This window comes from Dysidea avara, chromosome 11, assembly GCF_963678975.1.
Source record: "Dysidea avara chromosome 11, odDysAvar1.4, whole genome shotgun sequence".
In the NCBI taxonomy this organism is placed as follows: Eukaryota; Metazoa; Porifera; class Demospongiae; order Dictyoceratida; family Dysideidae; genus Dysidea; species Dysidea avara.
This window is the reverse complement of record NC_089282.1, coordinates 8,363,136-8,645,995: the sequence shown is the minus strand read 5'-3', so window position 1 is coordinate 8,645,995 and position 282,860 is coordinate 8,363,136. Positions and strand designations below refer to the sequence as shown.

The following is a 282,860-nucleotide window of genomic DNA, read 5'->3' as shown; positions in this document are numbered from 1 at the left end:
AGAGGCAATCTGCCAAATTTTATTATGGCTGACTTCCCGCGTTTCAGCAGCGTAACCAACATGCTCATCACAGTAAATTCAAATGGGTCAATTCGACCTCCATGAGTAAATTTAAACTACAGAAATTTTGGTCAAAATAACCATCTAAAGGTGGTTGTAACTAGGGTAGGCATTTGAACTAAATCAGTCAAAATAACTAGGGAAGGTCAAAATAACTGTTCACTTAGGATGTTGAAATAACATATTTTGGTAATTTCAGTGTGTATATGCTATATGGTCAAGTCAACTATAGTAAAGTTTAGATGACCAGCTACATGGTTAAATGTACAGTGTACTGGCCATTATAACATTTTTGTTACATCCCACAATCAAAAGTAAACATGGAGAACATAGGTTTTATATACAATTTGAAAAACTCTATAAGATCAGGTATGTTTAAAGTATTAAGATGTAGTATATAACAATTATTGTGAATATGTGTCAAAGATAGATTAATGTATGTTATTACTAATGATGACTGACTTGTTAATTAATGTAAACAAACAAACAAATATTTTGTGAAGTGAGTTGATTTTACCAACAGATGGTTAAAATGACCATGATGGCAAGGTTATTTCAACCACTTGGTTAGAGGTTGAAGTGACTATGGGCATCTGGTTAATATGACTATTTAGACAATGGCATGTCAAGAATGCTTTGATATTTGCAAAGTATGCAGGGTTTTTATTCTAGTAAGACACTTGTAAACAGGTGGAACCTAGTAAGACACCTAGCCACAAACTTCAACAAACAAATTGCATACTTTGTGGGTTCATAACAAAATTCCAGTCACCACAGGCCATTGTCTAAATTACTAAGACATGCATTGCTAGGATTCTTCAGTGGATAAACAACCCGAAGGAATGATGTAATAATCACCAAGGCTCCGCCTCGGTGATTATTACATCATTCCGCCTCGGTGATTATTACATCATTCCTTCGGGGTGTTTATCCACTGAAGACTCCTAGCACTGCATGTCTTACCTATATATGTTACAAAGTTAAAATAAACAAGTACATCCTTGGGTCATTACTGCCAAAAAATCAGTAATTTGAATTGCAGGTAAAACAACCCAAAAATTTGGGTTGTTTGTACCCATTTGGGTCGTTTGTACCCATTTGAATTTACAGTGATTGACCTTAACATTCCCAGTTTAGAATACTGCAGACAAGTATCCAGTATCACCCTCCTCTACAAAATTGTTCATAATCTCATTGATATTATCTCCTGTTGATTTAATCCCTGTCACTTCTAACACCAGAGGACACGACCAAAGATTTCATCGTATCTATGCAAGGATGAATCAGTACAGTAAATCATTCTTCCAATAAGACTGTGGAATTGACTCCCACCTGACCTAATCCAACAACAATCGCTACAAATTTTTAAGCACTAGCTGAAACTATTATTACCAATCAGTAATCCCATAATCAAATTTGTAAAACACATTGTATGCATGTTTTATATGTACGTTAATCCTCAAACTGAGGCTGCACAGTTTTGGAATATATTAAAACAAGTAAATAAATAAAATCATGGACTTCCTTTTAAAACTAAGCATAATAAATAAATGTAAAACGATTGCGCAATGCTTGGGAGATGCATAGCTGATTGCAGATGTCACTTCCTGTTATTACGCATGGGTCATTCCCCAAGTTTTCCCCCAATGGTATTTTTCCACCTGACATGGCAAAAACTGCCACACCTATAAAACACATTGGAATGACAATATTAATCATTACTTAACTAGAACCATTTGAAAGAGCACCTCAGTTGAGAAGTTGTCAGCGCCGGAGGGCCACAGAAAATCAACGCGGTCGAACACCGGCGGTAGAAGCAGAAAAACTCGTCACAGTTCGGCTTCAAATTCAGCCACTAGATCCTCCTGGGTTTTGTTGAAGCTGTTACTCATGAAAATATTGTTCTAGCTGGGACTCTGATATAACCAACTGAGGTACACGTACGTAGCTATAGCTACTAGTTACTTTGTATGCAAGCTAGTGTAACAGCAATGTATAGAGCAGTTTCAAAACCATGGTAACCAAAAATTACGCAATGGACCACACCCAAATCGCCATGTTTTTGTACCAGACTGTTTCATGTTGCAAGTTGAATTCCTCGCTAAATTCACGTCAAGACTTATTAGTACGTAAGTAAATAGATGCCAGTGATAGAATAAAGTATGTAGGTGAGTTATTAGGCATTAAAAGATACGTACTGCCTCCCAACAGGGCAGTTTCGTAGGAAAGAGAAATGCTTAAAAATGGATTTGGCCAAATTGCGACCTATTCACCACCCAAAGGTGGTTAAAACTAGGGGAAACTTGAAGTATAGGTCTTTATCCAGCACCACAGCAGCGTACAGCCACATCCAGCTATCCCAGGATTAGCCAGAGCTCCTGAAAGATACGAGACCGGTGATGGCGTACTACCAAACAGTGATAAAACGAAGACTTTTAGTAGTGAATTTTGCTAGAGTTAAGTTTTATTGTCGAAATCAACCATCAGTTAAACTTTAGCGGTCTTATTTTGGTGTCTGCTTTTTCACACGAAGTGAGAATCCCAGCACATGAGCGATTCTGGCTAACTCGGGGATGGCTGGATGTGGCTGTACGATGCTGTGGTGCTGGATAAAGACGTATACTTCAAGTTTCTCCTAGTTTTAAACACCTTTGGGCGGTGAATAGGTCGCAATTTGGCCAAATCCATTTTTATGCATTTCTCTTTCCTACGAAACTGCCCTGTTGGGAGGCAGTACGTATCTTTTAATGCCTAATAACTCACCTACATACTTTATTCTATCACTGGCATCTATTTTACTTACGTATTAATAAGTCTTGACATGAATTAAGCGAGGAATTCAACTTGCAACATGAAACAGTCTGGTACAAAAACATGGCGATTTGGGTGTGGTCCATTGCGTAATTTTTGGTTACCATGGTTTTGAAACTACATGATGTTCATTTCACTGACGAGTGATTTCAGTTCGCTTTGACCATGCATGCCAGTTCCCGATCCGTGTTCAAGAATAGCTATACTGCTCCACTTTTGCATAGCTATAATAGCCTATATATACCAAGTTATAATTTTATACAGAGGGCGGATCCAGGGTTTAGCAGGGGGTGCACCAGGGTAGTAGGACTGTGAACCCCAAGCTATTTCATATGTTTTAGGATGGTAGTTTTATTTTTTATTTATTTTTATTGGTATCAGCAACAATTGTTACAATAAGGTAAAACAGTACATAATAAACAAAAACAAATTATCTTACATATGGGCCTCAGCTACCTGCACAGCAATCGGTGCCTCAGCAATGTGGGACAGCGCAAACTGGACCTGGCACCGCGAATGCACATAATTGCAGACCTCAACAAAGAGAAGCTCAATTTACATCTCAGCCATCCCATCACTATTCCATAGGAAAGACTGTGCTTTGCACTCAAAAGGTTGGCCAATCTCTTACCAAAAGGCCGCCCACAAGAGCACCACACACGGTCAGGGTCATCATCGTCAACATCGACGCCATTATTAGACAGATCAACTGGTTGTTTTCGACGGCTCTTCTTACGCCATCCGGGCATTCCAATAAGTGCGCATCAAAGGATCAGAACTCAAGAAGCAGAGCGAGAATAACACGGTAACAAATGGTAAACTCAACCTACTTAGCGCCGTGCCCAGAGCCAGGAAGCGAATACCAGGACCGAAGATCACTCGAAGAATCAAGAGGGATGGTAGTTTTATGCACACTAAATATCTATATTGACGGAGGAGAAGCGCTAACATTCTAGCTATCGTCGTCTGGCCGACATGCTTTCTCACCACAGCTCAACATCTTATAGTGGTACTCTGGCGTGGATTTGCTGCACATTGTCATTTTCATTGCTTCGTTCTGCTACAATGTGCACCCCGGCGGGGAACAACGATCCATCCTTCATCGTTCCATCCATGCTTCCCCGGAAATGGGCCATATTGCTGGCCCTAGGGACTTCTAGTTGTCCCCCTTTCAGTTGTCCAGCACACTTGCTCCTATGTGCTGGGGGTGGTAGGCAAGGGCAGTACATCCAGCCCGGGAAAAAAAATCTACATTGATCAAGAGTTGTATAGGGATAGTTAAATGACAGTCACGAGTAGTTAATTCAGCTAGCTATATAATAATTATTATGCATGGACCTAAAAATGGCATGCACATGCAAGACCGGTCCTGGTGCGTTTCATTTGTAAAATACCCATAGTGTGCAGGGGATAGCACTGCAGATGCTAGTTTTAATACACCTATCAATGTATTGCCTTACTACCCCACCCCCCACCTCGGGAATATATGAGGCTATAGTGGGGATTTGACACAGCCAAATGTCAAATGCCTCATAGTAGGGTAAACCTATCATGTCAAATCCCCACTGTTGGCCCCAGTTGCAAGGCTGCAGCACATGTTTCAGTGCTGGTCACTGTAAAGTGTTAATTATACAACCAAGTACTAAGAATAATACGAAACGCGGTTAAAATTACGTCATAAATAAATAAATAAATAAATAATTAATAATTAATGTTTGAGAAAACTACGAGGCCTAGAGACATGAACTAACCGGGGATAGATTCGCCTGTGAATGAAGGCACAAACGTATAATCATCGCTCCTGTTTGTGCTGATGACTTGACCTTACGTGTAATTCTATATAACGTCCAGTACCACACCCTTGCTTAATTACTTACATATTGCACGAAGAAGATTAGTGATGCCCGTGCAGGAGAGCCAGAAGCCACTTGTGTAAACAAGAAGATTACAAGTAAGTTTTTATGTTTGTAACATCTCAAGTCTCCATGCCAGCTGCCAGTGGATTCATTCACGTAAATAAACAATCCAAGAAAACATTAAACTGACATATGCCACGCTCTTTACTATAAGCTTACAGTTACATATAAAATACAAGTAAACAATTTTGTCTTGTGCAGCTGGCATGGCGAACTTTCTTTGTGTTGGTGTCAGGCAATTCAATACGTGCTTAATCTTTTTTGCCTTCACCTGGCGTAGCTACTAGGCTCTAGTGGCTTGGCTGTCTTCCTTTATCTGGTTCATCTGGCTTGCATACGCCTACAGCATTGTGTAGCTATCTCCTGAAAGTTGTGTATGCATAACTATAGTGTGTCACCCATCACTGTGCCATTGCTACATCACTGATGAACCTTACTTAGCTCTAGTTGATGTTGATATGCATTGCTGTATATTGGCTAATAATTTTTATCTGCATGGTGATGTTGCCTATAATGTATTGCTGCAAACAATACTGCAATAATGTATAGTTCTCTCCTGTATGTTTTGTATACATATACTTTGTACACATCACTGTGCCATTACCACACCAATGATGTACTGGCACTTAGCTACTGGTGGCCTTTAGTTACGATGCCACTATTGTGTTATATCTGTCACTACTGTGACATAATGAGTTGATTTGGAGATAATGCATTCACCACCTAATAGCCTCACCGGGGGGCTGTCACGTTGGTGTATGTACTTGGTTGTATGTGACGCAGTCCTAGTAATAATAATAATAATAATAACATGGTGATTTACTCGGGATTTGACATAGCATAGAAAGTTACAACAAAAAAATACTTGGGCGCTTAATGAACAATCGTCAAATGCCCCATAGTGAAGCAGCAGTTTCATGTCAATTCTGTATAGCCCCACTTACGCCCGAGGGGAGGGTGGTGGGACAATACATTGATAGGTGCATAATGCTCAGCAACTATGGAGGATTCTCAATAAGGCCAACATAATAAGATTCCTTGTTCCCCATCACCTTGGGCTTGAGAGCAATCAGGCAGTGAGGGTGGGCAGTTATTAACTAAAATGTCATTATTTTGGTGAGCCTTCAAAATGACAATACACTGTTGAAGCTGAGGTTGAAACTTTTCATAAGTGTATGCAACAAGCACTTTCCAAGAAATTGAGTAACAAAATAACACTTTAGAGGAGTTTGAATGTCTCCCAGGAAATAAATAATGGGTATGATTGCTGTAGTAGGATAGCTGAGGTACCATACAGTACGATAGTAAATGTATAGTAGGGACCACAAAGGAGTAGGCATGGCCCACGAAATAACATCATGCACCCAAAAACCAGCCTCAATTTTCCCAGACAACCATAAGGCACTATTGGTTACTGAAGTAAAACTAAACCCATTCAAACAAGTTTTCATATTGACCCGAAACGCTTTCACCAAGTTGCTATGGAATTTTAAAGAAAAATCATTCAACAGAATTTTCTAGTGACTGACTGACTGACTGATGCCTTCAGACAAGTGTAATCAATAACGGCTAAGACTATATGGGCTTGATTTTTTCACTGTTCGACGTCACTTCGGCCTGAGAGGTGCCTTTTGGGATACTGCAGTATGTATAATGCATTCTTCATGGACTTACCAGTCTCCTCCTTTGTGTCCCATTCATCTTTGCCGACAGCGAAAGGTGTCAATTTGGCAGTAGCACATGATGGCTTCCCTTTGAAACAGAAATTGTCTGTATTTTTCATAGTGACTATTATGATTGCAGAGGTGCTTTTCAAACAGTTCTTGATTCATACTGCTGTGTAATGAGTTGAACATAGCCAACAGCAAAGCATAATGGATACTTCACTTTTCAGATGGTAATTAATATAATTGGGGCTTGAGGCACTATTTTTTTCTTTTGGTATATGTGTGGATTGTAGAGGTGCTTTTCGAACAGTTCTTGATTCGAAATGCTGTGTAACGGGTTGAACATAGCTGACAATGAAGCATAGTGGATATTTCACTTTTCAGACAGTAATTGATATAGCTGGGGTGCTCGGTGCCATTTCAGATGCGGTATGCGTGGGTTCACCAGTCATAATAAAACTATTTACAAAAAAAGTTCACAAACAAGTACACAAAAACATTTGGAATTTTCAACTAGAGTAGGGCTAGCATATCAATAAAAAGTACTGAAACAAGTTGGAGTAGTCCATGATATTAAATCACAGTAAAACAATAAGAAGTGTTATATCCCTACTGTACTCTCAAGATACCGTAACAGAAATGCACAGTAGGGATATAACACTTCTTATTGTTTTACTGTGATTTAATATCATGGACTACTCCAACTTGTTTCAGTACTTTTTATTGATATGCTAGCCCTACTCTAGTTGAAAATTCCAAATGTTTTCGTGCACTTGTTATATTAGAGTTGCTGACTGCTCTATTAGAGTATCTCGATCTTGAGCACAGAAAAAATTGTATTTCTACGATGCAGTAGGCAAAGTGGCACACGAGTGGGTGACGGGAAACAAGGAATTGACAAATGTTGGCCTAATATTATATGTTTGGTGACTAGCACATTTATAGACCAATAGTACAGGGTGTGTGATCATCATGATTGAGTAAATAGATTATTATTCTATTAGAATATTTGACAGCTTTTTTTTTTTTTTGGGGGGGGGGGGGGGGTGCCCCCTTGGATCAGCCACTGTTTTATTCTTATATATGATTGTCAACCAGTCTGTTTAAAGTTTCCTATATGGGTAAGGCTGCATGCATGAGTTATTTAAAAATCACCACTGAAGAACTCATGAGTCGTGATGTAGCATGGAAAGAAAGTGTTCAAACAGAGCTGAAATCAGTATAATTATTTAGGTGAACCTTCCTTAAAATGTGGACACCCCATAAAATGTGAGGTAAAAGGTGGACATTATAGTTGCAGGTCCAAGGTTGAAACTGCATGGCTTACAGAGTCAGTACTGGATAGTAATCCAGATAAGGGACTATTTGTTTAGTAACGTATAGCAAGAGTAAATAATAGAAGAGAGAGTATCCAACTGCCATATAATGAATCAAAAATGAGCACTCAAGTAGAGAAGTCATCCTGTAGTGCTTTCAAAGACAGTGTTGAATGAAGTAATAAACACCTGCTAGCTCAGACTGTTTGAAGTGTCCAGGCATGATTTGAAGCCAAACAGTCTGAGCTAGCAGGTGTTTATTACTTTATTCAACACTTACTTTGACAGTACTACAGGATGGCTTCTCTACTTGATGCAGTATATGGCAGTTGGATACTCTCTCTTCCATTATTTACTCTTGGTAATAGGCATGCACAAAAAAAAATCGGCATAGTTTCAAGTGCAACCCATGCATGTAAGCTCCACTATAGTGATTGATAATATATTATACTAGTTAGGTGATACACATGCGCATATGCCTCACGCGCATTATGGATATGGCATATGCATAGACTTTGTTGAAAATAAAATAGATTACATGTACGGATGTATACTTATTTCTACAGGTGAATTGGCCATGTTGGAATAGGATGTATGTATTATTATGGTGCATGGGCAATTTAAAAGATTGTAGAAATTGGCCAGTGAGAACTAATGAACTGACAGAGTCAAATGATCCATGGCATTATCTAATGCTTTGTGAATACTGAGTGGTATGGCCTTGTGGCCACCACAAACCATCAACAAAATTAATACCACTCAATAAACTTTTCCACATTACATCATCCACTTCATTGCACAACACCTCACATTATGTTCTTCTGTTGCACATTTATAAATACCTAATAAATATACAGAAAATTCAAAACTACCTACAAGATCGCTTACCTTGTGCTAAGGTGCTTGGTAACTAGAGCAGATAGCCCTGGATTATAGCACAAGTACACAGAAAAATTTGGAATTTTTCAACTAGAGTAGGGACCATAGCACATCAATAAAAAGTACTGAAACAAGTTGGAGTAGTGCACGACATTAAATCACAGTAAAACTATGAGAAGTGTGTTATATCCCTACTGTGCTCATGATACCATAATGGAAATGCACAGTAGGGATATAACACTTCTTATTGTTTTACTGTGATTTAATATCGTGCAACTGATCAGTACTTTTTATCGATGTGCTATGGTTCCTACTCTAGTTGAAAATTCCATTTTTTTCTGTGTACTTGTATGTTAACTTTTTTTGTAAATATGTAATTATTATGACTGGTGAGCCCACATATACCGTATCTGAAATGGTACCATGCACCCCAATTATCGTCTGAAAAGTGAAGAATCCATTATGCTTTGTTGTCAGCTTTGTTCAACCTGTTATGCAGCATTTTGAATCGAGAACCATTCGAAAAGCACCTCTGCAATCCAGCATACCGAAAGAAATAGTGCCGCGTGCCCCAGTTATCGTCTGAAAAAGTGTAGTATCCATTACGCTTCATTGTTGGCTATGTTCAACCCGTTACACAGCAGAACGAATCAAGAACTGTTTGAAAAGCACCTCTGCTATCAAAATAGCCACTATGACAAATACGGACAATTTCCGTTACGAAGGGAAGCCATCACGTGCTATTGCCAAATCGACACTTTTCGCTGTCAGCAAAGATGAATGGAACACAAAGGAGGAGACTGGTAAGTCCATGAAGAATGCATTGTACGTACTGCAGTATGCCAAAAGGCACCTGTCGGGCTGAAGTAATGTCGAACAGTGAAAAAATCAAGCCCATAGCCTTAGCCGTTATCAAGTTATGCTTGTCTGAAGGAATCAGTCAGTCAGTTACTCAGTCAGTCAGTCAGTCACTAGAAAATTGTTAAATAAAGTATTTTTTAAATTCCGTAGCAACTTGTTGAAAGAGTGTTTCGGGTTGATCTGAAAGCTTGTTTGGGCTTAGTTTTACCTAACCAATACTGCCTCATCGTTGTTAGGGGAAATTGAGGCTGTTTTTTGGGTGATATTATTTTGTGGGCCACGCCTACTCCTTTGTGGTCCCTACTATACAGTTACTATTGTACTGTATGATAGAAGGTATTACACTCCAGGAAGCATTGTAAAAAGTAAACTAGTAGTTCTATGATGTCCAAACTCTATTTAAGACACAGATATCTAAGTAAGCATGGCTCCACATGTGCCTACAACACACATTCTTGGTAAGCAGGCATGTATGGACGTATGAATTACAATTGCATTTTCATTAATGCAATCAAGCTTCTTAAGTTACTATTATTATTATCACATGTACGAATCCAGAACAGAAAAACTGTAAGTGAGTCAGTATATTTCAAAGGGTTGAGTTGAGTCCAAGGGAACAATAATATATAGAAGTCCAGGATTTAGGAACATTCAAGGATCAGTCTTTAAATAGCTAGGGTAAATGAATAGAGCACTGTTGAATTTTTATCCAAACAAAGGTGTAAGAAACAGACTCTACATCACTATTAAATGATCACTACATGCATCGTCAACATCCTTATTATTGTTTGCACATGTTCGCTAACCTGTAACAAAATAGCTGACTGTATATCAGTATAATTCATTTGATTAACAAGTGAAATTCTAACAGCTTGGCTGTAAATAAGGGTGCATCCATGAAAGCAAAGCAAATGAAAGAGCTGATAACCGAAGCAACCAAGGATGAATGTTGACACAAGTATGTATGTATAATTATCACGATTCATGTCCTAAATTCAGTCTTGCTGCATTCCTGATTAACTCCTATTGGCTGGCTGCCTTTTTTTCTGTACACCGACTATTGCACAGCAAAAGAGCAGTCAATAGGGTAATAATTAGAAGGATTTATTTATGAACACATCAATACTAAAGGTAGAACACAAGTTATTATAAAGATCCAATGTTAAAACATTAATTATATATAATTAGTTGTATAAATATTCATCCTTGTTTACTACTGATATATCAGCTCTTTTAGTGATCAGTTATACTTTTGTATGGTTTCGTGAATGTGCTCTTTCTTTACAGCTAAGCTACTTTTGCATAAGGATATTGGATACAAATTACAATGTGTATATTGTAGAAGGAAGTCTGGGGATTTTCCCAATATGTACACCCATGCCCTCAGATGTACATTAATTTACAGATCATTCACCATCATCTTGCATAAATTCACAATCACACGATACTGTTGTATATAAAATTTTGTGTTCATTTTAAACTTTGATTTGTATCTAGTGTTGTCTATATAGAATACAAGAAACTGATGGCGCAAACAAATTCAAGTGAATTGTCAACACAAAATCACTCAATGACAAGTGATGATCACAGATCTGGAGTGTCAGAACAAACTGATAAAACAGCCAAAGGTACGATAAATTACATACATTTAATTTAGAGTCATTATAACATACATCTGTATGATTATAGCTATAAGGAGTACACAGTTAGTAGGTGTGATCTGTTGTTAGACTGATGTATGACATGTATGCTCTGGCGTGTGCTGATGAGATACGTTTGTCCATTCAATACTGTACCCAGACATGACATCCTTAAATATACAGCTCCCAATAATCAGCAGCATCAGAGCATATATTTGTAGGTCAAAATTACAATTAGATGTATATGGGCGCAATAACTAGAAAGAGGTGGTTTAATTGACACAATGCAAGGCGTATGAAGCTGTCCATTCAACTGTGTATACGTATATACTTTTTGGGTCATGCGTGTAATTTGAGTGTATTTGTGACTGAATTTTGGAAATCACTCACATGGGTGCATTGTTTATTAACAGAAAATATATTATTTTAAAGCATTGTAACTCACCAGCCCTGGCAACTATGTACGTTTTACCAAAAGATGTTGTGATTCCAAGCATCTAATTGCAAGGTAATCCTTGAAGGGTTTCCATTTTAGGTAGGTATTGCTATATCACGAGTCCTAAAAGGTAGGGCTAAAACAAATATTCTAAATGCTAATGAAATGAATAATTTTAAAACGAAAGAATATTCGAACATTCTAAATGAATGCATTGAGCTCACAAATATTTAAAATTCCATACACAAAGAAATTGCTACTATACATTCGTGCTTGTCTGTTGGTACAACTCTTATAAGTGTCATTATTTTGGAAGAAAATGGCCAAATATTTCATAAAGTTTTAAAATCTATTGCTTTACCATTGTGAGTTATATATCTATAGAATATCGAATCTGCTTCAACAGAATTCGAATACTTGATTTGTGAATAATGATCATGAACCATTTGAATGGTTTGTTTTAGCCCCTACTAAAAAGGGATGGCAGAGGTGGTGAGACAGACTACAGATGGTAATTAAAGGCACCAGACCACAAAACAGCCTGTCAGAGACAGGAAATGGATTGCAATTTCACAAAAAGGTCTATCCAGAGTGTTTAAACTGGCAATAGCATATGCCGGGTGTTCACAGACCTGTACAGACATCTGGTACGGTTATTATATATGCTGCCAGAATACCATAATATACCAAAAGCAGATCCAACAAGTTGGAGGTGAGTGTTTTGATGTGGAAATTGTTAGCCTGACAGTGCAGCAACTTCATGCTGGTATTGGCTCTTGTGCTCATATGGTTGATTTTGTTAAATACAGTCACACTTGCAAACCAACTAACTGGAAATCAACTGTATAGTATAGGGCTTGTGATATTTAGTGATGTCAGTATGTTTACAGTGACATGGAAACCATTTGACATCGGTACTGCACAACGACTGCTAAAACCACTTGATGCTGATTGGAAGGAATTAGCTAACTATTTGTTGAAGGAAAAAAATGATGAGAGGATCAAATCAATTGATGCTAATTGTAGCACTGACAAGGTTGGAAATAAAGCTCTCAATGAAGCTGTTTTGACATGGAGACGTCGCACTGCTAGTGACAAACGTAAGTGGAGTACACTTTGTGAAGTGGCTGGCAAATGGGGAGACAAGACGTTAGAGGAATACTTGAATACTGAGAAGCTAGCACGTGAGTAGCACAAATTCAGCAACATTATCATTGTAATATCTTTATCATATGAGTAAACAGTGGAACCTCAGTTACCCAAACTCTAGGACTTTCAGTTTACCAGATTTGTGCATGTCTATTAGAGTGAGTGTTCTATTAGAGTAGTTAAAATTCATTTTTAAAAAGTTAAATACATTGTTTTTTAAGATGATTTTGCACAAAAATTCAAAGTTATGGACTTTTCAGTTCTTTAAACTGCAAGTGGTCCCCATGGAATCAGATAACTGAGGTTCCACTGTATATGCATAGCCACACAATGTGTAAATGTGAATGTTAACGATACATTGTTTGTACATAATCAAGAGACACTTGTAAGCAGGGAATTGGAAAGGATGTACCAGTCAGTTTTACAACTTGGTGGTATTTATAATTATCTGTTTGACTAGAAATTTGAGAGATGAATTTTGAGGTTCAGCTTTGGCAGTGTTGATTTTTGTGTCAATAGCTATAGATGAAGTATTCAATATAACTGATATTGAGCTTGCTGCACTCAAAAATTGCACTTGTAAAGTAATGAAACAACATAATATTTGTCCCCAAAGCTATTGTTTCAGCTAGTGATGTCGTGTCTACCACTTTTATTACTTATAAAATTTGCTGACTATTCTTAAGTCTTTTAACACTGTTGTTTCACTTGGTGCATGAGGCTGTTTTAACTCATGATAAATTGTATTAACCAGAAGCAAAATAATAGTGAATGATATTTCTAAAGCTTGGTTTAGTTTTGCAATGTTGCTTTGCAAACAACAATAAGATAGCACCTATATACATAATTTACTACTACACAATAACTTGCATGATTCATGCATCTCAACTAGGTGGATGGCATGGCTAGAGCACAAAGGTGTATATAACAAATGCAAACAAAGTACTACACAGCAACAGTCACAATCACAGAGATTTATCTATGATTTACCACGAAAAAGATTAGAAATTTTTTACATAACCTTTATTTACATTCAAGGTAGAGAACTGAAAATACCATAAGTCCAAATACCGAGCTATTCCACTGGTGTATAATTGAAATTGTGCTTTAAGTTTAATGATTGATTTAGTGATTCAAATTAAAACATGGCCACTTTATATACATGTATACATGCAGTATATATATACTGTAGTGGTCATGCAGTCCTACCCATGAAGTATTGTATACATGTTACTATGGCATTGTAGTTGACCAGGAGCCTCAACCAGTGGACATCATGAATTGGTGCAAACAGTCATCACTACGTAGTGAGCACTGGTATGGGTTTGCCACTGAGCTAGTGGGTCAGAACGAAGCTGATGCAATCAAACGGAACTACAGTGGAGGAGGGAACAAGAAGTGTCTGGAAGATCTGCTGGGAACATGGTACAGAACTACCACCAGTCAGGATCATAGCTGGCAGACAATTGTTGATGCTCTAAAGTCAATGTCCGAAGCTAAAGAAGTACTTGAGAAAATCTATAAGGAATGTGTTGTATAACACTTCTTTGTGTGTTTTTATAAATTAGTTTTGTACACTCTTAATTAGAATTTAAATGTTGTGGGAACTCTTTATTGTTGTAACACATCACAATTAATATTTTTTTTTAGTTTAAATTGTTATTGCTAGGTATGCTTGTTAATATGTATTCCTGAAAAACTGGACTGTTGATAATAGCATGGTGCGTATAGCTCCCACTTACGCTGAATTAGTAGCAAGAGTTCATATGAAGTAGGTATTTATATATTTGGTAACGTATACTCACTGCATATTACTAAACACACATGTTGTACACCCTATATATATGTTGTATCATATCCCAGTAAAGCCATGCATCATATATAGAATATAGTCTGACTAAACAGTCAAATATTTGAGTACCTCGAGTATTTGAAATTTTTTTTGGTTGAGCAGTCATCATGATTATATTCCCATTATTCAAATATTTGTTAGCACTTTTTGTGCTCAAGCCAACATTAAATTAAAAACTTTAGATAGTGCTACAAACTGGCATGTAAAATTTTCTAGTTTTCAGAAGCAATAGAAATACTTTCTTACTCCCTAATAAAGAGTTCAGTACTTATTCAATAGAAATACGTACTTAAAGAATAATTGATCATTTTGTTCACAACTATTTAAATAGTAAAAAGTTACTATTCATTTTAGTACTATAAGAATAAGAAGTGTATTAACAACAAACAGCATAACAAGCCATGCAGTGCAGGGAGGTAGACATACATACATCTAAGTAGCCATAGAAAGGCTTTGTTATTTTTGAAACTTGTAACTCAGCTTTTTAATTGTTCTGAAAGACAATAGTCTTGTAGCTACAACCATCTATATACAAAACCAATTTACTTAATTTAGGCAATTGCAATAGTGCATATGAAGATCAATTCCACATATGTAACTTAAGAATTTAATTTTAGCAGATTGGTGAAATTTGGCATTATTCCACCAAATCAAAACTTGCCGACGTTGTCATGATAACGCTTCAGGCCAATTCACCAAGGCCATAATGTAGTTTAGTATACATTGCATGGGTATTAGCAGCTTGATGTTATTCACCTTGCAATTAATCAACTTTATATAACTTCTTTTATAACTATCACAACACGCCAGTATACTTGCATCATTCAATGGATTTGTTTTATTTTCTGTGATATTTTGCCTATAATCATGCTGAAAATCTGCCTACTATGCTAAAAATATATATATTATATATATATATGTGTATATTATATTTTATTGTGCTAGAATATTAGATTCAAGCCTACAATATGACGACTGCAACAAACACCAAAAGTCCTAGGTGCATGTGACAGCAGGTAGGATGTGAAGCAATTATTGCAAGCTAGCTAGCTAGTTGTTGCTAGATAGTTCATATTATACATATATACCAACACCATACATGCTTTCTTAATATCAAGCAAGAACAAGTTATATATCTCCTACCCTAATTTTAGTGCTGACTAAATGCAGTGATTATCGGAGACATAGCCAACAGAGGTTTCCAACATCTGTACTGGGGTACAGAGCTAGTTTAGTACAGATGCAAGGGTCTGGGGTGCAACCCCACTGCCGAGGAACAATTAACATTTTTAATGGTTTAAACTTCATTTATAAATGTATGAATTAGCGCATTAATAATAAATCATATAATAATTATTAGACGCCTGGGAAGCACCTAAACATTTTTGGTTTAGGGTTACAGTAAGCATATTGACGATGCATCTTATCCAAGTGATACAAATACACGTAGGCGGATAACTGCAGATTAGTAATATCCATCAATTCAGGCTACATGTAATGCTACAAACTTTAGCCATTTATATTAATACTGTTCTAAATGGAAATGAAACCCTAGTATCATACACTACGATAGTAGTGTATAGTAGGGACCACAAAGGAGTAGGCATGGCCCACGAAATAAAATCACCCAAAAAGCAACCTCAATCTTCCCTGACGATGATGAGGCAGTATTGGTTAGGTGAAACTAAGCCCAAATAAGCTTTCAGATCGACCCGAAACATTTTCAACAAGTTGCTATGGAATTTTAAAAATAATTTATTTAACGGAATCTTCTACTGACTGACTGACTGATGCCTTCAGACAAGCGTAACTCGATAACGGCTAAGGCTACGGGTTTGATTTTTTCACTGTTTGATGTCGCTTTGGCCCGACAGGTACCTATTGGCATACCGCAGTATGTACAATGCCTTCTTCATGGACTTACCAATGTCCTTCTTTGTGTCCCATTCATCTTTGTTTACAGCGAAAGTGTCAATTTTGCGATAGCATGTGATGGCTTCCCTTCGTAATGGAAATCGTCCGTATTTGTCATAGTGGCTATTTTGATAGCAGAGGCGCTTTTCAAGCAGTTCTTGATTCGTACTGCTGCATAACGGGTTGAATATAGCCGACAATGAAGCATAATGGATACTTCACTTTTCAGATGATAATATTATTATTATTGATATAATCCGGGGGCGCGTGGCACCATTTCTTTCGATATGCGTCGATTGCAGAGGTGCTTTTCTAACAGTTCTTGATTCAAAATGCTGCGTAACAGGTTGAATATAGCTGACAACGAAGCGTAATGGATACTTCACTTCAGACTATAATTGGGGCGCGCGGCATATTTCAGATGCGATATGCGTGGGTTCACCTGTCATAATACAAAAAGTTACACAGAATAATTTGGATTTTTAACTAGAGTAGGGACCATAGCACATCGATAAAAAGTACTGAAACAAGCTGGAGTAATGCACGATATTAACTCACAGTAAAACAATATGAAGTGTTATGTCCCTCCATTATTTGTGTCCAGACACTGGAAAAGTTTAGCTCATACTTCTAAAAATAATTATCGTGTTGCTATTGTTTAAGAGCTTGTAAGACTTCACAACCATCTGCAAAGCCCAAAATGGCTAAAATCAACAGTGAGACACTGCTAAGAGGTGATTATTTGCTGCTTCAAAATGCAGCAACTAAACAAGAGAATCTGGCTCTCTCCAACCACCTACAACTTAGCCTGTTTGTGCCCCTCCCATTGCCAGCTCCTGGATCCGCCCCTGTAGTGTGCATGAATATCGTAATATTATGTGGGCTAGACTATTGTTATATATATACAGTACAGAAAATGCCTTTTACTGCTCAACCAAAGCAAAGTTGTACTATTTTAGCTTACCTTTATAGCCAGTGGCATAATCAGTGCTTTAAATAATGGTCAGACAACCGACCAAAACTTGTGTTTGTCTGAGCATGTTCCATTTTGGTCTGACATAATATTATCCAATTATGATGTACCCACTATTTTCATCCAGACAAAATGCTTATCAGACTCAACAGTGTTTCAAGGGAAGCGATGTTTGAGCAAGTTTGTACAAATGTCTGCCGGATTGAATAATTATACTTTGCTTGGACACTATTTCCTAACATTTCTGCCTGGTACTGCTATCTGCCTGTGTCTGGTGGTATAGTAGGGCACAGGATGGTGGTACCAAAGGTGGCCCAATCTAGGACACCAGCGCTCAACCCAGAATATTAAGCTGGGAGGAGGTTGGGGAAGCAAAATAAGTTGCTTTGGATTTTAGGGGGGTCTGGGGCATGCTCCCCCGGGAAATTTTTGAAAATTTAGGTGAAATTTTACTATGATTCCATTGAATATTGACCATTTGATTATACAACTTCGAGATTAATTATTTTTCAAGGCTTTAGGTATAAACCTAGGGGAGGGCAATAGCTAACCCGAGGGGGCTGTGTCCCCCCTAGATTAACCCCTGGACACCCCTTATAAATTTAGCTACAATTATAAAAGTTGTCAACTGCATGTCTCCTTAATTAGCTATAGCTAGTAATATATGGCCCACGTATACAACCAACATACTATAGGGTGATTAGATCACTATATATGAAATTGGTCATTCATTTATCCTTTACACTAGCTAGTCTGACACCACCCGTCCCTTTGCAAAGAGCAAGGGTCTGATGAAATGCAAATCCCATATCAGTTCAAATGTGGAAATTTTGTTAATGCATACCAATCATTGCCAACTGAAGGGCAATTGTGATGTAATTAGTAGTTATGTATGCTACTTTAATTCCTTTGAACTGAGACAGTGTAATCTTATCAACAGACCCTTGTACTTTTTTGCAAAGAGGCTGGCAGCACCAGGCCACTTTTACACAATCCATATCATCCTGTGAAGTTATTGATTAAACATTCCCAATCACGTGCTACCCCGGATGTACACACACAAACCACAATAACTCATGAGTAGGCTATAATAGTTCACCTTTTTTAACACAACGAAAACAAGACAACATTTTCAAACAAATAAACAAAGGCCTAAGATAACGTTCCAGTTCAAGTCACTTGCTGTACTCCACCTCTTAACTGTCGAGTTCACGATCGAAGTGCCATTCTCCATGACCAGTGCCGAGCCTCTTCAGGTTGGTTACGTAATCTCCCAACTGCTTTATACCCTCGACCTGCTCGTGCAAGTAGTTACCCTCAATGAAGTCTTGCATGTGGGAGTCGTTGTGTTTGGCAGCGACATCGTGAAGATCCAGTAGCGACTTGTTCACGGCTTTCTCAAGCTCTAGCGCAGCCTGCATCACGTCTACGCCGTTACCCCATTCGTCTTTGCTGGGCTTCTTGATGTCCTGAAGGACGATTCTTCCTCCCCTTTTGTTTTGGAAGTCCATCAATTTCTCAGCATGTTCCCGTTCTTCGTCAGAACACTTCTTGAAGAACTTACTAAATCCCTTCAGTGCCACATCGTCGCGGTCGAAATAGTGCGACTACAAGAGACACAAAAAGGTTATCTACGCTCATTTTCTATCACCACTAACGTACCATAGACAAGTAACTGTAGAAGGCGTAGAGTTCCAAGTTGATCTGTTTGTTAACGCCAGCCTCGGATTCCTCGTGGTAGTTTTGGCGAACTTGAGCCATTGCGAAAGTGTAAAAATATGACGATAAAGAGTTACAGTAACGTAGCTATGAGAACAGCAGCCCGTGTACTCACTGGCACAGCAAAGACTAACTGAGTGGTCACGAGTTGTGTTTGCTTTTATAACGCTAGTGATGTCATGGTCATTGTTTAAAATGCTGACGCATGCACGTGATTTAACCACGAGAACGCACTCATGTGACTGCTGATCAGGAAGTTTCAAGTTCATATGTTACTTGCATGTGACTGAAGTTCTGCCCTGGTGGTCACGTACTATTAATGACCTCTCTGAATTATTACACTTTTTAAATTATTTTTTTCCAGTTAGATGGACTGTCCTTGCCACCACCCCCAGCACCAGTTGGCATGCACTGGAAGAGATGACATAAACAGGTTGGCCTGTGTCCACCAAATTAAAGCGGCCCATCTCTGGTCAGCTGATTGAAGCTGCTTCCACGGATTCACACTGTTGCAGAACGTAACAGTGAGAAGGACGTCAACAGTGTACACCTCATCCAGGCCATGCAGAGTAGCTATGCTGTCCACACACGCACGCACGCATGTACGTACACACGCATGCATGCACGCACACACATGAACCTTGGCAGGACATACGGTAGGTCAGCCAAAAACTACTGCTTCTTTTCCCATGCCCCCCAGTAGTTGTAATCACACGTAACAATTTTCACATGGACATCCAAAAGTGGAAAAAAAGCTGGGTCCCCAATTTCTGTTTACAAACAATCATCAGATGATGGTATTCATTGTATGATAATTACTTTCTAAGCACTTTATGTATTCACCAAAAACCACAACTCACTTTTACTTTGCAGACTAGACATGATCCAACTGCTTTGTAGGGTTGAGCTTGCTCACTTTACACCAGTTTGAGCTACTGGTTATGTAACTCGTTATACGGTAGGTGTATCCTGCCGCTGTATTGGTGTCATGAACTACAAAAGAAATGAAAATATTGAGACTGCACTAGAGAGATATAAAGCAGACTTCTTTTACACCCTTTTCATATAGTCGTGGCATTTTATGACTTTGAGGTTCAAACCCATAGCTCGTATATGAATATGGGTTGCATGCAGACACACACACCCCTTACTAAAATGCACTACTTTTGTACAAGGTCTTACCCATTGGGCTATGTTTAAAGCCAAATTAACGGATCAAGCTGAGCAAAGCAGTATTGTCAGAATAGGATATATGCACATGAGCAATAGTGGAATCTGCAACCATGAGGTGCTGCACCCCCCTTGTTAGGAAGCTACGTAGGACAGGTGCAATGGCATCTTAAGACTACACGGATACTGAAAAGAGAACAGCTAGTCTCAACAAGAATGGGTCATGTTTTAGGCTGTGGAGTAAATCCACTAAAACACTAGTAAGACATTAGCTTTAAATTCAAACCATAGCATTTATGCTGAGCCCGTCTATATACAACATGCAGCTATATTATTATTTCACTTAGTTGAAGTGGCTAACAGTAGTTATGCTTATTCAGTAAAAATTGTTACCTCAGAAGGCTAACTAAACTTGCCCGAGTTTTCCTATGGGGGCATGCCCCGGATGGAGCATGCATGCTCTGCATGGCATGCTAAGTGCACTTCACACACTAATTTTATATCAACTATAGTTGTCGTTTTCTCAATCCAATATATACTCTAATAGAACCATCACCATGTGCAATAACAAGTATTACATATTATATAGTGCAAGATTCATGCCAAGTCTATTGCATGCATACCACCTATTTCACCAGTTTATTCCTATTTGACTGTGCCCTCTGATCCTAGCTAGATCTGTCCCTGGTTACGGTAATATCATCAAATTGTGGTAATATTCAGACCCAAAGCCATCTTGTTTGGAACATTTTCAAATATTTTATAAAGCCTTGTCAAGCCATTTGGCCAAGCATCAATGATCTCTTTACAATACCATAGATTCATACATTGTTTTAACGGGACTGAAGGTAGCAGCAGCCATGTTACAATTAATAACTATTACATCTTTACACAATACTGACATTTATTCCAGCTGTGACCTGGTGTGTCAACTGGGAAGCAACCTACCCAGCAGTAACATCAATGTGTACCTGGTATATTAATTTGGGGAGCAGATGCAAACCTATGGCCATGTCTCATGTGGTGGGTGAAAGTTCAGGTGAGACTTCAGGTGAGACTTCAGGTACTCACCTGTGAGAGGATTCCTAATTATAGCAAGAATTTTATGTAGGGTCCATTACTTGCATATAAAATATAAGAGCCAAGGCGTTTAGTGGTACATACTCCATTCTTGGATTTCTGTGTGTACATGAAACTGCACATAAAGAAAATCAGAAACAAAACAAAAAAAAATCATTCCAATTAGATTTACAAGTAGGAGCAAGTTTGACAAATGATCAATGCTTCTCCAAACTAAATCTTTCATCCAATATAAATCAATAAAAAATCATTTTTTCTAGCCAATATCCTGGCAAGTTAAGGGATATATTATCAACTGGAAATTTCAGTTCCGTTTGAAATACTTTTTTTTTTCAAACGGATATTCCTACAACACAAAACATAAGAAGAGTTTTTAACCACCAAAAAACTTGTTTGGAAATGAGCCTACAGTTAGCAACCATGTTACTACACATGTCAGCATCATAAAGTATGGATCTACATACATGTAGCAACCTACCTATCTGACATGATTTTAATCCTCAACAAGTTCGGATCAGTTTTAGCAATCTCACAACCTTGACTTGATTCACTAGCTGCCATTGTCAAAGGTATAACATTTGTAATTGTATCCTAACAGAATGCATGTTGTGGTATTTAACATAACATAATTCTAATTATTGCACCCTTAAACTAATTACACATCCAGCCTTAAAGATACCCAGTAGTGATCACTTTACCATTGGTGTACGTGTAACGGTATGATCAACTCTGCACAATAACGTTATCAAACAAACAATAAAGGCCTAAGATAACGTTTCAGTTCAAGTTAACAGTCAAGTGTACGGTCAAAGTGCCACTCTCCATGGCCAGTGCCAAGCCTCTTCAGATTGGTTATGTAGTCTCCCAACTCCTTTATACCTTCTACTTGTTCATGTAAGTAATTAACCTCAATGAAGTCTTGCATCTGGGAGTCATTGTGCTTGGCAGCGACATCATGAAGGTCCAGGAGCGACTTGTTCACAGCCTTCTCAAGCTCTAACGCTGCTTGCATAGCGTCCACTCCGCAACCCCATTCATCTTTGCTGGGCTTCTTGATGTCCTGGAGGACGATTCTTCCTCCCCTTTTGTTTTGAAACTCCATAAATTTCTCGGCATGCTCTCGTTCCTCATCAGAACACTTCTTGAAGAACTTACTAAATCCCTTCAGTGCCACATCGTCGCGGTCGAAATAGTGCGACTACAAGAGACACAAAAAGGTTATCTACGCTCATTTTCTATCACCACTAACGTACCATAGACAAGTAACTGTAGAAGGCGTAGAGTTCCAAGTTGATCTGTTTGTTAACGCCAGCCTCGGACTCCTCGTGATAGTTTTGGCGAACTTGAACTTTTGTGGCCATTCCGAATGTTCACGAATATTAAACTTGAAAAGATAATACGAATAAGAACAGCAGCCCGTGTACTCACTGGCACAGCAAAGACTAACTGAGAGGTCGTGAGGAATGTTCTTGTTTTTATAGTGACAGTGACGTCAAATTCTTAATAAGGTAAAGTGCGCAGCTAGTAACCATGGGAATAGTGCCACATGTCTGTATAACATTTCCACAACTAGCCCAGTCACCAGCCATTTTACCATAACTAGATTGGTCCCTGATGTTGATATACTTACAGCTGCAGCTCATTACTGTTCATAGTAGCTTCATTTCACTATAGTCAATGAGTTAGTCAGGTCTGTTAAGTTTCAATCTGCACCCTTGTAGATATGGCTACAATAAGTAGTCCACTGATCACTGACATTTTAAAAACGCCACCCTTTAATTGTGGAATTATTTCCCACTATAGCTAGCTAGCTACACTGAAGTTCGTAGCTACAGGTCAGGCCATAACTGGTAGGACATCATGAATTCTTAGTTAGGCCAGGTTATTTCACTTTTGAATCCTTTCATGCCCACACCTAGCTACTGTATAGGTAAGATGTGAAGATTGTTTTAATCACCACATTATAGTGTACAATCCGCCATCACATTTCTTTGAGTGCACTTGTTAACACATTTGAGAGAATCCATTTGTGAATCACTCAAAGTCATCTGTAGCTAGCAGCTCAGACACTCTCTTCCCCCCTCTTGGTAGCTAGCTACATGGTTGTGCATGGATTCAAATACCCAATGCATACCATTCACTTGCTAAGATGGTTTCTAGATTATAGAGATGGTGAGTCGAGGGATTCTAAAGGTGCATCCTCCAGCTGCTCAGTGTTCACTGATAGAGATTTGAACAGCAACTTGTTCAAAGTTCAAGACTTAATGGATGACAGCTAGCTTGTCAATGAAACACTTAGTTAAGTCCCTTAAAAGCTTATGGCCATGTGATGTAGCTATCAGTGTTTGTGGCTTGGAGACACAAACACTTGTGTTCTTCTAGTTATACCAAGAAGCATTCTGTTATAGGACTCTATATGACTGTTCTATTAGAGTAGTTTTCAAAAAAGTAAAATTAGTTTCTAATAACAAAATACATAAAGATATTAAATATTGCACTCAGTTAGCTATATTGTACATAGCTTCACTGAATGACAGAGAAAATATCACTGGCAGCAAGCTCAATGAATCGTCTGGTTGTGTAATATGTCTGATGGAGTTTGTCAGATACCAAAAAGGAGGCCAATTGTTTAATTATATAAGGTTGTAGCAATAGGTCCCATGCCACCAGCAGTAGAGAATGTTACACAAGCAGGTTCCATGCTCAATGTTGGGACTGACTGACTGACTGACTGACTGACTGACTGACTGACTGACTGACTGACTGACTGACTGACTGACTGACTGACTGACTGACTGACTGACTGACTGACTGACTGACTGACTGACTGACTGACTGACTGACACTACTTTAGGATTAAAATCTCTCACATCAAAGGCTATCTGATAATTATAAGATGTATTCTAGAAGAAAAATCCAATCTTGCTTGATCATCAGCATTCGATGCACAATGAGACAGAGTTTCAGAATCTGAAAGTGATGTAGAGACAGAGTTTCAGAATCTGAAAGTGATGTAGTCTTGACTGTTCTATTATCAATGTAACTTTTCTGTTATAATTAGCTATGTATACTGCAATTTTCTGGTGTGTTTTCCATTTTTCTGTACCTTTGTTACGTAAACTCAATCCTAGTTTTACATCCAGGAATCCCCTCCCCTTCCCTTGTGGCCCTGAACTAGCTAAACTTTTCATCATAGCCACCATGATGTTTTCCACTTGACTATTTTACGGAAGGGGCCTTTCACACGTTACCAACTTTGATGACTCATATCTTTAGATTAGAAAAGCCATGCCACTGACTTGAAATTTGGTTAGTATAGTGAGCAATGGCATATTGTAATTGATGGAGGTTTGTATAGTCTAAGTTATGGTTTTCCAACTTCATATACAATTGGATGTGTGTGGTAACCCATTTTTGCAAATCCAGTTATGTACTGTTAATGACCTCAGTGTTGAACAAAGCAGAATAAGCTCTCAACAAATAGTTATTTCACCAGTGCATATGGAGGATACCAACTATGGAACCACTTTCTTGCTTATATGAGCCGAAGTTATCAATGAATATGAAAGCTATTGAATCTAAATTCACTGAGGCCAGCAGGGGTATATTTAGAGGGTTTCGTGGCATTCCAGAAACCCCCTGTCTGGAATTTTAAACTTGTGGGTTTACAGCAGGACTTTTGGCAGAACTAATAAAGAGGAACAGTATAACTGCATTGTAATAGGCCAGAAACTTATATTAATTCCTAAAATGTGGAATAATTCGACAACAAAAGTACTCAAGATACTCTAATAGAGCAGTCTAATGTATTCTAATAACTACTTAAATAGAACATTCATAACGAAATACAATTTTAAATTGTATATAAGACTAATTAAACAGAATTATCAGCAAATTATCTTGAGTTTTCATTTTAATTACAAAACTTGGACATGTTCTGATAGGTCACTACAGCCGGTACCTGACCAGCCACAAGAATTATTTATTAATATTTAGGACTTAAAAATTGCAATGAAAATAATTTGCATGAAATTATGAATCCAGTAAACTTTTAAGGAATTTTAATGTTCACTCTGTTAGCAGCTACAACCCCAGACCCATGCACCTACAAATCTCGAAACCCTGCAACCGTACATAAACTTATGAACCAGTAAATCTACTGTAGTTTGAATAATTAAAGTGCACTTATTGCACTACTTTATCACTTATTGAGAAACTGTTTAATACACTCAGAACACCAACATGTATGGATTTATGCCTAGACGATCAAGTGTAACTCAACATACTTTCAGTAAGATGTATAATCAGACTGATGCAATAGAAAACAACTACTGGACTATTGGAAAGCATTTGATTCAGTTCTCCACAGAAGGCTCTTGGTTAAACTGCAAGCACATGCATCATATATCTACTCACTTGGATAGAAAATGGAAGATCGATATCATTAAATCATCATGCAATTATATAGTGGCAACTCACCTTAACGCTCAGTTTGTGACCTTCATTTTTAACATATACATTAATGTCATGATCTTTCCCCTATTTATATCAGTATAAATGAGTAAGTAACCAATACTCGCCTTTATTGTAAAGGAGTGGATGCCACCAGACCAATAAGTGATTACAAGTAAAAGCTATAGTACTGATCAGCGATTACACATATATATATACTTTTGCTTTTATTACAACTGATTTCAAATTCTGAATGAAATGATGTTATACTTTCATATTACTTTGCATTCAAGTAGTGTAATCCATATCTACAAAACTAGTTATCACACCTTGATGGTAGTTATGCATTTGCACGGTGTGATCATTCATTCAAATTAGGCAAACACCTTTCACAAAAAATGCAAAGAAGTTTCTTCTTGAAATCAATAATTTGATTTAAGTACGTTTATTTTAAGGTGGTGACTCTGCTTGAGCAACTTAAGCTTTTCATGGTAAAAAAAGGTCTGCTAGTAACTTGTATATACCAGAAGCTAAACAACATACACACACACACACACTCATTACATACTGTTCCATTTGTGGATGATTGTTCTATAGAAGATATATATGCACAAGATGACTCTGCTGGTAACTACATAGCAACTGTGTATGTATTCTCAACTTGTATATATGTATTTGTCAAACAAACTTACAAAGAGCACATGCAGATAGGTACCATTAAATGTACTTAGAAGCCATGCAGCTTAGTATGTATACTGAGGTCCGTCCAACAAATTGAACATGCTCATGTTAACTATGAACTTCAATTTTGAAATCCAGATTGATCTATGCATGTGTACATATTTGAAAATGCACCATTCTAACAGGTTACTACATAATGTGTATTTGAATAAACATGTGAAACAATAGAAAGAAGTAATACTTGTACTGAAATCAAAGCTATTGTTTACACCCTGTAGTACTTTACTTTAAGAGAAGAGTGAATATGTGCATGCCACTTAGTAAACTAGTTTAGAGCATATTTTCACTGCATTGCTCAAGCCATATCACGATGTATAAAAATTTACAACATTAACTTGATATATGTAAAATTATGTGCATGAGCAGGTGGTCAGAAACTAGGTGGGATGGTAGCAAATGACTAATAATGACACTTATAAAAAGCTAGACTTCCAAATCTATCTTTATGATCTTGGCATTGTTAATCAGCTCATCTAGGGTTGCTACAGCATCACTTTTGCTCAAGTGGTAGCATATATAGTTAAAACCAATCAATGTAAGTATTTTGGTAGGGACAAAATAATCGTGGTCCAAACTATTTTAGAACTAAGGATTAAATTTAGGCTAAAATCAAAATACTCTAATAGAACATCCAAAACTATTTTTCTTTTAACTGTTTCAATCTCATCATTGTTCCAAACATCCTGCCATACCAGGCCAATTGCTCAAATTTTATGTGCTAACAATCACTCAGCTTTGCATGTGTGATGCTTGAGTCTCTTAATTGTTTTGTGAAACTAATATGCTTAAAGGTAAAATTATATGGGTATATTACAGTGTCTTGGGTACAGTGCCCCCAGACCCTTGCTACTGTACTAGAGCTTCACACATTACATTTCTAGGGGATGCAGGTTTCCATATAGCTCTTCACCATGCAACATAATATAAGTACACTATCAAAGGAGATACTCTAGCCAATAACCACAGCATATACAAAAAATTTAATTAGACTAGTTCCTACATAGCTATAGACCATCCCCTGGTAAAAATACAAATTGAAAAAAACTTTCAAAACTGTACAGTTAGTACATTGATGTATTTTTCTTGGCGTTTCAGTTGGTATCAAATTAAACTAACAAATTCTTGGGGTTGCATCCCCATGCTCAGTCTTTCCATAAATACTACTGGATTTGTGCTTTGTTTATATGAGGTTTTGGGATTGTCTGGATTGAGTACAAGGTTTTAACGTTTGAGGTAACGAGATGCTGTATGACCATCATTGAGATAACTGCAGCACAAGTTGCTGTCAGACCTTCAGGGCTGGTCACTGTAAAGTGTTAATAATAATAAAAAACTGAAGCCCTATAACATCCTGTAGTCAGTTTACTTATTATACAATAGCCATGTGTTCTAATACCACTATGGATCAAATATGAAATGAAGAGACTAGAAGTTATGTGATGGCATATTGTACTTCTTCAAACAAATAGTTTACCTGTTAGAATATATACTCCAATATGGCTAGGAAATTGGGAACCACTAGAGTTAGGCCAGTGATCAATAGATTATATCACAGTGATTATGCCACAATTTTAGGCATGTGTGAGAATCAGACATTATATGCACTTTGAAGTAACTAAGTTTTAGCAAATGGCCTATTAAGATATTTATAGAATGCACAAATGTATGCATACGCAAAGCTCTGTTCTATTTATATAGAGGCATTGCAGAGATTAAATAACCTTTGAGGTGACTTGACCAACTTTCTCCGTGACCGAGACAACTAAAGCTCTACAAATACCTGCTGTACTGACAAAACAAATATCACTGCATGACTGTACCTTGCTGTCATATTTGATACCGATTATGACCCCTCGACCAGCAATAAGACTGCTGTACTTGGTCTGCTGTTATTAACACTTGAGTAGCTACATAGTTTGCTCTAAGCCTCTAGCAGATATTATATAATGCATTTCGTAGTTCAAGTAACATTTCTATTTTGCACATTGCTAAATGATAGTAGGATGACATGCATGTCCTATGAATGACCTTTTGTGCTACATGCCCCAAGACCATGTAAATTCTATTCACTAGGTGATTTCACAAATCACATGACAACTTATGGCCTCGTGAGATCATACTCACTTAATTAGAGATGTATACATGACTTATCAACTAATTAATTGTCAGTTTGAGTTCACTAGCTCCATTGGGAATTAAGTTAGATAATTTGTGGCAATGTAAATAGCAGATGAATTTCATGTTACAAAACAGATGCCTTATCTTGGTGGTTAAACCCACAGCAAACTGGTTAGACACAACAAAACCATATTCTCCTTAATAAATTTACTAGTACATGACCAAAACATATCACAAATACTGAAGTTAACATTACAGTTTACCAATGACCTGTACAGCTATGTCAACTCATATATACAAATCCACTAGATCAGTCCAGTCAGTGTCTCATAAGGTCAAGACTTTAGTGACTGGTCAAAGTGCCACTGACCATGTCCAGTTTCAACCTTCTTCAACTGGGTGATATACTCTCCAAGTTCTTTTATAGCCTCTACTTGCTCATGTAAATAATTAGTTTCAATAAAATCTTGAACTTGAGCATCGTTATGCTTGGCAGCAATATCACGTAGCTCCAGCAGTGACTTGTTGACATCTTTCTCAAGCTTTAATGCAGCTTGCATTGCTTCCAGGGCACCACCCCAATCATCCAGGTTGGGTTTCTTGATTTCTTGTAGAAAAATTCTTCCTCCCCTTTCATTTTGAAGCTTCATCAGTTTTCTAGCATGTTCTAATTCCTCCTCCGACGATTTCTTGAAAAACTTACTTAACCCAGACTTTGCTTTGTCATGACGGTCAAAATGATATGACTATAGGAACATAAAAAATAAAAATGTAAAACTTTGTAACAGATATGTGGTCTGCATACTTTGCCTTTTCAAAGCTTACTGGCCACTAGAAGTAGATAATGTGCATGCATTATTGTGAAGGCAATTGCAATGAGAATACCTACTTGTGTACAGAGAAAAGAATGGATGATTTAGTGTAGCAGCTAAGACCAATAGGGGTTTTTATATACCTCTAAAGGTTCTAAACTACAGCCATGTTGTAGGCATGATCAAAAATTCAAACAATTCGAGACCACAGTTCTGCTTTGATCAAATTAATACCTCTATAGTAGAATACAACTGTTAATTAGGGTTAAATGGGGTGAAACCTCTTTATTCTACAGAACAGGTAGGTGATGACGATTAATGCTATGATGTTTGGCTTTGGTAATAGCATTTTTGTTTTGGTACTTGCATTTCAGTTGCTTCTGATTTGCACCTTGCCACCACCCCAGTATTGGACTGATATCAGCAACTCAGATTAACTATACAAGGGCAGGGGCGGATCCAGAGTCTGGAAAGAGGGGGGGGGGGGGGGGGGGCACCTTGCTGAAAAAAAGTTGAAGAGCAAAAAAAAAAAGGTCACAACAATAATAGCTAGTTATCCTTTACCAAATATATTATATCACATATGTTATGTAAAATAAAATCCTATTTATAGGGTGTCAGCATTGAGCCAGCTATCGGATTAATACATATGCTAGTTGCTACAGGATGACCTACTAAATCACCTCAAGCATATAATGGCAAACTTCAACAGTGAAAAGCAAAGCCTAGATCTTAATCAAAGATTGTAACTTATATCCTATTTGTTTGCTAGCATGGAAACGAAGCCAACTACTTCTTATAAACTGTAGTAACAGATGGATTCATGCTATGTTACCACTACCAGTAGAGGAGAAAAACATGCCCTCTCCATCCCATGCTACTTATTCTTTGTATATTGTAATAGAAAACGCACACTGCCTATTTGGACGCAGTTCCCAAAACAATACATGACATGTGCATGAACCCTTTGAACAAAGGTTCTGCAGCTACTTTGTATGCTTCTTTGATTATGCCAGCATGATGTGGTTTGTGGTTCATATATGGATTTACCTAGCTACTCAATTTCTGCATTTTATAGGGTTTAGCCTTCTCGCAGGATAGCACTTACAGCCTATGCTTACAACATAGATAAAACCCTCCAGATAGCTACCTACTATAGCTATACTATCTCGGTATGGGTACTGACAAGATCGACTGATGATGACACTGATAGACTATACTATATTTGTCCGTTGCGATCAAACTACATACACGATACTGTCTGATATCCTTTTACACTAATTACAGTTTTGTAACAACATACCATAGACAAGTACGTGTAGAAGGCGGTGAGTTCCAAGTTTATCTGTTTGTTAACGCCAGCCTCAGTTTCCTCGTGGTAGTTTTGGCGCACTAGACACTCTTGAGCCATTGTGAGATGCTTCCAAACGGAAAACTAAGTACATTCACTTATACAGAATTCACGGTGACTCAACTTTGCAAACCGGCACTCTCTACTACGGACCGCAATCAACTCGTCGACTATTTGTTTATCTACGGATATCACAAATCATTTTCCGTATATTCATAACTCGAGTGTCAACTTGGGCAGCTGAGTAATACGTTCATATACTTTGCCGGATATAAACGTGCATGTACATCCTCGGTAGTCATTGTTTCGATTCAGAGGACGGTTTCCGTTTTGGCCTACTGGAGCAATGATGAAAATGAATTGATTTGCAACTATGAGTTGCATAATTGCATTAGCTACCTATGAATAGTGCTAGGTGTAGATAGTATAAACATACAGTGGACTGTGTGTGTCTGTGTGTGTGTGTGTGTGTGTGTGTGTTGTGTGTGTGTGTGTGTGTGTGTTGTGTGTGTGTGTGTGCGTGTGCGTGTGCGTGTGCGTGTGCGTGTGCGTGTGCGTGTGCGTGTGCGTGTGTGTGTGTGTCAGTGTGTGTGTGTGTGTGTCAGTGTGTGTGTGTGTGTGTCAGTGTGTGTGTGTGTGTCAGTGTGTGTGTGTGTGTCAGTGTGTGTGTGTGTCAGTGTGTGTGTGTCAGTGTGTGTGTGTCAGTGTGTGTGTGTCAGTGTGTGTGTGTCAGTGTGTGTGTGTCAGTGTGTGTGTGTCAGTGTGTGTGTGTGTGTGTGTGTGTGTGTGTGCACTGGCCTAGTAGCTAATCGAAATGAAAGCTTCCAGGTGAGGTTCCAGTTTGATGCCCGGTCTATGCCAAGTTGGTGTTGTTCTTTCCTTGAGCAAGAAACTTTACTCACATTGGAGTTACTTGTGGTCTACGGAAGTTTGATCATGTTTCTGAAAGTCGCCATCATCTTGAGTGGTTACCATTTAATACAGAGCACTCATCATGATGCATTGCCAGTATATTAATCATACTCAAATTTCTTTTGAACCACCACTTGAGTTTGGATCAAATCATTTATACGAGACCCGTACACCACCACACTTGTGCCAAATTTTTTGCTACAAGACTAGTTTTGGCCAGCATTTTTCTGCTGTAAAGCTGGTGGAACAGTTTACCATCTATATTATTTACTTGATCTGGTGACTTTTTACATACTCTTTATGGACATCTACTTAGTTAATTATTTTCCCCTTGTTTTACATTTTAATGTTATGTGTGTGTATTAAATGTAAGTTTTGTTGTTGTAATTGTATTTTGTAAGTAGCTATGCATTGCCCGGTGTGGTGTACTATTTATTATATGTGTGTCTCTGCCAAGGAGGAATGGCCATGGCTGATTGGTTAAAACAATCAATAAATAAATAAATAAAATCATCATCCAGTCTACCCAGCTGAATAATGGTGACATAGTCAAGCAGCTGTATTATCAATGGATACCTGGTGTTAACTAGGGAAGCAAATTCCAAACCATCCTTGTCTTGCTTAGCAGTCCCAAGGGGATTTAGACTCGAGTGCCTGTGGTGTAGTACACAGGCAACCCATCACTGGATAGCAATGGCTGTCTTTCATATGGCTTCCGGAGGCTTTACTTTGTGCATATGCGTGTGCATGCATGTATGCAATATGCCTTTGATTATCTGACCCTCTTGGGACCTCACTGGCAGATAATCTAAAAGTTTGGATAATCGAAGCCCATTCATTTAGGCCCTGTTCAAATGCTCTAATAGAACATATATCTTAAACAAAATACTCTAATAGTGTACTGTTCGGATAACCAAGTGTTCAAATAATAGAGGTTTAGATAATTGAGGAAGCACTGTACTCTGATCATATACTGTTAATACAGAGGTCAGGTGGTCATAACACACCAGCACAGGTGTGATATTGCTGTCCAAACTGACACATCTTTACAAGGGTAGTATGCACACCACATCAATCACACTAATAAGAGTGTGACCATAAATTTACAAGCACTTAATACATTTAGGAGTGGGAGGCATGTCATGACATGCCTGTCATGACATGCCTCCCAGATAATCAAAATACCACTTTTAAATACTAGAATCATCTATAATGGCAGAGAATAGCTTTTCATGTATAAATATTGGTGTCATACACACCAATGTACAGTCACACTGCTTGTCTTATGTGCTTTACACACCATATCCTGAAAGTGTAATTGCACCCCAAGGGTGTGCTGCTGGTTAGGTGTGCTATGACCACCTGAGTTTTAACAGTGTATGTATATATATAAGTATATATATATATATATATATGCTCTGATGTATTATGCAGCTTTACTTTAATTGGTTTCACAGAGATTTTCTGCTGGTTTCTGGTCCCAGCTAGGGGACATGTCAACAGGTAATTTTTGAAACAGGCTTTTAGATAAGAATTTTAGGCATAATTAGTGCTTCTACAAACACAGCACCTGACTACTTAATTAGAATATGTGATTGTTGTGCTACAGTGTCTCAATTGGGGTCTATCTTATGAGCAGAAAGTTGGGGGCTCCAGCTCCCACCTTCCACCACTTCTGACTGATCATGAACAGATTGCTGAAATTATCTGAGCAGACATGTATCAATAAGATATGTAGTTATTTTAATTGATAAATTTGGGAGCTATGCATGGTGCACATCAATTTTCTCTATTGTAAAGGTGCTACACTGAAAAAGTAGAATCAGTGGCGGATCTAGAAGGGTTTCTGGGGTTTCGACAGAAACCCCTTTTAAATTTAGCTCAGTAGCAGTCTAAATACATATTACATTGTTGTACTGACAATTTGTCATATCAAACAGCTATAATATTATACTATTGTATTTCATGCAGTAGCATGCATGCAGTTGCACTTTACTGGCACCATTTTATAGCTATTAAACCCTCAGCAACACTTCACTTTTCATCTGCCACTACGATCGAGATACTCTAATAGAGCAGTCAAGTAACTACTCTAATAGAACAATCAAAGCTACAACTCCCATCTTTGCTATAGTATTTGCAGTATAAAGCATTAGATTTATTGTAATAGCTAACTAACAGTAGCCTAAAATTTGATCTCAGAGCTTCGAAATTTTCTGGAGAAATATCATCAGATCCCTTATTCAGCAAACTTTCAGAAACCCCCTTTTAAAAATCCTAGATCCGCCACTGAGAATGTTTGTACATGTTCCTTCATGCATGTACTGATGGAGTTGTACTTGCCAGTTTGCACAAAATATCCTCATAGAATTCTTCACAAATAGCCCACAATTATCATTCACATGATGAAGGTGCATTTAACATCACTGTCACCATCTTTAATGTGTGCAAATACATCTTTTCACACCAGCATTGTTGGAGAACTACACCCCTTATTTTTATAATTTAATTTGCATAGATATCAATTTGTTTGTTATACATTTGCAACTTGAATTTCAGTATAGAAAACTGCCATTTCAAAGAGGGTATATCCTGTTAAGGCTGTTATATATAATTACTTTACTTGGCATGCCTTTAATCTGATCCATTATTGAAGCTTGCCAAATCACTCAACCATCCACATGATTATGATATTAAAATATATACCCATTGTAGACTCAGAAGCTCTTCTTTCCATTGTATGTGAAATAGCGGACAGAAGCTGGAGAGGGGCCATCTGGGTGCCGGTACAGAGCACGAATCAGCCAGAACTTTCTAGATAAATCTTGCAGGATAGTTTATGACGACAGCGTCAAAAGAACATTGCTAATATTATAGGTTTGTTTTGGATATAGTTGTGTGTGTATTTTGTAATTTTTTTCATTCTTTCCTTGCCATGCCCACAATAGTTCCATACCTGGTCCTGTTTGTGGTAGCATGTTGCCCGAGGACTCACATACTTATAATTTTTGGGGGGCTTGTTTGTTGTACATGTTTCATCATTTAATAGCTATAAATCATAGCTTTGATAAAATTCTCTCCAGAGTTAATTTGTAGAGTAAACTGAGGCTAAATGTACAATGGGAAAGTTACGTTGAATGTTCTATTAGAGTAGCTAACTAGCTGTGTGACTCAATCTTGACTGTTGTAAGAACCCATGCTATGTTTAATTGCATCAGGTGCGCTCATGCTACGTTTAATTGAATCACGTGCGCACACAACGTTAGAACCAATTTTGGAAGTTGAACTGTGAATTCAAACCGGTTGCAACTACGAGCAATACTAAGCTTTAGTGTTGTATATAAGATGGCCACATACGACCGTTTTACGCCAGTTAACATACGGGTTAATTACAACATGAATTCTGCCGAGTCAACCGATGCATTTAAGAACCTTCAAACTAAAATTTTAGACAAATTCAGCAGTCCAGGTGTGGAAATAGCCAGAGATTCTGTAGATATAGAACGTATATATCGTAAGTTCTTTGTAAAAGTTTGTGTGTGTGGTGACTCGTGGCTTTTTTTTCCCCTTGACACTAGGACCATTTGAGGTGTACATCAATGGTGGTCTTGTGTTCTCCAAATACCGTTTTGGTCATTATCCTTCAGCTGGCGATATCAATTCGGTTAGTATTGCTCATTATTGTGCTTGCACAGATTCATGTTTTATAAAGCCATGTATTGTAAGTTAAGCCAAGCACAAAGGGATCTAACTTGGTTGATAATCAGTCAACACACTCACAAACTGGCTGGTAGCTATTAGCAATACACTGAAGAATTGTTTTGCACACTGCCAGTTTTCTCCAGCTGTATTTCCATTGCTGTAGCCCAACTTTCATCATGTTTGGTCGTCCAATTTTTGGCGTGGATTGATTTACTGTAAAGCTCTGTATGTGTAGTACAAGACCATATATAGTACCTGTTATTGATTACAGGCTATTGCTCATCCATACATACTTTTCCCATTTGATCACTTACTAGTTACCAACTCTATACTATATCCTGCCATGAAAGTTTTTATTCCTAATCTGCCAGCTGCAGTTCATATAACAGTGTTCAGACTAGTGGCTATAACTCTAATAAAACAGTCAGGTGCATGTAAGATTGTAATGATTAATGAGCTCATTGGTTTAGGCTAACTTTCCTGTTGCTCACTGATTTAGTAAACCTGAAAAGCAACCAGGTTGATATAGCTACTCGGTTTCCAAAAGGATTAGGCCATTGTTTCAGATCAGGGATGGACTTCGTAGCATCATACAACAGTTCATCAAAAGTGCACAGTTCCATAATGTTTGAGGCAACATGTTTTATTGTGTTGAGACCTGGTAGTTTTGGCATTGGCTTTAGGCGTGAGTCTAATATACTCAAAATATTTCCCAAAATGCTTTCAGGAATTTCCCAGAATTTTCACCTATTATTCTCTTCAGTGTTCCCATTATGCTTGAATTATGCTCCTAGGTTAGCAATATTTCTTACAATTATCTTGGAACATTTTAATCAGTGAATGCTCTATTAGAGTATTTCACTACAAAGTGACTGTTCTATTAGAGAGTATTGATCTAAGGAGCTATGTACAATGCATTTGAGTGCTCTATTGCAGTTTGCAATTTCTACTGACTGTTCTATTGATCTATTTTCATGGAATTAAGCTCTATATAGTTTGAAATATCTACCTAATATGGTAGCATTATGCTAGCATAGTACTCCAACCTATTAATATGCTTTTTATTATGCTGGCATATTTTACACAGGCCTACTTGGCTTTTGATAATGGTAAAGATCACCAGGTCAGTGATCAAGTACACATTCATGTCAGGCTTGTACATTGAGCAAATAATGTACATGGTGAAAAATATCTGACAAGGAAAACAACTTAAATGATAATGGTACACCTCAATTGATGGACTAACACATTGACTGTACACTACATATCAGTATACATTATATATGTCATCTATAAGGAATTTATCTCTACCTTCTGACATAGCTGTGTACTATTTATTATCTCTTGACTTCCAGATAATAGATGTGGCAAAAGAAGTTTACCATGGAGGAGAGCCTAGGTCAATTGATAGTTATACAGTGACGGTGGGTGGTCTTGACTAACACATCTACTGGTGTGATGTACTCCAAACTAAAGACATAATGACATTTGGTAATTCATAATGTAATGTTCTATGGTTGTGTGGATGTGTATATAATAATATGTGCGTATAAAACTTTAGTTTAATTTACATCATTACAAATGTTAGTTGAAGGTATAATTATAACGATTTTCGTTATTTGTAATCGGTGCACAATTGTGCATGCTCAAAATCTGATTATATTTATCAGGGTAATCTTGGAGATGAGGTAGTGGTATTAAGTCCTTTCAGTTGTATGGTTGCTATGTACAAAGCTATTTAACAAAACATTTTAAAGCACCATAATAAACAACCTGTAGAGTTATCAAGGGTTATGTAGCTACTATTACAAGACTCATAGAGTGATATAATGGAGTGTACTTGTTACATGATGTTTTATAAAGGTCAAAGTCATGCTTTTATATGCTACAGCTACATGGCTATATCAAGAGTTCATAATAGAGAGGTTATGAACTCTTGGCTATATGCACTAACTAAACTAGTTAGCTCCACAGTGTGTCAAACACATACACAACATTATGGGAAATTTTGTATACTTTATTACAGAATTCCGTGTACAAATAATGTTATGGAAAACCTTTAGTTTTATGTAACTGTAAACAAGTACATGTAGTTGACCTTTATTAGATCTTGTTGTAACACTAAACCTGTAAAATAACAAACAGGTCATGTTTACTGTTCTAGTACTTGTTTGTTCAGTAGTTTAAGTTGAGGCATGTCACAACAAGCCCCATATGGACTCAGTTTAAGAGTAAGTAGAATTCTAGGAAAATGGTTAGTGGGAATGGTAATTACCAGCAGAAAATCCTGATAAAGGTCAGCATGTCAAAATGCGTCTCTGTTACATAGAAATACTCTAATAGAGCAGTCAAGAAATGTTGTAATATCTCACCCTTCAGGGATCTGCCTGTGAATTTGATGGACTATAGCTAGCAAAGATTAGGTATATGACTAGCTAAGTTATCAACACTTAAGCTAACTGGGTATGTGGCAGCTACAGTATGCTTGTGGCTAATACAATTTCACTGCATACACATATAAATTTTAAGGTCCATGTAAACTACTAGCTTAGTTGCAAAATCAGGCTGATTGTTGTCTTGATTTAGAATATCTCTGTAACAGTGATGCCAGCGATATACTAATGGTGTGCTTCACTTAGCCCCATTGGGCTTTGTGAATAACCACATGCATACACAGTAGCATACAAGGTTATTACCACTGCTCATACACCTCATCCTTCACCATCTTATTGTACAGTGTGTGAGACTTGAGTTGTTATAAATCTCTTAATATATTTAGTCACTTTCAGATTGTGTTATACGCAATTCACAAATTTCGTTGTACAGTATTGCACATCTAGTCAGAGGTGACTGGCTGGTTTTCTTATACATTCCACTCATTACGACAACAGTACAAAAGGGCTGTAAGTTGTCAGTGAGTTCTTGTAAATATCATAATGATGTACTTTATTGGGATCAGCCACTTCTATGCTCATCTGGAAATTTCATCAACATCTCAGAGGGAGTTTTTGTAGCAATGTTACTTTATCTCCAATTTCTCACACTGATTACGCTTTGGAAATATCTGCAGCTGGTGGATGCAATAAGAAAGAAATAAGAGGTCCTTGTACAGTAGCTACCTTGTGGGACACCAGATATGACTGGCACAAATTCAGATTTATCTCTATTCACCATTAGCTACCCTTTGTAATTGTCCTGTTGGTCATACAGAAATCCAGCACTGTAATGTATACAATATCTTGTTGTTGACTCCATATAATAGCAAATGTACTCAAAGTATAGTGTCAAAGATCTAGTGATTGTCGTTCTTAAATATTTCCTACAAAGTAGGTGGATACGGTTTTATTATTTGAACATTGGAGAAAAGCAACTTTGCAAAAAAGATAGAATAGTTTGCAAATACAGTGTACATGTAGCTATAGACTGTGCAGTCCATAATATTATCCTTCACAAGAGAGCACTATAGTGAGGTACTGTACATTAAAGCATCACTGTCACCATGTAACTGAATCGCATCTTTTTCGCACCAGTAATGTTTTGAGGGCTATAATGTATAGGTATAGCTCAGCTGTTTTGATATTATTTTATGTTTGTACATATTAGCAACATTACAAGTATAGAAAACTAACTGTACAGTAGCTATTCATTGATGTTTACTTTACAAAAATTACACTTCTAGTGTACTGCATTAGTTCAACATTAAAGTGGGCTGTGGTATAAATTTTTAACCCTTACTATATGGTCAAAATAAATTTAAAATTAATATTCAGATAATTTACTCTCAGACCATGTGACTGGCAGTTGTTAAAAATACAGGTTGTATGTACGTGAGTTTTGAACCCTTGAGGTTTGATATAACTAAACTTGTTGCACATATACATGAGCACACTTATAGCAACATTCTGTGGGTCCATGCAGTTGAATATCTCTTGAAAAGTTGTGAAGATTTTATGGGCTCACTGATCGAACATGAGGACAGTTTGATGGTCATCTTTACATGTAGCTATATATTAACTTACAAAATTAGTTTTCTGTTCAGGACTGAGGTAGTACCTGCAGCTGTTTTGAGGTTGTTTGTACCTTGAGTTAATCTTTGAGCAAAATAGAAAATCAATAAAATTTGAATGTTCTATTAGAGTAAGCTAACTAGCTATGCATGTGACTGCTCTATTAGAGTATATCGATCTTCAACACAATTGCCAATGGCTTGCAATTATTCACATTATGCAGTTTCTACGCACCTGTGATGAAACTTACTGCCTGTAGGTCTACGCTTTAACAAAGGTAAATGAGGATGGCGATTTCCCCACCCATGTTACGTAATATAAATTGTATCACGTGCAAATAAGGACATCACAGCAGAGCCAATTTCTGAAGTTTGTGAGCAAGGTTAAAGTCGATGCTAAACTAGTGTTGTAAGATGGCCGCACAAAGTGGTATTAAGCTGGTTACCGTTTGGGTATTGTACGACTACGATTCTGCTGTATCAATTAATGTATTTGAGAACGTCAAAGCTGAAATTTTAGGCAAATTGCAGCGGCCCAGAAGTGGTTCCAGGAACTTTGACAGTACGGGCTGAGAACACAGAACTGCCGGAAGGTGCTGGTGAGTTTTAAACTGCATGTGCATGTGGTAACTTATGCCATATTATTTTGTCTCTAGGACCATTTGAAGTTTCTGTCAGTTCTGAGCTCGTGTGGTCTAAAATCCGAACTGGTCGTTATCCCACTTCAGCTAGTGATATGAAGGTGGTGAGTATTATTTAGTATTGTGCATATAATTTAATCTTAATATTCGTGATTTGTTGTAACCTCCCTGCATGGCTTCATTTCTAACTGTACTGCACTTTTTGGTATTGTTAATCATAATGCTCATGATGTATGATGTGACTGGATTTTGGAAAAACGATCCAAATGCACATTGGAAGTTTCAAGATACTGTTTTAAAGAATTCAAGTCAGCATAAGCAAGCATGCGTATGAAATTTACACAAAGGATGCATCAATATACTACTTTAGACCATGCACTTCCAGTACTTGTAGCTGCTTGTAGAGTTTCCCACCAAACAAGATAGAAAATCTGAGCAGTCGGAGAAGTGAAGTAGCATCACGAGTGCTCACTAAGGGGAGAAGGGTAGGGGGTGGGTGGGTAGTAGATAGAATTCAAAAATGGAGGCAGACCACGATTGGAGTCCAGACATGAGATTACAGGGATGTGCTGGTTTCTTAGTGACTGATACTGTATGTAGCAAAATCAACAGAATAAATGTCTGGCTAACATATCGGGCAGCCATCAGTAAACCACTGGTTCTTTCCAAGCCAGGCCCTTCACAAGGCCAGAAACCATCATTCGAGCTCTACATACCACCCAGAAAAGACGTCTGTTAAAACCGAGGTACTAGTACATAATACGATAGTGTAGCCATCCACTGGTGGTGTTAGTTTGATATTGCCTGATGTTCGATTTGGATCAGTTTTATAAAATCTGGTCACATATTATTATTTATTTGTTAATTAGCAATCACCAGACTTGTTTTAACGCTAATGTACAATTTCAGTATAAGTGGTTACAATTAAAAAGTGGGAAATGTTATGTTTAGATCAGTATTAGAAAGATTAGGAATACATAGACTGTTCCATTGGGGAATAGTTCTTGGTAGAAATGAGTAGAGGCAGGAGCTTATGGGCAGCGAAGGAGCATGAAACTGAGTTCCAAATTATGTTTGAAATAAATTGCTTTACGTCACACACAAATGGTTATATAATCAACATGTACGATTCGACATGTAGCAATGGACACTCCAGCTTCACTAATTGAGAGCCAAGTTCACCACCATCAAAGAAGAGAAGGACCTCAAGGAAGACTCAACCAACTTCTCCATTGCCATGTATCACTGCCAGTCACATTCCTTGGCTTCTTCTATGGCACCTTGGGGTCCCTTCATTGTCTATTCGTGGCACTGGTTTGCTCATTGTACATCTTCTCGTACATGATATAAATCTGTGGTGCATGTTAGGATTTTTGCAAAAAATTGACGATCCCTATTATAAATCCATTATTGTGGTTCATGATAAGATGTGTACCATCTACATATTCTATCTTTTGATATAATCACTATTATAATAATTTCCTCTTCCAGATAACAGATGCGGTAAAAGCAGCTTACCGTCGATAAGATAATTGAAGGTATATAGTGCAGACAAAAGATTATCTTGATTAACACGTCTATTGATGGGATACACTCCAAACTAACACATATAATGATACTGGTAATTGATAATATAATGTATAGATAGAATGTACTATGGTTGTGTAGATATGTGTTAAAATGTTTAATTTTAACTATGATCATTGTGGGGAACACTTTTGAATATATAGAATGCATGGATATTATTCGGAGTAATCACTCTTATTCAACACTGCACAATTGCTATGCATACACTCAAAATCTGATTAGAGGAAATAGTTATCAAAGGTATTACAAGACTGATCAAGTGATGTAATGAAGTGTTTTTGTATGATTTACGTGAATGACTGCTCTATTAGAGTAGTTCAATCTTATGTAAAAATTTTCATGTAAGAAATTTTCGTACAAATTTTGCATACAAAAAAATATTTTACAACGAAAAAAGGAAAATTATGGTATAGTCCGAGGTGACTGGTTTCTTGTACATACGTACCACTCACAACAGTACAAAATTGTCATGTGTATTAGCTACTTAATTTCTATGTATATATCTGTAATCGTGTTACTTGTGACAGATCACTGCTACAGAATTTGTAGTAGATCTGTTGGTAGTTACAGTCTAGACATCCTTTTAGCTTAAGCGTTTCACCTCCAGCTCCATAGAAAAGGTATAGGTACTGAGTTGAAAATTTTGCAGCAATTATATATAGTCAAGACAATTTATCTTCTTATAGGCAGTGCAGAACTATCTGTATGTCAAGATATTTTATTTAGCTATACTGTAAAAACTTATCAGGAGACGTCGGTGGTCATTGTAGAAAGAATTGAGTATACTTCCAAGGTGAAGCTATCCTGTATGACTTGGGTATGTGCTAATTGTGATGGTATAGGCTACCTACCACATTATTAATCCTCTCCAACATTGTACTAATGTATAAAGAACCACTGTTGCATCAAACAACTTGTAGTTATCCATGCATGTCACATCTCCAGATGAAGCTAGCACAAGTATTGACCAAGAACCAATTAATGAAATCCATCTCATTTCAGACCCACCTTGCAAAGTTCATAGCTTATCTGAGCAGACAACACAACTGGAAAGGAAAGTTACTGATATCAATGAATTCTCAGATTGTGAAAGACCAAAAATGTACTTTAGTAATCTATAATACACCACACAGAGAGAGTGGACTCCTAATACAAACACTGATACATCAACAACTTGTGCAATTCTCTAGGTGTAGCTAGAGGCTCAAAATACTTATTTGACAAGAAGTTGATAAATAAAATCAGACCCTCACGTTATGGCAACGAAGTAAACATATAGAAAATTCTGTCTCAGTCACCACAGCTCAGATATAACACTAAAATTAATGGAGTTTAGTTATATCAACCTCAAGGGTCCATAACTCACAATACAACCTGTATTTTTGCTTTCTGGTATGCTACTGCTGGTATTTAAGGACCCGCCGATTACGCTGGCATAATTATGAGCATAATAGGTGCCTGAAAGCATTGAGCATAATGCTAGCATAATAGGTAGAATATTTGTATAATAGTATGAATTCTTGCTTATCAAAATAGCTATCACGGAAGAACAGTCAGTAACTCTAATAGAACAATCACATAGCTGACTGTTCTATTAGAGTAGTATATCGATCTTTTCTGTGATATGCACTTTGACAAGTAAGTTTGTGCTTCAGCCACTTGTTATTTATCCATAAACTGGAAATTAAATTATTAGCAGAGCATGAGAACTGAGGCATAAATAATTGGGCATAATTTGAGCATAATAGGTAAGTATTGAGCATAAATTTAAGCATAATAGGTAAATATTTGAACAGTGTAGCATAGCATAATAGGTAAAATAATGAGCATAATCGGCGGGTCCCTACTGGTATTATTTGTTCCTCAGTTAATTTGATGTCTACTAGGTTGGTATGACTGTTAAATGGTCTGAGAGTAAATATTTTCTGTATATAAGTTCAGAGCATCACTAAATTTGTTGTTTTTCTAGATGGCTGGATTTTATCCTTTCTTCTTTCCTTTATTTCTCAGAGTAATTAATAATTAATTCTTTTCTCTGCAACACTTATATCAAGAGAGTTGATGTATTGCATGGATCACACTTAGTATATGTAGTTCCTGAAAAGTTTTGAAGTTGACTGGGTCTAGCTACCTCAGTCTGTTGTTTTGTAATTGTGTGTGCTATGATCTGTGAATAAATGTTTTGTTAGAGTAACTAGCTAGGTGACTGCTCTATTAGAGTAATTGATCTTCAAGCTTTTTCTACATTTAAAGTACCTACAGGCTCTGAAGCTTATTACCTGTAACAGAGTGTGAGTAAATCCTCAGTCTGTTTTGTTGTGAAGGTTGACGTGAGGATGGGGACTTCCCCAGCAATGTTACGTATTATCACAATTGTATCACGTGCGCGCAACGGCATCACAGTATAGCCGCTTTCTGAAGTGGAGAGAAGTTCACAGTAGGCTAGTATCAAGGCTAAACTTCAGTGTTATAAGATGGCAGCGCAGAACGGTTTTACGCCAGTTGACATTTGGATAAATTACAATCACAGTTCTACTGTATCAACAATTATATATGAGGAGGTCACCGCTGAAATTTTAGACAATTTAAGTGGCCCAGATGTGGTTCCCGGAACTGTGTCTGTAGGGACTGATATTACAGAATTAGAAAGTGGAAACGGTGAGAAAACTGTATGCCTGTTGTGCGTGTGGCGACTTACTGTGACTGGCATATTTTTCTCCAGAACCATTTGAGGTTAAAGTCAATTCTGTTCTCGTGTTTTCTAAACTCGAAAGTGGTCGTTATCCTTCAGCTGGTGATATGAATAGGGTGAGTATTATGTAGTATTGTGCATGTACAGATGCATAATTTTATATTGCTATATGTGACCCAGTCTGGGAAAACTGGTCTTATCGCCTATTTCAAATATGGCCTATTTAAAAGTATCAAGAAATGCCAGTTTTAAGTATTTAGTGTGTTGTAGCTTGCCAATGGTTGAAGCTATGTGTACCAAATTTTCACACGTTTTACACCAATTCCTTACCTTCCACAACATCCACTGTGCAAGTAGCCAACAACTAAGTTTCCTGCCATTTTAGATAGGTTTTAAACCGAGGTTGACTGTATCAGGCGAGCTGCAAAATGGGTGGGAGGCGGGGGGCCTGGAAGGCGGGCAAGATGGTGTTAAAAAAATTGAAAAGGAAGGCGTAGGGATGAATTAGGCCAAGTTTTGGGCCATTGAAGTCTCAAAATTGGCTAAAATGAAAGGAAATTCACAGCAGAGGTACTTATTCAATACCACAGAGCCGTACAGCCACATACAGTCATCCCCAGGCTGACCAGAGTTCCATTAATGCCCCACACCGCATGTACCAATCGCCACTGGGCTTGGGAAAAGCAGCCAGCAAAACCAGACCACTCAACTCTAGCTGATTTTGATTGTGGAATTAGATAGTTTATTCATGTAACGTTGTGTCCTGGGTGAAAAATCGAATCTGCTGACATGGGCGATAAGACCGGTTTTGTCAGACTGGGTCACATATACTGTACTATGCTTACTACATATACAACTTCCTGGCATACAGTAGCTATTATGAACGATGGAGCTCTTGTTCATTACAATCCTTCCTGAACAACTAGTGTAGTAACTCCTGCATCACTCCGTAATTCATACTGCCGAGTGCATACTGGAGTTCATTTCATTCTGAAAAAATCCAGTCTTCAAACTCATCTTCGTTTATAATGTTTTTGGAGACTCACCAACCTGTAGGATGACTTATTATGTCAGTGAACAAGTGGTAGCATCGTCCTAGTGAAAGTCTAGCATTTGTAAGTGCTGAAGTATGCAGATCTATATTGTTCAAGGCAAACTCTTTTATAGGCATTTGTCCTGTTTCACTTGGTTTTCGTTTGGGATCATTTTCTTGTGGTAAACAGGCTATGCCCCCAGTGTTCACCCTCCAGTGCCTAACTGGTAAAGCAGATAAAAACAAAACAAAAGAAACAAATCAGGCAGTACAATTCTTATGTGTGTAGGGCTTCATTATGGATGATGATCGCTTATTAGAAAAGATCAGCCGTTAAGTAGTACACTCATTGATGCTAATCCTTACATCAAAAATGGTGGTAGAATTCAATTGATGGGTTAGTATACTAAATACATTGATATATACTAACTATATATATACTAATAAAATACAGTCAGTGTTTCAGCACACACATGAAACTGATCAAATTGCAATGTGCATAGAGAGCCTCCTAATATGTAACCCAGTCTGGGAAAACCAGTCTTATTGCCTATTTAAAAGTATCGATAAATGTTGGTTTTAAGTATTTAGTGCGTTGTAGCTCGTCAATGGTTGAAGTACCAAATTTTCACACGTTTTACACCAATTCCATACCTTCCAGAGCATCCACTGTACAAGTAGCCAACAACTAAGTCTCATGCCGTTTTATATAGTTTTTAAATGGTGTTTGACTGTATCAGGCAACCTCCAAAAGGGAGGGAGGCAGGGCCCAGAAGGAGGGCAAGAGGCTGTTCAAAAACTGAAAAGGAAGGTGTAGGGATGAATTAGGTAAAGTTATGGGCCATTCAGGTCTCAAAACTGGCTTAAATGAAAGGGGATTCACAGCAGAGGTATTTATTCAACACCACGGAGCTGTACAGTCACATACAGCCATCCCCAGGCTGACCAAAGCTCCATTAGGCCCACACCACATGTATGGGTTTTCACTGGGCTTGGAAAAAGCAGCCAGCAAAACCAGACCACTCAAGTCTAGCTGATTTTGATTGTGAAATTAGGTAGTCTATTCATGTAGCTTTGTGTTCTGGGTGAAAAATCCAAACTGCTGACATTGTTGATAAGACCAATTTTCCCAGACTGGGTCACACATTACTAGTGCCTTCAATAGCTGTCAAGTTCAGTGTAAGCTTTGTTGTTATCAGATACACTTGACTGCATTATTAGAGTATTTACATGACTAGGCTGTTGTATTAGAATGTTTTGATCTTGCATAACCCATCCTTGTACAATAGTCATGGAAAAACCACCTTGTAACAAAGTCTTCAGCATAGGTTAAGTTTCCTAGCCTATACTAAGTGTTTAATAAGAACCAGTTTTGATCAGTGTGCACCAGCTATTAGCACAATCTTTTATGACTTTACAAGCGTAATTGCATTTTGACAAGAAAAATAGCCAGGATTGGGCTGTTTTCAAAAATCAAAAATTGGTCATAGACATGTACATGATCTATAAGCTTAATCTGACTACTTTTTATCCCACAATTCTTGCTATACCTGTGAAACAATATAATATGAACAAAACTATATATGATGGCAATTGTCAGTTTTGTCTTAATAACACATACTCTTTCCTTTTCACTTGATACTTACTAGTGGACCTATACTCATTGCAAAGAACCACCAGAGGGTTGTTTTAAGCTGAAGGATGCTAATTTTAGATGTGTGTTTTGTTAAGCTTTTCACATAAAAATAACATGGACGATCCCTATTATGATTGTGGTTTATAATATATATATATCATCTACATTTTGTAATAGTTACTATTATCAAGAGTAAATAATAGAGAATCTACTCTTGCTATTATATAGTATCCTCTTGCAGATGATAGATATGATAAAAGATGTTTACCGTGGAGCTCAGCCTAGGAGAATTGATGGTGTATAATGTGGACGAGGGATGATCTTATTTCACACATCTACTGACATGATGCACTCCAAACTAAAGCTGGTAGACATATTGATACTGGTAATAATATTAATAATGTAATTTATTGATAGAATGTAATATGGTTGTGTGGATATATGTGTATGTATAAAAATATTTAATTTTAACTTTACATTATGGGAACACAAGTATATTAGTGGTTTTTATCACTGTTCAACCAATTAACACTGCATAATTGACATGAATACACTACAATCTAGGGGAAATAAGTTGTGCATTAATCATACAAGCTTAAGATTGCACATTAAACATGACATGGGGATGAGTACTGAGATAGTAGCAATGAGTTTTTTCACTATAGCAACAGTAGATGTATGGCTCATAGCTACATGGCTATGCAGTCTCATTCTCAAGCAAACAAAACAAAATAGTGTTTCAAGTATTAAAACACATACACTACATTATGGGAAATTTTGTATACTTTATTACAGAATTCTGTGTACAAATAATGTTATGGAAAACCTTTAGTTTTATGTAACTATAAACAAGTACATGTAGTTGACCTTTATTAGATCTTGTTGTAACACTAAACCTGTAAAATAACAAACAGGTCATGTTTATACTGTTCTAGTACTTATTTGTTCAGTATAGTTTAGGTAAGGCATGTCCTGAGCTTCAAATACTTTTTTATCAGTACACAGAATCCAAAAATATATCCAGTAATTACCATAAATATTTGTGTACAGTATTACACATTTAGCCTATAGTCAGAGGTGACTGGTTTTCTTGCACATACATACCACTCACACAACAGTACAAAGTTGTCATGTGTATTAGCTAGCCATAATGACTTCTGAATCACTGCTTCACTAGTGTATTTGTAATCTGTGGTAGATCTGTTGGTAGTTATAGTGTAGACATCCTTTTAGTTTAAGTGTTTCACTTCCAGCTCCATAGAACATTAACAGTATAGTTCTGCTGTTGTTCATGTCAAGGCAAATGTAACAGTTTGTAACTTTTAAAAAAGTTGTTGTACCATCTATGATCAGGTTACTCTCCACCCTCACAAGATTGATTGGTCTATTTAAGTGACTATAGGATGACCAAACATCATGTCATACAAAGTGAAGATGGTACTTCTTGTGTTCATTAGCTATTGCTAGCTTTGTATGCAAAAAAAATTACTGAAAGTAAAGGAGCTGCACTGTACAGTATATGCAGTGTGCACACATACCTATACTAATGGCCAACTATACAGAGCAGCATAACAATTGCAATCTTGTGTTTGTAGATTGTGGCAAGAATTATCACAGTACTTGCATATATAACTGTCACATATATAACTTCATGGTTGCAATTCTCTGGAGAAGTCATACTAAATATTTTCTGTGCAAGTGGAAGTTGTCTTACATAGTAAGCTGCTCTGAAAACTGTAATCTAATAGGACCAATCTTGCTGATAGTCTCTGGACTTTAATGGAATAGATCATAATATCCCAGACTTATAGCTCAAGGATTTTGGTGAGAGTGTTTCTAAGCATTTGATTTTTCCTTGTTACACTTTCTGAAACAAAATTTATCACTTTGGTGATTTTGAATATTTTGTTGATAATACTAGATGCCCATGGAAATTTGCTGTCTACAAACTATATACTTGTATGTGCCACTAGATTGCTGCTTTTACTTGCAAGTGGAGAGTGAGATCTTGTGAATATTATAAAATTATGTTCCTGTTGGCACCAAACTTACCTTCTGTGTTCACCTGCCACTTCTGTGCTCATCTAGAGACTTTGTGAGCATGTTTTTGGAGCAATGTTACTTTATTCTCCAGTAAATAACACAGACATCTACTAATAGTTGCACTGATGTCTTTTGGGCAAACTTTGAAAATCTGATGGCTATATTTAAGCTGTGACAAATATATTGCTTAGAAATACAAGGTGCTAGTACAGTAGTTACCTTGCATGTAGGACACCTGATATGACTGACACAAAACCAGCTAGATTCACGAGCCTGTAAAATCTTCAAGACTCAGTTTTCAGGAGAGATTCAACTGCATGCGCTCATAGAATGTTGCCAAGTGTGCTGCAGCAAGTTTAGTTATAGCAACCTCAAGGGTCCAAAACTCATATACAATCTAGTAGCTATAGCTACATGCAATGCAGCCTGTATTTTTAAGAACTGCCAGTGATAGTAAATTAGCTGAATATTTTTATAAATTCTGAATTGTGTTGACTAGTAAGGGTTTACACCTTATACCACAGAACTTGTTGGTCATGGTCCCACTGAACTCATGCAGCATATGACATATACACGTACAACTTGGTCAAGTTGGAATGTGTCACATACTTTGACATATTGTTCAAGTTTATGGCAAATGACAAGTTTTGGGTTTACATATATTATCTGGTATATGTGTTTCAGTTTAGGTAGTGCTATAGTTGCCTTTCTGTATATCCATGGCAACAAGTTTACTGCTATCCACCTCCCCCAGTTTTTATGCTGTGGCTAAATGAAATATCATGTACAAATATATAGTTCTATTGTGAAATGTTAAAGTTCAGACAATAGACATTATTAAAATGTGTTCTAAGTGCAAATATGATTTGTTAACTCTAATGAGTTATTGCACCAATGAATATAGCTACTGTGTAGTTTTCTATACTTGTAATTTTGAGTTGAAAACATATTTGTAATTCAAGCTTATATGACTGCTCTATTAGGGTATATCCATCTTCAGGTGACAAGGCTTATTCACATTTTATATGCAAAGTGCAGCTCTGAAGTTTATTACCCATAGGTCTATGCGAACAACTCCCAAGTCTGTGAATGTTGATGTGTAGGATGGGGACTTCAATTCCCCACTCATCTTATAATTGTATCACATGCATGCAAGTGGCATCACAGTAGAGTCAATTTCTGAAGTTCACAGTGGTCACAAGGCCTAGACTTCAGTATGATGGCCACACAAACCCAGTTGCTGTTTTTGTATATTATGACCACAGTTCTGCTTTGTCAACAAATGTATTCCTGGATGTGGCAGTATGGACTGATATCACATAACTAGAAGGTGGAATTCTTTAAAACTGCATGTGAGTGTGGTGGCTTATGGGAATATTTTTCTCTAGAACCATTTGAGGTGTATATCAATTCTGTTCTCGTGTTCTCTAAATCCTCTGAACAGGGTGAGCATTATTCATTATTGTACCTGCACAGATGCATGTTTTGTGTGACATTAAAGAATAGCTGCCTATTAATATTGTGGCTATGCAGTCTCATCCTCAAGCAAACTAGCTAGTTCAAAGACAGTATTTCAAGCATGCACTGCATTATAGGAATTTTATGCAGAATTCTGTGTACAAACAATTTTGTTAGAAACTCATATTGTGTTGTAACTGTAAACAAGTACATGTAGTTGACCTTTATTAGATCTTGTTGTAACACTAAACCTGTAAAATAACAAACAGGTCACACAAGTTCTATTACTTGTTTGTTCAGTAGTTTAAGGTAAGGTATGTCATACAAATGTTCTGAGCTTCAATACTTTTTATCAATAGACAGAATAGATAACAAGCTCATGTAATCTGATCAATGGACAGCAATAGCATTTTTCATCTGGATTAAAAAAATTAAGTGAAATTGTTTTAGGTGCTCCCAAGATATGAGCCACACAAATTCTTAAATTCTTCATTTTTTCTTCATATATACATTTCTTCTTTTTGCACACTTTCAAAAGCTGTCATAAATGCATTATCTGATTGCTTTGAAATTTTGCACATAGAAGGTGGCTTTTACGGTGCATCTTGGTAGCATGTTTGGCTGGATTGGAATAAACAGTCGAGGAGTTATTAGTGAGTATTCACACCAATATGTTGTTGGCACTATAAACCGCTTATGGTAAGAAGCTGAAAATCAGTACATGGATAGGTTAACTACTGAACCTCAAACCTTTTGTGAAAGAAATCAAGCTAAATAAAGACTATGAAGATACAGTGAAAAAACCAACAGTGTGTAACAATTCAGTACATGATCAAGATAAGCTAATAAAAAATGATACTTTCCACACCTACCAGACTGCCAGAGTGTCTCAGGTAATTAGCTGAAAATTGGTGTACAGATGAATTATTCATCTTAGAAAGGCCCTTCAGATTAGAAGAATTGGATTTAAAGTGTCATTGGTTTTAATTCAAAAACCAATGCTATTATGTTGCAAGTCACTTTATAGAGAACCCAGCTCTATTATAAGTTACCCTATAGAGAGTTCAGCTACATAACAATACAGTTACCCTGTAGGAGTTCAGTCAAGTTAAAAATCACCCTGCAGCCTGTAGAAAGTTCAGCTAAGTTACACCACCTTAAAAGAAAGTTCACCTACAGTAATATTATGAGTCACTATTTCAGCTAATTATAAGTTACAAGTTACCCTGTAGAAATTTCTACATTTACAAGTCACCTTGTAGAGAGTTCGGCTAACACCCTGGTGAATAAGTTACAACCACCCTGCATTACAAGTCACTCTGAAGAGAGTTCAGTTAAGTTACAAGTCACCTTGTAGAAAGTTAAAAAAACTCAATTGCACAGTGACACTAAAGTCTCCCATCCTCACGTGACTAAATAGCACACCACTTTGCACATCAGTAGAATCTATTGAAACAGAAAATCAGAAATAACATGAATAATGGGAAATGGTTGATAAACACAAAATACTTGTTGGATTTACTCCATAATCCTTTTAATTAATGATCGAAGTAAGTACTCTAATTAAAGCAGTCATACTAGCTGCACAAAAATACTCTAATAGAACAGTCAAGTAGGGTGGGCCAGCCTTAGTTGATATATTCATAATGACCATTATAACAGCTTGCTATAGATTAGAAACCTCATCATCATGAGTAATTCAAAAGTCTTATAATTAAAGACCTGTAGATGCAACAATTACAGATGTTGGAACATGGATGTTTAGTACATATGCCTTGATGAGATTATAATTAGTAGTCAGTACTGTAATGTATTACTTTTGCTGCATAGTAGTATAAACAATAAGTGATAGCTATATATCATTTACTTGTGTGATGTGATTCTCAGATATCAGTTAAACTCCTTACCTGTGTATGTGTATCATTTCTACCAGTACACACACTGCTGGTGCTTACTATGGCACTGTGTGTACATACTGTATTGTTGCTCAACATATGCACAAGGGGTAAAGTTGTGTCTGTTGTCTGCATGAAATTCCCTTATTACAAATTACTAACACACTCATACAGTGCATAATAATACCTTTCCAAAAACTTGAAGTAGTCTCAGAATCCTGCCAAAGCAAAAAAATATTTGTAAATCAAAATCACATGCTTGAATAATTTTGTGTGTGTGTGTTTGTATGTGTGTGTTGCAATCACCTGATGTACCATAACACTGAACTAGAGTTTCAAGTACACCACCTTGCAACATTGTTATACCTTCTTTACCATATGTGCATATCTACTTGATGATTTGTAATTTTAGCAATTTGGATTGTAGTTATCATCTGTTCTGATATTATTGAGTTTATGATTCTGTATAATTATGGGTCCAGTTGTTCTTGTTTATACATTATGTTCAGCTATTTTTTTCTTTTTTGCACCGTGTAGCTATACTGTAGCTAGCTCATTGGTACTGCAATCCTGCAAGAAAGAACAACTCTAGCTGACTGCACAGAGTTTAAACAAATATATCATAAGATAAGCAGTGAGCTAATTGAACAATTATCTTTCATCAAGTGCATCCATTTAAAGTGCATGGTAATACAATGCTAATATGACATGGCTAATTGTACACACATGCTTTTTACACTGTAACAAACTTACACATCAGACTAATCTGCTTTGTAAAATGGTAATCATTTAGCTATAATATAGACTGATGTAACTGTGATGTAATGAGTCCTCCATAGCAATTAGTGTTACAAGAAGAGACCATTTAATCAGTATCATGAAGAAGCTCTTCTTCCCATTGTATGTGAAATGGACAGAGGCTGGAGAGGGGCCATCTGGGTAGTACAGAGCACGAATCAGCCAGAACTTTCTAGATAAATCTTGCAGGATAGTTTATGACGACAGTGTCAAAAGAACATTGCTAATATTGTAAGTTTGTTTTGGATATAGTTGTGTGTGTGTTTTGTAATTTTTTTCATTCTTTCCTTGCCATGCCCACAATAGTTCCATACCTGGTCCTGTTTGTGGTAGCATGTTGCCCGAGGACTCACATACTTATAATTATTTTGGGGGCTTGTTTGTTGTACATGTTTCATCATTAGCTATAAATCATAGCTTTGATAAAATTCTCTCCAGTGTTAATTTGTAGAGTAAACTGAGGCTAAATGTACAATGGGAAAGTTACGTTGAATGTTCTATTAGAGTAGCTAGCTAGTTGTGTGACTCAATCTTGACTGTTGTAAGAACCCACGTTATGTTTAATTGCATCACGTGCGCTCATGCTACGTTTAATTGAATCACGTGCGCACGCAACGTTAGAACCGTGACCAATTTTGGAAGTTGAACTGTGAATTCAAACCGGTTGCAACTACGAGTAATACTAAGCTTTCGTGTTGTGTAAGATGGCCACATACGACCGTTTTACGCCAGTTAACATACGGGTTAATTACAACATGAATTCTGCCGAGTCAACCGATGCATTTAAGAACCTTCAAACTAAAATTTTAGACAAATTCAGCAGTCCAGGTGTGGAAATAGCCAGAGATTCTGTAGATATAGAACGTATATATCGTAAGTTCTTTGTAAAAGTGTGTGTGTGTGTGGTGACTCGTGGCTTCTTTTTCCCCTTGACACTAGGACCATTTGAGGTGTACATCAATGGTGGTCTTGTGTTCTCCAAATACCGTTTTGGTCATTATCCTTCAGCTGGTGATATCAATTCGGTTAGTATTGCTCATTATTGTGCTTGCACAGATTAATGTTTTATAAAGCCATGTATTGTGAGTTAAGCCAAGCACAAAGGGGTCTAACTTGGTTGATAATCAGTCAACACACTTCGGCATATATAGTAACAAACTGGCTGGTAGCTATTAGCAATACACTGAAGAATTGTTTTGCACACTGCCAGCTTTCTCCAGCTGTATTTCCATTGCTGTAGCCCAACTTTCATCATGTTTGGTCGTCGTCCAATTTTTTGGCGTGGATTGATTTACTGCAAAGCTCTGTATGTGTAGTACAAGATCATATATAGTACCTGTTATTGATTACAGGCTATTGCTATCATCCATACATACTTTTCCCTTTTGATCACTTACTAGTAACCAACTCTATACTATATCCTGCCATGAAAGTTTTTATTCCTAATCTGCCAGCTGCAGTTCATATAACAGTCTTCAGACTAGTGGCTATAACTCTAATAAAACAGTCAGGTGCATGTAAGATTGTAATGATTAATGAGCTGCCCGCCTTCATTGGTTTAAGCTAACTTTCCTGTTGATCACTGATTTAGTAAACCTGAAAAGCAACCAATAGCTACTCGGTTTCCAAAAGGATTAGGCCATTGTTTCAGATCAGGGATGGACTTCGTAGCATCATACAACAGTTCATCAAAAGTGCACAGTTCCATAATGTTTGAGGCAACATGTTTTATTGTGTTGAGACCTGGTAGTTTTGGCATTGGTTTTAGGCGTGAGTCTAATATACTCAAAATTTTTCCCAAAACGCTTTCAGGAATTTCCCAAAATTTTCACCTATTATTCTCTTCAGTGTTCCCATTATGCTTGCATTATGCTCCTAGGTTAGCAATTATTTCTTACAATTATCTTAGAACATTTTAATCAGTGAATGCTCTATTAGACTATTTCACTACAAAGTGATTGTTTTGTTAGAGAGTATTGATCTAAGGAGCTATGTACAATGCATTTGAGTGCTCTATTGCAGTTTGCAATTTTTGATCTATTTTCATGGAATTAAGCTCTATATAGTTTGAAATATCTACCTAATATGGTAGCATTATGCTGGCATAGTACTCCAACCTATTAATATGCTTTTTATTATGCTGGCATATTTGACACAGGCCTACTTGGCTTTTGATAATGGGTGAAGATCACCAGGTCAATGATCAAGTACACATGTATGTCAGGCTTGTACATTGAGCACATAATGTACATGGTGAAAAATATTTGACAAGGAAAAAACTTAATGATAATGGTATGATGGACTAACACATTGACTGTACACTACATTTCAGTATACATTATATATGTCATCTATAAGGAATTTACATCTACCTTCTGACATAGCTGTGTACTATTTATAATCTCTTGACTTCCAGATAATAGATGTGGCAAAAGAAGTTTACCATGGAGGAGAGCCTAGGTCAATTGATAGTTATACAGTGACGGTGGGTGGTCTTGACTAACATATCTACTAATGTGATGTGCTCCAAACTAAAGACATAATGACGTTTGGTAATTCATAATGTAATGTTCTATGGTTGTGTGGATGTGTATATAATAATATGTGCGTATAAAACTTTAGTTTAATTTACATCATTACAAATGTTAGTTGAAGGTATAATTATAACACTCTTCGTTATTTGTGTATAATCAGTGCACAATTGGGCATGTTCAAAATCTGATTATATTTATCAGGGTAATCTTGGAGATGAGGTAGTGGTATTAAGTTCTTTCAGTTGTATGGTTGCTATGTACAAAGCTATTTAAACAAAACATTTTAAAGCACCATAATAAACAACCTTTAGAGTTATCAAAGGTTATGTAGCTACTATTACAAGACTCATAGAGTGATATAATGGAGTGTACTTGTTACATGATGTTTTATAAAGGTCAAAGTCATGCTTTTATATACTACAGCTACATGGCTATATCAAGAGTTCATAATAGAGAGGTTATAAACTCTTGGCTATATGCACTAACTAAACTAGTTAGCTCCACAGTGTGTCAAACACATACACAACATTATGGGAAATTTTGTATACTTTATTACAGAATTCTGTGTACAAATAATGTTGTGGAAAACCTTTAGTTTTATGTAACTGTAAACAAGTACATGTAGTTGACCTTTATTAGATCTTGTTGTAACACTAAACCTGTAAAATAACAAACAGGTCATGTTTACAGTTCTAGTACTTGTTTGTTCAGTAGTTTAAGTTGAGGCATGTCACAACAAGCCCCATACAGACTCAGTTTAAGAGTAAGTAGAATTCTAGGAAAATGGTTAGTGGGAATGGTAATTACCAGCAGAAAATCCTGATAAAGGTCAGCATGTCAAAATGCTTCTTTGTTACATAGAAATACTCTAATAGAGCAGTCAAGAAATGTTGTAATATCTCATCCTTCAGGGATCTTCCTGTGAATTTGATGGACTATAGCTAGCAAAGATTAGGTATATGACTAGCTAAGTTATCAATACTTATACTAACTGGGTATGTGGCAGCTACAGTATGCTTGTCAAGCTCTTCAGGTGCATACACATATAAATTTTAAGGCCCATGTAAACTCCTAGTTTAGTTGCAAAATCAGGCTGATTGTTGTCTTGATTTAGAATATCTCTGTAACAGAGATGCCAGTGATATACTAATGGTGTGCTTCACTTAGCCCCATTGGGCTTTGTGAATAACCACATGCATACACAGTAGCATACAAGGTTATTACCACTGCTCATACACCTCATCCTTCACCATCTTATGAGACTATTGTACAGTGTGTGAGACTTGAGTTGTTATAAATCTCTTGATATATTTGGTCACTTTCAGATTGTGTTATATACACAATTCACAAATTTCCTTGTACAGTATTGCACATCTACTCAGAGGTGACTGGCTGGTTTTCTTATACATTCCACTCATTATGACAACAGTACATAATGATGTACTTTATTGGGATCAGCCACTTCTATGCTCATCTGGAAATTTCATCAACATCTCAGAGGGAGTTTTTGTTGCAATGTTACTTTATCTCCAATTTCTCACACTGATTACGCTTTGGAAATATCTGCAGCTGGTGGATGCAATAAGAAAGAAATAAGAGGTCCTTGTACAGTAGCTACCTTGTGGGACACCAGATATGACTGGCACAAATTCAGATTTATCTCTATTCACCATTAGCTACCCTTTGTAATTGTCCTGTTGGCCATACAGAAATCCAGCACTGTAATGTATACAATATCTTGTTGTTGACTCCATATAATAGCAATTGTACTCAAAGTATAGCATCAAAGATCTAGTGATTGTTGTTCTTAAATATTTCCTACAAAGTAGGTGGATACGGTTTTGTTATTTGAACATTGGAGAAAAACAACTTTGCAAAAAAGATAGAATAGTTTGCAAATACAGTGTACATGTAGCTATAGACTGTGCAGTCCATAATATTATCCTTCACAAGAGAGCACTATATAGTGAGGTACTGTACATTAAAGCATCACTGTCACCATGTAACTAAATCACATCTTTTTCACACCAGTAATGTTTTGAGGGCTATACCGTATAGGCATAGCTCAGCTGTTTTGATATTATTTTATGTTTGTACATATTAGCAACATTACAAGTACAGAAAACTAAGGCCAATGAAACTTGATTAGCAGTTTCGCGTCATCGCCCGCATGCTTTTGATACACCCGCATGGAATTTCATTATTGGTATTTCAGATCGAAATACTCTAATAGAACGGTCACTTTTACTCTAATAGAGCAATCAGCTATACTCTAATGGAAAAATCACTTGTTATAGATTAGTAACGTACCTTAGCTATTTAATGCAAGAGTAATCAGTGTAGATCTCACTGTTTTTTGGCAGGAATCTTCATGTTTGGATGTGTGTTGTGCTTTTGGAAAAATAATGAATAATAACCGCCCGCCCGCATCAATTTTTCAAAAATCTGAGCGAGAAACTGGTAATCAAGTTTCATTGGCCTAACTGTACAGTAGCTATTCATTGATGTTTACTTTAAAAAAATTACAATTCTAGTGTACTGCATTAGTTCAACATTAAAGTGGGCTGTGGTATAAATTTTAAACCCTTACTATATGGTCAAAATAAATTTAAAAATAATATTCAGACAATTTACTCTCAGACTATCTGACTGGCAGTTGTTAAAAATACAGGTTGTATGTACGTGAGTTTTGAACCCTTGAGGTTTGATATAACTAAACTTGTTGCACATATACATGAGCACACTTAGCAACATTCTGTGGGTCCATGCAATTGAATATCTCTTGAAAAGTTGTGAAGATTTTATGGGCTCACTGATTGAACATGAGGACAGTTTGATGGTCATCTTTACATGTAGCTATTAACTTACAAAATTAGTTTTCTGTTCAGGACTGAGGTAGTACCTGCAGCTGTTTTGAGGTTGTTTGTACCTTGAGTTAATCTTTGAGCAAAATAGAAAATCAATAAAATTTGAATGTTCTATTAGAGTAAGCTAACTAGCTATGCATGTGACTGCTCTATTAGAGTATATCGATCTTCAACACAATTGCCAATGGCTTGCAATTATTCACATTATGCAGTTTCTACGCACCTGTGATGAAACTTACGCTTTAACAAAGGTAAATGAGGATGGGGATTTCCCCACCCATGTTACGTAATATAAATTGTATCACGTGCAAATAAGGACATCACAGCAGAGCCAATTTCTGAAGTTTGTGAGCAAGGTTAAACTCGAGGCTAAACTAGTGTTGTAAGATGGCCGCACAAAGTGGTATTAAGCTGGTTACCGTTTGGGTATTGTACGACTACGATTCTGCTGTATCAGAAAATGTATTTGAGAACGTTGCTGCAGACCTTCAGTGCTGGTCACTGTAAAGCATTAATACAATACAATACAACGTCAAAGCTGAAATTTTAGACAAATGCAGCAACCCAGAAGTGGTTCCAGGAACTTTGACAGTACGGGCTGAGAACACAGAACTCCCGGAAGGTCCCGGTGAGCTTTAAACTGCATGTGCAGATGTGGTAACTTATGCCATATTATTTTGTCTCTAGAACCATTTGAAGTTTCTGTCAGTTATGAGCTCGTGTGGTCTAAAATCCGAACTGGTCGTTATCCCACTTCAGCTAGTGATATGAAGGTGGTGAGTATTATTTAGTATTGTGCATATAATTTAATCTTAATATTCGTGATTTGTTGTAACCTCCCTGCATGGCTTCATTTCTAACTGTACTGCACTTTTTGGTATTCTTAATCATAATGCTCATGATGTATGATGTGACTGGATTTTGGAAAAACGATCCAAATGCACATTGGAAGTTTCAAGATACTGTTTTAAAGAATTCAAGTCAGCATAAGCAAGCATGTGTATGCAATTTACACAAAGGATGCGTCAATATACTACTTTAGACCATGCACTTCCAGTACTTGTAGCTGCTTGTAGAGTTTCCCACCAAACAAGATAGAAAATCTGAGCAGTTGGAGGAGTGAAGTAGCATCACGAGTGCTCACTAAGGGGAGAAGGGTAGGGGGTGGGTGGGTAGTAGATAGAATTCAAAAATGGAGGCAGACCACGATTGGAGTCCAGACATGAGATTACAGGGATGTGCTGGTTTCTTAGTGACTGATACTGTATGTAGCAAAATCAACAGAATAAATGTCTGGCTAACATATCGGGCAGCCATCAGTAAACCACTGGTTCTTTCCAAGCCAGGCCCTTCACAAGGCCAGAAACCATCATTCGAACTCTACACACCACCCAGAAAAGACGTCTGTTAAAACTGAGGTACTAGTACATAATACGATAGTGTAGCCATCCACTGGTGGTGTTAGTTTGATATTGCTTGATGTTCGATTTGGATCAGTTTTATAAAATCTGGTCACATATTATTATTTATTTGTTAATTAGCAATCACCAGACTTGTTTTAACGCTAATGTACAATTTCAGTATAAGTGGTTACAATTAAAAAGTGGGAAATGTTATGTTTAGATCAGTATAAGAAAGATTAGGAATACATAGACTGTTCCATTGGGGAATAGTTCTTGGTAGAAATGAGTAGAGGCAGGAGCTTATGGGCAGCGAAGGAGCATGAAACTGAGTTCCAAATTATGTTTAAAATAAATTGCTTTACGTCACACACAAATGGTTAGCAATGGACACTCCAGCTGCACTAATTGAAATCAAGGTAGAGCCAAGTTCACCACCATCAAAGAAGAGAAGGACCTCAAGGAAGACTCAGCCAACTTCTCCATTGCCATGTATCACTGCCAGTCACATTCCTTGGCTTCTTCTATGGCACCTTGGGGTCCCTTCATTGTCTATTCGTGGCACTGGTTTGCTCATTGCACATCTTCTCGTACATGGTATAAATCTGTGGTGCATGTTAGGATTTTTGCAAAAAATGGACGATCCCTGTTATAAATCCACTATTGTGGTTCATGATAAGATGTGTACCATCTACATATTCTATCTTTTGATATAATCACTATTATAATAATTTCCTCTTCCAGATAACAGATGCGGTAAAAGCAGCTTACCGTCGATAAGATAATTGAAGGTATATAGTGCAGACAAAAGATTATCTTGATTAACACGTCTATTGATGGGATACACTCCAAACTAACACATATAATGATACTGGTAATTGATAATGTATTGTATTGATAGAATGTACTATGGTTGTGTAGATATGTGTTAAAATGTTTAATTTTAACTATAAACATTGTGGGGAACACTTTTGAATATATAGAATGCATGGATATTATTCGGAGTAATCACTCTTATTCAACACTGCACAATTGCTATGCATACACTCAAAATCTGATTAGAGGAAATAGTTATCAAAGGTATTACAAGACTGATCAAGTGATGTAATGAAGTGTTCTTGTAATGGTAAAAGTTTAATTTATTATTGCTACACATGACTATAATGCAGTAAGCAAACTAGTTAGTTCCAAGACAGTGTTTCAAGTATTAAGACACAAACACTATATTATGGGAAATTTATATGCTTTATTACAGAATTCTGTGTACAAATGATATTGTTAGAAACTTGTATTGTGTTGTAACTGTAAACAAGTACATGTAGTTGACCTTTATTAGATCTTGTTGTAACACTAAACCTGTAAAATAACAAACAGGTCATGTTTACTGTTCTAGTACTTATTTGTTCAGTAGTTTAAGTTAAGGCATGTCATAACAAGATTCAAATACTGTTATCAGTACACAGAATTTGTCAACAAATAATGTATCCAGTGACCATAAATGTTTGTGTACAGTATTACACATTTAGCTTATTAGCCTATTTTAGTTTTTTGCTTTATTTTTATGAAAAAAAATTTGTGATAAAAAGTTTTGTGTAAAAATATTTCTGTACAATTTACATGAATGACTGCTCTATTAGAGTAGTTCAATCTTATGTAGAATTTTTGTACAAGTTTTGCATACAAAAATTATTTTTCAATGAAAAAGCAAATTATGGTATAGTCAGAGGTGACTGGTTTTCTTGTACTTACATACCACTCACGACAGTACAAAATTGTCATGTGAATTAGCTAGCCATAATGACTTCACTGGTCCACTTAATTTCTATGTATCTGTAATATTGTGACAGATTACTGCTATATAATCTGTGGTAGATCTGTTGGTAGTTATAGTCTATACATTTTTTTTAGTTTAAGTGTTTCACCTCCAGCTCCATAGGAAAAGTATAAGGCACTCCAATAGAGTAGTTGAAATATTTGCAGCAATTATAGTTGAGGCAATTTATCTTCTTATAGGTAGTGAAGAACTATTTGTATGCAAGATATTTTATTTAGCTATATTGTAAAAACTTATCAGGAGACGTTGTAGTCTGGTACATTGGATAGGGCCTGTGATGTACCAGACTAGAGATGTTGGTGGTCATTGTAGAAAGAATTAGGTATACTTCCAAGGTGAAGCTACCCTGTATGCAGGGCCGCCCACAGGGGAGGGAAACTGGGGCATTTTGCCCCGGGCCCCAGCCCGAAAGGGGCCCCTTGAATACCTGTTTAAAAGATCGATATACTCTAATAGAGCAGTCAGATCTAAATACTCTAATAGAGCAGTCACAATATTCTTCAGAGGAGCAGTGTAGCAAGTTTATAGATAAGGAGATATGGTTGGTGAGGAATAATTATTGTCATTGTCAGCAGGTCATGACCTTTTTTTTTTTTTTTTTTTTTTGGTCTTCAACTTACACAGCTTGGGTGAAGTTGTGATTCAGAATGGAAACATCCTTGCCTCTGGGGCCCCACTTTAACTCTTTGCCCTGGGCCCCTTAATATCTCTGGGTGGCCCTGCCTGTATGACTTGTACTACACTTGGGTATGTGCTACTTGTGATGGTATAGGCTACCTACCACATTTATTAATCCTCTCCAACATTGTACTAATGTATAAAGAACCACTGTTACAGTTGCATCAAACAACTTGTACCATCCATGCATGTCACATCTCCAGATGAAGCTAGCACAAGTATTGACCAAGAACCAATTAATGCAATCCATCCCCTTTCCTTCCTTGCAAAGTTCATAGCTTATCTGAGCAGACAACACAACTGGAAAGCAAAGTTACTGATATCAATGAATTCTCAGATTGTGAAAGACAAAAATCTACTTTAGTAATCTATAATACACCACAGAGAGAGAGAGTGGACTCCTAATACAAACACTGATACATCAACAACTTGTGCAATTCTCTAGGTGTATAGCTAGTGGCTCAAAATACTTACTTGGCAAGAAGTTGACAAATACCTAAATATGGCAATGAAGTAAACATATGGAAATTCTGTCTCAGTCACCACAGCTCAGATATAACACTAAAATTAATGGAGTTTAGTTATATCAACCTCAAGGGTCCATAACGCACAATACAATCTGTATTCTTAATAACTGCGTCAGATGGTCTGAGAGTAAATATTTTCTGTATGTAAGTTCAGAGCATCACTAAATTTATTGTTTTTCTACATGACTGAATTTTATCCTTTCTTTCTTTCTTCTTTCCTTTATTTCTCAGAGTAATTAATAATTAATTCTTTTCTCTACAGAACTTATATCAAGAGCAGGGGCAGTGGAGCAGGCCAAAGAGTTAGGAGCCAGGCCAACTGTGAGTTGAAGACCAAAAAAATAAAAAGGTCACAACCTGCTGACAATAGCTGTTCTCCTCTCCTTATTTAAAACTATACATACGTAGCTAAGTAACTTGCTACACTGCTTTCTGAATACTGTGACTGCTCTATTAGAGTATCCAGATCCTGACTGTTCTATTAGAGTATCTCGATCTTTTCTTGCAAACAGTGTCCCATAAAAGTGGGGGGGCCATGGTCCTCCTGGCCTCCCCGTCTCCACCGCCTATGATCAAGAGAGTTATGTATTGCATGGATCACACTTAGTATATGCAATTCCTGAAAAGTTTTGAAGTTGACTGAGTCTACCTCAGTCTGCTGTTTTGTAGTTGTGCGTGTTATAATCTATGAATAAATTCTATTAGAGTAACTAGCTAGGTAACTGCTCTATTACTGAGTAATCGATCTTCGAACTTTTTCTACATGTAAAGTAGCTACAGCTCTAAGTAGCTTATTATAGTTAAGAGAGTGTCAGTAAATCCTTCGTTGTGAATGTTGATGTGAGGATGGGGACTTCCCCAGCAATGTTACGTATTATTACAATTGTATCACGTGCGCGCAACGGCATCACATGCAGTATAGCCAATTTCTGAAGTAGAGAGAAGTTCACAGTAGACTAGTATCGCAGAACGGTTTTACGCCAGTTGACATTTGGATAAATTACAATCACAGTTCTACTGTATCAACAATTATATATGAGGAGGTCACCGCTGAAATTTTAAACAATTTAAGCGGCCCAGATGTGGTTCCCGGAACTGTGTCTGTAGGGACTGATATTACAGAATTAGAAAGTGGAAACGGTGAGAAACTGTATGCCTGTTGTGCGTGTGGTGACTTACTGTGACTGGCATATTTTTCTCCAGAACCATTTGAGGTTAAAGTCAATTCTGTTCTCGTGTTCTCTAAACTCGAAAGTGGTCGTTATCCTTCAGCTGGTAATATGAATAGGGTGAGTATTATGTAGTATTGTGCATGTACAGTTGCATAATTTATATTGCTATATACCATACTATGCTATATCTAGTTTACTACATATACAACTTCCTGGCATACAGTAGCTATTATGAACGATGGAGCTCTTGTTCATTACAATCCTTCCTGAACAACTAGTGAAGTAACTCCTGTATCACTCCATAATTTCATACTGCTGAGTGCCAGCGGTGACTGGAGCTTATTTCATTCTGTGTCTTCTGGGCGAGGTCTCAAGAAGAGCTGAGTGATATCATGTGCCCATAGACTGTCCAAATGTCGGGATGGGTCTGGTGCATTACCACAAAGTATTACTTTATATACAAATCAGATGTAACTTACTTATAATAATATCAGTGACTACAAATGTGATTGCTTGATTTCTTGCAGTTGCCAGCTCTTCTACTCACAGTAAGCATATCAGACCACCCTTTTCTTTAATATGAGGGTGGGAAAAAAAGAAAACACAGTGTATATATATGGCCACACGAGACTACAGTAAGCATGTGTCTTCTGCCATTTGCTGAACTGTAAACAATACATATCACATGCGCTACCATCACATGATGCTATATTAAGTCTTATTAGAATATTTCATGATTGTTCTATTAGAGTATATCAATTTTGCACGTTCTGTTGGTTTCTTCCTTGCAGTTTCCCTCATAGATTTCCTGTTTAAGGTTCAACTTGAGGGGGGCCCAAAGATCCTTGACCCTGCAGAGTAATATGAGGGTAGTGTATATACCATCAAGACACACGGTAGTGTGTCTACCGTGTGTCATGCAGTCCAAGAAGCCGGCGCACAACACCCGTAAGTATATTGACAGGAAGAACGAAAATGCAATTTTCGCACCTCTGTACATAGTTCTGTGCTACCTTGATGGAACAAGATGATTTTTACTGTAGACACACCCGCCAACTTCAGTACTCCACTTACCAAATTTGAGCAAAATCGCTTCAAGCGTTTCCGAGATATGCGACTTCAAAAATTGGCTTAGTTTCTTCGTTTTTTTCCTTCTTATTTTTCTTCCTCTTTTCGCACACTTACAAAAACTGCTATAAAACGTGAACACCATATCCGATTGCCTTGAAATTTGGAACACAGAAGGGGGTATGAAGGCGCATCTCTGTACCAACTTTGGCTGGAGTACGATAAACAGGCAAAGAGTTATGAGCGGTTATTCACAAAAAATAATACCAATATAATGTTGTCACTCCTACAGGGTAAACCGCGTATAGGATGAAGCTGAAAATCGGTGGGTCAATAGGTTAACTATTAAACCTCAAATCTTTTGTGGTTTGAAGGAAATTGAGCTAAAATCCAGGAAGATACAACGAAAAAACCAACAGTATAACAATTATGCAATCGAGATTAGCTAATAAAAAATGACTACTTGCCACGCCTACCAGATAAACCACTTGGGGTAATGCTTTGAAAATCACTGTAAAGATGGAGTAATCATCTTAGAAAGGCTCTTCAATGGTGTAGAAGAGTCAGACTTAAAGCCACGGAGTTATAACATTTGGTGTAGCAAGTGCGAGATCGAGATACTTTAATAGAGCAGTCATCCTAATAGAGCAGTCACCCCGAAGAGAATTCAAGAGATCAGCTAGAAACAAGTAACCTGTATAGAGATCAGCTACAAACAAATCACCCTGTAGAGAGATCAGCTAGAAGAAATTACCTTGTAGAGAGTTCAGCTACAAAGAAACCATCATGTAGAGAGTTCAGCTGCAAACAAATCACCTGTAGAGAGTTCAGCTACAAACAAATCTCTCTGTAGAGAGATCAGCTAGAAGAAGTTTTCTTGTAGAGAGTTCAACTACAAACTAGTGACCTTGTAGAGACATCAGCTAGAAGAAGGTACCTTGTAGATAGTTCAATTACAAAGAAACCACCGTGTAGAGAATTCAGCTACAAATTAGTGACCCTGTAGAGACATCAGCTAGAAGAAGTTACCTTGTAGAGAGTTCAGCTACAAAGAAACCATTCTGTAAAGAGCTTAGCTGCAAACAAATCACCTATACAGAATTCAGCTACAAACAAATCACCCTGTAGAGAGATCAGCTAGAAGAAGTTACCTTGTAGATAGTTCAGCTACAAACAATTCACCCTGTAGAGATCAGCTAGAAGAAGTCACCTTGTAGAGTGTTCAGTTACAAAGAAACCACCATGGAGAGTTCTGTAATAAATATATGTATTATATAAATAATTTGTACATTTACTGATAAAATCAGACATATTTAAAGTATTTAACATCTGTTTCATCTTTTCTTCTTCCTGTGGTAAAGAAAAAAAGATAGGTTAAGAAAGCCTCAAAGCTGGCCATAGGCCGGCTTTAGGCCGGCTTTGGGGTATACAAATACAAAAAGAAGTGAAATCTAATCCAAAACAGCCAAGCTGTAAAAAAAGAGTGCGGCCCTCAAAAAGGCTATGGTGAAAAAAGATGTGAAATCCAAGGTGGTGGCCAAGAAATGGCACCAAAATTCACCTGAATTGTCATTATAAAAATTTTTACCATTAACCTACCATCGCAGCCATTTCTTGGCCGCCACCTTGAATTTCACATCTTTTTTCACCATAGCCTTTTTGAGGGCCACACTCTTTTTTTATAGCTCGGCTGTTTTGGATTAGATAATAACTTTCTGAAGGAAAGTACTGCAAACTTCCATAAATTATTCTCCAGCTATCTTTCAGCTAGCTATATGCACTGTTATTTAGTCCAATTTTTTGTTATGGTTAGTTGTAGTCCAAGTTTTGTAGAGTAATTTATTTTGAAGTGTGGATGAGACCATATAAAGTACTGACTATCAACCACATGTACTTTTCCCAATACACACATAGTTGACCACCTGTTAATAACACTGTACTTAAATTTCTACTTTATCCTGCCATATAAAGTTAATCCAGTTTTCAAACTGGTCTTCGTTTATAATGTTTTTGGAGACTCACCAACCTGTTAATGACTTACTGTTTGAGTGAACAAGGATGCACTTGGCGACATCATCTAGCGAAAAGTCTAGCATTTGTAAGTGTTTCAAGCTTCATCACACTGATTGTTCGAGGCAAACCCTTTTATAGGCATTTGCCCTGTTTTGCTTGGTTTTTGCTTGGGCTCATTTTCTTGTGATAAAAACCTTGTACAGGCTATGTCTCCAGTGTTCACCCTCCAGTGCCTAACTGGTAAAGCAGATAGAAATAAAAGAAAAAGAAACAAATCAGGCATTACAATTCTTATGTGTGTAGAGCTTGATTAATGGATGATGATCACTTATTAGAAAAGTTCAACAATTAAGTAGTACACTCATTGATGTTAATCCTTACATCAAAAAATGGTGGTAGAATTCAATTTACGGGTTAGTAACTTAGTATACTAAACATTAATATATACTGACCATCTCAAAAATACAGTCAGTGTTTCAACACACACACACATGAAACTGATCAAATTGTAATGTGCAGAGAACCTCCTAATATAGAGTTTACATTACTAGTGCCAATAGCTGTCAAGTTCAGTGCAAGCTTTGTTGTTGTCAGATACACTATACACTTGACTGCATTATTAGAGTATTTACATGACTGTTCTATTAGAATGTTTTGATCTTGCATAACCCACCCTCATACAATAATCATGGACCGGAGTGAAAAAACCACCTTGTAACAAAGTCTTCAGCATAGGTTAAGCTTCCTGGCCTATACCAAGTTTAATAAGAACAATCAGTGTACACTAACTCTGAGCACAATCTTTTATGGTTTTACAAGCACAATTGCATTTTGACAAGAAGAAATGGCCCGGATTGGACTGTTTTCATTCAAAAAACAAAATCAAAAATTGGTCATAGACATGTACAATGATCTATAAGCCTAACCTGACTACTTTTTATCCCACAATTCTTGTTATCCCTGTGAAGCAAAATAATATGAGCAAAACTATATATGATGGCAAATGTCTGTTTTGTCTTAATTACACATACTCTTTACTTTTCACTTTATACTTACTAGTGGACCAATACTCATTGCAAAGAACCACCAGAAGGTTGTTTTGAGTTGAAGGATGCTTTACTAGGTGGCTTTTGGTGTGTGTTTTGTTAGGCTTTTTATGAAAAACATGAATGATCTCAATTGTGAATCCACTATCATGGTTCATGATAAGATAGTCCAACTTTTGACATAGTTACTATTATATTAGTATCCTCTTGCAGATAATAGATATGATAAAAGATGTTTACCGTGGAGCACAGCCTAGGAGAATTGATGGTGTATAGTGTGGATGAGGGAGGATCTTAATTAAACATCTAGTGATGTGATACACTCCAAACTAAAGCTGTTAGACATAATGATTGTGGTAATTGATAATGTAATGTATAGATGTATAGATGAAATGTACCGAGGATGTGTGTATGTATAATTTCTTTACATTATGGGAATGCAAATATATCATGGTTTTTATCACTGTTTAACCAAATCAATACTGCACAATTGATATCAAATCTAAGTTGTGCATTAATCATACAAGCTTAAGATTACAATTAAACATGACATGGGGATGAGTACTGAGATAGTAGCAAAGCGTTTTTTTCAGTTGTATGGTATGTACAAAGTATTTGCACTGTAAACAAACTTTTGGAATTATCAAGGGTACTACATATATTACAACTACAAGACTGATCAAGTGATGTAATGAAGTGTGCATGGTACAATATAGTATATAGCTATTATGCGTAATCTACTATTCCGTTATATGCTATACATGGCTATGTCTCTTCCTCAAGCAAACTATTTAGTTCCAAGACAATGTTTCAAGTATTAGACGCATACACTGCATTATGGGAAATTTATACACTTTATTACAGAATTCTGTGTACAAACAATGTTGTTAGAAACTTGTATTGTGTTGTAACTGTAAACAAGTACATGTAGTTGACCTTTATTAGATCTTGTTGTAACACTAAACCTGTAAAATAACAAACAGGTCTTGTTTACTGTTCTAGTACTTGTTTGTTCAGTACTTCAAGTTAAGGCACGTCACAACAAAACACAAATGGTCTGAACTTCAAATACTTTTTATACACAAAAGCTCTATTGTTGGACAACAATAGCATTTTCATTTAGAAAATCCTCTTTGCCTTCTAAAGTAGTCTACATACCAAATTTAAGCAAAGCTGCTTTAGGTGCTCCTGAGATATGAGTCTTTAAAAATTGGCTTAAATTACTTGTATTTTCTTCTTACAAGAGCTATCATAAAACGCATTATCCAAATGCCTTGAAATTTTGCACACGGAAAGGGAGGGTTTAAGGTGCATCTTGGTACCAAGTTTGGCTGGGATACAATTAGCAGACAAGGGGTTATTACTGATTATTCACGAAAAATAACCCCAATAATTATGCTGTTGTCACGTCTACAGGGTAAGTGTGTGAAAAGAAGAGGTAAACTGTTTATGGTAAGAAGCTGAATATCGGTATGTGAATAAGTTAACTATTGAACCCAAACCTTTTGTAGTTTAAAAGAACTCGAGCAAAATATCATTCAAAAAATCAGCAGTGTGTAACAATTATGTGATCTGAAATGATACTTTCCATGCCTATAGCCAGACTGCCCGATTGGCAGAAATTTGGTGTATAGATGCGTTGATTAACTTAGAAAGGCCATCCAGTTGTTTAGAGGATTCGGATTTCAGTAAAAGCATTGAGTTATAATATGAAATCAAATATGCATAGCAATTTAAGTGCAAGATTGAGATACTCTAATAGTGCAATCACCCAATTAAAGCAGTCACCACAACTCAATTAAGGCATTCAGCTATTTTTCAAGTCACTTTGTAGAGAATCCGGTCTAGCTCTATTAATTTTGTAGATAGTTCAGCTGCAATCCAATTTTATCCTGTACAGAGTTCAGTTACATTTACAACAAGTTAAAAATCACCCTGTAGCCTGTAGAAAGTTCAATACCACCGTATTACAAGTCACTGTATAGAGAGTTCAGCTAAGTTATAAGTCACCTTGTAGAAAATTCAGCTACATTACAAGTCACCTCATAGAGAAAGTTAAAAATCACCCTGTAACCGGAGAGTAGTTGGGTTACAAGCCACCCAGTAGAAAATTCAGCTAGGTTACATAAGTTCATACAAGTTATCTTGTAGAGAGTTCATCCAAGTTAAATATCAGCTTGTAGAATGTTCAGCTAAGTTACACTACATTACAAGTCATCCTGAAGAGAGTTCAGTTACAACGTCACCCTGTAGAAAGTTCAGCTACATATTATGTATACTGTTAAATATGCCTTCTACGGTGCCACTCAAATGTAACGTTGTCTTGCAAGAACGCGAGCGATTAAAAAACTTGCTAATTAAAGGGTGTGGCACCAATTTCACTTGCGAATATTCATCCCAAATGAAATGGAATAAATAATCGTGAGTAAAATGGGTGCCACTCTCTTTAATTAACGAATTTAATTAATACTTACACTCTCGTGAGATGATGTTACATTTGAGCAGTACTGTAAGTGGTCTACATTGATCAAGAGTTGTGAAGATCAGTGACAGTACATAAGTAGTTCAGTTATGAGCTAATTGTCATATAGAATGGCATATACAGGACCATGTGCATTTTATCTGCAAAATTCCTAGTTGGCTATATCAGTCTGTCCATGGGATGGTGTTGCAGCTACAAGTTATCATATATACTCGGGAGGATTCTTATTAGTCTTACAAGCAGTGTGTTATTAGAATATATTTGACTTTGACTGACTACTTAGAGTAGCATTGTTTGGGGAGAGCCTCTGTGCCCCCCATCCACCACTAAATTCATTAATATAGTTATAAACATTGTATCCTAGTGCTGATTACTTAATATAAATGCATGAGTGTATTAGGAGTGTATTAACACATACACTGGGACAGTCTCTTAGATGGAATGGTGTGATAGTGGAATAAAATTTGAGTTGGCAGTGTGGGGAATAACTTTTTAGACATGTGCTGGCACACCATCAGGACAAAATGAAAATTGAGTGGACATATATCAGTTTGTCTGGATGTTTAAGATTTATCTGTTTCTCCTTTCCTGTATGTGTTTTGCCAAATTAGATGTTTGTTTCAAGCATTGGGGTCACCAATGTACTGTAACTACTTGTCCACTCGCTATCAGTGACAGATCAGACAAGCACAGCATTTTTAATTCAGTGCTGTTACAGGAGCATTTGTAGGAAAGGACTTAAAAGAGTCATTAGGAAATTACCTCAGTAGTACTATAGCCATGTAGTCAAACTTTACTATTGCTGCTATGAAATAGTGTCTCTGTCAAAATGAACATGTAAAAATGTACTTCACCCTAGCTCAAAATTCAAGTTGGGTGTACAGATGAATACCACAAGTAAAAGCTGGAATGGCTAACAGGTTATAAGTACATTTGCCGAGTAAGTGAGTCAAATTGGCGTGCACATATGTGCACTGTATACGTAACCTGTTGGTCTCAGGAGTTAAACATGGGCATGACTTTGTGGTCACAACACAAACCATAAACACATAACTAAATTACATGCCACTATGTCTGGCCTCCCTCCTAGCCTAAGTTTCCTAACATCACACTCTAAACTCAGTGCTAAACCTCAAAAGGACCCTATTTCCGGACAAATACAATTATAGCCTGACAAGTTGTGTAATTGACCGGAAATTGTCAGTGTCCAGACTGTTATTTTGCCCACTGAGTTGGTGTTTTCCAATCCAGCTGTTCCACATTGCTGTAAGATCAAATAACATTAAAGCTATTTAATTGATTTATGTAATACTTTTTCCAAAAATAAATTAAAAACCTATGATTTATCATTATCTTTGCCAATTTTACATGCAACAGCAGAGTAGAAAGCCGAGTAACAGTCTCCATGCAGACAAGACTGAGAGAGGCCAAATGCCACTGGCTGGTGAGCATGGAATTAAATCATAGTTTTTGACCTAACAAAAGTGGCATGAGAAATGACTGTTGAATGGAGCATGTGAATTGATTATTGTCTTGTATCTCTCCTGTGTCAACTGTGTATAAGTAAGGAACTCAAATTTCTGCATTCATGGTTCAATAACTCTACTAACTCCATCATTCTCAGCAGATCTAAGCTTAAACATATAGAACTTATGATATTTATTCATAGAGTCATGCAGTACAGTTGTCACTGATAACTTTTGTGAATGCAATTTCATCTCACAATAGCCAGAGTGGAGCATGCTATTTTGAATGTGAACTCTGTGAACTATGAAGAAATGGATGCTTTGACTATGAGTTAGCTACTATGTATGAAATCTCATTTTTACATCTTACAAAAATCCTGTGAATATTTTATAATTACTCTGAATAACATTTCTTTTACTCTTACACTCAGATTGTTATATAGTCACTACTTTTATTATTGTGGACGTGGCCTTTTTGTACAGCCAAGCTGTTTTTGCATGCATTGCTTTTACACTTACACATTATTGTCACATGTCTTTATGTCAATGTTTTGGTGACAGCAAGTGATCTTTTGTACAGGAATAATATTATGTAACACGTCCTTAATCTTTGGTATCTAATTCAAAACAAGCACCAAATCTAATCTTATGAAATTACTGTACAGAACACAGCACATTTTACACAATCAACAGGGGTGGTTTTAGGGGGGTTTCTGGAGTTTTCAGAAACCACCTCTGAAAATTTCTAGATCCGCTATATTCTGCCCCAGATCAATATCAATTAATGGGCAGCCAGGTGGGCTCCTTCACTTTCATTGGACAATGCCAGCAAGATAAAAAATTAGGCAGGAAAATACTGTAATAGGTAACAATGGTAATATTGACTACTAGAGTAATTAATAGAGAATATTGACTAATAGAGTAGTCAATATTCAGAGGTAATATTGACTACTCTATTAGACCGTTAATGCACTTAGCAGCAGTTGAAATTATTTTTTAAAGATTTGCATTATGTTGAAAAAGGTCACTAACCTATTATTGATTATGCCAAATATCATACAAAGATTGTTAGAACAGAGAGTCATACAAGTTTTACATAATGACAGGGCCGGAGCCCACGGGACCACTTTTCAGCTACTTGAATTGTAAAAAGATCGACATACTCTAATAGAGCATTCATCATGATGATATAATCTAATAGAACAGTCATCGCAATACTCTACTGTTATTTCTTCTCCGTGCTGGTTGTGATACACTGCCAACACCAACGAATTTGGCTAGATGGAAAATGATTACTAATCCAGTTTGTGCTCTGTGTCAGTCAACCCAGCCCACAACCAACCACGTTTTAACTGGCTGTTCTGTGGCTCTTGACCAAGTTAGATACACTTGGCGCCATGACTTGGTTTTACAAGTTTTTGTTCGTAGTCTTCTGAAAGATTTATCACCCAGTTCTAAGCTTTATGCTGATCTCCCTAGCCATCTTGCTAGTGAGAGCCCTCCTAGCACCATTCCTTCTAATCTTTCATCATCATTAAGTATACCAGACTTGGTGTTAGTCTCCTCCGATTCCATCACACTATTAGAACTTTCTGTAGTTACTAATACCAAGCACCACTTTTTAGCTGCTAGCCATAGAAAACAGGATCACTATGGTCCACTGCTACAAGATCTTAAATGTACATCTCTTTCCATTGAGCTTGTGACAGTTGAAGTTGGCTGTTTAGGCCATTTTATTCCAGCAACAGTAGCAAATTGTCAGAAGTGTTCCATCAATCAAAACATTCTATTCGTGGCATCCTTCAGCAAGCAGCAAAAGTTGTAATCTTGCTCGTATAGGATCTTTAATGCCAGATCCTCAACATCATGGGACGTTAATTACTGATCTGTTGGACTAATTATTGTGCTGTACTGTGTCTTGGTGTTGTTGTAATGTATCTGTGTGTTGTTGTTATTGTGTGTGTGTGTGTTGTTATTGTGCTTTTTTTTTGTATTCATGCCTTGCCAGGGCCCTTGTTATTTCAACTTGGTACCCCTGAGTCTGGGCCCCCATTATCTCTTGTATGCTGTCATACTTTTCATGATGTTATCATCATAGAGCATTCAGTATACAATATATAGCCATTGTTCTACTTAGTCTAAGCAATTATACATGTATGTTAATTGTGTTCAAATCACTCAAAAGTTCCAGTGAGTCATCTGCATAGCATTGCATTGGGCTAATTGATCATGTATGTCATGCAGGCATTAGCAATTACAATCACAATGGCTTCTGTATCTCAAAGAACTAAGCTTTCACAAAATTGTGAAAGTAAAATTTAGATATGAAATTGAATTAATTGGTATTGTAGTACAAAATTACCAGGATATATCCTTGATGTTAACAAATAGGAGAAAGAGGCCTTGCAAGTAAATAGCTTCTACATGCCATTTCAGAGCATCTATTTTCAAAAATTTCCCTGGGGACCATATACCCCCAGATTCCCCTAGCTTGGCATGCTGTGTATATTTATTACATGTAGTTGAATTGAGTATCACATGAATGCAGATAATATAAAATTTACATCCAATCATTAAAAGAAGTACTGTACATGGCTATGACCTCCATTGCAGTCCATGGACGACTGGACCACTCAAAATCTCTGGGCTCTGGCCCTGCATAATTATAATTAAACAGCAAAGATTTACAGCATTTTAACTGAATGCATGGTGTCATTATGTCATATACGTAATAATGACAATAATCATGCAAGCTTTTCAGTATCATGGTCAGCCATTTAAGCACCCAAGGACATGCGTACATGGAAATACAGTATCAATATGACATGGTTATGGTTCTGTGATGATAAAGCCAAACCTATGTATTAGGGACTGATTTTCTAAAATCAGTTTACATGCTAATTAAGGAATATTTTAGAGCTATACAGATGTCCTAATTTTCAGGTGTCCTGTCCTCATTATCAAATTCCACTGTGGCCAATTTAGTAACAAGCAACATCTGCTAAAATACTTGGGTGTTGACTTTATAATATCCATATATACTTTGAATGTATTCACCCACTTTTATTATAAAATTTCAATTTTAATTGTACATGCATGCAGTAATTATATTAACATTGTATATATATATATATATATATATATATATATATAATTGTGAGGGGGCATAGGAAAAGGGACCTATAGGGACTGTTTTACTTTTGAGTAAAAGTCAGTAAATTTCCGTTTATTGTTAGGTAATTATAGTAAATTACATACATTGGGAAATCACACTTGTATTTAAATTCTTCATAACTATGTGAAACAATTCAGTATTGAACTTGAACTTTGAAATATGAATAGCTGGTGAGTTGTAGAATTCTTTGATTAGCATAACTCAAATTCCATGTTAACCACTATAGGTCCATTTTCCTATACCCCCTCACAATTGTATATATTATACGTATAACCAACTTACACATCAGGTTGATCTGCTTTGTAAAATGGTAATTATTTAACTATAACGTAGACTGATGTAACTGTCAATAACAACTGGTGTTGTAAGAAACTAGTGTTGCAAGAAACTAGTGTTGCAAGAAACTAGTGTTGCAAGAAACTAGTGTTGCAAGAAGGGATCTTTTGACTGCTATACATGTATTTCTGAGGTCCCAACCCATTGTAGTGTTTGCATACACAAAATTAAGGAAATGTTATGAAATCGGTTACTAATAAGTCACAGCAATGCAGTTTCCTCATTCAATGGAAGTAATTACTAATGTGCCTTGTCAACACAAAGTGAACTTATTAATGGCCTCACTATTGAGTCTACTGGTGATACACATAATAGCATTTATGACTTCTATTATAATAGATACAGATGTACGTGTATATATACCTCTGTGTGTATTTGTAACAATCACATACAATGCTGGTATGTGACTTACTGTATATGGTGTATTAGTTTTAGTTGACTGAGAAGGTTTCATGGAATGCAAATTGTACTGCACATAATATACATGTATGTATTCTGATCAGTGGACAACAACAGTATCTTCACTGGCCCAGAATATTCATTCGGATATACACAGACAATATAGCAAGCTAAATTCTGGAATCACTGTAAACATGTGTATGTATGACAGTATGTATAATATTTGTATGTGTTATGCAGTGTGGACTCCAGAGGACATAAATAGACTTCTAAATATTTGTGACGTTTTGCCATCACTCCAGGAGTTGCATTATACAACAAAACCAGCGGAAATCACCCTAATTATTTGGTCACGTGATCCTGTGGATTGGGTGTACGGAAAGCTATAATTGGTTCGTCGCCAAAAGAAAATATAGATGTATAGAGTGATCTGCATAATTTGTATGGTGAAAATGATCAAATCGTCAGTTTCGACCTTGACACTGTTTGCTACTTTCCTATTTTGTGGTAAGTTATGTAACTTTGTGTCACCATAGATAATAATACGGTGAGGTATATATGGTGTCTCGTATAACTATAGCTAGCATGGATTCTGTGTCTTCTGTGCTGGGGTTGCAGGTAGCCTACCGGCAGAAGACACAGAAAACCCTTCTAAAAATTTCTAGATCCGCCACTGTGTCACCACACTAAAAATTTCAGTATTTCAATACAAATGGGTTAACAATAGCTAGGTAGCTAGCTACCATATTTTAAAAGCAAAATCTCAGGCTGTGTTTAAATTTTCCAGGCGAGTCGCAACTGCCTACCAGCTATTATTAACCCATTTGTATTGAATTACTGAAATTTTTAGTGTGGTGATACAGTGACGGATCTAGAAATTTTCAGAGCAGGTTTCAGGTTCAGGAAGTTTTCAATAACTGATTCCAGACTGTCCGGCTGGGGTGAATTGGCCAGGGTGAATGTTAACTTGATAGCTCAGTGGCCTAGCTATAGCTACATAGAACTATGGCGTAAACTAGCTAGCAATGAATCAGTAAAAATCACTCCACAACATTGTTTCAAAGTTCCAATCCAGGCCTTCGCAGAAAATTTTGAAGCAAAACAACACTTGTACTCATTAAAATGATTTTGATTTAAACCATCATTATTAAATAATGAGATAATACACATACATCCTGAAAACTTCGGTCACATGTAACCACAAAGACTGGTTCAGAGGAGCTTAGCACGCTAAAATGGCATAATGGCATTTTCAGTGATTTCAAAGGCAAAAGTAGTGAAGTTTAGCCAGCAGAAAAAGTGCCAATATATTGGATGGCACATATGCATATGGATTCACAAGTGAAATGGGGACTGGCCATGACAGACCTACTAATACAGTAAATATAGCTATACCTCTAGCTAATGATGCTAAATGGTATGATACAATCTACTTTTAAACAGTTATTTGGCAAAACACTGCATATACCTTAGTTTGGGCTCCTTGGATCTACCCCTGTGCACAACTCAAAAAATCCTATACAAGATTTCAAAATTTTCCAACATTCAAAGATTTTATGGCAAGATTTCAAGATCTCAGAACAAAAAAAAAGTTGTAGTATGCAGAATAGTTGGATCACAACTTGTTTAGTATCAGGAACTGTACAGAATTTTCAGATTTCTCTAGAAGCCATACAAGAATTACAGATCTTCATGAGACTACAAGGCATAGCAATTTTCATAGGTTTCAGATTTTAAAATGAGCTGAGATTTGAGATATTACAAGATTTCAAAGGGGGAGTCTTGTTCCTGTGAGATGTTTACATGGATCATGACATTCTTATAGACTATAGGCTATGCATGGTTTAACTCTTCAATACCATCTATCATTAATATTATTATACATATAGCATTTCTATTATAGCACTGAAAGTTGAGCTCATTTGCATGTTATACATCCTGTAGCTATCCATTCAAAATTGCACAACTATTTGATACTTATTGACTGCACAAACAACATTGTTACTAACTGTTCATCATGCACTGGGCAGCTATATCTTTATGATACTGATAGCTTTCATGGTTATCCCAAATCAGGTGAAGTGATCATAAAATAGATGATTACTCACCGATCATTATTATACTACAATTATATGGAGTACTGCTGTAATTTGCTCTTTTTTTGTTGTAAAATTTTGTATGCAAAAATTTTTATGTAAGACTACTCTAATAGAGCAGTCCATTCAAATATCTTTACACAAAAACTTTTATTGCAAATTTTTTTTGCATGCATTATGGTAATATACTGTACTGTATGTATACACATAATGGTGACTTGTGTATGACAGTCGTTGCTCAACAAGAAGGAGACTTAAGACTAGCAGGATACTTGGCTAATGAAGTTTCTGGTAGACTAGAGCTCTTCTTCAACAACCAGTGGGGAACATTATGTATTAATGAATTCACAAAGGAGAGTGCAGATATTGCCTGCAGGCTCTTAGGCAATGTTAATGTAGTAGAATACGGAACAGCTGACAAACTATGGTATGTGGATAAAATGATGTTGTGCTATCTCTAGAATTGAATGTCAGGCAATTTGCTATTGAGTGGGGTCTTACATACTCCCGTACATATATTGCATGTGTTTTGGATATATTTGATGGAAAGTTTGGGGAAGGAGCTGTGGTATCAGGATTTAGCAATTACAAGATTTGATGAATTTGCTCAGCTAAACAGATTTGTATTAGATTTGTTTTAGTTTTGCAAAATGCTTAACAAAATGTTTAATCAAACTCAAACTGGCCTCCTACTACTATATAGCTATTATTTATGCTAATGCAGTAATTGTGCATGTAAATTAATAATGCTCTTTCTTTATGCATATGCAGATATGGCCAAGGAACTGATATTGTGCAACTGTATTGTTTAAATAATAACAGGATTATTATTAATTGCACTGTTAGCACTAGTGATCAACACTGTCTTGATGTTGCCATAATCTGCTGTAAGTTGTATGCTTGAATTTTGTACATGTAATTAATATGTAGTTATTTGGCATATCACATACTTGTAGATTTGTGGAGCTATGTATGTGAAGAGTGCAGGCATGTACCAACTGTTCTTGGAATATGTAAATAAATGTCACACATGCTATTATACACGTTTGGAGTACTAAAAAAATGCTTGTAATATCACCATTTGTTATTTTAGTGGATAATCAGTCATTATCAGTGTTTATAATTGATGGGTATACATAGTTATTGAGTTTTCATGTGTGCTGTATATGTAGCTAACATAAAGTTTGTATTATAGTGTAAATGATTTGGCTGTCTATGCATACAGCAATGCACAGATCACATGCATCTGTTATATTATACTGTAGCTGGCAATGAAGTTAAAACTGACAATCTAGATGGGGACAGTAAGCGTATGAAGCGCAATGAGTGTACCCGTTCCCGATGTCCTACTAACTCAACAACTGATGTAAATGTTGTAGCAATTGCTACCATCACACCAATTGTAGGAGGCATACCCATACTAATTTCAGTGATAATACTATGCTGGATATGTGGAGGTTGCAAAGCAACTAAAGAATATTGTGAAGGATGTTGTGAATGTTGTTTTGATGGATGTGTAAGATGTGTGAAAGTATTTGATTTAAGAACGTACTCAAGAAATACAACGACAAGGTATTGTATTTTTCACTGCTACTTTGCAGGATGAGTACTAAAATAAGAATATGCATGTGACTGTCTGTTAGCAAGGGTGTCAGAGTAGGTGTGACCAGTGAAGCCAGAGCCTAACCACGTTTTGGTGACCAGATTTGCAAATGGTACCTTTTTGGGTTACATATGAAGGCTTGATTGTGAGTTTTGAGACAATATAAAGTCAATAATTAAAATTCACAAACAAAATGAAAAATATTTACATGCTAAATAATTAACGTTTATAAGGCCACTCCAAATAAATTCTCTGCTTCTTGTCCACCGCCTGTATCTGGTTACTGTCTGCTCTAAAATTAATATTCAATTATTCCACATTCTTCCATTATTTTCTGGTTATTCTCGCATACTGACATGCTCAGTAAAGCCAACTTGAAGCAAACTTACAGTTTCAGCTCACATGTCAACAGTGCTATCAAATCAACACAAACTCAGTGTTTTTGTTATTTTTGCGACTTGAAAGGAAGGAACAAACTTAAGCATGTTTTTATGCAGCTTTTTTATGCAGCTTTTTTATGGCTGTGCCAGGCAAATAATGGCTTGAAAAGCTGCCAATCTTATAATGAAATAATGGAAATGGACCGTGCCCACCCACATGCAAATATGTCTGATTGCAGGACAGGAAATAGAGAATTTATAGTGCTACCGGGCATGTACTTCCAAAAAGTTAAATTTCATGTTTCTGGTTATAACTTGAGACATACACCACACATCTTAATTCTGTTTTTTGCACATAGTTATACTCATGTATCTGTACATATCTGTACACAGGTTACCATGGCAACAACCACAATTATCTAAAAAATGGTATATTTATGGTTTTTGGTTTTTTCGTATCTAGTTTTATATACTTTTGAGTTTTTCAATAATTTTCTAGTAGATGAAAGCCCGACAATTCGTAGTACCAGATTTGTAAAAAAATATTTTAAAAGTAAGTTATTGTGATTTTTGTGATTTTCATAGGGTTTCGAAAAAATGTATCTAGTTTCACATACTTCAAAATTTTTACATATACTCATTATTTTCTGAAAGGAGATAGACATGCCTAAAATTTGTAGCTGGGGATTTGTAAATTTCTTTTTAGTTTTTGTTTTATAACATCGTAAAGTCAGATTATGGATTTTTCTGTGAAATTTGTTGAAAACCACAATTTATAAAAGTACGCTCTGAGACACTGTAAATATGTATAACCACAAAAAAACAAAAAATTATGAAATACTAATGAGCAAAGCAACACATGAAAGGATAAAAACATTATAGAATGTATCTTGTGGCATATAGAAATAAATGCGTGGGCGAGGAAGTAAAATAAGTTTGGAGGTTTATGCCCAGTTGCACTATATTTGGAGTGGCCTAACCAGTGTGCATTTACTAAAAAAGTATCAAGCAATTTATCTGCCAGTGTTGCGCTGTTTGTGTAATCATTTGAATGATGGTATTGATGTCAATTCTTGCAGAAATCAAACATATTCTCCACCTACAATTATTTCAGTACCTCCAACACTGGATAATGTGATCATCATGCCACTTGGACACATAGAACCATCTACAAATGCTCCTGACTCCACCTCTGAACAGAGACCAGTTAATGATTCAAGACAGTTATCCAATAACAGTAATGAGAGTTATTATAGTATTCATGGAAATGATGACAATAACCCACCAGACTACAGGCATGCCCTTCAGTATCGTAGCACGGAGAATGAAGAAGTTGAATCATCATCAGCAAATCAACAACCACCATGTTATGACACTGTAAACTGAAGTGTGTAAATTGTATTATTATTGTTTATATAGTCAATGTACAGATTTAGCTATACACATTCTGTCACTGCACTACATTTCTGTATGTGTTGTATGTAATTTTAATATGTTCATACATAAATATATTTCTCAGTTGGTAGGTACATACGTAGGTACGTGTTCACCTATGCATATACCACTGAGTGTTTATATTGTACATGTAACACTTTCACACCTCAGATCAAAGGAGCTGCCCGGGCTACAATTCGCATGTAGTCGGGCTACAACTGGGCAGTGATTAGATAGACATTGAAGTTGAAATTGATTGTGGGGATCAATTAATGCTCACATGATTAGGATGCATGACTTGGATTTTTCCATGAAAACTATTCAGATGGAGAGCGTTTTGTTATCCTCACCATCCTACAAGTTGAAAAACGTTGGGCTAAGGTGAGAACTAGCTGCTGTATAGCTTATTCACCAATCATTTCTGCACATTTTCGAATACGGACATGCCCCCATAACAAAGCTACCAGTCTTTTTTTTGTTTGTTAAGAAAAATGAAGTACTAACAAACACAAAATTAACTACAACTACAATGCAAATTAAACTACAAGCACAATTACAACAGGGGTTTGGAGAAAGGAAAATCAGTGTCCTCACAATGCAAAGCCCAGTACCGTAAAATCATACGGGAATTATTCGTCCATAAAGAAACTGAAAGTTGTTGTAATAAATGTTTACAAGCCTGTTTGGTTGACGCACCACTTCTGGCTGTGGTGCGGTCAGTGATGGTACACTCTGCATGGAGTAACCATTCTAGATTTACAAGCAAGCTTGCCCATCTAGGCCTTTAGTAAACTCCGTACTTAGCACTGGTTAAAACATTAAACTCGTGTAACTGAAATTCTCCATGATAGCTCCAGGATATGTCCGTTCATCATAACCAAATGTAACCAGAACGTACTAGCTGCTAACCCATAATCGAAAATTTTAAGTATACATATAATATAATACATCCAGTGGCTGCACTTGTATTGGCTTGGGTGATTGATTGCCCTGTACAGGCTATCAGCCTGATGAGTGTTACATATTAGCTGTAACACGTGACATTTAGGCTTTGCCTGATATGTATGCCCACTGCCCTCGGGCCTGTGGCCCAAGGGCAGTCAGGCATACATACCAGGCGAATCCTTCATGCCTGTGTTACAACTATTACATGTATAGCAGTTGTCATTTTTACTGTATGCTTAAAGCTGTACAAAATCATCAAAACATGCTATTACATGACCTGATTAAATTTGATACCATTAAACTACTTCCTGATTATGGGTTCTGATTTTATAGTTATGAAAATAGTATGCTTCAATCAAGTGCTTCAGAAATTACCCTCACTCAGGCAAGCTAGCTACAATTGTGGTGGTTGTGCTGAGTTATCTGCCACATTCTAAGTACTGCAGCTGATTCTATAGATATAATTATATTATACCAATGTGACAATATTGGAATTTAGTACTGGACAAAGTGAATCAAATCAATGTTCATAACATACATGTATATGTGTATGAATGCCCTAATAACAGCAATGGTAATTTCACCCATTCCAAGTCTGTAACCTAAAATGAAGACACCACAAAGATCTATAAAAATGGTCTTAACTAGGGGAGGGTTTCAAATGAGAACAATCATGTATTACGATATGTGCATGCTCTCAGCTTTAAGATGAAATCAAACAAAATCTAATAATACTATTTCTGTTGAGATTAAACCCCTTCAACTGCTGAGTTTACAAGGTCTTTATTTGTACTCTGTAGCTATCTTAATTGTTTACAGAGTCCACTTCCACTTCCACTGACCTAGCTAGCTGCCTGCATGTGCAGTGTATATCTACAAAACTTTTTTAGTCCCTGGCCTAAGAAACACTAAAATCACAACCACAACTTTTCAGCAACAATAACTAAATTCGTAGCTGTAAGTCACAGTTGACCTACACTATAAATTATTTTTGCCCAATTTCAATGCATGCCATTGAAGTATGTATGTTAAAAAAGGCTATAACAGCTTCTGTATACAGCTACACGTTTTGCTGCCAAGCATTGTGAATGGATAACTGTATACATGTGATGATTATTCTGCTACTGTAATAATTAATCCAATTGCATATGTCAGATTTCAAGTGATAACTTTTGTAGAGTCAGAGTAATACACACACTAGTGTTGTTTTAGTAAGGACTTTTAGTTTTAGTTATAGTCATAGTCAGTTTCATCAATAATTTTAGTTGTAGTTATAGTAATTGTTCTTAATTCCTTTTAGTTATTGATTCAGTTATGCCGGGTTATATTCTCTGTGTTGTTTTAGTTTTAGTTTTACTTAAAAAATGTTTAGTTATAGTTATAGAAACATTTATTAAAATGTTTTAGTTTTATGTATAGTTTTAGTAATCTTTTCCAATTGTTTTTAGTTGTAGATTTAGTTTTAGTTATAATACGGATTTGCTTTAAGTTATAGTTTTTAGTCTTAGTTAACTAATACATATTTGTCTTACTTTTAGTTTTAGTTATAGTTAATAGATCATGAATATATATGTAAGTTAATTACAAATTAAACAGCATTTTTAATTGAGTTATCTGAAGGCCTGATTTTTACTTGATGCATTCACATAATTATGCTCAAAGTTTTGCACAAAATGAATTTCCCAAAATTTTCACCTATTATGCTCTTCAGTGTATCCATTATGCTTGCATTAGTTACACTAACAACATTTCTTACAATGAACATTATTTTTAATCAGTGAATGCTCTATTAGAGTATTTCACTACAAAATGACTGTTCTATTAGAAGAGAGTATCGATCTAAGGAGCTATATACAATGAATTTGAGTACTCTATTGCAGTTTGAAGTTTCTACTGACTGCTCTATTAGGGAGTATTGATCTGTTTTTATGGAATGAAGCTCCATACCTAGCATTATGCTGGCATAGCTCTCCAGCCTATTATGCTGGCATATTTGATGCAGGCCTATCTGTAATCATCCATGCATTATATTGAATAGATAAATAAAATAATAGTTTAATACAAAATTGATTAGTTGACTGGCTTATGCTTTGAGTATAGTGTACTGTATAATCATATTTTAAATTTCTACTTTCAGAGTGCTCACAAGATTTGATCAGCTACACTAATAAAACTTTAAGGTGCTTTGTACAAACTTCTGTGTTGTATTACAGTAGCTAGCTATGTTTCCAATTCAAAAATGAATTTTGTAAACAATAGTACAATGGCATGATTTAGCACTTATGAGTATATATCGATTTCTGATTGTGCCATGTAATAAAAAGAGGAATGTTCTATATATTTCCCTCAAAGAACAGATGATGTACTTACATACCATACAGACGTCTATTATTTAAAAAAATATTACTGTGCAGTAATTAGAATAATTATGAAAATATCAAATGAAGATAGTTCACATGCACAGTACTGCAGTGCTCATATAGTATTATCTAAAGTGTATGTATATATTATCATTCCAATACACACATAGTTTATCGTCATTTTAATAGTCCACCTTTGCCAGTTCTATGTATCTGAAGTCATCACTAACAAGTCTTCTCTATACTCAGTGTAGTTGACACGATCTGGAATATTAAGTGAAGTAGTATTGTGAACATTTGGATGTGTCAGATGTGACTTATTAAGCAGTGATATTTTATTTGCTGTTGCTTTTAACATGTACATAAGGTCATAGTGAAGTGCATAGGTAAGAGTATGGTATAAAATTATCAGAAAGAATTGAACAAAGGTAACAATTACCATGATATTTGTAAATACAGAAAATATATCATTGTTACTCTGATAGGACACTGCATATAATACAGTGAGATTTAGTAGAAGTATTAGCTCCTGTATGTTAACAAGTTTGTTTTTGTTGGGATATATGAAGCCAAAAGATATTGTGTAGCAGAGCAAAACTATGGTTGATACAATCAACTTAATCTGTGTACGGAATAAATAGAATACAAAGAACAAAATTCTAAGACTAATTTGAATTCCAAGCCAGTAATAATACCTGTCTTTATATGCTCCTTGAAATGCATCCAGGAAAGGTTTAAAGTGATTCACCATCTTAAATCTTGAGAGGAATCTTGCAAATAAAAGAGTTATATTTAATGGCACTAAGATTAATAATTGCAAAATGCAAATAATGAACAGAATTATAAACTTTACTCCGAACAATGGAACACTGGAATCAATAGACCACACTATTTGTTGATAACCACTGGGCAGTTGAGTTATAGTAGAGTAAGAAAACAAAACTGTTAGGACAGTTCTGACAACACTAGTATAAGATAGTAGAAACAGTGTAGCTAAAACAGGAAGAGATCTTGTATGTGTCCATTGTAACATTCTAGTGGAATACCGACTTACAATAATAATAAATATGGAAATGATTATTAGGTAGAAAGGAAAGAATAGCTGAAGAAGCATTTTAACATAACTATCCATTCCATTGTAGAAACATGTCTCAATACCCAAGTCCAGATTGACAAAGGATATGAACACTTGTAGTGGTTTGAATATGTTATCATTTGTTAGGAAAGTGGAATCATTAATGCTAATAACATTAGCATAAAATATTATCCCCGTGATAGTACCATTAGTTACTGTGAGGTTGAGAAGATAAATCATTACCATTAATGCCATTCCAGCAAGCAAAATCACCAAACTGATGAGAATGTGTATATTAGTACAGTGTATACACCTTGATGATCCAAATACCATACTAAATGAATGTTGACACTGTGAATATAAGACACCAGTCCTGTTAAACTGACACTGTAAATCAGGATTTTGTAAATTAAGATCTGATGAGAGAGGCAAGCAGTAATCCATTGGACAATTTGAACATACTGAGTATGTCCTATTACCAGATATTATTGGTGCAATCCAACTGTTTGGAGGACGTTTAATTGTTATATGATTAATTTCACATTCTTTGATGTGTAGAAATTTATTGTTGAAAAGGACCGGGTCACAATCGCATTTTCCATTTAGCAACACAAACCCAATGGGACAAGGTCTTAGCTTAACATAAAATACTTCATATATTTGGTAAAGATAAGGCGATACTGTTAGGAAGAGTTCACAGATTTCAGTAGCATTAGAAACAATAGTAAAGTTCAATATGCTAGAGTAAGAGGTTAAAAAGTTAATCAATTGGTTTTGGTGAACTATTTTACAGGATGAAGATGGAAGATATCTGTTGTGGGTTTCAACATACAAAGTGGCCTCTTTATCACTGCACGGCAAACAGAGCTCCACTTGTAATGTTTGACCAGGGTAAACTTGTCCCAGTACATCTACCCTGCAATCAGTAGCATTCCTTGAGCAATGACATATCATATTATGTTCATTTGTTTGATTAGCGTCATCATGAACAATTAGATCATTAATATTAGTGGAGTCATTTTCATTTATCCATCGACAATGGGAAGCATAATGACGAAATGATTTCTTGCATTTCATCTCTTTTGTTTTATTTATGCAATTATTATTGTTATCTATAATGATTTTGTATTTTGTTGGCAGTAGTACTGAATTGGTGGAAGTCTTGTTTAATTCAATGAATTGAAAAATGCAATGTGGATAAGGGTTATTATATTGCTCATTATCAACCTCTATTACTCCACCTGAAACACAATTATCAGAAAAAGTAATGGAAGTATTCTGGGAAAGCATAAAATAAAGAGTTTGTGATATTAGAGCAACTAAGTAACTGCAAATATTTGATTTAAACATGATTCTTCCAGAAAAGGTTATTCTGCATGTTTCAAAAATCAATATTTTTTCTGGAGTAAGATTATTTTCTATGGCTATAGGCCCTTGCACTGATACTGTCATGAACCTAATATATATAACGTATTTCTCTGTGCAAGTTGTTGTACTTTAATTGGTCCTAAATGAAGCAAGTCATTATCATTTACTTTTTCATGGCCTCTAATAACAATTAGTGGATTTGTATTGTTGGAAAATGTGCATGATTGAATAAATACTTTTGCAGCTTTACGTTCACTTAAGTAAATTGACTTAATTGAAAGAAATGGAATCAATTTGGGATTGAAAAAATTTATATCTATCATACTTTGCCACTGTGCAATATGCTGAAATGTGCAACTTGAGAAGGATACCATTGCACCAGTAGACAGTAGCTCCATTTCAATCAGCGGCATGCTTGAGGCTAACGATTTATCACTTACAATGTACTCAAAAATGCAATTTTCTATTAGCACTGTAGTATTTTTTGTGGTACTAAAACTTCTAAATGTCATTAAACCTTGATCTATATCATGAAAATGGGAATTCTTTATATCTATGGTGAAATGATAGTTCGTCTGATTTATTTTGACGGTCATTGCCTGCAAGTAATTTTGAATGTGTGATGTGTTAGGTAATCTTCTACTAATACGACCTCTAATTGAAAGTCTATTTAATGTGAATACACTATCAAAACTTTGACGTGGTGAGTTATCAAAAGTAAGCAGTATTCCATGGTAATTTGTATTGGCACTTGTACTTTTTACTGTCAAGTCAATGACCACATTGTTTAAATATGATCTTCCACAAACGTTTTGTCCTATTAATCCGTATTCGAAAAATGTGACGTTTTCTATTATACATGACCAGCAAAAACGAAGGAACAAGTTTGTTTCAACACCATTGTATTGTTGATAGTGCTGAGTAGTTTGACATTGTTTAAACACAATATTTCTGATAACCAAATACTCAGAATCAATGATTTCTAAAAACGACTGTAAACAACTAATCAACACAACTGCAGGTGATGAATACCTATCAGTTACTCCAACAAATGTAAAATTGTGTAAGAAATATAGTTTCACATTTGATGGGATGTAATGTTCTCCTGGTAACAAGTGATATTCAACATTTGAAACAACAGGTAGTGTACCGTTATGATCTAGTAAGTATTGGTTGAGTGTAGCACAGGGATGAGATGGACAACTTGTTTTGGATGAATTATCTGGTAGAATAAGCAAAACATCAGTTAGAAGGGACAGTTGAATCCATGAATTTAAGACTGTTGCAATGCGAAATATCTTCCCCATCACTGGCATATAATGTTGTTCCAATTCAATGAATAGGTACTACTTTTATATGTTTATAATAAAAATGGTTTGCAGCTTTTATATATATGATTCCATCTATGAATTGAAATGAATGCTATCTTGCCATGGTTCACACAACATTCAATAAATTTGTTTGTTGGCAATGGGATATGTTTTTTTATTTATATGATATATTAGCTAAATGGTTTTCAGTGTTTATGTTGCTTATAAGTAGAATTGAAATAAACTGATACAATTCATGTTGCATTCAATTATAAACTTATTTTCAGTATTATTGTTATTCCAAAGTTTACTTTCGACATAATACAACATTTTGCGAAGAAGATAATTTTAGATTAATCCTTCACCATCATAATTACATATCATCACCCTCACCATCATCCTCTATGTTGCGTTTGTCTTCACCACCAGCACTAACTAGCAACCAGCACTATCTAGCAACCAGCACTACCATCACTCACTACCAGCACTACTATCAGAACTACTATAATGCACTAGTACTAGAACCACAAGTACCAGTATACAAGTGTCTAGCCACTAGCATTAGCACCAGAAACTATATAACTACCACCAAACCAACTAGCACTACTGCAAACACCAGTGCAAGGCCGCAGGCACAATCATGTCCACTAGCACTACCAGCACTACTAATATAGCAATCAAAAGTACCAACAATCTTAACTGCTGCATCTGCTTAGTATGCCACTGACACTACCTCTACCACCACAAGGAGCAGCACCAGTAGAATAGCACTTGAATTGACAATGTCACTGTGACACCATCCTCCTTGTCATTGTCATCATTGTGATGGTTGTTATCATCATCATGTTCATCTCAGTCATCATCATCATCATCATCATCATCATCATCATCATCATCATCATCATCATCATCATCATCATCATCATCATCATCATCATCATCATCATCATCATCATCATCATCATCATCATCATCATCATCATCATCATCATCATCATCATCATCATCATCATCATCATCATCATCATCATCATCATCATCATCATCATCATCATCATCATCATCATCATCATCATCATCATCATCATCATCATCATCATCATCATCATCATCATCATCATCATCATCATCATCATCATCATCATCATCATCATCATCATCATCATCATCATCATCATCATCATCATCATCATCATCATCATCATCATCATCATCATCATCATCATCATCATCATCATCATCATCATCATCATCATCATCATCATCATCATCATCATCATCATCACGGTCACTGTAATTGTTGACATGAGTTTCATGTTGATTACATAATACAATCCAACTCCAATCAATCACATAATATTGAAAACATGCAAGATATTACTGATGTTATTAGTTTAATAAACAAGAAAAATCTTATGTAAACAATGCATCATTGTATAAAAATGCTGCCACACATCAATCATTTTAAATTTATATTCACTGCATAATAATTGCTTTAGTGATGATGAAAAAAATGTGCGGATTAGTGTTTCTTCAGATTTGGGCAGTCTGTGCTAGCAATGTGATTTATGTTCTACCAGATAATTCGTCAAATACAAGTTGTCTGTCTCAACCCTGTGCTACACTCAGTCAATACTTACTTGAGAATAATGGCACATTACCTGTTGTGTCAAATGTTGAATATCACTTGTTACCTGGAGAACATCAGCTGGCACCGAACATAGAGTTATATGGTTTGTACAACTTAACATTTTATGGAATAACTGACAAAGACTCTTCACCTGTAGTGCTAATTAGTTGTTTCCAATCATATATTCACATAATTGACTCCAGGTATGTTGTTATTAGAAACATAGCGTTTCAACAGTGTGACCATGCTTATGCTCATGAAACTAACTTGATGCTCACAGAATGTTGGTCATGTGAAATTGGAAATGTTACCTTTTTACACTATGGTTTGGTTGCAAATAATTTATTGGGAAAGTCTCACTTATATAATATTGTTTTTGATTTAACAGATAAAAAATCAATTGCATACTTCAATTATTATGGAATCCTTCTAACATACAAAGATTTATCAAATAGCAGTTGTGATCATCACTTTATAGTGTTGGATACTATCAGTATTTATAGCCCGGATGGTGACATTCTACAAGTTACTCCATACATTGATTCTGTGCCAGAATGTATTGCTATAAGATTACTGCAAACGATGTATAATGTATCCATCACAGTTAATAACTCTCATTTTCATAATGTAGATCAAAAGATTTTGTTTATAGATATGGCTTCATCTCTAACTTACGATACTGTATTAATTGGGAACTGTCTTTTTGAGAACATTAATCAATTTTCCATTACTCAGAATACCTATATGATTTCTATTAAACTTGCTGTATTTAATAAAATCATAACAATTTCAAACTGTACATTTAAGAATAATAAAAATTTTCATCGCATAATTGGAATAATTATTGATATGGAAATCACAAACACTCCAATCAACAATATTCCATTCAACAATATTAACTATATCAATCACAACAACAACAACATAACTATAAAAACTTGCGTTGTTCTAAATAATAATAAGTGTGGTTTTCTAGTGATACACAGTTTGAAATATTTTCCTAAATATAAAACAAATGCTCTTATTTTAGGCCCTACAATAATTTCTGGCATATTCAAGGCCGATGTACTACTATATTTTAGTGGAGTAAATGTACAAATTATGAGGCCAATGAACATATCGAATATTCATACCACTGCAGTAATAACCTTCAAAACATCTGATGTTATATTTGGTAATGACATCATAATTCATTCGTGTACTTGTGATCAAGTTATATTTCTTTATTTAGATTCAACTTATATAAAGTTAAAGCAAAACAGCAGCATTACAATATCTAATAACACTATTCAAAAAGAATTATTTAATGTCGACCGTGATCAATACAGTACTCCTTATCCATACTGTACATTCCAGTTTATTGGAGCACAAAATGTTTCCACAAATATAAAACCACTGCAAGGTGATTACAGAATCATTTTGGATAACAACGTTATCAGTAATGCCAAAATAAAAGCATGTAAAAACTTTTTTCATCATCATACATCCCATTGTAGTTGGATAAATGCTTCTGTATTCCACAGATATGATCCCACAATTATTAATGAACAAATTGTCCACGACAACACCAACCACATGGCAAATGAACATATGATGATATGTCATTGCTCAAAGAATGTTACTGATTGCAGGTTAGATGTGCTGGGACAAGTTTACCCTGGTCAAACATTACAGGTAGAGCTCTGTTTGCCATGTAGTGGTAAAGAGGCAACTTTACATGTTGAAACCCATAACAGATTACTTCCACCTTCAGCCTGCAAAATAGTTCACCAAAACCAACTGATTAATTTTTTAACTTCTTTAGCTAGCATATTGAACTTTACCATTGTTTCTAATGCTACTGAAATCTGTGAACTCTTCCTAACAGTATCGCCCTACCTTTACCAAATATATGAAGTGTTTTATGTTAAGCTAAGACCTTGTCCCATTGGGTTTGTGTTGCAAAGTGGAATATGCGATTGTGACCCGGTCCTTTTCAACAATAACTTTCTACACATCAAAGAATGTGAAATTGATCATTTAACAATCAAACGTCCTCCAAACAGTTGGATTGCACCAATAATATCTGGTAATAGCACATACTCAGTATGTTCAAATTGTCCAATGGATTACTGCTTGCCTCTCTCATCAGATCTTAATTTACAAAATCCTGATTTACAGTGTCAGTTTAACAGGACTGGTGTCTTATGTTCACAGTGTAAACATTCACTTAGTATGGTATTTGGATCATCGAGGTGTATACACTGTACTAATATACACATTCTCATCAGTTTTGTGATCCTGCTTGTTGGAATAGCATTAGTGGTAACAATTTATCTTCTCAACCTCACAGTAACTAATGGTACCATCACGGGGATAATATTTTATGCTAATGTTATTAGCATTAATGACACTACTTTTTTAACAAATGACAACATATTTAAACCACTACGAGTGTTCATTTCTTTTCTCAATTTGGACTTGGGTGTTGAGACATGTTTCTACAATGGAATGGATAGTTATACTAAAATGTTCCTTCAGTTATTTTTTCCTCTGTACATTATCACCATTGCTATTTTAATAATAGTAATAAGTCACTATTCCTCTTGTGTGTTACGATGGACATATTCCAAATTCTCTTCTGTTTTAGCCACTTTGCTTCTACTGTCATATTCTGGTACTCTCAGAACTGTATCCACAATTTTGTTCTTTTATTCAACCATAGTTCAACTACCAAGTGGTGATCTATGGTTGGTTTGGTCTGTTGATGCAAGTGTTCAGCTTTTTGGTTTAAAATTTATCATTATATTTATTACATGTCTTCTGATGCTGTTACTGCTTATTATTTTTAATGTCTTATTGTTTGTTGCACCATATTTGTCAAAGTTTTATTTGATGTATCATTTTAAACCTTTACTAGATGCCTTTCAAAGGCCACTTAAACACAAATATTATTACTGGATCGGAGCAAGTGTAGCATTGCGTGCTTTATTGCTTGTATTACAAGCAGTCCCAACCAGAATGAAGTTGATAATGTCAACCATAGTCATTATGATGTTTAGTTTGCTGTTTGGCTCAGCTTGTCCATATAAAAACATGTTTGTCAATATCCAAGAACTTTTACTACTACTAAATCTCACCATTACATATGCAGTGTCCTACCAAGATGACAACAACCTGTTTACCATCATTACCAATGTCATGATCAGTTTGGCACTTATCCAATTTTGTGTGACAGTTCTCTATCATTTGCTTACATACACTTTACGTATACTGCAATAATTGTAGTGATTTTGAAATTGCTGATACTATCAAACACCATCTGATAAGAACATAAAATGAAGAGGATTTTACTTTTGTTATATTTATAGCATAGCATGTATGTGTATAAAGCATTTTTATTTTGTTGATTTAAATAACGTTCTAACATTGCAGATATCACAGGTCTAATTTATTTTAGTTTAAATTCCTTAGTTTTATTGTATGCATGGCTATATGACTGATTCAGAAGTAGGGATTAAATGTTCTACTACGGATGCAGGTGCATGTGACCTCCTTTTTTTCATTAATGATTATTTCTAAGAGCCCAAGCTAATATGGAATTCCTATTTTATTGGGCAACTGGATTCAGTGGAATGAATAGTGGACTCTGTGAGCTGGAATGGTGGAATGCACTGAAATGATAAAATGGAATGTTGAATTGGATAATTTTATGTAGTCAATATTCACAGAACTATACGTAAAGCGCCTGCAAAATTATTTATCTGGTAACCTGTAACCTTAAAAATCATACGTTATTACTATAGTGTTTATCCAGTAGATTCTTAAATTGATTAGGAGAGTTGGAGTCAAACACTTATTGTTATATGCCATTTCAATTTAATGTCTTAATTGCCATCTTTTTACATTTGTTTCCAAACTAGCAAATGTAACTATCAATGTTCACTGCTTGAAGTTTCTTAGATTACTAGAGTGGTATATCCCCAGTATATGGAACAATTAATTGTTTGTTATTTTAGTAATTTTTCAGTAAACCTGCATTCACTGATGTTTTACTGACAGTTTAACACTTAGTAAAACAATTATGTTCCATATACTTAAAGTTACTGACATTTTACTATCAGCATAACTGGGTACAACTACAGTAAAGCAGCTTAACAAATTAGTAAACTAAGAACCTTCAAGCAGTGGTTGTTCTCATAGACATGTAGCTAATTTCAAAATTTTCCTAACCACTGGCCATGGGACGCATTGTTTTCAAAATACTCATGGATAAAAAATGTTACATACCCTCAAATTAATCTCAGAAATCTGATTTAAATTATAATTATATTACCTTGGTTTGAGAATGGCATAGCCATTATGTATACCTTCACACTCAGACAGCCTGAATTTAATTGGGATTTCATTCAGTCATACACCCAGAGCTTTCAGAATAAAATTATCTAGTAGCCACTAGCTATTGTACAATTTTGGCTATGATTTCATGCAAAGTTAAAAACATACGCAATAAGATTGTGTACATGAGGTGCACATGCATGGTTATCCTATTATATATATATATCAACACTCTGACACAGCCTTGAATATATCTTGAATCTTACATATATATATATATAACCGTAAACTTGTATATAGTTGGAGTGTAGCCTTCTTGACCCCCAAATTATTTATGCTCCACAAAGGAGAAATCCTAGCTGAATAAAAGCAACACAAAATAGATTCACTCTTCCACACTGCTATAAGTGTAAGGTAGTCTTTGCTTGGGTTACTCTAGTCTTAACAATGCACAAAAATGCAAATATTAATTAATCACTTTCACCTTGCTGACCATATATATGATTATATCTGTGTAATATGCTTTCTGTATTAACTTCAAACTAACATGCAGTCTTTAATATAATCCTGCTTTGTTTACATTACACTGTTTTTCTCACTAATGTAAGTACTGTATATTTGCTCAGTGCTGTATTTTTGCAGAGTCCACCATCTTCTCCCAGTCATGTTTCATTTTTAATTTATGATTAAATAATATGCTCACTCACTTTTTGTGGTGACTTCAATCGGTATTGTTGTAATAATTTAGAATCACTTTATTGGCAGCAACTATTGTAAATTATGAAAACAATAAAAGTGATGTAGCTTGATACAAAGACATTATTAGACAATGTATATAGTAAGTGTTAATAATTATGCAGAGTTAAAGATTACTGCATACTGTGCATGTTTTAGCCAAATTAAACTGTTTACATTTTATAACCAGCACAGCTAGCTACATGTACATTAATGGTGTACTATAGCATTTTCAAAGCACACAATAATGTTAACGTAGTTGCACCGAAATGACAATGTTACATTTTATCAAAACAAAACAGATATGTAGTAGAGTTACAATTAGACTGTAGCATATGCACAGCTAGCTGTATGCATTATGTACATGTGTGTACTGTCTCAAAGTAAAAAAAAAAAGAAGATTATTCATTATTTGTGAATAACACACAAAGATTTAGACAGCAGTATCATAACTAGGTGGTGGTGTATCATCCACTAGTGATGGTTCAGGATAACCTTCATCTTCTTTTGCTTCACAATATTTAAGAGCATGCTTGTAGTCGGGTGGCTTATCCCCTCCTGGTTTGTAACTATCTTCACTACCATTGCTACTGCTACTAGATGACCGTCTTGATGGTCTTGACTCTACTATATGAACAATTCCAATCTCCGGCCCTAGTTCATTTGGTGATCTTGTTGTATTTCTGTGAACATTAACATGAGGAACACAACATGTACAGTATTGTATGGCAATATTATGGATCATCCTATGCATGTTGTGACACGTGATAAGTCACGTGGTACAAGGAAGCTGATGCAGATGCACAACACACAAGAAAACATCATAATGTATATATATATATATATATATATATATATATATATGTATATACACCAATTGATTGGTAATGCTCGGACTAAAGCAAAACCATGTTGCAGTGCAAACTTAATTCCTCAGGGTGGGACAACTTGTGTAACACAGAAAAATAAATGGAAAAGTATCATTTTTTTACCAGAAATGTATACCAGAAATTACATTTCTGATAATTGAAAACTCCGTAATATCCCTGTTAGTAATTGGTCCCTTGTGCCACAACTTCATTTTTGTCAAAATTTTCTGTAGCATGTAGCATAGTTGTCTTTACTTTTTACTCACAGTAGTGAGTAGTGCACCAAAGAAAGTAAAAGCACATGCCACAAATAAACAAGCACATCCACTAGTGTGGGCTATTTTTATGTAGCAGTAGTTTTGCAATCCCCACTGTAATTCGTGTGATGTATATAGTAAGTGGTAAATTGGTGCTCAGGAACTTTGGAAATATTTAGCTCTGTCACACGCCTTAATTACTTTGGGATTGTTTTCATCAATTACGAAGCCATATGATTTGCACTCCATTTCTCTACCTCTCCTAACACTATTAACATTATTAGTGCACTAAGCTTTTTTATACTACAAAATTCTAGTAACAGATGTTTCAATTGGCAGATTTATTGTTCAGCTACAACATGTCACCCTGTAAGAGAGTTCAGCTACAAACAAGTCACCCTGTAGAGAGTTTAGCTACAACAAATCACCTTGTAGAAAGTTCAGCTAAAACCAAGTCACCCTGTAGAGAGTTCAAATCACCTTGTAGCGAGTCCAGCTACATAACACCCTGTAGAGAGTTCATCTGAAAACAATCCATCTGGTAGAGTGTAGAGAGTTTATGTATGTTACAAGTCATTCTGTATAAGTTTTAAGTCACCCTGTATAGGATGAAAAAGTTATGAAACTAAAAATGGCAGCCAAGATATGGCTGTGATGGTAGGTTAGTGGCATAATAATGATAATTCGTGTAAAACCAAAGCAGCCAAGTTGTAAAAATAGGGTGCAGCGCCCCAAAAAGGCCAGAGTCAAAAAAGATATGAAATCAAAAGTGGTGGCCAAGAAATGGCTGTGATAATGGCAAAATAATGACAGTTCAGGTGAATTTTATGCCGAATCCTAGTGAAACTTGGAAGAGCAACACCAATTCACCAGAATTGTCATTATTAAATTTTTTGCCATTAATCTACCATCACAGCCATTACGTTTGGTTTCACAACTTTTTATCCTGGCCTTTTGGGGGGCTGCATCTTTTTTTGCAGCTTGGATGTTTTGGTTTAGATATTGATTATGAAGAACTGTGCTTTTCTGTCAACTAATCATCTTTCCTTCACAATGACTTGGCAATATTTTTTGGTTAGGTATAATCAAACCGAAACATGTTTTCAGAGTAATCAAATCACTTATTACATGCACATTGTCAAGTTTCTATAGAATTATTTTATTTAAGCAAACATTCTTGACTAGTGGAAAACTGATTTACGGCTCCACTATGGTAAATGCTAAAGCATGAGCTACTGCTATGACATTGCATAGGTTCAAGGTGTGCCTTTTCGCAGCTACTGTACATTGCGGACCTACCTTTTGTCCTCCTTTGTGTCTTTTTTAACTACCACATACTGTAGCTATAGGTATTGAATTGTGGGTAGTTTCTGTGTTAGCTACTGTATAATGACAATTGTCCATAATTTCCATACGTTGCAGGAGCACTTATTGTACTGCTCTTCATTTCTAATGTTACAAACTGTATTAGAATAGGCTCTTTATTTTCAGTTAATAAATAATTGGGACTTGTGCTGAATCACACAATTAGTTTTTTTAGTAGATCTGTTGCTTTCCTTAGATGAAGTACACACGCTGGTTAACCAGTCATAAATCATATTACAAAAAAGTGAAAACAAGTAACAATAGAGTTACAATAGTTACATTGTAACTATAGGTAATTATGCTGTAAAAGCAAGAGCACTTCAATTTTTGTGCTACAGCAACTCATTCTGTGTACTGTACTTAATGATTCAGCTTCAATGACATGAAATTGAGCTGAAATGGCCACAGAATCACTATTTCATAAGTGTGAGTATCTATATATATACTGTAGTTCTCTTTTTCCTTCGCTGAAGCATAAAAATCATGTTACATAAGAGCATAATTTGTAGCTAGTAACTAGGTACTCAGTTACCTATAAAACAAGTCACTGTAACTAAAGTTACATGGGATAAAAGCAATGAATAACTAGAAACTATAGTGCAACCGGGCATGTACTTCCAAAAAGTTAAATTTCATGTTTCTGGTTATAACTTGAGACATACACCACACATCTTAATTCTGTTTTTTGCACATGGTTATACTCATGTATCTGTACATATCTGTACACAGGTTACCATGGAAACAACCACAATTATCTCAAAAATGGTATATTTATAGTTTTTGGTTTTTTCGTATCTTGTTTATATACTTTTGAGTTTTTCAATAATTTTCTAGTAGATGAAAGGTCTCATCAAGCCCGACAATTCATAGAACCAGATTTGTAAAAAAATGTTTTAAAAGTAAGTTATGGTGATTTTTGTGATTTTCATAGGGTTTTGAAAAAATGCATCTAGTTTCACATACTTCAAAATTTTTACATATACTCATTATTTTCTGAAAGGAGATAGACATGCCTAAAATTTGTAGCTGGGGTTTTGTAAATTTCTTTTTAGTTTTTGTTTTATGACATCGTAAAGTCAGATTATGGATTTTTCTGTGAAATTAGTTGAAAACCACAATTTATAAAAGTACGCTCTGAGACACTGCAAATATGTATAACCACAAAAAAACAAAAAATTATGAAATACTAATGAGCAAAGCAACACATGAAAGGATAAAAACATTATAGAATGTATCTAGTGGCATATAGAAATAAATGCATGGGCGAGGAAGTAAAATAAGTTTGGAGGTTTATGCCCGGTTGCACTATAGAAGTAAAGTGACTACCCCAACTCTGGGGACCACTGTACGTATACGTCTTGCAGCTAAAAATTGAATGGCACTTTGTAAGAGCTAAATGTTGGAACCCTCAAAGGTTGAAATGAATATAGAGTAGGTTTCACCTTTGTGTGTAATTTCAGTATCATTGATGCCCTAGCTATTGCCTCATCAATGCCTAACTCCTCTTCCATCATATAATACAACAATTTCAAAGAAGGAAATGCAATTCCAATTATAATACCCGCAGGAATAAGAGTTCAAATAACTTGCACAACACCCCCTTCAGTAAACCTTCAATGTCGCATTTTTATTGTCGACGTCTGGCATAATAAACCCATAATGGTTATTAATACTATTGCCAATACAATACATGTATTCATGTCTTGATAGCTCTTTGTATAAATACCATTTTTAAGCATAGATACATACATACGTACGTACATATGTACATACGCACATTCAAACATACATACATACATACATACATACATACATACATACATATACCAGGGGTGGATACAGGGGGGGGGGGGGTCAAAGGGGGTTCATTACCCCCCTCCAAAAATTTTTAGTATACCAAGATTGAGACACTTTAATAGAACAGTCACTCTAATAAAGCAGTCAAAGTATCAAAGCAGTGTGTAGCAAGCTTATACATATACAAATTAAACAAGTACATTTATATACAGTGAAACATTGTTAAGCCAGTCAAAATAATTTCACTTTAATAAGCGATCACTGCATTAGTCACGATAACAGGTGGACAGCTGTACAAAATTTTCACCTGATAATTTTAAGGCTAGCCTATGTATGTAGAGAGGTGGCTTTTTAAACCAGGTGAAAACCAAGATAGGTTCCAAAGTACACACATAATGCAAAAATACCTTTGTATGTGCCTGAAGTATCGTCGTATATCAAGCACTCTTAAAACACTTAGACATCCTTCACAACAACATTCATAAAATCCTTCAAACAAATTCTTTGTTTTTTTAACACCATTACATGCTGTGAAGAGTACAATAATAAATGTCAGTAAAATCACTCCACCTAAAAATGATGCTACAACTTCAACTGCTATATTATCTGAAGATTCTTCATTTGATTCACCATTGTTGTTTGGTACATTTACAAAAGGAGCTACATACATGTAACAAACAAACAAACTTGTAAGCAAATATCATACAGTAAAGTAGTACGTATTATTAGGGATCATGAAGTTTTGGCTTTTCTGGCCAAAAATATCACCACAGCCTCACAATATCTTGATAGCACTTTGGTTAGGCAATAGGCATATAACCAAACTCAAAAGTGCCTTCAGAATGACCCCAAAATATTGCTACAAAATTTTAAAAATTTATTAGTGGAATTTTCGACTGCCTGAATAATTGATTGGTTGATTGATTAACTGACTGACTGACTGACTGACTGACTGACTGATGCCTTCAGAGAAGCATAATTAAACAATGGCTATGGATACAGGCTAGATATTTTCACTATTCAACATTGCTTCAGCCTGACAGGTGCCTTTTGGCATACCACAGTACACACAATGTACAATGCATGTCTATGCAGTCATAGTATAAGTGAAGCACTCACCCTGTTTATTTTGTACATCAGTATCTGACAAGATTAACAGAATGGGCTGATAGCCCTCAGAATGTTATTTATATGCTATTATACTTCTGCACACAAAGCCAGAAAAGTTGTGATTGTGGAATCTAACTTTCAGTTTCACCATATGCATTTTGTACACTACTTAAGCCTACTAACTTACTATTGTTAGTTCATACATCCAGTTAAGTACTTAGGACTATAAGCTACTCTCCTAATTGTCTCAATGACTGACATGTGGTAGGTAGAAATATGCATCCACACATTGCTCAAACAATTATTCAGTTTAGTAACTATCAACTAGTCAAAACTTAGAAACTACACTGACCTATAAACCAAAACCCACAATTTATATTACCACTCCATGTCACTCAATAATAACATGTCAAAGTGTATCATATCTTTGAACCAGTTGGGCATCAAAGCCATGGGTAAACCATGTTGCTAAATATTGCCCTGCAATATGCGAGTAAAATCCTGAGCTGTGCCTTTGAACACCCACGTATATATCAGTAAAATCCTTCATAGCCATGGTATAACAGTACATACAGATTCATACATACAGTATAAGCCCAGCTTCATAAAGCAGACCCAATTAATGTAAGGCTATATTGTGAAAACTGTAAACAAGAAAATGTGCAATCTTTTATCTCATTTGTACTCTAATAGTAGCATGTAGCAGAGGGTGAAATACAGATGTGACCTGCTGAGCTAAAACCTGCTGAGCAAAAACCCAATTAGTTGGCATAATTCTTACATTCGGAATATATTGCATCAATATACATTGTGTAAAATGCATGCTACAAAATAACTTTATGTATGTTTTAATCACTGCAGTAAACAGTGAAACAACTTCAAGACTCAGGTTGATATAATGTATATTAACATCCACCATATTTGCCTGTTCACGGAGAGTAAAAATATCTTAGTTTCACTTGTAGTTTTAAGCAAACATGAGTTACATATGTTTGCTGTAAAATGTAACTCCATCTTCACCATTTCTAAGCTTCAACAGCCTCCTTATTTGTGAGATGAACATAGGCTAAAAGCCTACCCTTGATGAATTTTCCTGGAAATAAGCATTTTGTAGTATAGTCGCTGTACAAATCAATTGTGTTCCTGCTCTCTATCATATACCTCCAAGAGTACTCAGAGTAACAGATAAGGCTGAAACTTTAATAGCACATGGCCATTGGATTTTTCCTCTAGACAACAAATAATCAAAAAAGGAATACAAACTAGTCAGGTTTTTACTCAGCAGGATACATGTGTATAGGATGTATGTACACAATCATGAATAACATACCATCCGCTGGTATTTGTAAACAAACAGCTGATCGGGTAGTAGTAAATTCTACACCAGATAAATTTAATTGAGTTAGACAATGTATTAATAATACATAAATTCATGCTTACGTACATAGATGCATGTTATAAAAACACAACATAATCCCTATTACATACATAATATACATACATAATACATAAGACTTGATGTAATAAATACCCATCCAAAAACAGCTTATAGCTGTAAAAAAAGTGCGCGTCCAAGTAAAGCAGAGTTAACTGCGACAAAAAGTAATGATATCATAATGCGGCCATGTGCGAGGTGTGCAAGTTGTAATATTAGCTAATCAGATAATACAATGTTATTGTTAAAGTGTTAATGAGAACTATGTGATGCTGCTAGTTTTGAAGTGTGTGAGCATCTTCATAAATGCCACATAAATTTAATTCTCAATAAAGCAATGTGTATAGATTCTCTGATAGTAATAAATAGTTTGAGTTTGGCCACCTTTCCTTTGTTCGTAGCATTGCTGTATACAGGAAAGGCGGCCAAACTCAAACTATTTATTACTATCAGAGAATCTATACACATTGCTTTATTGAGAATTAAATTTATGTGGCATTTATGAAGATGCTCACACACTTCAAAACTAGCAGCATCACATAGTTCTCATTAACACTTTAACAATAACATTGTATTATCTGATTAGCTAATATTACAACTTGCACACCTCGCACATGGCCGCATTATGATATCATTACTTTTTGTCGCAGTTAACTCTGCTTTACTTGGACGCGCACTTTTTTTACAGCTATAAGCTGTTTTTGGATGGGATTTCAATACTTTTTGTTAGAATAAGCAATGCACTGTTGATAACAGTAGGTGAGTCAGTAGTTTCCATGGTTTTGACAGAAACCCCAGATTACAGTGACAGAATATTAAAATATAACTGTAATTTTAGTGGCCAGGGCCGCCCACATTGGGGGTAACTGGGGTATTTTTCCCCCTACCACAGCCTGAAAGGGGCCACTTGAATACCTGTTTAAAGAAAGATCGATATACTCTAATAGAGCAGTCAGGATCTAGACCCTTCCTTGCCCCTGGGCCCCTCTTTAACTCTTTTCCCTGGGCCCTCTAATTTCTCTGGACGGCCCTGTTAGTGGCATGCAACTGCAGTCAACTAACACCCATTTTAACTAGTAAACCCTTAACAACACTTTGCCTTTCATCTTGTACTGCATTGAAACGATCAAGATACTCTATTAGAGCAGTCACAAAACAGCTGTAACACAGCCATAGGCGGCGGAAAGGGGGGGGCTTAGCCCCCCCTCAGAATGATATCACACCGAAATTATCTTTCTTGGAGTGGGGCTGAAAACTGTGATAAAGATCGAGATATTCTAATAGAGCAGTCACTCTAATAAAGTATTCAGTGTGTAGCGAGCTATGTAAGGATTTTTATGTAGTTTATCAGCTAGAAATGGTAGCTGGTGAGGTGGAAGCTCTTGTCAGTTGGTTGCGACCTTTTTTTTTTTTTTTTTTTTTTTTTTGGTCTCACCTTACTAAACTATAGAAATAAGTCTGGGTCAGCCCAGCCCCCCTCATATCAACTACTTGCTCCACCGCTGAACACAGCAATCAATATTTAGCATAGTTACAACTTCTGCTTAGCATCGGATTGTATAGTTTAAATTACTAGCTACTTACAGACTTTACAATATAAAAATATGGCACTTGTAGAAATGTGACTGTTTTATTAGAGTATCTCGATCTACTTCAAGCATTGACTAATTCAAGTGAAGAAGCTACGCCCCTGCCAAGAGATCTTGTGAAATGAAATGAGAATAGTAAAGAAAAGGCAAGTATGTACAGAGACAATAGAGGGGCGCGTAATTATGTCCTGTTGTAAATAAACGCCTTTAAAATTTATATTACTACTAAATAAACGCACCAGAATAGGCTTGGGCCTATTCAATAAACGCACCAGAATACGCACCAGAATACTACTAAATAAACGCACCAGAATACGCACCAGAATAGGTATTCGCTTCCTGGCTCTGGGCACGGCGCTAAGTAGGTTGAGTTTACCATTTGTTACCGTGTTATTCTCTCGCTCTGCTTCTTGAGTTCTGATCCTTTGATGCGCACTTATTGGAATGCCCGGACGGCGTAAGAAGAGCCGTCGAAAACAACCAGTTGATCTGTCTAATAATGACGTCGATGTTGACGATGATGACCCTGACCGTGTGTGGTGCTCTTGTGGGCGGCCTTTTGGCACTGATGGGTTTATGATTAAGTGTGATGGCCACAGTGAGAACTGCTGCCAGTGGTATCATGGCCATTGTGTCGGAATCACTACTGCTGAAGGTAGAATACTTGATGTTGATAATGGACCATTTATTTGCCCCACTTGTGCAACCAGTTCAGATGTGCGAAACCTTCCTTCCTTTAACTTGTCAACTCTTACTACTTTTGAGTGGCGTGGCTCACCAAGCCCTGCTGTGCTTGAATTACTCGACCAACTATACTTTCAAGTTGTCCATTGGAAACCAAACCTGTTTACCGTGCCATCAGGTAACTTGGGTAAATCCTTTGTATCTGAACTTGCATCATTGCTGCATTCCTTTAGTAAACAGTCAGCTCTAGAGCCATTTGCCTTAAAGGCTGCCATGTTGATGCCCAACTTGCTTTTACAGAAACCCCACAACGAGTCCAAACTCAGTTTTCGAGTAGTTCGCTCTTGCCTTCAGAGACGACTTGATCTTTGGCTTAAGGGTGATTTTTTAGCTTTATTTAATGAAGGGATTGTCATACAGAAACATCTATCTGCTTCACCTCGCTATCGTCCTTCCTGTGATGATCAAACTCATTCTTCCAGGTTTTCCCACCTTATGACTCAGGGCCGTGTTAATGCTGCTCTTCGCTGTCTGTCTCCTTCTTGCGACTGTGGCCCTCTTAACTTGGATCATGTAGTGGGTTCCTTGTCTGATGGTTCTCCCAAAACTGTGTTTGATGTATTGCATGAAAAACATCCTCATGGTCGTGCTGCAGACCCTGATGCTATACTTGATCCCGTTGACTCCTCTCAATCGTTTCATCCAGTTCTATTTGATGGCTTAGATGCTGCTTTAATTAAATCAGTGGTCATGCAGATAAGTGGCTCTGCAGGCCCTTCTGGTCTTGATGCTCATGCTTGGAGACATCTTTGTACAGCGTTTGGTGATGCTTCTAATGACTTGTGTGCAGCTGTTTCTGCTTTTGCCCATCGTATTTCCACCTCTTATGTTAATTCAAAATATTTATCTGCTTACTGTGCTTGTCGCCTAATTCCTCTTGACAAGCGTCCTGGTGTTCGCCCTATTGGTGTGGGTGAAGTTTTGCGAAGAATTATTGGAAAAGCTGTGATGAGAATTATAGGGCGTGATTTACAGCAGGCTGCAGGATCCTCTCAATTATGTGCTGGTCAAATGGGTGGTTGTGAAGCTGCTGTCCATGCAATGAAACAAATATTTGACTTGCCTGAGGTTGATGGTGTTCTCCTTGTTGATGCTAAGAATGCCTTCAATGAGTTAAATCGTCAAGTAACACTCCGAAACGTTGAGGTCCTCTGCCCTTCTCTTGCTCCCATTTTAATTAACACTTATCGTACTGATGCTTTTTTGTTTACTGGAGGTCGTACCATCTTTTCTAGTGAAGGGACTACCCAGGGTGATCCTCTCGCTATGGCTATGTACACTATCGGTACTTTGCCCTTGATTTCTCGTCTTACTGGTCTAGTAAAGCAGTGCTGGTATGCTGATGACTCTGCTGCTGGTGGCAAGCTTTCCAAGCTTAAGCAGTGGTGGGACTTGTTATCTTCCGTAGGGCCCCGTTATGACTATTTTCCAAATGCTACTAAAACTATCTTGATAGTCAAGGAAACTGTTTTAACTGATGCTAGAACAATTTTTGGAGACTGTGACATTCAGGTTACTGCTGAAGGACACCGTTATCTGGGAGGTGTAATTGGCACTCCTGCCTTTGAACAGCTATTTTTGAGACGTAAAGTGGATGGCTGGATTGATGATCTTAAGACCTTGAGCCTCTTTGCCGAAACACAACCTCATGCTTCCTATGCTGCTTTTTGTCATGGTCTCTCTTTCCGATGGAACTATTTTTTTCGTGTTTCTTCTTGTTCTACAGACCTTTTCCTTCCTCTTGAACATTTTGTTAAATCTGTTTTCCTTCCTAGTCTATTGGGTCGAACTGTCCCTGGTGATGTTGAGAGAAAGCTATTTTCCTTGCCTGTGCGGCTAGGAGGCCTTGGTGTGTTTGATCCTTCGATTGTTGTGTCACAGCAGCGTTCCTGCTCTGTAGAAGTAAATGCTGGTCTCGTTGGCTTGATTATCTCTCAGGTACATCAACTAGGTGACTGTCTTGATGCACAGGTTCAGTTGCGATCCAAGTTTCACTCTAGGAGCCATCAAGAGCAACTTCAATCTGCCAATCATTTGTTCGATGAACTTCCTCCTAGCATGCGTTCCTCAGTCATGTTGGCTCAGGAGAAGGGTGCATCGAATTGGCTCTCTTGTCTTCCATTGAAGTCGCATAATTTTGTGCTTCATAAAACTGCTTTTCGTGATGCAATTGCGCTTCGCTATCATTGGCTACCATCTGCCTGCCCTACTTCCTGTGCCTGTGGTCACTCTTTTACCATAGAACATGCTCTGTCTTGCCCAAAGGGTGGGTTTCCTTCTCTGAGACATAATGAAGTGCGTGATCTAACTGCCAATTTACTTTCCGAGGTCTGTAACAATGTTGTCACTGAACCCCACCTTCAGCCTCTTTCTGGTGAGACCCTTCAATACAAAACAGCTAATCGTGATGATAACGCAAGGCTTGACATTGCAGCTAATGGTTTTTGGGGAGGACGGTTTGAGAGGTCATACTTTGATGTCAGAATTTTTAACCCTAGTGCACCCTCAAATCAACCCCTACATTCTGCATACCGACGTCATGACAAGGAAAAGAGACGTGAATACCAACAACGGGTTCATGAAGTAGAGAATGCCTCATTTACTCCCTTAATTTTTACCACTACTGGTGGAATGGGTGATGCTGCTACTCAGTTTTATAAGAGATTGGCCAACCTTTTGAGTGCAAAGCACAGTCTTTCCTACGGAATAGTGATGGGATGGCTGAGATGCAAATTGAGCTTCTCTTTGTTGAGGTCTGCAATTATGTGCATTCGCGGTGCCAGGTCCAGTTTGCGCTGTCCCATTGCTGAGGCACCGATTGCAGTGCAGGTCGCTGAGGCCCATATGTAAGATAATTTGTTTTTGTTTATTATAGTTTGTTTTTGTTTATTATGTACTGTAAAAAACCAGAATAGGCTTGTGTGGCTGTTGTCTCCAAGGTTGTCTCATTATTTGTCTTTTCGTGTTGAAGGGATTTAGTCGCAATTGGTGAGTTTAACTATACATGTATTTGTGTTGTAAAACTTAATTGTAAAAAGGCGATTAGCACATATCATGATAAACATGTATTTGTCACAGTAGAGTCTCTCACGAAGTCACGATTATTATGAGACATTGGACCAGGGTAAAAAATTTACTGCTATATTTAGAGGTTGTAGCGTTTGTATATCTTAGTATCTTAATAAATAATCCCCCATGATCACTAATCACTAATAGTACAGTGAAAACTGGTCATTATTCAGGCCGTAGGGACAAAATTTTCTAACCTTGCCTTTTAAAGAGGTGGCTGCATTATGCGGCCTTAAAAAAAGGTAAGAAGCATGCTGTTCTAACTGGCTATAGAGATGGATTTAGTGTATGACAGCGTATGAGACAGTGAGTGCTGGCAGCAAGGGGGCAGCCAATCTGTTAGAGCACCAAAAGCACTGCTTCAGACATAGGCAGTTGACTGTCAGCCCCAAGTGTAAAAAGTTTCACTGTTGGTCCTTATAAGCTCCTGATGAAGAAAGTGATGAAGTCATTATCCATAGGATATATTTTTCAGAGTATCCATTTCAGTTCTACAATATAGTAGCCAAGCATAAGATGAACATAACACAGCATTCCAGTAGTTTAGTGGTGACCACAACACTGCCTGAGTTAAACTGTGGTGAGATTTGAGACTACCAGAAGCCCTGGAATGTCTTCAACACATGAAATACCAAATATCTAATGCCTGGCTTTCATCCACAGTGGACCTGTCTTGGTGGCCACTTGTACAGAAGGGAAACAGCTAGTTGCCACACCCCTTAATTATCAATTTGTAAAATCGTTAGCAAAATTGTGTGTGCGAGCAAGTGCGATGTGGCAGTGCCGTGTATATGGTTGCTGCCTAGCAGTGACACATCACGAGTATTGAAGTCACAATGCGTTACTGTATCATCCATCTAAATACAATCTCTGAATGTGTCATTTTGTGTAGAGAGCAATCTTCCACAAGAAGTGACCTGCAGGTTTCAGTGTATATTGTTAACCATTAATATTGTTCACAATATTGTGAACTATATGTACAGTGAAACCTCACTTAGTGGCCACCTCTTTAATAAGACCACCTCATTATATTGGCCACCTCTAGTAGGTCCCAAATATAGCTAAGCATTACTTATGACCTCATTAATAAGGCCACCTTGTTATTCAGGCCAAATTTTTTGGTCCCACAGTCTGCCATATTAATGAGGTTTCATTGTACTTATGTGAATTTTTATTTTTCGTAACTTTTCTTCAGGTTTACTGATGGGCACTATGAAGCATTGTTGACTGGTACGTGTATAATGTGGTGACTTGAAATGCTAAAACAGTACGTAGCGTGTCTTGTATGTACATGTAATGTGTTGTAATGTGTCCACACATCCACACATCTTAGAAATAAATGTAATTGTATTCTCTATAAATAGTCAGTTCCATTGTGCCACTGGGTCATAAGTTGGTTGAGTATGGATCATCCAGGGCACTTGAGTCACATTTTGTCCTGGCCAAGTGGATCTCATCCACTGACAGAATATACAGGATCAGATCACGTGTATAAATTACGGTGGAACTTGTTTATTGCCACCTTCACTCATTCAGCAGGTAACAGTGTATAAATTCTCAATTGGAATTGGCTTTTCAAGAGTGGTTGTCTTTCTATACTAGTGGCCATTAAGATAGGTTGTACTGATAGAGTGTACATACTAGAGATGCAACAATATCCTCCACTTAGTGTCGTTTGATAGTGATGCAATGGAGACTATGTATTATTGCATTTAAATACTATACTATTATATTGCAACTCTAGCACGTATTTATAACAGGAATGTTTGTTAACCGTTTAGACATACTGGAGCCACACCCACTCATCTGGATTCTACAAATGGAGTCATACCAACTTGTTGTCATCATACTCACTCGTTACTCCCATTGTGTTTGGATGAATATACATGCCGTCATGTGAGACTTGCTACCATGGCGGGCCACTGGAAAACATTTGCATAGCAGTTATATTACAGTCATTATTGTACAATTCTTACATTATTGTTGTGAAAAGTGTTTGGTATTCATGTGTCTCCTCTGTATGTTGTAATTACATGTGTAATTTTGTGTGGGGGTGCTATAAAATGCAATAATGCATGGTGACAATTGTATTAGGCGATTTTGCACACTTCCTTTTAAGCTAGCTACATGTGCTAATTACTCACAGCTTGTGTCAACAACTGGTAACCGCAGTTGTACTCTTGTGTCATTCTTTAAGCCGCGCCCTTAGAGGACAAATTATGTGGGGGCGACTAATTTCAAAACGAAGGATGGTATGCAGCACCATAGATTAGCTATATCTATGGACTATAATCTATGGCAGCACACTTCTTGGTGGCTATATGTACTGATTAACTACATAGAGCGCCAGTTCATCAATACCCAGAGACCGCAGTTGTGCTCTGCGTCATTCTTTAAATTCCGAGTAAAATTCTTAGAGAGCAAATGACGTGGGGGCGACTAAATTCAAATTTCAAACTAGCCATTCTCGAAAACAAATGTTTCAATCTGAACGAAACTTTCAGAACAGTTTAAAGACACATTGCCCTACATGCCAAGCGAGTATTGCGGAAAACAACAATCTGGGATTTGTATTTGGCCTCTAGGTCGACTGAGGACGACTGAAACTTCGTTTGGTGCTGAAATCACGACTGTAGGGTAATCATGTATGGTGAAATCGATGATGTGAATCTTGAGGTGATTGAGTGAATACTGAAGCGATAACAGGGCGATCAATGTTCGGAATGCACAAAGGAACGCAAGGCATACACCTGCGGTTGCGTCTAACCGCATGCGATAAAAAAAAAAATAAAAAAAAAAATGAAACGTCCCCTTTCATGTCGGCAATCTCGATCACGAAACAATCGGCATGGATTTGCTTCACTGCTTGTGTGGTAGTTACTAGTGACACGATGAGTTCAACTCCAGAGTTTCAGAGGGATAGCGTAAGTGACGGGTGGATTACAGGAAGGCCAAATTTGAGAACGTTCGTTCTTGTAAAATCCTCACGTAGTGGTCGCGTCATTTATTGTCTGCGGCGCGCGTTTCTGCTTTACTGGCCGCGCGACTCACTACCGTGAGTCTTGATTAAAAAGGATAGTGGAAATGTACAGAATCAAGCTGTGAGACAAGATACATGATCAGATAAAGTTACGTCAAATTTAAGTTACGTCAAATTTAAGTTGTTATAAATGCCAAGGCAGGGATTTCACATAGCTGTGACCATGTCACTTGTTTCAGTACTTTGTATAGTGTGTGCATGCATTCCCATTTCAATTCAGAATTAAGAATAGAGTGTGCCAGCACCATAGTTATCAAAGGAAAAAATGGTGCCAGCCAGACATAACATGTGGCCCTAGTGGAAAGTGTTGTTGCCATTTTGCTTTGTTTTCAGCTTTGCTCAATCCATTCATTGTACAACATTACAAATGAAGAAAAGTACAAGACAAGAAGCACCTCTGTAATCAATCCATCCACTATGTAAGTTGCATGATTAAACGTGCCTCCACTATCGATTACTTGGATGCAAATGGCCATTCTGCTTCATTTTCAGATATCAAAAGGGACCCGCTGATTATGCTCGCATATATATTGAGCATAATAGGTGCCTGAAAGCATTGAGCATAATGCTAGTAAAATAGGCAGAATGCTTGTGCCATACTATAAATCCTTGCTTTTCAAAAATACAAATCACAGAAAAAGATTTATATACTCTAATAAAACAGTCAGCAACTCTAATAGAACAATCAGGCAGTTTACTGTTCCGTTAAAGTGTGTCAATCTTTTCTCTGAAATACATTTTGACAAGCAAAGATTTATATTCTCTACTTCGATTCAACCACTTATTATTTACCCATAAGTGCACATTTATTAGCAAAGCATAGGAACTTAGGTATACATAATAGTTGTCGATTTTTAGTATAATAGGAAAAATTTTTAAGCACTGCTCAAAAGCATAATGGGTAAAACAAAAAGCATAATTGGTGGGTCCCTACAGGTATACTCTAACCATTAATTATGCAGCTCTACAAAGAACAGTATGAGAAGGGCCTCTGCAATCAATTCAATCACTGCGGATGTTGCAAAGATTATGGACAAATCTCATGGCAGCCAGATGCACTGAAGCCACATTACTGCAAATTAATGCCTATGTGGTAGACGAGAAAGAATTAGGATAAAAAGGAGAATAAAGGTACATAAGTCTATGATGCACACACTGTAACTGCTGTGGTTGGTGGAAAAGCATATCTTGGGATGAAGCAATGTCAAACAGTGAAGAAATCAAGTCTGTATAGCATTAACCATAGTCAAGCTACATGTACTGGATGCTTGGCTGGAGGTTTGAGTCATTCAGTCAGTCAGTCAGCCAGTCAGTCAGTCAGTCAGTCAGTCAGTCAGTCAGTCAGTCAGTCAGTCAGTCAGTCAGTCAGTCAGTCAGTCAGTCAGTCAGTCAGTCAGTCAGTCAGTCAGTCAGTCAGTCAGTCAGTCAGTCAGTCAGTCAGTCAGTCAGTCAATCAATTAGCAGAAAATTCAGTTAAATATAAATTTCATAGAAACTTCTTTGAAGGGTTTGGGGTTGCTTTGAAGATGTTTATGGGCTTGGTTATGCCTAACCAATACTGTGAACTTGTTGTGAAGGAGAAGTGAGGCTAGAATAGCCAAAACCTCTGGGTAGTTGGAAAGGGTGGATACGGTCGGACGCGGACATTTTCAAAAAACACTTTTACATTTATATAACAGTTATTTTTCATACCTAACGTTTTTACAACAATCTTTACTTCCAGACCCAGGCGTCGGTTAGTCTAGCGTAGCCAGACCTTATTTCTCCACACGGCGTTTATCGATCGGAGCAGGCACTTATAATTTCCAATCGATAAGCGCCGTGCAGAGAAATAGGGTCTGACTACGCGAGACTAGGCATCGGTCTTGTCATAGCGCTTATCCATTTATAAGCGCACATGCAAAGGACTAGACCAGCACTCCACAGCATGCCAAAGACCATATAGTGTTGTACACATGCTCTAAAGTCTATTACAAGTTATATAGTTGTAGAGATTAGCTTATATGCCCCATGCAACTTAGCTTAGCAGGCCAAATCCACAATCTTACGCCTTTTAGTATAAGGCGCAGGCGCTTATACCAAGTGTTGAGGATTTCAAGGACCTCGCCTACGAGATTAGGTTGGGATATGCTAGATTAATCTCTGTGACTCTGAATTAGATTTCTAGAGCATGTATACAACACTATATAGCCTGTGGAGCAGGCTTGTTGTAATTGTAATCGTAATTAATTACTAATCATTAGCAATTTTCAAGTAATTGTAATTATAATTGTAATTCCTCACTGAGCATAAAAATAATGGTAATTATAATTGTAATTAGCTGTTCAGTCAATAATCATTATGTAATTAAATTAAAGTAATCAAAGTTATGTTATATAAAAGTACTACTCCATAACTTGACTATACTATGTACACAATCCCATGTTTAACATGTGGCCCATGTAGCTGCAAGAAATTATTGAAATTATATTTCATGTATTTGTTGACCATATAGTTAAACATTTTATGTACAGTATGGGATACCCATGGGGTACATAATGTTCAATAGTAGAGAAACATTTAAATGTATCTGGATGACGCAGAGTTTACAAAGGATGAAAGCCCTTTAAAATTTTGGAAGATAAAAACAAATAAATACCCCATTTTAAGTACAATAACAAAGAATAGCAGCAACATTTGTACCATTTGAGTGTGTATTCAACCATAGTGGCAATGTTCTCAGACCAAAATATATGTAGACTATTACCAAAAAAGTTTGAAGAGTTAATAGACGTACCTTAAGATTAATGCTGGAGAACTGTAAGTAAGTTATTGTTGTACCCCAATTAGTGCTGGGCGGTATTGAAAAATAACAAACGGTATACCTTCCATAAAAAAGTATCACAGTATTAATGCAAAAGCTATTGGTATTAAAGTAACTGCCATTTACCACAATAAAAGCACCAAATACCCATGGTAGCTCAGCAAGCCTCAGGTACAAACTACCACTAACAAACTTGTTTACATAGTTTGGTTAGCTGACTACATCAGCACCTGCCTACAAACATTAATTGTCACATGTCTGGTTACCTTCTAAATATGGGATGAAACAAGCCCACAGGGAGGCCATAGTGCTCAGATGGTATGGCTGTATTAAAAAATGCAGGCAGTATCAAAACCAGTATGACTTAAATATCACAGATTATTAACAATACCAGTATATCACCCAGCTCTAACCCCACATGTACAGTAGTAATTGAAAAGTAATTGTAATTATTAATCATTATTTTACATACTGAAGTAATTGTAATTGTAATCATTAGATTGGCTTCAAAAAGTAATTGTAATTGTACTGATTACTTTTGTTGGGTAATTACAACAAGCCTGCTGTGGAGTGCTAGTCTATCCCTCGCACATGCGTTTATATATGGATAAGCACTATGACAAGATCGACGCTTGGGTCTGGAAGTGAATGCTGCTGTAAAAACAACGTTAGGTATGAAAAATAACTGTTTTGTAAATGTGAAAGTGTATTTTAAAATTATCCGTGTCCGTGTCCGACCGTATCCGCCTTTTCCAACTACCCAAAACCTCTCACATATTTTTGAGGACTTCTAGTAGAACACACAGAGTGTAAATTATAAACTTGCATGTGCTTTTTACCCTGTAGTGACTGTTCTATTAGAGTATCTAACCCCACAGTTATCTTGGTTTCTTCTTTCTTTTTTGTATCGCACTCCTATGATGGTTAACCTACATAAGTCAACAGAAATTTCCATATACCACATGTATGCCCAAATGTTTGATCCTTTTTTCTACATAAATAAACATGATAACATATGAATCAGGTTCATAGCAAGCTTAGTTTGTATATTTGTCTTATTACCCAAATTTCAAAGCATTTGAGTCACGCATTTGCATTTTATAACAAATTTTGCATGCTATACAAAAAAGAAGGAAAATATTTGTACCATTTCAAAAGAAAAAAATGAATAAACAAAATCAAACCTACAGCTGCCCATATCTCAGGAATGGCTGTAGCAGATTCAATTAAATTTTGTGTGAGACCTTCCATACAGCGATAATACACAAAATAGTATACTTTGTAGAACAGACTATGAAGTTATGCATACATGAAAATCGCTTTTTTTTCCCTTCCTATCAATAATTCATGGTGTATAGTAGTAGCACATCAATTTTTTTGGCTGCACGACACACTACCGTGTGTTGCATCATAATAAAGGACCACTTCTCACAAATGTGTCACACACCATTACTACAAATATTGCGCATACATATCCACATGTGTTCTATTTCTATGTATTACCACATGAAATATAAACATCTTCAGATGGAAAACAACTGTTTGAAAGGTCATCTCCTTCTTCAGGATTACGAAAGCAGCCAGAAAAACAGTCAGTGAATGTATCACAATCAATTGATGCAGAAGTAACCCAAACTGGAGTATTGTTAGCCCTGTGATTAAATAGTAGGTAATACCACTTCCTCAGTAGTTTTAACATAATTTATAGACATAATTACAATACATGTTCAGAAGTCGAAGCACTCAACAGTAATAAGATGACCTTTGTCTTGAAGATTGCTACAGTGATTTAGGTAAAATTTAGTAGGGGAGGTATCCCACCCCTAAGAAAGTTCCACTGTCAAAATTACACATTTCTAGATCTGCTTAGCCATGGTTACAGATGCATGACAACCACATTTTGGGTTCCTGTATAATACACACTTGCTTGTTGTGTGCCACATTGGATTTTAGTGTCTGGATGATGCACATTTAATACATTATATATTTCTTTAATAGTTCTATAATAAGCACCTTATGGAATGATGATAGCACAGGTTTAAATACTGTATATACCTCTTACTGACAAAAATACAGGTCTAAATATTTGCCATAAATTTAAAAGAAACATGGCACAACAGTATTGTGATAGGCATGTTAACTTATAAAGTAAATGCATTGTGATCGCATGGCTTTTATATATTAACTGTGAACAAAAATTTTATAAACTTAATATTGATATGATTATGTTTCAGAGGAGTCCGGGGTAAGTGGCATAGTGACCTTGGGTTTAAGGATGGGGCTCCTCTCCCTGTAATTCTCATGTAGCTAGGTACAGTAAGTTCTGCTCTGGCCATTCTATGGTTGCTTTTTGTTGAACAAAACTTCATAGAGGTTTGGAGTGGAGGAGAGTGTCAGAATAAAACTAGTAGTTTTGTGAATGTTTTCTTAGATCTGAAGTCAGGACTGAGGTTGTTTTGTGCAATACACGAAGTATTCTTATGGTGAACTTCAGTGAAAATGTTCTAGGATTTGGGTTGCAATTTGTGCCAGTGAGAGTCACTACTATTAAGCACAGGTGGCAGTACACAAATAATTTATTATGCAGTGATATTCACACTTAGTATGTATGTACCTTCCAACATAGCTAATTCCTGTACTGTGTGAGTATCCCAGTCTATTGCACACACCATCAGTTGCTAGGGTGTCAAAACTTCTACCACATACACCACCCCATACACCAAAGAAATACAACTGTAATCTTCCTTCTGACCGATATGGACCACCAATCAGTCTCACACCTCCGTTATACTGGAAAGCTGGTGTAGTAGCTAGACCATATAAATATAGTATAGTAATTGATATAAACAGTTCATTGTAAAACAATAGGATTACTAGTGTATCCAATGACAACACAAAATTCAAAAGAAAATAGTTAAAATAATTTGTTACTACATGAAGGCTTCTGTATACATACACACATACATACATACAGTGTTCACTCTATTATCTGAACTTATTGGGTCCTATGTACATTTGGATAATGGATAAGCGATTTGTATACAGAGCTTCATTTAAATACTCTAATAGAACATACACCTTAGACAAAAAAAATTCTAATCGAATAGTCATTTTGGATAACAGAACATTTGGATAATCAATGGCCGAATAACAGAGGAACCACTGTAAACCATACCATGCTGGAAGAAAAGCTATCACAAATACTTTTCTATATATGCTGCAACTGTGCTATATTTTTACCCATTGGCAATGCATAATTATGTAGAAGAGTAGCAATAATTTGTTTATTCATTAGTCACTTACAGCAGACTACTCCTACATCATCACCATGGCTACACTGACTAATCCTATTAGCATCATTATCACAATGTAGAATATGGATACTATCATCAAAGCAATTTACTTCACTAAAATGAATAATCCCATTACCTTGACCAAACCTAAAGTAACACATAAAAATAAATGCTGCATTTCTAATCGTTTCAGTGCCGTTTTCAATAACCAGTGTAGAGGAAGAAAATTAAGCTGCCAAATTATAAATGCTACTAATATTGTAACATCATTTATTTATGGTTCAGTCTTGCTGAATTTCTAATTAATTCATTTTGTTCACTGCCATGCAAATATATGTTTGTTTATATGTATTTCTGCCATGCAAATATATGCATATATACTCATTAACCATAATAAGTATATTACCAATGGAATCGTATACTGCAAATTTGCTATGGCTGATTGCCCATTTGTATTAATGCATTCATTCTTGGCCACTCCAGATACGTATATATCAGCTCTTATGGTCACCAGTTGCTTTGCACCCATTTATACAGCCAAGCTGTTTTGCATAGAGGGTTTTATTTTTGTGAATCAGATACATTGTATTATATGTATCGTACATAGCCATGTGATCACAATTCTGTTACTGCAAGATACAATTTGTGTGGCCATGAATGGAGGCAGCCAGATAACCAACTACTGTATATTATAGCAAATATATCACAGTTGTAATAAAACACTATCAAAACTTTAAGATGATTCTAACTTTGCATAGTGATATGTATCTATCTAGTCAGGCCATGACTATTAATATTAATCTTATGTTTCAAGGATGTGGTGGGTCAGTGTTTTGCCAAATCATGTGATGGATTATATATCCCAGGTACCTAGCTGGGCTTTAAAAATCTATGGCACAAGTATGTTGTGTACTTTTGCCTTATATATACAGTTTATATCTGACAATAGTCTATCTTAACTACAATTCCTTTGCAGTGACATTTTAAAAGCTTTTTCTAGCATAGAAGTACATACAGTGGAACCTTGATTATCCAAACACCGATTAACTGAACACTCGATTATCCAAACACCAAATCAACTGTTCAATTAGGGTATTTTGTCAACAAGTGTATGCTTTATTAAAGTAGTTGAGCAAAGCTCTGCATAAAATGTAGGAAGTCCAATTTTACGTACTATTCGATTATACAAATACCCTTCCCCCCAAATTAGTTCTGATAATTGAGGTTCCACTGTAGCTATAACTACATTTTTGCTCTCAAAAGAAACAATTGACATAACTTTTCAGTATTATATTAGCCTGATTGGTTACTACTAGCCATCCATGAAACATAAGAATAATTGGTATGGCCTCAGTGTTGCAACTGTGTCTGTATGATACCAAAAACACTGTGAAATTTAAATTGCTGAGTTACATATTTGCAGTTGGATAATGATTATTACTGGATGCTGGATAACATTATAACTAAAATTGTGCATACCTTAGTGTGATAAGTATTAATCTAGGGGCATGGTCCCTAGAAATATTTTGAAAGATAGCCCCTGAAGTTGTATTTGAGAGTGATTCAACAGTATACTATAGTAAAATATGCTTGACTGTTGTATTAGGGTGACTGCTTTAAGGGTATATGATCTCACTTGACTATAGCTTCTGGAAACTCCATAAACTTTCTTGAGCAAACCCTGATCATGCTGTATACATAAACATACAATATGCACAAACCCAAGCTCATCAGCTTCACCGAATGATAATGCTCTACTTCTACCAAGTTGTCTACAAGCAGTATTAGCACTCTCCCTTGTGAATCCATTAATACATATTGTACCCCACTGGTTGTTGAAGAAGAGCTCTAGTCTACCAGAACCTTGATCAGCAAAAAATCCTGCTAATCGTAAATCTCCTTGGGTCTGAGTAACAACTGCAAGAACACACATGACTGTAAAATTAATGTGGAATAAAACTATTGCATGAAAGCAGTATCATAAACATGATAGCTACAGTGCTTAATCATAGTAAGCTTATTTGTCCACATGCAACGAAGACATAATGTATGATTCAGTAGTTGCATAAGCCTTCATCAGTGCAATTCTTCTTTCTGTGCTTACTTTAATGTGATTGCAGGCTTTGTTTTTGACCTAAAATTACTGCACCCTCTCTAATAGAATAGTCGCCACGTAATCCAATGTTTTAATACAACAGTCACAAAAATAAAATATTGTAATATGGATCTAGTTATACAACAAGTATGATAGTTTGTATTGTCAACATCAGTATCACCATTTGTATTGATGCATGGGTATCAGTATCAGATCAGATTAGCATTTTTCTGTATCAATGGTAGGCTTGAGCCAGTTTTGCCTTGAAAATAGCCTACTATACTTTTAAGCAGTGCTCAAAAATCCCACCTCTATTATGCTCAAAATTATGCTTTCAAAATCAAGAGTAGGCCGTTTTATTTGAGTACATCAGCTTTTCCTGATTGCTGTATTAGATTAAGTGACTGCTCTATTAGAGTATATCAATCTTATTTCCGCGAAATGTTAATAATTAGCAATAACAATAACAACATTTCACATTTTCTTGATATGAAATGCAGTATTAAGGAGTAGAGTGTTTATGTTTTGCTGTATTTTTGGCACACGCATTGCGCATTGAATTAAAATCTTGAAAATTGTCCTATTGTGCTGGCATAATGCTCGATGCGTTTGCTAGCCTATTATATCCTTGAAATTATGCAGGCATAATTGACGCAAGCCTAATCAGTAGATTAAGATTAACATATAGGTGATTAGCCATTATGTATTTATTAATCACCAAAGGAAATGCTTAAACTCACGATGTATATATCATCTTACTTAAATTAGTAAATTTTACATGAATTTTCAAAAACCGAGACTGTGGCAGTTGCTACTGAGTAGGAATTTGATAAGCTACTTGGTCCGAGACAGGGCCCAAAATTCCCACTAAAATCACACAAAGATTGTAATTGACATAATAGCTACAATGTGCATAATAATTATATGAACTAAAAATTGTAGATAGATTTGTGGCTATGTGTATCTACTGAGCTATGTCTTGTCCTATATTAAGTCTTGTTTCCTGTCAGGCCCACCCACATTCCACTTTGCCTACCAAACTGGTAATTATTATTGCAATTAACATTTAAAATTATTTAGAAATACAACATATTTCTGTGTTAAAATTGAGATATTCTAATAGAGCTGTCAGCTACTCTATAACATTCAGCTATGCAATCATACTGGGAAACATTTTGACTCAAACTCCTCTAAAAAGTGCCACTTTGTTTTAGTAATAGATTTCTTAGAAGGTACTTTGCTGTATTACACTGCAAGGCTGAGAATTAATCCTTTGAAACATTCTTTGCAGCTAGTATAGCCTGCCTGTTAGTCAAAGTAGTTGGCACAATGCAAGATGTAATTCCCATTAATTTTTTGTAGTTATATGGGGACCCAAAAGGCATGGCATTTCTACCCATACCTACAAAGGCACACCTGGTATATACACATGCGTAAGTGACCTATTATCTCAGTATGCTACACCATGCCTCAATGTTGGGGTGGGGCAATACAGGGATTTAATTCTAGTAGGCATTCCACTATCCGACATTTTTTAATAAAAAAATTCTCCGTATATTCCCCAATAGAACCCTGGCACAAAATGACAACTCGTGTTTAACTTGGGATTGCTCCATCGTCTGAGCTCCAATGAGGATGAAAATCACTGTGGGGTTTGTCCACATGCTGATCATCGCGAAAATCTTAGTTTTATCGTGCGTGTTACATATAAGTAAGTTTTGTGTTGTTTTGTAATCTTTTCAAGCATTGTAATGTATGTAGAATACTTTAAAACTGTAAAAAATGTACTGTCGGGTGGAAGGTAGTCACTGGTACTTACTTTAAAGTGTGTAGTTACTTCACTCGGGTTAGCGATTTTCCGCTCCAGAGCAATTTTCTGATGGCTGTGTCATCAGCTCAAAAGTATAAACCACTTCAAAGTCGGCATAACAATGCCATAATTGAAACCACAACTCCACCTTAAGTATTGTTGCATCATTGTGGCACCCCCACTTTAGTTGTTTACCTTTATAAGTTAACTTGATGTTTTTACTTACTTGAGATAGCCACTTGCCTATGGGTATACACCATATTGCATTGAAAAGAGTGCAATAGGTGAAACATATTTGCTCACCACAAAGCATACAAAGATTACTGAGATCCAATAAGACCTGAAGTTACTCTCATTACATGTACAAACTTGCAGCTAGAAGCAACTGCAGTTTCAAGATAGTCCAGATTGCTAGATGGCTTCCTGATTCAATTGTGCCATTTTCCCTGTAAAATGTATGGGGAGCCCTGGAGAAAAAATATACCTTTTTTCAGTTTTTAAGCACTATGCATGCCAAAGTAGCTAATTCCAACCCGACAAACTATATATTTCTGAGATCGGCAATCAATACTCTATCTATTGAGCATATAAAAAGTCCATTTTTCAAAATTTAAAAATCGGGCTGGAATGCCTAATTCTAGTGTCAAATTCCCCACTATTGGGGCAAAGAAGCTCAGTTGTCAAATCTCCACTATGTCCACACCTCTTAAAGATAGTTAGAGGATTCATAAAAATAATTTTTGACTATGCCATCGGTTCTAACTGCACGTGACACACTGCTGCTGTTGGCGTCAATCCGCCAGTTGGTGTACATATGTCTGCCACTGTTTGGGGGTGAGATTGGCATAATCACACAGTAGGCGACAGTATACGTAGGTACATTATATGACGATGATGAGTAGCCGGCTTAGCCAACAGCCTAAGAGAATACTTTTGCCAGAATTCAACCTTCGATCATGCAGCCGAGATTGGGATAATCAAATTACAGCTTAATAAACAATAATAATAAATAGTAAAATTAGCTAACTCACCAGTTCCAGGTACAGTGAATACTACTAAGAAGAGGATTGGCCATGTCGGATCACAAAGTCGCATTTTATTGACTAAACTTCACAAACGGGATGTAAAGAGGTGCATGTTCCGTGGACTCTGACCTAGTGGTGTTCACGCCCATGCTTGCAAATTGGCAATTTTTTAATTTGATGTGGTTATAATCACGTGGCCCTTATTATTACCTGCAACCATTACAGCATACCAATACACCGTAGCACCAAAAACGGCTTATTTCCATATAAGTTACACTGTTTATACAGTAGCTAGAATAAAATCATTAATAAACATTAATTAATGAAATCTGCACTGCTATATGTATGTGTCCACCAGTTGGTAAGGAATGCAATGTACAGTTCAGTATGCATGCACAACCTGAAAAAAAAATAAACAAAAATTTTATGATAATTTAATAGCTATACACAATGATTTTTATACAGTGGTATCATAACTAGGTGGTGGTGGTGGTGGTGGTGGTGGTGGTGGTGGTGGTGCATCATCCACTAGTGACAGTTCAGGAAAACCCTCATTCTCTTTTGCTTCACGGTACTTAAGAGCATGTTTATAGTCAGGTGGCTTATCCCCTCCTGGTTTGTAATTATCTTCACTACTACTACTACTGCTACTAGATGATTGTCGTGATGGTCTTGACTCTACAGCTCCAACAGGTCCGACCTCCACTAGTTCAATTGGTGATCTTTCCCTCGCTATACGAGGAGACCTACCAGGAAGCACAACACAGCACTTAAAGCACTACCTATGCTTGTGTGTACGAACAATACAGCACTTGGGAGTGTCTTAAGACAAATATAAGCAGCACTAGGCTTTGCTTGATGCTGTACTAGCCTCTAGTGACACACCCCCTTATGCTGTATTTTCCTTACAGATGTGTGACGGTGTTTTAACTTTGGTACTTAATAGCATTAACATACAAACAAAATGAAACAGAAGTTGCTTTATGCACTGGCTACAAAGAGTATGCAATTATGTTTCTTGTTAATACAGATTTTTCTACTGCAAGCTTCCTTTAACCTGATACTGTGACAATGTCTGTCTTGCAGGAAAGGGATACCAGAATGTCAAACTTCCACTAACACTCTCTTGGTGGAGTACAATTAAGCTCAATAGACTAGCAAATAAACAACAAATTTATTGAAATAGCAACTTTTGCTAAGACCTGTACAATTTCTACATTATACTGTACTTAAATGCATCAGAGGAAGAATGAGGTGGATAAGTGGAAATGTCTCAATGCAAAGGTCTTCAGAAACAATAACTTGTGCCAGTTAGTATATAGTACAAACAACAAAAGAGTACAATGAATGGATAATACCTTTCTCTGTGTCTGAAGTATTGTCGTATATCAAATAATCTGAGGAAGCTGAGACATCCTTCACAGCAACACTCACAGAACCCTTCAGTACAATTCTTTATTGCTTTAAACCATCCACACACAGAACAGAACACAATGAGCATGATCAACACTGGTATTCCTATTACTATTGGTAGTACAATGGCCAATACTACAGGATTGGTATCTTCAGTGTTAGATGATGATCCACCACCACTGTTGCTAACTCTAGGAACAAATGGAGCTACAGTGTGAATTAAAATAAAATGCTAAAACAATTGCTCATTGAATGTTGTGTCCATTCACATGATCTATAATCAATTTGGTAAGGCCACCTAAAAACTGGTCATGGGAAATAAGGAGTTTAATAATGGTGATTACATAACTGCTCTATTAGAGCATTTGAGTTTGTGTTCTAATTCAGTTATTGTCTTATTTATGCTTAATCTCACTGCCCCTCCACTCTGCAAAATGGAAGGGCAGTAGCCCTCTGCCTATTATTTCCCAGGTCGCAAGTTATATTTATAAAGCCCTTATATATAGTACAGTGGATTCTTAGCCCACTTATCCAGATTCTCGGATAACCAAACTCTGCTTTATTAGAGTAGTGACTGTTCTATTAGGGTAGTTGATAACACTGAAAATTTTTAAAATATTCTTTATGCGATTACTTACATACAGTTTCTGAGATATGGACTTTTCAGACTTATGGACTGCCCCTTGCTCTAAGGGATCTGGAAAACTGAGGGTTCCACTGTATGTATGTATTGAGCTGAACCCTCAAAAATATTTAAGGATAGAATCACACAACGTCTTGAAGTTTGGCTCATTTGTAGTACTGTTTGACTTGTTAAAATAAATTTCAGACACAATATTTATAATATTCACAATTTTCACCATACATTTCCTAGGGAAGCCATTAAATCCTCCAAATTTGTATTGGAGCAAAATATGCTCTTGACACTTTTATATGGTTGCCTGAAATGTTATTTCTCTTTCTCAGGGCTCAGAGCACTTGACTGTTCTATTAAAGCATTTGGTTAATATTAATATACATGGTACATGTGTGCCAGTGATTCTGAAAAGTATTATAATCACCTTCAGAAACAGAGTAACTATAATATTATACTTATGGCAGTATGAGTTGACAGTGCACATGAATATTTTATATAGAACTAAATATGCACAAGTAACGTACGATCTGTCGGAGTCAGTAAACATCTTGATGATGAAGCAGTTGTAAAATCTAAAAAAGTAAGTAAATACACACATCAGTAACGTGTACTGCATGTATATAACAGAAAAAAATTGTGTTGCAGTTAATTGAAATAATACATTGGTGATATTAGCCTTTTCAAAAAGCAATATCATACAGTACAGTAGCACTGTACAGGTTTGCACTTTTTCTCACTGACTGTCTCAGCAAAAACCCGACTTGTTCGCACTAGCATGCATATTGAGAAAAAAGGAAAAATTCGTAAAGTTCGTAAAATTATGCATGCTACAAAGAAAAAAATATACAACTTTTTATGGGGCCATTACTCAAAGAATTAAGACTCAAATCGATTAAACTATACACCATCTTTTTTGACTCCTCATGAAGAGTTCGAAAACCTTTGTTTTGTTTCTGTAGCCCCAACTGTATGCGTGTCATGTGTGTTTGTTTACAATGTGGTAAGACATAAACAAGATCGTCATCATTTCTCAACTAAATCGCCAGATGCGCATGTGATTACAGGGCTAACACTATACCTTGGTTGATTTGCTAATGCATGGTGAACATTTTAACCCAAATTGCAACATTGCAGACTAATGCAAATGTAAGTTATGGCTGCAAATGTAAGTATCTGTAGTTTATCTCAGTATAGTCGCCGTAGAACATCTTGCTCTTCCTACTGTCTAGTACTATAATTCCAAAACTACTCAGTGCCCCAAGACCCCCACTGCTGTGATAGCCTATCATAGAACTTCCCTTAAGAAATCCTGGTTACGGCCATACACATGACCCTGCAACACATTATACTATATTACCACAAGAGATATAAATGTCTCCAGATAATGGGCATCTGCTTGAAAGGTCTGTTCCTTCTGTAGGAGTACGATAACAGCTAGAGAAACAAGAGCTGGTTGACTGACAGTTGATAGAAGCAGAAGTAAACCAAACAGGACTACCATCATCTGCTCTATGGATTAGATAAAAAGGCACATGAAGCACACAATGTGTGCATCAAACGTTTATGTCACTATGTGTTACACATGTACTGTACACTGAGTCACGTAAATTTGACTCTATACAATAGCTTTACTCTTTGACATGTATACACAAATACATAAAATAGCAAAAAATGTACATGTATGTAATACGTATAGTTTATTATGACAAGCAGTATTATAAACAAACATTCTCACAAATCCCTGGCTACTTACACAACACATACGTTAACTTTGGTTATTGAACTAGAGCAAGGTCTTGTTTATAATAATATAAAACATTCATGACTTTGGCATTGAATTACATAACAAGCATAAAATTTTATTTATTAGGTGCTAAACAAATAGTGCCATTATAAAATCAATTAAAGCAACTGAAAAAACAAAATAACAAAACAAACTATGTAATGTTACACTGTAGCACTGTAGCATTGTGGTTGGGATACAGTTGGTGCTTACTTACAAGTGTGTGATATGTACCTTGCTCTAGAACATAAACATAGAAGGAACACTCACTTCTCCCTAAACAACTATTAAGTTGATAAACAATCATTGCAAGTCGACAAACCCATATACTGTACATTCAGATTATATCCCATCATGAGTGAACCCATCTGTTTTTATAGTAGCAAGCAAGGCCAAGGCCCACCTCATAGAGTTTGCAGTTTGTGACCCGCTGAGCAAAAACCGGCCATTTTTGCACATTCCTCGAATTCAATTTTATTGTATCGCTGTAATCTATAGTAACAAAAGAGTGGACAGCCAAAGTTTCAACTTTTTGTAATGAACGGTCTTGGAGTCATAGCACTAGACAGTTGGAACAGTGATAAACTCGATTTGTACAGCAACAATATGGGAAAGAATTACAGGCACTCAGACAATCTATCATAACTCACGGTTAAAGCAAGCTACTGAGATGGGACTTAGCTCAATCTGTGCACCATGAACTGGCAAATCAAACAAGGTATAGTGCCTTCCCTGTACTCCTCAAGCAGAAGACCATTCCAACTAAGAAATGATGACAATGGATGTCGTTTTTACCGCATAGTAAACAAATACCAATAACTCATGTATCCTTTGCTGTGCGAACACGAAACAAAGATTTTCTTACTCTCCATAAGCAGGTGAATCCAATGACATATAGGTTTTATTTTGAAACTAATTTCAGTGTGTATGAACACGATTAAATCGTGCATAAATTTGTCATGTAGCACTCGTATTTTTACCCAGTGTATATCAAAGCGGTTTTAGGGCAAACTATAATTTTGCGAAAACGTCCGGTTTTTGCTCAGCGGGTCACATGTATGCATTTCAAGGTATACGTAAAAGTGTACCTGAGTTAGAGAGGTGGTGTGATTCATGAAAGAGGGTTTATTTGATGTGTAGAGAAATTGTTCACTGGTAATTATGACTAACGGAATAAGTATTGTACAACTTGACATGTTAGCTTCAGCCTTCTATAGTTCAAAAATGTTTTTGTTTTTTTTAGCATACACACGTTAGGAACTGCAATGGGACAAATCAGATAAACAAACTAATAAGCTACCCACAGTAGTTTCAATATATACAACTCTGTTCCAAATGCTAGTCAGTTTTCTTATATATGTACAGTACTACCTAACTTCAAAGGTAAAATTTCAGGGTACATAAATTATCTTATAAACCCTGGCTGGCCATGGTACATTTAACTTAAACCATATGGTACTAAAATGTACTATGGCCTTGATGATGGGAGTGGTACCGCCAATTTCTTTATATAAAAACTCATTGACAAGCCGAAATCGATTATGGGAGTGTATTATTGGTCACGTGATGAAAACCATGTGTCCAATTTTGCATCCTACAGCACTCAGATGGAAGCAATTTGCCGAGTAACACAAAATAAACACTCCACAGTGAAGCTTAAATTGCCCTTATAGATGTTTAGTAAATGTTGTAAACAGTCTGTAAAAGCTTTAAAATACTTGTAAAATTGTTTAACTGACCATTCCATGATACCCTTAGGACTTGCCTGCTCATGTTAACAAACGTAGTCACAACGTCAGTTGTTGCTGTCCCATAATGGATTTCACAAGTTGGTCCATATAACATATGACAGCCCAAGAATGTGGGTGTACATATCAGACAAATCACTCGGGCCCATGTGGCCCAAGGGCAGAGGGCATACATATCAGGAAAAGTTCTTATGCCCGTGTTACAACCATTACATACATACCTGCTAACAGCTCTAGTTCCCCTGCTGCGTGTGTACCCCAGTCTGTTACATACAGCATCAGCTTCTAGTGCACCAAAACTTCCTTCACATACACCACCCCACACACCGAAGAAATACAGCTGTAGTCTTCCTTCTGACCGATATGGACCATCAATCAGCCTCACACCTCCATTAAATTGGAAGGCTGGGGTACCAGCTAAAAGAAATACAACTAATGATTACATCAGAGTTGAGTAACTCATAGAATAAGTTTCAACAATTATACATTATCTAATAGTCTATAGGCTCAATTCAGGATGTTAGATCATGAATAGTGATACCTACCATTAACGTTTCACTATGCATGGTAATACACAGAGTTAACATTAAGTGTTATCAATCATTTGAGGCACATGCAGAGAGAGTACTTTACAAGTTTCACACAATGAAAAATGAAAATTCTAGCATATAATTAACCAAACAGTATGGATCACAAATTAATCAGAAACCAGCTGCATTACCCCATAGCAAATTAGTAGTACAGGTCAGGTACAATCAAGTCCAAGCATGCTCTCAAAGCAACCTGATACAAGTTACCGCAGTACAAGATTTCATAGGATTTTCCCACTGACTGACTGACTGTCCAACTATCTACTGTCATGAGTACTGAAAGTGTTAGTAGTAGAGGTCAAATGGTTAGGACATTGGCCTGGAGGTTCCTAATTCAATACTGCATGGGGTATCGTACGTACCGCTCAAACACAGCATTGTTTTGTGAAAGGGCAAGGGATTAAAAAAAATCACTATTTAAACAGTGTGGTACCTGTTTTGCTCATGAGTATTCATCCCAAATGAAATGGGTGCCACACCCTTTCATTACCAAGAGTTTTCATTGCTTAGGCTCTCACAAGATAATGTTGCGTTTGAGCGGTATGTATTGTAGTTATATTAAAGTTGTTCCATAAACAAAGCTTACTCATAATTGTTGCAAGCATAAGAATTCTGGGCATACTTAAAGCAGCCTGCAATAATGGACTGCCACAATATTACATTTTCACACTGTGCTATATGTGTGAACAATAATTTGCTTTATTAGGGAAATTACACACAAACGGACAGCAAAAATAATTACGGACTATCACTTACAGCAGACTACTCCAACATCATCACCATGGCTACACTGGCTAACCCTATTAGCATCGTTATCACAATTTAGAATATGTATATCATCATCAGAGCAATCTACTTCACTAAAATGAATAGTCCCACTACCTTGACCAAACCTAAAGTAACAAATAAGCCAAATAATGTGTTAACATATAGCTGTACACATTCTTCATATAGTATGTATCAATATAAAGAAATTTTGTTGAAATTTATGTACCTCGAAGTTTGCATGCATATGGTGTATATATATATTTTAATCCCTATAGACTTTGTAAAATTGATTCCCTAAAGGTACACTTACACAGTTTGGCCTCTTAGAGGATTCAAAGAGCTTATGATCACACATCCTATTATGAAGATTTAATGACTGATGGAAACCATCTTAGTTACAGGAAACAAATGATCTCATTAACAAGTACCAAAAAAGTCATGATAACCTACTTGGCCAATCATGTGTACATAATATATGTATTCTGTTTTGACTGGATTTCAATAGTATTTAGCATAATGTTTGTATATAGCCAGGTTGGTTTTCTAGGCCCCATTATGTAAAGATCTCACTGTTATATTTATATGTGTACTACAGGCTTCATATACATAAGAACCTATACCCCTGTGGGACAATATTATAACGTCAGCTGACTAGACTGGTCATCATCAAATTTGCATATGAAACAACCCTATAACTTACTGAACTTAGGCCATTCCTTGGAGCTATATGCATAGCAAGTATGTCTATGCAGTACAATATCAAACACATACCCAAGCCCATCAGCTTCACCAAATGACAATGCTCTACTTCTACCAAGTTGCCTACAGGCAGTATCTGCACTCTCCCTTGTGAACCCATTAATACATATTGTACCCCACTGGTTGTTGAAGAATATTTCTAGTCTACCAGAACCTTGATCAGCAAAAAATCCTGCTAATCGTAGATCTCCATGGCGTTGAGCCATAACTACAGAACATTTAAATACATGAAAACTCTACAACAAGTTGTAACTTCAAGTGCTTGGTATGTATGTAGATAATCACTTGATTTGATATCCACTGTACAGTGGTGAATTACTTCGTAAGCCTATACATTTCAGAATGAAAATTTTGAAGTGTGACAGCAGACTTTGAGTGGTAGCTATAGGCCGAAAAGAATTGATCGTGCTACAGTTTATCCCATAATGTCACTGAGGGTATTAACAATTACAGTCTTTTGGAGGGTGTACTAAACATAGAATCTATCAACAGCTACATTACTGCTCTATTCTCCCTCTTTATATATCTGCAGTCATAAGATAATATTTTATGGATAGGTCACTTCCCTTGACCTTATAATAAACATAACTGATGAGATTACTGTATGCATGTGGGATTAGTGGGGGCAATGACAAGGGGTAGTCACTTCTCTACTGTCTGCTGAAACACTTGCAACTGGGATCTAAATTTAATCAAGCAAACAAGAGGCTTTGTTGCAAGCAGTCAAGATGTCCTTAGAAGTGGTGATCAAACACCTTCGAAGACTAACGTTTAGTCACACAATATAGTGACAGTTGACAATCAAGATATCACAACTTTTTTAGAAGCAAGAAGGCAAAAATCAAAATTTTGATCAAAATTCTTGATCCCAGTCTTTTGCAAGTGTATCAACTAGCAAATTGAAAGAGGATGGCCATGCCAGTGACATTGTCAGTCTACCAGCAGTCTATCATTAAGTATTCATGATATTACGACCGGTTTAATTTCAGCAGCAAGGAAGCAAGGGTGGAACAATCAAAGTCTACGCTCAAGCAACACAAAGCTTCCTTGCTAAGCTCATGCTTGTCATGGCAGCTAGTATCCTACAGAAGACACTAAGACTATATCGTATGATAGAGCATATATACAAACATACGTAGTAAACAGCCTGATCGTTTACAATACAAAAGATCAACTGTACCGGCTAACTCACCATCGCGGAGTGTAGTGAAAACTAAGACGATCGCTAACTGATACGCCCCACCAAAAGTACGGAGAGTACACAATCCCTTGATACAGTCATGTACTATCATCGGTATAAGTTATCTTGGACTAATTCAGGCGTTTTAGTCTCGAGTTTAGTCTACCTTGAACTTTGACAAGTTCCACCCTCTATTTTACGGGATTCACAAAAGCAATCGTTTTTACCCGTATCCTAGTCTAGTGCCGCCCGCCACTGTCGTTAATAATAGAGAATCAATCACGTGATAATAAAATATAGTGGCTATCGTTGAAGTCCGTAGATAGTATTATTAGTATTAGTGTTACAGGTGGATGAGGCTCAAGGAGGCTGTGAAGTCTGATCTGTACAAAAATTAAAATATTTGCAATTACATAGCAAAAACTTATAAGTAAGTACACAACAAAATATTTAGAAAACCATCAATTATGAAGTGATGAAAGTACATAAATTACAGAGTACATAAATTACAGAAAGTGTGATAGTCCTCGGTCACATGCGACCACGTGTATGGTCCTAATGAAGAACCTGCGTGGGCATGGCAAGGGTGTGAATATAAAAAGGAAGCTATATAAATTAGCTAATACTAGTCACATCCAGCCACTCTTTATTATTCCTAGCCAAAAATATCCTCTCAGAGGCTAGAATACTTTGGTAGGCAGCATCATCTAAACATTTCCTTACAGTAGATTTGGGGTTAGTTATGGTAGGGTTGGAAAATTTGAATTAAGGTAGTTTCCAATGGAGGCTGGTTGGTAATGGCCATGTGTTGAAATTTCAATAGTTTCATAATAATTGGAGATACTTAATCTGTCAAATTCTGCCAGTAATTGTTAATATTCAACTTTTGATTGCTTTCTATTCCGTGCTGATTCCGGTTTGTGACCAATACATACACACGTGACCCTACTGTTAGCATAACTAACCATATGGACCAGCTGGACTGGGAATCACTTGAAACCAGACGATCAAAATTAAGATTATCCATGATGTACAAAATTATCCACAATGAAATTGATATCCCATTTGATTTGTATACTAACTTTGCAACATATTCCAGAACAAGAAATTACCATCCTTTTAACCTCCTATCATGCAAGCATCAAAGACCTCATATCAGTCCTCATTTTTCCAGCAGCAATTTCACTTTGGAATGATTTACCTAACCTAGCTAAAAACTCTAATTCACTTGAAGTATTTAAATCTATAATTAAATTATAATTTACTTACCGTATTAAATTATTTTTTTGTGATTCGTCTGTACATTTTTCTTCATTTCTGAAGTTGTACAGTATAGGTATTAGGTAAATAATAATAATAATAATGATGGACAGAGTTTGGTGGACAGGTCAATTCCAACATAGCAACAGAATGGACTTGCGAATTGTACACAACAATATCAGGGCGATATGGAGTTATCAGAGTCGAAGTTGGAATGGTAGGCAGTCACGTGCATTAAAAAAAAAACTTTAACCTAAGAAAGCGAAAAAAAAAGTCTCAGAGGCAGGGGCTCGATCCCGGGCATCCACACTCATAACCATTATACCGCACCGGTGCTGCAGCTACTCACCTCCCTTATTTCTACCACTGCACGAAAAGTAAGATGTCCTGCTTGTGTCAGCACGTAGGAAATTTTTTTAATGATTTCCTTTAGAATTTCCTATTTGAGTTATCATGCAGGAAATGTTTTTGAACATTTTCTGTACAATTTCCTGTTAGTGTCACATTGCAGTAAATTGTTTTAACATTTACAAGAAATGTAGATAAAATGAGTATTAAGCCGGATTTTCACCACATTCATGACTAGTGAAAATGCTGCTATAAACTGATCAAATGGATACTACAGGTTTCTTGTGTTTAGCTCAGTGTAATACTGAGCCAAAACGTGGTTCTCAACACAACATAGGCTTTCAACATCATATAACAGAGTGTCTCTATAACAATGTGTAACACTGTAACCCATATTATGCTGCTGCAATAACTTTTTAGTGGTATATGAATTGTTATACTAAGGAAGCTCTATTTTACTTTTATAATTAACTTTACGTGATGCCAGAATTGTATCTAAATCAACTACACCATATTTCTCAGTGACTTACCATGCTACAGAAAAAACAAGCTATGGCATACAATGATGATACTCAACCCTTTAGGGCTTTCAACATGACAATGTAAACAGTCAACACACGGAGCTGGATAGTTATGTACTGTATGCCAAGGTAAATATTATGGCCTAAATTGTGTGTTACACTTTGTGTCTTTGTACAATATGGATGTTAGAATTTGTCATGAATAGTGACAGACAGCTGGGGAGTATGGCGTTGTGACAAAGTGTTTATTTTAGTAAATATCTAGCAATGGCTTTACTTACTGTTTCAGCGGTTCACCATCTTCATGCTATGTACTTTAATGTATACTACAATGATATACCTGGATTTGTGGAAAGGTGCTGATTACTATGATAAAATAACCTGCACTTGGTTGCCAGGAGATAAAAAAGAAATATAGTAGTGCATTTCATGAATATAATAATAAAGGAAATGTAAGTGGCTATGAATATTATACATGTACACCATAAAAATTTCCCCTAGTGTATATATAAGGAATGGGAATATATGCCTTTACAGTTATGTGGGTGATTATGTGTAACATAGCTACAGTCCAGTGACTAAGTTGATGCCATCCTAGCATTCCCGGTTATCGCTCAGGTGACATATTATTGTAATGTTGCTTTACATTAATTTTATAACTGAAGCAAGCTATCAACTTAGCTATGATGATATCACATCATTTTACATATAGCTAGTTTCTGTGTGCATTAGCTGCATCGTACTGTCTACATTACCTGATACATGATGCACGCAAGTCTACATTGACAATATACAATATGGCTAATCTCAACTCTTTGGTCAGTCATGGATGACGTTAACACAGTATACTGTAATGTTGTGACCTCCCCTAGTCTCTGTTGAGGCACCACAGCCAACTGTGGTATAGTCTTTCCCGCAATCCTATAGTGGATGGTTGTCAAACCAACAGGTGTTAGTCTTTGTGTCACTGCCACTGGGCACTTTCTGACAAGTGTATGTAATGTATAACAATAAATTACTGATTTTTGATTGTATACGTGTACTATCAATAGTTCATAATAAAGGGGTCTTATAGTATGGACTCTTGGTACAAGAGGTTATTGGTAGAACTTAATTGCAGGAAAAAAAACACTAATGACACTTAGATGGTTTATTAATTGCAATGTTGGTTTATAGTTAAATAGAAGCCATGCAAGAATTATGATGTAGTATAAGAAAACAAAATGTTTGGATTACAGCACTCTCATATGGTGGTCTATAGCTAGTATCACATTAAATTTTTTTAGTTCACAGATTTACTATACAGATTTGGAGACCTGTATGCCTTAATAACATTATGAGACCAACTAGATGTGATCATCATTCACATGTAACTAGTAGCTAGTAATGTGCAAGGATTTGCATGTGGAATAAAGTTCTCCTAAAATTAGCTGTTTGCTAAGAAACTGCATGAGTGAGAAGGGTGGTGGCAGCTAATTGGTCATATTCATAGAGTTGAAGAATTACACATAACTATATTCAAATGTTTTGGTAGACCTTTTGGTTAAATACATAAACTATAGCTACCTGCCCATTTCTTTGTTCTGTTGTAAATGAGTTTCTGGTCACCTCTTAGCAGCAATGTGTGAACGAAATTCTATCATGTCAGCAAGGTAAGAGTTTAATCTCAGAGGCTCGTAAGATGGAATGCAATCCATCTATGTACATGTGTCCTGCTTAACTATGTTACCTGATCCTGCATGGTGGTAGCTGCAGCTTTATGTGTTTAAAGTGTCAAGTGTTCACAATTTTTTCACAGCAATATGTGAAACACATTGCTCTTCAAAGCAGGCAGTGAAGTGTAGCTTAGTAATCTACTCTATGAATTTCCATACTGGGCATCCACCACAGCGCGTCGTTAACGTTATTTCATTAGTGGTTATATCCATTTAATGGCTTGAAGTAACAGCTCTTAGTGTGTTTGTGTCGCCAATGCTTGGAAGGGACTTATATACTTTGCTATTCATTCATGTAAGCATGGTCTATAGACATTTTGAATCACAAAAAAACTTCTATAGGCTCCAGTGTTGGGCAAGTTACTTTGTAAAAGTAACTAGTTACTTATTACATATTACTTGCATTAGTTACAGTTACATATTACCTATAAAATAAAGTAACTATAATAATATTACATATTATATTACTTTGTGTCCACAGCCTTAAGCTGTCACGTGTGAAACTACCACCTTATCACGTGACATGATTGCGTTGTTGGACAATGTGCAAATCTTGGTTATAAGTAAGAAGCTAGTGAATAAGCTTCATTCAGTAGGCCTCGTTACTTCGTTGTGGTTAGGCGTTACTCAGAGGATCACTAACGAGATTAGTAACTTCGTTACTTTTAGTAATAATATTACGTCATATTAGACTCGTTACAGTAATTATATTACTTAGGTAACGCGTTACGTTTGTAAGTAAAGTATCTTGCGTTATATTACCTGTTTTCATAGCGTATTTCGTTATACTTTGTTACCACAAAAGTAATAATATTACGTAACGCGTTACATAAGTAACGCGTTACATAAGTAACGCGTTACTCCCAACACTGTCTATAGCTGCTAACGGTCTGTCACTATCAAATGCATGAATTTTAGTAGGCACAATCAATATTTGGTAATTGTAAGGTTTCAGCCAGAAATGCAGAGAATCAATATCTATTTTTAAAGGTGGAGTGTCATGTAGTTGAATGTTTGTGTTACATTATTGAAACAATTCCATACCTCCAATTCTGATCTCTTACCCTTATCATAAAATGAAGATGTAGTGTCACAACCTATGAAACTACAGAGCAATGTATCTCAAGCTTTTGACAGATGACACTTAAGTAATTAAATTGTTTGCCAGCACCAAAGGCCATCCAATAAGGCTTTGACAGAAAGCTACAAGATGGTTGAACTTACCAATTTTAAAGTCCTTATCAAGGGTGCAGTTGGTTTGGCCATTCATAAGAGCTGCATGTCAGCTTCTATATAATATTGATTGTTAAAAGAGACAAATTCCTGTTCCATGTAGTGGACTTTTGGCTGTGGTACTTGTAGGATTGTGATCAAGGTTGTCAAGTGCACCAACAGTAAACAGACACATTAGCTGGAACGACAGCTCTCTTCTCTTCGTATTCCTTCAAACAGCAGTTGTTAAGTGGCTTTCTATTTCAAAAACCCTGTTGTAGCTATTATATTACACCTAAGTCATATGATGGTTTACTACTTTTTTAGACCTAGTTACTCTGTGAATTAGAGAGGCAATGGAGGTTGTCCCTCTCTCCCCAATAAAATTAATGATGAGACTCAAAAGTAATTGGTGTGTGCTTACTGAAATTTAAAAAGGAATTTTTGTGAAATTGTGAGGCCTTCCTGTGAATCGATGGAATCTTGACATTGTAAGTCAACACCATATTTTAGTATCATGGATACGAGACAGGGTGGCACTGACTGTTGCTGACAACCAGGTGGAAACTTACTGTACTTTGTAACCTGTAATGTCTTTTTACACACTTTTGGCAGCTCTAGCCAACAATACCATCTATATAATTCATGATCTTATGTGGTAGCCTGTTTTAACATCTCTTGTATATACGTATACATTGCTAAAAACTATAACTGAGTCTAATATTGCAATCACTTTGTTCTTGCACTTGTAGTAGAAAATATACTCCCTAAATCCAACTCTGTTAATCTCCTTCTATACACCTAGGATATATAATCTCCTTTCCTACAATTGGTAAGACAAGACAAGACAGGACGAACCATCTTATCTGTTGACTGGCGTCGATGGGAAATCACACCTGAAATACTGCCTCCTACAGTACCTTCCTTAGCTTGAATTTTGGATGCTCTAGCTCTTTAATTTCTCATTGCTAATTTTACATAACAAGACTTATGCCATGCTGCCTAGTTTACTAGTTCTTCAGTTGTAATATCATTGCTGAACTTTAGGACAACTATCAATGTTCCAAGCACTGACATTAGTGAGAAATGATCAGTTGTATGCTACTGACAGGTCCCTGTCTCCTTTTGCATTGAGTTGGCATTTCAGTGGTTCCTTTGTCTTTTGGCTGACAGATCAAACACATACTTCAATCCATAATAAAACTTTAGTTCTACTACATCTGTGTATTTAACAACACTGAACATAGAGATAGGCTATTTACCTTAGAAAGTATTAAAACCTCAATCCCACAAGTAAAACGTAGTTGTCAATGACAGCCATATGTATGGCTGCTTTACTACAACTGATTTTTGCCATTATGTTATTATAATATCAATATTATGATGAGAAAATGCATGGGAACACAATGTATGACTTCATGTTCACTTGGTTTCATTACACCAAGTACGCTAAATGCATAAATAATTGTGTGGTTCCTATCAAAAATTGAAGGGTGATAGGGTAGACAACATTTGGAGAAAGTTTGGTGCTTTTGTCCGGAATGTCCACATTCACTCAAATTTTTCCATTAAGCTGCCCTACTATTACGCTTCGTTGTCAGCTTTGTTTGACCCGTTACACAGCATTTCGGATCTAGAACTGTTCAAAAAGCACCCCTGCAATCCATGCATACCGAAAGAAATTGTGCCACGCGCCCCAGTTATATCGATTATCACCTGAAAAGTGAAGTATTCGTTGTCAGCTATATTCAACCCGTTTTAAAAATGATTAACCCGTTACACAGCAGCATGAATCAAGAACTATTCAAAAAGCACATCTGCAATCAGAGTAATCTTTATGAAAAACACAGACAATTTCCATTTCGAAGGGAAGCCACCACGTGCTACAGCCAAATCGACACTTTTCGCTGTCAGCAAAGATGAATGGGACACAAAGGAGGACACTGGTAAATCCATGAAGAATGCATTGTATGTACTGCGTGCCAAAAGGCACCTCTTGGGCCGAAGCAACGTAAAACAGTGAAAAAATCAAGCCCATAGCCCTAGCCTTTATCGAGTTATGCTTGTCTGAAGGCATCAGTCAGTCAGTTACTTACCCAGGGAGAAATCATGATTGTGCAAGACTTGCAAGTCTTCAAGCAAGATTCTTGCACAGAAAATGTCCCTTTTCTTGCAAGCTTCTTGCAAAATCTTGCAAGCAATGCAAGTCTGCACAATGCTTACAAGAATCTTGCACAGAATATGTGTCTTTCCTTGCAAGTTTCTTGCAAGTTGCATTGCTTGCAAGTCACTTGCAGTCTTGCTAGAATCTTGCAACTGATTTCTCCCTTTACTCTGTCAGTCAGTAGAAAATTCTGTTAAATAATTTTTTTTTAAATTCCGTAGCAACTTATTGAAAGTGTTTTGGGTCAAACTGAGGCTTGTTTGAGCTTAGTTTTACTTAACCAATACTGCCTCATTGTCGTCTGGGAAAATTGAGACTGGTTTTTGGGTGATAGTATTTCGTGGGCCACACCTACTCCCTTTGTGGTCCCTACTATACAGTAACAACTATATCGTACTGTATGATATGAGTGACATGTCCAACTTGCTTACATGTTTGTATTATTTATTTATTTATTTTTACTCAGCAGAATCCTCCAGGGGTATAATGCTGATGTGCAGTACAATAAAAACCTTTGATGGCGAGTTTAAGTATATATATATATATATATATTATAGTAGTTGAATGCAGACAGTGTCTCAGATCCCAGTTGTTGTGGCTCCCTTGGCGAATGCCTATAGATTGCATGTTGCAGGGGATCGAGTGTTAGTCACCACTGGGTCTGGGATTATTTTTTCTGCATTCTTCACAGTTTTAGATACACGTTTCTGACTCCCCATATTTACAGGCCTAGCCTTCTCTCAGGTTCCTACTTCCTAGTGGGATAGCACTTGATATACTTACAATCAAATACAGTTAATTACATGATTAGTAATTAGTATTAATTTTTGCTTAAATAATTCTACACAGTTAGTTTCAATAGTATCATCGTTCAGTCTATTCCATTCGGGTACAGTCCTTGGAAGGAATTAAGGAGTACTTATAGAAGTCAATTCTGGGTTGGTAAGATACAAATTTAAATTTGTGTGAAAAGTGGGTCCTCAATACAGATGATCTTATTGGAAGATAATAAAAAACAGCTACTGTAAGTATAGTTAGTAAACTGTGTATAGAGTAAAACTAGTTTTGCCTGTCTGCGACATTCTTGAAGTGTTGGCCAATTTAGATGTTAGTGATGCTATTTCTTTGATTTTTTCTCCGCGGTTCCATCACAAAATGAGCAGCTCTATGCTGAACTGTCTCAAGTTGATTTATATAAGCGGATTGGTGGTAAGGATCCCATATTGGTGAACAGTACTATAATACAGGTATTACAAATTGTTTATCTGCTAGTTCATGTACACTGTTAAAAATAAAGTGCCGTGGTAGCACATAGAGGTGCTATTTTTTGACTGAAGCAGTCAAAATTTAACACTTCTAGGTGCTACCAGAGCATTTTTAGGTGCTATCATATTGCTTTAGTTTAACAGTGTAGATGTTTGGGGCAGTGATGAAGATTTCTTTTTAAAAACCAATAATTTGCTTCCTTATTACAAATGTAGTCTATGTGAGGTTTACATGAGAGTTTGTGATGTAATTTGATTCCAAGATACAAGTGTATATGTTGTTCGGTAACTGCCAGTGGGATGTCATTCATTACATATTTGAACAACGATGGTTTGAAACTTGCATTGTGTGGCATGTTTCACCATGTTATAACTAAAGAGCTACCTTGTAGAAGCTACATACATTTATGTGATTAGCTACTAGCTACGTACATGTTAAGAACAATGACATATAGCTACAAAGTGAGACAGTTGAGACTAAAACAGAATAGCTGAACAATCAAAATAAGCTGTAGCTATATTATGTAAGAGTAAGCATTAATACTTTAAAACAGTCAAATGATTATATAGCTAAATGGCCACAGTGGAATTGAATTTCTTGACCGCTATACTATTATGCAGTGCTGTGTGCCAAACATTCTACTGTTTGAAATTTCATACCATTTCATGACAGCACTATATACATGAGATAGAGAAAATTTTCCTGATGAAACTCCCATCCCCCTACTAATTCCCATTTCAAACACAACTAGCTACTTGTGGCTACTATAGCTTTAGCTAGATAGCTATAATGAATATAGCATTCAATTTGTATTGCTATATAATATGTTTAAGTTGAAATGTTCCATTTACAATATTAATTTTAATAGCAAACTTTGAGGCATCTTTAAAACTAACAGCAGCTGCATATGAGACATTGCTATATACCCTGTTTTGCAGATACACACATGCACACACTGACAGCTTAATTTTTAAAGCAAAACTGTTAGATTTTAGTGCCTCTTTGGGGATCTTATAGATCTGTTCCAAATAGCTGAAAAGAGCATGCATGTCCATGAAAGCAAAGATGATTGATAACTGGCAACAGAAAGCTGATATCTGGTGCAGCTGCAAATTACAGCTGTAGTATCATCCCATTTTCACAAGTGTACAAAGAGTACTCTTTACTTACCTTTTGCCTTTACTCAGAAGTGTGTCATAAAGAAAGTTGCATGCTAAACTAGTTTTGTGAGTGATCACACATTATTATTCAGTGCGTGGTTATTGCCTGTACTGCCTTATCTTCTACTTTGCTTCCTGCATTGTAATTGACAATTATTTGGAGCCATGTATACACTATTTGCTGATGGATATTACATAGTAGCCAACTCACTATGGAAGTGTTAAAACTTTATAGTTGTGACTCGGCTTCAGCCACATTTAATGTTCTTATTTTAAGACCACCATTTTTGTAAGTGTACAGGTTAGGTTCACCCCCTCTCCCCCAGAGTGTATGCATAACAGTAGTGGATGATCTTAGCCCTTAATTATCTACAAACGTTTAATTTTTCTGCATTCAGTTTTAGTTTCAAATTTCTGAATACTGGCTTCTTCACTTTCAATAGTCTCCTTGCATGCAGGTTCCTATAGCCAGTAGTGAATTCAGAAATAACTTTACATGAATTGCTTGTATTCTGCATTCACTAGTGTTGCTAGCATTACTAGCTAATTTCAGCTAAAAGGAATTACTTAGGAATGCAGTAATGTATAAAGCATGAGTAACAAGCAAATATTTATAAGTTTACACAACTAGCTTATGAATATTATGTATGCACAATCAAAGAAAATTTATGGTAACTGTACAAATACTAGTTGACAATATCACAATTGGGAGGTGGCAGTGCATCATCCACTAGTGATGGCTCAGGATCATCTCCTTGTACTTTAGAGCAGTTGAGAGCATGTTCATAGTCTGGTAGCTCATCCCCTCCTGGATTGCTATTATCCTCACTGCATCGTCGTGATGGTATTGGCTCTGTTGTACCAACATCAACAGGTCCAATCTTGAGCTCTACAAGTTCAATTGGTGATCTTTCCCTCACAACTTGAGGAAACCTGTCTGATGATTCGATCCTAGTGCTACTATTAGCACTCCTACAATCATTAAAATATTATATAACTTTTGTAAACAAACGCATACAGTATTATGTATTTGGAAATTAGAACCATGTATATCATACTTGTATATATTTAATAATCCCCATTTCAGTGTATATAGCCATGACTGAAGTAGGGAATAAATGTCTACTAGTGAATCTGCAGGTGTAGGTGACCTCTGTTGCTGTGTTACTGTTATCTATAATCAGGGGCATAGCTAGAAATGTTAAATAGGCATGGCAGACCTTGCAATACTTATGTTGGACCATGAAATGATGTATGCACTTTAGTGTGCAAAGGACACTCAGATTGTGTAGCATTTTTTTGCTGGGAATCTGGTGGTATTCCCCCAGGAAATTTTTTGAAAATTTGGCGTTATCTGGAGATATATAATTTTATCGTACTATTATAGTAATCATTGGCAGCACCTATAATACACATAGCATACAAAATGGCATAGCAGTCACACCATATCACATGGAAATCTAGGGAGCCTGGCAATATGCTCCTCTAGGGAAATTTTTGAAAGTGTTGACATTGAATTTAAGAGTACGTGCTTTCAGCAGTTCATCAAAAATCATTGTAAATGTGCTTTACTGTTGTTGAGTGCTCTGTTAGAATGATTATAGTATCTTTATTTTGCTTGACCATTTCTGGCTCAGAAACTCCCCTGGAGCTGCCCCTACATGGACTCTTCTATTGTAAATAGCATATAAATTGCTATAAACTTTGTTAAAAAGCAAACTTTCAATGCATCTAAAAAGGTCCAATGTTAACTTCTCAGTTCAATCACCAATATTAATTTTGGTGAGGCAAGTACATCACCTGCCTATATTGCACTAATCTTTCCTTGTGCTTGTTTGTTTGTTTACTTTTTGCAACAAATATGACTGATGAACCCACGCATACCGCATCAAAGAAAAAATGGCACCAGAAATATATCATAAATCAGTTTTGTGTCTGATTGTGCACTCCAGCTATCACTACTGAATAGTTACTCTTAATTTAGGTTTCAGCTGTTTTCATCTTGTTATAAGGGAAGTGCCTCTGCAATTAATCCAGTCACTGTAGAAAATACAGATGATTCATGTTATAAAAGTGCTATATAGTCAACACATTATGAGCTACTGTGAGTTGACAGCTTTTGCTGTCAGCAAAAAGAAATGGGACACAAAGGAGGATAAAGACAAGTCCATAATGCATGCCTGGGGTGTACTGTGGTATGCCAAAAGGCACCTGTAGTGCTGATGCGACATTTAAATCATAGTTACACTTCGAAACACAGGGTTCTTAGTGACCTGAAGGACCTGTGTTGTGGTGCCTGAGCAAATGACAGGGGGTATTGTGAAGCTGGTCTCTGGTCAATACTCTTTTGTGAGAAAGTGCAAACCTTCTTGATCCCCAATTACAGCACAACCGAACTGTATAACAAAGTTAGTGGCTGTTAGTTATTTTGGACCATATACAATTTACACGTAAATGTACACAAACAATAACTTGAAGTTATTAGGTAAAGTGGTAATGCTCTCTATATTATCATAAGGGCTTCACAGCTATAAGGAATGTGTGCCAGGGGTTATAGCACAAACACATGAAAAGTGTAATTAATTATACTAAACTGCAATTAGTGATATATACCTTTCCCTGTGTCTGAAGCATCGTCTTACATCAAATAATCTGAAGAAGCTGAGACATCCTTCACAGCAACACTCACAGGATACCTTAGCACACTTTTTCTTTACTGATAAACAGCAAGTATAACAGCATGTACAACAGCAAATAAAAAGTATGCATGGTATTCCAGAAATTACACTAATTACTACAATGCTTATTGCAAGTGATGCAGAATCATTGTCTTCATTGTTTGATGATGATGATTCACCATTGTTGTTCAGTACAGGAATAAAAGGAGCTAAAGTGTTAATTAAGCTATATAAATAAAACAATTACAAATACTTGTTAATTTCAGTATATGTGACAGAATTTTGGAAAATCAACCATATGGGCACATTTGACACCTAAAATATTTAATGATAAAAAAATATCTTAATAGTGTAAATCTACTTGTTAATAATTGTAATCAATCCTCAATGCCTTAAATTACAGGAAAACATTTAAAATATTTTAAAACTGCACTCTGCTATTATTGACAACTCAGTAATCTTAAATTTCTAATTATTTCATGTGCGACCATATGGATGGTTTTCCAAAATTGGGTCACATATTGTGGAACAGATATGAGATAGCTATACATGCAGTTAGTCAAACATATCATCTGTACATGTCCATTTACAGGTCACTAGTTATGCTTTGGTTTTGTAAAGCAGATCTTTTTTTGTGTTTGGCTTCAAAGAAAGTGTATAGCACAAAAGCTTATGGTATGAATATTTTTCACTTGATTCAAAATCTTTTTGATTACGTAAATTGTTTACTTGTTTATCTCTTGTTTCATGGCAGCTTTTCAAATTAATGTGTAAAGACACAACAATAATTTCCAAGCAAAAATCAAATACAAGGGTATACATGTAATTCTGAAGTATCAAACATGTTTTCAGAATTATCATCATAGAACTATGAAGCAGTGAAGCTGTATGTGTGAATGTTTAGTAACTGTATGTACACAACGTACGATCTGTTGGGGTCAGCAAACATCTTGATGATTGAGGAGTAGTAAACTCTGAAAAAAGCAAGTAGATATACATTAACATACAGTACGCATGTGTACTGTAAGTAACCACAGCATGTATATTCACAAATGTCATGAAAAAAATATTTTGCAGATATTTAACTGCTCACCCTTTGTATACAAGGCTTGTAGACTAAGATAGTACATTCTTCAATCTCTTATGTACATAAAGCACCACATACAAAAGGATCACCATACTTTCCATTACATTGTACAGTGACTTGTACATACATTAAAACACTTGGTTAGTTGGTTCTGATATTTTAGTTTTGTTAATAAATGCAACACATTCATATGCTAATTACCACATCATAACATGTTATGCTACAGTTTATTACCACATGAGATATAAATGTCTGTAGATAATGGACAACTGCTTGAAAGGTCTGTTCCTCCTCTAGGAGTACGATAGCAACGAGAAAAACAAGTTCTGGTTGAACTACAGTTGATCGATTCAGAAGTGAGCCAAACTGGACTACCATCATCAGCTCTGTGATTAATAAAATGTGAACCATGCATAACATACCTTTGTGACAAAAGTGTACGATTATAATGTAGTTTGATATATTAGGTTAGGTAAATTTGGTTTCATATTTTATACCATTTTCAGTAGCTTTAACCCTTAACATAGATGCACAAAAATATCACGCACTGTTTCCACATGGCTGTAAACCAACCACTGTCCACGCATAAGGGCATGCAATTAATGCAATATTATTTTAAGAATCAAAAATGATATAGCTAGCTAACATATGTCGCATAGGATAATAAGTTTTACTAAAACTACCGTAAAAGTTGCTTTTTTTCATTATAAAATAGTTTTCGCATGCAAAACTTGTACAAATTTTTTTTACACAAAAATTTTTGCATAAAATCGAACTATTTTAATAGAGCAGTCATTCACATAAATCACATTAAAATATTTTTTACACAAAGAATTTTATCACGGAAATTTTTTACATGAAAATAAAGTAAATTGCGGTACGTAACTTCCAGTTCCTTCCACCTTAAAGAAACAATTTTAATGGAAATACACAGTTCACATACTGTAGTTCCAAAAACAAGGTAGTCACACAATGCACATAAAGTATGGAAAACCAACTGCCTACCACTTGATGTTAATGATTGATTGTTACTGACTACATTAGTTACTCAGTCTTCTTTAAGTGGCATAATATAAATAGTGGACTCATGGTAATGTTGCCAAGATATAGAAAAACTCTATATCACATATCACCACGGTTTATGTCACGTATGAATTCGAACATATATCACAATAAAATAGAACTACTGCTGTACAGTTGATACAAATGGCTGACACTACATAGAAACCTTAAAACTCGCACTGTTTACTTTGGGTTTGGTAAACCATCAATACATAACTTAATTAAATGCCAAATACTATATGCACGTCTGGCCTCCCTGCATCATTATACTAAACAGCACTACTCTGTCATGCAACCCAGTGTAACTGATTGGCTATACCACTTCGTTATTATATGTATAATGATTGATATGGGGACTGGACTTGTAAATTGTGCTGACACTTAATACCAAAAAGTACTTCAAGAGCAGTACCAACATCCTAGATACACACATTTTGGTGTATACATAATAACAAAAGTAAAATTAATAATGCAGATTCTCCATTTTTACTCTCCTACTACGAAACAAAATCAAACCAACTGAAAATCACCAAAAACTGAAATAAACTGTTTAATATTGTAGTGCATATCTTGTGTTTTATTTGTGGTTAAACTTTTCTTGCCTAAGAAAAATCAAGTTGTCAGTAAACTAGTCGGTGCTTACCAAAGTACAGTATGTAGATGTTTTGTGTAATACTCTGTAAAGCATACGTATATAAAGAGAGAATCTTAATGTTCACTGATCCCTGCCAAAATATCACACACACCCAAATGCTTTCAACTTTGGAATGTACTTTTTATTTTTGCTGAAATTTCTAACTAACTGACTAATTAACTAACTAACTGGTGCCTTCAACCAAGCATAACTTAATACTGCAGCCTTGATTTTTTCACTGTACGATGATGTTTTTATGCTCAAAACATGCCTTATTGCCTATATACCACAGCAACTACAATGCATGCATCATGTAATTGTCTTTGTCCTCTTTTGTGTCCCCTTCCTTTCTCCCCTATCCCTGATAGCATACATATGTGTACTCAGCCAAGAAATACTGAAACACTCTAATAAAACAATCAGCTCTACAAAACCCAGCAAAGTTCAGACCTAAATGTATTCACACATAATTATCTGCACAGATAAAGTCTACTACACCATAAACTACATGGGTTTTACCTGGCACATATGCAACAGGTAATTTGGCAAGGACATTAAGTCGTATGTTTATGTTTCATTGTGGTATTTACTTTCTGGATTGTAGTGATGTAACAATGTATGACATCATATTTTGTGATGGACCAGGATTCATCTATGGTAGATAATGCGATGTGAACATAATTATTTGGAACTCTTAAACTTGTAATGAATGCTTATCTAATTTAATGGTTTATAAATTAACAGCTTGGCTGAACAAAAAGGGCACCAAAAGTAAAAGTGGCTGGCAAAGAGCTGATATCTGGTCTGGTCGAGAATGAATGTTACATAATACCATTAATATTGTTCTTGTTGCATTCCTATTTAATTCCTTTTTAACTCTAGTATTGGCAAGTAATTTAACCACATTTTCTATAGTCAGTGTTTAGAAAAGGGGCAGCCAATTGCAAATTACTACCCATTTAGAGTTGAAAGTGATTATACTGCACAAGTCATGGTGAAAGACCAATATTAGATTTTTGTAAATTGTATTAACATTATTACTTTTATGTTCTTTGACATGTTATGCTCTTTTTGTACAGCCAAGCTGCATGTTTTTGCATGGAGATTTCACTGATTTTGTTAGCATCAGATAGTGTCTAAGAGATCACAGACTATAGATTTGGCATGGCAAACTTTATTACTTTTCTGATGTTACTTCAATCAAATAATTATGCATTCCAGTTAGTGAATTTGCTTGGATAATCTACTCCCAATTGGTAATTATGTTTCTGGTCCACCATTGGATCTTTTCTGAGAATGTGAAATATCGGCAAAATATCTGCATAGGCTAATTGAAAAATTTCATAAATACATATTGGGCTGTGACAAATATGTTCAATTTAACTTTTCAACATTCCAATTGCTTATAAATCTGCAGAAAATTGGAGTGCATTGTACTCAGATAGAACATTCAGAGAATTAAAGTACTCTATTTGAGCAGTCACTTCATTGTTCATCTCACCTGCATCTATTCTACATCATAAACTAAATTTCATGGGATCAGAAACATGACTACCAGTTGTAGTGGCCATCTAGTCTAATAGAGCATTTATTACTACTTCCACGAGTATGATTGTTTGGACTGCGGGCACTTCACCTATACTACTGCCAACTGTGGAGCATCCAGAAGGCTGGCTTGCTATAGGAGGCAGTTGCTCCATAAGTTATTTCAAATTTCTGTCGGCATCATCATGGAAGTGTATTGAAACTCTCAGTCACTATGCAATGTGCCCTGAGGATGAAATGGATTGCAATTCAGTTTTGTTACTTATAGTAGTTGTATGCATGATGTTTAAAATTCCTTGAAGAAGTAGCTTGTATTTAGTGATGTAGTTTAATAGTGGGAACCAATAGAATGTACATTTGTTTTGTATTCTACATACATTACAGTGCACTTCATCTCTGGTAGATGAATTGGTTTAATACACTGTTTGCGGTACTAGTTTTCTCCGGACAAGACATGTGTAGTTACCAGTAAATCCTACTTCAGTTCTCCTTCTGCTGCTAATGTTGAGTTTCATTTCACTAGTAGGAGCTAACAACAGCAGCCTAGGAGCTTAGCATCAGCTTGGGGCAATTGGTACAGGTAGAATTCATAGAGGTGTGTATTCTGAAACATTATACCATAAGTGTACTTATAATTAGCAGCATTAGACTAATCAAAGCCCATTGGTTTAATTGACCTTGTGCTTATAAGTGTATCTCCTTCTACAAAAATCATTCTTTCCTTTAAAAATTTCACAATGCCTTCGTAACGTTATGACAATGGAAATTGTCCCCAGGTAGTTTCAAGTGGAAGAAGTTGCAGTTAGCATCTTCACAAAAAGATCTACTAGTTACAACTTATACTACTATACTTTGCAATATAAACAAAGGTTACTACTTTGCAATATAAACAAAGGTTTATTGCACCAATAAACAAAGTAATTATTGATAGGAGGAGTGGAAATACAGTAGTTACAAAATTATAATATTATTTTTGAAGAAAACCATCTCCAACTAGTAAGGGTGGATGTGACACATGTGAATCGACCAAGCTCCTCAGCAGCAATTTATCTCCTATTAGGTGACTGAATTAGTGTGGATACAAAGATTGTTTGTCTCTTGAAGCTTGTCATACACTTGTGAACTGAGGTAATTTTAATGGTAAAAATCTTTGAATCATGGTGAGGATTGCAAAGCTGTTGCTACATGTAAATAACTCACATCCAGTTGCTTGTTTTCTTGTGGCATGTGGTTTTTACTTTCTTAGCCATGTGACTCACTACTGCATGTGAGTATTGATTGATGGCAGATCTTGCATAACTGAGTTTCTTAAGTATCACTACATCACAAGTACAGCAATAACATACAATATACGTACCTGCTGACTTCTCTAATTCCCCTGCTGCGTGTGTACCCCAGTCTCTTACATACAGCATTAGCTTCCAGTGTGCTAAAATTTCGACCACATACACCACCCCATACATTGAAGAAATACAACTGCAGTCGTCCTTCTGACCGATATGGACCACCAACTAACCTCACACCTCCAGTAAACTGGAAAGCTGTGATACCAGCTATATAAAACATTTAAAAAGATAAGTGTAATATTAAACAATATTAGATTCAATACTTATGTTCTTTAAAGACAAATTAAACCATATATACATTGTCTATGATATGTAGTCAATCAAGAATAGTGATACTATCATACTATGCATGCTATACATTTATTTACTTGAATGGTCTTTTTAACACTGGTAGCATGAGTGAGCTTGCATTGAGATGGAATTACACAGTGCAATTGGCAAATTTGATCTACATACGTACAAAGGACCAGGCATCTTACTCAGGAGTACTTCACTACCAATGACTTGAAATCTGTAAACTATAATAGTAGTAAGCAACAAACCTCCTGAGTGGTGCCAGACAAATCAATCGTGGCACTTAGCAAGCCAATGGAAGACTTTTGGCCAGTCAGTTACAGTATAATACTGCCGTGCTGGCATCCATGGGAATAATTGGTGAAATTAAGGGGTGTACCTCTTTCTTAATTTTATAGAAGGAAGAGTTAAAGTAATAAGATATGGCTACAGGCTGAACAACCTTCATAAGATTAATAGAATATTCACCAACATTTTGGAAGTACTGGAAGGAATAATTAGTAAAATGTTGAGAGAAATAGGCCAAACCCCAAGCGTTTGCTTTCTGCTCCATGTCAAAAGCTGAGCAGAAATACAAAAACATTTGGACAAGAAAGGGCTGGCTCTATCATGCAGTGCATATATATTGATGTGTACTGTAAGTTGTATGCTTGTCTGATTTATACAACATTGTGGAAACCACTTCACAAATTATTTAAAATGCATGCCCTTGCAGCACATTTTCTCAGAATCACATCCACTGCCTTCTTTACCTTGGTTTGACATTCTGGCTCTGAGGTAAAGTAATTTGCTATGGTACGGTACTAAGAAATCATAAGAGTTTCACTGGGGACACCCAGGAATCACCCATTTGAAAGAACTAGCTACAAGTTTTGTATGGTGGCTAGGAATTGACATCACAACTGGAAGGAGAAAGAATCATCCAAGTTGCTTACTAGTGGAAGCAGACCTAGAGCATGCCACTGTGGCACTTTTACACACACGGGAATGGTGACAGCAACGTTACCATGGTCAAGATTCAAGAATCATGTTTGTTCAAAATTATTAGTCATTCATTCCATGGTCCATGTAAAAACAGCTATGCTTTACAAGGACAAGCTGTAAATAGGGAAAGTTGTGATATCAAAGGCAACATAATTATAATGTGATCAGCGCGCTTAATTTCTACTGTACGTTATAATGAAAATTATAGTGTAAATCTACTCAATAGTATAAGTTCATAGAAGAATCTAGATTGTTGTTTAACATTCTACGTGTGTAGTCCTTGAAAAATGTGCACTCTATTAGAGTATGTTAACAAATAGTCAAATAAATTCTGTAATAATTTTACAATAGAACTCATTGATCAGAAGAAATTGGATAAAGACAAGCCTTAAAGCCTGGCTATGAGGCTTCTAAAACACAAACAGAAGTGATTTTTTATTGTAACAAGCACACAAAAATATTTGAAATTTTCAACCGGGGACAGTAGCACATTGATAAAAAGTACTGAAACAAGCTGGAGTAATGCATGATATTAAATCACAGTAAAACAATAAGAAGTGTTATATCCCTACTGTGCTCAAGATACCATAATGGAAATTCACTGTAGGGATATAACACTTCTTATTGTTTTACTGTGATTTAATATCATGCACTACTCCAGCTTGTTTCAGTACTTTTTATTGATGTGCTATTAATCCCTACTCTAGTTGAAAACTTCAATTTTTTAGGGTATTTGTTTGCTAACTTTCTTTTTAAAATAAAATTGTTATGATTGGTGAACCCATGCATAGCGCATCAAAAGAAAGAAATGGTGCCGTACACAATTATTGTCTGAAAAGTGAAATATCAATTACACTTCATTGTCAGCCATGGTCAACCCATTACACAGCATTACAAATCAAGAACTGCTCAAAAGCACCTCTGTAGCTGCTATGAAAAATACAGATAATTTCCCTTATGAAGGGAAGCCATCATGTTACTGTCAAATCGACACATTTCGCAGTCAGCAAAGATGAATGGGACACAAAGGAGAATACTGGTAAGTTCATGAAGAATGCATTGTATGTACTACACTCTGCACAGCAAGCAACTGGACAATGCAAACTGGACTGGGCACCTTGGGTACACATAATTGCAGATCTCAACAAAGTAAAGCTTAATTTACATCTCACCCATCGCATCACTACTGACCATGCTTAACACTCAAGAGGTAGACCAATCTCTTATAAAACTAAGTGGCGGCATTACCATTCCACCAGTGGCAGTGAAAAGTAAAGGAGTAACAAGGCATTCTCTAATTCATGAACCCATTGTTGGTATTCATGTATCTTTCCTTATATGACGTCAATATTCAGAATGGAGCGGTTGATTTGAGTTGCAATATCATCATGGTTGGCTGTTTCTGCATTGAAGGGTCTCACCAGAAAGAGGATGAAAATGGGGTTCAGTGACAACATTGTTGCAGACCTCAGAAAGTAGGTTGGTGGTTACATCCCATGAAATCCATACAAAAACAGCCAAGCTGTAAAAAGGAGGGTGGGCTTCAAAAACTGAAGTGAAACAGTTGTAAAATTAATGATGACCTCCAAGTAATGGCTGCACTCATGTTAATGCTATTACATTATAATAATGGCTGCGTGCATTATTAACATTAACGTCAACTTTAGGACCTCCAAAAGTAAAGCTTGAGTGTGCACAAGACAATTACAGTGTACTCTCTCATGTGGGAGATGAAGTATACTACCCACCAATATCAGCCTTTGCCTCCACATCTATCACCCCTACTCTCTGCTCAGTGGCGGCCACTAGTGATTTGAACTATAATTGCATTAGTATGCATACGTACATTGTTTGTTTATAATAGAACTTGGTGCTTCTGTTTTACAACTACTTTATTATATTCACACTGTCTAGCCATGCGTGCAATTTGTCTGGGCCATAAATCATTTAATTGTTGCTATGTATTACTGTATATTACATAACAACTGTAGTTTTCCTTGTCACAAAATGTTACTAGAAATCAACTTCACACAGCTGTATTATCAATTCAAGGAAATTTAGCAATATTGGTTGAGTACAATCAAGCCCTCAAAGTGAGCTACTATTAAATTTATACTGACTAGTTAATGATATAGTATCTTGTAGCTAAACATAACTCAATAATGACAAAAATGATTGACACAATTTGGGACAGAGATACAACTTGGGCCTGATTTGTGCCTCTTTGTATACTTGAGAAGGTATATACACTAAGAAGGGATAAAAGTGAGTCCTAAATGCATCTTTGATCTGGCTTCCATGTGCATGCATTGATTCTTTTCTACTTTAGTGCACACATACTGAAATGTGATAAATGCACCAACAACTTCAAATGGAAATTGTTCACAATTTAGTGCCAAATTTAAATGTTCTTATATTCAAAGTGATCAGATCAACAATTGCAGACAAACTTTGCACATTGTTCATAACATGTAAAGTTTTTTATGCGACAGGCAGAAAATAGCTGAAAATGTCTATAAAGCTTATGAATGACAAGTACGTACACGAAAAAATTTGGAATTTTCAACTAGAGTAGGGACCATAGCACATCGATAAAAAGTACTGAAACAAGTTGGAGTAGTCCATGATATTAAATCACTGTAAAACAATAAGAAGTACTGTACTCAAGATACCATAACGGAAATGCACAGTAGGGATATAACACTTCTTATTGTTTTACAGTGATTTAATATCCTGGACTACTCCAACTTGTTTCAGTACTTTTTATCGATGTGCTATGGTCCCTACTCTAGTTGAAAATTCCCCAATTTTTTCGTGTACTTGTTTGTTAACTTTTTTGTAAATAATTTTATTATGACTGGTGGACCCACGCATACCACATCTGAAAAGGCACCGCGTGCCCCAGCTATATCAATTATCGTGTGAAAAGTGAAGTATCCATTATGCTTCGTTGTCAGCTATGTTCAACCCATTACACAGCATTTCAAATCAAGAACTGTTCGAAAAGCACCTCCACAATCCACACATACCAAAAAAAAAGAAATTGTGCTGTGCGCCCCAATCATATTAATTATCGTCTGAAAAGTGAAGTATCCATTACACTTCGCTGTCGGCTATGTTCAACCCGTTACACAGCAGTACGAATCAAGAACTGTTTGAAAAGCACCTCTGCATATCAAAATAGCCACGATAAAAATACGGACAATTTCCATTTCAAAGGGAAGCCATTACATGCTCACGCCAAATCGATACCTTTCCCTGTCAGCAAAGATGAATGGGGCACAAAGGAGGACACTGGTAAGTCTATGAAGAATGCATTGTACATACTGCGGTATGCCAAAAGGCGCCTGTCGGGCTGAAGCGACGTCGAACATTGGAAAAAATCAAGTCCGTAGCCTTAGCCGTTATCGAGTTACGCTTGTCTGAAGGAATCAGTCAGTCAGTCAGTTACTCAGTCAGTAGAAAATTCCGTTGAATAAAAATTTTTTAAAATTCCATAGCAACTTGTTGAAAGCGTTTCGGGTCGATCTGAAAGCTTGTTTGGGCTTAGTTTTACCTCACCAATACTGCCTCATCATCGTAAGGGAAAATTGAGGCTGATTTTTAGGTGATATTATTTTGTGGGCCACGCCTACTCCTTTGTGGTCCCTACTATATTATGCTATTGTACTGTATGATTAATATGAGGGATACACACAGTTTATATCCTAATACACTTGAAGCTATACTGAAAGGAATAGTAGTCCAATAGTTACATAGGGAAATGGCTTAGTAATTGTAAGGTTCCAGCTCAATACCTGGATGCATGGTGGTGTTTTTTTTCCCAAGGATAAGGAACTTATATTACTCCAGCTACCCAGCCATATACCAGATACGTACACAATCGTTGGATACATGATTAAGATCTTTGGGCACAATTGGATAATGACCTGCAATATTATGTAATTTTTACAAGTGTGAACACTTATTTGCTTGCTAAAGATTAAATCACAGATTATCACTTACAGCACACCAGTCCAACATCATCACCATGGGTACACTGACTAATCCTACTAGAGTTGTTATCACAATGTAGAATATGGATATCATCATCAGAGCAATCTACTTCACTAAAATGAATAGTCCCATTACCTTGACCAAACCTAAGACAAACATGATATGCATGGTAAATTATGATTTTATAAAAATGTTCAGTTATTTCCTGATGTCCCAATTCATTTATTGTATGGTACAAAGTTTTGAGGTATCATACAGCACGATAGTACTGTATAGTAGGGACCACAAAGGAGTAGGCGTGGCCCACAAAATTACATCACTGAAAACCAGCCTCAATTCCCCTGACGACGATAAGGCAGTATTGGTTAGGTAAAACAAGCTCAAACAAGCCTTCAGATCAATCCAAAACACTTTCAACAAGTTGCTATGGAATTTAAAAAAAAGTTATTTAACGGAATTTTCTACTGACTGAGTAAGTAAGTAACTGACTGATGCCTTCAGGCAGTGTAACTTGACAATGGCTAAGGCTAGGGGCTTGATTTTTTCACTGTTTGATGTCGATTCAGCCCGACAGGTGCCTTTTGGCATACCACAGTACATACAATGCATTCTTCATGGATTTACCAGTGTCCTGTCCTTGATTGCAGAGGTGCTTTTTGAACAGTTCTTGATTTGTACTGCTGTGTAATGGGTTGAACATAGTTGACAATGAAGCGTAATGGACACTTTACTTTTCAGATGATAATCGATAGCTGGGGCATGCAGCATCATTTCTTTCTTTCGGTATTCATGGATTGCAGAGTTGCTTTTCGAACAGTTCTTGATTCAAAATGCTGTGTAACGAGTTGATCATAACTGACAACAAAGTGTAATGAATACTTCACTTTTCAGACAATAATTGATATAGCTGGGGTGCACGGCACCATTTCAGATGCAGTATGCGTGGGTTCAGCAGTCATAATAATTATTTGCAAAAAAGTTAACAAACAAGTACACAGAAAAATTTGGATTTTTCAACTGGAGTAGGGACCATAGCACATCGATAAAAAGTACTGAAACAAGCTGGAGTAGTGCAGAACATTATATCATAGTAAAACAATAAGAAGTGTTATTTCTTATTGTTTTACTGTGATTTAATATTGTGCACTACTCCAGCTTATTTCAGTACCTTTTATTGATGTGCTATAGTCCTTACTCAAGATGAAAATTCCAAAGTTTTCTGTGTACTTGTGGTATTATTACTTACATGGATTATTCCTAATATGGTAACTTTTATTAGTTTGATTAAAAAAGAAGTCTGTATATGTTCCCATTTGGGGATTTTAACATGTCCAATTTGGTCAGATGACTACAATAATATTACAGGTTATTCTGGCAGACTCTTAATTTAGTAAGTAGTGAACATAAACTGAATGCACAAATTAACTTGACAAGGTTATTCAATTTCCTTATAGTGCCTCCACGTACTATAAGTACACGACATGCAGTATATTTACGTATATCAAATACATACCCAAGTTCATCAGCTTCACCAAATGATAATGCTCTACTTCTACCAAGTTGTCTACAAGCAGTATCTGCACTCTCCCTTGTGAATCCATTAATACATATTGTACCCCACTGGTTGTTGAAGAAGAGCTCTAGTCTACCAGAACCTTGATCAGCAAAAAAACCTGCCAACTGTAGATCTCCTTGGCATTGAGCCATAACTACAGAACATTATATATATAGTACTAGCTATATGCTGTTTATGTGGTAGGGGCAAGTGTAGGGATCATCAAGAGTGTGCGCAGAAATTTTGACTTTTACTAGTAAATTTCTATTTGGGTAGTGTGATGTTGCTTGATTCTAGACTAGTTATTTCAACTGTTCTCATTCAAACCATGGTCATGTGAGAAACTATAGTGTTTTAACTTGCAGGTTTTGCAACACAAAAGCAACTGATTGCATGTCATTGAAGGTATATTGTGCATGGCCAGTTATCAATTTATGCTGGAGAGAATATTAAAATGTAGTCTCACTGGTGCTAGCTACAAAGCTACTCTAGCTATATATTCTACCCCTTGATGTCTGTATAGTCATACAATTATGTACATACATATACAGGTTAGCTACTGCCCTTCACCAGTGATTATTCACTCGATTGATCATGATCATATACCTGGGATTAGAAGGACCCCATGACCCTGTGACAATGCCATTATCCACAGAGCATATGTTATTATGTTGTATTGAGCATGCACGTGCATAAACAAACACTATACTATTCTGATTATTATAGCTATAGCACAAAGCTGAAGACTGAGCACTAGCTACAAACCGTTATAGGTAGCTACTTGTGGTACTCACCATCGCCATGTAGAATGTGAATTAAGGCGATCGCTAAACACACCGGACCAAAGGTACGGAGGGAACACATTCCCGACTCAGTGCAGAAGTAGCTAGCTATGATTTGTCACAGTGTGGTGTAGATATCTTAACTGAGACTCGTTGACTCGATCCGGCCTTAGTATCGTTATGATGTTTCCGCCCACACTTTACGGATAAATTAACTAGCCAGACTACTGTCGTTAGTTCGGGAAAATAAGGGTATTTACCCCGGCCCAGATTTTGGGAATCATGCAGCTAGTACTATGCGGCTTCCTCTTCAAGTTTTTTCCCAACTCAATGGCTAGCCGCAGTCTGCGTCAGACCGGTTTGTGTGGGGCGGCATGAAAGTCGTCTCACTGCTTCCCACTCCAAATAAATTCTCTGTTTCCCGTCCTGGACTCAAGCATATTTGCATGCGGGCGGGCGGCCCATTTCCATAATTTCATTATAAGATTGGCAGCTTTTCAAGCCATTATTTGCCTGGCACAACCATAGAAAGCTGCATAAAAGCATGCTTAAGCTTTTAAAGTTACAAAAATAGTGCAAACGTAAAGTTTGTGCCAACTCGATAGCACTGCTGAGACTGTTTCAAGATGGCTTTTACTGAGCCCCTCAGTATGCAAGAATAACCGGAAAATAATGGAAGAATACGGAATAGCGGAATATTTAGAGCTGACAGTAACTAGATGCGGGCGGTGGACGGGAAACAGAGAATTTATTTGGAGTGGCCTAATTTCCATGAACACGAACATTGTGGCAATTCAGTTCGTTACTACATGCATATGTACAGTTTCTGTTGCGGTTTAATATGCACCCTTTGCCCTGGTGAGGTCGTCGAACCATAGATTATATATTCCACAATCTATGGTCGAACGAAGTACTTGTAAAAGTAGCTATATTTGAAATCAGCTTTGGAATCCTAAATATCACTGGAGAGGAACACCTTTCAGAAATCTATGTTACTGCCCAAGTCATGTTAAGTGCAATTGTTACACAAGTATGGTTAGACCTATTGTGGAATAAACATCATCTGTTTGAGATCCCATGCACACAACAATTAATACATGTATTAACAAAATTGAAGCCATCCAGAAGAGAACTGCCAGATTCTGCTGTCTAAATGATTTTGTTAGGCTAGATACTCCAATGTTTCTAATATGCTGGATCTGCCTACACTACTACAACAAAGAAGAGGCAGAGCTAAACTCACAATGATGTACAAGATTATTAATGACCATGCACATATCCCTAAAGATTTCTTTATCCTTTGTAAGGAAGTCAGTACTTCCACACTGTAGAGTCCAAAATCATTCTCACATTTTTCAATCAAAGTGACACCGAAAGATGCTGAAGCAAGTTCTAGTTGAGCAGAAGCACCACTTCTAACTGTGGTGCGATCAGCAGTGTCAGAGTGGAGAGCCCTGAAGAGCGAATGGAGACCACACACTAATATAAATGTTTTGACAACAAGGGGGAAAAAAGTCACACCCTGCTGCTTCTACAGCATCTTGATGTCTTTCATCCTTTGCTAACTCCCCAGCTCAAGCAGCTACTCCGGCACAAGAAGAGGATTAAATAATAATGTGAAGCCTGTGTAGTGCTATGAACTGAAATGTCAAAATCTGCAGGACAGCCATGCTGGAAATCTGGATGGTAAACACCACCGGGGTAGGAGTGATTACTTTCTGCTCTTTAAGAACCTCAGGATGACGCTGAGACAAAGCACAGTAAAAAATGTCAACTAAATGCATGATGTTGATGGATGCACATACAGGATGTAGGCCCATGCATACATTCCAGAAGGTGATCACCACAGTGGTCAATGGTAGAAAGGTACACACAAAGTGGTGAGAGTGGAAATAAGAAAATTCCCAGCCATAAGCGAAGACTGACTACAAAGTTGAAACTCAGGACCATGGAGAGGCCAAGTGATACTTGAAGAATAGCCTTAAGCCACCCACTATTGGTGCCAAATGAATGAGACAAAGCTGTGAGACGAGTTTGTTCTCAAATGTATAGTTAATGAAGCAAAAAGCTGGTCATATTGATGTTGGTCTAAACAAGCTGCTAACTATGGGTGTTGCTTTAATTGGATCAGAATCTAGAATCTTTCCTTCTCTGATCTGGCCAAAATCCTGGGATCTAGTTGCATATCGCCAAGAGTATATAATGTGGGAGGGATACTCTTGATATCGCTAATGAGATTAGCTAGCCAGTTTATTGTCAATCACTGATTTTCAAACAAGCTTGACGAAGGCGAACAGTCATAGCTGACTATATTGTGTTGTTTTTCATTATGGAGATTAAAATTGTGTTGTACTCTAAAAGTCATGTATATATAGCTAAGTTGCATTTAACCACACAAACCATAATACAAAAAAATGATATAGCTAGCCTATGCTTGTTAGCAAATGTAATGCAGTACCACTGCTAGCTTTACATGAAAAAAGATTCTGAGTCTGGTATGTCATACTGTAAATTTGAAAGTATGAATTTCATACTGAAGGACTCTTCACTCCTGTAGCTATTTTATTATTTTTAGTATTATCAACTTTACCAGTTAAGCACTGGAGGGCAAACACAGAATGCAGAGCCTGTATGAGATGTTTACCACTAGCCTAGGAGTCTAAGCAAAAATCTTTGAGTAAAGTGAAACAGGACAAATAAAAGGGCTGAATTGACCCTCATATTTAAGTTGCCACAGCAGCATTGCAACAAGGCATGCATAACTTCCAACTCCAGATCAATATGCAGCAGATATCTTAATTCTGTTTACATTCAAAATTTCTACATAGATTATGTCATGCATACTTAGTATGCCTTGAAGTTTAGTCATTGCAGTTAAAGAGGTATTTAAACACCTGTGGGTAGGTAACCTATATAGCCTACCGGTGAGTTATTTTTGCACTAATTCAATCAGGAAGCCACCATTATAGTTACCAGAGCCACATGAACCATGGTCTAAATCAGTTATTGCACAAATCCAGGTATTTTCACTATTAATTTTTAGAGACCTGAGGAATGGCACAATAATCGCCAAGGGCAAAAAACCTTGTGTACCAATTACCATGGTAACAATCACAAATATGGCCAACTTTATATACTTGCCTTTAAATTTTTTGAAATACTTATGAATTTTGTAATAATAGATGAATGTGCTCACAATTCCTGTAAAAAATGATTTTAAACTTTTACTCTGAAGTGATGCTACAAGCGTTTTCTTGATTTTCATAGTGTTTCATAAAAATGAAACTAGTTTCATAATTTTTCAATACACTTCTGAAAGAATATACATAGCCTGGGTTAAATTCCTGTTAAAAAACAGTTATGATGATTCATCTTCACAAAAAGATCTGCCAAACTGCTAGTTACCACTTATACTACTACTTTGCAATATAAACAAAGGTTTATTGCACCAATAAACTAAGTTATTGTTGATATATAGGAGAAGTGAAAACAAAGTACAAAATTTTAATATTATTTTTGAAGAAAACCATCTCCAACTAGTAAGGACGGATGTGACACAAATGAATCGACCAAGCTCCTCAGCAGCAATTTGCATTGTCTCCTATTAGGTGAGTGAATTAGTGTGGATACAAAGATTGTTTGTCCCTTGAAGCTTGTCATACATTTGTGAACTAAGGTAATTTTAATGGTAAATATCTTTGAATTATGGCGAGGATTGCAAAGCCATTGCTACATGTCAAACTCAGATTATGCATGGCTTTTGCAATGAAATTTAATAAAGTATGATTGCATATAAAAATGTGTGTCAGAACACTACTATAAAAATATATAGTTATTTTGTGTTCACCTGAGCCCCGTCAAATGTATAGTAAATATCAAAGAGATGAATATGTGTTAACTCCCAATGGTGTTGTACTGGAACAAGTATGTTTTCATATTTTGACACAGCATAATTCATACACAAATACTGACTGTATTTATTCCGTCTATGTTATGGTGTTGGAACTAATAGTCCAAAAATTCTACCTACTGGTAGGCTCAAACAAAAATAGACCACAGCCCCAAATAGTGAATAACATTAGAGTCATTTATAGATTTGAGGTTCGTTTTGTCTCGTTATAGGGAGTTTTTAAAAATAGTTGTTCCAATACTGAATAAAGACGGGGTCAGAATATGTAGTATTGGAACACTATTTTTGCTGTGTGAACATGTTTACGTACCTGGCTTGTTCGTTATTGTTTTGAGGTAAATTAAAGGATGATGTGACATGTAATTGAATCACCTCATTGAGTATACCAAAGTATTATGGTGTCAGTGTATGGGTAGATTGCTACAGTCATGGAGTATAATATTATGGTAGTGATTTTGGCTGTATAATAGTAAATGTATAATTTCAAAATGAGAGGATGGCCGTGGGCAGTTGGAGTAATTTCATGGTGTTGGTAAAGGAGAAAACTAATGCTTAAGAAGTAAACAGTGGTGTAACAGTTTTTAACTTTGCCACATGCTGGAAAAAGGAATTACTTAGGAGTGCAGCAAGCCTGAATATATTGTATTGTATTTTTTTACTGTACAGAAACCTCCATACGGAGTATATAGTACAACAATCAATCAATTACTCAGCTAAAATTAATATGTTGCTTAAATGAGTTAATGTTAGGTGATTTGACAGCACTGCTGGTTGTAGAGGGGTAACAAAAGTAGAGGTAAGCATCAATTCTTGAGTGTGGCTGTAAAAATTGTTGGCTATGGTCCTGTGTGTGGCTTGCTGTTTGGATTAGGCAGTTTCCACTTTTAACTTGGACTTGACTATGAATGATTTTGAATATCATAACCAGTTTCAAACTTTTGCGTTGCTCTTCAAGAGTTGTAAGTCAAGGTTGTGTAGTATCTCAGTTACATTGGCCCAGGGTGAATAGTTGTTTGTAATAAACCTGGCAGCCCTATGCTGGACCATTGTGTATACTACTGTTTGTGTGTGGAGACCAAACAATTGATGCATATTCTAAAATGAGGCATACCATTGCTATAAGTAACACATTTTCTTGATCCTGTAGAGGGTAAGAGGAGACGTTTGTTGTAAGAAAGCATTGGCAGAGTTTGCTTTACAGACAACATGTTGGATATGGTTTGCCATTTGAGATGTTTGTCAATCATAACACCTAGGTAAGTGGCATTTTAGATCGATGCATTTGATGTTGTTTCATGAATCAATTGTTAATACCCTGTTTGTAATCTTGAGGTGTACACACTTGCTAAAATTGAAAAACATTTGCCCCCAGTCTTCACTCCATTTCTCTATGGCATCAAGGTCTCTCTGCAATGCTAAACAATCCTCAATAGTGTGAATTTGTCTAAAAAGGAGTATATCATCAGCATATGGTCATATTTGAGAGTTCACAAGAGCTGGTAAATCATTGATGAAACAAATAAACAGCTATGGACCCAATACTGTACCTTGTGGTACACCTGAGATGACCTCACACTGTCTGCTAGATATGCCATTCAAAACCACTTGCTGTTGCCTATGTCCAAGGAAATCTTTTATCCAATCAACAAGTTGTGGGCATATTATATCTGTAACGTTCAAGTTTTTGAAGAAGTCTTATATGTGGGACTTTATCAAAGGCTTTGCTGAAATCAAGAAATAGTGCATCTACTTACTTCCCCACCGTTGTTGAGTATTGTTGCAAATTCACGAATTGTGTGAATAAGTTGTGCTTCACAGGACTTCTTTTTCTGGAAACGGTGTTGCTCTTCCTGAATAAGTTGGTATTTCTCCAATGACTGATGGAAGATTAGATGATGTGCTCTAAGAGTTTACAACAGATACAGATTGAGGTTAAGGATATTGGGCAGTAGTTTGATGGCAATTTACAGTCTCCCTTCTTAAAGACAGGCAATACGATAACGTGTTTCCATTCAGATGGAAGGTGACCTTGATATAAAGAGGCTTTGAAGATTAACACAAGGGATGGTGTAATATAATTTGCAAATGATTTTAAAAATCGAAATGGAATCTGATCTGGACCTGATGCTTTGTTTACTTCTAGATTATCTAATAAAATTTTGACACCTTCTGGGTTGATGCTGATGGATGTGTGGCACAGAGCTTAAATCGTCTTTGACAAAGACAGAAGAAAAGTTGTCATTTAACAACTTCGCCCGAGTTGGTGTATCAGAGATCAGAGTTTCTCCTTGTGATAGGGGCAGTGTATGCCACAGTAATCCTTCCGTTGTCAGTGATAAGGCATCAATATTACTTTTTCCTATATATGTGACCGAATTTGACAAAACAAGGCTTCCACACACATCCACTTTTATGACTTTGAAGTACCATAACTCAATGTAGGAGTATGCCATTAGTTTCAAAGTTTGACCTGGTATTGTACTATGCTATGGAAGGACTTTGTGAAAATTTTAGGGCAATAGCTTGCTGAGTAGTCAAGTTACAGCTGATTAAAGTCAGAAAATTGGATGTGTGTGGAAGCCTTGTTTTGTCAAATTCGGTCACATATGGTGGATGCTAAGAGAAAAATTAGCTTCATCAGACCATGTAAAATAGATATATAGCAATCATGATCCAGAAATGTAATACAAAGAGGGACTCTACCCTAGCCTCACACTTTTTATCACTGCAGTTTGCTGAAACATGTTACTATAATATCATTACCAATTATGAAATTGTGACAGGATTTTAAATGTGGTTAATTAATTGTGTGGTTTAGTAATTACCTCCAATTATTATATAAATAACCAGTATATATGCCCCATGAGCCCCAACACCAAAAACCGTAAAACATAAAACATAATCTATGGCTTAAATGTACTTCCCTAGATTGGTGACCATCATAAAATGCCACCTGCTGCCACTACAACCAGTCATTTGACCAATAATATAATGGAAATTTGTATATATTGCTACATGTCCATCATTTGGAAAAACAACAAAAACGTACAGGTTTACATAGCTTCAGCTGGATACATATGCACATTCTAAAAATCATACAACAGTAACATAAGTAGGTGGTGGTGGTGCATCATCCACTAATGATGGTTCAGGATCATCTGCTTGTGCTTTACAATAGTTGAGAGCATGTTCGTAGTCTGGTGGCTTATCCCCTCCTGGTTTGCAATCACCCTCACTGCGCATGCATCGTTGTGATGGTCTTGATTCTGAAGCTCCAACAGGTCCAACCTCTACTAGTTCAATTGGTGATCTTTCCCTCACTACACGAGGAGACTTATTTGGTCTAGCTCTCTGGTTAGTACTCCTACAATCGTGACAACACAAAATCAAGAGATGATATATACCACACTTGCGCATGCATGCATATATTATTTTATATTGGATAATCCCTATTTCAGCGTATAGCAATGACCGAAGTAGGGATTAAATGTCTACTAGTATATGACATGGTGACCTTTTTCATTACTATTATCTCTAATTGAGCTTAAAATTCCTTGTACTTGTCTGTTTAACTTTTTTGCAACAATGATGATTGATAAACCCACACATACCAAAAGAAAACATGGCACCGGACATATATCATAAAATTAATTTTGTGCCTCAATGTGCACTTAAACTATCAATCACTTTTTGTAATCAGCCCATTACACAGTATTAAAGAACAGTAAGGAAGTGCCTCTGTAATTAATCCAGTTACTATAGAAAATACAGATGATTCATGTCATAAAAGTGATAGCCAACACATTACGAGCTACTGTGAATTGAAGGCTTGTGTTCTCAGCAAAAATAAATAGGACACAAAGGAGAATAAAGGTAAGTCCATGATGCATGCATTGAATGTAGTGTGGTATACCAAAAGGCACCTGTAGAACTGTCATGACATCTAGCAGTAAAAAAGATCAAGCCTGTAACCTTAGCTTTTTAATTGAGTTATGCTGCTCTGAACAGTATGAGTGACCTGAGTTTTGAAAACCCATAATGGGCACATTGGTCATTTTCAGTTTTATACCGTAATTTGCTTTATTTTCATGCAAAAAAATTTTCGTGACGAAAATTTTTGTAGAAAAGTATTTTCGTATGATTTACGTGAATGACTGCTCTATTACAGTAGTTTGATCTTATGTAAAATTTTTCGTTTGAGAAAGTTTCGTACAAGTTTTGCATATGAAAATTTTAAAAAAGTGAATTATGGTAGCTAAAATGAGGCAATGGGTTTTATCTGACTTATGCTAAAATTTTAGCTTGATATTCCAGCCAATTTAGCTACTATCTAATAAAATTATTACAATCCAACTTTTCATAGGAATTACTGCATTGAGTTCTGTGAGCAATTATAACTGTGACAAATAGTGACAAATCACTTTGTTGACAATGACAATTAATTTCATTCCTACCATCTAAAAGACAAGACATTTCTGATAGTTAAATTAAATGTTCTTGGTACTTTTCTTCAATTAAATAACATGAATCATTGTCTAATGAATCACCTGAACAAATCACCCAATTTCTAAGCTAATTGCTGTCTCACGCATGCAAAATCACTACAAGGTCTGATATAGTCATCCATATCTCCAAGCAAAAAAAGCTTAGGACTCAATGTGAAACTTCACAGCAAGAAGGTTTGATAGTTGTTTTATCCAAATGCGTGAAAAAATTAATTAAAATACTAAAATTTTCAATTGAGTTTTCCTACAACTTTTGCATGTACAGGTTTTTCAAAATCTGGTCACTAATAATTCATTTAGTCACTGAAATTGCACTGAGCAAAAAAATATATCAATTAAATTTTATTGGAGATGCTTGAGTTACATTACAGGCTTTTTGGACTGAGTATACCTAACCAATACTGACAAGGTGCCATGAAAGGTATTGTGAGGTCGGTCTGTGATCAATATTCTTTTGTGAGAAAATGTATATCTCCTTTATCCCCAATTAGAGCACAACCAAAATGTACAATAATTAATAAAGCTAGTAACTATTGTTTTGGACTGCTACAGGAATAATAAGGTGCCTGGGGAAAGCGGCAATGCCCTCTACATAATCAAAAAGGCTTCATATAAAGAATGTGTGCCAGTTTGTAGCACAAACACATGAAAAATGCATACTGAACTGCAATTAGTAATATACCTTTCCCTGTGTCTGAAGCATCGTCTTACGCCAAATAATCTGAGACATTCCTCACAAAAACACTTACAGAGTCCTTTACACCCTCTATCCTTATAGTGACCATAACAGCACCACATAAGTATGCACAACACAGGAATTATTATTACAGCAGATGGTACAATTATGGCAGCCAGGCCAGGATTGTTCTTTTCAACATTAGAGGACGATGATGATTCACCATTGTTAAGTACAGAAACAAAAGGGGCTACAGTGTTAATTGAGCTATATAATAATCTACTCTAGAACAATTATTAATACCAAAGCTAGACTTGTTAATTACATACATTAGTATCATACACTACTATCATATAGTAGGGATAACAAAGGTTTGGGCAAGGCCTGTGATAAAAATTAATATCACCCAAACCCTGCCTCAGTTTTCCCTCACAACAACATGACAGTATTGGTTGAGTAAAATCAAGCACAAAAGTGCCTTCAGATTGATCTGCAATGTTTTCGTCAAATCGCTACAGGAATTTTTACAAAAAAATATTCAATAGAATGTTTTACTGCTTGCCTGTTACTTTACTTTTAGTCAAGCGTAGCAGAAAAGCGGCTACAGCTATGTATGGTGTTACTAAACACTTTGAATTCACTTAACCTTTGGCACATGATAGCCATACAATATGTGCACTTTTGTCTTCCTTACCATAGCGGCCATCAGTCAAGCACAGTATGGCTTCCATATCTGGGTGTACATGTGTTACACAATATTATTTCAACAACATAGTGGAATACAGTAATACACGTGATCTCGGCAAGCTGTTCTCTGTTGTAGATGAGATGCCACCACATACAGGAAATAGACTGCTTGTTGAATGGTATGCATGAATTAATGAAGAAGAGGGCTTATGAGTCACGAATCCAGGAAATGGAACACGGTTCTTTCACTCCATTGGTGTTTTTGAATGGATCATGAAACCACTGTGTTTTACAAGTGAATAGCCAGTTTATTATCTGACAAATGGAAAGAACCATATGTATGCTGCTGTACTGGGTGGGATGAGATGTCAGTTGCCCTTTTGTTTACTTTGCTCAGCCATACAGAAAGGCTCGGTCTTTACAAGTTACATAAAAAGTGCCCCATAGTCCAATCAGAAACTTAGTTTTCTAAATTTTATTTGTTTATGTTTTTGTTTGTTTGTTTGTTTGCAGACAAAAAAAAATCTGTCAAAAAAGAGAGAGTGGTAGGTGCAAAGCATATGTACAAAGTGGACTACTGTCAACTAGGACGCTGCAACCTTGTGTGTACAGGTAAGTGCATTAGTCTGGTGTAGCAGCCAGACCCTGGTGTGTATCAATACAACTGGAATGTAAGCAGACAGTCCTTGTACTTCTATGAATATAACTGCATTATTAGATTCATGATCGGGTGCAGATCATGATCATGACCTCGCTCATGAATATGATTAAAACTAGAATTGTGATACATACATGCAAGGGGCAATAGTGGTCATGAATTTACAAACAAATAGTTCACAAGCAAGTAAAATTAGGAAAATTTAAACTAGAGTAGGAACAATGTAGCACCCCAATAAAAAGTACTGAGGAAACAAGCTGGATTGGAGTTACGTACTGTAAAACAATGCAGCACAGTAGGGATATTCATTTCTTATTGTTTTGTGTAATTGGACATGATGCACTACTCCAATCCAGTTTGTTTCAGTACTTCTATTGGAGTGCTACATTATCCCTACTCTATTTTAAAATTCCTATTTTTTATTTAATGTAATAAAGAGATTGGAATGGCAACACATAACTGTCCATTTACAGGCCACAAGTTCTACTGTGTTGTACTTTGATTTGTAAAACATGTCAAATCTAGTGCATTTATATCACCGTGATAACATCTAAATGAAAAAAAATATTTAGCCACAAGAACATACCTGTACTGTGAAATTATCGAACAATACTTTCAGTAACACAATAATTATCACTACTGTGTATATTCTGCACATATTACAGTATGTGTGCATGGACAATATAAATGAATGAATGTTTATATAGTGACTGTATGTGTACAACATACGATCTGTTGGAGTCAAAAAACATCTTGATGATGGAGGAGTAGTAAATTCTGCAAACAAGTAGTATAAGTGTAAGCGATCACAGCATGTACATTAACAACCTCCATGCAAAAAAATGATCTTGCTCTATGATTTCTGACTCTGAAAATATCCTTTTGATACTAGGTCTTTCATAAAACATCATGTATAAAAGGATATCCATTCCACTATGTGTATGCACATACATTAAAACACTTGCCCGAATGGTTCCGATATTCTAGTTAGGTTAATAAAAGCAACACATTCCTAAGCAAATGATCCCATCACTATATGTAACTGGTTAATATGCTACAATTTATTACCACATAAGATATAAGCATCTCCAGATAATGGGCAACTGCTTGAACGATCTTTTCCTCTTTTAGGAGTATGATAGCAACGAGAAAAACAAGTGCCGGTTGTACGACAGTTGATTGATTTAGATTTGAGCCAAACTGGACTACCATCATCAGCTTTGTGATTTAATAAAATCCACATAAAACATGTATAAATTACTTTTGTAGCAAAGCTTTGTATGATTATATATGGCACTTACATATTAGGTCAGGTAAATTTGGTTTCATATTTTACTAGATCAGTAGTTTGACATGCATGCACAAAATATCACATACACTTTCCAAATGGCTGTAAACCAATCGCCATCACCAACAGATCAAACAATTATTTAACCATATTATAATGATACAGATGACTCTGTAAGTATCATGGAGTCTGATAACATATCTCCACTGCCTGTCAACAGACAGTCTGATCCAGTCAATGGACAAAGAGTCTTGAGGTATGGTAGACCCATCACGCATACATTTGATGTAATTGTATTTTAAGAAACGAAAATGACATAATAACATGGGACAAAAAGCTTAATATGTAATGAGCACAAAGTTCCTATCCACCTCGGTTAACAATTTCAATGGCAAATCATGTCATACACAGTCCACATAATTCCAGAAACAATTTGTAGTCATGTACATAATGTATTTAATAATTCCAGAAACAATTTGTAGTCATGTACATAATGTATTTAAAGTATGGAAAATCAGCTGCCACTGTTTGTTGCTTGATAGCAGTGAATGGTTGCTACTGACTACATAGTGGCATAGTGTAAAAGGTGGACTTATGGACTGGACTTGTAAATTGTACTAACATTTAACACCAAAAATAGTTAGCCTATAGAGTAATCAATCAGAATTAACTTTATACTATTACATAAATTTTATCAGATTTAGTCCTATGGTATAAAGGAAACCAGGACCCCATGTTCACATGTTCATTATTATGGAAGAAACACCAGTCATCTTTGCTAGCTTGTGATGATACTATGCAAAACAGTATAATGGTCAGAAGCACAGAGTTTTGACTTGTAATAAGTTGTAAATTATAATGATTGTTTATTTAATCAGACTACGTAGTTTCATCACCCTCAAGTGTAAAGTGTGGCATGTGCTATAGTTACTAAACTTCAAACTCGCCATGTAGCTCAAACTAGCAAAGATGGCTATACATAGGCTAACAATAGCATTAAGCATAAAAGAGACAATTGTCAAGAGTTTAATTAAAATGTGGAATGTGTGTACCAAAACAAAAGAACACACTGCAGCAGAAATGCATAAATACTGCTTATTGCATGGTTGATTCTCTACACTTTGACAGAAAGAGATACTCTAGTAGTAGGACAGTCAGTTACTCTAACACAGCAGCCACAAAAAAAACAAAACAGAAACTCTCTAATAAACCAGTCAGCTCTTGATTTGAGCATATAATCTTGATTTGTAAGCATAATAGCTTGATTTTTCAAACAAATAACAAAGCATAGTACTGTATACAGCTGCAGTATATAGCCAGCTTTAGTTATCATGGATACAGTACTGTTAACAAACTGCATAACTGTAGTATAGCTGCAGGTGCAGGCAACCTCCCTCATTTCAATTTCATTTCAATCCTCTCTTTAATGCTTTCTAACAAAGTTACCACATAGTATATATAACTTGGAATTTGAATATGTGCATGTACACACTGTATAAACCAATAATAATGGGCACTATCACAACAGGTGATCTGGTATGGATTTCTCCATTGTAGGATGGAACTCTCAAACTTGAAATGAATGCTTACCAAATTTGATAGTTTTTTTTTTTGTTTGTTGAGGCATAGTGTTAAATATGAAGTACGTGTACAAACAAACATACAACTCTGTTATCACTGTAAGTTATATTGATGGCATATTTTTGCATCACAGAGTTTCTTAATTATTACTGTGTCACAAAAGCTGTACATACATACCACAGTATTATATGCACTGTATGTATGTACTTGCTGACAGCTCTAATTCCCCTGCTGTGTTTGTACCCCAGTCTCTTACATACAGCATTAGCTTCCAGTGTGCTAAAATTTTGACCACATACACCACCCCATACATTGAAGAAATACAACTGCAGTCGTCCTTCTGACCGATATGGACCACCAACCAACCTCACACCTCCAGTAAACTGGAAAGCTGGGATACCAGCTATATAAAACATTTAAAAAGATAATTGTAATATTTGCAGTGTAAGATTCAACACCTATATACCAGAAATAAAAACATACATTGAATTTCTTTAATCTATAATAGGCTATAGCTAATCAAGAATAATGATACTAATGTGTTGTACTGTTTTATGTATGCACATTTTATATCCATGCAAAACAGCCAAGCTTCATACAAAGGGTGCATATCCTTCTAGAGCCTGGGTGAAAAAGTTGTGAAATCAAAGGTGGTGCATGATGACATTAATTTTAATAATGTACAATGCCATTATTAAAATTTATTTTTATTAACATCATTGCACCCATTACATGGCCGCCACCTTTAATTTCACAACTTTACCCAAGCTTTTAAAGGCCACACCCTTTTATACAGCTTGGCTGTTTTTGCATGGATTTCACTTTTAAATACTCCAAAGGTAACCATAAACTGGCTTTGAGGCTTGCTTTACACAAATAATTGTTCTTCTTATCTACAGATACAGTGACGATGATATAAGACAAACTACTGCTTTGGATACCAATACAAAAATTACTTACTAATCCAATACCAAACCCAAAGGTTCTATGCAATAACCAATTATTACCAATAATTGCTCTATAATTTTGCGCTTGCTTGTTCATGGCTATGGCTATATTAAAAAGTTGTATTACAGTGCCTGTATTTCTTTGCAATAGTGTTTTACAACAAAGTAAATTCCTTCAAATCCATGATTGTAGCTACTATTTGTTAGTTTTCATTGACTTTTCTATTAGAGTATCTCAATTTTTCATGCAAACTTGATAAATAAGTTGAAGTTGCTCAATTAACAAGAGTAAATCTTAAATCTTTTATGCCAATTTCCAGCCTGTTGTCACAAGTTTTGCTAGCACAACACTTATTATGATGATTATGATGATGATGATTGGTATGAGTAGGTCTTAATTGTAGTGTACTACCCCACCGATCAGTGCTTCACTTCAATGGAATACTAGAGAAGTCACAATAGTATATTAAATTACAGTGCAGAACCTATATAGCACTAGTAATGATTAATTACATAAAAGTAAATAGTGGTAGACTGAAATTATCAGCATTAACAATTGATGGAGGAAGGTTATTCCAAAGTTTGGGAAGGAGGTGGTGTAGGAGTTATAATTCCTGTAGGTAGTTGGTAGAGCTTGAAACTATGTCCTCTAGATCCTAAGGTGAAAATAGGTGGCTCAACTGGGATGTTTACCACATTCTTTATACGATTTTAAACATCATAATAGTTTGATTACAGGTTCTTCTTACAGTTATTTACAGGTTCTTCTTACAGTGAGAGGTGGAAGGTCAGCATAGTAGTTACACTACCAGCTGAGCAATGTTAAACCAATGCAATTTTGTTGATGACGGTTGTCTGGTAAAGCGACCATATGATGAATGCATACTCAAGGATTGAGCAGACTAGTGATAAAAAACACTTAAGTTTTACGTGTATTGAAGAGTGTATTTGAATACTCTCTAATAGAACACACATAGATTTTCCATTGGTAGATCTACGAAATTATAGACTTCTACTGTTGAGTACATAGTAGATTTTAGCCAGAATTTTCATTATAAAGTAGAAATTAAGAGAACAGCCATGATAGCAGCAGCTCAGTGCTTAAGAATTTGGATTTTCAGTCTGGTTTGAATGCTTGTAGGTTTTTTCTTGACATTTTTCATTACCCCGCAGTGACTGTTCTATTAGAGTACGTATCTTGACTTTGCTACTTACAGTTGTTTAGTTTTTGCTAGATGTCAATGTGATTTCTATTAAACCACTTAAGCTATGATGGTTAATCTATATGCATACCAATTTTCAAGTTATTCCCATAAGCAGTTTACTCTGTAGGCATGACAACAAGTAATCTTTACTGTTATATTTTTATGCTTTTAGCATTGCATGATCATGATTAATTGTGTGAATGTAATGTGTTTACTGTTAATCTTCCTTTAGTTAATGTGGACCATCAAGAGGAACAATTTGGCAATCAAGAGGAAACTATGAGCTAAGAACAAGACATGCTTCTCCCTATAAGGACTTTTTTGGAAAGAGAGATGAAGTCTGGAGGCCCACTTGCCAACTCCCTAGCTCAAACATGGGAAGGAGATGATACTTTAGTGATGATACTCTGAAAGACTGCGTGCATGGACTGCTACTTGTTCTCTTTCAACATGATGAGATATGACAATCAATTTCATGTAGGAGTGCAATGGGCTACCATTAATGGGACCTTATAACATCAACACAGAGTATAATATTGTAGAGACACGAATGAAGAAACTAATACTATAAATTGTTGTACTTGCTGTCATCACATGCACACACATGCACACGCATGCACACATGCAGCACACACACATGCACAAACACACACTCACACTCACACTACATACCTATTCAGAAGACAATGGCAGGGTCTTTGATACTGGATTGGACCAGGCACAAATTTAGGTTGAATGACACTATCACTAGTGCTGAGTGGACTCATTTGTAATAATAAACTCTGCTATACTCATAGTTCAAAAACCCATACACAAATGCACATGACAAAGATCATTGTCTGCTGGTGCAATTAAAATTATTAATTTAAAAATGAAGTAGGATTACAGTACTAAAAGTAATGAAACAAGAAATATGAATGATGGTAGCTATTACAAAATACATGCAGCTTTGTGGAAAACCCCACATTGGTATGTCAAAGTAGGGATTTTCCACAAAGCCATAAACAGCTACCGCCATTGATATTTCTAGTCCACTACATTTTATCACTGGAACTCTACTTCATTCTAAATTAATAATTTTGAATTGTACAAGTTTGTTGCTTTTTTATTGTATAGATACACACAAGTGACTACTTTATTAGAATATCTCAATCTTACTGTTTATCTTGAGTGAACTACTGTATGCAGTAGATTGATGGGCATGTTTTCCATGTCTTGTTTAGATCATTAAGTGGTGTGGTCACCATGCTCTGTTGTTCAAAGACATGGTGGTGTGTCCTGATCACTTAAGGGGTGTGGTCACCATGCCCTGTTGTTCAAAGACATGGTGGTGTGTCCTGATCACTTAAGGGGTGTGGTCACCATGCTCTGTTGTTCAAAGACATGGTGGCGTGTCCTGATCACTTAAGGGGTGTGGTCACATTGCAATCATTTTTTAAACTGGTTACACATATCTACTCTCTCTAACAGTAGTGTAAGTGCTTCAAATAGTTTTGTGGCATCTTAATACGCTCTTCTAAGTAAAGTGTTGATATGGAAAATTAATGCCACAGATGATTTCCATGAAGGAGAAGACAAAGACAACGATGACCATGTAATTGTGTAAAAGACTGGCAAGAAATGGTAGCTGTATACTACTTTGTTTGGTCTGTAGCCTTGCAAAGCTAGCTGGCAGGCTAAACAGATTTTGGCAATTTTTTAAAGCAAGATTAACATTCAGTTTTCTGTGTTTTCTTGTTCTTATTGATGCTGGATGCACTTAAAGGCTCTTCCGTAAATCATCACATACAATATATTTCCATGATGGTTTTTAGTGGCAGCATTTTAATGGGCACCATTCATTAAGGGAAACCCTACTAAACAGTACTACCACCATACTGTTTGATTACTACCTGTCCAACTACATTATCAATTCTTAATTGCAGTTTCTATTTACCTGACCAAGTAGCTAACAGTGAATACCAGATAGGAGACCTGAATTCAGGCTAAGTGCAAGGGAGTGGACTAGGTCAATACAAACACTACATGGTCAGTATGGCAACTACAAACCGAATCATGTTAATGCACTTTCTGTAACAACTTTAAACAGGCTGTAGGACCAGGTGTCCTACAGACCTTCAGCACTTGTGCTGTAAAGCCTTAATAAATAAATAAATAAATAAATAGACAATTATTGGCCAATTCAAGCACTGAATAGCCAGCATGGGATATGTAAGTAAGTTATCACATTATATACAAGCTGAATCATGTCAAATGCATGGAGTACATACCATCAAATCTCAACATGTGCAGCTACATGCACATGTGGTCTCAATATACATCAACAAAGGAATTGAATTACAACGATGCCCTTGTGTATGGCTTTAGCATTATGGAACAATTCTGCTAGAGGATTTGAGGAACTTTCAAATTGTTAACTGCGTATTTGAAGTAATTTTCTTCTTGGTTCATGAATCATTACTAACTACATAGATCTCTGATAGCTGATTCTGATAGAAACAAAGTTAGCTCCTTTACATGTTCTACATGCATAGTGTCAGACTTCTTAGGGTATTATTTATACCATACAACTTACTTGTTTGTTACAATCTGTAAGTCCTTGATGGTATTCCTCCAGATACATATTTCTGATGAATAATTTCTAATTCAATTGTCTCACAGTTTGTCACTATTACTCACTAAGCCATATGCTGCCTGCCTAAGTTGCTTACATGGTTTTTAAGATGCACCTATATTGTGCAATCCAATTGCTGGCAATCAAACAACTGTGTGTACAAGGTTTCGATCACTTATTATTATCCATTGTCCTAGTTTTCAGGAATGTTTTTCATTTCCAACATGACCAGCTAGCTAGCCGCAACCATATTGCCATAAGTATTACATGAAGTTCGAAAGAAACCACCTAACTATGCATAAGAAAATTACAATATAGCGTCCTGCGCAGGAGAGTATAATGATGACAATTACTTCCCACCAATGTCAACCTTTGCCTCCACAATCACCATCTGGCTCTCTGTGACAGCGACTCCAGCAGTGTACCACACTTAGAGAGTCATCAACTCTAATTTTATTACTTATATGCAAACTTGATATTTGAACTAACAGGGGAGTTAAGTGCTTCTGTGTTGTAGCCATTTTATTGTATTCATGATGTCTAGCCATGCATGCAATTTGTCTGAACCATATATCATTTTAATCATTGTTATTGTAGTACATACTCACACAGCTGTACTATCTTCATGGCACATTGGTTGTACATGTTATTATATCACTTACAGCAGACTACTCCAACATCATCACCATGGCTACACTGGCTAATCCTATTATCATTGTTATCACAATGTAGAATATGGATATCATCATCAGAGCAATCTACTTCACTGAAATGAATGGTCCCATTACCTTGACTAAATCTAAAACAAGCACCATACATATGGTAAGTGTTAACATTACAGGGTGCATGTAGCTTTTCTTATGGCATGTATAAAAATTCTTTGACATAATTATTTCCTAAGGTCCCATTTACTTACTGTACAGATGAGGTATACAAATTATATGGAGTTTCCCTTATGGCATATACACTTGGTTTGGCTTCTTAGCATCAGGCTTAGCTTCAAGATATAAGATCTCACACATCAGTAGTAAAATGAATTGTCACAGTTGAAAAATTGTATGTGTGTGGAAAACCCTTTTCATAAATCTGGTAATATTTGTGATTTACATTGGTTTGACTAAGTGTAAGTCTGTATGTTCACTACTTAGTTAAAACGCTTTAGAATCTATCAGTAGTAAACCTTTGCAATTGAGCCAATAAATAGTGAGGTTGAGTCATTAGCCATGTTAAAATCCCCCAAATCTGTATACAAAAACGCTGGTGAAAGCATTTTCGCAAAGCAAAAAGCAAATTCGCAACCTGCTTGACAAGGCCATTAATTTCCCTATAGCTCCACATACTATTATTATGTTAATTACATGCAGCATATATCAAATGCATACCCAAGCTCATCAGCTTCACCAAATGATAATGCTCTACTTCTACCAAGTTGTCTACAAGCAGTGTCTGCACTCTCCCTTGCAAATCCATTAATACATATTGTACCCCACTGGTTGTTGAAGAATATTTCTAGTCTACCAGAACCTTGATCAGCAAAAAAACCTGCCAACCGTAGATCTCCTTGGCATTGAGCCATAACTACAGAACATTATATACATTCAAAATGAGTTATAACTTAAAGAGCAAAATAACTGTGGTGGAATTCATATGGTATGGTAGTACTTTATAGTAGGGGGAGTACAAAGGAATTTGGCTTTCACTGCAGTAAAATTCTATTTGGGTAGTTAATATTATCTGACTAATTTTAAGGATCTCAATAGCTTGCACTCAAACCATGGTTCACTGAATTGATGTTATTGTGTGACATGTGAATGTTTCATTCTATCATGGTATAGATCCATGATTTTGGAAATCTGAAGTCTCAGTTTCTTACACCCTTGACCATGAAGGTGTGTGCTTTTCTGTCGAAGAATATCACAAGAATCATACTTATTTTCCTTCATAACAGACAGCTTGGCAGTGATGATTAGGCCTAAATGTGAATCCAAGAGCATCTTAAAACACTTTCAAGAATCAAACTTTCTATAATTTTTTTTTAATTCAATGGCCAGAAATACTGAATAAATTACAGATTGAAAAAAAAAATTTTGCAAGTGCAGTTCAGCCTAGATTGTAACACTCTGACATTTATATATTTGCTATACCTTGTGCACTGTAAAGTGTCCAAGCAATTATGTTTTTTGCATTGGCAGATTTGTGCAGTGATGATAATGATCACAAAACCTTCAACACTGAACATTTACAAGCAAGAAGTTTAATGGCCTAGTGTTTCAAACTGATGCATTGCCACCAGCATTTCATTGCAGCTTAATTAACTGATCTCAGACATTATTTGGACAATTTAACAAGTTCATGTAGAGTTTGACTCCCCAACTGCCAGCAATACGGAGAGTTTAGATGTGAATATTAGATGTAGTTTGACTATTGGCAAGTACCATAATAGACTTCTATAAGCGTTCGAGCGCTAATCGGATGGCTGCAGGTTCGAGGCTGCTCAGGTCCAGTCATGGATTTTTTCTCCTTTCTCCACCTTTTCAAACATACTTTCTGTAAAAACTTTAAACAGGCTGTAGGACCAGGAGTCCTACAGACCTTCAACACTTGTGCTGTAAAGTCTTAATAAACAAAATAAAAATATGAGGATATTAGACAAGTACAAGGAAAAATTAGGAATTTTGAGTTTGGTCAGGGGTCACCAAAATACTGAAAAGGTAGGGAAACAAGTGAGGTTGCTTATACACCTGCAGATATACTAGTGGACATTTAATCCTTAATGCAGTACTATAGTCTATACTCTCTGTGTGTGTATGTGTGTGTGTGTGTGTTTGTGTGTGTGTGTGTGTGTGTGTGTGTGTGTGTGTGTGTGTGTGTGTGTGTGTGTGTGTGTGTGTGTGTGTGTGTGTGTGTGTGTGCATGTGTGCGTGACAGTGACCAGATCTGCGAAAAGGGGCCTTACAGCCTTTCCAATTGCATGTACTTGGCAATCCATAACTTGACTTGTGAGTATGGTAACAGCCTGAAATTTGGTCACCTTACACTCCTGGATGTAATTTTAAAACAATGGGTTAAACACTTGATGAGTTATGACTCATAAAACTTGGAAATTTGAAAAGGCTATAAGACCCTTTTTCACAGATCTGGTCATATATAGGTATAAAACACCCACTAGTATATATCTGCAGGTGTTCCTTGTTTCATGGTTTGGACAGCTGACCAATGTAACAAGAGTTATTAACAAGAAACAGGGCTCAGGTGAATGCAAGCAGACTATAATGTCAGCCATTATCAATTTATGCTTGTTTGAAGGTATCAGGAAGTGAGTTAGTCACTCAGCTTCAGTTAAATAAAAAAAATTCTGTAGCAACTTTTCCGAAGTGTTTTTGGTCACTTTGAACATACTTTTGGGCTTGTAACCAACAGTTCCAAGACACCATGAAGATTGTAAGGCTGGTTTCTTGTCAATATACTTTTTACGTGAAAAAGTGCAAACTTCCATGATCCCTAATAAAACAGTACTGCAGTACAGTACTAGCATACTGTATGAAATGATAATAGCCCACCCGTCATGGACGATCTGGTCAAGAACAGAAAACTATTAAATAGTGGCTTAACCTACTTGACTATAGCTAGCTAAGATAACTAATTAAATGTCATAAATGACACCTTCAGCCAAATGTAACTTGACTATGTTATGGGCATAATTTTTTTATCCAAAATGTGCATTTGATTTTGTGCCTACTACAGTAGCTGCAATGCATGCATCTCAGACTTACCTCTATTTCTTTCTCCACTACCGTGATTGGCAGGTACTGTATAAATGACTTCTTCTGTTGAGACTGCTGACTATAGCTATTGCATTTACACTGGGAACTGTATAGTGACTGGATAGACACTTCTCATACTGTTCTTCATTTGTAATGCTGAGTAATGCATGGAACATAGCTGAAAATGAAGCAAAGTGATCGCGCTTAACTTTTTCCAATAAATTGTACTGATGGTCAAAGCACATATCAAGTTTGGGCCATCATTATTTCATTCCTTGTTTCCTGTCACCGCCCAAATCAATTTTTAGGTAGCTGCACCAAATTTTATTGTAGATCATGTGAATGCACTATGTCATGATAGAGGGAGGCACAGAATGACCAAGTGTTAAGGTAAATGCATTAGCTGTGTAGCAGAAGGGTAACTAAAGGGTTGGAGTCCTTCCACTCTTGTTCAACGGAAAGTGTGAGGGTACAGTCTTTGCACCTTTCACACTCCAATATAGCATGCAGTTATATACTCAAATAGCTATATAATTAATAATCAAAAATCATCTCTTGCCCGCACCAGTTTTGCTCCATTAGTTGATGGTAAACAAGCAATATAATAATGATGGTCTTAGATGCGAAAAGAAAAAGAATTTAAATATGACTTGGAAAATAAACAATAATGAAACAAGGGAGGTTTCCTACATTATGCAGCTGACATTTAATCAATCAATACTGAGGCAACCAGAATTAAGGGCATCAGAGTAGGCAGACTAGGCATGACAAGTGAGGTCAGAGCCTCACCACTTTCTGGCTGAAATTAAAAGAAATCAAACTTGATGAAGCCACAACTAAAAGTACAGTGAACATGCAGTACTTATTTTCCTGGGGTAGCATGCCCCCAGATGCCCTAAGACTAGCTGCCTTGAGTAGTATTAGGACTGAGCCTTAACAAAGTGTGCATGTTTTGCAATATACACACCACTTTCCAAGTTGGTGTGTAGATATATTGTGACATTCTGGTGTGCAAGTCAGACACACTACATTTTTTACAGTGTATTATAGGCACAGAAACAAACACAATGATTTTCATCCTGATTATGAAGCTACAGCGCAAATTTGACTTGAGTGAAGACGCATGATCAGCAGTAGCTATGTACGTAGCGGACTAGAAAACTTATCTTTTACTGTATTGTAACCTTAATGCTGTACATACAGTATGTAAACTAACCTTTTGATATTTTTGTACTTATAGTTTGTTTGTTTTTTGCCAAGTCAGCTAGTCTTTGTAGTTAACTGTGTGAGTAGTTTGTTGTGTTATACTGCTGAGTTAAGTGTACGAACATTCTTCAAGGCCACCTACAGCTACACACCCTCCAGTTATGGGTATAGCTACTTGCATGTGGTCTGTATCTATGTACAAACTCCATTCCCATGCCACATCTGTGAAAAATCTCCAAAGCTAATCGGACACTGGCTATTATTTGAAAGACCTTTCATTTCACAGATAACCACATGTTTGCTACTCTTTACAAATCCTTGGTAAGACCAGTAATTGAGTATGGTAATACTATCTGGGGGCCATACTATACATTCTTGACCAACAAAACATCGAAAAGATCCAGCATAGAGCTACTAGAACACTTGCTGGCTTGAAAGACACTCCTTACACAGAACGTTTACGTATACTGGGCTTATACCTTCATTGCAATATCGTCGACTAAGAGGTGATATAATGCTATTATACTGTCTTGTTAACAATGATATCGGCATCGATCAATATTTCTGACCTTTTTACTACCTCCTCAGTCACTTCTACTAGAGGCCACATGTACAAGTCATATAAACCCCATGCTACCACCAGGACAAAATGTCACTTTTTTCAGTAAGAGCAGTATAACCTTGGAACAGTTTACCAGATTATGTTACCGTGATGGCATGCACAGTCTTTAAGAACCAGCTTGATTTCTTCTCAGATCAAATTGATTTTTTAATTATATTGTACTAACTTTAGTCTTTAGTTAACCTTTTTGTATTAAATGATAAGGTATCACAGGCTTTTGCCTTCTTTCCTTTTACACATAATAAAAATAATAACTCACCATCATGTATAATGTAAATTAAGACGATCGCTAAACACATTGGACCAAAGGTACGTAGGGTACGCATTCCTGACTCAGTGGCGCAGAACTCGCTATATATCACTATGAGCCGCTCTACGATATCTGACCGGCTCTGGCGTTTGGTGCACCTTGAACTTGTGATGTCTCCGCCTCTATAGCTACACTTTACCGGCGGCCGCGGAATAATACAACATCCAGATCAATTTTCATTCTTCTGTCATAATTGGTTCGGGGTATAAGGGTATTACCCCCAGATTTTGGGAATCACATGATGCAACTAGTACGGGTACTGCTTCACTTTAGCGGCCATCAGTCAAGTAGCTACAATACGGCTTCCATCTCTGGGCGTTAAGCAAAAATTGATTTAACTGCAATAGCATATAGCTACTGCGAAATTATCAAACCATGTTTCATAATTATCACTATAGAACTATAAAAAATAATAATCATTAAACATAAGATAAAAAGAATTAAAGGATCGATTGTGGGTTCTTGTTGGTTGTCATTAGTAAAGAAGTATTAATTATGGGATGAGCTGTATCAGTGATGTTCATCAGGGGCGTAGCTAGCCAGAACATGATGGAGGGGCAGGCATGCCCCCACGAAACGCTCAAAATTATTCATGATTGCAAAAAGGGCTAATGACCCAATGGTGGGCTAGCCAACATACGGTGTTGTATTATTACAGCTTACACAACTAGCTACGTAACTATTTCAGTACTGATTGCTTATCACGTATCAATGATTCAATGGAGGTATAATTCGTCGAGCATCATCGCACGTGCCACAACTGTACTCCAACAAATTCATCCACAGTCCGGTAGAGCTATATTGTTAATATTTTATAGTGGTAATACAAATTACTTTACGTTAGCCACAGCTTTTGCTGCAGTCCTAGCACACTGCTGACAGGATGACACGTTCACTCACTTCACTCGGCGAAATCAAATGCCACGTATTGCATGAAACTGATCCCACCTGTCTTTCTTGCTAGTAGAACTTGTAAGCTTGTGACTGATCCGCCTGACTGACTGATAAAGTAAAAAAATAGACTACACTGCCGTACAAAGATCGATCTAGTGTGATCGACTCGAGAAACTAAACTTGGTACATTTAACACTTTATCACCTCGTAGGCAGTAGGTTCGTATCATCATCTGGTCTCCTTTGTCACTTGTGAGTTGCGACTCCTGCCGCGGCGAGGTCCTTAGAGCGGGGCACTCTTCAGATTCGAAAATGTTCTATCACGTGAGTAATCTAGAAGTGTGTCTCTAATATTTTCGTTCGGTGGATTCACGAGCGAGTTGAATGTTGTGTGTGCGCGTTCACTAGCAACCTCTGGTGATACCGCGTAGTAGGCTAGTAGCGCACATAATTTAGTCATTTGCGTGTCAGTTTAATACTGGTAAGCTTGTGACGGAGGTTAAAAAAAACAACAACCACTACGGTGATGGGGGGGCAGATGCCTCCCCTTGCCCCCCCTTGGCTACGCCTCTGATGTTCATCCATGGTTCATCTACAGATATATCAAGAAGGGCACTTTATGTGAGCTGTTTTGCTTATTTTGACTTTAGAAAACAGTCTGGGCCAGCTTTTCAACTGAGTCATAAATTAGTGTACAAAGCAAGTAAGAAGACACTGGTAACAGGAAAGAGCCAGCTGAATTAAAACTTGAAGAATTTTGTGCAGTGTGTGAGGAACAAGTATTTTGGCAGACCGCAAGGAGGCTATATTCTGCAAACAAACATCACTGAAGTGTATGCATGGAGTTATTAACAGCCGGTGCAGTGGACTAATGCCATGTTCAATAGTGAGCTGATTTTTTTCTGTTGCACAAATTCAAGGATGTGTCTGACTGCTAGCCTTGAATCAGGCTAAATGCCAAAACTCCAAGATCAACCAAATCTCAATTATAAGCCTTCTGTGCATGTGAAACCATGCCCATAGCCACTGTAATTTCATGGACCAGCTGGACTGGGAATCACTTGAAAATAGACGAACAAATTTAACCTTTTTTGTTTGAAGTGAAGCATGTGAAATGTTACACTTAAGAAATCCTTAGGTGGTATGTAATTAATGTGAGTGTTCCATTTCAGGTCTGACTAGATACATTGAAATTACACACACATCTTGGTCCAAATCACGTTTGCCTGGTGGGATCACACGTATTTGTTACAGTGCGGGCTGCTCTGTGTTGGATCTACTCTAGAGTTGAGATTTCAAGGTATAGACTGCCAAAGTACTGACACTGTTGTAGCATATTTAAGTAGAGAACAAATGAATACAGTATTGCTAGATTATTTGTGTACAATTTTTTTATAATGAAATTGATATCCCATTTTGATTTGTACCTCCACTTTGCAACATATTCAAGAAGTTACCACCCTTTTAATCTCCATCCACTGTCATTAATTAACTAAGATCTCACCAGTCTTTGTTTTTTTCCATCTACAATTTTGCTTTGGAACAAAAATTATCTAAAGGCTCTAAGTATTTAAATCTATAGTTCACCTTATTGTAGTTGTACTAATTTTATTGACTTGTTTGTATGTTTTCTTCATTTTCCTTTGAAGTTGTACAGTATAGGTAAACAAAGATAAATTTTCTCTCCCATCTTATTCTAGGATTTCTATTGACTAAGAAAAATTTAATTATTTGTATACAGGCTCAAAACTGAGAAAATATAAAGAAAGTGAATTAATATTATACAGTCAGTTTGCTTTTGGATATTTAATGTCTCCAACCGCAACAAAAATTCGATGAATCCATGCATCTTATCACTGGTCGTCTGAACATTCTGAAAGTGATACCTCACTCAATCAACCATATATTCTGTTTATTAGACTGAATAAAGTCATGATCACCTAGCCTTTTCCTGTCACCAGTAACTTTCTAGTTAACTCTCTGTGGATATTATGTTCTGAAACTGAAATTGAGTGGTCTTCTAAACTATCTTGTCAAGATCAGCAGAAACAACTGACATCTAATCAGCTACTGTATTGTAGTAACAAAACTTGCCTTGTTCATGCAATAAATGAATTGAAGAGACCTGCTTGATATATCAGGTAGTAGAACAATCACTGCATGAGACAGATATTAATATTTTATTATTATCCTATTCCGGAGGCTCCACTGCTAAAATGCAATTTCAGCAATGATAGCGGCTAGCCAAGCTGCAAGTTTTGATTCAGAAAGCATTCCATTCTGTAAAATAGACCCCATCCTGTATTCAACTCACTATTCAGGCTGAGATCTGGCATTAGTCCACTACTCTGTTAATGAATCATTGATGTTCACACAATATAGCCTCCTTGAGGTATCTGATTATTTGCACCTCACACACTGCACAAAATTCCTAATAGATTCTGCTTAGACTGAGTTGATTCAGCTTGTTACCATACTTGTTTCCTTTGTAGTGTAGCTACATACTGATTTATGCCGATTAGAAAGGCTGGGCCCCAAGTTATACATTCTAAAGTCAAAGTAAGCAAAAACAACTCACATACCAAGTCATGCATTAAGTTCCCTACTTGATGCATCCGAAGATGAACACATTGAGTCAGCTATTTTCCCACAATTAGTACTTCGTTACTAATGACAACCAACAAGAACCCACAATCGATCCTTAAATAATAAATTCGTTTTATCTTTTTTAAGGTACGTTTGATTACCTGCTGGAAGTGCCACCGATAACTTGTACAGCAATGGTAAGCTGCAAGCTTCAATTTGAGAAAGCATTCCGTTTCGTAGTTTAGTCCATCATTCCGTTCCGTTCCATTCCGTAGAATAGACCCCACCTACAGTATACATGCATGGACAATATTATGAATGAATGTTATATCTGTTGGAGTCAAAAAACATCTTGATACTGGAGAAAAAAGTAGAATAATGTAAGTGATCACAGCATGTACATTAACAGCCTTCACGCAAAAAATAAATGAATAAAATTCTTGCTCTATGGTTTCTGACTCTGATAATACTCCTTTAATACTAGCTCCTTCATAAAGCACCATAATCCATTCTTTCCATTCCATTATAATTAAGTGTATGCACATATATAGTTTGATTAATACATTCACTACTGGACATTTGAAAATCCAATGAAAAAAATGTCACAACCTGTGAAAAGTAAAGTTTTCACAGGTTGAACATCATTATATTTTTTCATTGCATTTTCATGGACAAAATCTTCAGTAGTGATTCCAGTGCAAATGACCCCATATATTACTATGTAACATGTTATGCTACAATTTATAACCACATAAAATATAAATGTCTTCAGATAGTGGGCAACTCCTTGAATGGTCTTTTCCTCCTCTAGGAATACGATAGCAATGAAAAAAACAAGTGCTGGTTGTATGACAGTTGATTGACTTAGAAGTGAGCCAAACTGGACTACCATCATCGGCTCTGTGATTTATGTGAAACATGTGTAAATTACTTTTGTACCAGAGCTTTGTACAACGGCACTTACATATATTATTAGGTTACTAGGTAAATTTGGTTTCCTATTTTACTAGACCATTGAATCAATAACTTTAACCCTTGACATGCATGCAAAAACCAATCGCCATCCATAATTATGGGTATGTAATTAACGTAATTTTATTTAAGAAGTAATAAGAATTGAAAATGATATATAGTGGAACCTCAGTTACCCCTTGTGACCAGGGGTGGTCCATAAATCTGAAATGTCTGTATCTCTGAAACTGTGTTTAAAATAGCATAAAGAAACTTAGTAAAAAATATTAATATTATTCAACTACCCTAGTAGAACAGTCACTACTCTAATAGAGCAGTCATGTCCATACTTTGGTTAACCAAGAATCCGGATAACTGGATAACTGAGGTTCTACTGTACATAACTAACATAACTATGTAACATGGGACGAAACTTAATATGTAATGAACGCAAAGTTTCATATTGTTCCTATCCACCTCAATTAACAATTTCAATGGCAAATCATGTCATACACAGTCCACATAATTCCAGAAACAATTGTAGTCATGTACATAATGCACATTAGTTAGTTGATGCACATAATGCACATTAGTTGTTACTAACCACATTAGTTACTAGGCCTTTTTTAAGTGGCATAGTGTAAATAGTGGACTTATGGACTGGACTCATAAATTTTGCTGACATTTAACACCAAAAAACAATTAGTAGTACCACATACACTTATTTTTCTTTATACATAATAATCAATCAGAACTAAATATATATACTGACGCATTTATTAAATTTTGTACTATGGTAAGGGAAACCAGGACCTTCATGATGTTTATTGTGGAAGAAACACCGGTCATCTTTGCTAGCTTGTGATGGTATTATGCAAAACAGTATAGTGGTCAGAAACACAGAGTTTTGACTTGTATTGAGTTGTAAATGATAAAGATTGTGTATTCATTCAGACTAGCCCTTAAGTATGTGCTTATGTATGGTGGCATGCTACAGCTACTAAACCTCAAATTTACCATGTAGCACAAATTATTATTGAAAGTTAGCTACTCCTTTGGAACCATAAACATTTTAAAATATTCAACTATTAAGCATTAAATTAATACTATGAAACCTAAGATTCACAAAGTACTCTAGTTAACTGAAAATGCTTAATATAAGCTTTAAAAACTGCCCAGATAAGAAGTCATATATGCATGCATGTAGCACTATATGCTTGTCAAGCTCCAAGAGGAGTCCCCATGACTGGTCACATTGTCTTTAGTCTCCTCATTAAATCCATGCACCTACACATACTGCAGTTACCATTACCCATTATATGACTTTTTCTGAGGTTGCAGGTACATCTATATGCAGGTACTGTCAGTTAATTAGAATCCTTATTTATGCTATAATGGTTTAAATTTTATGGTTTCAAGGGAGCAGCTAACTTTCAATGTTGATGACTTAGCTAGTCTATATACCTAGTTATAGCCCATCAATTCATAGGCCATCAATGTGGGTCCCTGATCATCGCCTGATGGGATAGTTAGCAAAACATTCTTGACTGCTCCTGATTCAGTAGAGTGTTCGATTGTTTTAGCGTAGCTATTAACCTAAAAAATTATTCCATGAGACATTTTCCCGTTCCCGTCACAGTTCCCGTTCCGTTCCCATACCCTGCCTAAACCGCCACCTCTGCCTGAGCGGGGGGCAAAAAATTGAGTAGCTAGGTACATAATACCGTGCATTACTTATACCTTCCTTACTTCATACAGACGGTGAAAGACATCACAGGCCTCGAAACAAGCAAACCTCAAGTTAGGGGGTTCGGCCTTGGTTTCTTCTTCACCCGGGAGTAACTACTTCTTCTTTGCAGGCTACTTCTTAAGGCACATAAATGCCTTCCGTACGTCGCGTTCGCGGAAAATTACTGAGTAAAACACAGAAAATTTACGAGTTGCTTGAGATTTTCGAGACCGGTTTTCGCTATTCGGGCGCCGCCAGACTATTTAAACAACGAAATTTGAACAGACTTACTAAAATATCGGTAGCAGAATAGGAGAACTTTGCCTTTGGCTGGAACTGTTTGCAAACATGTCCACCCTTCTGCGGCGAAGCTGGAGTACAGTTTGGATGATCTTTTGTTTAGTTATATGCTCACGCCAGCAACGGTAAGCTTACCATACTTTAATTGTTACAGTAGCTAGCTACGTATATGAGCTAACACTATAGGAACTAAAGATGAATTTACTTGAACATAAGATACCAGGATTTTTTTACGGAGTGGCAATGAAACTTTTAAAAATGTCCCATGAAGCCCTATAGCTATAGCCAGGCTACTCTATGAAAGAAATCAACAAGATTGTAATTTCATAGCATATTCATCCATATATATTTATATCATCAGATGGATATGCTGTGAGATAATTTCACAGTGGCTACCAGTTTCCACTCCTCCCTGACCACCCTGTCCCCTCCATCCCTATTGTCCCACTTCCTGCAAGACTTTATATAGCTTAATGTTTTAGTCTATTGTTATGATTGTACAGTAACAAGGGACTAAAACATTAAGCTGTACAAAAAGTCAAGCGGGAAGTGGGGAAATGGGCATGGAAGGTACAGTACAAACATAGCAATTATTATAGACTAAAACATTAAGCTATATTATAGTCAAGCAGGAAGTGGGACAATTGTTATTGTTATTGTTATTAAAGCTTTACAGTGACCAGCACTGAAGGTCTGACAGCAACATATGCTGCAGCCTTTGGATTACCTAACCTAGCAAACTGGAACCGGAAACCTAAGAACAGTAGCTAACAATAAGGAGTAACAGAAAAGGGCCAAAGAAAGGAAAGAAATCCCTCCTACCCCAGGATTCGAACCACAGGTCACCCAATGTCTAGTCGGGGCCACACTCAGTCTTCCTCCAGGAGGGCTGGACTTTCTTCCTTTAACCTAAACAATGAGCATAGAGGGGACAGGGTGGTCAGAGAGGGGTGGGAACTGGTAGCCACTAGAAGCACAGTTTGATGATTGAATGAAACCATTATTTCAGTGGGTGTGGTGTGGCTCAGAAATAAATGGCAGAGGGGATGGTATTACATCCATCTCTGGAGAGAAAGTATCGACTTGAACAATATTGAAGACCCTGAAGGTGTGCAAGTTGGGTTGGATGAGTTGTGGCATAACTCGTAAGCGCTGCAAGGCACAAAGGAGCATGATAGCTGTGCTTTAACTTTTATGAAATTCCTTTACAGCCACATGTCCTTATAGAGAGAGCAGTAATTGCCTAGGCTGTGTCTGGTTATGTTAACAGGTGCTAGCAGTTAATAAGTTCTGTTTCTTGTCCTCTGCAGCACAGAGAGCTTTCAAAATGGTTACTTGGTTCATTGTTACAATATTGTAAGAGTTGTTCAGGCTCTTTTAGTTTACAAATAGCACACAAGTACTCACCTAATATGCTAGTATTATGCTGGTATACCAGCCTATGTAAGATGCAGAATTGGAGTATATAAGTTACTTCAGAGTAACTAGTTACTAGTTACTTTTATCCCATGTAACTTAGTTATAGTTACTTTAAAATGTAACTAAGTATCTAGTTACTAGTTACTTTCATATATATAAGTTATGCTTGTTTGTTAGCTTTTGTAATATGATTAGCTATTTTTCCCAGAGCAAGGGAGAAGAGAACTATATCAAGACACACGATAGTGTGTCGTGTGGCCCAAGAAGCCAGCACGCCACACCGTGGGTATATTGACAGGAAGAAAGAAAACGTCATTTTCACACCTTTGTATCTCGGTGATCCCTTATCCTATTGGAACCAAATTTCCTACAGAGTTGCCCGCCAGCCAGGGGAGTCCACATACCAAATTTGAAGAAATTAACTCCAGCCATTTTCAAGATACGAGCTGCCAAAGTTTCGATTTTTTTTCTTCGTTTTTTTTCTTCTTCGTGTTTTCACACACTTGCAAAAATTGCTATAAAATGCAAATGTGTACTCCGATTGCCTTGAAATTTTGGCACACAGAAAGGGAGTCCAAAGGTGAATCCTAGCATCAAATTTGGTGTAAGGTATATGCTGATATTTTGAATTAAGAGTCGCATAGCCTAAAAATATGCTCAGAGGGTTAAATCCTGTAGATTTAGAAAGAAATAGATGATACTACTCCAGATCAACATAGACAGTGATCATAAGCTAACCGCAACTGCAATTAAGAGATAACTTAGTTCATTAAGCAGGAATACTGCTCTGGATTAGCTACATGTACATTTTACCATGTAGTAAGGAGCATGGAGATATCAAGTGCAAAAACCAAATCAACTATAGATGGTCACAGTGTTTTGAATGCCATCAGAGTGCCTGTAAATATTTTTACAACATTTACCATAATTGAATATAAAATAATTAGCTTATGAAGTAATGAATATTGTGACCCATAATGCCCCCATATGACTCATAATAGGAGCACATAAAGTACTTTAGAGAAAAGATCATACAGCCCACCACATGGTAGGATAATTTTTGAAATTTTAGGATACCGTAGTTTATGGTTACACCTTTGCCTACAAGTAGTATGAAAAATATTTGGGTCACATTATTAGATGACAGGAATGTTTTTAACTTATGTGACTCATAATACCCACATATACCTTAAATCCGATGAATGGTTCAGGAGTTATGACCGATTATTGGCGTAAAACAAGATCAATTTGTTGTCACGCCTACAGGGTACTGAAACCGCTTCATGGAATGAGTTGAAAATTGCTATGTAGATGGAGTAACCATTGTAGGAGTGCCTTTTGGTGGCTTGAAAGGAATCGAGATAAAGACCACGGAGATATGACACAAAACCCAACCTGTGTCACAATTACGTGATCGATTTTTATGAATAAAAAAGTACTAGTTTTTACACCTACTAGGCAAACCGCTTAGAGCAATGAGCTGAAAATCGGTGTATAGCTGGAATAATCTTCATAGAAAGTCCTTGCAGTAGTACAGAAGAATCGGATTACAAACCACTGAGTTATGATTCGAAAGCCAACTCCGTGTAGCAAATTCGAGATCGAGATACTCTAATAGAACAGTCACCCTAATGGAGCATTCAGCTAATTTATTTATTCCATTATAGAATTCTATACATTACAAGTTATTCTATAGGGAGTTCAGCTGCAAACAGTTAATCTTATAGACAGTTCAGCAAGAAGCAAGTCACCCTATAGAGAGTTCAGCTACAAATATATTGCTGTAGTGATTCAGAACATTACAAGTCACACTGAAGAGAGTTCAGCTATAAACAAGTCATGCACCCTGTAGAGAGTTCAGCTACAAACAATTCACTCTGTAGAAGTTCTGCTACAAACAAGGCTTCATGCAAAGAGTTTAACAACCAAAATCCACTATGTAAAGACTTCAGCTTTAGTAACAAGTTACTCTGTAGAGAGATCAGCTAGAAACAAGAGAGAGCTCAGCTAGAAAACGTCACCTTGTAGAGAGTTCAGCTACAAACAAATCACACTGTAGAGAGATCAGATAGAAGAAGCCACCTTGTAGAGGGTTCAGCTGTGAAGTGATCACCCTAGAGAGAGTTCAGCTAGAAAAATATCACCCTGTAGAGAGTTCAGCTACAAAGAAGCCATCCTGTAGAGAGATCAGCTAGAAACAAGTCACCTGGAAAGACATCAGCTACAAAGAAGCCATCCTGTAGAGAGATCAGCTAGAAACAAGTCACCTGTAGAGACATCAGTTACAAAGAAACCATCCTGTAGAGAGTTCAGCTCCAAACAAATCACCCTGCAGAGAGTTTGGCTACAAAATATCACCCTGTAGAGTATTCAGCTACAAACAAATCACCTTGTAGAGTGTACAACTAGACACAAGCCACCCAGTAGAGAGATCAGCTACAAGAAGTTACATTGTAGAGAGATCAGCTAGAAGAAATCACCTTGCAGAGAAAGAAACCATCCTGTAGACAGTTCAGCTACAAACAAATCACCCTGTAGAGAGTTCAGCTACAACCACATCACCCTGCATAGAGTTCGGCTACAAAGAAACCATCATGTAGAGAGTTCAGCTGCAAACAAATCACCATGTAGAGAATTCAGCTACAAACAAATCGCCCTATAGAGAGATCAGCTAGAAGAAATCACCTTGCACAGAGTTCAGCTACAAAAAACCACCTTGTAGAGAGTTCAGCTGCAAACAAATCACCTTGTAGAGAGTTCAGCTATAAACAACTCACCCTGTAGAGAGATCAGCTACAAAGAAACATTCTGTAGAGAATTCAGCTACAAACAAGTTACCCTATAGAGGGATCAGCTAGAAACAAATCATCTTGTAGAGAGTTCAGCTACAAACAAATCACCCTGTAGAGAGTTCAGCTACGAAAAGATCACTGTGTAGATAGTTCAGCTATAAGAAGTCACCTTGTAGAGAGTTCAGCTACAAAAAAAACCACCATGTAGAGAGTTCAGCTGCAAACAAACCACCCTGTAGAGAATTCAGCTACAAATAAATTGCCCTGTAGAAAAATCAGCTATAAGAAGTCACCTTGTAGAGAGTTCAACTACAAAAAAAACCACCATGTAGAGAGTTCAGCTGCAAACAAACCACCCTGTAGAGAATTCAGCTACAAATAAATTGCCCTGTAGAAAAATCAGCTAGAAGAAGTTACCTTGTAGAGAGTTCAGCTACAAAGAAACCATCATGTAGAAAGTTCGACTACAAACAAGTCACCCTGTAGAGAGATCAGCTACTGTAGAAGAAGTTACCTTGTAGAGAATTCAGCTACAAAGAAACCATCATGTAGAGAGTTCAGCTACAAACAAGTCACCCCATAGAAAGATCAGCTAGAAGAAGTTACCTTGTAGAGAGTTCAGCTACAAAGAAACCATCAAGTAGAAAGTTCAGCTACTAACAAATCACCCTGTAGAGAGATCAGCTACAAGCAAGTCACCCTGTAGAGATATCAGCTAGATACAAGTTACCTTATAGGGATCAGCTACAAACAAATCACCCTGTAGAAATATGTGTTGGAAACAAATCACCATGTAGAGTATTCAGCTAGAAACAAGTCACTCTGAAAAGAGTTCAGCTACAAACAATGGGAGTTTCAGCTACAGTTCAGTTATGTATAAGAAGTCACCTAAAGTATGATTATCTTTCATTGTTAAATATACAAATATTTTTAATCAGACAAAAAGCTGTACAAAACATTTCTTCCTTTGTTCCTTAATTCCTGCAGAAAAGAAAAGAAAAACAAGTTAGAAGGAAGCACCACAGCCAGTTAATGGCTGGCTTTGTGGCTTGCAATACAAAAAGAAGTGATATCTAAACCAAAACAACCAAGCTGTAAAAAAAGAGTGCGGCCCCAAAAAAGGCCAGGATGAAAAAAGATGTGAAATCCAAGGTGGCGGCCAAGAAATGGCTGTAATGGTAGGTTAATGGCAAAAATTTTAATTACAACAATTCAGGTGAATTTGGTGCCGAATCCTAGTGGAGGAGGCAATGCAAATTCACCTGAATTGCTGTAATTAAAATTTTTGCTATTAACCTACCATCACAGCCATTTCTTGGTCGCCACCTTGGATTTCACATCTTTTTTCATCCTGGCCTTTTTGGGGGTCGCACTCTTTTTTTACAGTTTGGCTGTTTTGGTTTAGATATAATAATTATATGCACACTTTCTGAAAATAATGATTCTGCAGCCATTTCAGGTCAGTTTCGACTATTATGTCTGTATAGCCAAGCTGAATCATGAAGAACAGTGCACAGAAAGTACTTAATGTGGTTGTAGCACTAAACTTGAAGTGCTCTGCTTTTAAGGCATAATTATCTGTAGTTGCATTGTAACTAGTTACTATTATAACTTAGTTACTTTTCAGGCAGTTGTAACTAGTTACCAGCTACTAGTTATAAAGCAAATAACTAGTTTACGTAACTTACCCCCAACTTGAGCAAGATGCTTTTAATTGTGCTAGTATATTTGACGCAAGCCTAGTCTAACAGCTATGGAGCCTAATTCCATGAAATAGATCGATACTCCCTAGCAGAGCAGTCTCAAACTACAATAGAGCGCTCCTTATACTGGGTTTACACTTAGAGTGGGAAACTGCGACATCTCATTTATTGGCACATGTTTAGACTACTGCAATGAAGTGTGCTAGCCTGGTTGTGCTCTAGGGTTGGTAAATAGCTTTACAAGTCATTGATATCCCTCATAACAATTAATGTGGTCAATACCCATAAGTAATTGTGTAGTCTTCTTATATGAAGTGTTGAAAAATTAGATATTTATCAATTTAAGACCTGTAATGTCTAGTGAACATATTGAATATAGAAAACCGAATATAATCATGCTGCATGGCAGATTTATGAAGGCTGGACCTGTTCAGTTCAGCTCTGTTTAGTGGGTTACAAAAAACCAAGATTTATCATGCCAAACTGAGCCAGCGCATGATATGAGGCAAGTGTAAACGCAGTATTAAACCGATACTCTCTAATAGAACAGTCACTACTCTAATAGAGATTCACAGAGCATTCACTGATTAAATGTTCCAAGATAATGGTAAGAAATGTTGCTAACCTAGGAGCATAATGCAAGCATAATGGGAACACTAAAAGCATAATAGGTGAAAATTTTGGGAAATTCCTGAAAGCATTTTGGACAAAATTTTGAACATGCTTGACTCAAGCCTAACTTAGAGTCATTGTGACTTCCTTTTACAAAACCAGAGTCATAAAATCATTATGAAGGTGATGATGCAATAAACCACTGAATAGCTATATGGAAGAGGTTTAAGTAAGTAAGTTTGCTAATACTTTTTGTCACTATACTAAAGAGCGGCTGCTGTATTTTGAACAGTATAAATGCTTAATTTTTAAAGCTCATTCATAAATTACACCCTTTTCATATGGCCACCCAAAAGTGGGTTCAACCCGGGTTGAATAACCCACTTTCAACCCAAGTTCAACCCAGTTTCTGTTCACAAGCAATCATCACATGATGGTATTCATTGAGTGATAATTGTCTTCTATGCATTTTATGTATTCATTTAAAACCGCAACTTGCTTTTGAAGCCATAAACTGAATTCAACCTGAGTTCAACCCTACTGCTTTGTAGGGTTGAACTCGGTTATGACTTCTGGGTTCAACCCGGGTTCAACCTGGTTATGATGGTCATATGAATGCGTTAACCCGGGTTGAATGTGGGTTCAACGTGACAATATGAAAGGGGTATATGTTGAATACACAATGGCTACTGCAATTCACTTTTTTTTCATTGTAAAATAATTTTCGTATGCAAAATAGTTTTCTTACATGAAAATTTTTGCACAACTAAATATTTGTGCAAAAGATTGAGATACTCTAATAGAGCAGTCATTCAAGTAAAATTGTAAATCGTATACGATTTTTAATGTGAAAATTTTATCATGACTTTTTTGAAAATAAAGCAAATTATGGCATACTGTGACCATGCTAATGAGAAGTGCCACTATATATATACAGGTATACTCTGTACGTATTTTGTGTAAAAAACGAACTACAAACGTCGCATGCATGATGTGCATGAGGTGTGCTTGAATGACTCGCATGGATACAGCAAGGCTACAGTAATGCTCCACGATAGCAAACTTCACTCGAGAGCATCATGTAAGATAAGATAACAGGACTCACGTAGTGGTCAACCGAAGTTTCAACTCTAGAAGCCAAGAACTTTTGAAGTTAGCTACAGCACTTGTTCGACAGCACTACAAAGTGGCAACAACAAAAAAATCAATTTGTACAGCAACAATAAACTACAGGCGCTTAATAAAACGATCATAACTGATGAATGCCGTCCTCTACCAAGATGCAAGTTACACCATTGGATTCTCCATGAACAAGAAAATCCATTGCTGGGTAAGTTTTGTCTTCCAGACTTTTCCTACGACCACTGTGAACCAGCGAAGGCAAAAACATGAGTAAAAAGTGATATAGAGAACTGCTCATCCAATGCAAAGCAGACTAGCACTCATATCTTTTGTCTCCTTGGGAGTAATGACACAAAGCATAGATTTTGAATCCTCTTGCTTTGGGGATCACAATGCTACTAAAGTTTTTGGTGTTATCACTTTCCTTCATTGTGAAACAAGCGATTTTAAAAATTCAATTTTTTTCAATTTCGTAAGTATTTCACCCATTACGTTCTGATCAGTTCTGCAGGCCATACATTTATTGCATTCTACAGTAAAATTAGCTAGGCTTGCACGAACATATGGGACTCTTGCAGATCCGGTCACAAATGTTTACGTGATTTAAGTGTTGTATAAAGTTACTAAACTCAGTGGCGAGTGTTCTCTTGCATGGCAAGTTTCTCGCATGGGTAGTGCTTATCCACACGATGTTCCACAGGTCTTGTACAGTAAATTGCAAAAGAACAATCGTGCAAGAAGACATGAGCATTACTCGTATGTGTATACTTGTGACGTTACTTGTGAGCTGTACTGTATATTAGTTTTGCCTCTTATTGCACATTGTCCAATATTTTATATTTGCCACCCCCTAAGAAGTCCAAAGATTAACTGGTAACACTAGTGTAAATCAAGTAAAACTGTGAATGATTACTCATAATACGAAATCTATTTCGTCACACATAAAGGGCATAGATCGTTAGAATTGTGGCAGCCTGTATTATCAACTAGTGGTCACACTTAAACAGAACGTTCAGCAATTTTGATTATATACGAAAGTAACAAAGTAAATATATTGTAATAGAAATCAACAAAACTGGTTTAAATAACTCTGGTAAATAGTATGTAGAAATATATAATCATACAGTATGATAGTACTGTATAGTAGGGACCACAAAGGAGTAGGCGTGACCAATGAGATAAAATCACCCAAAAACCAGCCTCAATTTTCCCTGATGACAATGAGGCAGTATTGGTTAAGTAAAACTAAGCCCAAAAAAGCCTTCAGCTCACCCCAAAACACTTTCAACAAGTTGCTACAGAATTTTTAAAGAAATTTATTTAATAGAATTTTCTACTGACTGAGTAACTGACTGATGCCTTCAGACAAGCGTAACTCAAAAACAACTAAGGCTATGGGCTTGATTTTTTCACTGTTCAACGTTGCTTCGGCCCGACAGGTGCCTTTTGACATACCGCAGTACGTACAATACATTCTTCATGGACTTACCAGTGTCCTCCTTTATGTCCCATTCATCTTTGCTGACAGCGAAAAGTGTCGATTTGGCGGTAGCATGTGATGGCTTCCTGTCATAATGAAATCATCTGTAATTTTCGTAGTGGATATTTTGGTTGCAGAGGTGCTTTTCGACAATTCTTGATTCGTACTGCCGTATAACAGGTTGAACATAGCTGACAACAAAGTGTAACGGATACTTTCACTTTTCAGATGATAATTGATATAACTGGAGCGCACAGCATCATTTCTTTCTTTCTTTCGATATGCATGGATTGCAGAGGTGCTTTTCAAACAGTTATTGGTCCAAAATGCTGTGTAACGGGTTGAACATAGCTGACAACGAAGCGTAATGGCGTAATGGATACTTGATTTTTCAGACAATAATTGGTGTAGCTGGGGCACGCAGCGTCATTTCAGATGCGATATGCGTGGGTTCACCAGCCATAATAATTATTTGCAAAAAAGTTAACAAACAAGTACACAGAAAAATTTGGAATTTTCAACTAGAGTAGGGACCATAACACATCGATAAAAAGTACTGAAACAAGCTGGAGTAGTGCACGATATAAATCACAGTAAAACAATAAGAAGTGTTATATCCCTACTGTGCTCAAGATACCATAATGGAAATGCACAGTAGGGATATAATACTTCTTATTGTTTTACTGTGATTTAATATCGTACAATACTCCAGCTTGTTTCAGTGCTTTTTATCGATGTGCCTACTTTAGTTGAAAATTCCAAATTTTTCTGTGTACCTGTAACTATTGATTTTTGTAATGATGTATACTCAAGCTACTAGTTTGTTATATATGCTGCAACTATAGTTCCATTGTGAGTATCATATAAAGCAAGTGTATAGCATACTCCATGGCCAGCTGACTGGATTTTGGGGTTTGCCGGCAAGAGTAATATATCTATTCAAAAAACACACTATGAAAAACAAGGCCTTCATTGCACGTGAATCGTTTTAGTGACTGCAATGATATTAATGTAATTGAGTTCTTACATCAATGCAGTCGTTATTAAAATCTGAAAAATACTACAACAGCCATTTCTTGACTGTCACTTAAAATTTTTTTAACCTTACATACTTAAATTACAGGTCACACCTTTTCATAGTTCGGTTATTATAGTAATATGTACACAAGTAACTGGTTGTTATATAAATGATATGCCTATTTCATATCATTATCTTTATGCATGTCTTTTACACAGGGTAGAAGGAAGCGGTAGTATTAAAGTAGCAGACTTTGGCTTAGCCAAGGATATCTATACAAGTGAATACTACAGAAGTGAACAAAGGGGTGCACTACCAGTGAAATGGATGTCACCCGAATCACTTCTGGTTAACTACTTTGATGAAAAGACTGATGTGGTATGTATGTATTGTACATATTTACCTTCTTCGTAATAGGTTGAATGTGTGTCTTGATACTATCAAACTCTCCTCTATTATTTCTGGTAAAGTGGTTTTATTTCAGTATGATCACACCAGATGTCTTCACCAATACATTGCATTGTCACCAACAATAAACACAGGTTATATATATTGATAAGAGTTATCAATAATACAAACACGAGTGTACAGATACATATGTACATGACTATTGGTTTCTATTTGCTGGATTTCAAGATCTCAGAACATTATAACTATGGAATTATGACTGTCATACTTTTTCTTCAGGGCAATGTTTATGAGAAAGTTTCATAAACTGTGTGAAATACAATGACAATGTTGCCACACCAGTATGTTGTTAACAAAAGGAATGACAAGTTTAATGCATACTTACATATATAGTTCTTCTCCAAGTTGAACCATTTTGCAGTGAGGCTGCCAATTGGTAGTGCAGGCCACACGTAATTGAGAATGAGATGTGCTCAGTTGTGTAAATTTGAAAGGTAATAATATTGTGCTTCAATAAGCTAAACTTTTAATTTTCTATGTTTTTAAATTAGTTCACTCTAACCAACTAACCCTTCTTCAAATTGTAGTTATATGTAGTGGCATATGAAGATCCGTTTTGCAACTTTGGTCACTATATGCATAAAAAATAACAAATAAACTATCAAAAGTTTTAAAAAATACTCACTGTCAAAGGTTGATGTTGTACTTTGTCTTCAAATTCTTGCCTATGTATTCGTATATATTACACAGTATGTGTGAGATGCAGCAGACAAGTCAACTGATTGCTCCTTATTATTAGTTCCAACTGCTCTATTAAAATTTATGTGTGCTGGTCTGACTATAATAATTGTTTTAAGATCATTAGCTAGTTTCTGGAAACCTTAAAACCCAGCCTTTTGTCTAGACTAAATCGCGAGTACAGTAACTGAAAACATGCCTTTTGTCCATCCCAATCATTGTAATTTACTTTTTATGTTGTATTAAAAACTGTATTTTACCATTTCTTCATTTCACAAATTACAGTGGTCTTATGGAGTCACATGTTGGGAAATATTTTCACTTGGAAGAGTTCCTTATCCTGGTGTAGGGAATAACAATGTGATTGTTATGATTAAAGCTGGCAAGAGATTAGACAAACCAGTTCTTTGCCCAGATAAGTTGTAAGTTTAATACATTCAGTCAGAGGCGGAGGAAGGTGGAAAAGTTGGAGGGGGGTGAGGGGGCTCAAAAATTTTTGAGCTGACACTTGTAAGGAAGCTGGAGCGTTTTTCATGGTTGCAGTGATTAGAAAAGTGTACAAAGCACACTCAGCATGCAAAGCATACTCCTGTTAAGGGTATCTGGGGACATGCCCCCAAGAAATGTTTTGAAAAATATGTGCTACGAGATTGAATCTGGTGGCACTTTTTGTAAAAGTATTGTCGATTAAAATCTTTCAGGTACAACATACATACACTTGAATCCTTCCACTATAAATTATGATATATTAGCAGCTGCCAGTTTGGAAAACACTCGTGATGTCACACAAGGTAATTATTGGAGGAGCTCTGTCCCTCTCATCTGAAAGTTGGGAGGCTCCAGTCCCTCTAGCTCCCACCTTCCACCGCCACTGTCAGTAGTTTTAGTCATGTCTATGTATCAGCCATTATTTTAATTAATATTATTGCAGCCATTTCTTCATTGCCACCTTTGATTTCACAACTTTTTCACCCAAGCAAATCCGTTTTTAACTAGGCATGTGCCCCGCAGCCGGCCAAAGGCCAGCTATGAGGTGCGCGCCTGGTTACTGTAATTGTTTTGGAAAAAATGTGTGTGTGTGTGTGTGTGTGTGTGTGTGTGTGTGTGTGTGTGTGTGTGTGTGTGTGTGTGTGTGTGTGTGTGTGTGTGTGTGTGTGTGTGTGTGTGTGTGTGTGTGTGTGTGTGTGTGTGTGTGTGTGAGTCCATGTCATTTTTCCCACGTAAGCAAATAGTTTTGTGTCAAAAGCAGTGAAATGAAGGCAGAATCAGCATAAACCTTCCTCGTATTAAGTAAACTTTTGCTGTTGATGGTTTATTCATGCCAGCTTAAAAATGGGAAAAGTAAGTTCCTGAAAATGTTATGAATGCCTTTCACAATGGGCTATATGGGCATAAAACAAATGTATCTGGCTTTGCAGGCTACCAGAAATAGCGAATCCCTTTGAGAGAAAAGGGCGTGGCCCATACTTATGTGAAGAAAAGTGAAGGACAGGCAGCCTCAAGGCTTTCTCAAATCAATTTGCATGAGAAAACACAACAGATACAGTATAAAACAGTTGAGAGATACTTCCATGTGCAATTTGTAGTTTTTTAGAGTTACGCTTCCTTAGCAGTGCATGGCAATGTATATACCGGATTACAATACATGGTTACATTAATTAACATTAATTAATCATGTAGTATTTAGTAATCAATTAGTAGTAATTAACCATGTAGTAATTAACCATGTAGTATCAAATCTCTATTTAACCATGTATTGGCGCAAGCCTACTAAGAGCAAGTTAATCAGTATAAGGAGTCAAGTGTTATATCATTTTGTTTGCTTGTATGGAAAACATGTGAAAAAGGTATCTTTTCGCAAAATCCAGTCACTTTTAGGGATAATACATATTCTGAAGACTATAGCCATTCTGGATTTACCTCCTATGAATATGAATATAATAAGGAGATTTGATTTTGATGTATAAAATTGTTAATAATTACTTTAGTTCAGGTTTTTTAATTCAATCACATTTTAGACTAGGGTTCATCACTTCAAACCCCATATGCAAGATTGCAAATTTGTTCAAATTTCTAGGATGGAACCATTTATATTACCTTCTGACATTGTAAATTCCAGATTTATTAATATAGTTTCAAATCTCTATTTCTAAATATATATTTGTATATATATAATTTATAGTATTGTTGTAGATCGAGTATACAGGTGGCCTGTATTTTAAATCATAATCATCATTCTCATACTTGGAGCTATTCTGTAGCCATGAGAAAAAGCTTGATCTTTTTTATGCAAATATTAAGCGTTCATAACTCTGGATAATTATCAGATTCAAAGCAAAACTTAGAACATTAATTCACCTTTAAACATCTTCATTTGCAATGAAGTTTGCAGCAATCGAGTTACACATTTGTGTTTTATAACAATATAATGGGAATAAGAAAAGCATGCTGAAAACTTATTTTGGAGAAAATTGAAATAAAATTAAGAACAATGAAAAATTGGTCCGGGAGCATAATTCTCTGAATGTGTATAGTATGAAAAAAGCTGTTTGTAGAGTCTTCTATATTAGGTACTTGTGTACCAGTAACAGACTTTTCCATCTTGCATATACAGTGCTGTATGTACTTCTGTAGTACTGAAAGCTGATTAAAGTAACTCATAAAATGCCAGCTTAAATATTTAGCCTGGAACAAATAACCATGCCAAAGACAGCCAACCTGTAAAAAGGGTATATATAATCTTGGGTTTAGAAGTTGTATAATCAAAGGTGGCAGCCAAGAAATAATGTAAGTTGTAATGCTAATCAATTTTATCAATAGTTTCCTCACCAAAATAATTTAAATACATTTTGCACTATCTATAGATTTACATTAATGCAAACTACTTGGGCTGATACTCCCACAAAGCGGCCTACATTTGAAGAAATTGTTGACACTTTGGAACAAAGTAAGATATTAAGTAAACACATTTGTATTCCATTGTTGTTTTATTTATAGGCATATTAAGCTGATGAAGTTACAGAAGTTTGTTCTGAAATCTTTGTGTTTAAGTGGACGTACACTAGTTTAACTAGGTACTGTATAACTATATTACTATTCCAAAAGTTACGGTTATATCAAATTGAAGCCATACTTCAAAGGGTTTTACAGGAATCGTATGGTAGTACAAAAACTATCACACAATCTAGTAGTGAGCCCAAAGGAGATGCTAATAGTACAATAAACATGTTGCTGGAGTCTGAAAAATCAGTGGACATAAGCCAGCAATGTCACAATGTCAGCACTTATACTCAGCTTAAGCTTCACTTAATATGTAAGATATCAAGTGCAGCCAAGTACAGCCAGTGCGGGCGCACCAGAGACAAGTGTGTTTTTACAGGAACAAAGAAAATACTGCTTTCACGCATCCATAGCTCGATAGTTCCTAAACAAAAATTATCAAATTTGTTATGGAAACTCCCTCACTATATCTATTCCAAATTTAAGCTGAATCCACCTAGCCATCACTGAGATACAGTATGTTCCTTTAACGTTCCTCTTGTTTTCTTTGTATTTTTCTTCTTCCTTTCGAAACACTTGGAAGATTGCTATATCTTGTGCATGATTTAGTCAATGTACTTCAAATTTGCTTGAGAAGCACCATAAAGCACATTTACAGTTTATAGACTAGATGAAAACAAGACAATTGTTTTTATTTATTCATGGAATTAGATCTGATACACATGGTTTGCATAACTTAATGGCCTTTATATCGATTCCTTTCAAACCACCAAAAGGCACTCTTATGGTTAATCTGTCTACAAACCAATTTTCAACATGTTCCTTGAAGCGGTTTATCCTGTAGCCATGTTAAAAATATTGCACATAACTTTCTGCAAAAATAGGGCACATGGGCACAAACTACACCCCGCCACACAACTATTCATATCTCAATACTGGAATAGGATATATTTGCATGAATGTAAGAGCCAAGTTAAATATTTTTGTCTTACCAACCTAGTGTATGACCATTTCACATCTAGCTGTAGGTGCATTTCCACAGTCATTTCAACTATCCTTGATTGGTCATATACTGAGAGATGTGTTTCTAAAGATACAATTCAGTGTTAGATGTACTAAATTGTCAGATAAAATAGCCCCCATATACATTCTATGGTGCATGCATGTAACTGGCATATAGAAAGTGAAATGAATCTCAGGGAATAGTGGTTTTAGTTCACACTATAAAGGGACATATATCATAATATGAAGAAGCATGTCAGTTTTGGAGAATTGTTGTGCTAAACAACTTTTACAACTGCTATAGAAAAAGGATTTAGAAACAGTATACCTAAAATTTGGTTAATTTTTGGCTTCCATCTTCAAGTGGACCTCTGTACATTAATCAATGCAATCTTACTTGGAAAACATAACACCGACCAATAGTATCAGCAATTCAGCATGCACTTGAATTGTGGAGCCCATTTTTCATTCATGCGGAGTCCATGCGGTCAATCACTGGCATGTATAAGATGGAAACTTGGGAGAGCTAGACCAGCATCCATAGAGGTGGCCACCCATACAGTTGATGTGTTAAGCTGCTGACATGTCCTTACACTGTATTCGTATATTCTGTAAATATCTGCCATACATGTATTATAATACAAATAATGTGTAAATAATGTACACTGATGAAAACATAATCATGTCAATTGCAGTCATAAAAGCTACAATATAGTAATGCGAAATCAAAAAGCCTGCCACATATTAATTTACAATATTTACTGCTTGCTTAACTGTCCTCTCCAATTAGTGGCTCACGAAATCTATCATAGTGATATGTTACATCAGGAATTACAATATTTAATGGTGAACTATGTACTTTGTTTTGAGTGTGTTGAACTACTATTTTCCACAAGTTAGCAAGCCCTTTCCTTGCATTTTTTGATACTTTTATAATAAAATTGTTGTTGGCAAGAGTGATCTCTAGTACAGGCTTACACTGAAATAGCCACAAGTGATGCAATAGGATTATGGAAAAGTGTGCAACAGTTACAGCAACAGATATATTGATTATGGTGGCATTAGCATTTTGATAAAGTGAAAATGTAAACACAATTGTGAGGTGAAATATTATGAGTAACTCTTGGATATTTTTAAAAGCATTTTTAAATGGATGCAGATATCCTTGGACTCCTTCAAGTGCTGCTAGCAGTACAATTCCTATCATGAGATTAATATTTTTATCAAGTGTTGATAATCCAAAGAAAACTGCTCTCACTGAAAGTTGTAGTCCTGGCCAGTAGTAATGTTGGCTTTTGTATGGTCCTTGATAGGCATCCAATAGTGGTTTGAAATAACTAACAAATCTAAATCTGAATAACGTTCTAGTGAAAATCAACACTACATTAAATGGTACAATGACAAGAAATAATAATATGTGAATGATAAAAATTGCTGTAAATTTTGTTCCAAAGAGTTGAATGTTAGCATCAATAGACCATACCACTATAGCTTTGTTGTTAGGAAGACTATTTAGTGTAGAGTAAGAGAACAAAACATTGCATACAGTACGTAAAATCTTTGTGTAAGACAATAAAAATAATGTAGCAAGAACTGGTAGGGCTCTGTGTGCAGTGAGCCTCTGTATTCTAGTAGAGTATCGACTTGTTATGATGAGTAATGTAGCAATGAAGATGAGGTAAATGGGAAATATCAGTTGTAGCCACATTTTAGCATAGTCATCCATACCATTGTAAAAGCATGTTTCAATACCCAGGTCAAGGTTAGCTAGGGATATGAGTACATAAGTGGTAGTGTGATGCTTCAAAAGTACTGGGCTGTTGATACTTAATATATTAACATACAATATGAAACTGTTTATAGTTCCGTCAGTTACTGTTAAATTCATCATGAACATAATCACAACTAAGAAGGCTCCTGCTATTACAATTGGTATTATTAAGTAAAGAAAATCATTAGTACAACATTTACACTGAGAAGTACCAAACACAGTACTGAGACCTTTTGTACACCTTCCACACAACCGACCAGTCCTGTTAAACTGACATTGAGAGTCAGGATTGGAGAGATTAAGGAGTGATGAGTGAGATAGACAATAGTTGTATGGACAATGTGAAGATATCTGATATAGATAAGAATTATTGTACACATCAACAGATATCCAACTGTTAGGAGGACGTAATATTGTCTGATCATTAATGTTGCAACTGGTTATGGTTATTATAGTAGTTGATGATAATATGGGATCACAATGACAGTAACCTTCCACTGGATGTAAAATAAAGCCCAAGGGACAATCCAATAACTTGATGTAGAAAGCTTCGGCAATTATTTGTGGATATTTTGTATTTGATATGAAGAGTTCACACCACTTTCTATTATTGTGAATTGTGTAACTGATTGTGGTGCAGGTACTAAGGATAATTTGTTCCATTTCAGAATTTTTAATTCCCCTACATGATGTTGGGAGCACAGTGTTCACTGTTACATGTATATCACTTCCTAAAGTGTTGATCACATAAAATTGTATGGTTTGTCCGGGATATACATCATTTATTTCATCAATAAAGCAGTCATGTTGATTACTATTAGTACAATAACATATGTCCTTTTTATATGAGAGCATTTTTGCTTCACTTTGATTTATAAAGTTTATTGTTCTTTTATTGACATCGAAAGATGTGTACAAAATATTTTCAGTCCAATTGCAATGGGACATGCAAAATTTGTACCCACAAAATTTTGGATAACTGTTAATAGCTACTAATATTGAAATGTTCTTGGATTTCATTAGATCGCTACTATTATACTGTAATAGACATGGAGAATAAAATTGATCCTTCACAAAATCATCTGCTTGGAATATTGAGTATGCTACAATGTTTGAAGTGATGTTTATGGTGGTGTTAGCTTTAATGTACATTATTTGAGTTTGAACAATTTCAGCTACATGACTGTTTGAAAATTCGATATATTTGTGAAACATTATTTTAGTTTTCACGCTAGAAATTATTGTGAAAGCAGCTATTTTTGAAAATATAACAGGCCCTTTTATTTTCAAATCTGTTTCAAATAAGAGTAGTACAGAATCAGTTTTGATTATTTCTAATAAAGTTGTGTTCTCAACAATTAAAGAAGGGATTGCAGATGAAACTACACTATTTATCCTGCCTTCTAAATATAAAACGATGAAGTTTTCAATTTTGTAGAAAACACATTCAGCTATTTGCAGTTTTGTACCTGATATTTTTAACTGGCCTTGTAGCATTATTATGTATTTTTGTACCCCTGAACCATTATATTTATTATTGACAAAATGGCAGTTGATAATGTTAATGAGCTTTACTGCTGAAACATGCTTGCAAAATGTTTCACGAAGTATCACACTAACCAATGACTTGTTTTCATCTACAAGAAATTTAATACTTGAAAAATTGCACTTGGTAAGAGTAACACTGTTATTACCGCTTGAACAAACAGAGTGATAGTACAAAGCTTTCTCAATCTGAAAGCTGACATTTGAAATTGTTATACTGACATGGTAGAAGTGATAAATTGAATATATTGCTATTTCATAGAAATAGTGTAGGCTAAAGGCATTGTATGAAGGGTGGTAATTACTGATCATTAAGTCATGAGTGCAATTAGTTGCATTTATGGAGTGACCATTATACAATACAGCTATGCCTATAGCTGTAATTTCATTTAAAGTGGATTTTGCAAATGCATTAATCAAAACAATATTGTAAGCTTGCATCCTGAGTACAATTATGTGTTGTATATTGACAAAGTAAGAATTCATTACCAGTAGAGAGGCAGGAGATTTCCAAATATTGTCAACATACCAGAGCTTCTTGATATGTAAATGCCAACTTGTTTGGCAATTCTCAAAAACTATCCCATTAATATTGATGTTACTACTGTTGCTGATTATGATTCCACCAATCAGAAGGCATTGAAGAATTGTGCCTACAACATTATTAGTTAAATTTCCGGATAGTGTAATATTGTGAACATTGTTGATCATGATGCGATTGTTAATATAATAAGTTCCATGGAACAAGTTTACCTGAACATCAGATAACTTTAGCAAGTTGTTCATGGTTAGAGTGGTTTCAGACGCACTTTGATTATCTTGTCTCACATAATAAACAGAGCAGCTAACAGTTTGAACTAACAGCAACACCGTTATCTTTTGACTGCACATTATCTACAATGCAACTTACATGTACATCTATATTTACTCTATGCAGAACACTTTAGTACCATACCTTAGAACCAATTCTAGTTGTGTTGTGGCTGCTGCAAGAATTTATAAATGTAGCTACAAATGTTTTATGTTTTTAAAAGTTTATGTTAACTTATTTAGTAATTTTATTATACCATTATGAGACATCAATGAACTTATAATTAAATGGAAGATGAAAGTTTCCAAGAATAATTATTATTATTAATAGAGCATGAAATTCAATTGCTTTTGTAGCAAAGTAAGTTGTTATGTACAACACAAGTGATTTCATTTCAACATTATTGATACCTGGCATGGATCAAAGATGTAAGGTGTACTAATTCCATTCAACACAATCATCATATTAGCAATACCTTTAAAGGCTTTACAGCCAAGTGCTGAAGGTCTGTAGGACACCTGGTTCTATACAGCCGGTTTGAAGATGCTATTAGAATATGTTTATTGAAAAGTTGCAGAAAGGGTATAATTCATTGCCTGTTTGCAATTGTAGCTAATTAATATGTTTCATGCTCACATCAGGATTATAATCTGTATAGCTACACATTTCTCTCAAATAATCATGAACCACAGTAGTGGTTCATTATAGAAATTGCCTATGTTTTTACCAAAATCCTAATAGAAGAGTCACCTAAACACCTCCTCTCCTTACTGGCTATTCTTCTCATATTTGGTAGAACATCTCAAGTATGCCAGGGATCAAAATCAAAGGAAGAGAGTGATAGAGTCAGAATTTGATTGTCTAGGAATTTCTTGTTTTTACGATACAATTTAAACAAGTGTTTTAGGTCACTATTTACCATCATTTTTGTTGGGTCAATACAGGGTAGGATACCACAAGGTAGGGCCTCTACTGTTTCTAGTGTATATGAATAGCACATATATCTCCACAAATTGTCACATGGTAGAGTGCAGATGACACAGCTCTGATAATATGTTCTGACCCTACTATATATGATATGGATGCTGTATACCAACAAATGTCCGAAGACTTAACAAACCTTTCTCTCTGGATTTTAAGATGCAGTTAAACACAGGAAAGTCTAGTGTCATATATGTGGTTTAGACCTCACTCCTTGATAAATTCTACACCTCACACTCGAGCTCATGCCATTAATGATGCTTCTTTACAAAGTGTGGACACCCAAAAGTATCTTGCAATCACATTAATTTTGTTAATTTGATGAACTGGTCTCTACAGTTTGTAAGAAGATGTCATTCTATTTATTTTGGATAGCTAAACAGTCATCGAAAAATCTACCATCAGGAGTCATTAAAATGTTAATTGATTCTTTACATTTCACTTATGCTCTGCCAGTTTGGGGTCCTATATGCTGTCTAGCTCCCAGAGCCAGTATCTCCAACGTCTGCACAATTGGAACATACATGTCACTGCTAATTCAGATACAAAAATTTGACCATTGTCCTATTATCATAGGAAATGTTAGACAAAACAACTTGTTAGATCCTTCAATATATTGTTTGGACAGCACCATGATTATAACAGCAAATGCTAATTATATATGTATTCCACCAGTAATGCAGTATCATAATTATGTCATTTAACTTACACCAAAAACTTTTTCGACATGTTGCCTGCCTCACAATGGTGATGCTGCCTGTGCCTCACAATGGTGGAATGAATTACCCAATGGCATCTTTTTATCTGCTGTTGTTGTATAGTGATTAGTTATTGTACATTTATTTGTTTAGCTAATATGTTTGTTTTTGTATGTATCACCTTAAGCTTCTGACGGGTCTGTTTGTCATTGTACTTTTTTGTCTTTTTAACTTTGTATGTGTGTAATCATGTGCTCCGGTAAGGAAGAACAACTCTACCGACTATACGTATCATAGGTTGAAATAAAAATCAATCAAATCAGTCAATCAATGATGCATGGTTTCTCGATCTATTTTAGCCACTGCCACCATCAGCAACTGTAAATTTAAGGTACTGCAGTAGCCAGCTACATGCATGAGATATGCTAGCTAGTTAACCCCAGCCAGGGATTAATGTAAGGTATATGTTGGGTATTAAGAGCCACTTAATTTAAAAACGTTCCTATCACCTAATAATGTGACTCCAATTTTTCATGCTACTTGTATAGGTAAAGGTGTAACCATAAATTACACTATTCTAAATTATCCTACCATGTGGTGGGCTGTATGATCTTTTCTCTAAAGCACTGTAAGTGCTCCTATTATGAGTCATATGGGGGTATAATTATGAGTCATAATATTCATACTGCAATGTAAGTTTGTTAATTATGGCAATTATGGTAAATGTTGTGGAAATATATATTTACAGGAACTCTAATGGCATTCAAAACACTAGTACTGTAGTTGGCTTGGTTTTTGCACTTTATATCTTCATATTCCTTACTACATGGTGAGGGGTACATGTAGCTAATCTGGGACAGTATTCCTGCTTTTAAAGACGTTAATTGGATTTGTGGTTAGCTTATGATCACTGTCAGCTAAGATCAGGACGAGGATCAGCTGCAGGAATCATTCTTCTCTAACTCCATCTTATTACTTCTCTGTGTCCCGTTGAGACCCTGGGTGCTTGGGGATCATATGCATGTTCATTAGTGAGGTGGATAGATTCCCAGATAATGGAACAGTCTGAAGATAATAGGGCCACCCAATTTTTTTTTATTCAGAAGGTTGCTATCAATGTTCAGCATGGCAATGCTGTATCTGTAATGGCAACAATTCCATCAACACAGGATTGGACAGAGTTCGCTTCTTTGTCCGCAGTTTGAGTGTTAAGACTTTCTTTTCTTTTATTTATTTGAAATGCTGTATGATGAAAAAATTTGGCTGGTGGAAAATAAATTATAGAAGGTAGAAAGTAGGGGTAGTCAGTAGCTAGCAGCAGTAGCACAGTGGTAAGCCCACTGCCTACAGCTCCAATAGTCCAGAGTTTGAACCCAGGTTGAGTTTTGTGGTTTTTTTTTTTTTTTCGTTTAGTGACCGTTTTTTGTCTAAGTTTTACTGTCGGTTCAATAGCGAGTCCGGCTTGTTGAACTGACTTTCGGTTCAGTAACCACTGCCTAAATTATATTATCCCTCTGGTCACTGTTGCACAGTTTCCGTGAACACATTGGAATGCAATTAGCCATGATTAGCTACATCACGGTATATTGTTATTTATTTATTAGGCCATACCTTATGTTGCGTGGGCAAAATTATTTTAAATTTGGGTAGGTAGGTTGGTTTGAAAATGAAAAAAATTTTAAACACAAGCATACAAATGCAAATAATGAATGTAGCTATATTAGTACATACACAGTTAAAAATCTAGGTTTCATACTCTTCTTGTAGTAACATCAGATATATCCAAAAGAGCTTTCCCATCGTATTCTACAATTTTAGAGCATTGGACAATCTTCAATGGTCCCTTTTGGACTATATCACGAGGGTGCTGATGATGTGTTGTCTTTAATTAAGTACACGTGATCCGCACACGTGATTTTCAAAGTTATTTCATTTGAAGAAAAATGTAGTCGGTCGGGCCCGCGCAACATAAGATCAAATAGGTATGGCCTGAGTGATGCACAAAACTCAAACATGAGTGTATGTGTGCATGTACAATTTGTTCAAAAACTCATTTAGCTCATAGATATACTAACCCCAGTACCTGGGGTTAGTATATCTATGTTTAGCTACACTAGAATTGTTTTGCTCCAAGGATGATGCAATTAGTCGTGCCAGTCACCTGATTGAGGCGAAAATTGTACTGGTGAAACATTGCTGAGGTATTTGAGCCTTCTCACAGATCCCTAGTGGAATTTTTCCGCCCCCACAAATCGTCTGGCACGCAAGCGAAAAGCGCCTGAGATGCGCTTTAATCCAGACATTCCCTCCTTCCTCCTACTACGCTGTTTCCTTCTTCATTTATTCAGGTGTAATGGATGCTGCGAGTGGTGAACAACTCAGTGAAGTATTGGCCGAACAAATTTTTGCAGTAGTGCTGTCACTCTCGACTGAAGTAGAAGACTACTGCCAGCGGCTTTCGCCAGTCAGTAAGCCTGTTGGCGTGCTAAAGAAAATAGGAGAAAACTTGAGCAATTTAAATCATCGTATGAACTACGAACTGACAGATCAAGGGAGAGACTGTCTAGTAGCACTTCTTGCAACCAGTCCGGAAATTGTGAGGAAATTCGTAGTCTTTGCTGATGTGTTATTTGCAGGTAATGCTGGATACTAAAAATGGTGCGTGTGTCATACGTTGCTATTTACAGAACTTGCTAAACTTGGCTCAGATCAAAATTGTCTGTGGGTGTTAAACAGAACATTCCATATTTGGTCATCATCAACACTACTGCAGCAACAATTGGTGGAAGAAGGTGTTCTCTCAGGAATTGTGTATCAACTGGAATTGTTTAAAGAGTGCCCCAGTAGTGAGGTGTGTTTGTATATGATAAAAGTCCCTCCTTATAGCTAGTCTTACATGGCTAGACCACTTTTTAATTACTAATGATGGTTATCACTAGTTAGTGGGGCCTGTAAAGTTAGTTATTACCAATATAATCATCATCTCCAGCACATAAGGACAATTGAAAAAGACTGGGTGACTGAAAAAAAGTGATTTGGCAATGCAAGACTGTACATGGTTGTATACCAGCTTATTTTGAAACCAAGCACATGCCTGCAGCCAACAACAGGCCCATGTGCCTGATTTCCCGAATTGTTGTCATAAAAATACGTATGTGTATCTATCTGTTTGTCCATCTATCTATCTATCAATCTGTATGCACTAGAGATGCAGCAATATATCGCGTATCGTATCGTTTTAAGACAATATCGCTGTATCGATACAAAGTCAAACCGTATCAATATATCGCGTATCGTGATATATCGACATATCGTGGCTTGTTAATCTGGTTGATAATCAAATTATTGTACATTGTGGTTAAACTGAGTAGCATATAATGCTTCTCGAAGAAAATTTAGCTCACTTATTTCTCTTAAAAAACAAAAAAGCAACATTAAAAAACAACATAGACCATTGCTTAGACTCCACTTTGTATCACGCAATGTATCGCTGTATCGCGATACACAAGAGGCAATATGTGACTGGATCTACGAAAACCGTTCTTATCGCCCAAGACAGGAAGTTTGATTTTTCACACAAACACAAAGCTTAATCAATGCACTATCAAGTTTCACTACCACATTCGACCAGAGTGAAGCAGTCTGCTTTTGCTGGCTGCTTTTGAAAAGCATAGTGGCGAGCCGTATGAGTGATATGGGGTCTTGATGGAGCCCTGGCCAACCAGGAGATGGCTGTGTGTGACTGTATTATAGCTCTGTGGTGCTGGACAATGACCTGTGCTGTAAATTTCCTTTCATTTTAGCCAGTTCTGAACTCTGAATGGCCCATAACTTGGCCTAATTCTTCCCAACACGTTTCTTTTCAATTTTTGAACACCATCTTGCCCGCCTTCCAGGGCCCCCGCCTCCCACCCTTCTGGAGCTCGCCTGATACAGGCAACCTCGGTTTAAAAACTATCTAAAATGGCGGGAAACTTAGCTGTTGACTACTTCTTCAGTGGATGATCAGGAAGGTAAGAAATTGTTGTGAAAAGTGTGAAAATTTGGTATGCGTAGCTACCACCATTGGCCAGCTACAACATCCTGAATATTTAAAACCAACGTTTCTCGATACTTTTAAATGGGCGATAAGACCGGTTTTCCCAGAGACAGTCACATATCGATACGTCTACATACTGTATTGTTGCATCTCTAGTATGCACCCACGTGAGCTAATCCTTCTAACGGTAAAAGCAGTCAACCTATGAGAATTAAACACTTTATAAACCTGTATTTAACTTCAGTATAGGTAAGCTTTGCAATGAGGCAGTTTTTTTTTTTGTTGTTTTTTTTGCTGGCTTGAAATACGGGTGTAGCGACTCTACAAATTTTGAAGTTGTGAACTACCTTCCTATCGAGTTCTTCAGGTATTTATAACACCATAGCAGACCTTGTAGGGTACTAGGAAAAGCATATCTCTTTTGACTTGAAAAGGGGCATATATCTACATATGTGAATAAAAAACGAAGGACAGCCTTGAGGGTCTGTAGAGAGAATTTGTGAGATAAACAATTAGAAGATACTTTTGAGTGTACTACAGTATGTTGTTTACAACGGTTTGTTCAAATAGCACTTTCTTAGCAGTACATAGTGTCAACTAACAATTATCAGGCACTACCATGTTCGGACAGCTCCCATGCACCGCCATGAAATCAAAAGGCTCAAGTTATTATACCACGACGTAGGCCACACTGAGCATCAACTATCCTCCAATAATCAGGGCTAGCGTGCGAGTGGTAGCCAATAGTATACGTGGTCTGATTAATTCAATATTCAGACAAAACCATCAGTTTTCAGACACTCAAATTTTATACCAGTAAACAACTTCCAAGTTCATGTAATACTCTTCTATTCATTTACTACCAATGACCAAAACACAGTTTTCTTATACTTAGTTTAAGGTGTTTTACGCATCCATTAAAATATTGGTATTTCTGGATAGCATCTGCCCTTGCCCTCCAGCAATTTTAAGACACTTTGCAACAAATCCCCACGTGATACACTGAAAGAATATTACTCTTAATCATTGGTATTTGAAAGAAGAATTTTGATCCAACTACTTTCTAAAAATTCTTGGGGTTTTCCCAAACTCAGGGGCACACCTTGTCTGACACATTTGGTGTAGTTCCAACTGCCTTTGTCATCTTTATTTGAATTTATTTCAATACATGAAAAATGGTACCATTCTTTGAACTTGCTATCTTCTTGTCATATGTTTCTGGGTACCGACAAAAACAGTAAATTAACCAAATAAGATCCACTTGCCTTGCTTCAGTATGGAAATAATTCTTTTCTAAGCAAGTGAGAAGGTGGTTGCACATTTTTCCCTGTAAATACCATTTCAGAAGGATCCTTTCTATTGCATAATTCAGCAGCAAAAGCAATGGCAATAAGACCACAATCCAATGTACCAATTTGTTATTGAACAGGTAGACAATTAATGTAAAGCTTAGATACTGTCATATCTGCTGTTTTGGACTAGAAATGCACCAATACCAGATTTTGGAGGCCGGTGCCGATACCGATACTTCATGCAACATACTGGGCCTAACCTGGCCAATATTGATACAACTCAAGTCACAAGTTTTGATGACACAAGCTGTTATAAAACAGTAAAATTGTAAACACTCAAGTTTTCCTGTACGCCATATACCTTCAACGCTTTATAGAGAATGAATGGAAGCACGTAGTGATTTGTAACAACTATCTTGGAGTTGCCAGATGATGAAGGCTTAATTTGTTAAACTCCTGTGTCAATACATGCTTTGGTTGTTGAGTTAGCAGCATCACAAAGCAGAAGGGCAGACAAATTTTCAGAGTTATCGTACTGTATAGTAGGGACCACGCGTGGCCCATGAAAAACATCACCCAAAAACCAACTTTACCCTAACAACGATGAGGTAGTATTGGTTAGGTAAAACTAAGCCCAAACAAAACCTTCAGATCAACCCGAAACGCTTTCGACAAGTTGCTACAGAATTTTAAAAATATTATTAAACGGAATTTTCTACTGACTGAGTAACTGACTGACTGATGCCTTCAGACAAGCGTAACTCAATAATGGCTAAGTTGATTTGGTGATAGCTTCCCTTCGTAACAGAAATCATTCGTATTTTTCATACTGGCTACTTTGATTGCAGAGGTACGTTTTGAACAGTTCTTGATTCACATTGCTGTGCAACAGGTTGAACATAGCTGACAACAAAGTGTAATGGATACTTCACTTTCAGACGATAATTGGTAGCTGGAGTTCGTGGCACCTTTTCTTTCTTTTGATATGGTATGCATGGGTTCACCAGTAATAATTATTTTATTTTATAAAAAAAGTTAATGAAAAGTACAGAATATTCAACTAGAGTAGGGACCATAGCACATCGATAAAAAGTACTGAAACAAGTTGGAGTAGTGCATGATATTAAATCACAGTAAAACAATAAGAAGTGTTATATCCCTACTGCGCTCAATACTAAGCGTAACACTGTATGTAATATATTATGTTCACTGAATCACTGTGTACAGAGTACCTGTGTTTAATAATCACTGAGAAAAATTGTAACACTTACGTAGATTGGGTAATATGGTATACCGTAAATCAGGAAAAATTCGTTGTCAAAATTTTTTTGTCGCTGGCTGTATCGACGAAAATTAAAACAACAAATTATTTTTAATTATATGAATAATTCGCACATACAAACATTAACGTATAGTTATTCCGTCAAAAATATTTCATCCGTTATGCTAGCGACGAAAATATATTGCGTCGAAATTTTAATAGATGAAACTTTTCTATGCCAAAATTTTCCTGATTTACGATATAACTCATGTAGTTTGACTATGTTCACTGAATCACTGTTTACAAAGTACCTGTGGTTAACAATCATAATAAAGTTGTTATATTACTATAAAATTGGGTAATATTGTATGGTATAACTCATGTAGTTTTACTAGATTCCAACAACAGGTAAGTTTTTCTTTAAAAAAACAGGACCGTCTCTGCCTTGTCAGGTAGTATTCGATTTTTTTCTGGTGATATACAATGTCAGCTGTATTGCTGAAGAGACACTTTGGTGGAACAGAGGATGGTGGTATCAAAAGGTACTTACGTACATGCCAAATCAGCCAAGCAAGGCCACAACGATTTCTTCCAGTAGGTCAAAGGGTGGATCCGTTTTGTATGTGCCAACACTGCTCCTTCAGTTACACATCTACCATGATTTCAGCTGTATTTCTGCTCTGTCCTTCACCCTAAAAACAATCTTCACTATCTGCTAGCATCTCATCAAAAAGGCTCCACAATGTAGACTGTTTGCCTGTAGCCTGTTTGTCTACCCTAGCACGCTTTGGCTAAGGCTGACTATCCTCAATGCTTCCAGGTATCTTGGAAAGCCACAATTCACATTCTTGAATAAGCAACATTCTAGCGTTGGTTGAACAGGTAGCTGAAGAAAACCTTTCAACTTGAATCTTGGGTCAAGTGCAGTGGCAATGATACACATTGGTTGCTGTTCAATGTCACCATACCTGTCAGCAATAGATCTAATATCCCATAATCATCCTCTTCTTACGTTTAGGAGTATTAATAATGGGGATGACTATTAATGCAGTTGAGTAATCACCACTGATCACCTATGTTGCTTCTTCAAACACCTTCAACAGCTTGACTACCTTTTCTGCCAACATCCATTGCTGGGATCATAATTTTGTAGGTTACTGGCATTCTGTATTAGAGGCAGTATTTTTTTGTTCCACAAGTCTTTCAAGCATATAATATAAACTGGTAACTACTGTACGTCTTGGATCAATATATGCTGTAGGAGGTTGGGTTGTGTCTGGATTTGTCGAAAGGTGTTAAATAAGTAACATTCTAATGGCGATAGTGGCCAACCAATGACCTTGCACAGTTCAATAATTGTGCAACTGCTGGCTATATAAGAACACTGCCCTTTATGATCAGTTGCAGAGTATGTGCAAGGCAAGGTAGAGAAGTGATATTGGTTATATTCAATCCTGATACCACATTGGATGCATCGTCAAGCAGCACACAAACAATGTTTTCTTTAACTTCCCATTCCTGGGTGCATGACAGTATAGCTGCTGAGATGTTTGCTCCTGTATGTGACTTGTCAAACTGCCATGCACTTAACATGACGTCTTGTTTCTCCATGCTCCTTGGGACAATGAAATGATCTGTTAACTGAAGAAAGAATGGTGGCAGCTAGTGCTAGTCCAGATATCAGTGGTCATGCTGATATAGTTGGTAGAGTGTAGGAGCTCTGTAATCTTGAACTTAGTTTTGGCATGAATTTCAGGAATAACAACTTTAAAGAGGTAATGACAGCTGGATAATGCAAATCTACTCAGCCACTTGATGAATGAAACCGATATCTTAACTGCTGCAATTCAACTACACAATCATTTCTGCTACACGATGAGTTAACATTTTCATACGAGAATGATCTGATGTGTATGGCTGTCACTTCTTCTGTTTCATCAACTGTTTCAGTCTTGGTTTTATAGTCGTGCTTGAGATTTGCTTTCGTCGCCATCTTGAAAACTAATTATGACGTATTGAGACTATCAGTAGTGGTATTGGAGCTCTAGGAAGATTACGATGCCAAGGGAAATATTGTCCGATACAAAAATATTGGTATTGGTGCAACCCTAGTTTGAACATTGCAGCAATTTGCAAAAACAGATTATGTGTGATCTTTGCATTCAGGCTGTCCAGTAAATTCATCTCTTCTTAATCCCAATCTGATGCAGCACAAACTCAGTGATTCACAGAACCTGGATACAATGAAAAGCCATGATAAATACATATACATAAAACATAACACTGACTTTTTAAATACACAATGTGCAGTATAGTGTTACTATGTATAGATCTTATCTTGAAGATTTAAGATGGGTGTTTAATTGTATTACTTCTGTTTTTGTACTAAATTTTTTTTGTATTTGGCTAATTTCACCATCAGTAAGAACACCATTTGTGGTTGATATGATGTTACAAACTGGACTAAGTGACTCAGCTACTGACTGATAAAGTACCAAGGGTGATAGATAAATGATCCTGATGCTCCACCCACTGGGATATAAGTTATAGTTAATGCAGAATGTTGTCTTACCTGTATGAAAGATCTGAACACTTGTACTGGTTGTCCTAACATGAGTATAACGTAGTAGCGTCCCAGACTACAGTCCTTCAAACCATTTATACTTGGATACTGTTGTGGCAGTATTAGCATGGGAACGTCAATACTCTTTTCTGATAGCTCCGTTCCAGTGACAATACTAATTCGATCTGATGCTTCCAGATTTAAATCTTGTAGGTACCAGCACCGTTTGGGACTTATCACTGGTTATTTTTCAATATCAACTGCTTTCTCTGTACCTACGTACATACGTATATACAAAAAAAATTCTGCAAGTTATTGCCAATATTACAAACTTGTCTGGAGGTAGTGTCAACTCTGACATCTTCACCTGGCTTGATTCTTGAGCTAGTTTGTTTCGATTTATCACCCTGTTTACAATGTATCTACTGACGCAGGAACGGCCTTTACTTCAGTAACACTCTTGTTATTGATTTTGTCCTCTGCTTTTGCAGCCTTGGTTTCTTTCTTTTTTTTGCAATTTGTTCAGATTTTGCTTGTCTTTCTTCTTTTTGCTTCTCCCTCTCTTGAAGCATTTTTTGCTCTTGACAGAAGTTGCAGGTTTGGCAAATGTAACAGTTGCAGTTGTTCTCTTCTGTGCCAAGTCTCCCTTTGAAAATAATTGCTTCAAAGTGCTTGTCACAGACTGTATACTGTACCATGCTTTTGTTTTCTGTCATCCAGTAAAGGTGTATATTTATTTGATGTGTCAGGGGTAGAATGCAACTGGGACTCAAGTTTTGATGAGTGACCGGCAGCAAGATTATACATAGGAATGTGTGCTAAGCCTATTTGCACTGTCAGCAAGTCTGATTGAAATGATCCAACAGAAGACTGCTTTTTGTGTGGCAAAGTTATTGCATGTTTATTGAAAGGGCAAATACCAGTGGTCCTAAAGCTTGTAACAATATTTTTAGGAGTCATTGCTTGATGCCATGCTTGTGCAAATAGTGTAGAAAAGTGCATGAAACCTTAGCCAGGATTCTTAGTATAGAACTCGTGGCATGCTTGCTTCCAGTAAGACCTTAGCAGTCCAAAACAACCCTTATCTAATGGCTGCGTAAAATGAGTAGTGTTGGGTGGCAAAGTAAAAAGGACAACCTTCTCTATAGCTGCAGCTCGAATTACTTCTGGAGAATAATGGGATGAGTGACTGTCAATAAAAGAAGTAAAGGTCTTGAATTTGGGGCATAAGCAAGAAAATGTCTTTGAAATATGTACTCAAGGATCTATCCAACCATTGTGGACAGTCCATATAGAGTTCCAGGGATTTCCCCAGCAAATAACACAGGATTTAGAGTTTTATGGTGAAAAATGACAAACAAGGGAATTGCGGTACCACCTGCAGATGTGCAGGCAAGGACGGTTACGTATTTGCAGTTTAGTATCATTGCATACAGGGTTTTTAGACCCAATTACTTCTGAAACCACTTTGAACACTTTTGGGGTTAAGTGTTAACCAGGTCATCACAATTATATGTGTGCAATTGGTGATTAAAAATACCTTTTTCTCTGCGAGTGACCCCCAGCATGTTGTAATATCAAACGGTACGGTCGTACCATTAAGTAGGGATTGTGGTGAATGTTTCACGCGCCGCCCAAATTTCCGCCTTTAAAAATCATCCTACAGACATTGTATGCGGCAAAAACCACCTTTACAGAATAGTACTAATCCATATAATACATAAAACAGCAATAAATACAGCAAAACACTTACAGGTGGCCAGATATAAAATTTTTAAAAATCGCCCAAAACTCCAACTTTAGTATCACTGCCTCACTCACTGACCACAGTCGCAAGCCTAAAGCCCAAACGAAGCAGCGCACGGTCACCATTTTACGCTACAACAACAAACTCACTGGTTGGATGTGCCTTTTGGGGTTCCGACGAGTGTACGCCCTGTGTGCCTTGTCTTTTCTTTATCTTCAATCAGGCTGCTTGTCTTCTTCTTCATCCAACGAAACCATATCGAGGCGTTAATTTTCCATATCAACACTTTCTTTAAGCAGCATAATAGGTGCCACAAAATTATTTAAAGTACTTAGAGTACGCTACTGTACAGAGGAAGATCGCGCCCATTCTTTATCCTACGTCTATCGATCGAGACCACGCCCCTTTTTACGCTAGCTGTATTTGTGACCACACTCAAGTTGGTAGGCTGATTCGAGATACTCTAATCTAATAATCGATCAAAACCACGATGATCACACCCTTTTTGAGCAAGCACACATCTTTTGCAGGCTGACTCGAGATACTCTAATACAGCAGTCACTCTAATAGATCAGTCACATATTTATAGCTAGCTGTATGCTTTAACAAAAAACTAAACAAACTAGTATATTAAAAATTATGAATTTAAAAATGAAGTAGGAATCCAAGCGATAAAAGTAGTGAAACAAGAGATGAACAATGGTAGTTATTACAGCATAACTCAATGGGAAATCCCTACTTTGGCATGGTATAACAATTATTTTGTGTTCAGTGCCAAAGTAGGGAATTCCCACTGAGCTATGCTGTAATAACTACCATTGTTCATCTCTTGTTTCACTACTTTTTATCGCTTGGATCCCTACTTCATTTTTAAAATCATAATTTTTAATATACTAGTCAATTTAATGAATTGGGGTATATTGCCATAGCCCTCGCATATGATAAAGGCACTGCACAATGAAATGAAACATCATTATGCCGAGGACAAACCTTTTACCACCACCCTTGATACTGTTTTCCTTAACTGTTTACTGTCAACTATTCGCTGCACCAAGGCTACCACTTGAGGCCTTGTATGAGGGTATAGAAATTTAATCAACTTTTCTTCCTCAGCAAATGTTAAGTAAGGAAGTGGGCCTGGTTTGCTCCATGGACTACTTTCCCGATCATGAAGAGTAGATGGTGAGACATCATACATTTTAGCAGCTTCCCTAACTGTTATGTCTGTCTGTTCCACTAAGGCCAAGGCTTGCTCCATGTCATAAGGATCCCAGCTTTTATAATGAACTGGTCTCACATCTTCAACATGCCCAATGATGATCTATTGCCTTCTGCTGGGTCATGTTATACTTTGTCGAAGATTGGACGATTCTTTCACACAACGGCAAGTATGCACATAACTGTAGTGGGTATAAGTATAAAGAATTTTGTGCATCATGATCATAATAAAAGATACGTATATATGGTCAACCATAACCAGCGTTACTTTGTAACTAAGTTATGCAACTAGTTACTTGTAAAGTAACTAGTAATATAACTAATTGCATGCTTGCTAACTAGGAACTTTAAACTCGTTACAACTGCCTGAAAAGTAACTAAGTAAAATAGTAACTAGTTACAATAGTTACATTGTAACTATAGTACGTAATTATGCTTTAAAAGCAAGAAAGCTAGACACTTTCTGTGTACTGTTCTTCATGATTCAGCTCGAGTAACAAGACGTAACAGTTGAAACTGAGCTGACATGGCTACAGAATTGTTATTTTCAGAAAGTGTTATTTTATATAGTTCTCTTCTTCCCTTGCTCTGGGCAAAATAATAGTTAACCAACAAGCATAGCTTACTTATAAAAGTAACTAGTAACTAGATACTTAGTTACCTATAAAAGGTAACTGTGAGTTACATGGGATATATGTAACTAATTACTTTTCTGAAGTAACTATCCCAACTGTGACCATAACAATAGTAGAATAACTGACTATTAGCTATAAAGATATTTTCAAAAGCCAAACTGTGCATTGCTTAAAAAGGGTGCTCTGTACAGTTCGTATAAGGCTTCCCAAGACATTGTCTGTTTTGCACTAAAAGAAATATCATGGTCACTTAATTAGTCTTTGACATGTTGACACATTTTAGTACCTGTAAATTAGGTATCCCATAGCAACAAGCGTACGCATCTTGCTATTCTACACCCTCTAACTTAAATTAGAACTACTCCGTCATTTTTAATCCAACAGACATGAAATTTTCACACAAGCTACTTTCGTAATTTTGCCTAAGAAGAACGTTTGCCATTTTGAAGTAGCAAGTTCAGATGATGAATAACGTGGAAGTAAAGAAAAGGATTTCTGGGAGTGTCAACCTGAAAGATAAATATTTGATGATTGAGAAACTAAAAGACAAAAATAAAAACACAATGGTTAGCATAGTGTATCATAAAAGTATCAAGGCTCTTGTGCGTAAACTGTAGGACTAGTTCTAGTATAAAGGGAAAAACTGTAACTCATGTTCTAATACAAATTTAGCAGTTGGGTGTGGACTAAACTGTGTACTAGTGTTAGCTTATATCCAGTAAAAAAGTACAGAACATTTGCCAAAACCATTTGTAAGTTATAGCACAAATTAAATTTCATGAGAAGCCATATAAGCGAACTGTACAGAGCACCCAAAGTACCTGCATGGTTCAAAGCACATCCAGTAAAGGGATTAAACACCAGGTCCACGATTAGCAATAGGTCCTAATGGTAGTACCAAAGGTGAGTGCTTGCACAGTTCAGTTTTCTAGTGAACGGACATTGTACGTGTACTGTATACGTATGGCTAAGCTTAGTAGAATTATAACTTAACATGTGTTTAAAGTGAATAGTTATCAACTATTGTGCTTTAGAAATTACATTCTTTTTGAATTGTTGGTGAACGAAGGCTTTTACAAAATGGAAGCTGTCTGGAATACCAATTATTTTGGTTGGATCTGTAAACCTTTTGAAGTAAGTATAAAAAAGCTGTGTTTGGTGATTGGTAGTCATTGAATAGAAGCGTACATGAGTTTGAAAGAATTTGAGAAAACATCCATGACTGGACCCTCGAACCTGCAGCTATCCGATCGAACGCTTACAGGAGTCTGCCAGGTGGACGGGATGTTTTCAGTTTCATGTATATGTATCCATAGGAACTCTATACCAAAGTATCCCATGTGGAACCAAATGGATATTGGTTTATTTATTAAGGCTTTGCAGCTCAAGTGCTGAAGGTCTGTAGGACACATGGTCCTACAGCCTGTTTAAAGTTATTACATAAAACATGTTTGAAAAGGTGGAGAAAGTTCTGTTATTATTTTAATTACAAAACAAAAACCTATTAGTTAAATTTATAGCATGGTTGATTAATTCCAACTAGATGCATGGTGCTTGGCTTTTAGAAGTAGCACAACATCAACTTGTTTACAAATATAATCAAAACAGCCAAGGTTGACCCATAAAAAAGCCAGGGTGAAAAAAGATGTGAAATCAAAAGTAGTTGCCAGAAAATGGCTGCAATTATATCGTTTTTGTAAACGGAAATGGCCAGCTTTGATGTATGCAATTATAAAACAAAGTGATATCTAAACCAAAACAGCCAAGCTATCAAAAAGGGTGCAGCCCCCAAAAAGTGAGGGTGAAAAAGATGTGAAATCAGAGCACCACCAAGAAATGGCTGCAATTATGTTAATGCCAATCATTTTTAATGATCAAAGCTTCATTGCCTTTTTCTTTACTATGATGCATAATGTTTTTCAACTCTTTGCAGGGCAACTTGCAATGTAGCTGAACTCCTTACAGGGTGACCTATTCATTCATGTTAAACTCTCTACATGGTGACTTGATTGTAGCTGATCTTTCTATAGGACGACTTGTTTGTGGCTGAACTCTCAACATGGTGAATTGTAATGTAGTTAACCTCTCTACAAGATGACTTGCTGCTTACTGAATGTTCTAATAGGGTGACTGCATTATTAGAGTATCTCGATTGAACATTTGTTACACGTAGTTTGTTTTCACAGTACAACTCAGTGTTTTGTACTGTGAATTGTTCTAAACCACTGAAAGGTTATTCTACAATGATTAATACACATTTTCAGCTCATTCTTTTAAGTGGTTTACCTTTAAGGCATGCAACTAAATGTTTGATTAGCAAAACTCGATTGTGTAATTGACACACATTGTTGGTTTTGCATTGTATTTTCATGGTCTTAATCTTGATTTCTTTCAAACCACCAGAATGCACTTTTATGATGGTCAATCTAACTACAGACCAATTTTCAACTGATACGTTGAAGTAGTTTACCCTGTGGGCATGACAAAAGTCTGATCTTGTTTCCATGAATAATTGGTCATAACTCTGTGAATCATGATCGGATTTCCACCAAAATTGGTACTGAGATTTGCTTTAATAACCCCTTAAGTGTGCCACATTTCAGCTTGATTTGAATCTGTGTTTGTGTTTTATGGTGGATTTTACAATGTGTGCGAAAAAAGTAGAAGAAAGGGAAAAAATGAAAAAATACCAGAATTTTGGCCACTAGTACCTCAGAAATGGCAAGGACAATTTCCTTCAAATTTGGTACGTGGACTCCCCTACCTGGGGCACCTTTACAGTAAATGTGGTTCCAACTATTTAAGGGATCATGGAGCTACATTTGCATGAAAATTGTGTCAATATACCCATGGTGTGGTGTGCTGGCTTCTTGGGCCGCACAATACACTACTGTGTGTCTTAATATAACAGCCTATTAAATTGTGACTGGATTTTGGAAAATCACCCATATGGACGCATTTGACACCTAAAATATTTAATGATCAAATCGCAAACTTTATAGTGCAAATCTACTTGTTGGTGGTTTTAAGCCATTCTCAATACCTAAAATTACAAGAAAATTCTTGAAATATTTTCAAAACTGTGCCCTGCTTTTATTAGCAACCCACTAAACATAAAAATTCTAATTGTTTCTCGCGTGCCCATATAGGTGTTTTTTTTCAAAATTCGGTCATGTTTGTTATTTTATTAAAAAGGAAATTAAGAACACACAGTTGTCACGACATTCAAGTAACACACAACGATTCCATTTCATAATGAAAATACCTAGTGGCGAAAAAAGATGAATCCAACTAAACTCTGAGGCTGTTATAGGCACTGTACTGCTACAAGCACAGAGTCACTATTTTGGAGATGGACACCTGTTTAAATATACATGTCACTGCATATTTGAACATAGTATACACAAAGTAAATTTTTGATTAAAGTATTTTTAACAAAATCCTATATACGTATTTATCAGACTGTTCCTTGTCGAATTCTTTCCCATGGTTTAGAATTCCTGAAGAAAAAAGGTATTCATGCGCCAGTTTGTTTCATTACAAATATTTGATAGAAGGAAGTTGTCTAAATTTTGCCCAGCTATTCCAGTTTTCAGAAAGCTACCCTGTGGGAGCATACCCCAAGACCCCCTAGATACATACGTACAGAATGGTTTGCATGTTGATTATCCTTCATACACTGTGCAAATTCTATCAACCAGGCAACACTCTTCTTAGCCCCCTCACTTAAAATTTGTTGTTATGTCCCTAAGTAGTACACATACAGTTATGCAGACTCCACTTATCCAGATTCCCAGTTAACTGAACTATGGAAATGGCTACTCTATTAGAGTAGTAACTGTTCTATTGGGATAGATACTACTGATATTTTTACCAATGTTCTTTCTGCTATTTTAAGGTTATTTGTACACTGTTTCAGAGATACAGAGTTATCAGACTTATGGACTACCCCTGGTTCCAAGGGGTTTGGATAAGTGAGGTTCCACTGTATATACCTACTATGTCTCTTTGTATGAACTACTTCTTGTTTGTTCTGATGCTTATGTATTATGTATTTTTTATCTTTTACCTATAGGACCTGACACACCTCATTTTGGTTGCCATTTCAACCTTATGTAATTGCCTTCAGGTTCCAGCTAATGTTGCCTATTGCATGAACACAAAATGTGACAGTGTTTTATGGTTTTTCATCACTGCTACTGATCTGCAAGTCCGTGTGGCTGCTGTGTTAATGCTAAGCTACTTAGAGAAGAAGCTAACATCAGAGCAAATAAGCATCCACAGCAAAATCCATTCCAGCGATGTGAAGACAATAGTAGCTCTATTAGTGGAGTCACATGTTAACCAAGATTCTTACTGGTCCACAATCTCACTGCTTAGAGCACTTCAAGCCTTCCTCAAATTATACAGTGATTCCAGTGTAATATTCCTTCAGGAGGGGATTCTGTCAACATTATTTGACATGCTAGCCATTAATGAGTGTGCACTCCTTGTGGAAGTAATCAGAACAATTTGGGTAATAGCAGCCAATGACCCTGCAGTGGTCAGGTTCCAACATGATTTGTTGTGTAGCCTGAAGAGTTTGCAAGCTAGTGATGATAATGATGTTGCCTTGGTCACCACATGTGCACTATGGAATATCTTGGGATATGAAGGTATATACAGTACGTTGTACAGACTTCACTATCCTGGTATGTAATGTTTAAAAGGTTCAGAACATCAGAGAGTACTTTGCATGGAAAAGTACATTGACAGAACAGAATAAAGGTGTCATCAAAAGGTTACTATATAAAACAAAAAACATAGCTACACAAACAAAGGATTGAACCCACTACCTCATACCTGTAAAGCACTTTCCCTAACCACTATGCTGCACATCATATGTATTGTAGAGTGAGTAAAACTTGCTTATTAATGGCATTACATAGGTTGAATGGCACAGGTGTTTACTTATGGTGTGCGTGTGGTTTACAGAAAGAATTCAAGCAAGATTTTGCTCTGCACCCTTGCATGCACTATCATGCTATAAACGACGAACGATGGCAGTTAGAAACTTCATTTAAATGCTAGCTTATTCATAGATGATGAGTGCTTTGTTTGGTGCCAAAACATTTTTGATATGTGCAGTAACTGGAAAGAAGAATGCGTGAACTCAAATGGAATGCAGACAGACAAAGAGACAGCTTTTTAGCTTTATATAGATTAAGACTAGCCCTATGCTACATGACAGATGGTCTGAGTAAAAAATGAGTATAAAACTGCTGAAGTTCATCAATCTGTGAAAATTACATGCCTTGAAAATTTGTACATATGTGACTGAATTTGACAAAACAAGGATTCCACACACATCCAATTTTCTGACTTTAACCAACTGTAACTTGACTACTCAGTAAGCTATTGACCTAAAATTTTCACACAATTCTTCCATAGCATTGTAAAATATGTGGCCAAAATTTGAAACTAATGGCATATTTCTACATTGAACTAAGGTGCTTCAAAGTCATAAAAGTGGATGTGTGTGGAAGCCTTGTTTTGTCAAATTCGTTACATATACAGTGTGCTGTTAGGGTATTCTACCAGTGTTTGCACTGTAGTGAGTACAGACACTATTATAAACAAATGTAATATAAAAAAATGTGCATGGTCAATATGTTGCTTGTTTTCGGTACTTTTTAGTGTGCCTGTATTTTACATACTGTTCAGTTGTGTAAGCATACTTACTTACATATTTGAGATTTAATTTTGTATGTTTCTTTCTATCTATAGCTTGTACTACATATACACATGTCCACTATGCTAAAGGATGTTACTCATTTTCTCAGTATGAGAGATGCATTGCAGAGTGCACAGATGTACTAGTGGGAACACCTCATCTATCCGATAGTGATTTTCAGACATGCACTCTTCTCAAAGGCAAATCACTCTTTCATGTCTGCAACAAACTGATTAGTGGACTACCAGCTAAAATAGCTCCAGGTGATGTTTCAGCAAGAAAAGCACTTGATAAATGTGTTACACATGCCAAGGATGCAGTGCAGTTGTTGGGGACTGCTCATGACCAGTTGTTTATCGATGAAGAAGGTTCCACTTACCTTGATCTGTCCATGATGTTTCTCATTCGTAGTGCCAATGCCCTGAAACAGAGTGAGCGTTGTCTGCTTTGCCTGAAGAGTACAAAAGCTGGAACCAAAATGTCATGTGAAGAACAGAATGACATAAAACCAGCTGATAAGCATCATAAGAGACTACATCGTAGTCATGTGTGGCCTAGAGCAGTATTTGAAGCTTTTTCCTCTGGTTTGCTTAAAACCACTAGTCGAAGGCTATTCAGGATTTGTGGCACTGAAGCAAATCTCACCCAGCTTAAATCACCGAAGGAAATCACTTGGTTTATGCTATGTTCTGATTGTGAGCAGTTACTTGGAATTGATGAGGAACAGTTTATTAGACTATTTTTTAAAAAGGTGTATGACACTTCATCTCCTTCTAAACCTTGTGAAAGTCAAGATATTCAGTACTCCAACTGGTTGTATCGTTTTTGTGCTAGCATGTTTCTGAGAGGTATTCCACTGCTAGATCTACCCTGCAGTAACTGGTTAAAACGCTTTCAAAATGCTCACCAGTTATATGAGATGTTTCTGTTATGCCGTAAAGTTCTTCTGACACCATCTATTGTTGAACCAAGTTCCCATTCACCATCAATACATTTGCTCATCAACCCTATATCACCAACTCCTGGAGAAAGTGAAATTTTTTCTTCTATACATGAACTATATGTGTCACCAGCCTTTCTTGGAGTAGCAGCTGCAAAACGCTCAAGAATTTACTTCAAGTCACCCACAAAAGCTACAGTATTTGTAGCACATGTTGGCATTTTGAACGTTGTAGTCGATGTGGCAGGTGTATTGCCATCAATGGTGCACTCTATCCATCCAGATAATGGTATCTATCATGTGCCACCTGAAAATGAAAGGGATCAGTATATTCCCTCTGATGTTAAAGAGGTCATTTATACATCTGCTGAAGAAATGGAAGTTCAACTGAAAACAATTCCTAAAAGTCTTGCCAGCTCACACTGGACCAAAGGAGGTGTCACACCTCCAGAGGATGGTCTTGAGAAAACATTTATGGTTCATTCAGCTCAAAAAAAGGACACAGCAACATACTTAAAACAGGGAGTGGTACCTTCTCAGAGTCCGGATAAGTATAAAGTGATGAATTTCCTACCCCCTAGTATTAGGATAGATAGAAACAAAGGATCGATTTCTCTCCCTCCTGGTCACCACTTACTACTACATTGTGAGACCAAAGGACCACCCAGTGAAGTAGCTGCTAATAATAAACTAAATGGTATCACATTGTTTCTGGTAATGGGAGATGGATCAAAGCAGTACCCCACAGACCAACCTTATGTTATCTATCACAAATACACTCCTGGAATGTACTTCAACATGGCAGTGTTTGTATCCATAAGTGATTTGTCTGTAGTCAAACTTGTTACAAATGAGGATCCAAATCATATTCCGAAAATGTTGAGTAATGATGATCACTTCAAGAAGAGCTTGCAGGCCACACTAACAAAAGCATTACATCGTGTAGGTTGTGGTGGTATAACCTCATATCTTAGCAACCCTAAAAAGTTTGTTGTATATGTATTTGCATGCTGCTCCTTTCTTCCAATGGAATATTGTTGGATCCTGCTGAACTTTAATTTACAATTAGTAGAGGATTAATTATTTTGCCCTGGCTATCAAACAATACAGTAGTACTGTTTAGTGTGGACCACAGTCACAAGGCTAGAGGCCAAGCAAAGAAGCATATGGTCACAATTTCATGCCACAATAACAAACTCACTGGTGTCATGTGCCTTTTCTGGTTACAATGAGTGCCTGCTGTCAGTTTGCGCTTTGCCTTTCCTTTATTACTTTCTTCATGCAAGGAAACCATATTGAGGCATTAATTTTCTTCATTGACACTTCCCTTAGAGGAGCATACCATATAACAACAAAATTTGGCAGTAAGCTAAATACAAATTGGCAATTAGTCACCAAACCGCCAATTTAAATTCATTTCATACCTTGTATCCAAACTTTTGATAGCAGTTGTTTCAACAAACCAAGTGTGGCTTTGTGAATACTATACGTACTTAAACACACCTTACTGGTAAATTAGTGTGGCTCATGACAGAAGCTGCCTGCTGTAAGACTAGACTAGCTCGATTAGAGGGTGTGGCTCCACGTGACATAAGCTTGCAGACAGCAACAGACGTGGATTTGTGCACAGCCATAAAAATGGCTCTACATATGCCTACAGACAGAAACACATGATCCTGATTAGTGGATGTGGCCCACAAGAGAAATTAGACTGCAGCAGGACTGGTTACAATCATGAAAGCGACTCAGCCAGACGCATGCAGTGGCTGAATCCATAGGATAAACATTTCAGCACAAAATAATTGTACAGTATATGCATGTTTCATTAACTTACACCACATACAACCTCGTGTGCAACAGTGCATCGTAAATTTTTAGCAAGAGCATTTTGCCAAATTAAAATTTCGCCGACTGTAATTTTGTAGCAAATTACCAAATATTTTTGCCAATAGTTGTTGTTACATGCTATTGAGGAGCCACAAAACTTTTTGAAGCACTTAGTGACGTAAATAGAGTGGATACGTGTAGCTACACTTATAAAACAATCACATGGATCAACCACATCCTCTAAACAATCAGAATATGCTGCCATGTTCTTAATAATCACAGCCATACCCATTAATAATCTAGCTGCAATAAGTTGCGGTTTTGCTGTAGAAAACTAATCATTGCAAACCATACCCCTTAATAATTATTGCAAAACTCACTCAAGACAATCAGGGAGATAGAGACACTCTAATAAAGCAGTCACAAACACAGGTGTATATTATAGAGGGCCAAAGGCCCTTTTACAATCTATGTGTATACATAGATAGCTATATTATAGCAGAACAAGTTAACAAACTAGACTAAGTACAATTAATTAAAAATGAAGTAGGTTCCAGCAATAAAATGTAGTGAAACTAGATAATATATGAGTGATGGTAGCTATTACAACATTGCTATGTGGAAAATCCCTACTTAGGCATTGAACAGGTGGTAGTATTATGCCAACGTAGCGATTTTCCCACACAGCTATGTTGTAATAGCATCTTTTTCATATATCCTGTTGCACTTCTAACCTTTCTTCATTTTTAATTTAATAAATTGTACTAGTGTGTGTATACTATATGTGCATATGTATATGTGACCAGAACTACGAAAACCTGATACAATTGTGCATTATTTGAATTCCTGTTATTAAATATTTATAATCTACTTAGCCAAGTGTACAAAGTTTCAGCCTCATATGCCAATAACTTTTGGAGTTACAGCCCTACAAAGTAGCAACAACAGAAAGATGGATTTGTACATTCATTATTGGGAAAATAAATTACAGGCGCTTACAAAAATGGCTGTAACTTACAAACACAATGCAGTACAGAGTTGCAACTTGCATCATATTGTTCGCCATGCATAGGGGAATCAATCACTGGGGTAAGTAAGTTTTCCTTCTATCACTTTTTTCATTACATACAGTCAGTGAAGAAAGATCAATCGTGTATGATTGCTTCGACATGACGTAAACAAATGCCCATAACTCACGTATTTTTAGTCTACTGCAATGAAACAAAGATTTTCGAACTACCCTTGAGTAGGCGAATACGATGATATCCAGGCTTTTATTGTTAGTCCCTTCCTTCACTAAGAAAATGATGTTCAAAAATTTATGTAATTTTTTCAATGATACGCAAGTTTGTATTCAATGCTTTATACTGTAAATTTAGGCTTGTGTGATTGTGTCGGGTTTTCGCAGATCCAGTCACATATGGTCTGCAGAGCATCTAGTTTTCTATAATAGAATGTTTTTATACAGTGGTTTCTCATTAGGAACATTTTGGGAATACAATTGTAAGCCTATTTATAGGAAACCTTGTAAATTTTTATGCTGGAGTGCATGTGTATACATGTTGTAATAGCGTTAGTAAATCAGTGAGTCAATATGTTGGATATGATGCCCCTGATAACAGTGCACTCAATGTAGTACACTGTAATAATATTATGTTGTGTAAAACAAGATTAATACCATAATACCAACTGTTTATGCTTTGCTACTTCACAGTTTCCACTGCTTTTACAAATTCTTGCAGTTCCAATTGTATGTGTAAATGTTTAATGTGGATATATTCTTGTCATTTTAGACCAGATCAGAAATGTTCCACTGTATATCGATGTTGGTACTGCATCAATCGCTGTGATAGCTGTATGAAACAAGCTGCTATAGGGTTAACTGAGAAAGTCTGTAATGTTGCTGTGAAGTTTTGCTGTAAAGCTTGTCAAGCATCTTTTCATAGTTCCCCCAGGATACTTAACATGCTACCAGCATCATTTAAAATTGCTGTCAAAGTTGATACACTGGATGTCACTCTGCCACCGGGACACATTATATTGCAACACTGCACCGATTATTATGACAAGTGTGGAGAGCAACTTTCTGCTACGCAGACAGTGAAAGCATGTATTGGTGATGGGTCTGTTGAGTTCCCTAGACACAAGCCTTACATTGTGTACGAGTTTTCAACAGGACTGGATAAAACTGTTTCGGCCTATTTCGTCAATGATGATATGTCCTTATGTATGTTAACTGCACCAGTCCCAGGTTGTGATGTGGAGGTGATCAAATCACTGATGAAGTTAATTCAAGAAAAGATTGCTCCTGTGTTAGAAGCTATAGCAGCTGCCGATGGCTACAATTCATTTAAAGCTTGGTATTCTGTTGCAATGTGCTATACTGATGATATAACTTCTAAATCTGATGATAAGTGCCAACCGTCTGCTGCAGAGCATCAGCCTCAAGAATTGTGTACAAAGGACAAGTGTAGTTATTGCAGTCACAGTTCGGATGATCTCAAAAGATGTTCACGTTGTCACTTAGTACAGTACTGTGGACGTGATTGTCAAAAGAAACACTGGCCCTCACATAAACAAGAATGTCGTTCTGACCATTGATCAGCATTGACTGTGTTTAGTTTGAACTCATATGTAGCTGAAGCTTATTCTATTATACAGTGTCAAGAGGTACTTCTTGACTGTTATGTATAATACATCTGTGATTAAAAAGTTGAAAAATATATATACTATTATTTTTTGTGGATAGAAGTGATGATATGATAGTGTTGTAGTACTGATGGGGCACTTCAAATTGTATGTACACAGGTTTCGTACACATCATTAAGTAATTTAACTCAGAGAGGTTACTGTGAAGAACAGCATCTGAGTACGTAATAGAGTATAATATTATAAGACCAAAGTTTTGAAAATCATTGATCTATGCACACATCATAATAGCTTTCAACCGCATACATAGCACTACACATTTACGCCACAGCCAGGCCACTGATTTGCTCAGGTTGCTTTTACAGTTGGACCAGATCTCTAGATACATGTGCTTCCCAGATATAGAATTAAAATTTGAAATATTTAAAATTGCAATCTAGATCTATTCGTGTGCATACAAGCCATACATACATACATCAACAGTTTTCCCAAATTAGGTCACAAGTATAAAAGATATGTAAGGCCAACACCAATCACGTAATTAAATAATAAATTGCTCTCATTGTAACACTGCCATTGATTATGCTGAATGTAGTCCTGTATGACCTCAGGATTAGCTTTCTGCCTGCTAGATATAGCTTTCAACAGATCAAGATGTTTGATGTGAAATTTCTGACTCTACTATACAACTAGGCATGGAATTCAACCTTCTTGTGGCACTCTATAGAGGGATAGTAATTAATAAACTATAGCTAATCACATAGTGATTTAGTTTGCCATATATTAGTCCCGATGATTATATTGTGTAACAGTCAATAACATATTATTCATCCACTTATTAAATTAAATATGATTAAGATGAACTCGTATACACATGTCAGCACCAGGTTTCAAACATGTCATAACGTGTAGAGTGCAGGCTCGACATACATTCAAAGTTCTATTTCTACAATTTTAAAGTTAATGTATACAAAATAAAAATGTGGTGCATGATCATTGCTGTGATACGTATATATCTTAACAAGAAACCTGAGTACCGCATGTATGCATAGCATTATTACCATGTGAGAAATATTATAACGAAAACAGAAAAATAAACATTTTCAAGAGTATAATATAATCTAATCAAAAACAGCCAAGCTGTAAAAAAGGTGCGGCCCCCAAAAAGGCCATGGTGAAAAAAGATGTGAAATCCAAGGTGGCGGCCAAGAAATGGCTGTGATGGTAGGTTAATGGTTACATTTTAATAACGACATTTCAGGTGAATTTTGTGCCGCTTGGTCTTGGCACCAAATTCACCTGAATTGTTGTTATTAAAATGTAACCATTAACCTACCATCACAGCCATTTCTTGGCCGCCACCTTGGATTTCACATCTTTTTTCACCATGGCCTTTTTGGGGGCCGCACCTTTTTTACAGCTTGGCTGTTTTTGATTAGATATCACTTCTTTTTGTATTTGTATACTGCAAAGCCGGCCTATGGCTGGCTTTGGGGCTTTTTTAACCCATGTGTTTTTTTCTTTACTACAGGAAGAAGAAAAGAACTAAAAGAAGAATTTTAGTACTTCAATTATTTTTGATTTTATTAGTAATTATACAAATTATATACATATATTTATTACATGCCCATTATTCCCCACAGGATTTTTTTTTTTGCAGCTGATCTCTCTACTGAGTGACGTGAAATGTAGCTGAACTATATACAGGATGGTTTCTTTGTAGCTGAACTCTCTACAAGGTAACCTCTTCTAGCTGGTCTCTCTACAGGGTATTTTGTTTCTAGCTGAACTCTCTACAGGTGATTTGTTTGCAGCTAAACTCTCTACATGGTGGTGTCTTTGTAGCCGAACTCTCTACATGATGGTTTCTTTGTAGCTGAACTCTCTATAAGGTGACTTCGTCTAGCTGAACTCTCTACAGGGTGATTTTTTTGTAGCTGAACTCTCTGCAGGGTGATTTGTTTGCAGCTGAACTCTCTACATGATGGTTTCTTTGTAGCTGAACTCTCTACAAGGTGACTTCGTCCAGCTGATCTCTCTACCGGGTGATTTGTTTGCAGCTAAACTCTCTACATGGTGGTTTCTTTGTAGCTGAACTCCCTACATGATGGTTTCTTTGTAGCTGAACTCTCTACAAGGTAACTTCTTCTCTACAGGATGATTTGTTGTAGTTGAATTCTCTACAAGGTGGTTTGTATGAGGCTGAACTCTCTACATGGCGGTTTCTTTGTAGCTGAACTCTCTACAAAGTGATTTGTTTGCAGCTGAACTCTCTACATGATGGTTTCTTTGTAACTGAACACTGTACAAGGTGACTTCTTCTAGCTGATCTTTCTACAGGGTGAATTGTTGTAGCTGAACTATCTACAATTTAACTTCTTCTAGCTGATCTCTATACAGGGTAATTTGTTTGTAGTTGAATTCTGTACAGGTGGTTTCTTTGTAGCTGAACTCTGTACATGATGGTTTCTTTGTAGCTGAACTTTTTACAAGGTGACTTCTTCTAGCTGAACTCTCTACGGGGTAATTTCTTTGTAGCTGAACTCTCTATATGATGGTTTCTTTGTAACTGAACTCTCTACAAGGTAACTTCTTCTAGCTGATCTTTCTACTGGGTGATTTGTTTGCAGCTGAACTCTCTACATGGTGGTTTCTTTGTTGCTGAACTCTCTACAAGGTGAATTCTTCTACCTGATCTCTCTACAGGGTGATTTGTTTTGTAACTGAACTCTGTACAAGTGCGTTTTTGTGGGTGATCTCACTGCAGGTTGATTTGTTTGTAGCTGAACTCACTAAAGGGTGATTTTGCTTGTAGCTGAACTCCTTGCATTGTATCTAGTTTCTAGCTGATCTCTCTACAGGGTGATTTGTTTGTAGCTGATCTCTCTACAAGTTGATTTGTATGTAGCTGATCTCTCTGCAGGTTGATTAATTTGCAGCCGATCTCTCTACAAGGTAATTTGTTTGTAGCTGAACTGTCTGTAAAGTGATTTATTTGTAGTTGATTTCTCTGTAGGTTGATTTGTTTTAGCTGAACTCTCTACAGGATGATTTACTTGTAGCTGAACTCCTTACATTGTGTCTAGTTTCTAGCTGATCTTTCTACAGGGTGATTTGTTTGTAGCTGATCTCTCTACAAGTTGATTTGTGTGTAGCTGATCTTTCTACTGGTTGATTTGTTTGTAGCCGATTTCTCTACAGGGTAATTTGTTTGTAGCTGAACTCCTTACATTGTGTCTAGTTTCTAGCTGATGTCTCTACAGGGTGATTTGTTTGTAGCTGAACTCTCTATAAGGTGATTTGTTTGCAGCTGAACTCTCTACATGGTGGTTTCTTTGTTGCTGAACTCTCTACAGGGTGTTTTGCTTGTAGCTACTCTCTACAGGGTGATTTGTTTCTAGCTTATCTCTCTACAGGTTGATTTGTGTGTAACTGATCTCTCTACAAGCTGATTTGTTTGTAGCTGAATTCTCTGCAAAGTGTTTTGTTTGTAGCTGACTTCTCTTCAGGGTGATTTGTTTCTAGCTGATCTCTCTACAGGGTGATTTTTTTTGTAGCTGACCTCTCTTCAGGGTGATTTGTTTCTAGCTGATATCTCTACAGGGTGATTTTTTGTAGCTGACCTCTCTTCAGGGTGATTTGTTTCTAGCTGATCGCTCTACAGGTTGGTTTGTTTGTAGCTGAACTCTCTACACAGTGATTTGCTTGTAGCTGAACTCCTTACATTGTGTCTAGTTTCTAGCTGATCTCTCTACAGGGTGATTTGTTTGTAGCTGATCTCTCTACAAGTTGAATTGTGTGTAGCTGATCTCTCTGTAGGTTAATTTGTTTGTAGCCGATCTCTCTACAAGGCAATTTATTTGTAGCTGAACTGTCTAAAAGGTGATTTGTTTGTAGCTGATCTCTCTGCAGGTTGATTTGTTTTAGCTGAACTCTCTACAGGGTGATTTATTTGTAGCTGAACTCCTTACATTGTGTGTAGTTTCTAGCTGATCTCTCTACAGGGTGATTTGTTTGTAGTTGATCTCTCTACAAGTTGATTTGTGTGTAGCTGATCTCTCTGCAGGTTGATTTGTTTGTAGCCGATCTCTCTATAGGGTAATTTGTTTGTAGCTGAACTCTCTATAAGGTGATTTGTTTGTAGTTGATCTCTCTGCAGGTTGATTTGTTTTAGCTGAACTCTCTACAGGCTGATTTGTTTGTAGCCGATCTCTCTACAGGGTAATTTGTTTGTAGCTGAACTCTCTACATGGTGGTTTCTTTGTTGCTGAACTCTCTACAGGGTGTTTTGCTTGTAGCTGATCTCTCTACAGGGCAATTTGTTTGTAGCTGATCTCTCTACAGGGCAATTTGTTTGTAGCTGATCTCTCTACAGGGTGATTTTTTTTGTAGCTGACCTCTCTTCAGGGTGATTTGTTTCTAGTTGATCTCTCTACAGGGTGATTTTTTGTAGCTGACCTCTCTTCAGGGTGATTTGTTTCTAGCTGATTGCTCTACAGGTTGATTTGTTTGTAGATGAACTCTCTACAGGGTAATTTACTTGTAGCTGAACTCCTTACTTTGTGTCTAGTTTGTAGCTGATCTCTCTACAGGGTGATTTGTTTGTAGCTGAACTCCTTACATTGTGTGTAGTTTCTAGCTGATGTCTCTACAGGGTGATTTGTTTGTAGCTGATCTCTCTACAAGTTGATTTGTGTGTAGCTGATCTCTCTGCAGGTTGATTTGTTTGTAGCCGATCTCTCTACAGGTAATCTGTTTGTAGCTGAACTCTCTATAAGGTGATCTGTTTGTAGCTGATCTCTCTGCAGGTTGATTTGTTTTAGCTGAACTCTCTACAGGGTGATTGCTTGTAGCTGAACTCCTTACATTGTGTCTAGTTTCTAGCTGATGTCTCTACAGGGTGATTTTTTGTAGCTGAACTCTCTTAAGGGTGATTTGTTTCTAGCTGATCTCTCTACAGGTAGATTTGTGTTGATTTGTTGATTGCTGATCGCTCTAAAGGTTGATTTGCTGCAGCTGAACACCCTGCAAAGTGTTTTGTTTGTAGCTGATCACTCTAAAGGGTAATTTGTTTGTAGCTGAACTATCTCCACAGTGACTTGTGTGTAGCTGAATTCTGTGTAACTGAATTCTCTAGAGAGTGACTTAATTGTAGCTGAATTCTCTACACAGTGCATGACTTGTTTATAGCTGAACTTTCTTCAGTGTGACTTGTAATGTTCTGAATCTCTATAGTGATATATTTGCTTAACTCTCCACATGGTGACTGTTTTCTTGCTGAACTGTCTATAAGATTAACTGTTTGCAGCTGAACTCCCTACAGAATAACTTGTGATGTAATAAAATTCTATAATGGAGTAAATAAATTAGCCGAATGCTCTATTAGGGTGACTGTTCTATTAGAGTATCTCGATCTCGCATTTGCTACACGGAGTTGGCTTTCGAATCATAACTCAGTGGTTTGTAATCCGATTCTTCTGTACTACTGCAAGGACTTTCTATGAAGATTAATCCAGCTATACACCGATTTTCAGCTCATTGCTCTAAGCGGTTTGCCTAGTAGGCGTGAAAACTAATACTTTTTTATTCATAAAAATCGATCGCGTAATTGTGACACAGGTTGGGTTTTGTGTCATATCTCCGTGGTCTTTATCTCGTTTCCTTTCAAACCACCAAAAGGCACTCCTACGATGGTTACTCCATCTACATAGCAATTTTCAACTCATTCCATGAAGCGGTTTACCCTGTAGGCGTGACAACAAATCGATCTTGTTTTACGCGAATAATCGGTCATAACTCCTGAACCATTCATCGGATTTGTACCAAATTTGATGCTAGGATTCGCCTTTGGACTCCCTTTCTATGTGCCAAATTTCAAGGCGATCGGAGTACGCGTTTGCTTGTTATAGCAATTTTTGCAAGTGTGCGAAAAGACGAAGAAGAAAAAAAAAACGAAGAAAAAAAAACGAAACTTTGGCAGCTCGTATCTCGGAAATGTCTGGAGCGATTTCCTTCAAATTTGGAATGTAGACTCCCTTGGCTGGCAGGCAATTGTGTAGCAAATTTGGTTCCAATCAGATAAGTGATCACCGAGATACAAAGGTGTGAAAATGACGTTTTCGTTCTTCCTGTCAATATACTCACGGTGTGGTGCGCCGGCTTCTTGGGCCGCACGACACACTATCGTGTGTCTTGATGTGGCCCTCCCCATTATACACTCCTGGTTTTTATAGAACATGCACTATTGGCAATGGACAATTTATACTGTCTAATTTGAAAAATGCTTTCCTTTGGTGGGGGTGGGCGGAGATGGGAATTAAGAAATTAACCTGAACAAGCACTCGTCATCATGCAGGGAAAACTTGTTGTTTGCCTTTCACAGTGTAGTGACAAGCCAGAATTTCATTTAACGAATTCCTGTATACAGTAAAATTAATATTATAATTATGTCTATGTGTCTATAAGTTCACTTAACTATACTAAAATAGTCAATTGCAAGCTGTGTGACACCCAAGAAATGCATGGCTGCAATAATATTTATGTCAATCAATTTAAATAATATGACATGACAACAATGTTATTATTAAAATTGATTGACATTAACACCATTGCACCTTTGATTCCACAACTTACTTTATCCTGGCTTTTTTGGTGGACCGTACCATATTTTCACAGCTTGCAATTGGCTGTCTTTGTATAGATCAAGACACATGGTAGTGTGTCATGTGGCCAAGAAAGTCAGTACACCACACTATTAGTATATCTACAGGAAGAAAGAAAATGCATATAGCCATAGCCATGAACAAGCAAGCACAAAATTATAGAGCAATTATCAGTAATATTGGTTATTCCATAGATCCTTTGGTTTTGGTATCGGATTGGTATATAGGTATTTTTATGCATTGATATGTAGAGCACTAGTTTGTCTTATAATTTATCATTGTCATGGTATCTGTAGATAGAAGAACAATAATTTGTGTAGAAACAAACCTCAAAGCCAGTTTATGGTTGGCTTTGAGGTATTTAAGAAGTGAAATCCATGCAAAAACAGCCAAGTTGTATAAAAAAGGTGTGGCCTTCAAACATGGGTGACTGGAAAAGTTAAGAAATCAAAGGTGGTGGACATGACATATGCGACATGGCTGCGTTTTAATAGTGGCTTTGTGCATTATTACCATTAACATCGTTGCATCGGCATCATTGATTTCACATCTTTTTTCACCCTGGCTTTTGGAGGCCGCACCCTTTTATATAGCCTGGATGTTTTTGCATAAAGGATATAACCCATTTCCTTATCTTCTGAATCACTGATGTTTATACAGATCTGCATGCATTCATACACAGTAATGTAACAATGAAAACTTCTGTACAAAGGACAGAAAGCAAGTTAAATAAAAAACACATAGATAGCTATACAGGTTGTGATATTGTGAATTCAATGATATAGCTTTCAACATACATTTAGTGTTTTATTTGCACAGATACATTTATAAGGGTTACATGCACGAGTATACATATTTATTCAAAGTTTCATTTTAAGGAGTTTACATCAATTTTGTGTGTATTACATATATATGTCTGTATTCAGCAAGTAAAGGAACTAATAGTAAAGAATGGTATGTTTCTAGTAGCTATACATTTACCTACACTGAAGGGAACATTTAATAATATTTTGCTACATAACAGAAAATGCAAAGTGCCTTCTCACACCATTTGTTTCTTACAGTTACAAGCTTGCTGTACATTATATCAGATTCTGCTGCTGTTATATATTATGTAGTACCTGATGGCTACACAAATAGCAGTACCAATACTCTGTGGCATTACATGAATTATTCAAAGCTGTATTTTGCTTCTAATGTTCAACTGCAGTTCTTATCAGGTAAACATTACCTTGACAAAGATTTGATTGTGAACAATATTTCAAATTTTTCAATGCTTGGAAATTCTATTAACAATACAACTATTTATTGTAATGCTCCAAGAACTATAATTATCAGAAACTCAAAAAACATAAGCTATAAATATCTGACAACAAACAATTGCTACTGTGAGTATACATACTCTGGATTAAAGCACTTGACTAAATCACTTAGTACTTTGTTGCTATTCAATTGTTCAGATATTGTAGTTCAGAATTCTATGTTTGAGTGTGATTACCAACACTGTGGTCTGGTGGTATTTGATGCTATGGGAAATTCAAACATAAACAACATTAAATCTGGTCAACTGTTACTCATTCACAATCATACTACAAGTAATGTTGCTACAGAGATCAGTTATTATGAACAATATGTATGCTGTACAAATGATAGTGCTATTAAAATTATAATATATCAACATTCCCATAAAATCAATATACGTTTCTCTCACATAAAACTTAACTACTGTGAATATCAAAATGATAGTACCATAGAAGCTATGAAGTTAGTTGGAATGATATTTTCACATCACATTATTAAAATTACATTGAAAAAAACATATGGTAAGCAATATGACAATTGGATGGCCAATGTGATTCGGTTTATTGATTGTCACTTTTCCACCGTAATCACTTCAGCTGCAGTATTTTTGGTACAAGCAGATCAGTTAGTAACTTTGTCTCATTATTCAGAAGTGTCTATTTTGAACAGCAGTTTTACTAAAATAAAAGCAACTTCCATACTACAAACACAATTAACAAATGTGATATCATCATCTTGGAAACCTAATCTACATGCAATCATTCAAAACACAACATTTTCTGTGATAAACAGCAGCAATGCTGTAATCCTGTTGAAAGGGACAATTCTGTTTCTAGATGGACCATTGCTGTTTTATAAAATAGTAAGTGATGTAATAATCCTACCAATCAATAGTCAGATACACTTTAAGAATCACATCCAGTTTTCCTATAATAAGATGCATTATTGTGTAGTAATTCACTACATCATAATTGAAGCAAACACCATACTTGAAATCATAGGGAACAACTTCTCAGTGTTCTTTTATACATTAGGTGGATATGGGAAGTTATTCCATGAGATAGTTAATGTCCGCTGCCTATTTCAATATACACAATCCTACAGAATAAAAGGTAGTAAACAATTTCAGCATCCTCACTACGGAATACTAGTGACGGACAATACAGGTGATTTCATGTTTAACAGAAAGTTTGCTACATCACATTGTGTTTTAAATCACATTACTAGTCAATCACTATTCAAATATTTAGATCCCTATGAGATAAATCACCAAATTATACAATATGTCAATAACTCTATTGGAATTATGGAAAACATTAACACCATTTGCTGTTGCACAGATGACCAAAACTACAACTGTACAGTTGATGAAATAGGATCAGTCTACCCTGGACAGATGTATACACTCAATTTAATCGTCAGCAATAGAGTAAAGGTTGAATCTGTTGTGTTAGTGTCAATTGATGATGGACCTAACAGAGCATGTAAAAGTCACAGTATAGTGAATCGCATTCAGCTATTCCAAAACAATTGCAGTAAAATAGAATATAACATACAATGTCATAGGAAGGAAAAAAGTTGTGAAATATATTTGCGAGGAGTTGTAATATCATCATCTCGTCAGCTTTTTATGGATGCATATCGCATCAAAATCTTACCATGTCCGGTAGGATTTATATTTAATGATGTCACACAAATGTGTCAGTGTGATCCAGTGTTGACAATTGTCATTAGCTGCAATATTGTTGATCAAACGGTTTTAAGTCCAGCTAGTAGTTGGATAAAAGGCAGCACAAACTTCTCACAAAATATCCACACTTATCAAGTTTCATTACAATGTCCATTTAACTACTGTCAATCTCACTCAGCAAACAGCAACCTATCCAATCCTGATGCTCAGTGTCAGTTTAACAGGACTGGTCTGTTGTGTGGAAGATGTAAAGAAGGTCTCAGTACTGTGTTTGGTACTTCTCAGTGTAAACATTGTACTAATCACTATCTGTTTCTTCTCTTACCTTTTACCTTAGCAGGCATTGCTGTAATTGTGTTTCTTTTTATTTCTAACTTCACAGTTGCTGAAGGAAACATAAATGGACTTATTTTCTATGCAAATATTGTGAGCATTAATAGTCCAGTGTTTTATTCCGGCTATACAACAACCAAATATGCATACATACTAACTTCATTGCTTAACCTTGACCTGGGTATTGAAACATGTTTTTACAATGGTATGGATGACTATGCTAAAATGTGGCTACAATTGATATTTCCCATTTACCTCATCTTCATTGCTACATTACTCATCATAACAAGTCGATACTCTACTAGAATACAGAGGCTCACTGCACACAGAGCTCTACCAGTTCTTGCTACACTATTCCTATTATCCTATACTAAGGTATTACGTACTGTATCCAGTGTCTTGTTCTCTTATTCCACAATAACTAGTCTTCCTAACAAAACCACTAAACTGGTGTGGTCAGTAGATACAGAAACTAAATTCTTTGGACTGAAGTTCAGTTTTTTATTTGTCACATGTTTCATTTTATTCCTGATATTATTACTATTTAATATAGTCCTATTATTACATAGGATGCCATCACAAATAAAGTTTCTAAATCATTTCAAGCCAATACTTGATGCTTACCAAGGTCCATACAAGGACAGGTTTTACTATTGGACTGGTATACAACTACTATTAAGAGCAGTGTTTTATGGAATATCAGCTCTTGACAGGAACACTAATATGATGATAGGAATAATTATACTTGGAGCAATAGAATGTTCATATAGGCCCAACTTTCCTTATAAAAATAAGGCAAAAAATCTTCAAGAGCTATTTCTACTTTTCAATATACAAATACTCTTTGTCACTTCAATGTACACAGAATCTAATTCCAATGCAGTAAACACACTAGTTTTCTTAGCTTTGATTCAGTTTACAATTTTTACAATTTATCAACAAGTTCTGTGCAGTAGAGTAAAGCATTTCTGTTTTACTGCAAGAAAACTCTTTGCAAAGAATTTCAACTCTTTCCAGCCAATAACCCAACGACATATAGAATTATGCAATGCCATACCCAAAGCTGAAAGCAACTACCAGGAGTTCAAATAACCTATAATTGCATACATATGACTAATGTTATTGACAATGACTGTTATAGCTATGTACAAATGATTTATTCATACAGTACATAAATAAAGACATGTAGATCAAGACACATGGCAGTGCGTCATGTGGCCAAAAAAACAGTGTACCACACAGCCCACACCATAGAGAGGAAGACATTTTCACAGATGCAAAGCTCCATTGTCTGCCATGTAAAGCATACCATACACCATACTATTTTAACCAAATACGCTCCAGCCATTCCCAAGATACATAATTGACGGCCAAAGTTACATGTTTATGCCTTCGTGTTTTCTTTATAAATTTTAGGGGGACCAATATTTTTTGTTAACTTTGCAAAAAAAAATTGCAATTGCATAGCTCAACTGCCTTGAATTTGCCACAGGTGTACTAGCCATTGCGTTGCAGTACTTGTGAAGTCATGCAAAAACATGGTAGAGAAGTCATGATTTCATTTGTTACCAATTTACAGTTCATTTGGAAACTAACCATATACCTACAGTAGTATCATGAACCACAGTAGTGGTTAATATAGAGATCGCCTATGTTTTTCCAAACCACTCTACTAAACAAACACCACCTTAGAAATCTTTTTCAACCTCAAAAGAAGCCTTAGAAGTTATTTGGAAGAAGTTTAGGTACACTAGCAAAAATGAAGTCAAAAGGACATACTTATTTAAAGAACTGAAATCTGTCATCATGATTTTGAGTCATTTTGTTCATCTTCTTTGTAAAAATAATTTTAATAATTAAAACATGGGAATAGAGATCACTGAAAAGTATAGAAACAAGAGTCAAACAAGCCAGCATATTAAACACACAGAGATCTCTATTTGGACTCAATGGATATGGTAGAAACTAATGAAAAAACAGTAGTTTCTCCATAAATTAAGGGCAGTGAAAGTACTTCAATGTAAATGTTTATCTAATCCAAAACAGCCAAGCTGTAAAAAAAGTGTGCGGCCCTCAGAAAGGCTATGGTGAAAAAAGATGTGAAATCCAAGGTGGCGGCCAAGAAATGGCTGTGATGGTAGGTTAATGGTAAAAATTTTAATAATGACAATTCAGGTAAATTTTGTGAAGCGGCACAAAAATTCACCTGAATTGTCGTTATTAAAATTTTTACCATTAACCTACCATCACAGCCATTTCTTGGCCGCCACCTTGGATTTCACATCTTTTTTCACCATAGCCTTTCTGAGGGCCGCACACTTTTTTTACAGCTTGGCTGTTTTGGATTAGATTTCATTTCTTTTTGCATTTGTATACCCCAAAGCCGGCCTATGGCCAGCTTTGGGACTTTTTTAACCTATGTTTTTTTCTTTACTACAGGAAGAAGTAAAGATGAAGTAGATATACTTTAAATATTTTATCAGTAAATGTACAAATTATATATATAATACATATGTGACCGGATTTGCAAAAAGGGGCCTTCCACACACATCCAATTTGCCAACTTTGACAATTGATAACTTCAGATTGGAAAGAGCTATTGCCTTGAAATTTGGGCAGTGGTGATTTCTTTGCAGCTGAACTCTCCACATGATGGTTTCTTTGTAGCTGAACTCTCTACAAGGTAATTTCTTCTAGCTGATCTCTCTACAGGGAGATTTGTTTGTAGCTGAACTATCTACAAGGTAACTTCTTCTAGCTGATCTCTCTACAGGGTGATTTGTTCGTAGCTGAACTATCTACAAAGTAACTTCTTCTAACTGATCTTTCTACAGCGTGATTTGTTTGTAGCTGAACTATCTACAAGGTAATTTCTTCTAACTGATCTCTCTACAGGGTGATTTGTTTGTAGCTGAATTCTGTACAGGTGATTTGTTTGCAGCTGAGCTCTTTACAAAATGGTTTCTTTGTAGCTGAACTCTCTAAAAGGTAACTTCTTCTAACTGATCTTTCTACAGGGTGATTTGTTTGTAGCTGAACTATCTACAAGGTAATATCTTCTAGCTGATCTCTCTACAGGGTGATTTGTTTGTAGCTGAATTCTGTACAGGTGATTTGTTTTGCAGCTGAGCTCTTTACAGAATGGTTTTTTTGTAGCTGAACTCTCTACAAGGTAATTTCTTCTAGCTGATCTCTCTATAGGGAGATTTGTTTGTAGCTGAACTATCTACAAGGTAATTTCTTCTAGCTGATCTCTCTACAGGGTGATTTGTTTGTAGCTGAATTCTGTACAGGTGATTTGTTTGCAGCTGAGCTCTTTACAGAATGGTTTCTTTGTAGCTGAACTCCCTACAAGGTAACTTTTCTAGCTGATGTCTCTACAAGGTGGCTAGTTTGTAGCTGAACTCTCTACATGGTGGTTTCTTTGTAACTGAACTTTCTACAAGTTGACTTCTTCTAGCTGATCTTTCAATAGGGTGATTTGTTTGTAGCTTCACTCTCTACAAGGTAACTTCTTCTAGCTGATCTCTCTACAGGGAGATTTGTTTGTAACTGAACTCTCTACAGGTGATTTGTTTGAAGCTGAACTTTCTAAATGATGGTTTCTTTGTAGCTGAACTCTCTACAAGTTAACTTCTTCTAGCTGATCTCTCTACAGGGTGATTTGTTTGTAGATGAATTTTGTACAGGTGATTTGTTTGCAGCTGAGCTCTTTACAGAATGGTTTCTTTGTAGCTGAACTCTCTAAAAGGTAACTTCTTCTAACTGATCTTTCTACAGGGCAATTTGTTTTTGGCAGAATTTTCTACAGGGTGATTTGTTTGCAGCTGAACTCTCTACATGGTGGTTTCTTTGTAGCTGAACTCTCTACAAGGTAACTTCTTCTAGCTGATCTCTCTACAGGGTGATTTGTTTGTAGCTGAACGATCTACAAGGTAACTTCTTCTAGCTGATCTCTCTACAGGGTGGTTTCTTTGTAGCTGAACTCTCTAAAAGGTAACTTCTTCTAACTGATCTTTCTACAGGGCAATTTGTTTGTGGCTGTATTTCTACAGTGTGATTTGTTTGCAGCTGAACTCTCTACATGGTGGTTTCTTTGTAGCTGAACTCTCTACAAAGTAATTTCTTCTAGCTGATCTCTCTACAGGGTGATTTGTTTGTAGCTGAATTCTGTACAGGTGATTTGTTTGCAGTTGAGCTCTTTACAGAATGGTTTCTTTGTAGCTGAACTCTCTACAAGGTAACTTCTTCTAACTGATCTTTCTACAGGGCAATTTGTTCGTGGCAGAATTTTATACAGGGTGATTTCTTTGCAGCTGAACTCTCTACATGGTGGTTTCTTTGTAGCTGAACTCTCTACAAGGTAACTTCTTCTAGCTGATCTCTCTACAGGGTGATTTGTTTGTAGCTGAACGATCTACAAGGTAACTTCTTCTAGCTGATCTCTCTACAGGGAGATTTGTTTGTAGCTGAACTCTCTACAGGTGATTTGTTTGAAGCTGAACTCTCTAAATGATGGTTTCTTTGTAGCTGAACTCTCTACAAGTTAACTTCTTCTAGCTGATCTCTCTACATGGTGATTTGTTTGTAGCTGAATTCTGTATAGGTGATTTGTTTGCAGCTGAGCTCTTTAAATAATGGTTTCTTTGTAGCTGAATTCTCTCAAGGTAACTTCTTCTAGCTGATGTCTTTACAGGGTCACTAGTTTGTAGCTGAATTCTCTACATGGTGGTTTCTTTGTAACTGAACTCTCTACAAGGTAACTTTTTCTAGCTCATCTTTCTACAGGGTGATTTATTTGTAGCTGAATTCTTTACAGGTGACTTGTTTGCAGCTGAGCTCTTTAAAGAATGGTTTCTTTGTAGCTGAACTCTCTACAAGGTACCTTCTTCTAGCTGATGTCTCTACAAGGTCACTAGTTTGTAGCTGAGCTCTCTACATGGTGGTTTTTTTGTAACTGAACTCTCTACAAGGTGACCTCTTCTAGCTGATCTTTCTACAGTGTGATTTGTTTGAAACCGAACTCTCTACAAGGTAACTTCTTCTAGCTGATCTCTCTACAGGGAGATTTGTTTGTAGCTGAACTCTCTACATGATGGTTTCTTTGTAGCTGAACTCTCTACAAGGTAACTTCTTCTAGCTAATCTCTCTACAGGGAGATTTGTTTGTATCTGAACTCTCTACATGATGGTTTCTTTGTAGCTGAACTCTTTGCAAGGTAACTTCTTCTATTGATCTCTCCACAGGGCGATTTGTTTGTAGCTGAACTCTCTACATGGTGGTTTCTTTGTAGCTGAACTCTACAAGGTGATTTTTTCTAGCTGAACTATCTCTTTCCATAGTTGCATGAACTCCCTACAAGGTAACTTCTTCTAGCTGATCTCTCTACAGGGTGACTTGTGTGTAGCTGATCTCTATACAGGTTTCTTATTTCTAGCTGATCTCTTGAATTCTCTTCAGGGTGACTGCTCTATTAGGATGACTGCTCTATTAGAGTATCTCGATCTCGCACTTGCCGCACCAAGTTGGATTTCGTGTTATAACTCCGTGGCTTTAAGTCTGATTCTTCTACACCATTGATGAGCCTTTCTAAGATGATTACTCTATCTGTACAACGATTTTCAAAGCATTACCCTAAGCGGTTTATCTGGTAGGCGTGGCAAGCAGTCGTTTTTTTATTAGCTGATCTCGATTGCGTAATTGTTACACACTGTTGGTTTTTTCGTTGTATCTTCCTGGTTTTTAGCTCGATTTCTTTCAAACCACAAAAGGTTTGAGGTTCAATAGTTAACCTATTCACCCACCGATTTTCAGCTTCTTCCCATACGCGGTTTACCCTGTAGGCGTGACAACATATTGGTGTTATTTTTCGTTAATAATCGCTCATAACTCTTTGCCTGTTTATCGTATTCCAGCCAAAGTTGGTACCGAGATGCGCCTTTATATCCCCTTCTGTGTGCCAAATTTCAAGGCAATCGGATAACGCGTTCGCGTTTTATAGCAGTTTTTGTAAGTGTGCGACAAGAAAAAGAAAAATAAGAAGAAAGAAAAAAAAAAAAAACGAAACTGAGCCAATTTTTGAAGTCGCATATCTCGGGAACGCGCGAAGCGATTTCGCTCAAATTTGGAATGTGGAGTGCTGCAGTTGGAGGGAATGTCCACAGCAAAAATCGTCTTGTTTCATCAAGGAAGCACAGAGCTACGGAGGTGCGAAAATTGCGTTTTCTTTCTTCCTGTCAATATACTCACGGGTGTTACGTGCCGGCTTCTTGGGCCGCACGACACACTACCGTGTGTCTTGATTTGAGTCCAAATAGTCATCTCTCTGTGTTTAACATGCTGGCTTGTTTGACTCTTGTTTCTTTACTTTTTTTAGCGATCTCTACTCCCATGTTTTAATTTTTAAAATTATTTTTACACTAGTTTGTTTACTTTTTATAAATCCATTTATGGATAGCTAACATGATAATTTTAAACAGACTGTAGGACCAGGAGTCCTACAGACCTTCAGCACTTGTGCTGTAAATCCCAATAAATAAATAAATAAATAAAAATAAATGCATAATAAGAGGTGCTGGTGGTGCTTGATATTACTCAGTACTAAACATGCATGCATATCAAGTTATTATTATTATATGAAATGTGAAGGACTACCTTACAATGTTACCGCTACACCTGACTTACCTGCAGAGAGAGTGTCTGATGACCCTCCTTTCACTCATATCGGTATTGACTTTGCATGCTGGTCCTCTCTATGTCAAGGATTAGTCATCAAATCCATCTAAGATGTATTTTTGCTTATTTACTTGTTGTTCAACCAGAGCACTCCAACTGGAGCTTACTGATCTATATTCAGCTGAGTCGTTCTTGTTAGCATTCCGACATTTTGTAGCAAGAGGATGGGTAATTACCATCTACTATATGGTCTGATAATGCCAAGACTTTTAAGACTGAATCTAAGGAGAAAACTTTGTTCCCCAGAAGTGGTGAAGTACCTTACAACTAGTCGTATAACTTCGAAGTTTATTGTTGAAAGAGCACCATGGTGGGGAGGTTTTTGGTCTGTTTAGTTAAATGCAGTCTGAAGAAGTGTAAAGGTAGAGCCTTACTTACTCATGATGAACTGGGTACAATTTTGGTGGAAGTTGAATATGTGATTAACTCAAGACCCTCACCTATGTATTTGGTGACTCAGAGGGTATCAGCTACACATTGTCACCATCTCATTTGATATATGGCTTAAAGGTTTCCAACATACCTAATATTGGTCACTTTGAAATGATCAGCACCAGTGAAAGTTTGTCAAGACGTGCTAAGCATCATCATCAAACACTGCTTAGACACTTCACCAATCAGTGGAGATGTCAGTACTTGTTGAGCTTATGAGAGGATCATTCCTCACCTTCCAGATCATCAACAGTAAAGTCGGTGAAAGTTGGTGATGTTGTGATACTATGTGATGAATTGACAAAACGTACATTTTGGAAATTCAGCATTGTGACAGAACTTCTTACTGGAAGAGATGATCTAACCAGAGCAGCCATTGTTAAGACAGTGAATTCAAAAAGGACTCAGTTACTTCACCGCAACATCAAGCATCTTATTCTGAACACTATTAATGTTGAAACTTCTGATGATAGTTCTGTGTTAGTGACTAACAATGAACATCAAGATCTTTCTGCAGTTCCCGACTTACTCAAAAACGAGCTGCAGCTGTTAGTGCAGAGAAACGAAGATGACTTAACCATAACAATTAGTTTTTTTGTATACATGTGTGCATTTAGGCTAACTTTTTAATATTGTAATAGTTTTGGTTTACTTCCGAGCGCCAACCACCAGGAGTGTTAGATACTTTAATTATTCATAGGAAAATTTTGTAATCATTCACGTGATGAGTTAGTTGAGAAACACATGCCAATTGAGTTGGTGTGAAATTCATCTAACAAAATCGAACATTAATATCAGAAAACCCTCGGCCCCTTCGTAGCACCTCTTTGACCCACTGTGCTACATGCAAGTCACCCATTAGAGAGTTCAGCTACAAACAAATCACCTTGTAAAGAGTTCAGCCACAAACAAGTCAACCTTTAGAGAGTTCAGCTACTGTACAAACAAGTTATGCAGTATAAAGTTCAGCTACAACAAATCACCCAGTGGAGAGTTAAGCTACTGTACAAATTACCCTGTATAAAGTTCAGCAGCTACAACAAATCACCCGGTGGAGAGTTCAGAAGTTACCCTGTAGAGAGATCAGCTATACACATACGTAAGTCACCCAGTAGAGAGTGCAGCTACAATTACAAAATAATCATCTGTGTAGAGGGTTGAGATAAAACAAATAAGACTGTAAAGGGAAGTTCATGTGATCATTTTATACAGTAGGAATATCAAAATGTGTATTTACAGCAAAAAGCATTATCTACAAATAAAACTTCTGGTCTGGATTTGTTCCTCCATTGAAAACTACAGGTAAAAATAAACCCCGACCCAGATAATTACTAATAGTAGTGATATCTATACCAAAACAGCCAAGTTATATATAAAAAGGTGTGGACCCCAAAAGACATAATATACACCAAATTCACTTGAATTGTCATTTTTAATTTTTTTGTCCATCATGCACAGCTTGCATGATTACACATCTTTTTTTTTCACCTTGGCTTTTTGAAGGTCGCGATTGCACCCTTTTTTACAGCTTGGTACAGATTCATTTACGGAAAATTTGATACCAAAAAGACTTTAGCTCAGTTCCTACTTAAAAAACTGGTATTATGGTTGTATAACACTTAACAACTTTTACAACTGTTCAAATTTGTGCTGTATATCATCTAAAGTGTATAGTCAATTATGTGTGTAAAATGGTGTGTAAATGAATTGTTGTAGATGTGCATGTACAATTATACTAGTCAATTACTTATCACATCCAATTAGAGGTTCTTGAAACGCCTTGTAATTGTACTGAACTTCTGGAATTGCATTACTTAATTCTATATCTTGTTGGGTTATTGATGGTACTGGCTGTATAAAGTTGAAATGCTTTGCAAAGTAATTTCTTACAAGTACTACTAATGAGATGTTCTTAAGTGTCCTGTGTAGTACTAATTGGAAAAATGTAAAACTTGTAAACTGAATCAAAGCCAAGCCAACTAGTGTGTTTACTGCAGTGGAATTTGAAGTAGTGTACATTGAAGAGACAAAGAGTATTTGGATATTGAACAAAAGGAATAGTTCTTGGTGATTTTTAAGCTTGCTTTTAAAGGGAAACTTTGTTCCATACAAACATTCCATTGCTCCAAGTATAATAATTCCTATCATCATATTAGTGTTCCTGTCAAGAGTTACTATTCCATAAAACACTGCTCTTAATAGTAGTTGTATACCAGTCCAGTAATAGAACCTATCCTTGTATGGGCCTTGGAAAGCATCAAGTATTGGCTTGAAATGGTTTATAAGTTTAAATCGTGACAGTGTTCTAGTAAATATTAGGACCACATTGAATGGTAATAGTATTAAGAATAAAACAAGACACACGACAAATAGAAAACTGAACTTCAGTCCAAAGAGTTTAGTTTCTGTATCTACTGACCACACCAGTGTAGTGGTTTTGTTAGGAAGACTAGTTGTTGTGGAGTAAGAGAACAAGACACTGGATACAGTACGTAATATTTTAGTATAGGACAATAGGAATAGTGTAGCAAGAACTGGTAGAGCTCTGTGTGCAGTGAGCCTCTGTATTCTAGTAGAGTATCGACTTGTTATGATGAGTAATGTAGCAATGAAGATGAGGTAAATGGGAAATATCAGTTGTAGCCACACTTTAGCATAGTCATCCATACCATTGTAAAAACATGTTTCAATACCCAGGTCAAGGTTAAGCAATGAAGTTAGTATGTAAACATATTTGGTTGCTGTATAGTCGGAAAATAACACAGGGCCATTGATGCTCACAATATTTGCATAGAAAATTAGTCCATTTATGTCTCCTTCAGCAACTGTGAAGTTAGAAATAAAAAGAAACACAATTAACACAATTCCTGCTAAGGTGAAAGGTAAGAGAAGAAACAGATAGTAATTAGTACAATGTTTACACTGAGAAGTACCAAACACAGTACTGAGATCTTCTTTACATCTTCCACACAACAGACCAATCCTGTGAAACTGACATTGGGAGTCAGGATTGGAGAGGTTAAGATGTGATGAGTGGGGTAGACAATAATCAAATGGACATTGTAAGGATACCTGATAACCATGTTGTTTAACTTTAACCCAAGTATTGGCTGGCCTGACAACTGTTTGATCATCAATATTGCAGCTAATAGCAATTTGCAGCAGTGGATCACATTGACACATTTTTGTGACTTCATTAAATACAAATCCTACTGGACATGGTAAAATTTTAACACGATATGCATCATAAAATGGCTGACTAGACACTGCTTTAATTTGTTTTAGGGTTGTCATTACAACTCCTGACAAATATATTTCACAAGTTTTTCCATTCTTGTTGTAATGTACGTTGTAATTTATTTTTGTGCAATTGTTTCGGAAAAGCTGAATGCGTTCCACAATATTGTGACTTTTACATGCTCTGTTAGGTCCACCATCAATTGACACTATCACAGCAGATTCAACCTTTACTCTATTGCTGACAATAAAGTTGAGTGTGTACGTCTGTCCAGGGTAGACCGATCCTATTTCATCAACTGTACAGTTGTAGTTTTGGTCATCTGTGCAATAGCAAATGGTGTTAATGTTTTCCATAATTCCAATAGAGTTATTTATGTATGTTATAATTTGGTGATTTATCTCATGGGGATCTAAATACATGAATGTTGAAATGCCAGTCCAATCACAATGTGAAGTTGCAAACTTTCTGTTATACATGAAACCACCTATATTGTCTTTCACTAATATTTCATAGTGTGGTTGTTGAACTTTTCTGGATGCTGGATAGTTATGGTGTGATTTTACATATTGAAATAGGCAGCGGATATTATCTATCTCATGGAGTAACTTCCCATATCCACTTACTGTATAAAAGAACACTGAGAAGTTGTTCCCTATGATTTCAAGTATGGTTGCTTCAATTATGATGTAATGAATTACTATACAATAATGCATCTTATTATAGGAAAACCGGATGTGATTCTTAAAGTGTATCCGACTATTGATTGGTAGAATTATTACATGACTTACTATTTTATAAAACAACAATGGTCCATTTAGTAGCAGATTTGCTCCTTTCAACAGGATTACAGCATTACTACTGTTTATCACAGAAAGTGTTGTGTTTTGAATGACTGAATGTAGATTAGGTTTCCAAGATGATGATATCACATTTGTTAAGTGTATTTGTAGTATGGAAGTTGCTTTTATTTTAGTAAAACTGCTGTTCAAAATAGACACTACTGAATAACGAGACAAAGTTACTAACTGGTCTGCTTGTACCATAAATACTGCAGCTGAAGAAATTATGCTGGAAAAGTGACAGTCAACAAACTGAATCGTGTTGGCCATCTGATTATCATATTGCTTACCATATGTTCCATCACATTTTTTCAATGTGATTTTAATAATGTGATGTGAGAATATCATTCCAACTAACTTCATAGCTTTTATTGTAATATCATTCTGACCTTCACAATCTGAGCAGTAAATTTGTATGGGTTGATGTAGGTTAAGTTTTATATAACAAAAACTTATCTTGATTTTATAGGAATGTTGATATATTATAATTTTAATAGCACTATCATTTGTACAGCATCCATATTGTTCATAATAACTGATCTCTGTAGTAACATTACTTGTGGTATGATTGTGAACTAGTAATAGTTGGCCAGATTTAATGTTATTTATGTTTGAATTTCCCATAGCATCAAATACCACCAGACCACATTGTTGGTAATTGCACTCAAACACAGAATTCTGAACTACAATATCTGAACAATTGAATAGGAACAAACTGCTGAGAGAATTTGTGAAGTACTGGAATTTAGAATATGAATATCCACAATTCTTTATTGTTAGATTTGTAATATTTATATGTTTGGAGTTTCTAAAGGCTATATATGCTGGAGAACTACAATATATAATTGCATAATTTTTTCCTTTATTAGCGTTTCCATATAGTGATAAATTGTAAACATCATTCACAATCAAACTCTTTAAAAGGTAGTGTTTACCTGGTGAAAATTGCAATTCAAAATGGGAAGTAAAATACTTCTCAGATTTATTTAAATAATGACGTAGAGTATTACAACTGCTGTTAGTAGGATGGTGATCATCAGGTACCACACAATATAAAACAGAATTTGTAGTGTACAACAAGCTTGTTACTGTAATTAATAAGCATGGCAAAGTAATCAGCATTTCCATTATGCAACCGAAATATTATATGTACTTCACTGTATTTGCTTCAACTAAATTGTGATTTAAACTTACAAGGATCACTGTTTATTACCCTTGAAACTCTAATCTTGAAATATATGTGTATAGCATCCACTATTATCACCTTTATGTCTTTAAAATATATATACGTATATATACATGCCAATGCATGTGTCTAAATATATATATATATATATATGTGTATGCATGGATTGTGCAAAGACACAGCAAAAAGGCAATAATACTTTTATAGATGTTGATAAATACTTGAATAGATATTGGTATAATTGCACAATTGGTACAGTTACCACATTATTTTCAGTTTGCTCTTTGTGCTTTTGTACAATGCAATTGCCCCTGTTATTTTCAGTTTACACTTTGTATTTTTGTATAAGGAGGGGTTGTTTATTGTTACTAAATCCAACACTGTATATATAGCAGACAAGGTGTTGATTATGGTAGCACATGATGGCTTTCCTATGTTATCATTTAAACTTTCTATATGAATTGATTGCAGATGTGCTTCTTATACTGTTCTTCATTGGTAACACTTTTTACAGGCTGAACACACGTAGACAATGTAGCAAAAATGAACCTTGAACTACAAGAAATACTTTATCAGGTGCATAAACACTTTAGTAGTGACACATACAGCTGTATTAATGTGGATTTCACGCATGACATTAAGACTGGTTTTCCAAAATCAGGCCACATATAAAGCCCAACTGGGGTTGCAATACACTGAATACATAGAAACTTTTAAATTATTTATCAGGACAAAAATATCAGGAAATTGGTTGTTAATTTGTTGCAGTCACAAAGATGCTGAATTTGTTTGCTGCAACTGGTCATATTAACTATGCTAAGAATGCCTTTCTTTACTTGCAGTTGGTGTTGGAGTTGCCAAATGACTTTCCTTGGCTATATGAATTGTTCATTAATCAAGGATTTCATGCAGTCCATAGAAGTAGCAGATATTGGGCAGGATTATGGACAGATTTGGTTGTTGAGCAGGTTATGATGCAATATTTTAAAAGTTGTTGGGGGGGGGGGGGGGGGGGGGGCTAACCAGAGGAAGAGAAATTACAGAAAGTGTCCACCTCCAGTGGATCCTGAGACAAGTTTCCAAATATGAAAATAATTCTTAGTAGTGACTTTAATTGCCCTGTATTGACTGGTCTACTGGAACTCTTTTTGAATCATACATATCATCTACACTAAGAGACGCCCTTATCACAACAATGGATGATTTTCTGATGCAGCAAGTTGTGACCAAATCTTTGCTTTACTACAGATCCTGATCTGGTTCAATCCTGCCAACCTTTTCCTGGTGTAAGCGACCATGACATAGTGTTATTAAAATTCCAATTTCAAATCATTCCTCTAAAGAACCACAGAAGATAAATCTACCTTTACAGTAGGGAAAATTGGGATGCCATACGTGAAAACATTGTTACCATCTCGGATCAGTATTTTCTACAAAATCAAAACATTACAAAAACTGTTGAAGAAAACTGGCCTTTCTTTCACACTCACATTACAAAATTAATTGATAAACACATTCCTAGTAAATGTGTATCTAACTAAACAAATCGTCCCTAGATGTTAGCTTCTCTAAAAAGACTCAACAGAAAAAAGCAACAACTAAAACGGAGGGAATACAAAAACATTCATCAAAAAGTGTGCAATCTAATGAGACAGCAGCACACTAACTATCTTTTAGCACCTATGTTAACACACTTATTTCAATCCTCACTATAAGTACTGGAATCATACCATCTGTGTGGAAATAACCTTATGTCACACCAATATACAAAGCAGGATCAAGAAGTGATGCCTGAAATTTTCTTTAACATCCTGTTTTTTCATCCTGCTGTTTTGGTTGCCAGTTACTTTTATTTGCCTGTTTTACAGCCAAGGTGTTCTTTGGCGATCATAGTCAGTTGTAGTAACATTATTGATTCTTGACTACTCTAGATATCAGCTATTTCAGTTACCCATTAATTTCATGGAGTGTTTTCTACAGCTTATCTGTTTTTACATGGGGTTACAGATACTTGTAGTTTCTTGGACGCACCTTTTTAAAGGTGTTTTGGGGGGGTGGGGGTATCACTAATTTTTGTCAGTTATATAATTTACAGACCCAATGTTCAAGCTATGGGGGGTGTATGATGAATTCTGCCTTGTAGAGATGTTACAACCAAACACAAATCTGCTGATAGGTGGTGAGCATATAACATACAACCCTATAGTAGTGGTTAATTTTTATTAGGGCATGGGCCAGTGGAATTTACTGCAATTTACTGGTCAGACCAGTAATGGCTACAGTCAGGGTTACCAAAGATGTGTGTAAAGCACTTATTTGCAAAGCATGCTCTTCTAGGTGATCTTGGGGAATGCCACCATCTTGAAATAGTAACTCTGAGATTGCATCTGGGATCTGGGAGTGTTTTCAGACAGAAATGCAAATATTCAGCTATATTGTTCAATGACTGTTCTATTAGAGTATTTTATTGCCTGACTGTTCTATTGGAGTATATCAATCATTCTGTACTTATCAATGAATGAAACCTGCTATGGCAACACTGCCATAGTGGCCGTAGTGTCCTGAGGACAAATTATCAACTTGATTTGCGACTCGTAGAGCAAGATGCTTTGCTGAGGGTTATGACGGAGATCACAAACATCATGCTATTATTTTTATTTCACTACATACAAACACATGCTTACAAGCACAAGACACACACAAAATGTGCAAACACTATACACACACACACACACACACACACACACACACACACACACACACACACACACACACACACACACACACACACACACACACACACACACACACACCACATATTGGTTGTACTTGAACAAGTTAATATCGTGAAATGCTCTTGTAGGTGAGCTGGTAGTGCCCTTACTTAGTGTTTGCAGGAAAGAAAATTGTGTTGTACATCCCATTAATTACACATGTCACTCCAGAGTTAAGCCATGAGGATATCCAAACAAATGTCTTTGGTGTTGCCACAGGTTAGTTGCACGTGTGTTTAATTTAAGGTTAAGTTCAGTGCCTGCTTGTTCTTTTACAGGTCTCACTTAATCTTGTGTCATCATGCAGACATCCCGGCATGAAATTTGAATATTGTGTAAGCTGTGTGGAACAACCCCAACTCATATACACAGTCACCAGCAAACCACGAACCACATTCAAGCAATCTGTTTCAAAAGTTGAAAGCCACAACACAAGCTCCATGGTGCAATAATGGAAATAAATAAGTTCCACCTGACTGACAATTATCACGTGACCTATTTAGGGGATATCTCTTGGAAAGTCCCTGAACAGTAGCACCTCAAGTGAAAAGTGAACACACGTGATACGTGATTTATATTATTATTATTGAAGGCAGTCCATGTCTTGAGAGGGAAGTATGAATAATAATTAAACACTAAAATACATAAAGTACATGTACCGCATTGTAGAGCCATAACTAAGCAAGTTCCACCCGACTGACAATAATCATGTCATCTATTTAGGGGAAATCTCTTGGAAAGTCCCTGTTACACTTCAAGTGAACACACGTGATATGCAGTTTATATTAATTGTTAATGGCAGTCCATGTCTTGAGAGGGAAATACGAATGATAAACATTTGTCATATTGTAACTGGAGTGGTGAAACATACTTTAACTGATTTGAAACTAAAATACGTACACCGCTTGGAGAAGTCGAATGGATATTGAATGGATATTGAAGAGTCGAGAATACCACGATCTATGCCAGAATACTGATGTACTCAGCTCTTCATGGAGGTTCAGTAACGAAAAGAGAAGTGGAGGTTCAGTAACGAAACGAGGAGTGGAGGTTCAGAAACGAAACGAGGAGTGAAGAAAGATGAGGCTAATGTATAAAGTGCCACATCGCCTCACACTGATGAACTGCGTGCCGGTATGCGATTGGTTTTGACTGTCAGACGTCTGCACTGACTAGTGCACATTCACTGAGACCAAGCTGAAAGCTTCTGTGATGGTACCAACTTGAGTAGCAGCAAATACTAGTATTATCTGGCTCATGGATGGATTGTCAACAAGGTTTACTCGTACAGACTAAACAGCTTTTGGTATTGTCACTCTAGTCAGTGCCAATTTAGAAGTCCTGGAACTGTAGGTGGAAGAAGTAAGGTAATGTACATGATGCTTGCATGTACAAAAAATACTCATTCACATTGCATACTAGTCTAAATAACTAAATTTATGTACAGTGAAACCTGTGCACTGTATAGGAAGGTCACTGCCGGGCCAACTTGTGAATCCTCAAACGTGTTATTTGTGTAAAAAGTGACATATTTTGGGTGTGTTGTATTTAATGCCCGCCTGTTGGTTTTTACAGGTAATCTGGTCATAGTATGCAGTAGCAGTTGGATGCCGTCATGGTACATACATAACTTGGGACCAGGTAGGAAGTCATGAATTTTAAGTAAGTTTACATACAGAAGAATTGTATTATCTTGTGTGTTCCTTTTATAGCTCTCCATTGTCAACTGTACATGGATCGACTATAGTGACATCAAGGGTGTAGTGAATTTCCAGGTCCGTCTAAGGAACATAGTTGTTAATTATTTTGGGATACTGTTATGGTGGCACCCCCCCCCGTGTCATGCTTATAAAGATATTTTCCAGTATGCAGATTTTAGTCATATTGTATTTAATGTCCACTTGTTGACTTTTGTAGGTTGATTGTGTTGTCAGATATCCAAGCAAGTGTCTTTGGTGTTGCGACCGATGTTCCAGGTTAGTTACATGTGTATTTAATTTAAGGTAAAGTTCAGTGCCTGCTTGTTCCTTTACAGGTGTCACTTAATCTTGTGTCATTATGCAGACATTCAAGAAATCGTCACTGGTGTTAAACTATTTTTAGTAATGTCTTGATGTTGATTAAAGTTGTGTTACATGTTGTAATAGCATTGTTGTATGTTTACCATAAGGCAAGAAATTTTCGTGGATTTTGCGGCCATCTTATCCATGAAATTTGAATTGCGCAGGTTGTGTGGAACAACCCCAACTTATATACACAGTCACCGGCAAACAACAAACCACATTCCAGTAATCCGTTACAAAACTTGAAAGCCACAACAGAAGCTAATGCACAGTCACTGGCAAACCACATTCCGTCACAGTGCCATGGTATGTGCATGAAATCCACATCACAAGCTCAATGGTGCACACTACATAGAAGTGATAACCCTATAGGCTTGTTTCCTTTTGTATTTACCTTACCCTTGTGGTTAATCTATTAAAAATTAAATAGAAGATTCTTAAAACACCTTTCCTAGTGACTTTGTTCTTCACACCTTGTTTATAAGGCATCTGGCAATTATGAACTCTCTTCACACCTTGTTTATGAGACATCTGGCGAATATAAACGCTCTCATTGGGCGTGGCACTAAACGGAATCTAAAAGATTTCTGCTTAAAATGCCATCCCTAGGGAACTTACGCTTCTGCATGCTTTCACTACTTGTTTATCAGACATTGGGGCTTGTGTCCACATCGTGTCTTTAAAAGTTATTGCAGGGATCAGAGGTTTGCTCGAAGAAAATACGCGTATGGGCAAACCAGAATTAGATAGTGTCAGTATTAGATGGACTGCACAAACATGGGTATGTTGACAGGTATAACGTGACGGTAGGTGCAACATAAGGTAGAGAAATAGAGTGAAATATGTGAAAATACGTGTATTCATATTTTAGCGAGGTCGCAAGACAATGATGATGATGACTCCTAAAGATTTTTTTATCACGTAATGCCATACAAATCTATTGAGAGATGTTGCATAATCCAGGACTAACATATGGAGAGATAGCAGAAGCAGTGTGTTTCCTATGTAGGAGGAAAAAAAAAATATATATTTTACAGTTATGAACAAAGGCCATCAATAAAAGATCATGAGCATTCAAGACATGTTAACAAGGTATGTGCAGATGTTCAGCTATAAGTGAGTCCCATGAAGCATACAAAAGTCAGGAAGTTTTTCACTTTTCCAAAAACACATTAATTTATCCTACCAATTAGCCAATGATGGCTAGGTTGTGATGGAGATACTAACACACTTATTGTTCAATGTGCACTTCAATTTGCAATTTAAGGAAGTGAAGTGAGTGCTGTAGCTGATGACAATGATGTTCTTGTGATACTGGTGCACGACTGGAAACAGAACATGGCAAGTATATATTTTCTTTTGGAAGTTGGAAAAAAATTGAAGATTTCGAATATGGCTGTACAAGTAGGTACTATGATAACATCATATCTTCCCTTTTTGCATGCTTGGAGTGGTTGTGTTACAACATAGATATCTGTGACAAGGCAATGAAGAAGATAAAATATTGCAATGATGTGCAAACGATTGCAGAGTTGATGATGGATCTCAATGCTACAGTTGAACAGATTGGAGAAGTTGGAGTTCAATTTTTTGTTATTTTATTTGGTGGGAAACAGTCTGATTCATTAAACAGTCTCAGATATGCTAAGTATATGGAAATGTGCTTCAGCTAAAACCATTGATCCCCAAAATCTCAAGAACAGCACACTTTCACAGCTTATGTGTGCATCTGCAAGTTATTCATTGGAAGGAACTTAATACTGAATCTCCAAGTCTTGATCCCCATTACTATGGAGCTGGAAGTTAGAAGGTTCAAGGCTACAACCAATTAAGACAGACATGGAACCAGTACCACGGAGCTTACTTAAATTCATACAAAGCAAATGCAAGATTTCTATTGCAAATCCATGTGGTAGCAACATAATGTTCTTGCTGTAAACATAGATTAAAGTGTGTTGCAGTATGTGGCGATTGTAGGGAAGAGAGTTGCAGAAATGCTGAGGAAACTGTTTACAATTATTGTGACAAAATACTTGTTCAGAACTTACATGAGTCTTATTTTTACAGTCAAACAACAAATATGCAATGTATTTCTTATAAGAAAATAAGTCTCAAGGATATTGACTTAGAATATTCCAAATGTCCTACAACTAAATTGGGTATTTAGTTAAATTTATAATTTGTCATTTCATTAATATCACAGCAATAGTACCTTATTCAACAATCATAATGGAGTCAGATGAATTCTCACCCAGTTTTGCATTAGTAATCATTAAAATTTTGAATTGTATATTTGGTAGCATCAAAAATGCAGTAGTTGCAACATCAGTACCAAATTTAAATAGTCCCTTTATTCTTAAGAAGCAGAGATTTTTGTTGATAAAGAACATATCATTTATAAACATCACAATCAAAACTGCATTTATAAGACTATCACAGGGGCGGATCTAGGATTTTTTGAAAGGGGGGCTTAGCTGGACAGGGACATGGGTAACTAGCCAGACATTAGAAGATATACCAAGCCTTCTCACAAGGCCCTAGTGGTAACATTCATGTAGTATCATATCCATGGTCAATTAGCTATTTGAAACAATGACTACATTAGTGTGTGAGCAATGTAGGGGGTCTGGGCATAGGCGGCGGAAAGGGGGGGCTAGGGGGCTAAAGCCCCCCTCAGAATGATATCACACCGAAATTATCTTTCTTGGAGTGGGGCTGAAAACAGTGATAAAGATCGAGATACTCTAATAGAGCAGTCACTCTAATAAAGTAGTCAGTGTGTAGCGAGCTATGTAAGGATTTTTATGTAGTTTATCAGCTAGAAATGGTAGCTGGTGAGGTGGAAAGCTCTTGTCAGTTGGTTGTGACCTTTTTTTTTTTTTTGGTCTCACCTTACCAAACTATAGAAATAAGTCTGGGTCAGCCTTCTTCTGCTGCTGGGTCTGGGGGCATGCCCCCAGTAAATGTTTGAAAATTAGACCCTCTAAAGGTGAATTTGAGAGTGTTTTTTTTTTTTTTTTTCAGAGTTTATATCATTTAATTTTACTTTTACATTATATCAAAACTGATTGCAATATGCATTGAGTAGCTTTCATGCATGATAATCTTTCATTTGTAGCTACCAAGCATTTAGATATAGCTAGTTAGTTATATACCATAATGTATCAGCTCCTCTTAGCCATGCTCTAATCAGCTAAATCTGTGAGGCAGAAACATGTATAGCTAAGTAGTATAGTAGTGATGTTGAGCGTAAATGAAATCACAATTATTAGTATGCATGCTCCTTAGCCTAGTGACACTTTGTCAACCTTAACACCAAATAAAGCATACTGAAAAGGAGAAGAATGCAGTGAAGCACAAAGCAGAGTACTAGTAGCTACTAGCTAGTCCACTGGCAATCCTTAGCAAAGTGCAGCTATATTTGCATTTATGGACTTTCTGAATTTGCTGTTGTGATAGTTAACTTCTGCCGGGTTATGAAGACTGATCTATAGCTAGCTACGTATACAAATTCCAGCAGTATAACCCACAGTACAGGGGCTAAAAAAGGGGGCTAGTTGTGGCCAAAACGCTAGTTGTAAATGACTTTTGGCTAGTTGTAAATGGTGATTTGGCTAGTTGTAAAACTTAGACAAAAATAGCCAATTGCACCACAGAAAAGTATAAACTCAATATTACATATAGTTGTATGTTGTACATCTTAACTCTTTTACAATTTACTACAGGGATTTGACTAAATGTACCTCAAGATCCTATCTTGAGATAGCTATTTTCAAAAAATTTTCAATTTTTGTGATCTACTTTTTGATTAAAAATTGCCTTAAAAGCAACTATGTAGTTTTAGTTTCTACATCCCGGCACTACATATAAAATAAAAATAGAACAAAGCTTGCATGTAGCTCTTACTTTTAAACTTTGTTCCTTCAGCTTGTTATTTTCTTAAATTACTTTCAAATCTCAATCATTTCTCTAAAGCTGCTTCTAGATTCAACATTGATGCACTTAAGTTTCAAATAATTTCCTTGGGGAGTATGCATGCCCCAGACCCTTAATCAGAAATCCCTACACAGTTTTCCTCTTTACTGGAACTTTTGTCACACAAGCCCTCTCTTTACTTTAACTGTTTGGACAATATAGTACAACACACAACAGGAACTTACTTCAAACACTATGTGTACCCCCTCTCCGATCTCAGATTAGGGCTAGTTGTAAAAAAAATAGTTTTTTAGCCACTGCCACAGCATGGGGTCATAACAGATACAGATTTAACATTCATAGACAAAAGTGGGTGAATATGCTATAACTGCCCTATGAGACTGAAAATTACCAAAAGACTACAGTTTGCTAAATGGCTGAGTTGGTAGCTACATATTATACTGAAGCTGATAACTCTAACCAATTAAACCAACTAACATTTCGTGAATCATATAATTCATTTTAAAATATAAAAACCACACTAATCACCTCTTATAGCCATGGTGGAAAACACGGCTAATTATCTGAATAAAACAAAACCCACAATTAAAACTTTTGTAACTGAAAATGCAACCCACAATCGAAACCTGTTTTAGGAAGAACTCTCGAGGAAAAGGAAGCTATACTCTCCTGGAATAGAGTTGAACAATAGGTATAGTTACATAGACATTATTTGTGTTGGTAGTATTTAGCACTCAGTAGCTGTAGATAATTTTACTGTCATCTTACGTATATGTAGTCTTCAAAGTAATATTAAAATGATAAAAGCAAACCATCGTCTATACTTTTAGTTTTAAGTTTCTGACTCCCTGCTTTACAGGCTTTCTGCAGCTTCCAACAAGAGTCAAACAAGCCAGCACGTTAAACACACAGAGATCTCTATTTGGACTCAATTATTGATATGATAGAAACTAAGGAAAAAACAGTAGTTTCTCCATAAATCAGGGGCAGATATAGGTACTGAGGATGCTTCTGTATAAATGTATACTGTATTGGAGTCCAAATAGAGATCTCTGTGTGTCTAACATGCTGGCTTGTTTGACTTTTGTTTCTCTACTTTTTTCAGTGATCTCTATTCCCATGTTTTAATTTTTTTACACTATAGTTTGCTTACTGTTATAAATCCATTTATGGATAGCTAGGAAGCTCCCCAACCACAAAAGAAGCCTTAGAAGTTAACTTGGAAAATAATAGGTCCACTGGAGTCAAAAGAAACCAATAAAAGTATTTTTTAAATATGCCATTTTGTTCATCTTATTCCCCCCAAAAACAGCTTTGCTGTAAAAAACAACAAAAAAAGGCTCGTCTAAGAAACTGCAAGTACCACGTAAAAACAGCTCAGCTGTAGAAAAAGACTCTATGAAATTAACTGGCAACTGAAAGAGCTGATATCTGGAGCAGCCAAGAATCAAATGTTACTTCAACTAACTATGATTACCAAAGTTTTACCAAATCCATACAAGAATATTTCCTTGGCTGTGTAAAACAGGTAAATAAAGTAACTGGCAACCTGATGTCTGAAGCAGCCAAGAATAAAATTTGTGTTAATGCAACTATAACTACAATTGTGACCGGATTTGCGAAAAGGGGTCTTCCACACACATCTAATCTACTGACTTTAGCGACTCATAACTTCAGATCAGTATAAGCTATTGACTTGAAATTTGGTCAGTGGTAAGTGTCAACATTGGTTAATGGATGACGAACGTTTCGGCTTTGTACATTGTTTAAAAGCTAAGTTATGGTCTTTCAAGTTCATAGAAATGGATGTGTGTGGAAGACCCCTTTTCACAAATCCGGTCACAATTATTAATGAACTTGTAACATTGAATCTTAATCATTCAACTCTGTTCTATACGTTCACCCTTGCTACATCCTAAATTAATTCGTTGTAACTATAATTGGCTGGTAATTTGGCTGCCTTTTTATCTCAAAAACAGAATCATGCAAACTAGTTGGGTTTTTGCACAAATCTCTTTGGCAATATAGTTGGGACCATTATAACAAAAGTGATGAAACAAGGCAGATCATCACCTGGTGTGCAGAATTAATCTTTACTTTATATGTGACTGAACTTTGAAAAAAATTCAAATCCCACTTTAGATACTATATTTTGAGAAAAACAGAATTTAATCCATTATAACTTGCCAAGGGTTGTGACTTGCGAGCACACATAATTATGAAATTTACACAAGAGATGTATCAACTCATTACCTTTCAGACCTCTTCCAGCACTTGTGGTTGCTTGTAGAGTTTCCCACCTAGCTAGATGAGTTGGATGAGCAAAGTAGTATTACCAGTGTCCACAAAGGGGTGGAGGATTGGGAGTAGAGGGGTGAGCAAAAGATAGACTTCAAAATGGAATTAGAACATGTTTGAGGTCCAGACAAATTACAAGACTGTGTGGGCTCCTTAGTAGCTGATATGCAGCAAGATCAACACAAAAAATATTTGGCCAAGTATATCAGGCCAACCACCGGTGCATCACTAATTCGCATCAAGCCAGGTCCTTCATAAGTCCTGAAACAACTATTCAAGCTTACCACACTATTTAAAGTCTTAAAACCAGCCTCAAATAGTGCTGAGAGTTAAAACCAAAAAATATATGGTGGTGTAGTTATTCGATGGTGATGTTAGTTTGATTTGCCTGATGTGTGGTTAGGATCAGTTTTGTTCTATTGTAATTGTCACTACTAGGTTGCAATATTCCTTTTCCGTCTACTTGTTGTCTACTTTTTAAAGCCAATCAATTTATGGGTATGTAAAATTGAAAGAAATTTAACTGTTCTAGTGAAATTTTTGTATGAATAGGACCTGTAAAAGGAATCAACAAACAATAAATGATTCCAGCTACTATCATGTGTATGTATGTAGTGTAACTTGCTCTTTATGAATGTCATTGAAAAATTTCAATTGGTGATCATGAAAAGACATATGGGTGGGTTACATATGGTAGAAATTTAGAGCAAAAACATGTGGCCAATACTACTGAGGCTAATGGAGTCTCCCTATCCACTCAGTACGCTTGTGATGGTCAAAAAACCATTTAACACATTGTTTCTGATTGTTCAAGTCTATACCAGCTGTTAGTGATGGTAGTGGAATCAGTAGTTTACTGGGATAATTAATAATTTATGGTATACATTTACAAATATCATAGCTTGTATCCAAGGCTCTCTGTTATGGAGAGACCTTCACAAAAATTATGATAAGTTTACATACCAGTTAAAAGACATAACATTGGTTTAACTTTGGTCTTCTCTTATATACAGCTACTTATCAGAAGTAATTGTGGGTTTTAATTTCACTTCACTATACATCACGTATATCACTACTGTATACAGTACTTATACAAGGCATCAAGTAGTGTTGTGATGACTGGAATTATAGCCATAATGTTGCAGCTCCTGGTTTAAAAACTGACAATTGTTAACAATAGCATAATGCTCACTACTTTCTGACATTATATTTGTAGCACATAAACACAACAACGTAGTACTTATTTTAGCAGCATTAAAATTAGAACTTTTCTAGCAGCATTAGTACACACAAATAACTGAAATAGTGTTGATGGAATACTAGCCAGTCCAACTCTGCCAGAACTAACCAGAGGTCTCTTAGTGATTTTAAAGGCCTCATTGTCTACCAAAGATCATAGGATTTTATGCACACCATTTTCTAATAATCATTTTAGCACCTTTTCTTCATTTGTTTATATACTTCAGAATCTACAGTACGTAGCTTCCAGTGTTTCACCATTATGTAAGTATGTGTCAGATTGAAACAGTGTTATGGGCCTTAGAATTTGTTTAACCACTACACAGAAAATCAAAAGGTTCTATGAGTAGTACAAAGTTATTTTCACATAACATTACTACGTAGAGTTGGGTTGTTAAGTGCATGTGTTTATTAAGCATACATTACTGTATTTGTTAAGCATTTCTTGTGATTAACTATGGCTGATAAGCACACATGGTCCAATGCAAGGCTCAACATGTGACAAGGCTACACATGGGAAGAACAGCAAATTAATGTCTCCCTGAGCACTTACATCTCCCTTGATGTCTCCTTTCACTATGTATACAGCAAATCAGCCTTCTATTCTTGTTAATCATGAAGGATTTCATCCAGAAATGGAGTCAAATATCCTTAACTACTCTATTAGAACAGAGTGATTCCGTGTTGCACAAACCATAATCATTTATTAGGCATATATGTGCCTACCAGATAGTATGATTTTTTCTCCAAAAATTATAAGTGCATACGTTTAACATATGCTACATGTACATGTGCCTACATACATAACTGTTATTGGATTGATTTTTTTTTCTGCTCAATTTATTGCAAACATATAGTAGACACTGCACACTACTTAGTATATTGGATACTGAGCTATCAGAACAAGTGTGTTTGTAGGGTTAGTTAGACAAGCTAATTTGTCCAGATAGTCAAGCCTCATTGGTTTGTAACTGTTGTATTAGAGTGACTGCTGTATTAGAGTAAATCTCAAGCCAACCAAGGGGTGTGCAGCTAGCTAGACCAACAAGGGGTGAAGTCATCTTGTTTACTGGTAAGTAAACAGCTAGATTGTTAAGAAGTGTGGTCTACATATTCTATCACTATTAGTCCATCTAGATCTTAATTGATGGGTGTAGTCGCAAACCAATTGCGAACGGGATCCCAATCGTGAACTTGCAGACATCTCCAGTGTATCTCTTATAGTAGCGCCAGGAATGAAGCGCTTTTGAAATCCAGCTCTGCAATAATTCTGTGGTATCTATAGATGCATGCATATAGCATCTATATATCCCACTGGTGAGTTTGTCATAGTGGAGTAAAATGGTGGCCGTGTGCTGCTTATTTTGGCCTCTAGCCTTGCGACTGTGGTCAGTCAGGCAGTCAGGCAGTGAGGCAGTGACACTAAAATTCGAGTTTTGGTGATTTTTAAAAATTCTATATCTGGCTACCTGTTAGTGTTTTGTTATATCCACCCCAAAACACCTTCGCTGTAAAATGGCACTTCCAAGAAACTACAAGTATCTGTAACCCAATGTAAATACAGTTCAGTTGTATAGAAAGACCTCATGAAAAGCAAATATAACTGGTAACTTAAAGAGCTGATATCGATATCTGGAGCGGCCAGGAACCAATTTTACTATAATTACCAAAGTTTTAATCCATACAATAACACCTTGGGTACACCCATTAAAGTAAAAGAAACTGGCAACTGAAACAGCTGATATCTAAAGCAGCCAAGAATGAATGTTCATAATAATTATACAACTAATTGCAATTAACAAAAATTTAACATTGAACCTTTATCATTCAGCTGTGTTCTATATGCACTCTTGCTGCATCCTAATTAATTTCTTTTAACTCTAATTGGCTGGTAATTTGGCCGCCTTTTTAATAGTCAGTATATAGAGTAAAAAGGCATCCAAATTACCAGCCAATTAGAGTTAAAAGAAATTAATTTAGGATGCAGCAAGAGTGAAATAGAATAGCTGAATGACAAGGTTCAATGTTAAATTATTGTAGTGTCCATATTGTATTTAATGCCCACTTGTTGATTTTTTGCAGGCCATCCAGGTACCCACTAGTAGTTGGGTGGGGTCATGCATAACTTGGGACCATCAGATCAAAGAGTGTTTGTGAATTTAAATTCAGTTAACATGCATGCGGTTCACTCACTAGCAGTCGTGGTACATATGTACGTAACTTGGGAACTAAGATTGAAGATTCAGTTCAGGTAAGTTTACATACAGAGGAATTTTATTGTTTTATGTGTTCTTTTTGTAGTTCCCAGGATAAGGCGTAAAGTTGTGATGGGACTAAACTAATTTGTAGGTTACATCACTATCCATTTATTGCCAGAATTTTATTGTTAATATCACAAACAATTAATGTGATGCATTTTGTTATGTAACATGTGTATTAAGTGACATGCATGATGAAAGCCACAATGGTAGTGACTGCTTGTTGTTAGGGTAGGTAGTGCTATGTAACAAGCTGGTTTGAGCACCACCAGAAGTTTTACATTCTTAGTAGTGACAAATCACAAAGGTTAAGCAATTTTAATACACCATGTGTGGTATGGCAATACAAGAATAATTCTTGAAACACCTTCTCTAGTGACTCTACGCTCTTCATGCTTTTGGCCTTTTGTACTTTGTTTATAAGACATCTGCCAATTATAAATGCTCGCATGAGGCATGGCACTAAATGGAGTTTTAAAAGATTTCTGCTTAAACGCCTTCCCTAGGGAACTTACAGTTCTTCACGCTTTCACAACTTGTTTATCAGACATAAGGGCTTGTGTCTACATTGTGTCTTAGTTATTGTAGGGATTAGAGGTTTGATCGAAGAAAATATACGTATGGACATACATAGGTGTAGCACAAGGCTGAGAAAGAGAGCAAAATATGTCTAAATATGCGTTTTAATACCGGTTGCAAGAAAACTACTACTACTACTACTATGACAAATAAAGTTTTTTTTATTACATAGTGTAATACAAATCTATTGAGAGATGTTGCATAATCCAGGGATAATATTGCAAAGCCGTCCCTACATGTAAATAACTCGCAGTAGTGGCCGCATCTTTTAATTTGGGGGTGCGCTTTGTAGTTTCTTGGCTGCGCCTTACTACCATGAGTCTTGATTTCGGTTTGAATTTTCTTTTACAGAAGCAAATTATAAAATGTGAGTAAAACTTATTTGGTAGCACACATTTTTCACCCAATGTACATAATATTATTTCAAAGCATTTATCTCCAAAAGCATCAATTATGCAAAGTAGTCAGGCTTTCGCTCACATATTACTCTTAAAGAACTCGTGTTATACAGTCAAACCTCTCTAATTCGAAGCTCAACAGGAGCCATAAATTTTGCTGGATTAAGGAGGTTGTTGGATTATCAAGTCACTTCTGTAATCCGACATTGTACAATATCTAGAATTACGCTAGATTATGCAGTAAAGTACAGGTAAAACGGGTTTTTAACTTGAATTTTTAGAATAGCAGCTTTTTTTCTTTTACTGTCAACAAATTAAATACTTTGGTTGCTTAAAGTTATTGTTTTTAATGCTGCTATTATTCTATGTCAGATCACAAAGGTTGAAAACAATATATTTCCAAGTCTAGGGAATCAAATTTTGTGTCAGATTACAGTGTCAGATTACAGAGGTTGTTTTCTATACAAAAGTGTTGGTATATGATATTTTGGTTGGATTAGAGAGGATTCTGGATTACGCAGATGTTGGATTAGAGAGGTTCGACTGTACATGTGTCAGGATAACACAAACAGGTAAATATTTGATACATTATGAATGTTTTTGCTTTTAACATGTGATGGGCATGTGACATCTCAGGCACAAGTGCCAATACTTCTGAAGTTACTTCATCATTTGCTGACCATCAACAGGGGGATCAAGAATAATTTCCCAGAGGGCAGGCATCAAAGCCACTAGAATGTAATTGGTGATGGTTTAATGGTAACCAGTCCAGACGTACCATACCCAAAACAAGCAATAATTACTTATAAGTGCTGCCTACTTGTATTGACTTGTTGGTGGGTGTACACCTCATGATACATACTATACGTAGCTGTATCTCAGCATAATTACTATACGTAGTCACAAGTTAATTTGCACAAGTACAGTATATCATTAAAATATTGCACTAAATACAGCAATCTACTATACTATTTTGAAGGAGATACACAATATGGTGTTTACCCATATTGTTGCTCCCCTACTGAGCATAATCCCTAGTATTGTATATCCCTAATGTTCATGTATGTAACTCAACATTGCAGCTGAGTTACTGTGAGCTGTACTAAGTTGCCTGCACAGTGTGGTAGTAACTAGTTTGGTCAGACTTTCAGTATTGGTAGGGCAACCCACTCATAAACTCCACTCATCATGCAGAAGCAGATTATAAGGAGGAACTAAGATAGCTGAAGTCTTCCACTCCCCGCCCTTTCACCATCAAATGAGAGAAAGATGTCTTACTGTTTAAGCAAATGAAGAAGTTTGCTATACTTTGTTCAATGGCAAAAATGCCAGCTGGAACAGGCATGTCCTATACATTTCTATTGAAAAAACTACTAAAAATGAAATTAATTATTGTGTACCACCCACCTCATGTCCATTTAGCAACTTTCCGGGTGTGATACGTGTAGAATGACTCTCTGCGAGCACAATGTTAGAAGAAGCCCAATTCATGGAAAATTTGGCACGTCAAAATGGTCTAAACTGATGCAGTGTAGCAAATTCCCCCATACATTTTGTATTGGGAATTTCAGGGTCTCGTAATAAATGACATAATAACCCATGACACATGATAGATACCTCAGATTCTGAACTACATTTAGAAAGAGCAGTGAATGGCAATTTAAACGAGCTATAGCAGAAGGAAATCAGAAGCATGTCATTTAGAGGTTGACAATCACTTTCTTGTTCTATGGCAAATTCAATGGGGGATAATTGGAAAGGAGTGCTTGAATGGCATTCTGACCTCTTGACATCCGTTAACCCTCTTAGGCTACACAAAAGCATTGTGAACTAGCTCTGCAGGTTAGTTTGAGTGATTAAACACAATAATGTTCATTTTTGTAGCAACCTTCTTCATATGACAATACATGCATACATACATATGGGCCAATACTAATGAATTTTGTTTTATACTACATCACTAATAAACGTGCATAACTCACCTTAGGCTTAGAGCAATCTTTCTGAAGTTCTACTTCTGTATTTATCACTGGCATACAGCCAAGGACCCAGTTATTACCATTCCTCTTTGTAAGAAATATTTGATTGTGGGTTTTGTAATTTGATATAGTTACATTGTGGGTTTTAGATTTCTATAGTAAGAAAAGAGGTGATTCTTGTGGTGCCAGGTGGTCTACCATACATGGCCAGCCAGGTCTAATTCAACTCTACAAAGGTATAATAATTTTATTGTGTCACACTATTATATTAAGCAGCAGTTAATTCTATTAAAGTATTCCTATCATAACATTGCAGTATTTTGATTTCATTTTCCCAAAATTTTCCTTTGGAACATGCTTTTCAACCAGGAAAGTGCATAGTTATTATAAGTCTAAAAAATTGTCTAACTAGAGCAACTATTACAAATATTTTTAATGGATAAGTAAAACAGAAACCACCAATGGATAATGGCTAGAAAGGATCATTATGTCAATCAAATTGGATTTTACAGAGCAATGCTTTTTGCGGTATCATTGGATCCTTCTGCTTTTAAACAATCCAATAGAGAAGTCACCTATTTGCATTAAAACACTCTACTAGAGCAGTCAGCAATATTTTGTTAACTGTTCCACTAGGGACCTGCATTGTAAGTTGACAGCACTGAAAGCCATTACAAGTCACCCAGCAGAGAGTTCAGCTGTATACAAGTCACCATTAGAGAGTTCAGCTACATAACAAGCCACCTTGAAGAGAGTTCAACTTCAGTTATGTTAATTAGTAGAGCGTTCAGCAGAGAATTCAGCTACGTACACAAGTCACCCAGTAGAGAGTTCAGCTATGTTACAAGTCACCCAGTCAAGTGGCTATACATATACATCATAAGCCATTTAGTAGAGAATTCAGCTAAGTATCAAGTCACCCTGTAGAGAGTTTAGCTATGGTACATAGTCACCTTGTAGAGAGTTATCCTGTAGACAGATCAGCTATGTATCCCTGTAGAGAATTAAGCTATATATCAAGTCAGCCAGTGGAGAGTTTAGCTACATCACAAAAGTCATCCTGTAGAAAATCCAGCTATGTCCTCTAGAGAGATCACCCATGTAACAAGTATTCCTGTAGAGAGTTAAGCTACATTACATGTTGCCCTATTGAGAGTTCATTTACATCAGGGAGTTTGGCTGCATTACAAGTTATTCAGTAGAGAATTCAGCTACAGTACAAGTCTCCCAGTAGAGAGATCATGCAGCTACATTACAAGTCAACCACTGTATGGGGTTACTGATGGGCTACAAACACGTCACTTTGTAAAGGGTTTCACAAGGGCTACATTTCACATTAATTTTTTCTCTTCCTTTTAGGTTAGCTAGCATTGTTACCTGCCCTACGTGCAGGCATTGCATAGCGCACATTGCAAATTTATTAGAGATGAAATAATAATGTAAACATTAAAAAAAGTGTATAAAAGTATTCAATGACATTACAAAAGTAATTTAAATGTTCTTAGTTCTGGTAGTGCTCCGATCTCAGATGTTTCCATCTGGTGGCTTTCAACAGTGTGATGTCATCATAAACAACTATAAAGGTGTTGATGAATAACAGATTCACAGCACCATTTCAGTCAGTAAGCATTAATAGTAGGGATCATCCCTTGATAGTACCAAGTAATACAAATTAAACACAAGCTGATCATCGATAGTTAACAATAATAGGATTAACTCTTCAGAGCACCATTGGTAGTAGTATCAATCTATTTATTTATTAAGGACAATTAAGTACTGAAGGTCTGTAGTACACCTGGTCCTACAGCCTGTTTAAAGTAGTTACAGAAAGTGTGTTTGAAAAGGTGTAGAATCTGTAGCATAATGTAGTTTGTGCAGATGAAAATACATCGCATGAATACACAGAGCAATATTGATACATGTTTACCATGATACACTCCTTACCACATCAATATAAGCTGACCCACAATAGCAGATAGGTAGTAATGCTACTTGAACAAAAACTTCACTATACACTACATTACGTAATTTGCGATCCTCCCTATAATAGTGTCGGGCAATCTGGGGAGCCTACTCTAGACAGTGCTACATAAAGTATTCCATGTGTAAATCTCTCATCAGTCATATCTACTCCTACAGCTTTAAAAGTTGGGCTCTGACTTTTGTTGACAGTCATTGACAAAGCACAGAAAAACAGGAAACTACACATGTCTAAATTCAAAAGGCTATGTGGAGTTGCTCGGAATAAGTGGAATCCTAGGAATGATGATGTCATGATCTGCATTCCTACCGTGGGAAATTTTAGCTTCTATTGTGTTGGCAGAAACTTTAGTGATAACACACCTAGTACCAATGGTGACTCGTGGGGGTCCAAGGAGTGTAAAATTATAATTGGTGCACCAACCTTCAATGAAAGTAAACGTGGGGGCAACCCTGACACTTCTAAAGACTTTAAATTCTGTTGGAAATTCAATTCATCAGGTACAGAGTCCAAAGACTTGTACTGTACACCTCACCAAGCAACTGCTCTATATACCAAAGTTGTGTTGATGGTGCAAGTGGTTTTGTTAAGAGGAGCCAATATGCAACGCTCTGATAACCATGTGATGTTTGCATAACATCAAGAGAGTCATCGTCAGTGGGAAACTTACCATCTCCAATCACTAACAACAAATTGTCCAGCTGCTTGATCCCCACAAAGGTACACTCTCATATTAGTGCATAGATGTTTAAAGTCACCACACAACAGCATACAAATTCCTCCCATTGGCTGGCTGTTACCTGTCAAATCTTTCAGGGAGCGGTTTAGAGCTTCAAATGCACATCTATCAGTCATCTACAACATGGCTTTAGCTTCCTGGATGACTTTGCAAAGTCAGTTCCTCTTTAATGCTACAGACTGGAATGTCTATAGGATTCAAATCTAGGGGGATTTTGAAGATGCTATGCAAGGTACGACCTCCAGTTAAAAGTGTGGCCACTAGATGCAGTGGCCAATGTTATCTTACCTTCAGACCTCATTTTGGCAAGAATAAGGTTGATTAAGAAAGTCTTACCTGTTCCAACTGGAGCATCAAAAACTAGTACACCTCCCTGATTCCTATCAACCATGGAATGAAAAAAGTCATGCACATCATGCTGGTCTACTGTTAATAAAACAGCATTGTGTTCTACATAAGCTTGCTGTTCACCTTGGTCATAGTTTGTTTCCCAGCGATACTCCCTTGCAAACCTATCATTGTCCACTACCTGTGGCTGAGGTAGGCCATACTCAGACAGCTGTCTACCTCCCATGGAAATGACCCTTTCTTGCAAGTCATTAAATGCCAAGTTGAAGATGTCATCATGCACCCTCAATTGCTTATCCCAGTGTAAGATACATTGTTGGTATAAGAAATCTTCAGCCATGGCTTCCTTGTGGTTGTTGTATATCTCCAGTGGGTTGGATGGTTCACACCATTGCAAAGAGTGTACGAATACTTGCTGGTGAGTTGCTGACTATTGCCTCCTCCATAGCTAAGTGGTACTGATTGTCGCCTTCAAGCAGTCTCAACTTGAGGCATGCCTCACGGAAGGAACTGTACAGATCACCATCAACAGTCCTCAGAGCAGCAAATGACTGAGGACCCTTAACATTATGCAAAAGTAAGCGGAGATAAAAGCACTCTCCTTGACATGGGCTGATGGTATAGACCCTACCCAAGGCTTGAACATGCTTAACATCAGTATATCCAGCCACCTCTGTTCCTTGTTTCCTCCTCTACCAAGGCCTGTTGTTTCATGTGTAGTACTCAGGAACGTCAACATACAATAGTGTCTTACCAAAGTTATCAACTTGACATAAAGAAAAGAATTCTGTCAAGGTGGTCTTTGGAGGGTCCCCCTGAAGCTTGATCTCTAACAGTGTCCTCAGTAGAATAAACTCACTAGCCATTCTCCAAGTGCACAGCTAGTTATTGAACAGGAGGAAATCTCTCATGGATTGGGAATTCCAGTATCCTCCGAGATCCTGCAAAATGATTCATTCTCCCCAGAAAATTTCAACGACCCACAATACACTAAGTGTGCCTACGTCTGTTGTGTTGTAGAAGTTGTCTGGCTGATAATTAATGGCCATTAAGCTAGGGAGTCTACTGGTGCTTACCTGTTGTCGACATGTGTTGTTCATCTGCTGCTCCTGAGCTCTGTACTGTGGATCAGCCCTGGCGAGTTGATGAGCAACTGTGTCCTGCTGCTGTTCCCGTTGTCTTATACGGGCAAGATGATGAGCTTCTACATCACATTGTCACCTTTGGTCTATGGCATGTTCACTCAGTAGTCCAGTCTGTTCACACAAGGCAGTGGTAGTAGATGTTGCCAGCTGACATCGCTCATGTTGTCTGTCTGCATGCTGCTGCCGCTTCACTTTGACGTTGCTTATGTCTCTTTGCTTGAGCAGCACGAAATGAAGAACGCTTTCATATGGCACGCTATTTGTAACAAAAATACCCCTATTATGACACCTCCTTTGTAACGTTATTACACTTACAAAGTCACACGAGAACAACTGAGACAAGAAATTAGGTTTTGTGATCCTTTACATAGTGCATTAAGATGGAGAGGAGGGTTAACGCCCAGATGTCCATACAGTGTGCCAGGACCAAATTCCCTGTGGCACATTGGTAAGTTCAGCACTTTTTTTGCTAAAACAATGTAATTTAATTGCAGGTGGCCATCATGATTAGATGGAAATTGGTAGTGCATGCTAGGATTGACAACTTTAGTCGCCTAATAGTTTTCTTACATTGTTCTAGTAGCAATCGTGCATCAACTGTGTACGGATTATTTCTAACTGCAGTTCAGCAGTTTGGTCTACCTTCACGTGTCAGGTCAGATCAAGGTCATGAGAATATACTAGTTGCACGACACATGCTGGAACATCATAGTGTTCATAGAAAGAGTATGCTAACTGGAAGCTCAATCCATAACCAAAGGATAGAAGATTATTTCGTGATTTGTTCAGATGTGCCATGCAATTGTATTACCATCTGTTTTATTCCTAGAGGACCAGAGCCTTCAAACCACCAATATATTTATGCTTTACACTATGTGTATTTGCCTCGAATTAATAAGACATTGAAACAATCATGGAATCCGAACTGAAAAACACAAAACTCCAGCTCAATTATACACAGAAGGTGCTATCAAACTACATCAGTCTGGTCATTCTGGACTGGATTTTTTTGATATAGGCACACTTTATGAAAATGAAGAACATGGTCTTGTACCTCAAGATGACGACAAAGATGTAGAAAGAAGTACCTGAATGTCAATTTTTTATCTGATGAACACCTTACTCAGTTGCAAGGAACAGTCAACCCCCTACAAAGCAATGAAAACTATGGCATTGAACTTTACGAACAAACTGTAGGTTTTATAACATTTGCTGTGGGACAGAATCCTATTTATCAATGAATATTAAAAACAATTAATTTTTTAAAAAAAGCAAAACTTGATATATCACACACAGTGTATGTAAAAAAAAAACTTCAGTAGCAAAAACTTGTCATGTCACAGCAATCACAGTGTATGTAAAAACAATAGCAAAAACTTGTCATATCATATTATGATCAAGTTCAGTCAATGAGCATTCATGGCCCATGAGTTTACAATATGACCACTGAATAAAACAGCTTGTATTTCATATACAAAATCCATGTATGTTGAATAGTTGGTTGACAGTTCCAGGGTGCAGTCACATGTATGCCCAATAGATCTACGGGCTAGGCCCCCCACATTGTTGAACACCACAGATATGGGCCTGGCAATACACACAGAATTTCCAGTGGTGAACCTTAAGAAACGCTGGATATCCGTCGGACTCAAGCTGCCCACGTATTGTATCAAGTAATTGAATATTCTCTCTTCATTCATATTAGTACAATCTGGCTCTTTTATGGCTTCAATAACTTTGTCTGCAGATGTCATTAAAGCTTGTGTAATCGTACAAAACTACCAAGTGATTACTCCTTCCAAAATGGTGATGCAATGTGGATATGCCTTGGGAGATCGCAGCTATAGCAACAGAAGGTTTCACCACAAACTCATACTTTGCACATTGTATGATCATGCATCTCAGTGATACAGGAGTAGGTTGTTGCCAACACCCAAAGCAGCTCAATATATTTGTTAGCCTTTCGCTTTGCTCTAAGGAAAAGGTATCAGTGGTTCTGCACAGTTTTAAAGTTCCCTTCAAGAAATCAGCTTTCACAGTGCTCACAGTATCTAGAAATGTTTCAATGTAAACATTGATATGTATCTTCTGCATCACTGTATTGCCAAACAGCAATGAAACTAGGGTTGGTAGAGCAATTTGCAATGGCAAAAAGCCACTGGACAAATACCCATGTGAAATTATTTTGCCAAGTGTTGGAAAAACTGTCATGTCCATTTGAGGATGAAACACTGGAGTGAGAAGGAATCCACCATCAAAAAGGTGGCAATATGCCTCTTCCCAGAATCCAGACAGTATATCACAGTAGACACCTCCTCCTTCAATGGCACATTCACCCTCAAATTTTATACGCAGGGGAAAATATTAGCAGTAGCTGGATTCTTAAATATACAGTTTGAGGACACTTTCATAAATGCTACTGTGCCTGACAATTTGCGGAGAGCAATTAGCACTATTGGACATTTGTCGAGTATTGATGAACTCTGCCCTCTCTTTGGCTGCTGCAAAAAATTAACATTTCTAAATTTAAAAAATGATGGCAAACTGTTTTCTAAAGTGTCCATTGCCTCTTCTGCATCTTTAGGCTGAAATACTGTAGGCATGTCCTATATTACAGCAAATAAAACTGCATGAAATTCAAACAGATTTTTCACACAGCTGTTAATGCATTGTTATTGCTATACATGACTGTAAAGTCCACATAGGTCAATCGCACCAACATTTCACTGCAATAAAATGAAACTTTTAAAAAAAGGTGAAGTAGCACACATCACAAAGACAAAATACACACATTTCATTTAGCCATTACTTGGGGATCGAAGCAAGTCTCCAATTAAACTTCCATCTACAGCTGAGGATATTAAATACATTTGTATATTGTTCTGTTGTATGCCTTTCTCACAGTGGCTGAAATATTTGACTAAATTAAGCAATGTACTAAATTTAGCAATTTTGGTTTTTTCGCTAAATTTTAGTACATGCTAAACCTGCAAAATTTATGCTTAATTCATTATATCAATTCACAAATTTGTAAAATCGCTGAAATAATTTTGTATGCACTAATTTTGCCAATATACAAAATTGCTAAATTTAGTATATCGCTAAATTTAGTTATTCAGCAGTCAATTTTAGACTTTTAGCATTAAATAGAAACTTGGTGTAAACAACAATTTCAACATGATTATTAATGAGAATCATAAAAGTAAGGATAGCATGGACAATGATTTAGTTGTTTGATAAATGAGACTCTAAGGACTGCTGGTGGTGACCAGCCGCCACCATGTGTCCTTATTTCAGAACTTTATGCATAAGTAAAGCTAAGGCCCTCACTATATTCATACCATCACAGCATCCATAATAGAGGTACACCAATAATTGGGTTGGCTTTTAGCTATATTGGCCTTAATTGTTCTCACATATCGCTATTGGATCAATCAATTGATATCAGCAACATGTGTAACTAGTAGCAGATACAGATAAACATATTACATTAATGGGGGCACTCATGTTCTAGTGCACTGTAATATCCTAGTAACATCTGTTTGTGCAATGTCAACTGTTGACTTAAGTCCCACTGTCAGTTTATAACTGAATTTAGAGAACAAATTGTTAGCAGAAACATAATTATATGTTACTATACTAGGGATTGGCTTTGCCATCAGCTTGATATATTTCCCAGGTTGTCAGAATATCGGCTAAAAGTCATATTGGTTCACCTACAATCCATAAGTAGCAGAACCCAAATATCTAATTGGACTCTCAGTATACACATTGGGTTTCTATGTATATAATCAGTGTGATGTAACTACATAATGCATTAGCAGTTGATGTAGTAGGCCTGTACAAGTTGCGTAGTTTGTGCTCTATAGTTGTTATATACAAGAATCAATAGTATATATACAAGAATCAATAGTATAGCTATATAGTGGTAGAGCTAATGCTATTACATCGAAACTCGCCATCAATATTTTGTACTTGAATCCAGCTACATAGCTAGCTAAGACTGAACTCCTTAGGGTGATTATAGTTATTATATGAAGTATATACAGATCCATGATTGTTCAAGTATGTAGTGCCACAAATGATGTAAAAATGTACTGTATCATAGCAATCAAATTAAGGGAAATTTTCTTATATTATAGTGTATGTGGTAATATATAATAGATGTTGAAACTGCTATAAATACCATCCTTATGGTGTATATACTTGTACATTCACTATTCATACCAGAATTGTTCAGTATTAAGCAGATGTGCTTGTTGTAAAGTCTTTTATAAAAAAATGTGCAGGTATACACATATTATTAATTTATGTATGTGAGCTTAAATATTATTAGGAGTCCACAACCTGCATGAGTGTTATACTAAATGTATGCATGTTATGTGAAAGCTCTGTCTGGTACTATACTGTACTGACAATATAATATATTCATTTGGTTATTGTTGTTATAGCCATTATCAAGTCTACCATATTTTCTTGACCACCATATTTGTATGCCTAAATAACGCAAGTGATAACATCTATAATGTGTCACCAGGCAACAGTTCCTGTTCCAACACATCATGTCATAATTTGCAATATTTCTTGCTCAACACTGCCACATATTTTACTGATAATGCTGAAATACACCTCCTTCCAGGAATACATCATCTCAGCAACAATTTTACATTGTAAAACCTTTCTAATTTTTAACAGGAAACTCTTCTATAATCTTGTGCACCAGCAGAAAGCAAATTCTTTTTGTAATGATCAACATTACCAGATTGTTAGGGCATCAGCATACTTGGTTGTGGTATAGATGTTGCATCCGATGTGATTCTGGCCTCTGATAGAAACAGTCACCATATACACAGCGTGTATGCAATTCAATTATGCTATTGTGATAGTGTTGTTATTGAAAGTGTGACAATACAATCAAATAATATATATGGTAGTCTGGTAAGTATCAATACTGCTGGTCATTCAGTTTTCCATAAAATATAGTATGTTCACGTTGAGTTGAATCCTCAAAAACATTTAATAACTCATGGATGCAATTACACACAATCTTGAAATTTGGCTCATTTGTAGTACTGCTTGACCCGCTAAAAATATTTCAAAATCTTTTTGTTCAAATGTTTGACATAATATTTACAGCCAATATAGTGCACTACTCAAACTGTGTAAAATGCTCTAATATTTACTTATTGATCATCATACCAATTGCATTAGCAGGGATACTGCTAGTAATGATGTTTTTCCTTCTTAATTTAACAGTGGTTGATGGATTAATAAATTCATTTATGTTATATGTCAATGTAATAAGTACCAATGGTGATGTGCTATTTCCTTCTGGTGTTTCTGCTGCAGCTTATGCATTTATTTCCATGGTGAATCTTGATTTGGGGATCGAAACATGTTTTTACAATGGTATGGATGACTATGCTAAAATATGACTACAACTGGCATTTCCCATTCACCTCATCTTCATCTACTAGAATACAGAGGCTAACTGCACGCAGAGCCCTACCAGTTCTTGCTACATCATTCCTATTGTCCTATACTAAGATATTACGTACCGTATCCAGTGTCTTGTTCTCTTATTCCACAATAACTAGTCTTCCTAACAAGTACACAAAACATGTGTGGTCAGTGGATGGCAATATTCCACTGTTTGGAATAAAATTTATAGCAATCTTCATGATGTACTTAACCCTTTCCCTAATATTATTCCCATTTAATATTATTTTGTTGTTTATAAGAATTTTGTCACGATACCAGTTTGTAAATCACTTTAAACCACTACTGGATGTGTATCAAGCATCATACAAAGTACAGTATTGATATTGGGTTGGACTGCTTCTACTAATAAAAGCATTGTTTTATTCTCTATCAGCATGAGACAAAAACAGTAACCTTACATCGAATGTAAAAATGCTATATGCAATTGCTATTATCACTGGATATTTGTGCCCTTTCAGATGTTGGACTCAAAACTGTAATGAAATGGTACTACTTTTCAACCTTGGTGTTTTGCAAGTTATTTCACTATCTGGAACATTTGACATGAATACAGAATATTAGTGTAATGTATGCACTTGCTGCAATTCAATTCTGTGTTATTGTTTTGTATCACATGGTTGTTTACGCTGTTGGAAAAAACTTCAAAACTAAAACATGGTTATATGTTAGCATTCAAGTTAAAGGTGTGACTAAACTTGAACTGTTTTCATATGTGAACATACTGATTCAATGGATTACAAAGAGAAGCAACAAGACATCATGTAATAATAGCATTGAACTTACAAATGATGCTTTTGCCAGTAACATTCCAAATAAAGCCTTTGATTACAGCAAATATCAAGAGCCACTAGTCTACTAAGTCAAGAATGGTCCTAGAACTACATATAATGAACGATTTTTTGGATTACTTCTTATACTAGTGTATATTTCATACATATGCCAAATAGTATGTGTATGTACGGGTGAAAGTGGCGTACGTAGCTCTTTTGAATTAGCTAAAAGGATGTGTTAAGCCTCCTAAGAATGAAATCTTGCTGATGTTATGTTTGGTGTAGGATTGTAGGCTAAGGACTCTAATAGAACGTTCAAATACTCTAATAGAGCAGTCATCATTTCATCGTGTAAAATCTTCTGCTAGGTGAAGGGATGGAACTGCCCATTACGTCTCATTGTGAATCTTGAGTATCTAAATACATGTTACTACGTTCATGTACATATTTTGCAAGTCTCAAACACATTCTCAAAGTGTTTATATATATAGGCTGTTGTGTAGCTAGCAATATAGATAGATCTAGCTTTATTGTACTGCATTATCTAGAATATCCAAGGAATAGGTTACCAAGTTTCACCTGTTATGGTGAGTAGTTTTGGAACCATATGCCATCTTTGTATGGGTTTTGTTTGCAGTCCTTTGTGTCCCACTTCGT

At 36.4% G+C, this 282,860-nt stretch overlaps 16 protein-coding genes and 4 long non-coding RNA genes across 31 annotated transcripts; 12 read left to right on the top strand and 8 right to left on the bottom strand.

The window, feature by feature from the left end:
- The first annotated feature begins 1,769 nt into the window (after nt 1-1,769).
- Nucleotides 1,770-14,439, top strand: LOC136238992 (uncharacterized). The gene is made up of 4 exons (XM_066029720.1): nt 1,770-1,994; nt 11,022-11,138; nt 12,477-12,770; nt 13,983-14,439. The coding sequence occupies exons 2-4, from the start codon at nt 11,036-11,038 to the stop codon at nt 14,273-14,275; spliced, it is 690 nt and encodes a 229-aa protein (XP_065885792.1). The 5' UTR covers nt 1,770-1,994; nt 11,022-11,035; the 3' UTR covers nt 14,276-14,439.
- Nucleotides 14,440-18,555: 4,116 nt separating this feature from the next.
- Nucleotides 18,556-19,345, bottom strand: LOC136238994 (soma ferritin-like). Its single transcript, XM_066029723.1, has 2 exons — nt 19,137-19,345; nt 18,556-19,081 (listed from the first exon to the last, which is right to left on the bottom strand). The coding sequence occupies exons 1-2, from the start codon at nt 19,233-19,235 to the stop codon at nt 18,671-18,673; spliced, it is 510 nt and encodes a 169-aa protein (XP_065885795.1). The 5' UTR covers nt 19,236-19,345; the 3' UTR covers nt 18,556-18,670.
- A 2,804-nt stretch (nt 19,346-22,149) lies between these two features.
- LOC136238993 (soma ferritin-like) lies at nt 22,150-22,916 on the bottom strand. Its single transcript, XM_066029721.1, has 2 exons — nt 22,697-22,916; nt 22,150-22,641 (listed from the first exon to the last, which is right to left on the bottom strand). The coding sequence occupies exons 1-2, from the start codon at nt 22,802-22,804 to the stop codon at nt 22,231-22,233; spliced, it is 519 nt and encodes a 172-aa protein (XP_065885793.1). The 5' UTR covers nt 22,805-22,916; the 3' UTR covers nt 22,150-22,230.
- Nucleotides 22,917-28,857: 5,941 nt separating this feature from the next.
- Nucleotides 28,858-31,098, bottom strand: LOC136238256 (soma ferritin-like). The gene is made up of 2 exons (XM_066028612.1): nt 30,870-31,098; nt 28,858-29,500 (listed from the first exon to the last, which is right to left on the bottom strand). Exons 1-2 carry the CDS (start codon nt 30,975-30,977, stop codon nt 29,090-29,092), a joined length of 519 nt encoding a protein of 172 aa, XP_065884684.1. The 5' UTR covers nt 30,978-31,098; the 3' UTR covers nt 28,858-29,089.
- A 3,970-nt stretch (nt 31,099-35,068) lies between these two features.
- On the top strand, nt 35,069-37,119 carry LOC136239409 (uncharacterized). The gene is made up of 3 exons (XM_066030140.1): nt 35,069-35,343; nt 35,408-35,493; nt 36,887-37,119. Exons 1-3 carry the CDS (start codon nt 35,175-35,177, stop codon nt 36,971-36,973), a joined length of 342 nt encoding a protein of 113 aa, XP_065886212.1. The 5' UTR covers nt 35,069-35,174; the 3' UTR covers nt 36,974-37,119.
- Nucleotides 37,120-40,194: 3,075 nt separating this feature from the next.
- LOC136239450 (uncharacterized) lies at nt 40,195-41,876 on the top strand. The gene is made up of 2 exons (XR_010693470.1): nt 40,195-40,282; nt 41,670-41,876. It is a non-coding gene; the product is annotated as an uncharacterized lncRNA (long non-coding RNA).
- Nucleotides 41,877-44,134: 2,258 nt separating this feature from the next.
- On the top strand, nt 44,135-47,602 carry LOC136239065 (uncharacterized). Its single transcript, XM_066029806.1, has 3 exons — nt 44,135-44,423; nt 44,488-44,573; nt 47,368-47,602. The coding sequence occupies exons 1-3, from the start codon at nt 44,240-44,242 to the stop codon at nt 47,428-47,430; spliced, it is 333 nt and encodes a 110-aa protein (XP_065885878.1). The 5' UTR covers nt 44,135-44,239; the 3' UTR covers nt 47,431-47,602.
- Nucleotides 47,603-53,953: 6,351 nt separating this feature from the next.
- LOC136239391 (uncharacterized) lies at nt 53,954-55,968 on the top strand. The gene is made up of 3 exons (XM_066030125.1): nt 53,954-54,193; nt 54,260-54,345; nt 55,737-55,968. The coding sequence occupies exons 1-3, from the start codon at nt 54,025-54,027 to the stop codon at nt 55,821-55,823; spliced, it is 342 nt and encodes a 113-aa protein (XP_065886197.1). The 5' UTR covers nt 53,954-54,024; the 3' UTR covers nt 55,824-55,968.
- A 3,053-nt stretch (nt 55,969-59,021) lies between these two features.
- Nucleotides 59,022-61,079, top strand: LOC136239382 (uncharacterized). Of its 2 annotated transcripts, none has more exons than XM_066030119.1 (4): nt 59,022-59,197; nt 59,255-59,349; nt 59,409-59,494; nt 60,866-61,079. In XM_066030119.1, exons 1-4 carry the CDS (start codon nt 59,109-59,111, stop codon nt 60,899-60,901), a joined length of 306 nt encoding a protein of 101 aa, XP_065886191.1. In that variant the 5' UTR covers nt 59,022-59,108; the 3' UTR covers nt 60,902-61,079. The 2 variants fall into 2 exon arrangements, with proteins under 2 accessions (XP_065886191.1, XP_065886190.1); XM_066030118.1 differs by having other exon boundaries at nt 59,409-59,497.
- A 3,050-nt stretch (nt 61,080-64,129) lies between these two features.
- Nucleotides 64,130-68,905, top strand: LOC136239063 (uncharacterized). The gene is made up of 3 exons (XR_010693336.1): nt 64,130-64,300; nt 64,364-64,449; nt 68,673-68,905. It is a non-coding gene; the product is annotated as an uncharacterized lncRNA (long non-coding RNA).
- Nucleotides 68,906-76,681: 7,776 nt separating this feature from the next.
- LOC136239614 (uncharacterized) lies at nt 76,682-81,844 on the top strand. Its single transcript, XM_066030379.1, has 5 exons — nt 76,682-76,824; nt 78,645-78,840; nt 79,185-79,300; nt 79,679-79,985; nt 81,476-81,844. The coding sequence occupies exons 4-5, from the start codon at nt 79,726-79,728 to the stop codon at nt 81,780-81,782; spliced, it is 567 nt and encodes a 188-aa protein (XP_065886451.1). The 5' UTR covers nt 76,682-76,824; nt 78,645-78,840; nt 79,185-79,300; nt 79,679-79,725; the 3' UTR covers nt 81,783-81,844.
- Nucleotides 81,845-85,198: 3,354 nt separating this feature from the next.
- Nucleotides 85,199-90,806, bottom strand: LOC136238874 (uncharacterized). 2 transcript variants are annotated; one of them, XM_066029503.1, is made up of 2 exons: nt 90,786-90,806; nt 85,199-87,451 (listed from the first exon to the last, which is right to left on the bottom strand). In XM_066029503.1, exon 2 carries the CDS (start codon nt 87,285-87,287, stop codon nt 85,341-85,343), a length of 1,947 nt encoding a protein of 648 aa, XP_065885575.1. In that variant the 5' UTR covers nt 87,288-87,451; nt 90,786-90,806; the 3' UTR covers nt 85,199-85,340. The 2 variants fall into 2 exon arrangements, with proteins under 2 accessions (XP_065885575.1, XP_065885574.1); XM_066029502.1 differs by lacking the exon at nt 90,786-90,806 and adding an exon at nt 88,729-88,913.
- A 5,029-nt stretch (nt 90,807-95,835) lies between these two features.
- On the bottom strand, nt 95,836-122,024 carry LOC136237597 (scavenger receptor cysteine-rich domain superfamily protein-like). Of its 2 annotated transcripts, XM_066027802.1 has the most exons (7): nt 121,878-122,024; nt 118,663-118,858; nt 116,952-117,088; nt 116,263-116,458; nt 115,152-115,300; nt 100,266-102,346; nt 95,836-96,253 (listed from the first exon to the last, which is right to left on the bottom strand). In XM_066027802.1, the coding sequence occupies exons 1-6, from the start codon at nt 121,939-121,941 to the stop codon at nt 102,243-102,245; spliced, it is 846 nt and encodes a 281-aa protein (XP_065883874.1). In that variant the 5' UTR covers nt 121,942-122,024; the 3' UTR covers nt 95,836-96,253; nt 100,266-102,242. The 2 variants fall into 2 exon arrangements, with proteins under 2 accessions (XP_065883874.1, XP_065883875.1); XM_066027803.1 differs by lacking the exon at nt 115,152-115,300.
- LOC136238740 (uncharacterized) lies at nt 107,641-109,890 on the top strand. Its single transcript, XR_010693192.1, has 3 exons — nt 107,641-107,724; nt 109,001-109,072; nt 109,587-109,890. It is a non-coding gene; the product is annotated as an uncharacterized lncRNA (long non-coding RNA).
- A 139-nt stretch (nt 122,025-122,163) lies between the features above and the next one.
- Nucleotides 122,164-130,967, bottom strand: LOC136237596 (deleted in malignant brain tumors 1 protein-like). Its single transcript, XM_066027801.1, has 8 exons — nt 130,762-130,967; nt 129,582-129,777; nt 128,799-128,935; nt 127,674-127,869; nt 125,279-125,430; nt 124,446-124,493; nt 123,230-123,491; nt 122,164-122,617 (listed from the first exon to the last, which is right to left on the bottom strand). Exons 1-8 carry the CDS (start codon nt 130,859-130,861, stop codon nt 122,329-122,331), a joined length of 1,380 nt encoding a protein of 459 aa, XP_065883873.1. The 5' UTR covers nt 130,862-130,967; the 3' UTR covers nt 122,164-122,328.
- A 9,991-nt stretch (nt 130,968-140,958) lies between these two features.
- On the bottom strand, nt 140,959-186,655 carry LOC136237594 (scavenger receptor cysteine-rich domain superfamily protein-like). 6 transcript variants are annotated; one of them, XM_066027797.1, is made up of 8 exons: nt 186,511-186,655; nt 155,535-155,730; nt 154,031-154,167; nt 148,759-148,954; nt 144,395-144,546; nt 144,000-144,047; nt 143,009-143,282; nt 140,959-141,367 (listed from the first exon to the last, which is right to left on the bottom strand). In XM_066027797.1, the coding sequence occupies exons 2-8, from the start codon at nt 155,726-155,728 to the stop codon at nt 141,082-141,084; spliced, it is 1,287 nt and encodes a 428-aa protein (XP_065883869.1). In that variant the 5' UTR covers nt 155,729-155,730; nt 186,511-186,655; the 3' UTR covers nt 140,959-141,081. The 6 variants fall into 6 exon arrangements, with proteins under 6 accessions (XP_065883869.1, XP_065883866.1, XP_065883867.1 ...); XM_066027794.1 differs by lacking the exons at nt 148,759-148,954; nt 154,031-154,167; nt 155,535-155,730; nt 186,511-186,655 and adding exons at nt 169,871-170,066; nt 175,092-175,228; nt 175,812-176,007; nt 180,281-180,512; XM_066027795.1 differs by lacking the exons at nt 155,535-155,730; nt 186,511-186,655 and adding exons at nt 175,812-176,007; nt 180,281-180,512.
- Nucleotides 163,265-168,052, bottom strand: LOC136237595 (uncharacterized). 2 transcript variants are annotated; one of them, XM_066027800.1, is made up of 4 exons: nt 167,863-167,882; nt 167,623-167,727; nt 167,524-167,571; nt 163,265-163,632 (listed from the first exon to the last, which is right to left on the bottom strand). In XM_066027800.1, exons 1-4 carry the CDS (start codon nt 167,865-167,867, stop codon nt 163,362-163,364), a joined length of 429 nt encoding a protein of 142 aa, XP_065883872.1. In that variant the 5' UTR covers nt 167,868-167,882; the 3' UTR covers nt 163,265-163,361. The 2 variants fall into 2 exon arrangements, with proteins under 2 accessions (XP_065883872.1, XP_065883871.1); XM_066027799.1 differs by lacking the exon at nt 167,623-167,727 and adding an exon at nt 165,456-165,699 and having other exon boundaries at nt 163,268-163,632; nt 167,863-168,052.
- A 140-nt stretch (nt 186,656-186,795) lies between the features above and the next one.
- On the top strand, nt 186,796-201,192 carry LOC136239578 (fibroblast growth factor receptor 2-like). The gene is made up of 5 exons (XM_066030332.1): nt 186,796-186,915; nt 197,155-197,314; nt 198,368-198,504; nt 200,947-201,029; nt 201,080-201,192. The coding sequence occupies exons 1-5, from the start codon at nt 186,839-186,841 to the stop codon at nt 201,091-201,093; spliced, it is 471 nt and encodes a 156-aa protein (XP_065886404.1). The 5' UTR covers nt 186,796-186,838; the 3' UTR covers nt 201,094-201,192.
- An 8,973-nt stretch (nt 201,193-210,165) lies between these two features.
- Nucleotides 210,166-231,890, top strand: LOC136238836 (uncharacterized). Of its 3 annotated transcripts, none has more exons than XM_066029459.1 (5): nt 210,166-210,526; nt 210,578-210,741; nt 224,775-225,300; nt 226,412-228,284; nt 230,919-231,890. In XM_066029459.1, the coding sequence occupies exons 1-5, from the start codon at nt 210,244-210,246 to the stop codon at nt 231,724-231,726; spliced, it is 3,654 nt and encodes a 1,217-aa protein (XP_065885531.1). In that variant the 5' UTR covers nt 210,166-210,243; the 3' UTR covers nt 231,727-231,890. The 3 variants fall into 3 exon arrangements, with proteins under 3 accessions (XP_065885531.1, XP_065885530.1, XP_065885532.1); XM_066029458.1 differs by having other exon boundaries at nt 224,721-225,300; XM_066029460.1 differs by lacking the exon at nt 210,578-210,741 and having other exon boundaries at nt 210,167-210,486; nt 224,721-225,300.
- Nucleotides 231,891-257,099: 25,209 nt separating this feature from the next.
- Nucleotides 257,100-259,231, top strand: LOC136238822 (uncharacterized). Its single transcript, XR_010693209.1, has 6 exons — nt 257,100-257,187; nt 257,247-258,335; nt 258,544-258,630; nt 258,681-258,743; nt 258,886-258,944; nt 259,004-259,231. It is a non-coding gene; the product is annotated as an uncharacterized lncRNA (long non-coding RNA).
- The last annotated feature ends 23,629 nt before the right edge of the window (nt 259,232-282,860 follow it).

What these genes read in the sequence shown, in the direction of transcription:
- LOC136238992 (XM_066029720.1), top strand. Translation starts at nt 11,036, where the DNA reads ATGGCGCAAACAAATTCAAGTGAATTGTCAACACAAAATCACTCAATG. An exon ending in AACTGATAAAACAGCCAAAG is followed by an intron (nt 11,139 to 12,476) that starts GTACGATAAATT and finishes GTATGTTTACAG; the next exon opens with TGACATGGAAACCATTTGAC. An exon ending in GAATACTGAGAAGCTAGCAC is followed by an intron (nt 12,771 to 13,982) that starts GTGAGTAGCACA and finishes ATGGCATTGTAG; the next exon opens with TTGACCAGGAGCCTCAACCA.
- LOC136238994 (XM_066029723.1), bottom strand. Translation starts at nt 19,235, where the DNA reads ATGGCTCAAGTTCGCCAAAACTACCACGAGGAATCCGAGGCTGGCGTT. An exon ending in TCTACAGTTACTTGTCTATG is followed by an intron (nt 19,082 to 19,136) that starts GTACGTTAGTGG and finishes TGTCTCTTGTAG; the next exon opens with TCGCACTATTTCGACCGCGA.
- LOC136238993 (XM_066029721.1), bottom strand. Translation starts at nt 22,804, where the DNA reads ATGGCCACAAAAGTTCAAGTTCGCCAAAACTATCACGAGGAGTCCGAG. An exon ending in TCTACAGTTACTTGTCTATG is followed by an intron (nt 22,642 to 22,696) that starts GTACGTTAGTGG and finishes TGTCTCTTGTAG; the next exon opens with TCGCACTATTTCGACCGCGA.
- LOC136238256 (XM_066028612.1), bottom strand. Translation starts at nt 30,977, where the DNA reads ATGGCTCAAGAGTGTCTAGTGCGCCAAAACTACCACGAGGAAACTGAG. An exon ending in TCTACACGTACTTGTCTATG is followed by an intron (nt 29,501 to 30,869) that starts GTATGTTGTTAC and finishes ATGTTCCTATAG; the next exon opens with TCATATCATTTTGACCGTCA.
- LOC136239409 (XM_066030140.1), top strand. Translation starts at nt 35,175, where the DNA reads ATGGCCACATACGACCGTTTTACGCCAGTTAACATACGGGTTAATTAC. An exon ending in AGATATAGAACGTATATATC is followed by an intron (nt 35,344 to 35,407) that starts GTAAGTTCTTTG and finishes CCTTGACACTAG; the next exon opens with GACCATTTGAGGTGTACATC. An exon ending in CAGCTGGCGATATCAATTCG is followed by an intron (nt 35,494 to 36,886) that starts GTTAGTATTGCT and finishes CTTGACTTCCAG; the next exon opens with ATAATAGATGTGGCAAAAGA.
- LOC136239065 (XM_066029806.1), top strand. Translation starts at nt 44,240, where the DNA reads ATGGCAGCGCAGAACGGTTTTACGCCAGTTGACATTTGGATAAATTAC. An exon ending in AGAATTAGAAAGTGGAAACG is followed by an intron (nt 44,424 to 44,487) that starts GTGAGAAAACTG and finishes ATTTTTCTCCAG; the next exon opens with AACCATTTGAGGTTAAAGTC. An exon ending in CAGCTGGTGATATGAATAGG is followed by an intron (nt 44,574 to 47,367) that starts GTGAGTATTATG and finishes ATCCTCTTGCAG; the next exon opens with ATGATAGATATGATAAAAGA.
- LOC136239391 (XM_066030125.1), top strand. Translation starts at nt 54,025, where the DNA reads ATGGCCACATACGACCGTTTTACGCCAGTTAACATACGGGTTAATTAC. An exon ending in AGATATAGAACGTATATATC is followed by an intron (nt 54,194 to 54,259) that starts GTAAGTTCTTTG and finishes CCTTGACACTAG; the next exon opens with GACCATTTGAGGTGTACATC. An exon ending in CAGCTGGTGATATCAATTCG is followed by an intron (nt 54,346 to 55,736) that starts GTTAGTATTGCT and finishes CTTGACTTCCAG; the next exon opens with ATAATAGATGTGGCAAAAGA.
- LOC136239382 (XM_066030118.1), top strand. Translation starts at nt 59,109, where the DNA reads ATGGCCGCACAAAGTGGTATTAAGCTGGTTACCGTTTGGGTATTGTAC. An exon ending in AGAACTCCCGGAAGGTCCCG is followed by an intron (nt 59,350 to 59,408) that starts GTGAGCTTTAAA and finishes TTTTGTCTCTAG; the next exon opens with AACCATTTGAAGTTTCTGTC. An exon ending in CAGCTAGTGATATGAAGGTG is followed by an intron (nt 59,498 to 60,865) that starts GTGAGTATTATT and finishes TTCCTCTTCCAG; the next exon opens with ATAACAGATGCGGTAAAAGC.
- LOC136239614 (XM_066030379.1), top strand. Translation starts at nt 79,726, where the DNA reads ATGAAGCGCAATGAGTGTACCCGTTCCCGATGTCCTACTAACTCAACA. An exon ending in TCAAGAAATACAACGACAAG is followed by an intron (nt 79,986 to 81,475) that starts GTATTGTATTTT and finishes CAATTCTTGCAG; the next exon opens with AAATCAAACATATTCTCCAC.
- LOC136238874 (XM_066029502.1), bottom strand. Translation starts at nt 88,894, where the DNA reads ATGCCAGTGATGGGGAAGATATTTCGCATTGCAACAGTCTTAAATTCA. An exon ending in ATACTTACTAGATCATAACG is followed by an intron (nt 87,452 to 88,728) that starts GTACACTACCTG and finishes ATTGTGTTTCAG; the next exon opens with GTGGAGTAATAGAGGTTGAT.
- LOC136237597 (XM_066027802.1), bottom strand. Translation starts at nt 121,941, where the DNA reads ATGCGACTTTGTGATCCGACATGGCCAATCCTCTTCTTAGTAGTATTC. An exon ending in GGTGAAGCTGATGAGCTTGG is followed by an intron (nt 117,089 to 118,662) that starts GTTTGTGCATAT and finishes GTGTTACTTTAG; the next exon opens with GTTTGGTCAAGGTAATGGGA. An exon ending in AGATGTTTATATTTCATGTG is followed by an intron (nt 102,347 to 115,151) that starts GTAATACATAGA and finishes TATCTGGTGTAG; the next exon opens with AATTTACTACTACCCGATCA.
- LOC136237596 (XM_066027801.1), bottom strand. Translation starts at nt 130,861, where the DNA reads ATGATAGTACATGACTGTATCAAGGGATTGTGTACTCTCCGTACTTTT. An exon ending in GGTGAAGCTGATGGGCTTGG is followed by an intron (nt 128,936 to 129,581) that starts GTATGTGTTTGA and finishes TTGTTACTTTAG; the next exon opens with GTTTGGTCAAGGTAGTGGGA. An exon ending in TTTACTGACTCCGACAGATC is followed by an intron (nt 123,492 to 124,445) that starts GTACGTTACTTG and finishes TTCACACTGTAG; the next exon opens with CTCCATTTGTTCCTAGAGTT.
- LOC136237594 (XM_066027793.1), bottom strand. Translation starts at nt 156,440, where the DNA reads ATGTGTTCCCTCCGTACCTTTGGTCCGGTGTGTTTAGCGATCGCCTTA. An exon ending in GGTGAAGCTGATGAACTTGG is followed by an intron (nt 154,168 to 155,534) that starts GTATGTATTTGA and finishes TGTTTGTCTTAG; the next exon opens with GTTTGGTCAAGGTAATGGGA. An exon ending in TGATGTTGGACTGGTGTGCT is followed by an intron (nt 148,955 to 154,030) that starts GTAAGTGATAAT and finishes TGTTTTATATAG; the next exon opens with CTGGTATCACAGCTTTCCAG.
- LOC136237595 (XM_066027799.1), bottom strand. Translation starts at nt 168,037, where the DNA reads ATGTGGATTTTATTAAATCACAAAGCTGATGATGGTAGTCCAGTTTGG. An exon ending in TTTTTTGACTCCAACAGATC is followed by an intron (nt 165,700 to 167,523) that starts GTATGTTGTACA and finishes TTAACACTGTAG; the next exon opens with CCCCTTTTGTTTCTGTACTT. An exon ending in TGCTTCAGACACAGGGAAAG is followed by an intron (nt 163,633 to 165,455) that starts GTATATTACTAA and finishes TCACGATTGTAG; the next exon opens with GAGTACTAACCAGAGAGCTA.
- LOC136239578 (XM_066030332.1), top strand. Translation starts at nt 186,839, where the DNA reads ATGTCCACCCTTCTGCGGCGAAGCTGGAGTACAGTTTGGATGATCTTT. An exon ending in ATATGCTCACGCCAGCAACG is followed by an intron (nt 186,916 to 197,154) that starts GTAAGCTTACCA and finishes TCTTTTACACAG; the next exon opens with GGTAGAAGGAAGCGGTAGTA. An exon ending in GTTCTTTGCCCAGATAAGTT is followed by an intron (nt 198,505 to 200,946) that starts GTAAGTTTAATA and finishes CACTATCTATAG; the next exon opens with ATTTACATTAATGCAAACTA.
- LOC136238836 (XM_066029458.1), top strand. Translation starts at nt 210,244, where the DNA reads ATGGATGCTGCGAGTGGTGAACAACTCAGTGAAGTATTGGCCGAACAA. An exon ending in AAGAGTGCCCCAGTAGTGAG is followed by an intron (nt 210,742 to 224,720) that starts GTGTGTTTGTAT and finishes TTTTACCTATAG; the next exon opens with GACCTGACACACCTCATTTT. An exon ending in TATCTTAGCAACCCTAAAAA is followed by an intron (nt 228,285 to 230,918) that starts GTTTGTTGTATA and finishes TTGTCATTTTAG; the next exon opens with ACCAGATCAGAAATGTTCCA.